Genomic DNA, 286,193 nt, shown 5'->3' with positions numbered 1-286,193 from the left:
TCTGACCCCCACCTCCTCCCTAATAATGTTCAAAGAGTCCCTTACTTACCCCCATTTGAAATATTACTGACAAGCATCCTTATGTCTTGTAACACCTTGTTTTTTTAAGCTGAGGAAAAAAAGAGAAATCTAAAAGAAATATCCCGTAAAACAGCCCCCCTCCGCTGCTGCTGCTGCTGCTGTCGCCGCCACTCCAAACCCCTCAGATACCAGCATGCAGACAAGACGGGCTCTCACCGCTCCAAACAATTACCATTAGGTAGGCCATGACAGAGCTTTTCCACACCGTGCAACAGACTGAAACAGCTGCTGACAAGCCCATCCCTCCCGAGCCCTGCTCCAGTCTGCCGCGATGCTCTGATTGTGACACTGGTTTTCGGATGCAGTGCTCGCAAGACATACCTCGAGATGACGGCCCGATACAGAAATGCCTAATGGGCTTCCTACTACATTTGATTTCATTTAACCGAGGTCCAGGAAATGCTAAATTGTTTCCATCTTGCCGTAGCTAATTCCAGCTGCTTATCAGTGTGATCACAGGTTTTAGCCTGAACACGATGCAATGGATGTCACGGTTAATGTATTGGAGGGTTTTTATACGAGTCGCTCAGTAATTACAGAGCAACTATGGAGAAATCTAGGATGCTTTCATACTTTCACTAATCCAGACATGGAGCCACTAAACATGCAATTACCTTATAAAAGAAGTATGCTCCGTTTACATGCACTGTGATCATTCAGCAAAATGTGAGGGCAGATAATGTGGTGATTTTCACAAAGATAACAGCTGGGATCTGGTGTTTATGCACTAATCAGTGTTGGAGCATGTTGCTACATAATGAACTTGAGCAATTATAACTGTAATTTCAGACTGGTTAGCCCTTTTTTATTGCTCTGCTCTTGACATTAAATAAAATATACGCACTCTTGATGTATGGTGGCAAAACATGGCGGTGTTTTGATGAAGAGAGGGCTTGCAGGTGGGTTGCGAGTGGCTGCATTGAGCCTCCCCCACCCCCACTCCTCCACTTACAAGAAGAGGAGGCCGAGCCCCATGCATACATTTCTGTTCACTTCATAATTTGGCAACTGTAATGTCTGAGGCATTTCACTCAAGTGAGTCATGGTTCGAGCGGAGCCCTGTGCCAAAGAGATGTTGGGTTTGAGCGCTGCGGCGTTCAGAGTGAGGCGGAGAGCATGAGGTGACATGCTCTGCTGGTATAGAGGATATGGGAGATACTCCTGTAATGAGTGCTTTGTGAGATAATGGTATGCACAAGCCCGCCTCCCGCTATGTTTCCTCACTCGGCTCCAGAGGCAGAAACAGCAACAAGAACAATGCCGTAACTTGTCATGTAGACAAGTCCGGGACGCACGCTCATGTGGCGCTTGAGGAGTGGTTGGCGGAGTGTGTAGGCAATATAATCTGATTTTTACATGGCAGGCGATTATGTGGGGCTGCGTCGGATTGAATAAAAGTGCTCCTGACAGCGGTGCTCTTTTGCACCTGATAGAAAATAGACTCCTGTGGTTTATGTGTTTATATATCCGTTGGAGGATAGGTTTGCAGTCTTTCTTTGTCTCACAACAGTAATCACGTGCATTAAAACAGTTTTGCTTGTTGTAATCGTCCAACAGGTTCAAAGTGGACATTATAAGATTTGAAGTGATGGGGGACAAAAGGCAACACAACATCTGAAATCAAGTGAGTATCTTCTAAAGTTACACTCATTTCAGGACCAGATTGACTCTTTGTGTTGAGATGAATCCATCAGGCTTCACCTGCCTGAAGCTGCACATTCAGGTGATAAGTTTTGTAGGTTCATCACTACGAGCGACACCTTCAACATCATTGTATTGTTTTCATATTGTCAGTTGATACAAATAAAGAAAATAGCTGCTTTAAGATAAACTCGCTAACACGGCTCACCACCTCAACCTAAATGGGTGATGACCTGTTAGTTCTATGTTCACAGCAAAAACACAAAGAGGGAATATGATACAGAAAAAGTGGTAACTTTGGTAGATGCTCACTTGATTTATTTAAATCAGATTGTCGAAGCATCCTTCAAATAAAGTTATGAAGGAACTTTCGTGCCCCCTCACTTAGACTGGAAGCAAGTTAGGAAAGGATCTTTAAAAGGCCTGTATGAAGCAACACTCACTCCAACTTGTAACTTAGGACGCTTGGTCACTTGGACCCCTTGGTGTCACTTGGGCACCCCTTAGCCTCATTCACAGTCAAGTTAGCAATAATGAATATGCAACGTCTGGTTAGGCTTTCAAATCAAACTTGCTGAGAACAATAATAAACATGTGGTTAATGTTGGAAATGGTTGCATTTTCTTTGGGCTGTGGCACCAAAAGGACTTGGTTAGGATTCGTTACTGATCACAGTTTGGCCTCAGATAAGTACGTTAGTTATGTGCATGTTAGTTAGCAAAGAAATCAACCTTCACTTTTGGTTTCACACCGGAAACAAACGCTAGTTTTCTGGGTGAAGATCCTCCGTTTGACCCATCCAACCACTCCACTTTCCTCAACCACTCTTTATGTCATTTATCATGTTGAGAGGAAGAGCGGACTGTCTATAGAAGTCTATGGGACTACCCTGCGAGTTGAAAGATGGTGAGGGGTTTCCCAGTGCCTTAAAAAGTGACGCCAAAGAGTCCTGACCATCGTCCACGTGTGACGAGTTGGGAACGGGTTGTATGAGCAGGAGGAATTATTGCAGAGTTCTGTTTAAAGACAGAAAAAACATGAACCTCTCCTTTACTTCTTGATATATCACAGTGTCTCTTCTGTGGCCGTGACAGAGAACTCGAACTGTTTGTGGATGCTCAGCCATGCCTTTAACATCGTGCTGCAGCACAGCAGAGAGCAGCCTCTAGACCGAGGAGCAGTATGGCTAACAGCTGTGAGCTCCCGTCCAGGGACAACTGGCTGTGACGGCATTTCCTTGGTTATTCCCTCACATACTGTGTCTTTATTTCCAGCGGTCAAGCTCCCATGCAGCGCCCACCATGGATAAATGCTGCTTTTGTCAAGAGTTTTACCCCTCTGAGCAGCTGTCCACAGCCCCTCAGGCTCTCTTCTGCCCAAGCAAGTGCATGTCGGCTGTCAGAGAGGCGAACACACAGGTTGAGAGACAGTTTTCATTACAGAGCACAGCCAACTTTAGATATCATGTTGAACAAATATGTTTCTCAAGAAGCCCCTGTATGCGACGAATTAAAACAAGACACACCTGTGTACTGTGCGTACTCGATGTGTGTACATAATGCATACCTCACTGAAATCTGGCTTGGATACACCTAACACCTCAAACCATTTCACAATTCCTGGTAGTTATATGACTCACTGATGCTCTGTGGATGTTCCCAAAAGTTGGTCTGTAGTCACACTAAGCTGTTACCTTTCCAACATTATGTGGCCAACAACGCAAACACAGAGATCCAGCGCTGCTATGACCTTAAATAGAATTGACTTGCATGGAACATTTTACATTTTTCACTGTAAATTCTTGCAACAAAAAGCAAAAAAATCAAAGAAGGTCAGAGTCGGCAGCATGCTGCATGGTTCAACGAAAACTTGAGATGCAGAAAAACATGGCTCTCAGCGGCTGATTAAATACAGGAGATGCCATGAGGGTTCGAAGCCAGGCAGAGCAAGTGTGTCACTAATAAGGCCTTGACTATTACCTGGACTGACAGCCAGAGAATGGGAGGAGAAGGCCTGGCTCCACACTGCTCAGTCAGCCAGAAAGCCCCCAAACGGCAGGGCTAACGCAGGTCAAGTGATTTGGCGCCTCGGGTGTATTAAAGCTATTTACAAGGGACTAAAGGATTTACGTTGCTTCACCCATTCGGCCTGCGCTTTTATACGACCTGGCACTGGGCTGCTCAGTTTTCCCTCAATCAATACAAAAGGGTAATAAAGAATGTTGCCTGCACGGGTGTTTGGCTTTTTGTTTAGTTGCAGAGGAAAGAGGTTTTTATGGGAGGCTCCTGACGCCTGGTGTGAAGGCAAACACATTATATGAGATCCTCTGCACTCTGTCACACACACACAAACACACACACACACGCAGACGCACACACATTCATAACCAGAATCAATGTTATTAAGGGGTCACACTCAAATTTATGGGAACGCTTTCGCCCTCATAAACACTGAATGAATGGTTTGTAATGCATTATGATGCAGCTGTAAGCTGATATTCAGACATTTATTAAATGCATTTGTCAATATCTGTAAGTCCTCTTGCAGGCACCCATAGGCTGGTGCATAAACAGATAATAAATGACAATTTCGTGAAATACAGCTGCAATAATATTAAATTCATAACAAGTTAGAATTGTTTAGAAATTCTACGCAATAATCAGCACTTAAAAATGCCTTTTTGTCTGTCTACAGTTGGATTATAGTGCTTTGTAAACCATTTGTTAAATGTTTACAGACTGATTCTAAATGCTAAATATGGCACTTAAAGTAAATTAACTGTAAGTAGCATTCTGTGATGGTCAAACATCAGTTTCTTTATATATCTCTGAGAGTGTGTTTATTATATGAAAACTCAGTTCAGCTCAGAAGACAGCTGTTCGTGACTTATCTGAGTTTTATGAGAAATTCTTCCAAACTGAATTTGACGTATTTCAGAAGTCGGTAACAGAAAAGGACGTTTGTTTGGGGCAGCTGTACCACATGTTTAAATACACTGGATTTTTACATGCTGTGGATCTGTGATTGGTGCTGACTGTGCTGCCCCTCACAGATAACAAACAAGTCCAACTGGATTTCTGTGAGCTGGAGTTTGATCATAAGAGGCTGAACAGGGACTTCACATCTGTGACAATCCCCTCAGCCTCTTTATATAAACAGTTTTTGATAGTTGTGAATATTTGACACCCTTTTACAGCACGTCTTTAGTTCATTTTTGTTGCCCCCTAGTGTTTGAAAAACCTATGACGTCCACATTATTACCTGAATGAAACAAATGTTTGATATATCAGAAGTTTGTGTAAGACTCATATAAATTATACTCACATGTCTCTTCTTCTGTTTTTAACTGTATACATATTCATATATAATCCCTCATCCCATTTGTCTTTCACCTGAAGGCCTGTAGTTGATCAAAGCTAATTTAACTCTCGTCAAATGTGCAAAGTCGAATCACATATTTTCTTACACACAAAATTTTAATAAGGTCACAAGCAGTTGGACCCGTGAGACCCCAAACAATGAGGAGGTAAAGCGAATTTCAACAAAACAGAAGCGACAGTATCTGTTCGACCTCAGGGACGTTTTTCTGATGCAAAACACAAAGTCCACACGTCACCACGTCCACACACTGACCATCAGAGGTGGAAAGGTCATTTACTCAAGTATAATTTACTTGTAGCTTACTTCACTACAGTTTAGAGGAAAATATTGTACTTTTTACTCACACAGAAACACTCTGGACCTACATTTTTGTCATGTTTCAGTTGATTTTTGCAGCTTGACCACAGACGCATCTCTTATTTAAACCTCTCAGACAGTTTCATTTAAATTAATAAACTGTTTGAGGCCCAAATAAATACGATCACTAAACATTTCACGAGAAAAAAACTAAGATTAGAGAAAAGTTGTGCACTTTTGTACTCTCAGTAAGATTTTAAATGCAAGACTTGTAATAGAGTATTTTTACTTAAGTAACAGATTTTAATACTTCTTCCACTGCTGCTCACTGCTGACTTGCACATAAAGAGAGATGCTGCCATCTTGTGGATGACGTCTCACAGTGTGTTGGTAAATCTCTTCACAGGACGTGTCTGAATCAGTGAGATCCAACCTTAACGTCTGAGCAACAGCTACACCTTTTCACTGGAGCCCATCCTCCAGCTAAACGTTTGTGAGAACACAATATGCTGAAGTTCAGTCGAACATAATGAGTCCCGAAAGATGCTTTGGCCTTTGATCACTTCATACTCAGTGGCACAATTAAGCCTGTAATTAATAATACATTAAATATCCACACTGAGTGGCAGGCGGCATGAGACGAGTGCCTCCAATCGATTCAGAAAAACAGAAAAAAAAAGGGGGATAAAACTGTAATTACTAACATCAATCAGAAATTGTGATTGAACAATGCCCTTGGGGGCATGAACACGCACACACACATACACACAATTTCACAGCCATTGGCCTGTCAGTGCCCCCGCCTGCCAGCTCCAGACAGGCGATGTGTTCCAGATTAGATCAAACTCCAGGTCGTCCATTTCGATTCTAAAAGCAGCTGTACGACACTCTGTTACCATGACGACACTCACAGTCTGGTCCGCCGTCTGCCGGCGTAAAAATAGATGGGGGGGCGCTGGGGGGGGGGGGGGGGTTCAGTTCAGGACTTGCTGAAATGATAGTGGGCAGCAGACAATCAAAAGAGAGCGTGATTAAGCCGCAGTCATTAGGCTGCTGGAGTATCTGCCGCCGGCTCTTAATCAAACTATGATGACACAAAAACAAGCTGCGAGCCTTGAACCCGGACTTTCCTGACTGGTTTGTCTCCTGAAGATGGTTCACAATTTGATCTGTTGTGACAGAGGTGAAGCAGGGCCTGATTGGACCCCCTAACCTCCTCTCCCAACTGAGTCAGAAGGTGGTAAGAATTTGGCTTATTAGTACGATGGATGGATTACTGAACAGACCTACAGGATAAAGGGCCAGCGGTCCCTGGACCAGAGCCTCTATAATAGGTAGCTGCTAGCATGTCTTGTCATGACGTCCATCAAACGAATGCAAGGACACATAAAACAACCACAAACTGACAGAAAATTACTACAAAGAGATGTGAAACAGCAACAAAGACATGTAAAAATGACAAAAAAGAAACGCAAAACAACAGCAAAGAGGCTAAAAATAACCACAAAAACACATAAAAAAAAAAAAACACACAAGACACAAGACACAAAGTGACCACAAATAGATGCAAAATGACAACATAGAGATGCAAAATAACCGCAAAAAGACACAAAATGAGCACAAACTGGCTCAAAATAAACACACAGAGATATAAAACAACCTCAAAGACACATAAAATAAAATAAAGAACACAAAATAACCACAAAATCATGCATTGATTATATTTCGCATTACACTGTGACTATTGATAATGTGCAGTTTATTCACTCGTCCATTCAAAGGTTTGTGAACCTGCCACTGGGGTCAAAGGTCGCGCACCGTCGGTCGGTGTGATCGCCTGTGTAATTAAACCTCACGCGCCGCTGCCCGCTGCCTTGCAGAGAGGCTGATCTACATCACAGGCTGTCCTCTCACATCACACCAACGCAATCTCCTCCCAAGCAGCGCTGACGTGTTATTGACTAATTGTGGCTGTCGATGAGAGAGCGGAGCCGTCTGCTCCAGCCAACACGGCGGATCAACCATGGGCACCCTAATGGAGCAAATCCACCACTGAAACTTTTAAAAAGCTGGTTTCAGTTTCCTTCAGGCCGCTTTATTAGCTCTACTGCAACAGACTTTTTCCTCCAGAGTGATGTTTTCTTTTACTCTTTTTATTCATTAGCAGCATTTTCATAGTTTCTGTGTCTTTGTTGTATAAATACAGTTATTTGTATTCAAAAATGGTGGTTAGTACTCGCTCATTTGTCGTACAGACATGTGGAGAACACTTCAAAACACAGTAAATATTCTGTAAGTGCAGGGTAGAGATGAGATACTGGTGCAGTGAGGTACAAGGGAATAATTAAATGACACCATGAGAGCTTTACCCAGAACATATCAAGTAATTACAGGCTCAGTGTGCTGTTAGCTTTTATATCTGTGTCATTTAATTACAAAACACAGCTATTTACCAACCATCAATACACACGACATTATTATTTAAGTATGCCATGACAAGGAAAAAAACTACATTTGTGACTTTTACTTTGCATATATACAAAAATAAAACACGATATATTGACTTTCATTGTGCACACAGCACAGAAAAAACACCAGCAACAATGATCAGATCCCACGAAGTGTTCATTTCTCACGATTATTAAAGGGATGTTCTGGCTTCAGCGTGGGCTGACAGTATCAAACTGAATTAGTTCATCTAAAAAGCATCATAAAACAAAGAGGAAACAACGATACAAATCTCTGACAAAGCTTAGAAAACAGGATGAAGAAGGCTGCCTGCTCCTCCAGGCTGCTGCTGTAAGAAGGAGCTCGGGGGGAAGCCGGCCTTTGTACCTGCAGCTGTCAGGCCGGGACCAATCAGCTTCCTGGAATCACCCTCACTCAATCATTCCCTCAGCCAATCAGAGAGGCTCACCTGCAGCGTTAAAGCACAAAATATGTCAAAGTGTGATTCAGTATGTTGTCCAAAAAACAAAAAGTAAAGTTAGTTTCTGAGTGAAAGTTTGTTTCCTGTGACAGAACATAAAAGTGTTCGAAGCTCGAACTCAATGATCTTCAGACCAAACCTACATCGGACCTCAAAACTACAGTTTTGTTCTGTTTTATTTTCATTTGATCATCATTTCATGCACACAACAGTTTTATGGCTGCAGCTATTAAAGCACAGCCTCTCCCCAGGTATAATGTTTTCTCCACGGCAACAGCAATGTACATTATATTAACAACCATAAGTACTTCACATCATCATTTAGAAATAAATGGCACCATAATGAATTCATTGCAGTATCTGGACTGTAAAACCGTGTTTCACCCATTTTTCCCAGAAACAGTATATCTGGAGCCTGCAGTTCTTCAGTACTCAGTGATTTAAAACATTTGAAAGAAATTAAGCTCTGATTGCACAAGAAACAGTTGTGTTAGAACTTTACCAAGAACATGTACTCAAGTACTGCGCTTAAGTATAAATTGGACGTACTACTTTTCACGCATCTTTCTGCCTCTAATGCACTACATCTCAGAGGGAAATACTCTTCTTTTTACTGCACTACTACAGTTTCAGTTACTTATTACTTTACACATGAAGAGTTTTGCCTTCAAAACATACAAAGATCTTATAAAATATGATGTTCTGCATGAATGAAACTGCCCACCAGTATATATAAGTACAGCTGAAATGATCAGCCAATTAACTGACTGTTCCATTGGCAGAAAATCTACCATTTTGAGGACTGTTTCAGTAATTTTTCTTGCTCCAGCATCACAAATGTGAGGATCTGTTGCTTTATCCTGTAATTATATCAATTTCTTAGTATTAATTTTGAAGTTTGTACTGTCGGTTGAACAAAACAAACATGTCACTCTGGACTCTTTTCTCGCTATTTTCAGAATACTTTTAATGCTTTAAGCACATTTTCCCAATTATACTTAAAATCCTTTACCTAAACATTTTCAATGCACGGCTTTCACTTGTAACAGCGTATTTTTACAGTATAGTAGTAACCTCAGTAAAGGATGTGAATACTTCCTCCACCACTGGCTGACAGAACTGTTTAGTTGTGTTGTGTCTCTGCTGTAAGACGTGCAACGAACACGCACGCGCGCACACACACACACACACACACACACACACACACACACACACACGCACACACGCAGCGTGAGTGCAGCACACACTTTCTGAGGACAGAGAGGGGTAAGAGGCACAAGGCTCCTCCCTGAGAGTTTGTGAAAACATTCCAGCAAAGTGAGGGCAGTCAAAGAATTGGGAACTCTCACAGCGGCCTGTTCCTCTCTTTACCCTTCATGTACTTACACTGTAAACAAGTGCTTACAGGTCGTGTGAAGCTCTGAGGACAGATCTGAGAGGAGCCAAACCGGAGGAATCCTCTAAAAGCCGGACAGACAAAGAAACTCAGCTGTCCCATTGATTGGCTCACAATGAAGCCGGTGTTAGTCCTCCTTGTTTCCACTGCCTGGACTTTCACTGGAGCCCAGTATTACTACCAGGGGCTGATGGATTATCTGGAGAACAGGCTGTTGGCTATTGAGGTAAGAAGCTAAAACCCCTTTAAAATGACCGATAATTGATCAATATAGTGCAGTCGCATGCCTTAAGCTGCAGCACAGATCTCTCTGGAGCCAACAAAACATTAGAAATAACAGTTCAGCTCCTCTTGCTTCTGCTATTATGTACAGTTTAACTCTCGCAATCCAATTAATACAATGTCTGCCCAGCTCATCAACTTCGCAGGGGCCTCTGGGGGGAATATCAGTTGATGCACGCAACATGCAGTTTCTGTCTGACAACATAACACTTTCCTCAGCGTTTAAGACAATGACACATCAGTAATGAGTACAAGCTCAACCTTTGCTGCCATGGCATCAAACAGCCCTGCAGCCTAATGGAAGGATGTGTTCTACAAAGGTAGAATTAAGCTGCATTACAACAAAGTGCCTGAGGGAAGGAATGAAATACTGAGTTCAGTATTGTGTTTAAAAGGGAGCTTATGAAGCTGCAAAGTTTGTGCGAGGGAAGACTTTTGTCGGCTCAAGGTGAGTGAAATATGAAATGCAGGATTATATGTCTGGTTACCTCAGGGAAGTTTAGCAAACTCTCATTTAAACAATTCTTTTAATACTCTATATTCTTTCTGAGAGTATTCTCAGAGTTGGAATTTTTCCTTTCATCAGCCGCATGGCTGCAATGCAAAAATGACAATCTTATAACTGTTATCCACATGAAATGAATTGTCTATTTACAGCTAAATCCTGCTCTCGTCGCCCCCTGTGGCTTCCCTCCAGTCTCAATTCCAATATGCTGGCTCAACTTCTGCCTTGATGTGAACACGGCAATTCATCAGCAAGTTTTCATTGAACTTTCATTTCCATTTGACCACGGGCCCACAGCGAGCAAGGCGAGAAAATGAAACTGAGGCGGATGAGACAGTGGAGAAGCCGTCAGTTATTACATCTCGCTCTGAATAATTCACTTGTCACCCACACTGTGTCAATCACTACACCCAGAAACTCACTGCTGCATTCTGTTTGGTGAAGCTTTGATTGAAAAAGGGAATTTTTGAGATATTTTTATGTTCGGAAACGAGACTAGGAGTACAGCCACACTCGCGGCTCTGGCTGTCCTGAGGTGATATGAGCTAGAGGCTAACATCAGCATGCTCACAGTATTAATGCTAACATGGTGATGCTTTGGAAGCACAATTATGATGTTCACCGTCATGGTTTAGCATGTTAACATGCTACCATTTGCTAATTAGCACCAAACACAAAGTGCAGCTGAAGCTGAGGGAAGATCATTAGTTTTGAACATATTTGGTCAGAAAATTAAATTTTTTTGGTCCCTCTGGGACAGAAGAAACAAGTTGTGAGCATAACACTGACATATCGTCATTATTTAAGCTGATATGGTCAACATTATCGTGTTGAGCAGTTAGTTGCTGTCTGACTGAGCAGGGAGTGTGCAGTGACTTTTTAGTATGCAGCATCTGGAGATGCAAGATTTTATGATAATCCACTCAAGAGCAGTTGAGATATTTCAGCCCAGGGGAGGCAGTGTTGGTCTGTCAGTCCACTGCTTTGAGCCTCACTAAACTAAATGGATTGCCATCAAAGTTTGTTCAAACATTCATGGTGTCCGGAGGATGAAATTTGTCCAAAACCTTGGTTCACGACCAAATGTAGAACTAATGACACTCCCATCAGCCTCTGCTGTGCTTTGTGTTTGGTGCTAATTAGCAAATATTAGCACGCTAACACACTAAACTAAAATGGTAACATAAAATCAGTATTAGCATTGTTATTGTGCCTGTGTTAGTACCTCAGCATTCAGCTGAAAGCACCACCTCGCAGAGCTGCTCGCAAAGCCGTAACCTCTCTGACCTATTGTGTGTGGCTTGTGTAAAACCCTCCTACAGCTTTGCTCTGCTCTCTCTCTGGTAGGACCGAATGCAGTTCTGGCATGAACAATCCCATCGCTACCACACAGAGCTGCAGGATATCAAAAAGCTAACTGCTGAGACCATAGATGGGCTGAGGAATGAGCACAGCACGCTGTTCAAAGACCTTGAAGGCACTTCAGTCCGAGTGGACCGGGTGGAGCGAGAGATGGACTATGTGGAGACCCAGACTTCCCCTCGGGCGTGTGCGAATAAAGCAGACAAGGTGGTGGAACAGGGAGCCTGGGGGCTTGAGGAGAGCAGAGGAGAGGAAGAGGAGGAGGAAGACTGGGAGGAGCTGTACTCCAGAGTCTCTGGTGAGCTGCAGAGAAGCACATACAAACGTCCTCTGCAGGATAGCTGCCTTTGATTTTTATTCATGAGTGAGCCCTGGCACCGTCAACCCTAAACATGTATAAGTTATACATACGGTTAAATTTAGCATCACACATCCCACCAGGCATTAAAACACCCCTTTTCTGCAGAGCTGGTGTCCTGGAAAAGCCATGCCACTGGAAAATGGGAAACAAACACAGTGCTGTTACAAATCATTTGACGGAGTGCTTTGAGTGAGTGGGCAGTCATGTTTTCCAGAAGACGTGTGGCTTGATGGAACTCATTGACTTCAGCAGAGCTTCTCCCCTGTTTGCTCTGTGCGAGCTCAGCATTTGTCTTTATAATCCTCAGATCCCCAAGCGTGCTGCTGCAAACAATGCTGACATATAGCTGCTGCAGTCATTTCCTGTGGTTACACGTGCACTCATAACCCTTTTAAAGCATGATGGGACACATTTTATATTGAATATTTCACTGAATGTGCGGATTAAGCAAAAGATCTATATTTTTGCACTTAATTGGTTCCAGCATCTAAATGCCACTGGTACCATTTAAACAGACTCTTCATAAAAACTAAATGAAAGAAATATTGATTTCATTATTATTCTAGCTGCCATAATAAGACAATCAATAACACATAAATTCAAGAATTATGCAGTAATATCATAAACGCTCCGCTCAGAATCATAATCCCCGTCATGCTCTGCGTTATCAAGGGAGATTTCGCTCATTCGGGCGGTCAAATACAAATTGGATGATGATAAAATGCAGAGCGAAGGCTTTCTGTGTGTGAAATCTCCTGTTCAATCTGGAGCCGAGCCTCGGCAGAGAGGAGGGACAGGAAGCTGCCCCGAAGCGATGGCGTTACTCTCCAAGCTCATGTTCAGAGGAGTGAGCTCTGCACACAGTGAGCCATTGTGAACGCCTGTGAAGTGACCCAGAATGAACCTCACCGCATTGTAAGGACCCACTTCAGATTTATGAGCCTAATGCTAATTTTGCCCGCGGACACATCAGGCCGACCTCCTTTGTTCGTGTATTTTAGTGAATTAATCTTCTTTTACAGAAAGCATCTTCATATTGTCCGTGTGCTGCACTAATATGTCCTCTCATTATGAGTCTGTGTTTTCAGTTTCCCCCTGACCGGCTTGAATTTGCCTTAATTTGGAGAGCTTCACTTTGACTGCTGCAGGCTGCTAGACAAATGTTAGCTTGCAAATGCACATTTCAGATGGGGAATGGCACTTTACTGAAACATGCTAATGGAACAAATTGTGGCAGCTGAGGACCAAGATCTACATTAAAATATTGCAGTTATATTAACTTCACACCTGTAGTACAAAATATTTTTCCTAATAACTGTGTCGTTCTTCACAATAGACATGTAATTTTAGGATGCAGCATTAACACACTACAGTTGTTTGCCTTTTTCCCCCTTAAAGCACCTGAAAACTATCAAATCATAAACATTTCTAAAACGTGGTTAATTGCTGCTCCATGTTTCTATTGCTGCAGCATTAAATCAAATGGAAATATTCTCGACGTCTCATGACCTCAAATTTCTATACCTCATGGTATTTTCATAAAGTTGCTCATGAAACTCCAATTGTGATGGGATCTCCAGCAGAATTACTTACTATGTGCGATGTGGTCCAGCATGAACCAAATTTTTTGGTTATTTGAGAGATTTCTGTTTTGTCTTTTGTTGCTTGCGTGTTTTGCGTGCTTTGCTTTCAGCTCTGGATTTGTCCACATGGTGAAGTCGTGTGTAGCTAGTCTGTATTTTCTAGTCTTTTCTGAGTCTTTGCAAGACCAAAAACACGAGATCATACATGTAAGGAATGGTGTGTTTATATGTGCTAACATAAGATGCAGTCATCAGCATGTCCAGTTTACTAGTTTGCCACCTAACGGCAGTGTAATCTAACGTTATCTCCCAGTCCAAGGAGGAAAACAATCTACATTAGCTTGTTACAGCTTGTTTACATAAAAAAAAACAGTCCATGGCCATCACATCCGCTGTGTTGAAGGCTATTTCTCCACTGGATGTTATTAGCGTTTAAGCTAACATTAGCATCTCATTAGCAGCATTACTAAATATAGCGTTTGCAGCAAAGACTCATGGGTACTGCAGTGTTTTGGGTCATCTGCCATGTATGCAGGCTTCTGGCATTTCAGACAGTTGAAATTATTCAAACTGGTGGCCGTAACATAAACCTCTGGGATTGTTATGTTATCTGGGAGATTGTGGCAAAGCAACAGTGCAGCAAATACATTATCCTTCTCTTTCTCTGTCACTGCAGACTGCGTGGAAATCGTCTCCAGCATCAGATCAGTGAAGATCCTGAAGAGAGTGGGCAGCCCCAAAGGCATGTGGACCAGAGACCCCAGATCATCCAAGGTTTACATCTTTAATGGGACGTCAGGAAACAGCATCTACCAGTTCAGCTCTGTGCGTGACTTTTCCCGCTCTCCAGGTGTCACTGGGAGCAGACAGATCAGGCTTCCCTCTGAGTTCACCGGCGCCGGCAGTGCCGTTTATAACGGCTACTTGTACTACATTCAGCAGGAGGCCGATACGGACGTGCAGGTGGTCAAATATGACCTGCTGAGTGGCTCTGTGACAGACATTGCCATGTTCCCTGTGGAGAGCCAGGCCACTGTTTACAACCTCAACCCAGAAACTGTGGCGGACCTCGCCGCAGATGACGAGGGCCTCTGGCTGCTGTACGCCACCAGCGACAGCGAACCAAACATCAACCTTGCGAAGATGGATCCTGCCACGCTTGACATAGAACAAATCTGGGACACCCGCTGCCCAAGAGAGAACGCAGAGGCCTCTTTTGTGATCTGCGGGACCGTCTATGTGGTTTACAACACCCGCTTCGCCAGTCGGTCCAGGGTTCAGTGCGTGTTTGACGTCAACGACATGGTGATCAGCGAGGAGGCTCCCCTGCTCTACTTTCCCAGGAGGTACGGATCCCACGCAAGTCTGAAATACAACCCAGAGGAGAAGCAGCTCTACGGCTGGGACGACGGCTACCAAATCATTTACAGACTGACCATGAAGAGGAAGCTCCTGGTCTGACAGCGGGGAGGTGGTGTCGTGGTTTCAAAGGCCAGGATGAAACACAGGAGCCGTAAATCTGTTCAAGCTACGCCAAAGTTTTTCAGTCGCCTGCAGACTTCATTCATGGTGGATTTTCAGCAAATTACATAGCTTTGAAGTATTATTTACCACACTGATCCTTTTCTTATGGATGTAATATAGCAAACATAACAAAACCCCTGAAAATGCCACTTTGTTTATTAGAGGCTGTCAAGTCTTACTGTTATTTGATGTGTGTGTGTGCCCTCCCCTCATTTAATTTCAGCATTTGATTCAGACAAAATCTCATTTCCTTTGTGCCGTTCCTGCTTGTTAAGCCACTGGCTGTGTTGTCATTGTATGCCGGGTGTAAAGCACACAGCGCAGAGCGCATTTTGCATAAGTCTTTTAATCAAAGAAAAGAAAATCATGTCACAGAACTGATAACACATCACATCCCATGGGAGGAAAAAAACAACAAACTCCTTTTCTGCTGTTGGTTTTCAGACTTGTTGAACCAAAAGAGTGACAGTTTGTGGTGGAAATACTTCAGTTTACGTCATTACACACTGGGTCACTCGTCACTGTGAGTCTCAATAATGATCTAAAACCTAAAAGGAACTGATAATAGACTTTTGTCTGATCTAACAGCTGTTGATATCAATCACCAGAACATTTTCTCAAACATTTCTATTAGTACAAATACAAAATGTTCAATAAAAAAATTGGAAATTCAGTGCTATCATAACAGTTGGAAGGGATACAAGATCATATCAAGAAACATTACAATATTAGGCAAAGCTAGAGGGGCTCGAAACAGTCCATAAACTGAGGCAATTGATTTAACAGGTCATCTACTATGAAAACACATCACATTGTCAGAGAAATATATGACCATCATAAAGCACGTTTGAACAAAAAAAAAAAAAAACAGGAACAGAAATGTTATTTTTCAACCACTTGTTTCAAATTTTACACTAAATTAAGACATTATAAATCTATGAATATGCCGTTAGTCTAGAGAGAAATTTCACCATCAAAACAACCGTGTGAATGAGAGCGAACCTCAAACCGTTGGTGAAGCAGTGTTGATGATGGATTACGTCAAGCACGAATAACAATGCACTGACTCATTTTCACTGTAACAAGCGCCAATTAGAGAAATGCCGCCGCTCTGCAGACGCTGACCTCCCGCCCATCAGCTGACACTGAAGCACTGCACAGCTCCAGGTAAACGCAGCCGTGACGGAAATGGCTAAAACAGATCTGAAAGGGTCTGCTGAATGCATCTGCTCATGTCTCGATGTCTGGCCCCCCAGTTTCCCAGACATTTTCACAAACTCTGTGACATACGGCGTGTTCATTGTAGAGTGATCCAGCCGAGCACAGTCCCAGCCAAAGTATTACTCGTCCTCTGTGGCTGAACGAGGCACCGGCAGTCTAGACAGGCCACTGCCAAGAACAGTTGTCACATATCAGATTAAAGATGCTGTGGGCTGCTGTTGAGATAATATGGATACTTTTCAATAAGTGCTCCTCATATCGAAAAAAAAAATTAGCAGTACAAGCCTCAGCAAAACTAGTTTGTGCATGTCTCCTGGCAGTTTTCCCGCCTGATACCAAACTGACTCTCCAGCTAAATGCTTCCTGGCAAATGTACTGATGATATCTGCACTTGCCAATTACAATCACAACAAAACTACTACGACTGGAGGGTAAAACTAAAACTGGAAAAAAATAATGTTAATACAACCAAATCATGTTTGACTCTCATCACAAAGATATGTGGAGCCTCTTTTTCTAATGTTCTTATTCAACAGCTACAGATGTGCTAACGTTTCCAGAAAACTGAGGATGAGCGTGCAACAGGGGGTCATCGACGCGGCGCCATAATTAGTTAAATTACTGTTTACTTATTAATGTTTACAGGCAAAAAGTTGGTGACTCAATAAAAGCAAAATGCAACAAAGTACAATGGAAGAAGATTTAGCCAATAAATCTACATAAAACCCATCTTTTGGCAAACAAAACATCCAATCCGTGATGAGGAGACTGTAAAGTTTCTCAAATTAATACACGAATCACACATAAATTCCATATTTCCATTGGATGCTCTCCATGGTTTTCCACCGTTTTGACCCTCGTGGGCTATCGAACATTTTCCACACACTGCGTTGCCAATTTGCGTGTTATATGACAAAGAAACTACTTCTTGAATTGCTCTTCTCATAAGTCGTCAGCCACATCTTCCACCCCCGTGTGCATGCACATCTCAAATCTCGGAAACTCTATTAAAGCAAAACAAAACTACACCTACCGGAGTCTAAACTGGAGGAATGTAAATAAAAAACAAATATTATGATTTTTTTCTCACCACAAAGCTATATGGAACCTTTGTTATGTAATCTTTTTAATTCAAAGCAATAGATACATCACTGTTGTTACCTGGACAATTATAGAATCAGTTATAGGAAAGTAATCTTGGCTTTATCTGGAATTTTCTGCATCTGTTCCCCGACTAAAACTTAGGTTATTGTAAAAGAGAGAAAATAATATTCAGGGACCTATTGAAAGGATTATACCGAGGAATTATGCTTTCAACTAATGATATGCCAGCAATGCTGCAGTCGTTTCCTTCATCACATCAAATGTCTTCAAAGATAATCCATTTTCCACATGTTGCAGATCAAGCATCTGGATGGCAAATTCAAACACACGTTATCCCTGTACAACAGCATGATTAATGACAGGATAAACATCAAGAAAGTTGCATGTTTCTAAGTTCAAAAGACGAACATGTTGACCTTTTTCAGAGTTTACGTTTTTCTCGATCATCACCACCAACGAGGCTACATATATTCAGAATGTCAGTATTTTTTTTTTTATCAATACCTATCGTTACATCTTTTCTGGTTTTCTGTTTAGAAAAACAAAATGTACACATAAGAAGTGGCAGACGGCTTTACATGAAACTATACACAGCCACCCAAACCTGCTCAGAAAAAGAACAAGAGGAGACAAAGAAGTGCTTCTGAACGGCGAGTGTCTGGAGGAAAACATGAGCGTGAGTTTCCATTTGGAAGAAAGGGAGACAAAGCAAACAGAGGAGGGGGTGAAGGTGTTTAAAGTGTGCTCACAATCTCCTGTTTGCAGAAACCATTGACAAAAAGCTGCGTTCAAAGTGACTATTTTCTACATCTGTTTGAAAATCTTTTCTTCTCTGCTGTTTTTTAGTCATTTTCTTCCTTTGTCAGGTAATTTAACCGCCTTGCGTTGAAAATCGACCAAGATTGGAAAAAAAGGTATTTTAGAACTGAGATCAGTAATAACACGGCAGCCAATTTGCCCTGGTGTGAATACCTATAATCCTGTTTAACGTGTTGCCTTGGCTGCTCGTGAAAACACACTTAAGCTGCAAATTGTCAGAATATTTTTGTTTCTGCCTGATCCAGCCTTACAGATAATTGCTTATGTTATTGATGAAACTGGAAGTATGGTGAACTCAGCTGGATGTTTAAGATTCATTTCAGTTTTGCTACTCACAAACAATAAGGACTAATGGAGTGGGTTTACATCTAATAGTTCCAAAATGCTACAGTTCAGTATTGTTTTTATGCTAATGCAGCACTGTGAATTTCAATGAGAGCTGTAGAGTTTTGAAATTGCTTCAGATCTCGTTTGAGATCGTCTTGTTTTCTACCCCGGCCGAGTCCTCAGCTTCCCTTTGTGAAACTTCCTCTGCTCCCAGGGAGGAAATCTCCTCCATCAAAGAGTCTCTGCAGCACAAAGCTGAATCTGCAGCGTTTGGAAAGTCTCTGCGACGACACCGAGATCCACCTCGGCTCGGACGGCTCAGCTCTAAGTGTCTGCACACTGGACGTCCAGCCAATCTCTTCTGAGGACAACGGGGACAGCTCTGGGTCATCACAACGCCCACATTTCAAATCAGTGACCCTAAAACTTTAACCCGAAAAGACTGCGCTTCACACAACTAACTGACTGACGGTGGGCTTGGATCAGTTCTTGGGAGTGCTCTGGGACTAGACTTGAGGAAGGGAGGGACAGAGAGAGAGAGAGAGAGCGAGAGAGAGAGACAGGGAGAGACAGTGGGGTTGTGTTTCTCCTCAATCAGACAGACAGGAAGTGGATCAGCAGGAGGGAGGAAACCCCCTTCTGGGCTGCTGGGTCACAGGTGGCTCCGCTCAGGGACTGGCAGGGGGCCGGGGTGAGGGGCAGGAGCCCTGGCTGTCAAAGCTGGCTGTCCTTGCCTTCCACTGCAGGACACACGGACACAAGGAAATGATTCATAACGCATATGCGGATTTACAGCGCCGTCACTCGCAGGTCGATTTCAGCACAGGGCAAATATTTGTACAGAGGAGAGTGCATGTGTTCTGTGACCAGCTTTTATTTCATTCTGCCATTTAGTTTTATGAGGGAACAGGAAAATAACACAGAAGAGACTGAAGGCACTCATACAAGGAACACAGACTCAGTAATTAATATCTGAGACGCCTGCACACAATCTCATCAAAAACACTCACACAGCGTTATTCACATCTCTGTCTCGGGCCTTTAAAATATCAAAATAACAAAAAAAAAATAAAAAACCCAAAATAAAAAAAGATTGCATCCACCTACGCCTTATGCCCTATACCCAACCCTTGCAGCAGAAATGTTAATAATATTAATGGATTTATAGATTTTAAATGAAGTTTTGCAAGTAAAATTCCCACAATGCCTTGGGAGATGTAAACAGGAGGCATATTACCAGCAATTCAGTGAGCTAAGCTGTGTGTTACACGTTGACTGGCGAACTGGCCTCATTAAAAATATGCTGAATTAGCTATGAACAGCTCCTATTTGCAATATACGCATGAATGTACACACAGCTGTCACTGGATTACTGAGAGTGAAGAAATCTTTAAAATGTAAAGATTGTCAGGCAAGCCCTGCACTTGGAGGATCTCTTCTTCTATGAATTATTAATAGTTTTATGGATGTTTATTCAAAACATGCATTGGAGATAATGACGTCCTCAGAGCGAGCAAGTCACACTAACTTTAAAAATATGTGTATCATGTCTGTGTGATCAGATGTGACTGAGTAGTGAGTCAGAGAAAGACTACAGTAACTGCCAACCCACTGTTTTCAGAACACCTGCATGCACCTGTCCCTCTAACCTCAGGCAGTGTTTCTATCTCCCCCCACCCGCTCTCAAAACCTCTTGCCGAGAGCAGAGGTTTCAAACTGATAGCCGAGAATTACCAGCTAAGCTCCCCATTCCTCACCCTACATGACGATCACGCACAGCATACTCCAACCCAAAAAGCCTAAAACACTCCTAAAATAAACCTACCTCCTTCTCAGACTTCTTGGACTCCAGCAGGGGGTGCCAGTGTGCAATGGGCTTGCGTGGATAAGCCAGCATTTCGTTCCAGTGGTCCCTGCCAAGTCCTTCGGCGTTGCATCCAACCCTCATCACACCAATGATCTCATTATGACCTACCCTGTGGGGACACGCACGTACTGTATAAATACATCTGACTTAACTTGACGCGACATCTCATACATCAAATTGTTGTTTATAATTGCAAGAGGGGAATTTTGTAATGAAAGGAGACACAAATCTGAGTCTGGATGTCCTGCCGATTGATACAGCAAATCTGCAGCTGACACCAGAAATGACTCATCCCTGGACGGCCATCAAAGGAGATCTTTGCTCCATTAGCAATGTCTGAAGTGTAAATGAGCTTTTTTTTTTTTTTCTTGACATAATCCCTGGATTATTAGCACAACCTGATTTAATCCTTGCATGAGAGCAGATGGTGAAAAACACAGGTTGGGTTTCAAATCAGTATCTGCTTCTTTTATGCTGCACAGTAAAAACAAACACTCAGGCTGACCTTTAACACACATGTTCTCATTCTGTCAGCTGTCTCCACTGCATCCACTTTTTCTCTTTCCTGTTATAGCTTCACATACTGTAAATATAAAGCCAGTGCAATGCACTTGAAGAACTACAACCGTCTGTAGTCTGAAAATGAGGAATAATCACTAACTATCCCCTCTGGACATAATAAATAAAAGACTCGTACTTTCACTAATAATTTGTGTCTGATATGGTTTTTCCACTCAAGTCTTAATGTGGCGTCTAACAATTCAGCTATTGCACGCGAGATATCTCAGTGTGCATACGTCCACATATTCACTGCTTTCTGTTGCATTTTGGATCATAATTGGCTGCAAACTAGTTGGGATGTCACAGAAATCATGCTTTTATGGACTCGTCAGAGCAGATTTCTCAATGTCTGCACACGTAATTCTGCACGTTGAAGGTCAAACATCCAAGTAACAAGAAACAAAGCACTAATTAGAGCAGAGGACGGCTTGAACATGAGCATTTCAACAAACCAACAAGCCAGACGTTCGTACGTACAAATCGTAGTCCATGACAGAGATGTGCAGGCTGACGTGGTCCATGCTGTCCGGCGGGATGTCAAAGATGATGGCCTCGTTATAGGTGGGATTCAGGGTGTTCTTCTTTATACTCGTCTTCTTCTTTTTCAAACGTCTCCCGTCGCATATGAGCGACACTTTGACGTAGGGATCTAACCGGTGAGAGGGAGAGAGGAAGAGCGAGGACAGATAAAAGTGACTTTATTAAAACAGCAACTGCTGATAATTAAATATCACCGCGTTTGGACACTCCAAGTTATCCATCTTATTTAGGAAACTGCCAGAGCCATAATTAGCATGAAGATCGGGCTTGTGGGATTATTAAAAGAGAGCAGAGCTTTTACAATGTTTGCCTCGATTGCTAAGACGTCTTCAAAGATGTCCGTGAAGATAGAGCCATCGGTGGCCTATTTCATCACCCTGTGTGTGTCTGTGTGTCTGTTTTTCTTTTTTGGCTTCTACTTAAGCATGAAAGCAACCCTGGAGGACCTGGCATCGGTAATGTGCATAAAAGTAGATGAGTCAACGCCTTGTGTAAACAAAGAAGATGGGAGGCCATAGATAGCTTAAACAGCATGACGGGGAAAGCTTCCTGATGAATGCTGATTTCGATCTTCATCCTTCAGTGGCAAATCGCCTCGTATGATCCATTATGTCCCGCTTTAGTCAGATGTAAGCTGCCCTAAATCTATAAACAACAAACAAGAGTGCTTGCTTTGCAACCCAATGCGCTTGAAGGCACAATTTGATATCTACTGGTTTATGAGGCAGAGATTGAAATAATGGCCGACAGTTAAACCCCCAAAAACTCAGGGAATTAAAATCGTGAAATGTCATTAAACATGGGAGGAAAAATGCCACACTCACTCACTCCGAATTACACCTGAACCCTGGCATTTAAGGCACAATAAATGTCACATTTTACAAGCGATATCAGTATTGTGGGGACACATGGAATGGAAAAGTGGAATAGCAGTCGATTAAAATAAAGAGACCGCCTGCAACTATTTGCCGACAATGTCTTAATATTGCAAGTGTTGAATATTAATGAAACAAACAGAGCGCGGCCGCTTGTTCGCTTTATCTGACATGCTTACAACTGGATATTCACAGAGGGATCATTCACCGCCGGACCGCATTAACACACAGAGCACACCTGAGTATCCAGTGATGTCCATGGCCTTGAGGTTCCTGCACTTGATGACAGTAAGCGTGAGTCTGCCTGCGGTGGGCAGGTAGCATAGTGAAAACATGATCTCGCCAAGGTCAACGCTTTCCTGTAGGAACACACACAAAAAACTATCTCAGTTTCACATTTACATTCAAAACTCTGATCCAGAGTGATGCACAATAAGTGGAGTGTCTCGTCCTCCAGCTTGGTTTCTGGGATCAATACTATATTTTATTTATATTCTGCTCTTTGTAACCGCCAGAGTGCACAGTCAGTGAAGCAAACAGTGACGAGGTGGCCTCTTGCACCCACAAGTAATAAAATAAGATTCTATCAACTGAGACTAGTAAACTAGCCGATTAGAGCACAGATTGGATGTAAAGGTGTGGAGAAAAAAAGTTAATATGATGCAAAATGATGTAACTTCACTATTTGCATTTTTGGCTTGAAAAGAACTGCATTAGGAGTGTGTTGTTTGGTAACTGCAGCATTGTTTTTACATCAGGCGCAGGAGGGATGCAGGCGTACTGTGAGTTGTGCTGAAAGACAAATGGATAATATTTGTTGTGAAGCACAGTGCAAGTCAGGGAATGACTTGTGCTGTTGTCAGCTGTTACAGGACAATAGAAATCACAAGGTCCACTTTTTTTTTTTTTTTCAAGAAATGTTTTGACATTTTGGGAAAATAAGCTCCTTGCAGTCCCATGCTTTAACTATGGAGCTAGCCAGGGGATGATTAGCTTAGCTTAGCATAGGGTAAAGGCAAGGCAAAAGGTAGCTTGGCTCTGTCCAATACACCAGCACCTCTAAAGGCCTGGTCACACCTGAGTGTTGTAAAAGATTGCACATTGCACATTATTTAATTATATTAAGGAGTTTGTAAGAGGGAAAAAGCTCTCTGAGCTAACTAGCTCACTACTAGCTTGTCATTAGCTGGACTTAAACTAAGAAAGGAGCAAGGCTAGCAGCTTCCAGCCTTTCTGCTAAGCTAAGCTAATCACCTCTCGGCTCTAGCTCCATAATTAATGCACAGACATGAGGTCGATCTTTGCGTCTAATTTTTGTCAAGAAAGTGAATAAGCATGTTTATGCAATATAATTTTTTGATGACAAAGTAAAGTTGTAAGAAAAAGAAAGAATAAAATAATGCTAACTGAAACAGAAAATGTGTTCTGAGCCTTTCCTTTATACCCCGAAGCACAAACAGCAAAGGTCTCACCACCGACAGATGAAGATATTCAGGTGAGAAAAGGAAACAACAATTTGGCTTCACCTCAAGTCCTCGAGGTTATTTAACTGTCAGTGTCTCCTAGAAACAATTTGGTCCAATCCTGAAATTATGTCTGACCTCCGGATCAACTCTGTGATACATTTAGCAGCCGTCATTCTCACTGCGGTTTCATTGCATTTCAAAAGCCATAACTTCTGATCATGTTTCCAGATGGTGATCACCTCTCAAGGCAGTAAATTAAAATAGAAAACACCAAATTTACAGCTCAGTGACTTCAGCATAATGTAGCCCAATTACCCAAATAATCGAGTGTGGGCTGTGGCTCAGGAGGTAGAGCGGTCGTCCACTTATCAGAAGGGTTCGATCCCCTGCCTCAGGAGTCTACATGTCGAAGTGTCCTTGGGCAAAATGAACTTGTAATGAACTGGTGGCCTGGCCATTGTATGTGTGTGTGAAAGGGTGAATACTGTAAAAGCCCTTTGCGTGGTCGTCAGACTAGAAAAGCGCTATATAAATACAGTCCATTTACCATGAATGAGCCTTGGAAATAAGCCTTCTTTAAAAGGATTGTATCACTAAGATCTCTCATGTAAGAATGTTTGCTTTAATCTGAATTAGAGATGAAACTTTCCGAGCACATTCAGCGCACCTGCTAACCTGTTTCACTTGTGTGGAGACAGTCCTGTATGAGTTTCTACTCCGCTAATAGTCTCAAGTGGAATGAAAGTCCTGTTATCTGTCTCATGTGAGTTCTTAGCCCCATCCTATAAACAGTATTAAGGTCGCACAGACCCTTAATCTCCCTGAATGAGCGTGGTGAGAACCACTGATTGGCAAATCTCAACACGTCTGTCTGAGTGCTGCAGTCTTAACGTCTCTTCTATTTGGCTTTCTCTGCTGCAGAAGCGAGGGATTTCCTTTGAAGGGTGTGAAGGTTCAGCCATAATGCGAGGGCACAGCAGAAATGTCAAGTGTTGTAAAAGCATGAAGTGACACTTTGATTGTCCTTGTAGGAACACAGGCTGTTTTGGTGTCAGTCAGTATCATCTGTGCTGCATTAATCATGTTTTGGCCACGTTAGCAGTATGTCTCCAGGGACGGCAGAGACAATCTGTTGACCGGTCATTAGGTCAGTCCACCACTTTGGTCCAGATTGAAATATCTAATAAAGTGAGTATTTCATTGATTGCTTTGAGGCATCCGTGGCTCCAAGATCATGTATCAAATCAATTTTCTTTCCTCAGTGCCCTGAGGTTGGCGCTTGTGGTTTTGAGTCAAATGTCTCAACAAATGTTGCTTAGGATGCCTTGGAATTTGGTACCTACACAGATGTCCCCCTCTATAAGAAATTCAGTGGTCCCCTGACTTTTCACCGAGCGCCATCATTAAGTCAGACTTTAACTTTGTCCAAAACTCTACTTTGTGTTTCCTGCTAATTTACAAACGTTAGCATGCTAACACTGCAAACTAAGATGGCGAATATGATAAACGTTAAACCTGTTAAACGTCTGCATGTTAGCATCTTGACATTAGCATTTAGGAAGGCCCTTAATCTGCTTCAAAGTCAAATGTCAAGTCATTATTTAAACCGTTTACATTCCCATTGCTTTATTTATCATACACTGTGGTTGCCTCATTACAAAGACTGATTACCTCTTGGTTTTAAGTAATAAATAAGCTCCTCCTTTCACTGATTAGCCTTCCCAAAAATAGTTTATTCAGATCGGGCGCTCATGAGGACTGGTCAGAAGTGAACTAGTCTCCTCCACACTCTTTATCTTAGCAATGCTTGTATGAATTGGTGTTATTGATGAATATCCCTCCTTGATCTACGACCTGAGGAAAAATGCTGGCTCTTTTCTTTACCTCCCTGCACTCAATGTCGTTATCTTTTCCACTCGTTAAACTGCACAGCTTCTTTAAAGCAGTCTTAATCTCACCCGATGCTTAGACGACACCGCTTGTTTCTACTGCTCCCCAGCATCTGTGCATTCTTTATGTTGCCAATCTTGAATTTAATGCGAGCAAGGGATTTTGTCATAAAATCATTTGGTGGTTCGATAAAGTTTGTGTGCCAAAGAGAGGGCTGCCTGCATTTCTGCCCTCTAAGCAATAACGTTGAGATTATTGAACGACCCTTGAAGAAACCCAAGTTCAACAACTGGAGGGAGAAAACTGTCAGATGTAAGGAAGTGATAAAGTGACGAGGGCTCTGAAGTCTCTAACATGGTGCCAAAGAGCGGGAACACTTTGTTCCTGAAAATGGCCCCTGGACATCATCAACAAGTAGGCTAACAGAAACATAATTGCACGAGTCAGAAATATCCTTTCATGTTTGAGATATTAACACCGTGTGACTACAACTAGTCCCTTGATGTATTTCGTAAGTTATAATTATGTTTTTGTAGAATGAAAATCTGAATATCTGATTCATAATAATGCACTGGCTATTTGATGTATAGACATTTAATTCACATTACAGGGCTGCAGCCAGGATTTAAATTCCCCAAATGTACCCTTCCTGCCCTCGGGCGCTTACAAAGTAGATCTTAAAATCTTTCCTCACTGTTTGCATTTTACATTTTTAATTATCGGCTTCACTGTTAAGGGATATTTTCTACTTTCTTTACTTAATTTGTTGGTCTAAAAGTAGTCCCAGGTTGCACTGACATACTCAAAACGAACATCCCACCTTTACATCATGTGTGCTGAGCATCAAAATAACACACAGAGGGCAAAGTGGATGTTGCACTGCTATATAACCCTTTCAGTCTAAAAGGACTGTAATCAGTACTTTCAATGCAAGCTTTCCCCAGGTTGCTAAAGCTGGGCAGACACAATGTTTATTGATCTTTTACACTGTCTTAACACATTTTAATCAGCCTCTCTGCACAACCAGAACCTGCAGCTTTTATGTTCACACTGCACAGATGAATTAGCTGGCCACAGTGTGGAGCTCCCACCGTATGCTGGCTCTGGTTTCACTGACATCTCCATTGAAGTGTGTCAAAGCAAGACGACCGTATTCTCAACAAGGTTGTTTACAATCTGTAAAACTCTACTCTATTAATATCAAAATAAGCTCACTACAGTTTTGGATCTTTTGACAGCAGCCATGAGGAACATCTGACCATGGAACTGCTCAAACTGCAAGACAACCAACCAAAACTTCTGGCATGCCATTCGATTGCCTCACAGACACAACACTGATTGTTCATTACTCAAGTGACAAGCTCAACTGCATGTCGGGGTGACCAATTTGGGTCTAAAATCATGTACATGTACAGTCCCTGATCGGCTTAACCCAGAATTTCCAGAAAACGTCCAGAGGGTTAGGGTCAGGTTTAGATAAGGGTGCAGTGCTCTTGGGGGAGCACTCTGAGGGTTAGGGTTAGGGTTAGGGTTAGGGTTATGTATACTATATGACAGAAAAAGCTGAGAGATTCTTACACTGGTGGCATATTGGATGTCCCTCCATATGTTCGTCTCCCTGGAGAGGTCTGACATTTCAAACAAGTTGTCCAGGACCACCTCCCCGATCATATCATGCCGTGAAAACCGGTCAAAGTCAAAGACGCTCATATGGAGCTTCCTGGCTACCAGCTCATCGTAAGGCACAGGAAACTGGAAGCTCTCGCTGAATGTGGGGTTGAGTGTCTTCCGGTGGACGCGAGTTTGGAACTTCTTGCGGTCGGGCAGCAGGTAGACCTTCACGTACGGGTCAGATGTGCCGCATAAGTCCTTGGCAGGTAGGTCTACTGCCTTGAGGATGTTGACTATGAGGGCCTCGTTTTCGTAGTCGTACTTGAGGGAGAAGTTAATTGAGCCACAGTTTTTGCTGCTGCCATTCTTGGACGAATCCTCTGATTCCAGGGTCTTCTGTTGGTAGAGCTCTGGCTGGATGCGACCAATGCTGGTGGTCTTTTCGTCTTTGTCCACCACATAGTCATTTCCCAGGTCTAGGCTGCCAACCTGCATCTGCCTGGGCAGGTGTCTTTTGAATGAATTGTGCCTGCAGGGACAGGACAGACAGGAAGAAAAAGAGAAAGGTGACAGGGAATTTCTTGTGTTTTGTGTAAAACAGTTGTAGTGAAGACGAACAGGGAAACTTTGACTTCAAGGGACACGCATTCAAAGACGCGCCGAGCTGACCTCAAAGAACTAGCGCTGACAAAGGGTGACTGATTGTGTCACCTCATGCCATCTCACATATTGTATTAAAGTCATAATTGATCAAAAACAACAGCTGCTGGCAGGCCGATTTTTCTGTGAGAGGAAATTAGCAGTGGCCTGTGGCCTGTATTTATACTGTTTTTAAAAATGCATGAAAGGAATTACCATCAAAAGCTAGTCTACTTCTCAGGTCGCTGTCATTGCTTGGAATACTGATTATGAACTTGCCAGATTTGCATCCGACAGTTTTGCTTTTCTTTGCTTTGCACTGGGAGTTTCTGGTCTTTTGCATGAGGAATGGGAAAATACAATAAAAGGTGTAGGTGAGTTTAAGATTAAACTCAAGATAAATATTAAACAACAACAAAGACAAAGCACAGTGTCAGCCCAGTGTGAACCAAATGAGGAGCCAGAGGTGACTGATGTTTGCTGTGTCAGGACCCTAAATGGAAATTTTTTGCTGCTTTAGTCGAAGGACAAAGAGATGTGCCTGTAAAGGAAAGCTGCATAATAAGCAGAAAGCAACTGATTTTCACTTAACATGGCGACAACGTGGGCACTGCTAGTACTGGCACAGCAAATGTTTTTTTCCACCACTCCATTAATTCTCATGAAGAAACCATCACATATAATTAGTCTTACCACAATGACCTGCAAAGAGCTTCCTCTGGGGCAGAGAGCAACATGATCTACAGTATTTATTATAATTAACTTTGTAGATTCCAAATTGATTGAAAATTTCACATTTCATTAATGATACTTGGTGCCTACTCTCTGAAAATACACAATGAGTAGCAGTGAGGCTTTTTCTGATTCACACCTTTTGCTTTATTTCATGTTGCATTAATGGACCTTCTGTGCCACAAGATGTTGTCTCTTGAACTCTGCTTGTGTGCGCATGCATGCATGCTTCCATGTACCCCTGAGCGTATTTACACATGAATGAGCACATCATACAGCCTTGTGTACTATCAGTTGCGCATACATGTGCACATGTATATGACTGACCGAGTCGAGGAAGCCGGCTCAGTGGTTTGCCTCTGCATGCGTTGCGTGCGACGCAGGAAGTGCTCCCTCATGGACAGCTGCACATCGGTGGGGATGTCAGGAGATGTATGGCTTATCTTCACTGCTGCCTCCAGGAAACCCATCGAGCCCATGGGGTCCTTCACCTTCTCTGTCGCCATGGTGACCGGTGGCTGCTGGGGGCTGGGAAGCAGGGGAGGCGGCTGCAGCGGGCAGGGCTCTGGGCCACAGGCCGGGCTGAGGGCTGGGCTGGGGAAATGGGCCTTAGTTCGCCACGGCACGCAGCCCAGCTTCCAGGAGACGAATGTAAGAAGGCCCAGCAGAGCGAGGCCACAGACCAGAAACACACCGAGCAGGAGGCCAAAAGAAGCGTCTGGTGACGAGCCGCGGGGACCAGAAACAGAGGATCACACAATATGGACAAACAGATGGTGATTACAAGGGTGAGAGAGGAGAGAGAGAGACAGGCCATTAGGACATGATTTTTCTAATGGTCTGGTGCTAAATCAGTGGTTTTTATATAAGACCAAGGACAGTGGGCCAAGCACACTGTGAGATGTGCCTCATAAATATTACAGTAACTTCCATTAGTCTTTGCTTCAGCCAAGGGGTAAGGGAAGCATATTAATGTAAACAGAATTCAAATGTGAGTATGGTGCTCACATATACATACACACTGATAATTTTATATGACATGAGGCTGGCCATGCAGGTAAAAGTAATTATAGTCTGACACATAATAAAAGACAGCAAACAATGTATTTGAATGTGGAAAAAAACACTCATGAGAGTAAAACCAAGGTATCAGAAGCCTTTCTGTTGGATTTTTACCATGAAACAGATAAAAGGAGCCGGGCACAGTCAAACTCATTTATTCTCCGGCATATTGAATATGTTTCCTGGGGAGCAAGCAGCACACAAAGACCTGGAGACGAACCAAGAATGCTGACAAGCACTCCGCAAGGACTCATAGGGACAAACACAGAAAACATACAGCTCTGTATCTCTGCCTTTTGCCTTTGGGACACTTGCCAGAGATGCTCCATTCCTGATTTAAAGTAATTATATTTCACCGCCTGATACTTCGAATGTGTTCTGCACTTTTCAGACGTGACTGAATTCAATTCTCTACATTTCGCTGGAGTGCTCTTTTCTACACACACACACACACACACACACACACACACACACACACACACACACACACACACACACACACACACACACACACAGACTGATTACTTGGATTTATCTGCAATAACTCGCACTGAGGAGCGTCTCTGAGGCTTCTCAGAGGATCCCTGAACTCCCATCTCCACATAACACTCCAGAGGTATCAGGAAGCTGCTTCAAGGCAGACTGGAGCTGCTTTTTTCTAATATTTACTTGGCTCAACCTTTCCTCGTTTAAGCACTAACAAGCACAGAAACCTGCAGGTGGGGTTGTGTTTATTTGGGGTCAGGCTCTTAGAGGATACCTGTGATTTATTATTTATATGGAAAATCAGATGATGATAGATCTTGTGGTCTTTGACTGTGGTGGAAGAAGGATTCTTTACTTAACTACATGTAGCAATACTACAGTGGACTAATACTAGACTACATGAAAAAGTCATGTACTTAAGTACAATTTTGCACCATGTCATCATACCTGAACATCGAATACAACAATACAACAATACAACTGTGACCGTTCTCCAAAACGACATATATGACCGTTGGAGAGGAGCAGTTTTTTTTAACAGTTGCAGTTTGGTTACGTCATGCTAACAGTAATAAACATGTGATTAATGTGAAATCATGGCATTTTGGTTAGGTTTAGGCAACAGAGTACCTGATCAGCTTTTGTAAAAGATCATGGTTTGGGTTTGAAAAATACGTTAGTAATGTAAGGTAAGCTATGTACATACGTTGAGTTACATATGTGACAGAAGATAATTAAGTAGACCAATGACAGCCTCACAAACACGGACTCAAACAGCAGGGTTTCATACATAACGTGTCCAAGGACCGAATCCTGTCAACCTGCAGTGAAACAAGCGTATAATGCAAGACATAATTCTGGGTGGGCACTATAAGAGTGGGTAGTACGAACATAAAAAAATTTATAAAAGAAAAGAATGATACAGTTTTATGCAATTTGACATGTATTCAAAGACTTTGGGGGTATTTTAAAACTTGGCTTCATCAGTATTTGTCACTATCAAGGTAAATACTGCATATGTGTATATGTAGAGATTTCCATGTACATTATTTGTGCTCTTATGGTTACTGAAAATGAAAGTTTTTAGAGGCATACATTTCCATAAAAAGACTATATGCAAATTCAGATTCATTTAGAAAACATAGATAATAGAGCCACAGGCGAGAGGACCCCGCCAGCATGGTAATAGCTGAGCTTTCACACACAATGCATAGGAAGCAGCATGAGTGTAGATGAGACTGTGCTGACGCCTCATAGCAGCGTCTGCTCCATTGCCAGTGAAAGCTCAGGCTGAGCAGCAGTAAAAGTCAAGCTACTCAGCCTCCATTTAAAGATCCATCATCACCACTAACCTGAGTACAGATAACCTGTAACCACACCTACACAGTGATATAACTTCAGAGTGACTGGAGGCAATTATTCCTCTCTGTTTCGACCGCAGTGACCATCAATCACAAGTCATGATTAGTGAGTGAGTGCGAAGGTCAGGAGGCAGCAAGACTGAGGGATGACGAAGAGGTTTTCCTGGTTCCAGCCAACTATCTTGGAAAGCAAAGGATGCCAATGTTTATCAAATGCACTGAAGTGTGAATAACTAATTCATGATAACTGACTTCATGTTGATGCACTTTAAAAATGGCCTGATGCTTTATGAACCACTTCAGCAACACAGCTACAACAGCAGCTTACACATCACTGTTGACAATCTAATTATGTCAAATATAATAATATATCAATCACAGGGGGCATTTTTGTGCAGTACTTTTACTTTGATACTTACAGCACATTTTGCTGATAGTATTTCTGTGTTTATACTTTTAAATGCAGGATTTTTTTGTGCATTTCCTTTTTTTTTAACTTGCAAATGTAAATGTACACATTATACAGCAGAATGGCTCCAGCTAGTGTCATATTTTTAATCATTCTATACACTTTTTAGTCTGCAGCAAAGCATCATAATTCACAAAGTCTGCATGTTCACTAAATCACAAAATCACTAAGCGAAGTAAGTGTAGGTATCTGATGAATATACAGGAGTAGAAAGTTCAACACTCCCCTCTGAGATGTAGTGGAGCAGACGTATAGATTAGCAGAAAATGAAAATACGCAGGCAAATTCCACCACTGGTGTTTGATGTCAAATGATATTACATACAAAATATCTCACTCTCATAGTTGTATGACAACATCTTTTATGTCAAAACTGTCCTTAGTTGACCAAAAGTCGATGAAAAGGACCGCTTTTTGCACAAATTAAGCGCTTTCATGTTCAAAATTCAAACTAAATGGACTGTCCGCTAAGCCGAATTTATAGCTTCGCCAAGCGGTGGCCAGGATTTCAAGTCTGAAGGATTTATTCCTGAGGAGGATTTCTCAGCTGTCCACAGCCCTGGTCTCTCCATGTCATCTGAAATTTCACACAGCTCCCCACAAAGCTTTCGCCTCGACTTGACTGTCGCTCGCAGAGTCCTCATCCGCCGTCACGGCAAATTGAAGCAGACCCTGCGCCGTGCACCGATATACGAAAGCCTGTGGTGACAGTGTTTCGCTACAAAATGCGTTGACAGCTCAGAAATTTGTATTTGAGTATGTAACTGTGGCTTGTTTTACTTTTTCCACTAGAGCAGCACCATTCGAGTGAAGTATCCGCTGACACTGGGGGGCCTTTCCAGAAACAAATGAGACAAATGACCCAAAAAATCAAAAAAGTTCATATTAATGAATTTTGCCATTATTTGTCTTTGTCTGAGTTCTGTTTGGTGGACAATCATACTGTAACATATGGAACTTAAGCTTTGGGGGCCATAAGCAGGAAGTATGATGCTTCTATAGATTCAGTAAGTTATGTGTTTGTTTTAGCCTTTATTTGTTTACATTTTGGCAAAATGGCACCATCAAAAACATGCTGAAATAGCTATTAGAAGCTCCTGATTGCATTGTACTCATGAATATATGGACAACTATCACTGGATTGATTTGATACGGACGAAAATTTAAAAACACGATGATTCTCAGGCAAGTTCACGACTAATGAGGAGCATCTTTTTTCTGTTATAGCTATGGTGGGTTTATGGAGGTTTATTGAATATGCATATCAGAGTTAACTGTTTCCTCCAAATGTGTAAATCACACTGAATCTTAAAAATATGCACATTGGTTCTGTGGAGTTACAATTCCGAAAAGAAGTGCAAAGTTTGGATGCAAATGACGCCAAGCAGATGTGAAGAGTTTTAAAATACCTTCGTCTTAGTTAGTGATACTTTGAAAACATTTGCACTAAATTACATCTAGCAGCTAGAGGATGAATCTGAGAGTTTGTATAATGACCATTTGACTAACTTTTGCGCTGATAAAAGTACAAAAAGAAGTAGAAACTGTGGTTATTTATGATGCTTTCTATGATAATCACAGCAGCTGGATCACACAGTTGTTACCAGACTGGTTCAATGAGGTTAATGAGAGAACTCCAGTGCTGCGAAGCCGACGGAACAGCTTCCACCATAATGACGGCAAAAATAGACGTGTTGATGCTGAGATGCTGCTAAGTTCTCAGTCCTTGTCTTACGAGACAAACTGTATGCAGAGAGCTAATGATGTAGCGCTAGAGACAGAGAGAGAGAACCGGGCGTGAATGCCGGAGAAAGAGCGAGCAAAGGAAAAGTCGTTGTTCTTCCTCTCCAGACAGATGGGTAATGGAGCAGAGCTGTGTGAACATATTACTCCCTCTGGACACAACCTCCCCTGACAGCGTGAGACTAGACCGACCTCAGGGTTTAGCACACTATTAATGATCACACCCACGCCACGGAGGAGTGGACTATCACTATCCTGCAGTCAATCAAAGGGGTCTTTTCAGATCCTTTCATGCTGAAAACAAAATCAATACTTCAGAGGCTGAATCAATCTCACTGTAAAGCCCCTTCAGGTTTGTTTTGGGGCAGGCGCAAAGGGCGAGGAGGTGAGGCATGGCGGTGTGAAAGGCAGGTATAGAAAAATGAACCGTCCAGGTATTGACCTCTGAGCTGGGTGATTGTGGTGACAGCTCCAGGCCCTAAAAACGTCGTGGCGTGCTTACCCTTCCCCACAAGCTGCACCACATTGAGCTTTGCAGCGAGCAACCGGTGGCTGGTGGCCGCTCTCCCTGCTGCCGCTCTGCAGGCTTCAGTGCAATCTCTGTTTGATTCAGTCATCAAGTCTCATTCATGCTCCTGTTAGTCCAAACCAAGCAGGGCTCGGCTAGACGTTATCAGGATGCACAAATTGAATCAGGTTTGTTTTGGAGTCAGGGAGCAAAGGGAAGCCTGGGGGCTTTTCTCTTCTTTTTTTCATCAAGTACTTTCAAATCTAACCTGGTTCCCATAGTAACTCGGTCATTAGAGAGAATATGCGCTCTGTTGTGAATTGAGTCGTCTTCAGCAGGAAAAGTCCACTGAAGATGAGACACAGAGGTGACGGAGACGTCAACATGCTGTTTGCGTGGAGTCGTGACACGCTGTGGGCTTCGGTTGAAGGCAGTGACTGAAATTATTAGCGGGGGGATGATGTGATGTGTCTTTTTATTTTATTTTCAATCTTATCTTTCAAGATTTGTTGTAAAAAAGTGGGATGCAGGGAATAAAAGAGACTCTTTGACAAACATTAAAGCATAAATCTAGCCGCTGTGCTCTTCTCGTGTTCAAAATATGTTTTTCCATAGCACGCACCCAAACCATCAGAGGGCTATTTTATAACAAACAACATTTTTTATTACTGAAATTACTGTACCGTAACACTCGGGCCAACTAGCCATACTCATGCTGCTCCTTTATCTCCATGTACTCTTCATGGGTCATCGGCAGGCGATGGCTTTTTGCCTGGGTTGATTTAGCCTCAGTCCTTTAGCACATTAGCACGTATGCAGCCATCATGTGCATATTAAAAATCACAGAGCTTTACAACGAATCCGCGTGAAGCATTACAAAGTCAGCCGGAGACAGAGTTTTCATACAAATCACAGAGCTTTAGCGTTAGCTTTGGCTGGCTGCTGTTGATAAAATCAATTAACGACAGTTGACACAATTTGTGTTTGCCGGCTAAAATGAGAAGCTGCTTTTATTCATTTCTCTGTGAGAGGGAAGACTAACAGTTTGAAAAAATAGGATGAGTTGTAATGGTAAATTTGCCACAGTTGTAAACTGCATGTATACCTGTGAGAACAGACGTTTTGACAGGTGTAGCAGCAGTAATAAAGGGGGCGGGGCTTAGCTAATGATCTGTTGGTGGCTATGAGAAAAATGTGGCTCCATTAGGATATTAGGGTCTCAAGCTCTTTGTGCTTTCTCTCTTTTTTTAGTTATAATGATAAACACAACAACTCCTGGGAGGGAAGATTCAGCATCCCATTCATTTCCATACGGTCCCCAACTCCCCTCAGTGATCAATCAGCGATGAAGCTCCTGCCGTGTCGTGTACTGCTGGCTTCATTTACCTAAAGGCCAATGTCTAAGGATGGTGCTGAGCACTGGTCCGTCTGAGCCCTGTAGCCCACAATTACTCATGCTCTCTGCCTGTCACACATGACATCTGATATTTCCGCAGGAAAAAGTGAGGAGCTGTGAAAAACATGTGAATGTGGGCGAGCAAAAAGTTATGACAAGAAGAAAGTTCACTTTTAACTTGTCTTTTGTGATTTCATTCCTTGTGACAGATTTACTTTTTTTTTGACAAATTAATTTCTTTCCTGCCTAAAAATGGTTGCATGCACAGCTACTGTCTATAGATATATAGATAGACCTTTTTCTTGCATGGGTCGCAGCAAGTTTAAAAGTAATTAAAGCCTAAATATTGAGTTTGAGAGGAGTTGTAGTTGCAGTTGACTTGTTAATGGCTGCAATTTGCAGAGAAAATTAAACTGGTTCAGGAAAAGTACACTTTAGACAACAAGCAGTGACGTTTCAGGAAATTGGAAAAGTGCATTGACTGATTTCAGCACAAAATAGGCTTTGTCGTTCACTACAGTCTCTGCAAACTGTAAACGTGTCCTGAACACACTTGTTTCAAAGCTGTCAGTAGTGGCTTTCCCTAAGGGGAGAAATAATACCCTCTAATCTTGATGTGGGTACCTCAGCCATTTTTGGATTTCTGTATCCCGTGGTGTCTTTTTCAGAGCGATCAGAAAATCCCTTAATCCCCCCAGATCCTCAAATCCTAAAGCCCCACCACATGCGAAGAGGAGTTTAGGCCCCAGCAGATCAGCTGGAGGTGTGAAGATGAATGTGAGGATGAGGACGGAAACATTATACTTTCAAACTACACCAAGGTGGTTCGATTTATGTGGGAATTCTCTAAACGACGCTCACAAAAGCATTTCCTTACTCAAAAAACATAGTAGTCATTATTGATTGCCTTAATTTGGAGGTTTTCTGTGTGTGGAAATCGGGGGTGTGAACCAGTTTTAATGACTGCGATGGTGAGCAAACACTAACAGATGAAGATGTTCCTCCCAGCTGACTAAAAGTTGCATTTTATTACACAGTATACTTCCACTCAGAGAAACCAGTTGCGTTGGCAATAAAGATAAAAGAGACAGAACCTTTAAAGACACAGATGACTCTTTTCCATTATGTGAACTCAGCAGCCTCAAGCGAGGAAGCTGAATATTGGGCACTTCGTCAAATGCAGCGGAGACAAAAGATGCACTAACCCCTTAAAACCATTTACTACTGTTTGTCACTCAGTCTGGTTCACATTTCCAACCTGAGAGACCGAGACATCCCGTCAACTGGAGATATGCTCAGATATTTCAGAGCTGTCTGGGGGAGCGGGGTGGTGTGGTTTCTTTCTGTCTCAGTTTTGCTGAAATATGCGACAGAGATGTCTGGTCCTTTGTGAAATCGGTGACAGCTGAAGGACGCAGGCGACCTCAGCACAGCAAAATAATCCATAGATTCAACTTTACTGCAGTTTAAAATAGGCTAAAGATGAAATCCTCAGATAGAGCATCTGTGATTTCTGAGCGGCACCAGAGGGAGTGAAGGATTAAAGCCATGTTAATTCCAGTTTCATTAAGAGGGGGATTATTTATTAGATGAGGAATATGTCAGGTTTTGTCTTTTTACAAGGAGTGGGACATTTTGGGAAATACACTTCTTTGATTTCTGGTGGCGAGAGACGAGAAGATCAGTACTGCTCCCATACAGGTGTACTTTCTGTACAGCCAGCAGCATTTTAGCTTAGCTTAGCACAAAGGCTGGAATCAGAAAAAAATGCCTGGCTCTGTCAAAAGGTGACAAAAAAAAACAATTATTAACATGTTATATCTTTTTTTGTTCAACCCATCCAAAACAAACATGTTAGAGGCGCTGGAAGATGGATTTGGACAGTGTAGCTAGGCTAGCTGTTTCCCTCTGTTTCCAGTCTTTATGCTAAGCTAAGCTAACTGGCTGCAGCTTCATATTTCACTGACAGACATGAGAGTGGTATCGGTCTTCTGATCTAACTGTACAGCAGGGTGTGAGTATTTCCCAGGGTAAAACAAGCACCTATAACTATTCCTTTAACTGGTTCATTAGCTGGTTTCCCATTTACAAACAATGAGGACGCGTTTAGAGGTCTGTGTGGCTCATCATGCTCCTAAAACTGGCTTACAACACAACAACATGTTGAGGTAGAAGAGTCAACAGGTAGTGTGGGTTAAAAGCAGTAACTCAGATCTAAACAGCTAATTCTGCAAAGGTTATCTCTTGTGGATATTTAACATTTTCCACCATTTAATTTTGCTTCCACTGCAGTTTATGGCACAAAAGCATTTTCTCATGTTGATCTCCTAAACCGCTGCCTTACTGTCTCATTTTCTACTGCTACTGCTGATATCGCCATCTGATTTCTGGCTGCTTACAAAGTGATTTGCAGCGCTGGAATATTCCTTATTATTATTCTGTGGCATTGATGTCTTTATTGTGGATTTCTTTCCTGAAGACCTGTTAGTCCTATAAATTCATGACGCCTGTTAAAGAGAATCCTTAACTGCAGCATCAGTCTAATTTGTGAAAGAAAGTGATTATCATCGTTCCGACAGATTTATGTTGACGTTTCTAGAAATTGGGCGGTTTGAAATCAATTTTTTGCCCTCTGAAAGGCGCGTTTCTCTAAGCCTTGTGTTCCCACTGTCTCACTACGTAATGAGTTGAGTTTGCTAATGGACTTCAGAGGGTTCATACAATGTGCCAGCGCTCACACTCAATAATCCACCCAGGAGAGACTCTCAGAAAGCTGTTATCTCCTCCACAAGTGCAAAGTTAATCAAAGTGCAGTCTCCCTTCTCCTCCACGTCTTCTAATCCTCCCAACGCTTCAAAAACTGTTGTCATCTGTCCAGGAAAGTTAAAATATTAAACTCATTACAAAATTCAGTATATTTTGGTCTGAGCACGTTTTCTGTCGTGTCAAAAGTCTTTCGATTGCTGTGTTCTGCGGCCAATCAGAAGCCTCGCGGGAGCCTCCACCGGGGCTGTGATTGCCGAGTTCAGTCCAGTACTAGCATCTGGTCCTATCACACAATTAACCTGCTTGTTGACCAGGAGCCCCTATCTCTGTCGTACAGCCTGCGGCGTGCCAGGTTGCCTTTACTCGTGGGGGCTGCTTGCAAAGAGCAAACGTTGAAATAGATTGCAGAGCTTCACAGGCTTGTTCAAGAGAAAATAAACAGCCAGAAACAGAGGGAGGGTTTGGAGAGGCAGATGCTCACACTGTTGCATTTCTATCACGATTTACATGACTAATCAGAGATAATACTTCAAAATCAACCCATTACTCATTAGCACTTGAAATACGTTGTGACTTTCTTTAGGCTAAGCTTCTGTTGAACATTGATCGGCTACATTGTCAAACCATCTGTCGCAAAGTTTCTCTTACTTTGTAACAACATTTAACATGATTTTCACTCTTAAAAGTCAAATGTCTGATGGATGAAAAATGTGATTTGCTGTTGAAATGTGCAACGATGTTCAGAATCCAAAACAGTTTAATGGTAAATGTGTAACATGTTGGCACATGAACACATGAAATAAAAACACTGTCAGTGAAAATCCTCTTTCATTTATCTAAAACTAACCACAAAGAGGTTTTCTAAATTCAGTCAAATGTTCTTGAACATCAGTAATTTATGTAATAAATTAGCATATATATATACAGGTAATTACATTCAGAATTACACTAAATTCAGGAAGACAAAAACGCAGAATTTCATCAGTATTTCAAGCTGTGCGAAGCAAGATCTCTGTGTAAAAGCACCTCATCCGTCGTCCTTGAGACGCTGTACCTTTGTCTTATTTAATTGTGTAAAAAAGCATCAGCTACGTGACTGCTGGGAAATTTTCTTTTCCATTCTGAGGAGATAAAAAAATGAAACATGAATATTTAAAATGCCTCCTAATGATAATAAATAAAACTGAATGAGAACTTTAAACTTTAAAACATGACTTGTATTCAAAGATTTTCATTTTCAGCAGGAACCAGAAGCCAAACAGTACTGAGACATAAACTAACACATTGTTAATTAAGGTCTTTTTGGGATTTGTTGACAAAAACTGGATATTGCTGTCTTTATCTGTTAAAATACATTGACATTGAATGGCACAAAGCGGTGTAACATTGCTGTGTATGATGATGAAATGCTGTGAAAATAGTGGCTTTTTGACAATCAGACATACTGTAAATGTAATGTTCTTTTGGGTTTTATGCAGACATGACAGGACGTTAACAGAAAGAGCCATGTGCTCGCACAGCATTTGGCACCCGGTGTGTCAAAGGGAGCAGTTACATCATTAAGTTTGTTTCATAATGGTTGCATCAATAGTCTTGTTCAACACAGTCATGACATTTCAACACAAACAACCCTATTGTCCCCAAACTCCAGATAATATTCACTTTAAAAAATGTTTTTCCATAAACAGTTAATAATAAATCTTTAATTATAGATTTTTTCTATATCTGCACATGGCAGTTACGATTTAGTTTAACACTTGCTTGCTGTTGTGTTTTAGGAAAAGTCCATCCCGTCCTCCACACCCATACACTTCCTACATAAAGGACACACTGCGTCTTGCATTGACACTGAACAGCGGCATGAGATGCAGAGTTGCATAGACATAATTCCTGTGGAGACAGACACACGGTGCATCATCCAGGCTTCATCCAGCCCCTTCAGCTCCAGCCTTCCCTCGGGCATTACGTTTGGATAACATCCAGAGCGGCGACAGACAGAGATCCCTCTGCATAGCTCAGGTGTGAACTCGAGTCACCTCGCTGCCCTCGTTCATCCCGAGTCGGAGAGGTAACATGCCATCCCTCAGCCCCCTGACATGTGGTATATCTGCATCCTGCCTGATCTATCATCCTCCACAGCCTTGTCTCACGGCATGGCTAATGAATTTTTACCGCCCAGAGAGCTATAAATATCATATCCAATATGAAGTTGTATGATTTGTTTTATATGAGACTTGGAGGAAAAGAGTATCACAAACCGAGCCGAAGTTAGCAGCAGGTGGACTGCATGATCCGATTCAGTAATAAAGACTGACAATTTACGGCATTACAAGGGTGGAGAACCTTTATCGATTTGGCCTATGCTTCCTGCATGGCACAATATGGATGCTTTAATTTCCAGAGGTATCACAATAAAACTAACAGGCTGCAATCTGGCCCCTGTAAAAATAGCTTAAGCTCATTTTCAGTCTCAGTAATTTTCATCACCAGGGATTTTAAATGGGTGTGTTACATCCATTACCAACAGAAGTTATAAGCGCCTGGTACTGCACGACCAAAGCCTTCGCTCCACTCAAAATGCTCCATCGCCCTGAAATATGGCATTGTTAATCATGAGGAATAAATATGACTAGCAGCTATCCTGTCATGTGTACGGAGAGGATATGAGTGATGTGGAGGGAGTGGGAAGACGCTACAGCTTCTTAATGCCTCTGATTAGGTTAAGGGAAAATATGTGGGAGAGGCATAATTGAAATGGAAATATGTTTTGGCATACTTGAAAACCTATTAAAATGTTTGATTGTTTACCAGAGGCTGTAAGGGCAATGGATACTTAATAGAGTTTGTTTAGAAGACAGAGTGAGGCAATAAATATGTGTACATTACATAATACTAATATGGGTTACTGTTGTTGGTGGTAGAAGTAATATCTCAAAGGAATAGTTAAACATTTCTGGGAAATATTATTTTAGAGTTCAACTAGCTGTTTCTTCCTGGTTCCAGTCTTTCTGCTAAGCTAAGCTAATCGGCTGTAGCTTCATATTTACTGCACATACAGTCTGACATAGCTCAACATGTTGGGAAATACTTCTGCTTTCTAAAGAGATGAGAAGATTAATAGCAATCTCATGTATTGGATAAATATGAAGCTACAGCCAGGAAACATTAGCTTAGCTTAGCTTAGCTTAGCTTAGTGTAAAGATAGCCTGGCTCTGTGCAAAAGATGCATCCAAAGCTAACAAAATCTGCCCACCAGGTCTTCTAAATCTCACTAACTAACACATTAAATCTACTTTGTTTTATACGGATTCAACAAAAAAGATATAATACGTTAATTAGTGAGCTTTAGAGGTGCTGGTGGGTGAATTCTGCATGCAGCTCAAACGCTCAGTATGGTGCGTTATTTTTTAATTTGTTTAATATGTAGAAGAACCAGAGTGTGAAAACATCAATTTGGCTTTTTGCCCTGGATTATTTCTTGGCTGGGACCACTGGGACAACTATAAATTGCCTTTTGTGCACTTTTTGTACAAATTAAATAAACAAAAACGCGACAATTAGTGAGCTTTGTTTCAGTCAGGCTTCATATTTAATTCTGTCCAAAGCCTAATCTTCAAGGACACATGAACTCTTGCATAAAGTAAAAACTGCCACGACATCAGATTTCTTCGGGGGGGCAGGACCTTGGTTTGACCTGACCTTCGGCCTTGGGGGCCTGAACGATGGTTGCAAACAACAAGTCAGCACGAGGAAATGATGCATCCATCACTCTGAGTCTGTTGAATCAAGCAAGGCCTGACATTTGGGGCCCACGTGCTCAGAGGCCGGTCGCCTCATGATGCATTATGGCTCAGCTGATAACAAGAAAAATGGCAAACACGAAACGTTTCATCATGTGGAAGCATTATCGCACTAGAACGATCCCCAGCACTGCTCAGCGAGGCAGTTTACCTGCAAGGCTTTAGCGGCTGAATCCGCTCATTTCTCTGCCCTATAGCTACGCTGATTTGATGCATCAGATCTTGATAAATGATTATTGATTGTGCAGATGCAGTTCAGAAGCCGTGCACAGTAGTGGTGTAAAGTAAGTGTACTCCTCCACAGGGAAGCCATGAATTAATCATTTATTGATATTGTTCCCATATTTTCCATGAGGCGTCTTTATATGTTCGGTTCAGCTCCCAAACAAAAACCCATTAAAGCACTTTTCTCTCCTGCAAAAACATTCTGGGATGCAACCTCCAACGCAGAAACTGTCCTTATCGACTTTTTGGGTCAACCATTTGAAGAAATCTAAATTTACACTCCTCTGTACACCGGACAAAAACAGAGCCAAAGAGCGCCTTCGGGGTGTTTTGGTATTGTGTCTCCTGGTGGTGTTTGGGAAGAGATCACAGTGTTCAGCTGCAACATCCGGCTGTGATGAAAGCTTTTCTGCAGCGTGAGTTACAGTAAGATGTCTGAACTGCAATGAAATAAAGGCTTTTAAACTCGCTGACACTCCTGAGTGTCTTTGATTATTTATTTGTTTCCTCGCAAATTTAGCTAGAAAGTGTAATTATGGAACAGCTTCATCAGTAATTTGTTGAGATGCTGTATGAAAATGTTGATAGTGATGAGGTTTGACAGGATTATATCAACTCTGCATCCGGTTCTGGATCCCTTATTCTTGTGTTTTTCGGTAGTTTGTTTGGATGAAAATTACGTTTTAGAGTTGAAGCAATTAGCCAATTATTCGATTAGTCGACCGACAGCCACTATCTTGATGATCACTTTATTTTTATCATGCAGTTAAAATGACAAATATTCCAAACAACAAGCCTGAAAGTTTGGGAAACTCTGTTTTATATGATGGTGAACTGAAACTGCGCCATCAAAACAAGCAATTTGATGGCGCAATTTGGGCTCCGGGAAATTGCCTCCAGCATTTGTTCATGTTTTATAGAACGATTTATCCGGAATGAAAATAATCATTTGTTGCAGTCTTGGACATTTTAATTTGAAAAAATCTTTACGGTTTATACCTTAAGGATGTGACACGTTCGCCACGTTTTGTCACTGCTCTGCGACATTCATTAACCCGTCCTCACGCATTTATCTTTTTTTGATGAGAAGGAAAAAAAGGTGTTTGGTTTCTCACTGTGGCTGTGCTGCAGCTGCAGAAGCTACTGTGAGAACAACACGATGGAAGTAATATTCATTCTACTTTATTATTCAGCAAGAAAAGCTAAAGAAATGGCACTGAGCATCACCTGCAGGCACAATCGCTGCTGCTGCTACAGGTCACAGGTTGCAGAACACAGTGAAACAGCTGAGGCGGAGCTCTCGTCCTTCTCCAGTTCTGACTTCAACATGATGGACAGCAGACGCATTTCTATGCAACACACTTGTTGTTCCCTGACTTGTTATGAGTGTCCTGCACTCTCTGGAACTGGTTCTACTTGGATGAGTAGAAGTAGGTCGGCCATGTTCCCTCAGTCAGTCTTGTAAACAGCTGTGTGGTTCATACAGGTCACCGGTGTTTTCTTTGCAGATGTCTGCTGCGTCAGACAGACTGAACATCTACAGAAAGATGAATTAAAGATTCGATAAGAGATTTAGAGCCTAGCAAATCCACGTATTTTACCAACTTGGAGCCAGATTCCCGATCAGAACCCATCCCTGTTTGCGGAACATTTGCATTTCAGTAGCATCCATTCAGGAGCTTTTCCGCAGATGCACCTCCTGAGCACAGGATACTCCCCTCCTCCCTGATGTTTCTTTGAACATTAGCTTCTTGTGCTTCTTCCACTTAACAAGTACAGTCATTGTCAGTAACGCATGTCCTCTTGTTTAAAAGAGCAATACAGCTTCCTCTCGCGGACGGCCAGGGCGGGGTATCGATCCAGGCCAAAGGGCTGTCAAAATTCAGCCCAATTTCACGTGGAGCCTGGAAGGAGCCATCAGAGAGATCAGCATTATCTCCCTCATCCTGCAGCTGTGTGCTTCACCAGCATTATCACACCCCTGTGCACTATTGTTAACACACTAAGCCGCCGCATGGGGACATTTTACAGTCCAGCCTCAGTGAGTGACATTTTAACAAGAAGTCATAAAACATGTCACAGCAGAGAGGAGAAGAAGACAAATGCCAGAATCCCTGAATCTGCTCACAAAGAAAAGCGAACGACCCCCGAGGCTATCCTGATCACACACAATCACGTCAGTGCTGCTCGCCACACACACACAGACATGCACACACACACACATGCATGCATGCACTCGGTCACATGCGCTTTGTAACCATGTAAATCCAGAGCAGAGCCACCACACGCATCCACAAACACACACACACACACACACACACACACACGCATCCACAGCCTGCCAGGAAGGGCCACTGGGGTCCAGTCACGGCAGGAGCCAGCTGAAAACTGATAAGGCTGGCTGGATTTGTTTAATTCAACCTTCTCTCAAAGCTGCTGCAGCAGGCGGAGGAAGAAAAAAATCTAACTGCGCTGTAGGAACAGGTGAAGGGACGCAGGGGATCCAAGTGAACCGCAGAGATAAACATAAACACTGACAGGATTAACACTCAGCTCCACATAACAGGTTGCACATTTTCCCAGCTTCCGTTTCCAACTGCACTTTGTGACAAATTCAAGGCAGGAATCTTTGCTCGTCGCCACACCTGAAGTACTTCAAATCCTAAGTGACAACGTGGCAGACGATGATCAGAATAACACAATTTCCTCACACTCAGGCTGACACGAGGTGCAGGGGATCCTGCTGTACCCCCCCGCCCCCATTAGCCCCCCAGCTCTGGCGCTTCATCAAAGTGTCAGGATGCACGTTGATCAAACCCGGCGAGGGCGAGGAGGAGGGGGGAGAAAAGTGACATAAGCATGTGCAAACACAAGCAGACAGAGACGCAAATAGAAAACACACACACACACACACACACACACACACACACACACACACACACAGTGACCTGACTTAACATTTTACGCTATGCAGCTGAAGTGCGTCCCCTCTGCCGTACAGGTGCAGGAGGGAACGTGAAGCATCAGTTCAGCTGCTCAATAATTGATAAAAGCTGAGGAAGTCAATATCTCACCAATTTCGCCGGGGCTCAGACAGCAGTGTAATGGGCAGAGGTGTGTAAGACAGAAAGTGCAGCTGCAGACATCCTCTCTGATCAAATATTAACATGCTGCTTCATAAATGATAGAGAAGAGTGTGATATAGCCAGGGAGGCAGCCAAAAAAAAAAAGGAGAAGTAGTTTTACACCAGCGTGTGTTACTGAAAAGTAAACACACACTGTTAGTCAAAGCTTAGCAAATGAGAGCTTACAACAGTATTAATGACTGATTAACAAACAGAAAGCCGCCGCCGCCACCGCCGCTCTGCATCTGCCTCTGCATCCTCTCAGATCCCACAACAAACTGACAACCTGCAACCTGCTTCACAGCATCTCAGCAGCAGTGAAACCAAGCCGGAGAAATCAATCGTCAGAAGCGAACAAAGAAGGGGGGGAAAAAAGAAAAAAGACGCTCAAAGCATCCGATTTGAGGCGCTGATTCAATCTGCTGTGACAGCTATGTACTCACCAGTGACAGTGTCTCTCACTTTTCCTCTCTTGATCCCTCACTCTCCCACTTCTCCCTCCCTGTTTCTCCTTTTCCTCTGTGTGTCTCCTTTTCTTTTTTTTTTTCTTTAAATCCCCCCCTCACTCTCTCCTCCTCGATCCTCTCCCTGGCTCGCTCCTGAGCAGAATGAGTCTCCACTGCGCTCAGGAACCCTGTTTCTATGGCAGTGTGAGCAAGCAAGCAAGTCAGCAGGATACTGTAGTGCAAATGTCTGGGGGCAGATCCCTCACTCAGCCCGGCGAGCAGTCAAACAAGCTCAATGGCCTCTCACTTCAATCTTGTTGTGCTAAAACACCCGCAAGCCACTTCAACTTCTGTTGCAGAGAGCATTGTTGAGACTAAACATGCAGTGAAAGGGCAAAACAAAAGAGAAACCCAGCAAGGGAAGATTTATTTGGCCCCTAAAAACACATGCAATGCAGCAAAAGAAACATGCATAAGTTTGGAAGCATGAATAAACATGAGGGCTTCCTCATTAATATCAAAGCTTTTCTTTGAATAGATGTCCACATGACACATTCAAAGAGTTGTTTTATTTTCTTTTTTTTTTTTTTACATAGAATGAGATTAGGCAAATGCGTCACAAGGGATCAAAAGGGGGTCTTTTTTCTTTTTCTTTTTTTTCTTTTTTTGATGAGCAACACATGCAAGCCTGTGCTTTGTTCTGTGTCGAGAGAGCTCGCGCCAAGCCGCCGAGATGAACACGTGTACCTCCACACTCTGCTTCAAGAAGCACACACCGCTGATTTAATAAGCATGGAGAAAGTGCACCTCAGTCTGCAGCTCTGGCCGCGGTCATGCGACATATTGCAGCACAATCAGTACAATCTTCAACAGGGAGAGAGAGAGGGAGAGACGGAGGGGTGGGGGAGGAAAGTGCCAGCCCCAGTCTTCCCTCTATCTAGATTAGCATCAGTTCCTCAACAGGCTGTGGTCCGCAGAGGGTGCTTCCATGACCAGAGGCTCCGACTGCAGGAGCACACTGAAATCAATTGGACGCGCAACACTGACAAAAGAAATGGAAATTAATCGCACTTGAAGCACTGCAACATGTATGAAATGGCACTGCTGGCAAGCGTTCAAAATTGTGATCTTAGAAAGTGTGTTCTGGATGAGGGGAACGGCACAGACCCACGCTCGCAAACCCTGGGAAAGGGTTTCTACGCTAACCGTTACACCGTAGTGAATGCATTATGTATGAAATACTCCTGCAGAATGTTTTAAAACTTTCATATGTTGGCTTGTCCTTGATGCATCTTTTATCTTCCAAACCTGCAGTGTGGAGCTTTTGTCTCCCCCTTCTGGCAATGAGAGTAATTACACAAACATTGTCAACGTGCTGACGGCGCCGTAGGCCATGCTCCTGACTGCTGGAGCCTCCTCTGTGTCACAGTACCGTCCAGTCTGTTACCTGCTGCTGTGTCTTCTCATCTGTTCACCTGTGCTGTCTTTTCCACTCTCACTCCCCTGCCAGCCACGCCCACCTGCCCACTCACCTGATAGCTCACCTGAGATTCATTCCCACTCAGTCTAGTATTTAAGCTGCTCTTTCACACTCACTCTTTGCCAGGTTGTTCTTAATACTATGCAGGACCTGCCTGCCTTTGACTTCGACCCATCTTCTGTTCTCCTCTGCTTTCAGTGTCTGACTCAGTGTTTCGTCCTGCACTTCCTGGATCTCTGCCTGTCAGTTACTGTTGACTTTTCAAGAAACAATTGTTCCTAACAGGACATTGTTCAGTACGACGTCTTATCCGTCTGTCACTCCTGAGATCAAAGTCAGTGAAAGCAACTTCCGTGTACTAGTGGTACAGCAGTTGCATTGGGTACTGCTGTTTCCTTAACCTTAAGGAAGCCCTTACTTAAATCCAAATCCTAATCCTGGATGATAAAATGGATGGTTTTGGAGGCATAGACAAGCGATGTCATCCTGCTGATTGGGTCACCGGATTAGGAATCGCCTCAAGGACAAAACTGTGTTTTTTGTTGTCTAATTTGGAGGAAGTGTTGGAGGCTCGTTGTATCATTTAGGTGCATTTGCAATCATCTGTGCATGCTGTGGAGTGACTGGTGTTAATGAAAAAACTGCTTGGTGTCAGAGATGAAGAAACCTGCATCTGTATGTCTGTCTGATACACTCAAGTTCGGGATTTCATCACCGCGGCGTGCTTGCTGCTAAGAAGCTTAATGTGATTTTGACTTGCAGCATTGTCCTTTCATTTTTTTAACAATTAAAATCAAATCAAGCATGCGTAAGACGAACAACCCTCCAAGAAGAAGTTTAATATCAAAGAAACAGATGCACGCGTAATCCAGTGGTCCTGTCGTCCAATCACATCACTCAGTTTGCTGTGATGGAGCTGCTGCAAACAGCACACACAACCAAATCCTTTAACATTAACAATGCATGACAGATTGGTTTATGCGAAGTGAACAGCATGACAATCGGCTGACAGCGGCTGGACAGGCCCTTGATGGGGCATTGATGGTGGAAGCGGAGGGATAGTGATGCCTCAGCTGAAGGTAGACTGCTGATGAGCGCTTTACCTGAGCACAATGCGTTTGATCCAGGCTGTCAGATGAAAATCCCACACATGATTTGTGTCCTATTGATCGATGTCATTAACGTTTTCAACGTAGACACATCTCAGGCATAAGCGGCCTAATTTTGATGAAATGTCGACGCATGCTGCTAAATTCAGAAGATACACGTAAAACCTGCAACCTTGCAAATCACATTAATCTGGCCAATTAAAGCTGGATGATTAAAGGTTAAAATTTCAAACTCTTCTTGAAGTAGGATTATTTTTTATTGCCATTGAATAGGTTTACCTGCACGAAATATTCTGGTTTTTGATTCTGAAAACAGGCAGATTTCCTACAGGGCAATGAAAAATGATTATTCCACTCATATTCCTGTTTACATGCAGCCATGCATGCTCCAGTTCACCAACACAGCTTCCTTCTTTCCTTTGAAAATGTTGGTGCTGCAGTATTTGTACATATCCAGAAACCTGTGAATCAGTAGACGTGATTCCATCTGTTGGCAAAGTGAAATTTTAAAATGTTGCAACAAAGAAAAGAGAAATTTATTTAGGTGATTTTGGCAAGATTCAGCTACTATTGGCCATGTTTCATGCTGTCTGCATACGACGATTATGAAGACAGAGAGCATTATGGGAAGAGGACGAGTGGAAACAGCTTCCTCTTCTTCTTTTATTTTCTCCATGCCCTTTTTCTGCCTCTTTCTTGGCAGGTCTTGACGGCAGTTTGGGTGCAAATTCAGGAGACTCATGGCTCCTCAGGAAGTGGATGTTACGCGAAGCCTTGACATCACATCCAGGAGATTATGTCAATAAATGTGAGTAAAACACAGACTCCTCTTCATCGCGTGTGAATGAAACACAGATGTTGGGTTTACTTGATGGAAATATGGCAGCAGGCGAAGACGCAGAGGAGCTGATCCTGAGTCAGTGTCTCACAGATTGTCATGCAAATGTGAGTGTAAACTGCGCATACAAGCGCAGGTGTGCATGCACGCACACACACGGATGAAGATACACACGCTCTCGACACCTGCTTTAGGCTATTATGTGGTGCACGTGTTTGTTTGTTTGTTTGTTTGTTTGTTTGTTTGTGCTGGCAAATTGGTTTCAGTGCAGTAAGAGCAGAACATGTTGTTTAATTAGCAACTGAAGCTGACGTGCCGATCTGTTTGACTGACACTTTTATTGATCACTGACTCAGAATGAAGCTGGTTCAATGAAAAAAAAATCAATAAGTAAATAAACAAGATTCGATGTAGCAAAGCACTTTAGCCACGTTGCTGTAGCTTAGCTTGCTGCGTTTCTCTGGGGGAGCCTTCAGTGTAGTGAAGCTTCATTTAATGTACATGAATATTGTTTTTATTCCACTACAACTATCTAAGACTAACTAAGACTTTTACACACAAAACATACAAATAAATTCTACAACATGATGTTTTGTCATGAATTATGCTAGTAAATGGTACATACAAGCGCAGCTGAAATCATAAGTTGATCAGTCATTTTTCGGACAAAAACCTCACAAATCTGAGGATTTGCTGCTTTATTTTAATAATCAGAATTTATTGTGCAGTAAGTTGTTGTAAGTCACTTTAGGCTTTGGGTGATTGTAACGGCATTCCTCAGGATTTTCTGAATTTCTATAAACAAAACAATCAATTAATGGAGAATATAATCAGCAGATGAATCCATAATGAAAATAATAATTAGCTGAAAGTCAATGCAGTGCTGTTACAGTGTTGTATTAGTGCTTTCACTCAGTGATCTGAACACATCGTCCAGCCCTTCTCATGAACTCGGGGACTCGTGTCCTGCAGGGGCGACAGGTCTGAGTTTGGATTAGCTCCCATCATTGTGAGTAAACAGTGCCTGCTTTTCCGTGGCCCAGAGACGTGAATACAGGACAATGTAAGCCACAGCTGAGTGACCAAACCTCCTGATTATACATGCAGAGGACTACCGCAGGGTCTGCCCCAGCGGGCTGCGAGAAGTGCTCCCAGGCTAACGTGAGATGAGAAGGGAATTGCCCAGAGTAATGAGGGTCATGACATGACTTTGGAGCCTGAAGCAAAGCACTGAATCCATATGTTCCAAGGCCTGAGGGGCAGTGTTTTGCATAGCTGCTACAGTCCTCAAATCATTGTTATTTAAATATACAACCTTGATGTCTCCTCTGCAGCCCCTCTGCAGTTCTCCAACGTGGTCAGTCATGCAGCAGGCGCATGTTCATGAATACACCTGCAGAGAGTGTGTGAGGCGAATCAATGGAAGCCTGAGAGGAGGTTTGCTGTTTCCCTCTCACCACATACAAATGATTAAGAGCACAGCATCGCCCTCTCGCTTGACGATGATGATGTTGAAGGTGGCATTAAAGGCTTTTGCAGGAGCAGCTGAAGCGCCACCGTAGTGAGCAGGAAAAAATGCACGCTTTGTCAAGACTAGTTTTCAAGAGAAAAAGGTCACCGTGGCGCCGTTCGCATGCTTGTGCGGCTGAAAAGAGCACAGCACGGTAAGTAACTAAAAGCAAACTCACAACAGTCACAAAAGAGCTGAAAACTGCACAAAACACAGGGAAATGCAGCCGTCCGGGTGGATGAAAATGGAGGCCACCGACACAGATATGAGATGTCGCCTAACTGAGGAGAAAAATGGACAAGTTCACTTCAAAACACGCCGTTTACCTCTGAATAGAGCTACTCCTTCTGGAGCAGTAACCCGAGCGTCCGCAACTGACCAACGTGGTGGATTAACACTGATTAGAGAGCATTAAGAGTAGATGTCTTCCCAAGAGGCCAAACAGAGAATGAACGCAGAACACGAGATGAAAACAATATAATACACAGTCTGCAATGAAACACAGAGACATGTTTTTCAGACAGTCACGACAGTCCTCTACATACAGGCCACAGAGCCACAGGTGACCCACAATCACTGGCTTTAAGTAACTAAGTACATTTACTCAAGTGCTGGACTTAAGCACAATCTGACAGTTGCAGTTACTGGTTACTTCACAGATTCAGACTTTACAGAGAAAACAGAAGTTTATGAAATACACATAGTTAAATAGATTACAGTGAATTATTAGACTTTTCATAGTTTGCGACCTATTAAAAACAGTGTCCAGTCCGGGCCCTTTGGCATGTGTCAGATGTCTATGAGCTGTTAACTGTTCATTTCCTCTCTACATGCTTGAGGTTGGTCTCATTTAGAAGAACAGTTGAGGCCAAAATACCAAAACATCAAGAATTTTACAAAATCAAAAAAGTCAGAAAAGTCTAAAATATTAACACAGATTTGTACTTTTCCGTCTCTATTAATCACGTCACGACCCCTCAGAGTTATCTTTTGACCCTTTGGAGTGACACAGTCCACAGATTGGGAACCACTGGTATATATAACAGTATATAAAGTAGTTAAAAGCTGCATCTCTTCAGGTATAACAGTAAAATGCAGTATTTTTTTTCTGCAGTACTTTTGATTCTTTGATGTGGGATTTGAATGCAATGCTTTTACATTTAATTGAGTATTTTTATATTAATGTATTACTTTTTACTCTTTAGTGAAAGATCTGATGACTTTCTTTTTCACCACCACCGAGTGTTAAATGAAATGACTGAGTGTTCGTGACCTTCCTGCTCAGTTCATCTGCAGGAAGACTACTGATAAAAAGATGAAGAGATGCTCTGATGATGAGGGCAAATGCGGGGCATCGTGTCAGAGACCTCCCCATTAAAATCGCTTAACCTATGCATGCGTAAGTCGATCTCATCCAGCATTAAAAACTGCCTCAAAGCCATCAGGAAGGACGAGTGTTTCACTACCAAAAGGTTTATTTCACTGATTTCATGACTGCTCTACATGCAGCTTAGCTTGTGTTTGAAACACAGAAAAACAGCCGTGTAGGTCGTCTATGCTAGCAGGTTGTTTATGTTATGCGACCTCTAGTGGCCGTAGCAATTATGACGGGAGCAAAGGAGGAAGTCAGGTGGGCTGGATGCTGTTTGCAAGAAACCATTTTAAGTTATTTTAAGTTACCTAACGAACTTAAGTTACGTCACATAAGGAACAGTAACGCACTGATTTTGACCTCAATCTTTCCTGAAGCTAACTAAGCAGTTTTGGTGCTGAACACTAAGCAACATTAGCAACATGACGATGATGTAGCGGCCTGTCTCTAACGGTGATATATGTCATTTTAGAAGTCACCCGCAATCGACCTGTTGAGTCCTTCGGGTTTGAAGCACATTACGCTGTGGCTCTCAGCGGGTCGTGATGAGCCTCTTCCATGGTCAGGTCCTTCAGTTTAGGAGGTGATAAATCAGTCTTTTAAGAACCTGTCAGAACCCTGGACAGCTTCAGGAGAGGAGAGACAGACTTTAATAATGTATGTCTGTTTCTAATAATTTGTTTCTGAGTAATTTGTCATCCTGTGGAGAACACATCATGTCTCCTGCATCCACTGTTATCTGAAATCTTGTTTTTGTGCCTGACGTCAAGGAGAAAGCTCAGTCACTGAAGTGTGTGATCGGGAAGTAAAGTCAAGAATTCACTGCGTGCTGATAGGATGGAGTAATTACACACAGGCACACACAACAACCCATCAGGTGTGATCAATAAAAGCACACTGCGCACGCACAGCTCAGTCCAGACACACCCATCATTGGCAGATGATGAATCAGCTGTTCTGACCTGGACAGAGTTTTAAAAAAGACGTTTTAAACTGATGTTATGTACTTCTTACATCACTCATTTCAACGATCCCAGCTGACACAAAACATTCCCATAACCTTCAGAACAGAACAGTAATGTTGGTTTTACGTCAGAAAAACATTTACAGAACATTTTGTTCCCTTAAACCAAAAAATAATCATCCCAGAACGTTTTGGGAACCACATTTTGCTGGCTGGGTTATGAATGCTAATCGTTGTCTCAGAGACCTCCCTGAACTGTTCTTCTGGCGGAGCTCGGGTCTGTTTTAGGGGAGCTAACGCCCCTCTGACTTCACCCGTCTTTGATCATTACTCCAGCTTGGTTCTCAGGACGTTTCCTTTTCCTTCCTTGTCTCCTCGGACGCTCTTTCTAGGTCAACGCTCGACTCCAAACCTGCTCTGTCGTCCGTCTGCAAAGAACATTTTGTCCCCTCAGAGGAGACAGAAGTTCTGTAGTGCTCAGTCTTATTTTTAACAGTTACTTTCAGTTTGTGTCAGCTGGACCCCAGGATGCTTCTTTTATTTATTTATTTATTGAGAACAAAGCTGGTTTTAATTCTCTTCTTCTCCTCTCAAAATAGTTGATGGATAGCAGTTTCCTTTAAAAACTGGAGTTTTGGCTCAGCTACAAAGATCACATCATGGTGGTCTCTGGTTGTTGCCCCTTTATTTTACAATTTCAAACTTTCATTTTTATATTAGCTTTCAGCCGTCAACACATTTACATTTCTTGTGTTTTCTCCTGGGACGGAGGAAGCATTTCTGCTCCCAAGCTGGTTTAATTTCACTCCTTGCACTTTCTTACTTCTTGCACGCAGTCGCCTAAATATACTTGTGTGGGAAGCTCTCCAGGCTAATCCTGCTCGTTGTAGCTTTTTAGCACAGAATTATTAAAAATCAATCAGCACTTCATGTGTGCTGCTACGGCTTTGTCTGTTTTATGCCGTGTGGAGTTGATTGATAACTCTAGAGCCCCTAATCCTTGTTCATAAACCAGACAGCTCTGGTAAGCAGACCCCTCTTTGAGTAGCATTGTGCACCAAGTGCTGTGCTAATAAACCTAGATTTGCTTGATTGACTGATTGATTTTGACAAAACTTGAGATTGCCGTTCTTTGTACTACAGGGGTGACTGTACTTGTGAATGTCTCAGATGGTTTCTAAATGTGCTGGTTTGTGACATTTAATTCTCTTAGGATGGTCGACACGGTCCCCCATTGCCAGCGAATGTGGAGAAAGCGAAGGTCTGAATACACACATAACTTCAAAAAAATGCCGCGGCACATCCAACAGGGTCAATCCTCGCCGGGGATGCTGTCAGCACAATTCATCTTTGTAATGAACCATACATCAGGCACCTCCTGTCCTCTTCGCTCTCAACAACACATTGGATCTGCTTATGGCCGGCGCACCAGCGAGCAAATCTAAGCAGAGTTCAAAGGGAACTGAGCTCAGGCTGGAGGACGACGCTCCCCTGAGACTGATACTTCGAGAATAAAAATCTAAGTCAAATTCCACTCAGGTATTCGCCCGAGGAGATTTAATTCAGCCCCCTAAAATCCTCCCATGCATCAGCAAGGCTGACCTGGAGCTGGAAGCTCAGTTGGAAGGATGGGACGGAGGTTAAAGGAGAGACTTAAATAAGCCGGGCTGAAGAGCTGCAGGCATGAGAGCGTGTTTGGGGAATGGAGAGCGCCTTCTGCTGCTGCAGTCAAGGAACGAAAATGATGAGAATAATAAACCTTATTTATAACTTTAATGCATATGAGAAATGCACTTCAAAGTGCTTTACAACAAAGAAATCCCATGCGCAAGTGCTTCACATGCAAAGACCGAACATGAATGAATGATACACGATGAAGAATGAAAACCAATGAAATAAGATCAAAACAAGGCTCTATGATAATATAGGCCCTGCTGCATTAATCTTTTATTAGTCTTTCACTTGTTTCAGTGACTGCGATGGTGTCAGAGCTCGTGACCTTATTCAGGTAAGTCAAAAACGGTGAAGTGGCTTTGCCTCCAGGACTCGTTTGGTCAAGTTGGTTTCATCTTGCCAAAAGCAGACACTGTGTGATGCTGAGTCAGCTGATCGGTTAATGAAAAATAGCTTTGTCCTCATCACCGTTAGCCTCATCTCTATCAACGGGAATGAAAGCAGAATCCAAGATTTTGGTATCGGAAGCATTTTGGTTTCCGAAGGCTGCGCTTCAACGGAAGCCCTGAAACAGTGGCCGTTGCCCCCGGAGGCCGAGTCCGTGTCAGATGATAGCCGATGGCTTCGAGATTACTGCTCACCTTGTTCATAACAGCACAGCCAGTCGACTTTATTGGATTTGGGTAAGTTTATACTCCGGCAACCCTGAGAGGCTTTCCTCTCGTAACGAGTCTGATTTTCATTTTCGCTGACTTCACGGGGGAGTCAGCTGCAGACATCAGGTGCACATTTAGGACTCGTTTCTCCTTTTACAGCTGAGAACACAAAGAAATCATTATGCAGAACGACCCATCTGAGAATAACGTATATTATAGTATTGGATTCTTATTACTGCATTAATGCTTCGCATGTGTACGTGACTTTAATGTTGCAGCGTTAAAGGTGGGAGAACTTGTATTAATTTATATACTGCTGGGTAGCTTGTGATTTCCCACAGAGATCAATACAGCCTTATCTTCATCATAATTTATTGATTTGTTAAATTTTACTTGAGACTAAAGTTATCAAGTAAATTTAGGGAGTGAAAAGTAGAGTATTTACGACTTAAGTACTTAGAAATCGTACTTCAGTACAGTAATTAAACTGCATTGTGTGACCGAGACGTAAGGCTTCACAGGCAGAACAACAGTAACTCCGGGGTGGGGGGGTGGGGGGGGGCAGAGCAAAGCAAACCAAAGTTTTAATCTGAAGGATACAGACTGATTAGTATTTTTTTTTCATACTAAACCTGATAAGGAGTAAACACAGCAGCTCTCTGCCGAGCTGCAGGGTATATCAGTCCCTGATCACGGCAGGCACAGGCCGGATATTACAGGACTTCTGCTTCGAGTGGTTGGAGCCGTCCTGGGAGAGTGTTTCCATTTCCTCTCTCAGAGTGACCTGCTCTGCTCTGCATGCAGGGCAGCTCTCCAGCACTGACACGTTCTCGCTGCTCTCTTGACCAAACGCCACAGGGGATGTGTCCGTAAGAACACCTTCCTATATCCGATGTATAATGTCTGCATGGTAGAGCATCTCAGAGACGAGTTCATCACCATATAGAACCTGCTGATATGCAGAACCCAAACAACACGATGGGTGTTTTTAGAGTGGGTCCACAGCGGCTTCACATGAAGGATTTCCATGAAAGGGGACTGAATCATTGCCAGCTGCAGGATATGTAGAAAAACATTGTCAGACCACTTTGAAAAACCTGCTCAAAGCTGCACTGAGGACAGTCTATGATGCACGTTAGTGGCTGCAAAGGTAACTAAAGCTGCTCTAATCAAACCGTCAACATTATGCATTGGTAATATGTCATTGTTGTGTACACAGTTAGCTGCACTGCCCCCAGGTGTCCAAAAACGTTAACACTGCATTTAAAGAAACTGCATTAAACATGTCTTGGACTTTAGCTCTATTTTCGGTCTCTACCAGCCCCCGAGGGAAACATCTGGCTCTTTAGCAGCTAAAGACTCCTCCTTGTTCACCAGCTCGTCTCCGTCTGTCTGTTCGGTGCTGAGGTGGTCTACGGTGGTTTTTCACTGAAGCCTTCAGGTGTGTAATCACCTGAGAATAAGAATACCTCTGAATGAGTTCTTCATATCCACAGAGAGAGCGGATCCTCTGCCATGGAGTCCGCCATGTTGCACCGCCATGTTTCTACAGTAGCCCACAATGGTCAAACCAAATACGCCCTTCACGTTTTTAGCAACCTCTGTAGAGGACGGTGAGGCGAGGGGCGTCCGGCTGGCTGCAATCTGCGGCCTCACCACTAGATGCCACTAAATCTTACATACAGGACCTTTAAGATTACTTCCTCTTATACGGATGCGGTTTTATCCATCAACCACAGCAGAAAAGTGGATGAGAGGCTGGTCATCATAACGCTGCAGTGAAGCACAATAACTGTGCACTTCGGTGACGGTTGGGGAAAGACGACGATTGCTGCTGTGATCTTTCATATTAAGAAGTGCTGCAGTGGCTGAACATAAACATTAAAAAGCAGAATAATAACGCTGTAATCACTATGAGTGGAAGGTGCACTGCCTGCGAACATACGTCGAGTGTCTGCAACTTGCCAGGTACATTAACCAACAGCATTCCCTCATTATCTTAATAGAAAATGTAACTCGATCTGTATTATGTTCCCTTCGAAACATATTTGCTGTTGCTAATTAGTTCTGATATAAATGTAATTTCAAGGAGACAGGACTCGATTATTGGATGGTAAAAAGGCGATACGATGTGGATCCAGCAGTGTAAAGGGCGCTTTGTGCCTGAGGCTCCAAACCTCGACGACTCCCCCAGGCCGTCCTGTAACACTCTGAAAGACACATCCACGGTTTGTCGCAGTCCTGAAGCCTCGTGTGCGTGAGACAGAATCTTTCTGTCAGAGGTAAAATTTGATAACGATGCTAGTTTGTCCACTTAGCAAAGCTGCTCTCCTCCATCTTCATCCAAACCTGGCTCATCAGACGCATTAGCGACTGTGTTTGGTCAGTAGCGGTCGGTGACAGGTGATTAGTTTCCACTCTGACGCCGCAGGCCGCTGCTTCACTGTCATGTCACACACGTGCACTGGATTCCCAGCATACCCCGCTCTGTTCTTAATTACACGCTTGGCTGAGGATTAGCTTGTCAAAGAGGGGGCTATGATCTACCAGGGGATGAATTACCATCTGTAAAACTTATTTACATGGAGAGATTTCCATAAGTGACCCGCAGGTCATTACTGATAGCTTGTAAATTGAGGTGGCTCATTGCTGCGCCTCTCCCAACACGTTTCACCAGTTGTAATGGTGGTGCCACACCAGTAAGCCTTACTGTCAACAATTAGCATTAACAACATTTACCTGATCCGCTATTTCCTATACGTGGAAAACATCAAAAGTCTACAGTATAACGCTGATCGCTAACACTTTATTTTACAGGTTTGTTGTTTTAAAATGAATAATATCTTAGCAATATTTTGAAAGTTTCCTGGAAATAACAATGTAGTTTTGTATTAATTACAAGGAAATAGTGAAAGTTTGAGTTTAAACCACCTTGTCCCCTAGAAATTACATTTATATACAATAATTTGCGATAGGAAATGCATTTTGAGGGAAGTGTAATGGCGACTGAATTGTGTTTTCTATTAATTTAATGAGGAAATGTTAATTAACGTACCTGTCGGGTTGCAAACATGTAGATGCTAAAGTTTACTGACAACATATTTCATTTGTTTTAAAGAGGCAGTCTTAATGGTCTGTTTTATTAAAGAAGGAGTCAGCAGTGACTTGAGACATAAGATTTTTTATTGAAATTTAACCGAAATCGGTCTGGATGTGAACCCTGTATTCTGGTGTCACAGTCCTGCACTTATCACGCCATCAAGCAATGATGTTGTCACCATCACTATGAATTATGAATCCAAATAATTTATACATAAATGTCATTTCTAGCAGACAGGGTTGGTTTAAAGGCTGTTTGTATTTGCTCCATTAGCCCAGGTAAACACATTTTTATTCATTATTCACATTGGAAACTGTCTGATTCATCTGTGTTGAATTGAATTGGCTTGTGGACACAATGTTTTTTTGTTTGTGTTTTTTTTCAGCTGACATTACAAATACACCCATTGAACACAGCCTCTCTTTTCTCTGTGTCATCCATTAGTTATACCTGCCTGTCCTGCCTGAGAGGATGGGTACACCTGGACAGCCAATCACAGGGCTGACACAGACACAACCATTCACACCTACGTGAAATTTAGAGCCTTTAATTGAACTTGCATGTCATGCTAACACAAAGAAAGGCCCCAGCTGGCCGGTTTGAACTCAGGTGACAGTGTGCTGCCTGGAGCGTAATTATTGCCAGGTTACATAACGATTTTCAGGATGTTTTCCAGGAAATGAGTGTAATTTATGGACCTGTTAAAAAAAGTGGTAAAAGTAGAAGAGTTTTGAACACACTCAGCGATGCCAGTTACACAACAGTGACCTAAAGTTGTGTTTAAGATTAGCAAACATTAGCCACCATCCATCTTTTCTTTCAGACATGCTCGACGTTACCTGACATAGAAACAGGACTCACCTGGATAATTTAGCGATCGTACAGGTGTGTGTCATGGCCGCTAGTTCTAACTACGTCAGCTTTGCAGTTGTGAACAAAACACGTCGCCAAAGTGAGCTGATTTAAGCGGAGGATCAGAGCAACAGTTTGTCTGCAACTGCCTGTGGTTGGCGCTGCACATGACAGAAATCAAGCTCCATGATTGGACGATTCTTGCCAAAGTATGCCTTTAGAGTTGTAGTCATTTTTTTAGGCAGACAAAATTGTAGCTTTAGCTTTTCCACTGATGTTACAACCAGGAGAGCTTCAGTGCTCCAGCTGTCAGTCACATGAAGCTGCCAATGGAAAAAACGAATGAGAGGAAAAACGTCTTTCTCCTCAGAAAGGTGCACTGTAATGCTCAGACATCACTTTAGAAGTCACCCGCTTGCAAATCTATTATTCATATATCTCAGAAAAGTGACACTTCTACTATTTCTTAACAGCTTTCTGGGCAGATCTTCCACTTCCGCCTCAGGATTAATGAATTTCAAGTAATTTTGTCGGGAACACAATCTATATCTGGATATTTATTTCTGCATCTACCAGACAAATTAAATATGCAGATTTAATGGATGCATCTGTGAATGAATAATGGAACACGGCCCCCAGAGCACCTGTGGATGAGCTGATTATAACTACTTGTCTGTATGTCAAAAATTAAATCTACCTTATATTTTACTGCACATAGCTTATGAGGCTTTTTTGTATGTTTTTCAAGATCTTTACTCGTCTGATCTCTTGCCCACAGTCTGGTGTTGCTCCACTGATATGAGTGATAATAATGCAACATGGCTGTTTTCACATCTGCAATGTTTCACTGCAAAACCACGCAGCAATTTTCCGCTGGTGGACAAGCTGTAAGGTCATTCCATCAATTCTTGTCAGCTTAGGTAACATCATTTCAGACCAGGCCTGCTTTGCAGAGGGTGGTAATATAATAAGAGGATGAAATGTCACAACAAACCTCAAATTGCACCTCTATTTTCCCTTTCTGTGCAAAGACGGAGAAAAAAAATCAAATTCTGTCTTTAGTTTTAATGAAACATGATCACCCCGCTCGCTCAAAAGCCTCTTGTTCTGCAAACTGCATGACCCAGCCGACACAAAAACACTTACACATATTGACATTCTCACCAATCTAGATCACACACGAAGACGCACTTTTCTGTGCCTCCTAGTCTTCTGTCATGAGGGTTGTTATTCAATTTGTCCTTCCCCCATCTCCCTGATTGTACTTCTTGTGGGTCATGTTTCCTCAGGCCGTTGTTTAATGGCAGTATAAGTGAAAACACAAAATATAGGAAGCAGCAGAGAGTCCAGGAAATGGGGAATGATACAGTCTGAACTGATGGAGGGCCTAAGGCGGCATATGTTCTAGGTGCACTGTGACTAACACATTTTCTGGCAGCTCACTAACACAGGATTTACACAAAGACTCTGCAAGCTAAAAAAAAAAAAAAAAAAGGTACTCTACATATTGTGTAATGAACTATTTTATCAACTAATACATAAAGTGGATCTCTTCCCCTTTGGCTGAACCTGAACGTGAATGAAGGAAAACATCTTCAGTCACTGTCAAAAGCCGCGGAGGCAGAACTCAGCACACTGTTGGCATCCTGAAACAATGCAGTGTTGCATACATATTACACCCTTGGTTTGTCCCTTAAGCGATGGTATTTGTTTTTAATTTAGCCTTTCATGCGTACAACGTCTCTATCTAATTAGTGAATAAAGTTTTAATGGAGCAGAGTTCCTCCTCATTAGATTGTCATAGCCTGTGGTTAGTTACAGTTTTAGTAGATAGAAAAAACCTCACGTCCGTCACCCACAGACGGCACCTCACACCCGTCTGTTGGCCATGCACACTTCTTACTGTCAAGCATGAGGCGTGTTACTCTCACACATGTCTACATGAGAATAACAACGCCTTTTTTTCGCTTTAATTCTCAGAGACGCATGTATGTATATATATGGTTCAATAAAAACTAATCTTCCCTGGAGGAGTTTAATCTGCCCAGGAGAAAACGATTTGCATTTGGCCCAGATAAGGTTTGTTTTTCTTACCAAAGAGGATCACATGACGTGTTTTGTGAGTCATGAGAAATAGAAAATAAAAATGCATTTTTTATACTGTCTTTTAAATCACGATCTATGGAAGATCTATGGATCTATGGAAGAGGTTGTTGGTTAAAAACAGAAACACCTGGAGGATGCTGACATGTGTTTCTGCATAAAACATGTTTTACCTCATTTTCTTTGGCTCAGGAAACATGCACAGCACGCAGTTTTCAGCAATTTGTGTTATTATTATGTGCCATGGAATCTCATGTGGGATGAACAATTTCAGTAATACTACAATACTTTACAGGTTCAGTCATGTTGTCCAGCCAGCCCTGATTATTCTTTTCTACGGTGATTTATTTCACACTGGTGTGCGGTTGAAAAAGCCCACCGTGGATAAAATAGAAACACCTCTCAGTGTAATACGGCACCACGAACTCCAGCTTCCAAAAGGACCATAAAGCTGAATAAACACCTCTCTCACACCTCTGACACAGCCTGAACTGAAACTTAAAGTGGTTTATTTTACAGTGTATTGTCGGGTTGCTTTGATGGATTTTATCAGATTGAAGAGGAGATGTGTTTTTTTCGGGTATTTCTGTGCACAAAAAAAGACGTTTTACTTGTGCGACAGATGAGGTTAAATCCTTCCTTTGTGATGTTCATTGTTTGACTACTTTCTTTGTTATTTAAAACAGCATTAATTGATTTCTGGCCACTTGCCAGCTGTCAACACAACATTAACACATTATCGCCTGATAAAGACATCGCGGTGAACATGTTCGCTGATGCTTGACTATTCACACGTCTACAGCAGGAGACAAGGAGCAAGCATTTGTCATTAAACTTGATGGTGCATTTTGACTGTGACTGTTGGAAGCAAAGGAATTAAAGGATTACTTTAACTCTGAATGGTTAAAACATGGGCGGCACAGTGGCGCAAGCAGGTAGTGCGCGTGCCTCACAGCAAGAAGGTTGCTGGTTCGATCCCCGTGTTTCAGCTTTAGTAGGAAGTTTGCATGTTCTTCCCGTGCATGCGCGGGCTTCCTCCCACAGACCAAAAACATGCTCATTAGGTTAAGTGGTGACTCTGAATTGTCCTTCATTGTGAATGGTTGTTTGTCTTGTATGTGGCCCTGCAATCGGCTGGCGACTGGTTCAGGGTGTACCCCGCCTCTCGCCCGTTGATGCTGGGATAGGCTCCAGCCCCCCCGCAACCCCGAAAGGGATAGGTGGTAGAGAAAATGGATGGTTAAAACATGTTAAAAATGACACTTTCATCTGATTTAGAGCAATGTAATTGAGGGTAAAAATTGCCTTAAAAAACCTGATGAAAGTTCCCTATTTACTTTTCCTTGAGCTCACTCCAACAACTCCTTATGGGAAATGTTAGTCTCTTTAGCTGCTAAGTGCTAAAAGCCAGCTAATTGCTAACTTAAACTGTTTGGTGTTTGGTGCTGGACGGGAAACGTACCATTAGTTCATCAGAGCTCTTTAGCTGAAAGCAGCTCTCAAAAAACAAAGTTACTGGGAGCGAAATTGTAGCTTGCAAAGTCCAAAAAATTAGCTGAAAGACCCCAAAATGCCCCACAGGGCTGAGAAGTACTTTGAGAGTCAGGTGATAATTTTCTGTGGATACATCACCACAAGAAACACCTTCCACAGTACACAGTCATATCCGCTGTAGATCTGAAGCAAGCAAGTACACTTCTGGTGCATGTTGGAATTTATTTAGCATTTAAAGAAGAAACTGATCAACAAAAGGTCAGTGTGTAGCTATTAAGGTGCCACGTTTGAGTCAGTAGAAGAATGTAGTGCATGTGTAAGCATGAGCATGTCTCGACTTTCATCTGGAGGGTCAATGCTGCAAATCAATGTCATACAGTTCTTTATACTACTGTTTACATCTTCTCACATCTGGCCAGTGATATTATGAATGGAGCTGAATGACTTCTGCAACTTCGGCCTCTTTTTTGTTGATAATTGTTTGCAACTCCTTCAGTTATTTAGAGAGTTGCCAAGGTTGACCAAACAATTCTTTCAATGAGGCATTAATGAGTTTAAGACTGTTAAACATGGAAATTTGTCCCCCACAATATTTATGATCAATACAACATCCGATTCCTACTAAAAGCTGAAAGAAAGCGGATTTGTTCCCCTCAGTATTCAGAGTTAAACTGAAATGAAAGCACACTGGATGTTCATCATTCACAGACAAACTGTGGGCGCGATGCCAAAGCTTTGGGTCCATCCTTTAGGTCCCACAGACCCTGAATGTTTACAGCTTGGCTCTGCATATTTGTGGTCCTCAGAACTGTTATTTTAATGTAACAGAGCGGAACATAACGTGGAGTGTCAGAGGAAGCGGGAGAATACAGCGCTGCACATAACAAGACGGATAGTAAAGTCCATGGATGGAGCTATTATAAGATCAGTGCAGTTATTTTTACAGTGAGTGGAGTTGTCTCCAGCACTTTCCTCCACCTTTCAGCAGAGATTGGTCCATAATGAACTGCAGAGAGCACAAAAAGCCTCGGTTTGCGTGGCTCAGCACTCCAACATCACACACCAATATCCATGTATTTTGCTTCTTTTACTTTTCTGTAGCGTCGCATCTACAATATAATCTACTGAGCTGTCCATCAACATACAGCTATTAATGTGACTGAGGCAAACATGAGAGACTTGAGGTGGTCTCAGGGTGCTTTTCATTGCATTTAATTGTGCCTCCTCGTCTCCTCTCTCCTTCGTCGACCCGGAAGTCGTTTCCCCTCCGCCATGATGAAGGATCTTCCAATTGCTTAAATGCACCTGAAGGAGACGAGGAGCGAGGAGAGAGGAGGCTTCTGAAGGAGATCAGAGTGAGGATACACTGGTGTAGCCTACGCGGAAGTCTTTTATTATTTAAGGGGCGTGTCGTATGTGGCACACGTTTGAATCATGTCGGGAGCAGGTCTTCACAAATGTAATCTTGATTCTTGTTTCAACTGTGTCCTTTTAACAATTGTATCTGTCACCAAGAAATTAATGAAAATTCTTGGTATATATTTATTTTAAAGCAAGGCTACAAGGCTGTTGGTTTAATCTACCACACACCCGTCCTCTGTTATGCCTCTAACGGCATATAATTGAAACCTCATCAATAGCAATCAGGAGTAGAACAGTCTGACTACAGATCTGACCATAATATCACGTTTTACAGCTTTTACAGCTGTGCAAACGTCATCAGTAATTGACGTCGCTTCGGACTGACGCTGTGGAGCGAGGATTTTTCATTTCGGAGTTTCGTTTCCTCCGTCCTCACGTCCCTTCCTCACATCCCTCTTTCATGTCCTCGCTGGGCGGAGCTAAGACGCGAGGAGAGGAAGCGAGTGGAGGAGACGAGGAGACCAATTTATGTAATGAAAAGCACCCACTGTTTGCTCCTCAGCTCCTGCCTCCTCCCACCAGCTACACACCTGCTCCCACTTCCCTCATCTGCTCTGCAGTTACCTGAACCTCCCACCTGCCTCTCATTCCCTCATCAGCTAATCCCAGTCAGAGGTGGACAAAACATTCAACTCCATTTCTTTAGTCCAAGTATAAATACTCCTGGTCAAACGTTACTTTATCCAAGTGAAAGTTCTTCAGTGAAACTTTTACTTGAGTTTAAGCACTGTGACAGATGAACATTGTGATTTGTCACATTTTAGAAAAGAAAACTCATCTGCTGAGTTCAGAGTAATAGCTTCATAGAAATGAAGTGAAATCAAAGGTGCAATATTTGTCTGACAAATGGAGTAAAAGTAACGAGTACAAAAGGAGTGAAAGTCATGAAGTCATTTCCAGAAACAATTACACTCAAGTAAAGTGTATATATTTGAAAAATGTCCTCAAGTACAGCAAGTAAATGTACTTTGTTCCCGTCCACAGCTTCGCACCATATATACCAGTTCACTTCTTTTGTTCTTTGTCACATGATTAAGTCAAGGCACTTTGTACCTCATGTCTTCTGTGTCCTTTTCCTCTGTTGTCCCTGAGACCTATTTTGGACCACTTCCTGTTTATTGGACTTTTGATTCTTATCTGCTTCGACTTGTTTACCTGTTTGTCCTTCTCTGGTTTGGACCACTATAATAAATAGTGGACAGAGCCACTGTGACGTCACCTATTGGTTTGTGGACTACCGTTCTGAAGCCTCGAGATGATTTATTATTTCTGTTGAAGACGAAATGAAAGAAGACATCTGAGTACGTGACATTACACTCTGCAGATTATCATGGCCATTTGTAACTATTGTCTGACCAGAGTTTGTTTGTCTTCACAGGTGTCAGATTTTATTCTTTGATGGAACAATACAGGTTTTTCAGTGTTTAGTGTGCATTTGTGATTATTCCCCATAAGCCTGAGCATTAATTTGCGTGGAGAAGTGTGCAGGCTCCATGTCTGATTGTACACTTCAACCCTGCAAGCGTGGCAGGAGTGTAGGCCCCAGAGGCCCAAAGCTTTCACCGTGACAGACAGCTAAACAGCCATTATGACAAAACAGCAACATGAACCAAACCAGCCAGTGAAACCCTGAGACAGAAGAGGTACACGGGGCCTCGTTAGAAAAGAGGGGAACGAGGAGCAGCTTGACATCAGTGACATGAGGAAGCCAAATGAGGCACAACAAAAGACTAAAAAGTCTTTTCTCTTCTCCGTCTCGCTTTCCATCCAAAAATTAGACCAGAGCTGTAAACATGCTGCCATCCATCACGTCCCAGTGCATCTGCTTGGGAAAACATGGACACCCGCATGTTTGTATGGCAAGTCTCTGATCTTCACAAGCACATTAGCGTCAGAGTGGTATTTGGTTTATAAAGAGTTCTGAGATCAAAAAATGGATTTATAGCATTTTTGCTTGCTGTAACTTAACTATTAACCTGCAGTCAAATAGAAGCCCGGTCTTTAATAATGGCTGGGGGGGGGGGGGGGTATCCCTGTTTCCAAATGATAGATAGGTCCAGATTAGCCTCAGTCTTCAGCACCATACTATGTGCTGTATGTTAGCATCAGTGAATATGTAAGACTCCCTCACAGAGTCTTCACTCTAAGAAAAGAGACGCATTACAAACACTGACAAAAAGAAGCATCTGCATTTGGAACATAAAACACTAAACATTACGTTTCGTCTCGTGAACAACGTTTTGCACTCCTCCACAGGGAACGGATGCAAGCAGGATACATAACGAGGTAATTCTGAATAGGAGAGGGAGCTCGTAGAGACGTCAGTGTGGTTTGAGTATGAAAAGTCTGACACAAACCAGAAAACTGTACTACATCAAGCTGAATCACCACCAGCCTCTTTAAACACCTACGCAAGAATCCTGTCAAATAGCACGGACAGAGTCCACAAATGAAGTCCTGTCAAGTGCTTAAAACAGAGCCCAGACTCAGATTTTGGGTTATTTTGTTTGCAGCTTTATTTGAAAAATATTTTCTTTTTACCTTTTTTTATATATATAGTGACGTAAAATAGTTGAGAATTTGCACCAAAGTTCTAAACAAAAGGAGAAAAATAATGAAATATGAGTCAGTATCATATATACATTTGTTGAGTATATAATTCAAACTGTAATGAGAAATATGTCTTTCTGTGTAAACCTTTTATGTAAACTACTCACTGAATTTACAGGAATGGGCTATATTGTGACATGTAATGTTCTGCATATAATGACCAACAGTATATCAGTGTATGAGATTTTGGTCAAATCATACATGGCAGCATTTCAAAGTGAGCATGTAAAAAGTAACAAAAAAGTAACTAAACATTGTATATTCTAAAAATAAAAAACTAAAATGATCATAGCTTTAAGACCCAGCAGAGTTTCTTTTGAGAATAAGTCAAGTGGACACATTAAAGTCAGGGACTGACTGCGTTTTAGACAACTAACAAAGTTAATGTTAGCCTAATTAGCCAGCTAGCAATGACAAAAGCTGCTAGCGACAGTTGTCAAATAAACTGGCGCTTGCTGGCTAGAAAAGAGAAGTCTGCTTTTGTCTTTGTGACCGTCCCTCGGCCTCTGTTTTCATTGTGGACTTCATACGTGCTGACTGTGGACAGAAAACGGTCAGTTGCTGTGCCTCAGTACTGGATTGTAGTGTATATATGCTGTGCTCTAGTGGGTCAGAAAACAAAAAACAAAAAAAACGTCCTCATGCTCTGTTGTGTCCCTCCTCATCCTGCGAGGCTCTCACCGCTCTGCTCGCTCGGGGCCTGATTCTTTAATCAATAAACCGATGTTACTGCTCAACAGCTCAGCAGAGGCCTCGCCCAGCGCACTGGCCCGGGCGACACACAGCAGGTTTGGACATTACTCATCCTCCTAACTCTTTTGTCATTAATGACACTGCTGCATTTCTTTTCTTGTTTTTTTGGGAGGAACCCATGCAGAGAGCACCGTCCTGTGAAACTCCCACAAGGTACAACATAGTGTGGTTAGCGTCTGTACCATTGAGTCCAGGAAGAGGGATTTTTATTATTTATTCATGGAGATGGATTCACATTCATGATGGTTCCACAGCTGGGGAGCAGATAGCATCACTAGAAATGAGCACCTTCGGGGCGTCCCAGCTGCCATTGAGCTTCAGAATTAAAATGTGTGGGGAGGAAACACCAGAGAAGCCCTCAGAAAGAGGAATGAAGGCGCTTCCCTTTATAATGCTGCTCACAGTCTCTCTTACAGGAGAGCTGATTGATATTCAAACCACTGTTTGTCTTTATTCATTTTAATGAAATATGCCTTCCACTTGGTCCCACCGAACCAGCTCACTGACCCTCCTCTACCTGTTCACGTTGAACCTCTGCTGTCATCAAAATGCTCCCACATTAGATAATGTTACACCCCTAAAGAAAAGATAAAGGCTGGATGAATAATGTACACAAACCTTCCTAATGCCGTATCTTGGATCTCTTTCCCTGCTGCTGCTGAATGCTGTAATTTCATTTTCCTAATGATGACCGCAGTAATGGCGCGGACCTTTGAGGACCGCCGTTCGGTCTTTTAATGTCAGCTGAGACAGATATTTTTCAGTGTGTTATCTCCCACAACAGGGACAGACAGTGTCTCCAGTGTTCTTTTGTGGTCTACAGAGAAATGTTGTATCAATAAAACACAGAGACAGTAGACAGTGGCTATGAATTATTGAAAGGCACCGTGGATCGGCCGGGGTTCTAATCTCCACTGTGCAGTTAATTTGATGTTCTTGTTTTTCTGTTTTGGATTCAACCTGCAATGCACCATCCGTCCCTGCAAATACCACAGGCGGAGAGGAGCAGACCAGTGGGAACCAAATGAATGATCTGCTGATGCTAATGTCCTCTGCCAGCCAAGGTCTTGTTTAATAAACCTCAAGATGAGATGGGCGTGCGGAAAATAATGTGATCAAAAATAAGCCTCGTCAATTCAAGCCCACACACCTGAAGCTGCAGCTGATAATGAAACTGGAATTCGTAATGAGGGTGAGTGTGTGTGTGTTTGGAGGAGGGGGCTGCAAGAACATCCTGCCATTCAGGAGATACACAGGCTTAAGGGATATGTTTTGTAACCAGTATCAACACTCGGGAGTGAATATCAATATCTAAGGCAGGCAGCTGATCAGTGGGAAATGTTCGCTCAGCAGAGTGTGAGACGCTCATCTGAGCTCTCGTTTATCTCGCTGGAAAAGTCTTGTGTTGCCTTTCGCATGCACAGCAGGTGGGTCCGGCGCGGTGACATACCGAGCCTTGATTGGAATACAATCAGCCAGCTCGAGATTCAACAAATTGGCCGATAAAGACAATGGGTTATTATCTCCCAGTTGCATCAGGACAGGGGAATCAAAGTCCCAGGCTTTCTAATTAGTTGTTCTTATTTTATCATAATCGATTCGAGACTAGTGAGGGGATACTCAGCCAGAGATCGGAGGGAAATTTGCTGTGCTGAAACGACTCTGCTGCTGTGAGCCTGATCGCTGCAGATACATCCAAACAGATGTATGTTCGCACAGCTAATGTCCCCTTTTGTCACAGAGGAGAAAAAGGCAAATTAAGACCGTGGATTTTTATATTCTCAAATCTCGTTAAAAGCTGAAATGAGGTAGAGAGAAAAATGAACATTACAAATAAATGAAAGAATGCACATAGTGTATATTTTGCACAAAATAGTTCTTGTAATGGAAAAACTGCAGGACAAATAGAAGCACTGTCAGTGTTTGTGGTGTTTGAAAAGTGATAAAAAAACATTCAAAACTTAAAATAAAATCTAAACTATAATGATACTGTTTAGTAATGATAAAAGTGGTGCACTTCTGACTGGAGCAGGTGTTTAGTTTTCTCTCTTTTGTTATTTTAACCGTTTTTCGTAAAGCTCTCATAGCGTCTACGATTTACGCGCTCTGCTCCATTTTATGTTCATTTTGTATTTCACTAGCAAAGTTAGCTAGCTAGCAAAGCATTTAGTATTTTTTATAATCTGTACAAATGTACATATACAGAGTCGTTTTTTCCATTTTGTATCTTGTATACTTTTATATTTTTATTTTGACCTCTTTATGCCACTGTGCTTGCTTTTCGTAACTTGCTGGCTGTAACGACTAAATTTCCGCGGTGTGGGATTAATTAAGTCCTATCTTATCTTATTTCTCTCGTGTTTCTCTCTTTTTTCCTCTCATCTGTACACATTTATGAAGTAGTGTCCTAAAGCCGCGAAAAACATGCAAACGTTTCATTCAAGTTCAAACATTTCCAACTTGCGCAGATGCGTTTTCGCATTAGTTTGAGCCACGCTGAGCGAATTCACACCGAATTACTTCTTTCTGTTGACCTCTAAAATTCACTTTGTGTCCTGTCTGATGAAACAGCCAAGCTAACTTAGCACCAGTTAGCGCTAAATTTGCTGTATGTTACTTGAACACCTGCTAAGTCTCAGCGTTGTGTTTGCACTGCATTACACAAAAGCCTGTCAAAACCCTCAGCACGGAGTCCTGCAACCTCAGCTGTCTGCAATTTAGCCCCTAATTCGTATCACAACACGGTGGTAGGTGGTAGCAAACAGAGGGCTCAATCACAGATGTGGCTAAAATAAGATAAGATAGAAAATCATTTGTTACAACAGCAAGAAGAAAAGAAGAAAAAAAGAACAAGAAGAACAAATAGACAATAAAAATATGCAACATAATATCAACTTTCGAAGTCATGTACATTATATATAAAGAGAGTAAGTATTGCCTTGTGAAGAAACAAACTCCATACGTGTACATGATGGTGATATATGTTTTTAATCTAATATTGTTGTTTATGTAATATTTCTGTTTTTCCCATAAGCCTTAGAGGATGGAAGGTTAAACGTCACGGCTGAGCGAGATGAGAGGAAACAGCTCGTTCAGACGTGTCTGTAATAACATCAGGACAGAGAAAGCTAAAAAAGTGAAACGTTAAAAAGGGGATATTAGCAGAGAGTGTTGGTGTTGCAGTGACGAGGCTCCACTGAAAAATCTATTTGTCTTTTTGGGATTTGTACATTTCATGCTGCCGAATTAATCATTTCTTTCGAGCTTTGTTAAAAACACAAAGGTTTCAACTTCTGATAGAAAGTTCAGCGCTGCAGTGGATGCCAATTTGCGCTGAAGTGTTTGTCCAGATGGGATGTCAGTGACTTCCTCTCTCTATCGAAGCGATATTAGGAGATTTTTGCACCTGCTCACAAAACAGAAAATCTTTTGTTTCAGCTTCACGGGTTCACTGTTTGTTGAACACAATGTCTGCTCAAACCACATACTGCTCTCTGTGGGATCTTTGCATTACACCGGAGAAAATAGACACAAGGAGACATCTCATACAACCCCCCAACCTACATTATGAGAAGCAGCTTGTCTTTAGCTTCCATGTGGCAGAAATAATTCACATCAATGGCTACATAACATGCAATGGCATTTAATGTCCCCACAGCTCAGTAGTGGATGCCAGTGGCACTGTGATGTACGTTCAATTCTTCCACTGAGAATGATGTGAGGTGACAGTGGATTTGGTCAGGATTGGTGTGACATGCACTCTGGGAACAGGGACCCTTCCTTGAAAAAGCAGCCACAAATATTATTTCCTCTTTCCTGTGCACCTGCTGACAAAGACCAGTTTCTCAGCCAAACACAAATCAGTGCTCTCATTGGTTGGAGGAAGAAATAGAAAATCAGATGGATTTGCAAACCATTTTAGATTACAGTTATGCATATCTGACATGCATACAGATCATGTAATTGGTATGAGATAATATACTTACTGCACTGGTTTTCTAAATCCAACTAAAAATAAAGTGCCCATTTTTTAGATCGTTAAAGTTCAGCTATCTTAAGATCTTCACACTGTCAAGGATGCTTTTTAAAATCTATAAAGCCGCAATTCTTCACACCCCCTGTGGTCATATCTTGTAGTGTTATCTGCATCGTAACACTAAATTCACTTGTTTCCTCTGCTTTTGCACAATTCGTCCAGTACTTGCTAGATTTTCACAACTAGAATTCACACGACGACAACGACTTGAAGCACACAAAGTCTGCCAGAGCCCGTGGCAGAGCGGCTCCCTGAGCAATGCATTTCAAGAGAGGGGTTATTATTCCTTTAAAGAGGTGGAAGCCCACTACAAGTGCCAAAGCAACAGCTGCGCGAGGCTGCAACAGATGTGTAAATCGCCCCTCATGAATAAGTCAAAACTCTAATTCAGGATGTTGCAACTTTGCAGAACGTCTCTAACACACAGCGTTTCTGTTTTCTGTTTGCTCGGGCACAGCAAGATGCATTTCTGCCTCTCTTTTCTTTGTAATCCTGACTGATCAGGACAGCATCAGCTGGCGTTAGTCAGCCTCAAGGCTTATCTATAAACAGTATAGAAGCTCTGCTCTCTGGAGCAAACTGAGGAGTCAATGCGAGTTTGTTTTATACACCTTTTGCTCTGTGCCGCCTCAGGGTCACAAAAACTCATTAAGGATGTATTAATGGCTCAATCGAAGCGCTGTCTGAGCAACCATCTGTGACCGCACATGTGGTAAACAAAGGGGAAAAGGAGTAAAACCACATGTTAAATGCAGCTTCATTTGTCATTCACACACACTCAGTAAAGCAATGCTATGCAAAATCCTTTAGCTTTTTTTCAGCTGAGCATGAAGGCTTAAAAAGCACACCAGGAAAACTGCTGGCTTACACCCAGTTTAGATCAGGAGTTAATTATAGTCCTTACCCAGTTGTTTGTGGTCAGAGTTCTGGCTGGATAACAGGAAGAGGTAATCCTGACAGGTGTCCTGATCCAGCAGTGTGCTGTTGTGGAGGCAAAGGTCAACAATTAGGGTCACAGCTCTCTGACAGACCATGTCATACTCCTCTCGGTCAGGACTCATGCTCCCAGCAGCATCCTCAGCCGTGTGTGTGCTCATCCAAGGAGACTAGCACACCCACACACACACGCAGCAGCCTAGCATGCAGAAGATAAATGCAACTTGTCTCCGTCCTCGGCTGATTCTTCTCCTTCTTCCACGGTCTCTCAAGTGTGTTTACACACAAACACTCTTGGGTGTGTGTGCATGTTTGTGCGCGCGTGTGCTTCGGTATCTGTGCGTGTGTTGATGTGTGCAAGCAGGGCCAAGATGCATGAATGTGTTGCATGCGTGCAATGGCATAAATGTATATATGTGTGTGTCTGTGTGTGTGCAATAATCTGTGAGGACTTAATGAATCACATTTACCCCCAGGTGATACGCAGGGACAGAATTATTGCATCACATATATGCCAAAGAAGCAACTCAGATGAAGCAAAACAACCATGAGAAATACTCGATACGCCAACAAGTGCCGGAGCCTAGCGACCCCCCCACCCCCATCCCCCACCCTCATCTCCCGTCTCTTCATCCCTGCCTTTCCACATCACTCCCCCCAACACCCCCACCCTTGATCCGGCTGCAGTGCCACCACCACTCCTGCTCTGAGTGTGCACAAGCTCAAAAACATAACGACCACTGGGCTTGTTTTTCTCAGGGTGGACTACGGCGGCTGGTCCCTGCAGGTCAGAGTGTCTCCTGTGATGAGCCTCCCGCGAGCAAAACCACCTGTGACTGCCAGGTCTCGCCGCTCCCACCGCTCCGACTGTCATCCCTGACTGTTTACGACCTGTACTGATGAGGGTTTAACTCGTCGGGGAGAGAGAGAGACATTTTGCATACAGCGTGAGCAAATAATAATGTAAATAAGTGCGAAATGGAAAGTGAAATTGCTTTAATGTATCTGTTGGGACGTTATAGCTAATGAATCCCAATAAGAACTAATCTCTAATACATCTCCAGTAGCTCTGATCCTCTGAGGATTCAGTTCAAATTAACTTCTCCTATATGATAATTATTAGCAGAATTGACTTTTCTGCTCATATGGAACTTTATGTGAACTTGCTTGACCTCACCCTTTAATTATGTTCTTAACCATTAATCAAAGTAATGCAGTTAAACTCCTGTCACGAACAAGGCATCAGAAAAATGATTTCATGCCTCCGTAATTACGAAGTCATATTGAATTTAACCAGATCTTGGTTGACTCCCTCCCTTAATTGAGTTTAAACCAGGGCGTCGAAGCTACACTGTCCACACGGGTGGGTTATTGTTCCAGAGATTGCTTCGATAATGGAAAGCTTATCTTGGTGCCACACTTCCCTTAAAGTTTTGATCAGGGGTCTCCGGTGCTTCCTGTTACTGAAGATTGGATGCTCCTCTTGGGTTTCCCTGATTAACAGGCCAATAACAAATTGTTTCTGGCTGCAGGTTTTCAAAAGAGTCAATTACTCCTGCACCTCTGCGGCAGCTGATACTGGCTCGCCCCTTTCATTTGCCCCACGGTCCTGTTAATGCATACAGGTTCACCGCTACCTGTATTCACACTCACGAGCTACAGCGTAGACGTCAAAACAAAATGGCCCATCGATTCCCTCCAGTGCTGCTAACACCACCAATGTAACAGCCTTAATGGTGGAAGAAAATAGACCCGAGGCGTAGCAGGTCTTCCTTGTGCCATTGCATTATTTAGAGGGTATTGTCCAGGGATGTCCAGTATGTCAGACAAAATAATGCTGCTGTGTAATGGCTCCTTGTTTACTTATATATTCGATCATTTTGAGTCAGCTGGGAAATAAATTGCTGTCACAAAGATAATGCACCATCACGGAGAAAAGCCTCCTTCCCTCATCTCCGCATAAATAATAATCCCAGCTGTAGCCTACAATTTGAGGTACCTGCACATCACAACACATACATATTTCAAGTATAAGGTGAGTAATATATACTGTAGTAGATATAACACAACAGAGGCAACAGCTGAAAATACACAGCAGCATAAAATCAAAGAGGAAATATTGTCAACAAGTTCTTCAGCCTGACACAGCTGATAGAGTGTTAAAATGATCACCTTCTGTGAGTTAAACGGTATAAAACATTGATCAAATGGCTCAGATTTAACTGCGCAGTACGTTTTGCCCTCTTTGTTAATTATTCATGAAGCACAAGGAACACAAAATCGTCTCTCCTATAAAAGTGTTTTCCGTGTCTAAATTATTTAGAGCGCTGCAGCTACGAAAAAGTGCTTCAAGTGCGTGAATTAATGTGATAATCAAGACAAACGCTGAGAGAGCTCCTTTCGCAGCGTAACACCTACTAATCGTCAAACAGATTTAAAGCATTTCTGCGCGCCGTCATTAGGAATTCCTCCTATAAGCCGTGAATAGACGAGCAGGGCTGTGATGGTCACGTTGATAATTTTGTCGAAGGTGCTGGCATATTTTTTCACAGCAAATGAGGGGGTTGTGGCACACGGGATCCTCGGTTTGATATGCAAATCCACTTCATCTGTGGCAAATCTTTCTGTGGTGACAGCCCGGTGGCTGCAGATGTTGAACTTGATTCATTGTGGCAAATGCATGACAAAGGGTTGGCTCACTCAAAGCTATGCTAATCAGCATCAGCACTTCCAGACCTCTCCTGACGGCCGCGATGGCAGGATTTCCACAGTATGCAGTCAGTGTGTATCGGTGTATCCTGCTGTGTAAGTGTGTGTTTCTTTGTCATGACGTGTTAATCAAAAGTCTCTTCTCAGCTGTGGGGCAACGGGGAAAATATTTCTATTTTGACTCATAGTTAAGCTCATTAGTAACAGTCTTAAATTGTGTAAGCCGGATTTGATGGATGGTGCTCTGAAGCTACAATACAACAGATGAAGCGATGATCTGTGAACAAACAGATCTGCCAGTGAATATCGCACAAGAGCCTGCAGGATTTACAATGAAACACACACATGCTATTTCTGTTAGGCCCCTAAACAAGCGTAAAGTACTTATGGAGCTTCATGACAGGGTTTTTCAATAAGGCCGAGCGCGCAGCAGTGATGAACGAGAATGACATTACCTGTCGTATGGATAAGGATCAGCATAATTATTCTGTGTCCACGTGAAATGTGTACAGAGTGCTATCTCATGCAAACATGTCCTGAACGTCACTGAGATGAGGTGTTTAATTGAGGTCCTGTCAGCACGGCCCAGAAGAGTGATAGAGTCCAGAGGAGTCGATTCTCAGTCACACATATCAGTCCCAAGGTATGTAAACGCCATCAGCTCCGTCCTATTAAACACTCCTGTGGTCACCTTACAGGTCAACTCAACGTAAAGCTTCCATAAAAAGCCCAGAATCAGACGGAGCTGCTTTTAATGGACCAACAAATCATCTCTGATCGCTCTGTTTGGTGTGGAGTTTCTGCAGAGTTCACCTGTTTAAATTTATGCTTTTTAAAGACAACACAGAATGCAATTCAATGCCTGTTTGATCGTTATACAGTGCTTCCCAGCAGTGTATAACGATGATTCTTAATTATATTATGTCCTGGAACTCTGTTAGCAGCAGAACATGAAAAAGTCATGAATTCATGAAAGTTTATTGACGTTTTTGCTAAAACTGACACATGAGACGAGGAGTTAAGCTAGCTCATTTTTAGTTAAAAGTTTAAAGTCTCCAGACAGCCTACAGTCAAAAACATTTTATATCTGACATTACTGACTACAATAAGCAAGTAAAAATAGTTCAGTTTAAGATATTTTAATACTATTTTTGAGGAAGCTAAATTCAATGCTTTTCAAGACCTGCAGATGTTTTTAGGATATAAACGTTAAACATTTTCCCTAAATGTGACAAAATGAGAACACGTGGCTCATAGCCTTGATAAAAAGAGATTATTTGAACAAAACAACGCTAAAAGCACTTTTAGGTCGGATATTTGTCGGACAGTGACTTGTTTTGCTCAGAGAGCTGAGTTTGACTCGTTTCCACCGCTGATGAGGGCTGACGTTTAGCTTTTAAGGGAAAAGTTTGGTTGGAAATGTCTGAACGGACATGAGAGCTAGGGGGTATGTATGGAGGAATCAGTTTCAAAACAAAAATACCAACACATCTAAAGCTCACTTGTTAACGGACTGTATGATGTGTTTAATCCACACACAAACAGAAATGTAAAAACTTATTTGTGGTGTAAAAACAAATCATACAATTATGGGAAAATTAGCTATAGAGAGCAGAAGAGTTTTTTGTGGCATGTTTATTTCTGCTGTGAGTTTGGCTTTTTAATATGGAGGTCTATGGGGACTGACTCGCCTTTGGAGCCTCCAGTGGCCATTGGAGGAACTGCAGCTTTTGGTACTTAACTACTCCTTTATTAATCTGTATGTAAGAGAATAAAAAACTGAGTTTGGTTTTGTGTTTTAAACATTTTAATGGCCAGTGTTTGTATGTATGTATGTAAATTCTGTATTTGTGCGATAGCATTGTCTTGCCCATCAAACAGCGGCGAAGTGGAAAACATGTCTCTGGCGTTCTGAATGTTTGTGATGTGACCTCTGCGGCAAACTCCCAAAGTGTGCCACGTCTTTTATCATTAAAAGAAAACAAACATACTCTCACGGGCTGATTACAGTAACGACAGCAGCACTTTCTCCAGTGTGTAGATTATTGTTGCTGCTCTTCAGATCTGAAAGCGAATGGAGGCGGCGAGGATCAATGATGTCTTTGATCTGTTCTCTGGGTTTTACAGACGCAGAAGAAGAAAGGCTCCGCTGTGAAAGTTGGAAGCTGAAAGACAGCGAGGTGTGCGAGGAGCATTTGAACGCTTGTTAGTGTTTGCTTTGTGTTCTGTTTCCTTTCGAATGTTTTTAGCGTGTTATGGAAAGATGTTTGAATTGTCTTTTTCTATCAAAACTGTGCTGCGTCAAAGAATGTGTAGATAGCCTCACTGAATACCAGCCATCTCAATGTAACTGCTGCAGTAGTTTGGAGAGAAGTTTCAAAGGGAATTTAATAGTTTTTAGCTAGCAGGGCTTCAATAATGGTGGTGTTTGTCCACAGTTTTGGTCCACACTGAAATAGCTCTACAAAAATTGGATGGATTGGTACGGGATTTTATCCAGACTCTCGTGGTCCCCACAGGATGAAGGTGTCTGACTTCAGTGATCCCCTTACTTTACTTCGAGGGTTTTCAAAAAATGTCTGGACAGCTATTGGATGGATTGCCATTAAATTTGGCACAAATATTCACAGTCCTTAGAGAATGAACCCTCATGATTTTAAAGATCCAAAAACCCCCTTTTCATCTAAGTGTGCACTTACACAGTGAAATATCTCACACCTATGCTCTGGTACAGAATTTTGTAAAGACATTCGTGGCTCCAAGACGATCGATGAACGCATCCAAAAGACCCCCCCGACTTCTCCGATAACACCGGGAGGCTGACATTTGTGGATTTAAGAGAAATGTCTCAACTATTGGACGGATTTCATGAAAAAATGTTCCCCTCAGGAGGAATTATAACAACATTTCATCATCATTACACCATCATCGGATCAAAAGTTCAAGCTGTCCAATACTGGTTTATGGCCAGCCTCTTCTGTGCCAATTAGCAAATGTTAGCATGCTAAAACGTTGCATTAATGCTGTGTATTCATACAGCTGTAAAACATTAGACCTGCTTAGCATCGGCATGCTAACGTCTGCTCGTGTGGCTGTACGCTCTTTTTACTGGTGATGACTGTTCATCTATTTCAATAGTTTACTGAGGGCTCAGATGGAAGAATGGGATAACACAATATTTGGGACATTTTAGAAAGAGATTTATTCCAGCCATTTATCATCATGTCAGCCATGCTTGTTTGGGTCTAATCGTCCAGCCTGAGGTTTGGGAGATGCTGTTTCTGTTTCTGCTCTGTGCTGTTCTGGCTCCTGCAGAGTGTTTTCAAGCCGCAGTCAGCCAAAAAGTACTCAGTAAGGGAGAAATGAGTGAATCCTCAGTGTGAATCATTCCTGCTTGTCGGTGAGGTGTCTGGTGTTAACCATCAGGTGGTGAGCTGGATCGGGCGGGGAGGCTGTCAGGCTGATTCTGTGCACAAACGTAGCTGGTGAGTGCCTGGCGGAGGGATTATTTCAGCTCTCATGTAGATGCATTAATAGCAAAAGTTAAACGAAGACTGGAAGATTGGATTTGTCTCATTTTTTGTAAGGCTGGCAGCGTCAGTCTGTCTTTCAGGTGGTTGGTTGACCACAGACTGAAATAACAGCCATCGGTTGAAATTTTGACATTCATGGTCCCCAGAGAAAGACGACTACTCACTTTGTTTATCCCCAGACCCTCCGTCCCATTTTTAGTTTGTTTTAGTTCTCTGGCGCCATCAGCAGGTCAGACTCTGCCCTTATTAAGTGAAATATCTGACCATCCATTGACTGGTGCAACATTTTTTAATGCCATCCATGGTTCCCACATGCTGACTTTCCATTAACGCCATCATCAGGTCAAAATTTTTAGCCTTAGCAGCTTTACTTTGCATTTAATGCTAGCAAATGCTATGAACAAAATTCTTTGGTGTTTTCACCAGAAATCAAGAAAGAAACAGCAACTTTAGCATGAACTAGATATTATATTTTCGTCCTGTATTTTTGTATGTACCGTCATGTTCCACTGTATGCTAGGTATTAGCCTGGTTTCAGTATTAATACTCCACCGTAAGTCCAAAATGACTGTACTGATTATCTCCCAAATCCTCCTGTTGAAGCCCTGAACACTGTGACTGTTAATACGGGGTCTTTTCTTCTTCTTCATGAGCCACTAAAGCCCACCCAAAGGACATACTTCCCCCAGGCTGCTTATTTGTGGTCTGATAGGTGTGCGAGTAATTTATCACATTTATAGTCTTGTATCTAGCAGGTGCAGAAACACACAGCACAGAGATGACAGAGTAAATGAGCTTGTTTTCATTCCACACGAGGAAATGTGATCTAGTCACCACAGCAACTGAACACTGAGATGCATGCAGACTAAAGAAATTACAGTTAAGGGGTTACACGGGCAAAAGGAAAAAAAATTGATTAGCACTGGGTCTGAAATATGAAGCTTGACATATTTTATCTTGAGGCATCTCACAAAATCTCTTGTTTAATGACATGAACAGTAAATGCCACAATTCAAGTAAATGAGTGAATCAATAGCAAGATCCATTCAGGCGTATACTAAAGTGCTTTAAGAACAATTTGAGATCCAGCAGCCATCAGAGCAATAAAAATACCACGTATCTGTGCTAAATGTGCAAAGCAGATCAGTGTGTCTGTGTTTAGAGGGTGTTCCCACCCCTGAGTTCTTAGCATCCCTTCCTGCCTGGTATATTCTGCCTAACCTCAGCTTCCCCGAGCATGAAATCATTCGGGCAGAATGATAGGATGTTTGGCTATGGAGGAGAAGCATGAGATTTGTTTCTGTGCAGATAAACACAGCCTTGACTGTTGTCTCAGCAATTGAGAACACTTTCTATTTCAATTTCAAAGCGCACGAGGCAGAAAATAATGGCACAGGGAGCGAACAGGTTCAGCAACTCGCCTAATTGCCTTGGATATCTTAGTCGTCAGTCTTAAAGATATGGAAAAGGGTTTTTGTTTAGGTGCTGCTTCACCATCACTAACGCTTTCACATCATTTCCCCTTTTTTCATGCGTTTATTAAAAGAAGAGTCTCACAGTCACAACTAGAGGAAACAAGGACAGAATCACCGATACAAAGAAAAGTCATCGTGGTCTTGTTATGTAGCCAAGTCTTTGTTTGCGCAGCATTTGCAGGCTATAGCTTCGGGCGTTGTATGTTTTTAACGAGCATTGCCAAAAACACCTCATTTGAAATCTTTTTTTAACCGTAACACATAAAATAAATAACCCATGCAGCATTAAGCTAGGCTAGCTTTTATTTCCTTGTTACCTTTTGGCCATATGTCCTTAATTAGTGTAACTATTGTTCTGAACTGAACATACTGCACAAATATCTCAATTTGCTCCAGAATTTCACATTACCGCCTCCAAATCATTTGTTGGATCAGCTTCGGAAACATTTTACAAACTTAATCTGGAACAACAGATCTTTAAAATTGCAGTTGACGGCATGACGTGACATGTTCAAGTACAATTTACTCATATATTGTGTTGAAATGCTAACGCTTTATATAGAATATAAAAACAACCAGCCTGAGTCTGACTCCTGATGTCATGTCTAAGGCACCCTTTGTGCTTCTAGCTTTTGTAACTCACTGCAATCTGTCATTCATCAACTCTAAAACAAGTCGACATCCACTTGCAGCACTGTTAGGCTGACTGGCAGCAGGTGAGTGACATGATCGGGTATATAAAGAGGGTCCAGAGAGGCTGAGTCTTTCTGTAGTGGACACTGCTTGAGCTCAGGAACGTCAGATAAAAACCATCATCTGTGAGCACAGCTCATCTCTGCAGCCACAAATACAAGTTAAATCTCCACCACACAGAGAGGAAACTGTTCATAAACCAGATCCAGAGGCACAGCTGCCTCCTCTGGTCCAGAGCTCATTTAAGATGGACTGAGGCGACGTGGAAAACTGTCCTGTGGCGCATTATGAAACGTAAAATACGACAAAGGAGACCCTGAACTGTTGAGCGGCTTAAATCGTACATCAAGCAAGAATGAGGAAGTGTTCCACTGTGAAAATGAAGCAGTTTGTCTGCTCAGTTGCCAAACGCAGATGAGGAGCTGATGCATCAAATTCTTAATGAGGATATCATTTTTAAAAACAGTGACATTGAACAGTGAGTTTCAACATTTGATATCTTCTATTTTCACTTAAATATGGGCTTTCAGTCTTCTCCAAATCATCACATTCTGTTTCTCTTTGCATTTTAGTGTCCAACTTATTGAGAAAACGGGGTAACTGAAACGAGTTAAACAACAATGACTTTGTGAGAGTTGAAAACTCCCATGAAAATGTACCAGCGTGTACTGTGAGGGCTACGCCGCGATGAGTGGGAGGATCACCACGGCGAGCGCAGAAGCCTGGGACGCAGGTGTGTGCAAAGCTTGATGGTAGTAGCAAATATTCAAATGACAACTTTGAAAATTGGAGCCTAACTTCTTACATTTGTCACTGAACATTGTTTTAAGCATTAGCTTTATCTTTATCTTTGTCAGAGTCGGGAAAAGGGTTCAGCTGAGTGCAAAGCTCGCACACCCTCATCTGCAAACATCGAGCGCTGCTGGTTCTGGGTATCAGGTTGTTCCCGAGTCAGCCAAACCAACATCAGCGCTGTCAACACATACAGGACCCTACTTCCATCCTTCATGATGAGATAGCACGCTACACCAACCTCGGATTATGCAGTAAAAACTTGAGCAGCACAGTGAAAATACAGACACACTTTAAAGCAACGCCGAGCGCGACTGAAGCGATCTAAGTGCATTCTCTGATAAAAATCATCCCTGTACAGTAATCAAAGGTGTACATTTTCATGCATATGAATATGTAGATTCTTAAATATGTATAAATTATATAAATTAAGCTTCTGTGTAGTTGCCAAATCCTGCAAACGCACCAGGCTTCATATGTCCTGCTTCGGACAAGCTAGCTAATAGATTCAGAACACTGTCTCTGTTGCAGAGGCAGAAGTTTCACTACTGTAGTATTTCTACTACTGCTGCAATCTTTCATCCTCCTTATTGTCCACCAAGTATTTATATGTTTGGAGACGGGGTGTGGGGTGAATTGGATGTTGCCTTGAAATTCAGGGGTACATCATTGCAAAGAAATGGACAGACCTGCAGGATTTTCTTTGGAAAAACAGCAAATAACTTGTGCTGTAATGAGCAATAATAAAATGCGGCCAGGATCAGTAGGTAGCAGCTACATAATAAAGTGACAGTACATGTAATTTAGTAACTCAAAAAAGTGTTTCAAGTTAAGTCATGTCTGAATGAGCCTCGACAGTCGCATGGACACGAGATGTTAAACCAGTGACGGTCTCGAGCTTGTGTGAAATGGTGCTCATTAAAAGCCTGAATAAAAACAATATTAGATTGTTTTCTTGGATAAATAACAATCCTTATCTAAACATACTGGGTTAACAACATGCCATACTGTTGACTTTCAGTCATTTGCATTATTATGAATGTCAGTTCTGGTTTCACTTGGACTCTTTAATAGGTTATTACAGACTACCTCAGCACAGTCAGCGCTCTCCCTCTTCTGTAACCAGCACATTAAAGATCCCCTGAAAGGCTCTATTCTAATATTAAACCTTTTTGTAGTAAAGGGTTCTTTGATTTGGGAAACCTGGGGGCCCTTATTTAACCATTTTCTGAGAGTTTTTTTAAGAGCACAGGATTATTGTGTTCAAGCAGCAATCCAGCAGGCAGCCCTCGCAGGCAGTGCTCTTTGTTTCCCTAATAATCAGTTGAGGTCGTCTTCTGCCCACCAACGCTCGGTAATCTCCATCCATAATAACACAGCTGCCTCTGAGATGTGGCAGGAGGCAGGAGCCCCCAAATGTAAGCGCCTTTGCTGAGAAGGAGGCAAAGCTGCTCTTCGAAGACAGGCTGCAAGGAACATAAGGCTCTCCGGCCCTCCCAGGGTTTAATGTCTTATTATTTTCCACAGACAGTACCAAAATGAACAGTTTTGCAGTCAGCGGGGACGCTGTTATGTTGGTGTCACTTCCTCCGTATACACGCAGGGAGGGAGGCAGCCGGCTGGGAACTGAGGGGAAACATGGAGAAACCAGCCTCTTGGTTACGAGCTGTTCATTTAGTTGGCATCTAACATCTGAAGATTATTTGGGAGGGTGCTGGTGAGGGATCAGGGTTGTACTTGGCATTAAATAAGGCTGCGCATTGCAATGCGCGAACATAAAGCCAAGTATAGCATTATCCAATTATTTCTTTCAGCAGCCATCACCGTCCTGGAGTGTCACCACATCTGTGGCTCTGTTCCAGTTATAACACTTACTGTTTGAGACGTTGCTGGATCGGGCAGTTTGTTCATGTTAACTACATGAATCATATTAGTCCTCAGAGACCAGATTAACTGCAGCTAATGAGCACAGTTAGAGTAAGTGGCTGGGATGAGCAGTTCATGTCTTTATGTTTATTAGAGAGCTTTTTTCCTTTTATTTCTTTTTCTTTTGACCCACTATAAGAGCCTGACATCTTTGAGGGCAGCTGACAGGCTGATTGAAGTGGACTCTGAGCGCACAAGACTTATGTAAGGCAATAGATGACTAATGCATCCTCCAACAAGTCTCCTACTTCAGTCTCGCATGGTTACAGAGATAATGAAAATCAGCTTTTGCGCGTAAGAAAGTAGTTAACATCCTCTGCTATTTTGTTTGACTGTGTCACTCTGTGCCTTGTAACCCAGGGCCAACTAGCACTCATGCATAGATTGTGTGACAGCGTGATTTATTGTGTCGTGTTTGGGGCAAACCAAACCAGCAGATGGATGTGTGAGGAGTCCTCTGCAGTCGAGAGGGGGGGAAGTAGCTGTTTATTTCCCGTGTGAAAGAGGAGACTGGTGTAATGATAAATGAAACCACAGAAACATTTTGCTGATGTCTTAGAAAAACGCTGTCCAGGAATCTCCAAACAATATATTTCTCAGGAGGATAAATGACTTCTAATCTTCCATTTAGGCACTTTGATGGCGTCTGTAATGGCAGCGTAAACTATCATGGTCACATTCAATTGGAAAGACTGAGAAGGGAGGTCAGGCAGATTTACTGCAAATGCAGAGAATAAGGTCTTGCACAGTTCAACTCTTTTTCCTCTGCTGTGTGCTCAGCAAATGCAGACGTGCCAGCAGAGGTGATATTCACAAGTAGTGCCCCACACTGATCAGTAACATATGATTGGATTAGACTGCAGATTATCACGTAGGCTGTGAGCACCAGGCAAGCAGAAAGCCGTGCCTTCAGAAATTATTAATCACAGTAAACCAACTCTAAAGTGTTTTTCCCCCTGAGAATGCATCAGCAACAGAAAGGGGGAAAAAACATACAGTTAAGATGAACTATAACATGCAACTGCAAGCACAGCACAACCACGGCTGATGGCCCGGTGCGTGTTTATGAGTTCCTCGAACATTAAGCACAAAAAGAAACAGATTTTAGTCATCTGCATTCAGTCTCATCACTGACAGCTGACAGGCTTTATGGTTATGCCGTGCAATATACTTTCCTTCTGCAACTCGCAGGGCAGACATGCTCAGCAGACGACGACAAATAATAATGATCAAGACTCCCAGATGACTGAACATGAGCGGAGATGCCATGCTTTTCCAATTTTGCTGTAATCTCACCAGGACATGTAAACACTGGCTGGATGAAAAGAGAGCTTTAAGAACACGGCGGCGGCCTCAATGTGTAATTTGGCATCAAGCGCGCATTACACATGACTCATGGAAATAATAGTGACAACCAAATGTTTAACAAGGGATTTTCAGTCTGTGCTGGGATTCTAATGCACACACGCAGTGACGCCTGATTGAAAGATGCTCTTTATGACACGGCTGACAGCACATGAACAGCGTGGCCGAGCTCTTGCAACATGGGACAACAAATAAAATGTGGCTAATGTGGGTCATCTTGGGGCACTGGGGAGGCCGTTACACTGCTCTGCCATGTCTCCATCACTACATGATAAACATTACGGCTGCTGCAAGACATTAAATCGTGAAATGTGTGAAATATGCAGTGAATTGAGTCGTACATGTCAGAGGTTGCGATGGGGAGTCATGAAGTCATTTAAACAAGGAATTGATTTTGGTTGAGGGAAGTCCAAGGAAGTAATTTAGCTCTTGTTGTAAGATTCCTACTGCATGTGAATCACCCTAATTATCCTGGATAAATAAATGGATGGTGGGGTCCCAGCATGACAATATCTTAAACTACCGGCGCATGCTGAATACAAATGTTCGGTTTCTGTCCTCAGGTGTATTTTGCAAGCCCTGTAGACAATCATAAATATCTTTGCACGTAAAAATAAGGAATAATAATACAATTCTGAATGCATGAATAATAATGACTTTAAAAAGAATTCATTTAAAAACAGTTTTTAACCCTTTATTTACCATGGGAAGGTGTTGCTGACCAAGCCTGAGCAGCATCCTGCCTCTCAGTGGGATAAAGCCGAGCACAGTAAAGATGAGCTTGTTCAATATTCGATGCCAAATGTTTTGCTTTTCCCCGACACCCAGATCCACAAATAAAACACCTACTTATTCCACAAGCCCAGGGTGCCTTATTATCGAGCCCTTCAAAGCTGTCACCCCTGAAGAGGCGCCAGCGTGCAACAATAAATTTGGAATTCAATTAACCAAAGCGCATCTTGACCTTTGATGTAGCGCGACATGAGAGGGTTGTTAGTAACATGTGTTCTGTAACTGTGTCCAGGTACAACATGCAGAGTTGTGCATGCAGTTTACAGCTTTGCTTCCAGACGCATTCAAACTTCTCCCTTCATCAGCATCTCTGCGTGTTTACCGTTTGTCTACCTCTTCTTGCTTTCTCTGCGTTATTCCAGTTCACTTCTCTGCGGCCACCCCTCTGTCTCTATTGATCAAACTTCTTTATCAGGGCTTTCTTTCCCTCTGTCTCCAGGGAGATGCATTGACATTCAAAGCTGCAGTCTGTTATATCAATAATTTACACTGTGCCCTTAAATATACAAGAGAACAAACAACAAATGTTCATAATGGATCAGTGTTGTAGATGTAAGTGCTGTTCAGCTGATTTACAGCTGCGTGATGATTGGGTTTTATAAGCTCAATGTTTATTTGGTTCATCGCCGATAGCAAGAGATGATATGCTAATGAGTTGATTGAGTGATTGAGTGATTGATGAATAATTCTCTTTAAAATCAACGTCATACAGTATATGGATGTGACTGCAGTTGTCTGAATTATTTACAGCAATCCATTTTTTTCTAATGTGTAATTCATAAATGTGTCCCTTTCAACATTTTAACTCAATAAAGATAAAAATACATCCCAGTCATGTTAATAAAAAGAGCAAATATTTGTCTGGGCAAATAATCATGTTTCTGGCCATGAGATACATCAAACAGTTTGGTTAAATGAATGAAATATTTAATATAATCAGTAATACTGTTTGCGCGAGACTGCATCACATTATTTATGTTGCTCCACACATACTTACACAATGGTGCAGTAATAATGAATAAATTAGTAAAATGCACTTAAAAAAAGGAGCTGTGTTGTGTGAGTTGCATAGATGTAACTGAATACTTACACCTGCTAACTGTTAATGTTGTGTAGAGACGTTAGCTAACAGAACTGACGTTAGCATGCTAATGTTATGATCCAAACAGACTGGTGAAAGCGATAATGTGAAATATGGTTGACACATTTGACCCATGTAATAATGATGGAAACTTGGGAGATTATTTGTTATTTTTCCAAAAAAATATATATATATAGCTTAAGTCACAAAATATCATCGGTAGATAACCAGGTTACGGTAGCTGACATTAGCATAATCAGATGTTTGCCACTTAAAACTGCATGAACGCTGCTCTGAAACGTGTTTCTCTGTGTATTTACATCCAAATAAAGTCATATTTACAGTTTGTAATTTTAATTTAAACAGTTGGACTTTACATTACAGCTCCCATTAATAAAGCGTTTTCCAGCATTCTGAGGTTTTAATGGCGAAACTAGCTCATAGTTACTTGTAACTTAGCAAGGATATTACACACAATGTTAAATAATGCATTTACGAGTAGGTGGTGCAACCCCATCATGAAGTTCAGATGCAAACTCTGAATTAAGACCTTTACATACAGCAGCATCTGCTGTCGTAGCTGATCTGATGTAAGCAGGTCTTTCCATTACACAAATAAAACCCTCTGTATTTATCATCTTACAGCAGCACAGTTTTGTTTGCAGCCAGCATGATTTATTCAGGGATACTGAGATGCATTGTCATGCCAAGATCTTCTTCTTTTTTCCATAATAAATTAATGAGGGGATACTAGTTTTTTCCTGAAAGTTATAGGTCAACAGACATACGTGTGGCTGTAGCATAAAAACTATAAAATGTCTCCATCTAGTGACTGAGCTGATGTAAACATCCATTTTTCTCTCTGATGGTTTTATTCTTGCAGCAGTGTGGAAACGTGGATCTCTCAGTGGAGGAGTGGTAAAATCTCTGTCTGACAGTAGATTAGTTTTCCAAGGTTTTCTAATGTTTGTAGCCAATAAGGTGGGACCACTGATGAGGAGCCTGCCTCTGTTCTCACTGCAGACACACAGATCATGATTTGATGCTATAACTGCTGGGAAATGTATCGTTTGAGCTTTTTTAAACCTTAAAGCTGCTGTAATCAATGTTTTTTCATAGTAACAAACCATCTAATGACTGTGTGAAAAATTCAAACCTTCAGATAATTGTCACCTGTCTCACCTGTGTGCATCTTAAAAGTGTCTTTCAGCTCATTGTTTTGGTTTTACCATAACTTTACTGTTAGCAGAGCTCAGATTAGCCAGCTGTTTTCAGAAAATTAAAGCTACTGCACACTAGTGTTACATGAACGCTTGTTGCTTGTAGTGACGACCCAACCCAAGTATCACACGACTTTGCAGTTCCTCTTAGCTTTTAGCCTCTTTTAGCTAATTGTTTTGGTCCACCTTCAGAAAGCAGGCAACCGTTTTCAGCAGAAAAGGCTCGAAAACTCACTTTACACAACCTTTTTTAGCATTAAACGGCATACAGTCAAAGTTAGCATCCAGCTAGTGAACATAGTGGAGCATTTAGCAGCTGCAAAATACAATTATTTGGCTCATGGGTTGTGTGGTGACCAAAAACAGAGCTAAAAGGAGAGTGAATATTGGACCTGCGTTCACCAGGTGGTCAGAAACATGACTTTAAATGAATGTGTGAATAGGAAGTTGTTTGCTAATAAATTCAATATATCATCTGAAAAGGTGATGATAACATGTCAGTGTTTTGCTTAAAGCTCATTTCTGCTGCTCTCAATAGGCCTTAAAAATGAGTTAATGCAGGATTAAGTTTAAGGACTGCTCAATATGTTGGGAAATAGACTTGGCAGTACCACGGCACTCGTATCTGCTCAGGAGCAATGACACCCTGGAGTTTTGTCCTAATGTGTGATTCTTACACTTGTTTTATGTTTTTGTACTGATTAAACAAATAAGATGTAATGTTTTAGTGAGATTTAGAGGTGCTGGTAGATGGATTTTGTTAGCTTCAGACAGAGACAGGCTAACTGTTGACCCCTCTCTCCAGTCTTTGTGTTAAGCTAAGATAAGCTAAGCTAAGCTAAGCTAAGCTAAGCTAACACCTGCTGGGTTCATAATCATCCTCCTGATGTGGGAGTGGTATTGATCTTCTCATATAACTCTTGGCAGGAAAGAAAACACACATATTTCCAAAAATGACAGTCTTAAAAACTCTATGTCTTACAACTGTATGTTTGGGCTACAGTCTCCAGTACATCCCTGTTCTCTGTGGGGAAGAAAACCAAGTGTCATAGTCAAATTTTAATTACTAAATCTCTCTGAAGTGATGTAAAATGTCAGTATCAGTTGCCCTCTGCCAGATTTGTGCGATGTCACTGCGACCCTGTGTAGGAGATGTCCGTCAGCAGTTCCCACATCTACAACGCCTATGGGACACAATGAGGCCAGAGGAAGTTCATCTGCAGGTCAATCTTAATTGCACTGCAAAGGGTATTTCACTCCTTATTTTACATTCCAGGCCAACATCTCTTTCTTGCCGCCTCATTATCCCCCTCTGAGGGATGAGTGGCAAAGGTAGATAGATGTACAGGAGTCCCCCATGGACTGAATTTTAAGCAGCTGATTGAATTAAACATTGTGATAGCCTCAGAGGATATCCTGTCCCACTGTTCTGCTGGTTAAAACTGGTGCAAAGTGGCTGATGGATGACTTTATTCATTCATGCACAAATAATCTGACATTAAAAGCCAGTTTAACATCTTGTTACCATTTTGTTTGTTTAGGCTGAGATAACTTACAAATTGTATATACAATACACTTCATGTACAAGGTTTATTTGCACAAAGATTAGGCTGTGAATACCGCTTCAAGCAAATACTTATTTTCTAAATGTGAGCAGTGGGAAAAGGAAAATGTTAATGATGCCTGGTTTTAGTTTTAATTAGAAGATGAGAGACAATGGCCAACACTCCAAGGCACGGAGGAGGACTGGTGGGATTTCATCATTTCAAGCTCAGGGTTTTGAAATAAGGGCTGGTCTCGCTGATTGTAAAGCGCTGTTGGCAAACACAGCATTGCTCAATAGATGTTTATGAAAAGATATAAATAAGGACAGCTTCCTATGCATCTCTCAGTCGATCTTACTGGATCCAGGTTGCTTCTTCAAACATATCTGTTGATGATGATTTCACACCTTTTTTTCCCACCCTGACATGTCAGAACATCTTCCATCTTCTTTGACCTGGTTTTGACCTGGTTTTTGTCTTATCCTTCAACACTGCCACCAGAGGTCTCCATAAATTGGAAATGATCCTTTAATTGCAGATAACTGAAGGGATACCTTACATTTTTTGAAGGGGGGTTGCATGAGGTACTCATCCATACTTAACTACAGTAGATGGCACATCCCCAGTTTAGGCAAGCAGCAGGAGTACTGGTGCAGGAAGCAGTAATGGACTGCTGTGGGTAGAGACAGCAGCAAAACATATTTTAGCTACCTGAAAAGACCCACCTAAAGAAAAACAAAGCAGTTTAAGTGTGCACTATGTTTAGAATATTTTCAGTGATTTACAGGCAGACAGCCCTTTCTGCCGGGGGACTAATGCACTTATATTACTCTCTTCAAAGCCACCAGACTCCTCTGACAAAAACAGTTCATCAGTTAGCTTGTGTTATTTTGTGGCTTTGGTGCTTTAATATGTTGTTTGGGATCCAGACTAAACACTAAAACACACACACACACACACACACACACACACACACACACACACACACACACACACACACACACACACACACACTCAGAAGAAATTAAGAAATCATTTAACAAAGCAATGCTTCAGCCCGGTGGGTAAAGCCAATATTGAAGTTCTCTTGACCTTGAAACCAGTGGAGCACCAGTCCACAAACTGGACATTGCGCTTGTTTTACATGGGGGCAGTGGCAGAACTGACGACTTCGGAAAGCATCTGATGGGATGGCTTGAAGGTGAATTCAGACATTGCATACAAAACCTCCTCAATCTTATGTTATTTCATGGAGTAAATGCTGTAGACTGTATTTTTATATTGAGACTGTATTTCTTATCTTATCTTATCTTATCTTATCTTATCTTATCTTATCTTATCTTATGTAATCACCAAATTTGATGATTTTAGGTGATTTTGACTGGACAAAGTCGTATGAAAATTTGCAATCTGAGAAACAACTAGTAGCTAAAACTCTCAAAGAAATATAATTAAGTGAAATTTTGGTGCTTTGAGTTTTGCAGATTTTGTAGATGTTTAGTACACGTTTATAATTTTGCACTTTTACTTTACCGTGGTGTTGCTACTTTTACATCCGAGTTCTTCCAGAATTGATAATTATATCTGACCGATGATTGTTGAGTGTGACTTTAGATTTTTAGACTTTTGACTGCTTCTTTATTCATCCCAATTTGGGAAATTATTTCGTTGCAGTAGCAATTAAACATACAGACAAACACAGAATGTATACAACAATTGTTTGGGAAAAAGTAACAAAAAAGTAACAAAAAAAAATGTGTGCGTGTACAGTGTAATATTTCCGACTGCACGTGAAGGCATCATTTATTACGGTACAGGGTGTCATGGCGCAGGAGAGGCCGAAGAGATCGGCGGCATCAAACTTTCATTTCAGCTCGATTTCTAAGCTTTCAGCGCGTTGTACTCCATAAAATAATAACATCTGGCGAAGACAAATACTGGTGAGTTGATTAAAACTGCGTGTGCCTGTTTTTGAAGCCCGTTATTTGAGCCAAGCTGAGGACAGATTGACAGCAGCAGTAACGTAATATACGTTATGTCTGACAGGAAAATAACGTTACGAGCATTAAAAAACGTCATTATGTTCTCCGGCGGGGTGAAATGAAAAGCTTGTTTGGTACATAGACTGCACGCTGTCATAAACATCGCTGAAATGCCTTTATGCCACTGAAATTGTCCTTTTGAAAATGAGTTGATACGTTATGTGGAAAGTTGATTAAGCTAGCTCGATAAGTTGCCGAACAGTTAGCGCACCGCCGTGTTGTGTCATCAGCACATCAAACGCGCTTTATCTTACAGTGACACTTCATCTGTACGTGAGGCTTCGGGCTTATATCTGAGCTGTGATCCAGCATTAACATGTCTTCAAGGCAGTTTGAGGCCTGACTGCTCTGCATGGCCTGTACGGTGCAGATGTTTATTATAACTTGTGGCTGTAGCTCTTGTTACAGGAGCGGAGGAATCAGAGGAATGCAGGGGCCTTGATGTTTGAAATCTTACCTGCTTGTAAAGCCTGACATATGGCATGAAGCAGGCCTTCTGCTTTGCATTAAAATTTATTCTGCCCTGCATTCCTAATCCAAGACTTATGAATCATTTGCTGCTTTAATTACTGGGCAACATCCAGACTGTAAGCTCAGTCATGAAAGTTTTACTTGATGTGGTTCACCGGCTGGTCAGGGACGCTTCAGGAAGGCACATTAGTGGAAGATGTAGATACCTTTTATTCAGTAAAAAGAGGGATGCAACAGTATGAAAACATCCCATAATGTCATTTCTATGTAGCAGTATATCCTCAAGTGCAATACAACATATGACATTAGTAGTTTTCCTCATAAGAAGTCCTGCATTCAAAACTTTACTTAAGAGATGCAGAACTAGTAGCAGCTGAATGCATCAGAAGTGCTCAACGTGCAGAGTGCAATACTCAGTTATTATTGGAAAATACTGATTCTAAGCTATATAATATTGCTGATAAAGTGCAGTATTTTAATTGCGTCACACTGTATTAATCATCACTGATCATATTGTGTTAATTTATATGCCACAAAAAATCTTTAGCTGAGAAGCTGTGAAAGAAATGTGTTGCAGTAAAAAAGTACAATGTTTCCCTCTCAGGTGTGTTGGAGTAGTATCAAGTTATTTCAAATTTAAATGCCCCGGTAAACCTAAAGAATTGTACTGAAGTACAGTGCTTGAGTAAACGTACGTTGTAAACTCCACCTCTGGCTGGGCAGATGCTTGCCGAGACCTCTGCTTGAACGTGGTTTGTTGACAGTGATTGAAACCATTATGTGATCACTTGGAGATCCACAACCAAAAGCGCACTATCCAGATGCGACGCAGTGGTGTCAACACAGCGAGAACACGTCCGTTCTCACACTGTCTCCTCGCCTGGCGCCGGCCCTCCTCCGCAGGGAAAGAGATGAGTGCGGTGTGGTTGCCTTTTTATGGCCAGGCCGGGCTCAGCTGTGGAGAAGCAGGGCTGTATGTCACTGCGCTCGGATGGCTGCTTCGGCCCCCAGCTGCCTGGAGTGACAGCACAGACAGCAGCTGTGGTTGTTATCCTACAGGTCCTCTTCTGGACCACATCGATCGAACAGCCTTCCAGGTTATATGCTGCTTTTCATATTGCCTGTCATTACTTTGATATTCAAAGTAGCTGAAGCTGGACACTTGCAAATTGAAATGGCTGATTTGAATAGCAAAGTTTGAACAAGGTCATTCTGCAGACAGTCGAGCTATTCTGCTGCTGTGATGGCCGATACTGATGTGGACGAAATGCAAAACAGCGCTGAAGCCTGGATGTTCATTACCTTTGATGGTGATTGCAAGAGTGCACCAGCAAGGGGCAACGCTAGCATTCGAAGCAAGAGTAAGCAGCCATGTGCAAACTGTTTTTGATTAACCTGCTCACTTGCACAGCACAGCTCTGCTTGGACTCTTGGTAGCCACATAGTTTTGCGAGGCTGTTGTGCATAAACCAAACAGTTTTTGAAGATGGATGTTTTGTTTTTTTTATTGTTTTGGTTCCCTTGAATCCTCCACTTTGAATCTCCTGTCTTTGCGTTTCACTTTTGGGACGTCAGTCTTGGTCTGTAGGTCGGTCGTCACAGCACTTTGGTCCAGATTCAAATACCTCAGCAGCTAGTTACTGGAAAGCTGTGATAGTTTGTCCAGACGTTCAAAGTCCACAGAGGATGAATCCTGCTTTTATGATCCCCTGACTTGAGGTTGACATTTATGGTTTTTGTGAAATGTCCCTCAGGTTCAGTTCAAAATATAGTTTGTCCAATATTTTGCTTTATGACCGACTACCTGCAAAACGAATGACATTCCCATGACCCTCAGCTATATGCTGTGCTGCTGTTTGACAAACATTAGCATGCCAACATGCTAAACTAAGATGGAAACAATGCTAAACATTTTACCTGCATGCTAGCATACTGATGTTAGCATTTAGCTTAAATCTGTGCCTGGCCTGACAGAGTCTGTACACTCTTAGTCTTGTTCTTCGGATGTTTCAACTCAGATTCAGTAGTTTAATTTAGTCAGCGCCTTACAGTCAAAGTAATTGCAGAGTTTCTATTTACAGTAGCTCTGATTGTTAGTCTACAAAGAGACTAGCAACATGGTTCCCAAATACAGGAATAGACCTTCTCATGAACCATTTCGAGGTGTAGAACATAACGTACAACATTTTGCCGGGACGTTGCAGAAATCCTCTGACTAACAGCTTCGTACCTCTCTGAGTGTTTTTGTCTCGAATAGAACTGCAGGTCATGAGTTCATCTCCAGGGCCAGGCAGGCTAACACTGTTATGGCACATGATGAAAGGGGGCTTAGGGTCCCTTTCGCCCGTATAGCCTGGCTGAGTGGGTCACATACAGGCTGTTACACTGCTCTCTCTGTACTCATGGCAGGGAGATTGTTTCCACTCTGCTGTTTCCCTCCCTCTCACCTCCTCTCTCTCCCGACCTTTGAGAATATAAATTTCTGTCAGCTGCTCTCAGAGCCCGTTGGTAAACACATAGTTAGCTGCTCAATACTTCTGACTCTTGGGGTGTTAAGCTATCCTCTGTAATGTTTAGTAAAAGATTCAACAGCTAAAGAACAGATGTAATAGTTAAATTACTCTGTGAAGAGCATTTTCAGTCTTTATAACAGACGGCCGCGGGAGGAGGAAGTCATGCACCCACGAGCGAGTGGAAGGAAAAGCCATTATCCCCTCCGACATAAAGACAGCCACATACGCAGACGTGAGGAAGATGGGCCCGTCTGTCCTTCAGGACAGCAGTTTGATCCCTCGCAGAGCTCCATGTGCACCGCTGCATTGTTGAACCCCTGTGTGGAATGTGTGCTAAGCCCTTTGGCCAGAGGACCGGGAGCTTCATTACAACCTTTAAACAAATCTCTGTAAGAAGATACCCGTGCATTTCGAGAAGGAGTCATCATCATCATCATCATCGTCATCCAAATATTGACAAGAATCTGACATAGGCCTCAATGCAGGTTCCTTTAACTCAGTAGCAACTTGTATTTTTAAATGTTTTACTGATTTTTGCTTTTTCTCCTGGTGATTCACCTCTAAAACTGAAATGTTACTATACTGTACTGCGTGGTACTGCTATTATAGTACCATAAACATTTCAGAAGCAGTCAGTATTTAACTAACGATTCACTAAATGAACTTGAATTGGAAGGAAAAAGTCCATATTCTGTGATTTTGTTTGGGTCCTGTTCCATATGTGCTGTTCTAGTACATTAAATCTTGTAGTCATCTGTAAATATAATCATGTCACTGATTTCAACATTTATGGCCGAGGCTGCAACTACCGATTGTTTTTATTATTGATTAACATTCAGATTATTTGTTTTATTAATCATGTGGTCAATAAGATGTCAGAAAGTAGTGTAAAATCACTGTTTTCCACAGTACAATATGACGTCCTCAAATCCTTTTTTTGGTCTGACTAGCAGCCCGAAACTGAAGAGTATTCAGCTGTTTGTATAATTGACGATTTTCCCGCCATTAATCGATTGTTTTAGTCTATAAAGTTCCAGAAAATGGTTTGAAATGCCTGTTATGATTTTCACAGCAGCACAAAACCTGAAGATTCAGTTTGCATTGATGGAAAACAGAGAAAAGCAGCAGATCGTGGCTCAGATTGGTGGCTGTAACACAGAAACATGGAAGAAACTGGATTTATCCTGCGTGTGCTGTCCCACGACGGTGAACCTGCCGGGCGGCTGTGAACGTAAATAAATCATTCATTTTAACGTGTTGATAGATGTATGTTTTTGACAGCTGATCCGCCTCTTGTCCTGTTTGTCCGCTGTGATTGGAGCAGGACTGCGGCGAGCTGATTGCAGAACATTGACAGGAAGCTCTGTGTCTCGGTCTGTTGCTGCGTTGATGGTGGAGGAGGCCCGGGCTCAGCTGGCTCCCCTCTCAAAGACCACTTACTCATGCTGACTGACCACAGAGACATACCAGTGGGGGGGGTGTATACTCCCCCCACAGCGGCAGCCCACGGCATGTTAGGTGTTCTCCTCAACCCCCCCCCGTCTGGAAATGGACACTGCTGGTGTATTTATAGCCCCTGAGCACAAGCGAGCTCTCTTTCTTAAACACGAGTGAGGAGCTGGTCGTATTCAGCTGAGCCGTCGTATCTTCTCGCTGTTGTTCGCTGTCGTTTGTTTGTGAACTGCACCTGGAAGGGCTCATCAGGTAGGGAAAGAACAGCTTGGATTAATTTCAAATGTTTTTATTTATTTGGATCAGGGGTCTGTCAACGTGGATCACATGTTTGGTTTCATAGTTTCCAAAACTGTGAAGTGAACTGAGGGAAATCGTTGGTGTGTTTGTTCTTAATCTGACGCTGAGGTTGTAAAAAATGGAATTTCATACGTCTCTTTGGCGTTTGATGTTTGTCAGGAGCTGAACTGTGACTCAAGTCGTGTCTCAATTCTTTCACCATTACAGACCTCTGAGTGCAGATTCGTATTTGAGAAGAGGATACACGATTAGTCAAACGTCAAGAAAATTAATTAATCCTTTCGTATTTGAATCATTTTTAAAGTGATTGTGAGGTTTGTGCTGGTTTTCTTGGTCTTGAGTGATTTTCAATGGATTATCTTTGGATTTTAGACTGTTGCTCAGTCAAAACAAGCAGTTTGAAGATGTTTACTTTGCCTTCAGAATAACTATTTTTCACTATATTTAATAGCCAATTGTGACTCAATTACTCCATTAATCAAGATACGATAAAGGTCCCTGGTTGCAGCTCCAGCATGGTCTGTAACATATAAAGCTTTGATGCCACCTCATATGTTTCTGATTTGTCTCTCTCAGATGAAAACAGCATTCTGAGCACAACCACTGGAAACTGAGACACCCAGAGCGGAGAGATGGAAAAGCCAGTCTTGCAGACACAACCGTCCACCCTGCCTTTCTTCGACACGGCCCATGCCTTCAACCTGCTGCGGGGAATCCACGAGCTCCGCGCCGAACGCAAGTTTTTCGATGTGACTTTGTGTGCCGAGGGCCGCGAGTTCCACTGTCACCGCACAGTGTTGGCCGCTGCCAGTACCTACTTCCGGGCTATGTTCGCCGGAACCTTAAGGGAGAGCGTTATGGACCGGGTGGTTCTACACGAGGTGTCAGCTGAGCTTTTAGGCCTGCTGGTGGACTTCTGCTACACGGGACGGGTCACCGTCACTCAGGATAACGTGGACGTCCTCCTGAAGACGGCCGATCTGTTCCAGTTCCCATCTGTCAAAGAGGCCTGCTGTGCTTTTCTGGAGCAGCGGCTGGATGTGTCCAACTGCTTAGAGATCCAGGACTTCGCAGAGGCCTACGCCTGCAGAGAGCTAGCGGCCAGCGCTCGCCGCTATGTCCTAAAGAACATAATGGAGCTGGCCAAGGGGACGGACTTTGAGCGGCTGCCTTGGAAACGCCTCCTGGAGTTTGTGTCAGACGATGAGCTTTGTGTGGACAAGGAGGAGACAGTTTACCAAATTGCGGTGCGCTGGGTGAAGGCCGATCTCCAGCGGAGACTGCACTACTGGCCCGAGCTCCTCCAGCAGGTCCGACTCCCCTTCGTCCGGAGGTTCTTCCTGTTGGCGCACGTGGAGAGCGACCCACTCGTCTACCTTTCGCCCACCTGCCTCCGCATGGTGAACGAAGCTCGCAGCTTCCAGTCCTGTGAGTACGACCGCCACGACAGGCCCTGCCACCGCATGCGGCCGCGGCCGTCCACGGGATTGGCAGAAATCCTGGTGGTGGTGGGAGGCTGCGACCAGGACTGCGATGAGCTGGTCACAGTGGACTGTTACAACCCACAGACCGGACAGTGGCGCTACCTGGCTGAGTTCCCTGACCACCTCGGAGGAGGCTACAGCATAGCGGCCCTCGGGAATGATATGTATGTCTCAGGTGAGCCGTGAGGTCACACAACTTTCTACACAACAGATGTTTTGTGTCAGAGGCCGTTGGTTGGCAAATATTTGAAATATTGAGGCCTCAAAACTCAAATTTCATAATGTTTTTCTAAGTTTGCATAAAGATGTACTCCATCATACGGTGGGTGGAGTAAACTGTACATCAGTCACACTTTCAGCCTGAAATGAATCATCAGATTCTTGTTTCTTGAAGTTCAGTTTACAGACGGCGTGCGGCTTCTGAAGCTCCAGTCGGTAGATTTCCACTCCCGCTCCCTCATCTTATGAAATGGCCGTCAGGCTGTGCTTATAAATAAACTGCAGGCTGTTTGGCTGGTGGCTCCATGTGTGAGCAGCGAGGCCCAGTGAGGCAGGACGCGGTGTGCTGCCAGGATAGCCGTGGTGTTGTCACCATCATCATCTTCATCAGCGATGGACTGGCCCATCCTTGCCAGGATCATCCCAGACCTTCACTCAGAGCTCGTGTCTCCTGTTTGACGCCGGCGGCGGCTGTAAATTTAGCAGCGTTAGCTCACACCTTCGATGACAGAAATAACAGCAGCGTATGATTGCATAATGCTGACAGGCAGATTTAGATTTCATACCTTTGGATGGAGTTTCTTTCAAATAACATTGGTGATATCATTTATGTATTTGTTGAATGAAAATGTGATTTTGTACTAATATGTGAAGACGCCTGAGCAAATATCCATATTAATGCTGTGATTGACATAAAACAGGGCTCTCAAAAAGCCTTTGATGTGACTGTGGAGAGAAACCGTGATGACAGTGAACTCAGCACTGTTGTGTATTTTATTGCCTGCAGGACTGAAATGAATCCACACACACACAAACCAAAGCTGCTGCTTTGCTTTGTGTGACTTTTTATTTTGCTCCATGACGCTAAGCAAGCAAGCAAATAGAAATCCTTGACAGTTGTTAACAGTTGAGACGACATCTCTGTCTCCTCCAGGCGGCTCTGACGGCTCTCGCCTCTATGACGGCGTGTGGCGCTACAATTCCAGTGTCAACGAGTGGACCGAGGTGTCACCCATGCTGAAGGCCCGCGAGTACCACAGCTCCTGCGTGCTGAAGGGTCAGCTGTACGTGGTGGCGTCGGACAGCACCGAGCGCTACGATCACGCCCTGGACTGCTGGGAGGCCCTGCCCCCGATGCTGCACCCCATGGACAACTGCTCCACCACCACCTGCAACGGGCGCCTGTACGCCATAGGCTCTCTGACCGGGGAGGACACCATGGCCATCCAGAGCTACGATGCAGACACCAACCGCTGGGCCATGGTCAGCTGTGGGCAGCTGCCCCCATGGTCGTTCACACCGAAAACCGTGACCCTCAAAAGCCTCATTTACTTTGTCAGGTCAGTTATGTATCCCGCCACGTCTGACAGGAGGAGAAACAGCTCCTGTCTTACTTTAAGACCTGTTTAAGGAAAGTAGCCCGTGTACTCAGCATAAACACCTGTGGTGGAAAGTAACAAGCACGTTTACTCCAGCAGTGTGCCGAGAGACAGATTGGTGCTTTACTTTTCCATTTTATGCTGCTTTATACCTCCAACAACATTTGAAGATTTTAGTACGTTCCTCTCATTAATTGTCTCACGGCCTCTCAGATTTATCTGGTGACCCTTTGGAGGGAGCTGACCCTGAGGTTGAGAACCACTGGCTTAAACTACCTAACAGTACATAAAGTAGATAAAAGTCGCTCCACCTCATCCAGATACATCAGTAAAATTCTGCTAGTGCACTGATGCTTCTGTATGTCATTTATTAGGATACTTTTATTTTAAATACTTAGTGAAAAATTGTAATGGAGTGTTTTTATGTTATTGTATTGGTTCTTTGTTTAAGGATACTAAACTCATCATGGTAGATTAATCTAAACTGTCATTCTGCCGCTCTGCCACATGGGGGCGCCACTGCACTCACGTTGTCTTCTTTCCTGTTCAGTTTCCTGCTGTGAGAAATGACAAAACAGGACTTCCTTTCAGATTTGGTGCTCCTGTAAAGATCAGAAAATCTTCATCACGTTACAGCAGAGACCGTCCTCGGTGTAAAGCGTCTCTCATTGTGAAGCAGTGATTGTGTTGGCAGCAGCTTGACTGTGTGTGTTTCTATTCGCAGGGATGACTCAGCCGAGGTTGATGTTTATAATCCTCAAAAGAACGAGTGGGACAAGATTAGTCCGATGACCCAGGTTTGTATTTCATCGACTGTTGCCTGCCAGCGCGTTTTATTAGCGCTCGCTTGTGACCTGTGACCTACAGGACTGTAAACAGGTGCTGACAGCACTGCAGTGAAGCCGAAGCTGAGGGTGAAAACTGCTGTTTTTAAAACTGCACTTCATCACTAGTTGACTTTATGTTTCTGAATACAGGAAAGATGATGGATGACTGATGACAGATAATTGATTACTGCCTCTAATCATTTTATTTTTACTGACTAAAAACAGAATATTCTTATTTTGTACGACCTTTTTGTCATTTTTCAGGTCTGTATTACATCATGAAGTGTACTTTCTTAATCTCATTTCTGTATCCAGGTCCACGTTGGAGGCAGCGTGGCGGTCCTGGGTGGTAAATTATACGTGTCTGGTGGTTACGACAACACATTTGAGCTGTCGGATGTGGTGGAGGCCTACGACCCCGCCGCCCGCTCGTGGACTCTGGCTGGACGACTACCTCAGCCGACCTTCTGGCACGGCAGCGTCAGCATATTCCGCCAGTTCATGCCCCTGGTGTCCAGCGCGTTCGAAGCTACTGACGTACCCGAGTCCAACGCCATCCACCTGCACCGGCACCAGCGTCACCAGGCGCTCCACAACCTCAACAACAATCTCAACCAAAACCAGAACCAGGATGTGAACCCGGCGCACTGAGCGTGGAGCTAGAAGTTGTGTTTTCGGTCTGTTCTCCCTCTTTGTGCCATGAGTAGTTTACCTCATCACAATGCTGAAGCGGTTAAAGGCAGCAGAGAAGACTGAGTGTGTACAAAGTAGTCTGAGCTCCTTCTAATCCACTGGACTGCCAAGCTGTCACACCGATAATTACTCACGTCTGTTGACTGGATGAATCACAGAATGGTCTGGTGTTCTTAGCCCCATCTGGTCTCGCTGTGTGCGAAACAGGACCGGATGGATCTCATAAAGAAGTTCAGGGAAGCGGCCCTTTATGCTCTGAATCGAAGGTGGGGAAGTTAACAAACAGGTCGAGTTATGCTCGATCAGAGCTAGTTCACACAGCGTGTGTCCGATCATGGTGGAAATCCAAAGGCAAAGGGACAAGCCAGCCTTCAGAATGGGGGAGGAAGTGATGTCATGTAAATGTGAGGGTAACCTCACCTCTGCACAGCTGAATAATCCTGGGCTGAATGTCAGATTGTTGGAAAATTATAGAAATTATCTGGTGCAGCGCCCGTTAATCTGAAAAACGACCATCTTGTAGTTTTCATCTTCTTTTCCTCATTCTGCTGCATCGAGCTCTAATGGGCTCGTTGCTGCCCCCTGTGGCCAGAGAGCAGACAACACCCACTGCAGCACTTTTTCCCCATTGGCTACAAAGGGCAGCTACAAGCCTCGTTATAGTGGTTAACCTCCCCACCTTCAAGCTGCTTCCCTGAGCTTTTCTATCAGACTGTGTCCCACACAGTGGACGCAGCAGCCCCCAGCGTGGACGCCTGTGTTAGCTGTCAGCTACAGTGGAAAACAGTAGATTTAAGCTTGAAATGCTTGAAGGGAAACTTCACTGGTTCTACTCATCGGAGTCCGTGAGGAGGTCTTCAGGTTCGGCTGCATGTGTGAAAAATGTTTGTGGAAAAAAAAAAGAAGCTTTTTGTGGCTCCAGAGGAAGCCGCGTGAAGTCTGCTGAATTGCAGTCAATGCATTGTGGGTAATGTAGGAAAGGAAAGACGACCTCTGGTTCTGCTGCTTTGGTTTTGACGCAGTGTCAGTCTGACAGTGTTGTCGCTGGAGGTGGAGTACTCTTCACTGTTTGTAGCCCTAAATATTTGGTCAGAAACAGCAATAATCTGTTTACATTCCAAAAATGGCACCATTCACAGTTTATACGGAGCGCTGAAGAGACGTGGCCGAAGAGGAGGGTTGAAAGATCTCGTACTCAAAGGTGTGCCGAGTCATCTTCTGTCATCATCGTAAAACTTCAGGCTGCATGCGACGTTAGCTTGTGCTGGGTTGTGATAATTACGCTGCACGCCGTCTCCTCGTGTCACTCCCGACCCTTAAACTGGGCTCCATCAGCCTTTATAACCACCAGTCAGACGTGCATGAATTTCTTTAGAAAACAAAATGCATTTACGGATGTTTTGTATATTTATTTATGGATATACTGTATTTGTGTTGCGGTTGCTTAAGATGTCCCTGCCGATCAGTCAACACTAAAACGCTAAATGTTGGCCACAACTGGAAGTGCAAAAATATCTCAACTTGTTCTAATGTAGAGCTACCTTTGCTTTGATGGTAAATGTATTTTTGAGTGTTTTTAATGTCAGTGCATCCTTGTTTTCGTAGGTTTCGTACGAGTTTGTGATGTCGAATCGGTTTTGTAAATACAGTCTATTCTTAAGCTTCCGTACTGTGTTTGTAGAATGTTTACAGTGTTTAGCATCAATGAAACTGCAGGCAGGTCTGAGAGTTTATTTTGCTGAGTCACATTTGATGAGCTGTTAGCAGGTTGCTAATGTATTTCTTATAAACAGTGGACAGTAGTTTTGGCTGAGTGTGAAAAGACAGATGCATTAATTTTTTTACAGACAGCGAGAGTGAGTTAATGTGTTCACTTATAAAGCTGGATATTTTAACAGAAAATCATTCACCTGTGTAGTGTCGTAATTCCAATAAGGATGTTCTGATATCTGCAAACAGTGTGCGTTTATCACAGTCTCTGTGTGCCGAGGATGTTAGAAATGACACAGAGCAACAGACAGTATGTCATTTCTGCCACTAGGGGTCTCTCAATCATAACAGGAAGAAAAGATGGAGTGTGACGATCTCATGAAATACCAAGGGATCATGGGAGTTGTTGTCTTCATTGTTAAACTACCGTTAAAGTACCTAGCTAGTTAGCTCACCGACTTCCTTGAACATTAGTGGAAACATTTGAGATAATTTAAGTACAAAACTTCAATATATATAACATAAGTCTAGTCGTTTTTAGACATTTTAATGCGTAATTGTTACATACTGCATGTTTAAAGGTGCATCATTTTCTTGTCAACAAACAAAACTTAAATCTACATTCAGCGATTCTCACCAAAACACGTTGTGTGCATCCTTAAGATCCAACAAAAACGCCAAACTATGCTTTTAATGCCTTCAGTGACAAGAATGAAAACCACTGAGGATCATTTATTAGTTACTGATTTCCCAGAGTGCAGCTGCAGAGGCACACTGATGAAAAAGAAGCTTCATAAAACAAGTATTTCACATTCAAGCAGCCTTCGCGGGCGTGCAGTTCACTCACTGCGTTAACTGTTAAGAGCATGACGGTTACTTGCTGCTCTTCTCTTGCAAGTCTACAAACTGAACAGGAGCTGACCTGTTTGCAGTTTATCCTCCAGTCTGTGGTTTCAGGCTGTGCCTCTTCATCCCTTCTGTCACATTTAAGTTCTTCTCTTTTAATAAGTGTTTTCTCCAGAGACCTTCGTTCTGAGCTGGCTGCACACAGTCTCTGGTCTTTCAGTCCTCAGGTCTTACTCTCCGACACGTTCTCAACGATTCCCTCCATATCCATCGAGGACTCGTAGGCCTCAGTGACCAGCTGCGACTGCTGCAAGACTTCTGGCACAGAGAAACTCTCCGCTGCCTCGACATGTCCCAGGTTCTGGTCGGACGCCACCTCCTCCATCGCGGCGTCACTCGACTCGATCACCACCCTCACTATGCAGCTTGAACCGAGGCCAGACCTGGAGTCGGGCTCTGGGTGTGCGGGCTCCTGGCCATCGGCGGTCTCTGGGCCGTAATCTGTCTCCTCTGCGATCAGCGAGGCTTCCACCGCTTCGGTTGCTTCGTTCTCAGCAGGGCTTCTGTCCACATCCTGCACTATCACGTTCCTCAGCTTCCTCTGCCGGGGGTTGTAGTTCTCAGTGCGCTTGTGGATTTGAATGTGTCTTCGCAAGTGTGCCTGGGAAAGAAAGCATGGCGAGATGTGCGGGCAGTGCAATGAAATAAGGGGGTAAAAATAGTATTCATTCAGCCTGAGTAGATCTCAAACAATCAAATAGTCAATCAAATGTGTTGATAAGTTCCAGCTTCTCAAATATGAGGATTTCACAGGCAGTCGTCACATGGGCAGCAAACACATTCGGGCCCTGATGTTATGTCCCACAAAGGCTGCCATCTCCACCCAAAAGGGGCTCAGAAAGGATTACAGCATGAATGCCATCAAAAATGGAATTTTTGGAATTTCCCCTTGTGGGACTAATAAAGGTATATTGAATTGAATTGAAAAATGACCTGCAGCAGCCTCAGTGGCCTAATGGATAAGGCACTGGCCTCCTAAGCCAGGGATTGTGGGTTCGAGTCCCATCTGAGGTGGGTAGCAGAGTGGCGCAGCGGAAGCGTGCTGGGCCCATAACCCAGAGGTCGATGGATCGAAACCATCCTCTGCTATGGCAGCAGTTTTACACTGAGATATCTTTGGACTGCAGAACGAGACATTTGAAGACGATACTCCAACAGATGAATAACATGCAGGTAATAAACAGTCGTAAACTGTGTACCAAGCCTTTTGCGGTTCCACAGGAGGCTGTGCGAAGTATAAATTGCTTTAAGTGATGTCACTTGAGTCATTGTCAACAGACATCTGGAGACACCACCTTGAGTTTTGGGAAACTGAAGTGAGCAGTTTTCATGTTCTTAATGTTGCGTCAACCAAACAGTTAGTTTGCATTGTTGGACACAATGAACAACATCACATGGGAACCAAACTCATTCAGGCCCTGATGTCACGTCACACAAAGGCCGTCCATAGAAACGAGGCTCAGAAAGGATTACGGCATGAATGCCATCGAAAAAGACCTGCAGCAGCCTCAGTGGCCTAATGGATAAGGCACTGGCCTCCTAAGCCAGGGATTGTGGGTTCAAGTCCCATCTGAGGTGTGTGGCAGAGTGGTGCAGCAGAAGCGTGCTGGGCCCATAACCCAGAGGTCGATGGATCGAAACCATCCTCTGCTATGGCAGCAGTTTTACACACTTCAACAAGACAATAACATGCAGCCCTGATATCCTCCATGTCAAAGCTTTTGCAGTTCCACAGGGAGGCTGTGCCAAGTCTGCCTCAAGTGATGTCACTCGAGTCATCGTCTGTTGGGTCCGAAGGCTTCAAGTTTGGAAGTGAAAAAGATCTGACGGTGTGTTGTCAGAACGATGTGAGTTTACCAGTCCCTGTCACACTCTAATCTCTGACCAACTGCCAGGAGTGGAGTTGCATTGTGGGTAATGTAGGCACCAGGCACCAGGACACGGAAGAAGAATGTGTGAAATAAAAAAGACAATGCTGCTGGTTCTGCATTGATTTTGATGAGTACAACAGTGTTATGGGGAACTCATAATAAAGCCACCAATGTGTGGATGTGACTAACGTTCATCTACGTAACTGTGATGTGTTCCAGAAAGCAACAGGCACATTCACCAACAATGTAAGTACCTGTGACGTGCAGCACGACAGGTGCGCTTACCTGCCGAGTGAACTTGTAGCCGCAGTCTATACACTCAAACTTCCTCATGCCCTTATGGCGACGCAGATGAACGCGAAGTTGCTCCTTCGCTGGTGAAGGCAAAAACCAGGAGAAGAATGAATCCTTGACTTACTCACAAAACATGTCGGCTGACAGCAAGAGTGAACTGGGTAAACTGCAGTATATGTTGTATTACTGCGGTCCCTCTTACCTTTGAAGGTTTTGCCACATATGTGACAGCAGTGGGGGCGGCCTTCCTCGTGTTTGCTGGCCTTGTGGCGGACGAGGGCGCCTTTCTCTGTGAAGCGCTGCTCACAAACATCGCAGCTAAAAGGACGCTCACCAGTGTGCGTCCGGTTGTGTTTATCTAGACTGGCTGGAGAGAGGAGATTAAAAAAAAGTGTCTGATTTCCAGCGTGAAGCCAAGAAGCTCACTTCTGCTCACAGCCACAGTGTGCGAGCTGTACAGTGACACCTGAAGGTGAAGCTTATTCATACTCCCCAGCAGGAAAATAATCTATTTATATAAAGATTGTGTATTTATCTGTTTATGTATAGAAAGATCATTATAATTCATCATCAGACTCAAAGGACTGACATGGTGAGAAATGTGCATCACTACACACACTCTCACCGCCTGTGGATGTTGATACGCAGCCATGAACTAACTTCCTGTTGCACTGGTATGAATCTGTCTTTTTCACCTCACACAGCGTCTTTGCATCACGTCTCTCCCTCTGCACCCCCTTCAGCTCTCTGATCTATCCAGCAGTGATGAAGACAGCCATGAAGACGGCAGCAGCCCAGAAGGAGAGCCGTTACCTTGCGTCCTGAAGGTTTTGCCGCAGAGGTGACACTGGTACGGCCTCTCGCCGCTGTGTATGCGTAGATGCATGTTTAGGTTGTTCTTCTGGGAGAACGCATGGCCACACAGGTTACATACAAAAGGCCGCTCGTTTCTGTAAAGCAAAACAAAAAATAATTATAATAATCTGCGGAAATGCATTCACAGTTTTCCTGAAAACTCATCTCCAAATGCACAGGTACGCATATCAAACCAGTGCTGTTCCACTACCTGTGAATGGCTTTGATATGCATCTGCAGGCCGTTTCGACTGGAGGCTCGATGGCCGCACTCCTCACACACAAACGGCTTTTCGCCTCGATGTTTGGCCGCTTCGTGCACACGCAGCTCTGTCCGAGTTAAGAAGGTTTTGGGACACTGGGGACACTAAAAAGCAGAAAGTGTAGCAGAATCAGAAGTACAGGCTTATAAATTCAACGCAAAAGAGACTCTTCATGAAAATATAAGGGCAAAAGTGTGAAACCTTAAGCTTGAAAACACAATTTAAACCATGAAATCTTCATTTACTGGATCACAACTCAGTCAACGCGTCTTTGAAAGAGAAGAGATCTTACTGCGTGTGGTTTGGGATAACCGTGAACCTTCATCATGTGAATCGTCAAGTTTTTCTTGTGCATAAACTGTTCAGCACAGGTTGAACACTGAAAGAAACGAAGACGTTAATGAAGATATTTTTAAAAACTGCATAAAACCCGTCTGCGTTCATCAGGCTGCACCTTGTGAGGCATGTCTCCGGTGTGGGAGACAACGTGCAGACGAAGCTCTTCTTTCCCGTTAAACGTTGAGGAGCACGTCAGGCAGGTGTACGTCTGGAATTATAACACAGAACAAACGCTGGTGATTCTGGGGTCTTGCTTGATGTTGAGGACAGATTTCACCAGCAGCAAAGCCGACACCTGGTTTCTCACTCACCTGTACTCGAGCACAGTCTCTGATCTCGTGTATCAAAAGATTCTCCTTCCTGAAGTACCTCTTCCCACATTTCAGGCAGCAGAAGGGCCTCTCCCCTGTATGCCGCCTGTGAAAAACACTCATTAGTGGACATTCTTTCAACTGTGCTTTGGAGGAAAAACACTGAAGTCGTTTACCTGTTGTGGACTTTGAGGTAGTATTTGCTCTTGAAGGATTTGTCACAGATGGGACACTGCACAGAGTCCTTCTTGGACTCTCCTTCCACAGCCTCACCGTTCTCCTTCTTGTCTGTTTTGCAGACGGCTTTGCGCCTCCGTGCAGTTGATGAGGACGGAGATGAAGAACTGGGCTCGGCGATGGGCACGTACTCTTCATCTGTGTCCTCAGTGATCCCCTCCAAATCCCCCCCGTCGTCATCTTCTTCTACTCCCTCGAGTACCTGGCTAACACCATTGTCATTTACGCCAATCTGCAGCTCAGCTCCCTGCAAACAGCAAAAGTCGGGTGTAATAAAAGCCTCCATATTCAGCTTTAAAATCATCATCGTCATTATTTGCATGTGTTCTACCTCAGTTTCACCAGGTGGCTGATCTGGGCTCTGGTTCTCCACAACATCACCACTTTCCCTCTGCGTAGGAATCGGTGGAGGCCTCTTGCTGGATTTTTCAGGGGATAGAAAATCAGTGTTGGGGCTTTCATCAGTCACCAGCCGCCTGGGACCCTTCACAACACGACCAGAGCGGGTGGTGGTGGTGGTGGTGGTGGTTGTGGCAGCCATGGTAAAATTAGCTGTGGCAGAATCAAAGATGGACTCATCTTTTGTGACCGTAATCAAGTTCTCTTCCTTGACTGGACAAGCGGAGGCTGTGTCTGATGTAGACTTTCTAGGTCTGCCTCTTTTCCGCTTGAAAGGTGCAGGATCCTCAGAGGCTTCCTTGAACTGCCGACAGAGGGCGAGTGCTTCTGGCACACACAGGCTGGCTGCTGCATGCTCCACCTTGTCCAGGTTGTCGGGATCCAGCTTCAGCTCTCCGGTGTAGACAAAGTTCAGCAGCAGCTCCAGGCCATCGTTGGGGCACTCCTGCAGGCAGAACTCCATGCATGAGGCAGCGGGCATGTTGGCCTGTTGGAAGAGTTCGCTGAAACAGGCAAGGATGTTGCGGTGGGCCAGGTAGACCACCCCACCTCCCACGTTCAAGACTGCATCACAAAACCTCCCTACTGCCCTCTGCTGGTTCAGGGTGGACAGGACACGCTGTGCATGGTTGCTCTCTGCTGCAGGCATCCCTCCACTTTCTGCTGCAGGACACAGTAACATTATACTGAATGTAAATAAAGTGACTTATGACATTACTCACATAATGTCCCCTCCAGAACCATCCTACTATTCATAACCCTGAATACACAGTCTACAGCAACAGTTTGACAGTGTGCACACCAGGGCCGCAACTAACATTTTTTTTTTATTATTGCTTAATTTGCTGTTTACTCTCTCAAACAATCATTTTGTCTATAAAATTTCAGAAAATAGAGAAAATCATAATGTTGCTCACTATGTTAGCTGTACGTCGGCTCGCTGTTCTTTCAGCTGTATGTCTGCTGCACATCTAGCTTACACAATTAGTCAATTAACTGATTAGCAAATCAACAGAGGATTAATTAGCAGCTATTCTCATAATCAATTAATTGCTCAAGTGATTTTTTTAAAGCAAAGATGTCAACAAACACTGGCTCCAGCTTCTCAAATGTGAGGATTTGCAGCTTTAATTTGCCTTATCTGATAGAGATCTTTGAGTTTTGAGCTGTTGGTCAGATAAAAGAAGATTGTGATGAACATATTTCCCTGTTTTCTCACATTTTATGGCCAAGCAATGAATCAAAAAGTAATTGACAGATTAATCAACACTGAAAATCAGCTTATGCAAGTATATTGAGTAACGTGTCCAAACATACTTGACCAATAAAGCTGTTTCTGATCATTTCACAACTATGTGTTGAATATTTAAGAGAGCTCGATATCTCTTACATCGGGTTAAGTCATCCACTTCTTGAAAATTTAGCAAGCCGAATTACATTTGTGCCATGATAGCTACCACCTTAAATATGCTGGATTATTACAATAAAACACTTTCCAGTACATTTTCCGGTAACGATCATATTTCTACTGTTGAGACTGCTTTTCTTTAAATTATTGCAAACCCCTGGCTACCTGCGCACCTCGACGTTTATCTCCTAGCACATATTTTAAGACGCTCCCTTAGCATGATCCGTACGCACCCGACAGCTGCTTTTTCAGACTCACATCTGCACCATCGATGAAAGATGATTATTTCCTCTTATTTGACGAGGAGCTGCACTCGCTTTGGATCTACTGTAAATAGTTTGGAAACGTAGCAAAGACGCTAACGTTACATGTACCTTCGTTTCGTTTCTTGTAGGCCCCTAAAAACTGCAAAAGGAAGAGGATGTGACGCCGTTTACGCGACCGAACTCCGGGATAAACGTTTGTTGTCCACCACCGTTATTATCAACATGCGTAAAAGTAACAATAAAATACCTTCAGGCAAAACGATTATCTGTGGCCACATTGTTTTTTGTTCATTTTTATTTTCCAGTGAATACATAAAAAAATAGTAATAGTTTTGCATAATAATTCCGCCGTAAATAATAGCACTCCGGGTAAAGTCATAGTCGACCACGTAGAAGCGGCGTCTGTTTGTGGCTCACACATGTAAGCTAGCTTGCTAGCAGTGTTGTAGTCACAGTTGGCCAGCTCCCTGGTCTCACTTTAGCCAATTCTTATCACTATCCATCTAGTTAAATCATTAAAGGTCATTCCCACACATCTGCATTATTTTCTAAGAAGCGGGGGGTAAGTTTTCTGCATCAGTCATGAAACAGCACTAGCTAGCAGCTAGCTGTTTCTTTTAGGGCTGTGATAGGTGACGGTAGCCTTGATAACTTCACGCCAAGTTTAAAATTCACGTTGTCTTGGCAGCTGGGTCCTTTTTTGTATCGTATGTTTGTATTTATTCATTTCTCAATCTCACATATTTGGAAACCAACGATTAAGAAATATATAGCGTTATGTTAGCTAGCTCGTGGTTAGCCTAGCCTTCAACTGCTATCGAAATATCTTGCACAATTACGCTAGCTATGGCTAATATGCTCTGATAATAAATGTCGTTATCGCTGAATTAATTGGGGAATAGTCATGTGCTGTTTTTCTTTGTTGGGGGAGCTAACGTCGTGGTGCTACCTGTCCTTTCAGATGCTAACTGTCATGTATCACCCTTCGCAGGCTCCCCTCTTTGTCTTTCGCCGGCAACCACATGAATAATCGTTAATCAGATAATCATGAAGGTGAATAAACCCACACAGGTGAAGGGCCATGCTAAATCTCAGAAGTGGAAGGACGTGAGAGGCAAACGGTGCAGGCCTCCTGTCAGTTCCTCAGAGATCAACTCCAGTCCTGTCATGGCCAGGGTGATAAAGGAACACCAGGCGTCTGTGAGGAAAAAAACCAGCGTCAAGAGGCTGAAGAAGAAGGCAAAGTCTATCTCTGACTCCAAGAAAAACCCTCCTCAGTCTGGATTAAAGAAGCCTCACACACAGGCCAATGGAAGTTCAGTGTTTACAATGGACAACGAGTCAAATGACTCACAGGACTGGAGGGAATATTCCCAGTCCATCCATGGGAACAGCGTGGAGACCTCAGGTGAATCAGACAACGTCAGGCCCGTTAGGCTGGAGGGACAGTCTCTCCATTACTGTGCAGAGAGAGATGATCGACAAAACCACGCAGTCCTTGTCATGCAGACGGATCAGGTATGCTTCAGGATATTTTGGTAAAGATCTGGCAATAATTAAGACATGTTTTTGTTATCAGATTCAGATGGTTTCTGTGACTGAGCATTACATGACTCTCGTGCAGACCCTGTGTTTCCGTGGGAAGTGCTTTTTGACCTGTCTGTATGGTCGGGTAGAAGTGATGGGGTTCACCATTGAAGAAGGCCAGGAGTCATATCCACTCTTCTCCCCAGCTTCACATTGTCCTCTGACCGTCAGAGCACTGGAAAGCTCTGATCTCACCAGAGATTACAGAAAGGAGGCTGCGCCCATCCTCCAAAAGTATCTGCAATCAGGTAAACACACACCTGATATAAGAGAGTGGTATTTGATTTCCATTGTTGTGCGGACTATATTTTCTGTCCTTAAACCCCTTTGAATGTGTGTCATGCAGCATCACAGAAGAAATTGCTAAAACGAATGACATCAAACTCCTCCATTATCCTGCTGGAGCCCATGGAGACGCCTCTGACACGGTTCCTAGCAAGCTTCACAGATCTCAGTGAATTGTTCAGCCCCCTGATGGTAAATTAACAGATCCTTCACGTTAAGCTGCTGTCATAGTTCACCTCGTCACAAGACGATTAGAAGTGGAACCAGGACATGAGGCCATTAGCAGAATTCATAAAGTAATTTTGAACGATCGGTCGTCCATATGTTTAACAGAAGCCTTTCTTTCCTGCTTGTTTGTAGAGTGAACTCATGTTTGCTGTTCTTGACACTCCACTCAATGGTTTGGGTATGATTCCCCTCACCCACACCGTCCAGGGCCTGAACATGTCAAAAAGCTACAGGGAAGCTCTCAACACAGTGATCAGTGCCTGCAGAGGTGAGCTCCTTTCAGACCTGCACCTTGTTGCGTTAATGTCGTGACAGTTTTACACGTCGGTCTCATGTCTGCAGAAGGTTAAATGCTAAGTAGGGCTGCAACAACTAATCGATAAAATCGATAATAATCGATTATTAAATTCGTTGGCAACGAATTTGATTATCGATTCGTTGGGTAGTGATTAACTTGGCCCGCAGAGCCGTTTATTTTGCTGATCAGATCAGCCTGTTCGCAGCCTGTCACTGGCTTAAAAAAAAATCCTGTCACTACCGGCTGTGTCGCTGTCGCGGAGCCTAAAGAAAACACACAAACATGGCGGAGGAGGAGAAAACGGCAAGACCGAAGTCATCAAAAGTGTGGGAGCACTTCACTTTAACAAAAACGAAAAAAAGTGTTAACTGCAAATTATGCAAAATGAGCCTGGCTTGGCATAGAAGCACAACCGTAATGCGGGAGCATTTAAAAAGGAAGCATGTTGGTGCTATGGATGACGCCGCCGCGGAAGGCAGCTCGGTTAGCTAACATTACTACAAAATCTTCATCTTGATTTTCATTAAACAAGAGATTAGATTCATGTGCGTAGCGGTGAGGAAACGTTCATATCACAGCAGGTAGTTCGTTTCGTTTATCTAGGTGTAATAGCCGCTGTTTGCTCGGCATCCATCTCGACAAGATTACCCGGCTAACGTAACGCATTACAAGGCTAACGTAACGCATTACAAGGCTAACGTTAGCGGCTAAGCTATGCTTGTCAAGCTGGATGGCAAGCAAACAGTGCGGTGTATTACCGTTAGATAAATGAAACGATCTACTTGCTGTGAAACGAACGTTTAGCTGGCCCACTAAATTTTCAGTCTGTTCTCATTTAATTCTGTATTTAGTCTTGACTCCTGTCACTTATTTAATGTGTGCGTGCCCTAACCCTTTTTGTTTTAGTCCATGGCTATTTGAGAAAGTAATAAATGATGCCAGCACTGTGCTGGATCAAACTGAGAACCAACTTGTCTCCTCGTTCTTCTCTTCCCTATAATGTAAATAAAATTAGTGTATTTTTTAAAAATCCGATTAATCGATTAATCGAAGAAATAATCGACAGATTAATCGATTATCAAAATAATCGTTAGTTGCAGCCCTAATGCAAAGGCAGAAATGCACCTTGTTCAAGTGATTAAGATCACTGTGATGCATCCTGCAGAAAGCATGCGAGCAATCAATATTAAATAACAGTTCTAATTTAACATTTTGTTACTTTATTGTACCAGATGTATAAAATAGGTGACCAAATTAATTTAACCAATATTGTCAAAGTTGACTGGGACCCCTTGGTGGAGGGGTTAAGACACTGGAGCATTTTAGTTTCATCTCCCTTTTTCCTTTCATTATTAACATCGGTGTCTACTAAAGTCAGAAAATGACCTCTAAAACAAGTGAAATTGATGAAAGACTTCATTAGGAGGTTCACTGTGATGGTGATTAATATTGGCCTCAAAGTAAATGTAAAAATCCATCACTGGCGCAGCCTGTGAGAGAACAGAAAACACTCTTCTTCACACTGTGGTGAAACGCCCCCTTCTGTGCAGCCGGTGCCAAACACTGCTTAAGCAACATTCCTGTTTATGTAAGAGTCCTCTCACATCTGAACAAATCCTTAAACATTCAAGTATCCAGCACCAATGTCTGAATGACAAAACAGCGTTGTCTTAACAGATGGATGAAGGCAGCAGCGTTGTGTATTCTGTGTGTGATAGTGGCTGCACGCGCACAAGCACTCAGATAAATTACTGGACATGTCTTTCATTCACAGGGGACATGGATGGTTGTGCAGTCGTCCTCGTATGTGGTGCCAAGAACGTTGGCAAGTCAACATTCATCCGCACCCTCATCAACACCTTACTAAATCAGTGAGTTCTCATGCAGATATTTCATATTTTGTCATATTTGTTGATTTATATGCTATATTGTTTCCACAGTGCATCTGTCTTAACATGATCTTGTGTTGAAGTTGGCACTCAGATTTTGTTATGATCCCTGTTGTTTATCACTGGTTGTACTCTGTTACTCTGGATCTTCATTTGTTTGTTGTTACAATTTGCTGCATTAACTGACATAAAATTCTTGTAGAGGTCGTTACAGTTCAACTTGAGACATCGCAGCAGTCAGTATGATGTGTAAGATTATAGTATGTTCTAATGTGTTTTGATATGAAACTAAATGTGTGTGTGTGTGTGTCTTTGTGTGTAGCACAACTAGTGTGGATTATTTGGAGAGCGACCTCGGTCAAACAGAGCTCACTCCTGCTGGTTGCCTCTCTCTGTCGACGGTCGGAGAGCCACTTCTGGGTATGATTTTATGCTCTTGTTAGATCACATCACCTCTCACACACGTCACTGCTAGCCACCTATGAAGCTCACTAATGAACAAGTTCTGCATTTGTTTGATGTGGACAAAAACCAAGGTGTAAAATGGTGTTATGCACCGAACTGTTTCTTGGTTGCAGCTTCATGTTTGCTGGACAGACGTGAGAGTGGTATCGATTTTCTCATCTGACTCCATTTATTCCATGTGTTGTTGCTGCAGTATTTCTTTCCAGTGGGATTAGTGGACTGATGTTGAGTTTTTTCAGGTCCTCCTTTCACACATCAGTGCACACCAGAGCACATGATCTATTACGGTCAGACGACATGCGAGTCGGACTTAGACCGCTACCTGGAATCCCTTAAGTCCTTGTGGCGTAGACGCTCCCAGAGCAGAGAGACTCCTGTCATTATCAACACCATGGGCTGGGTCAAAGGTCAGCTCAGTGCCCTCAGTGAGAGAATACAAAGAAAGGTGCTGAGTGTAAGCAGTGTTTGAACATGTGCGTGTCTGGACTGTCCACAGGGTTTGGATTTCAGCTGCTGGTGGACATGATCCGCTTCTTCCCAGTCTCGCACGTCGTCCAGCTCGCTCATGGTGGCACCACCCAGTGTCCCGCCCTCACTCCAGAGTTCCTGAGGACAGCGCACGGCTTCCACACGCACCCACCTGCCCAGACCGCTCTGGACGAGTTCACAGAGAGCCACGGCCCCCCCCAAAGTTACGTCCACCTCATTGTACAATCAGAGTTTCAGGGAGTGGCGTCCCAAGGAACAGCGTAAGTAACCCACTGTTAGCCTGTGTTAGCTTTAACGGCTCAGCTCCGTGATTGCCACATCATGTTCTGCGGATGCGCTGTGTTTGACAGGAGACACCAGCGCAGCAATGAGCTCAGGGAGCTGTCACTGCTGGCCTACCTGAGTCAGCTGCAGTCTGCAGACCCTGGACCAGTTAAACCTCTGCACAGCCTCACCCCGTACCAGGTACATGAGAACCTTGATTTTGCACTCATGCGTTTACACTTGTCTGAATTTTGCATCGTGGCATCGGGATTCAAAAAGTGTACAATGTTGTGAGTGATTTGTGGCACAATTAATTAAAAAAAGGTGTATTTCTTCTCCCACTTATCAGTCTAACCTTCCACAATGGACTTTTTAAAGGCATAAACAACACACACACTGTATCTGCTTGTCCCAGCACTTAAAGAAACAGCCGTTTTGGGAAATATGGTTATCCGCTCTCTTGCAGGGAGTTAGATGAGGAGATGGAAAATGACTCATGTCTGTACACTAAGCATTTAGCAGGAGCCAGCAAGCAATTAGCTTAGCTTAAATACTGGAAGCAGTGGGAGTCAGCTCTGTCCAAAGTTAAATTAAAAAAAAAAAAGATCTTCCAGCACCAGCACATTTTACTTGTCACTGCTCCCAGTTCAGAAATAATTCCAGTATGTAACTCCCAGTAAAACCACAAATTGTCATTTCCACGTATGTGCGTGGGTGCAGATCACACAGCTGAGACGTGGCGTGTCAACGGTGACCTGACCGTTCTCCCTCTGGCCCATAGGTGCCTCACACAGCGGTGGCTTTGGGTGTGATCCACTGCGAGGTGATGCCCAGTCACATGTTTTATACTGCCAATGCCAGTCTGGTGGGACTCTGCTGCCTGGGAGACAAAGTAACAAGCAGGGGGGGCCCAGTGCTGCTGTCACAGGCCCCCCTCTGCCCATGTGTGGGCTTTGGTACGTAACCCCACCTCACCTTTATATGAGCGGTCAGATTAATGTGTCATTTGATCCTTTAACTGGTAACTGACGTTATTTATGTTTGGGGTCAGTTAGCAATTAGCAAGTCACGAAGAATCAAGATGATCAAACCATAAGAACAAGAATGTGATAATTTGCTAATCCTTTCAGGTAAACAGGCTCATTGGTGACAGGTGATAAAATCATGATTGGGTATGAAAGGGGCATTCTGGAAAGGCTCAGTCATTCACAAGTGAGGATGGAGCGAGGTTCATCACTTTGTGAACACATGATTGGATGAAGGAGATTAATACATGAGCTCAGGAACACTTTGGGAAACTGTTGTCAGTAAACACAGTTTTCATTGACTTAAGAATCAATGTTGTGTCTTTAAAGAGGGTCTGGGGTCTCCATGAACCCCAAACAGAGCATCAGAGTAAATTGCTCTTGGTTGTCAAATTGAATCGTCAGGATTCAGTGCACTTACATGAGGATGTGTTCCAGGTGTGCTTCGAGGTGTTGACATGGCGCGAGGTTTGTACTTCCTGCTCACGCCTGTAGATCCCTCGGTCCTTCGAAAGGTCAACTGTCTCCTCGTGGGGGCGATATCGCTGCCTTCCTGCATACTCACAACACAGGTGAGAAGACACTTTTAAAAACGCTGCTTTCCTCGCTTCAGCATGTTAAGTGATTCGCAAACATCTGTCCAAAGCTTCCTCTTGCCATGAGTTACGCTGCCTTTGTCTGTTTCAGCCTGGCTGTGAAGGAGAGATGCCCTACGTCACCACAGACTACAGTTTTGACCTCACTGGTGCAGGAAAGCTGCGAGTCTTCAAGGGACTGACGAGACCCAGCCAAATAGGGATGTAATGACGTTTTCTACACAGCATCGGTTTATTGCCCTTTACTCAGCCGGACTGGCCTTTGAATGTACAGAACCAAGGCTGAGTCGCAAAGGTTTTTATTGAAAGACTGAGTCTGACAGAGCCGCCGGTGTCACGGACTCTGCAGGAGATGGCTGCCTTCCTGTGACTGGACTCTGAAACCCCTGGGTGTTCTCACCGTGTCTTAAAACCTACATTTGACGGCGCTGTGAAGGAACGTCCGCTGTTTCCGTCACAGGGACGACAGCATCACACTTTGGTAGCTTCAGCTCTCGTTTGGTGTCTCTCTCTTTTTTTGTAGGTGGCATCCCAAAGCTGCAAATGAATACAGAAACCTGCCAGATATTAAATGAAAACCAACTCAGACTTTGTGCTCTTTTTTTCAAGTGCTTCGTTAGACCAGTGTTATTTGTTTCACAGCCATGTCTTTGTGGATTTCAGCCGTTTGATCGGCAGCGTCAGCCCTGATTCAGATGGGAGTTTGTTCATTTGTAACAGCTGTGTTTTGGGGTAAAACTCCCACTGCCAAGACTTTTCATGTTATTTATGCTGAAAGCCAACGTTCACATAAAGACGAAGGCAGGGCAGAGTTCACATGCCGATCTCTGTGAATCTGATGGTTTTACAGAAGAAACGAGCCCGTTTTGCCGGTGTGTTGTGTTTCTAAGCCGGTCAAAGGTTTTACTGAAATTGCTCTATTTTTACTGCTTTAACTGTTGTACATTTGGTTCTGTGTTAAAGGGACACGACGGTGCTGCTGCACTTGATGTTTTGTAAAAGCAACATGTTTACGATTTTTTATGTAGGCCTTTTGTGGGATATAAAAGATAAAACACTCGTTTTGTTTCTGGGTGCTACCTTGTGGACCTCTAGGGGGCAGCAAATGGATGTTGAGAGTTAGCTCTGAACAGCAGCAGATGCTCTGTTATGAAAGACTGGAGGGCAGGAAAACTGAAGCAAAGACTGAGGAGACACTGACCTGTGATGACTTTAATGTTTCATAATGCCTCAAGAACAAGACTCATTTAAGAAATGATTACCCTCGTCTGAACGACTCGTAACTGCATGTGGACTGACCTTCAAATTATCTGACTGGAGGAATTAAAGGGGGACCCAGTCGTAAACATCCACTCACACGGTGAAGAATTGCTAATTTGTTAAGTGGGCTGTTTTAACATCCCCTCTCTGCCCCCTCGCTTTTCTTTGTTCACTGCTCCCCGCCTCTTTATTGAGGGTGGGAGCAGACAAACACAACACAGCTACATTTTGGCAGAGTCATTGTTTTGGCTTTGTCAGGTCAGATGTTTTCCCATAGACCTCATGCAAACCAAAGAGAAACCCCACTACAAGAGGTGCCACCAGACCAGATCAGAAATAACAACTCCTTTTCAGTGCAGAAAACAAATTAGAGTTGAAGCAAGTGAGCAAAAACCGTGGACTTTTTGAGCCAAAGACACAGCTCCCTCACTTTTATTGGATTTATTTGACGCAGCTCCTGTTTGCAAATGAAAGCTCAGAGTGTGTTCAACTTACCTGTTGTCACCTGCCTTCAAAGCTGGGAACAAAGCATGTGTGTAAATGAAACAGAGCACATGATGTTAGCCCTAGCACTGCTCAAAAAACAGGATTAAAACCAAAATAATCTGTTGATTGGTAGAAAACGAAGTGGCACCTGCCAACAAGCAGAAACCTCGTTTGTGTGCTTCTATTTTAACCGTAAGCCTTGTTTTGGCAATAAAGCCTCGATCTGTGCCAAACTTATGCGACGTCCTCCCTCCCAAACAAACGGTGCATCTGTTGCCTGCAAAGACAATTGTGCTGAGTAGAGTAACAATGCAGAGGCAGCGTGCCATTATGACCGCCTAAATCCCCCCGGTGCAGTTCAGAAATACGTGGGAGATTCAGGCAGATTTAGTGGACGGCTTCATGGAGCGGTTTGATTTCTGAAACCACACAAAATAACAATGTCAGCACAGCCGGAGCAGCGCGGTAAAGGATCCTCGGGACAAAAATGAGTTGCTGGGACCCTTTAAACCCCCCATTTCTCACACTCTCTGGACATTGTGTACAACCCAGTTTTCTGACTTGTGGCCCTCAGATCAGGCAATAAAGAAGGACCCATATAAAGACCCTGAATATCAGTTATTGAATATTAGTAGTGAATGTTCCCAACTTAGTATCCAGTAAAGTGTTATTTCCAAAGGCATTAGCTAACAGCTCACATTAGAAATAGACCTGTTTTGGACTGGAACATGTACTGTGTGATGAGAGCCAAGAGTATATCAGCCTTTCAAATAATGATAACGACCGTGTCCTGCTTTTCATTTGGCTTGGGGAAGTTTACACTCCAGCGGCTCCAGCCAAGCCTCTGTTAGACTGATGGATTTGTTAAACTGATGGCTATTCTTCATCCTTAAGTCCTTTTCTCTTGTAAAAAAAAAAAAAAAAAAAAAAGTGAGAAATGCTGTTTGAAGGTGTGAACACTGAAGCGTAAATCTAATCACAAAATCCGTGGTTGTCAGACAGTAAGTTAAATTGGCAAGAAACTGGAAATGTCTGCTTTAATTCATCCTTTATTTAAGGTCTAATGAAGAAATACGTGTATTTTTGAATGGCTAATGTGTTCTGTGTTTGTCTACTTTCAGCTTTGACTCGCTCCGCACCAGTTATGGGACAGACTCCATGTTCTCCACTTAAACTCGGCCTGACCGTGAACGCACCTCCGGACTGGCTGCCGCTGTGCGTGTCTGGCGCCTCTAGCTGAAACTCTGCGCCACTTGAGGGAGAAACTGCATCGAGTCTTTGTGGATCCAGGTTGCCTGAATGAATGGAGGGGAGCCGATGGTTAATCAGAGAGGGCGGCGAGGCGAAGCAGCGGACAATACGCGTTCAACTTCAGCGGCACGTCGCGTAAAGTTGATAGAAGGAGCTCCATCCGCGGATCTGACGCTTTGAAGGCCTTGGAGAAGGTTTATTCCTCGTAATCTCATTCCGACACCGCGTGAGCTTCACCAACAGACGTCTTCGCTGGACGTCGAGGAGATTTTCGCGTATGTGCAGCCAGCAACAGGTTATTTACAGCTTAGCGCGGCGTCCAGCTTGCAGCCGCGCCTCAGTGCTTATTAGCGCCGTGTTAACTTTTCGTGGCGTGGAAGCGAGGGATGCTTTTCGGCCACTGTTTTCCGCGCATTCGCCGTGATGTGAGTTGCAGCTTTGTGCTCGCCACCGACCAGATCCTGCAGGCTGCGCGCAGTGCGTGTTAGAGGAGGGCGACGGCGGAGATGGGAAGAATATGAGAATGCCATAGAGGAGTGTGCTCATTAAACATTGCTGGGTGATTAGCGTTGAGCCTGCCACCCTGACAGACAGACAGACAGACAGACAGACAGACCCGCGAGGAGCTGCTGCTGCTGCTGCTGGTGCTGCTGGTGCGGGGGATCTTTTTCAGGAAGGATTGCACGCGCAGATGGTGCCAAACAAGTGGACCATGAATTCAGTTCTGCACAAATCGCCACCAAGGAGCTGGCTTGGTCTCCGACTACGACTCAGTAAGTGAAAATCCATGAAGTCAGCCGTCGATCTTGCCGCTGTCTGCAGCTGCTGCACAAGTCAGCATCTTAACATGAGTCACCTGAGTGCTTTTGTTCTGTAAGAAACACCTCGTGTAGTTGCGTTGCTGTTTAAGAAGCCGGATAGGAAGAGGAACAGAGGAGCTGCCGCGACTTTGATCCTCAGCCACCAGATCTTTGTTTCGTGCTCTCCTCCAGTCATCAAAGTTAATGGCTGAATTTGGCAAGTGACCTGAGCAGTGATCCCAGCTGGAGGCAGGGGTGTTTCAGCCAGAGAGGACAGCACACTCTGATCTGAGCTGCTCTCTGCGATGAAGGGCCTTCAGACAGCTCTGCCCAAACTCACATGATAGATATTACCTCTTGTAAATCCAACCAGCACCATTTATTGTAATCCAACCCCCCCAGATCTGCCATCTGCGCTCCCCTCGCTTTCCCAGCTCATAATTCAGATCAAAGTGAAAATGTTCATATTTAGACTTTTCAAGGGCTGCAACTCCCCATCAGCTAATCTGAGCTCAGGAAACTGTGAAAAATGCCAGCTGTAACATCCCAGAGGCTAATAATAAGAGACAAAGACAAGCAAATACATGTTCACGCTTAAGAAGCAGGAACAAGTTAATTTTTCAGATTCTTTCTTAACAAAATGACCAAAGCGATCACAGAGATTCCTGCATTCATTGTTTCAGATCTCCAGGTCTTCCTCTCTGTCATATGTGTGATGCATGCAGCGCTGGCCCTTCATGGGCTCATACAGTGAGCATGGAGTTAAAGTTTAGCAGCCTTAATTGGTTGAGTCTGGAACCCTTCAGTGTTCCAGGCCACCGGAGACTTAAGCCTGTCTTAAACACACTGGTCTAATCTGGGACCAGATGTCTCGTCTGGTCTCTGTCCACCACCGAAAAACAAAAACAAGGACTCGCAATCTCAGCTCTTACTCTTTGATGAACTGTTAGGATGTTAAAGTGTCGGCCATCGTTAAAGAGGACATCTGTGGAAAGGCTGGAAGATGCTCTGGCTTAAATTAGATTTCATGAATGTGTTTTGGTTGGTTTACTTCACAGCCCAACACTGTTCCTGCCATTCGCTGAACATGCTGATGTTGGAGTATTTAATATTGCTCAGATATTAGTCTGACTGCAGGTTAATTAGCCGTAGCCGTCACAAGGTCCATTCATAAGCTGTTCTGGAGCTTTCGGTCACATCAGGTGATCTTCGTCGGCGGTTGGAGTTGCAGATGCTCAAATTTCCGATTTTTTGTAGCACTTGGAGGATTTCTTGTCCATGTTGGCTTAAAAGCTGATGTTTATTTTTGACCTTGGAAACAGCAGTTAAGAAAAAGTTCTCACCGCAGGGCCCATTTAGCAGCTGTCCTGGAGCTTTTAATCATATCACATGATCTCCGTCAGCACATAGTTTGCCCCAAAAAAAGGTCTTCAGGAAAAAATAATCCAGCATTTACTGAGAAGTGCTGCTGAAAGACATGGCTTACAAAATTCTGCCGTTTTTTAGCCAGTAAGCGCGAAACATGAGGCCACTTTCCCCCCATGACAAAACCGTTTCATCACAGGGTCCGTCTAATAGCTGCTCTCGAGTCGCTTTTGATCATATCACGATTGCAGGAATTCAAATTTCCATTTCTTCTTCGCACTCAGGACTTCTTGCCCATGTTTTCCTCAAAGATGCGGTTGAAAGTTCATTCTTGAACAGTGTTTCACCACATGGTCTGTTTACTAACCGTTCTTGAGCTTTCAATCATACACGTGATTTTCATCAGCGGAGGGAGTTTCCACAGATGTTCAAATTTCCATTTTTTTTTTTAGTTCTGCTTCATGCTGGCATGAAGGATGAGGTTCATTTTGGCATGGCGGTTTAGAAAACAGTGTCAGCACAACATCCATTTAGAGCTGCACTGTCGTTCCGATCACATCACATGACCTTCGTCAGCTGATGGAGTTTGCTCAGAAGGTGCTAAAAAATGGAAATTTGATCGTTGACACCTGAGCAAAACTCCCATCCACTGATGAAGGTCGTGCGATTTGATCAAAAGCTCCAGAAGAGCTAGTAAATGGACTTTATGGTGAGGTAGTTTCCCTCGAGCAGAGCTGTGAGTTTCATTCGAGGGAACGTTTGGACTCTTTAGACTTCCTGCTGCAACGCTCGATCCTGAGTGGACTGGTGTGATGTGGGCGCACATGCTGTGTGTGTGCGTGTGTGTGTGTGTGATTCCTGCGTGGCTCGTGGCTTGTTACAGTTCAAACTTCCTTCTTCAGACTCTCTTTCCATTGTTCTGTTTTTTGTCCCGGCACTGATTTCCTCTTTCTTTTCCACTCTTTGCACTTCTGCCTTTTCCTGATGCCGCTCTGGGTCGCATTTTGCTTTTTGTTTTTCTCTCTCGTATCCAGCTGCTGCAGAGTAATTATCCCAGCTCCATGTGCTGTGTTGCAATTCATTTTAATATTTTTGCACGGCAACCTTTATTTATTTTCCGAAGGCATTTGTTGTTTCTAAACATGCCAGACTCTGTAATAACGTTTTCATGGCTAGCGGTAATTTTGATTGTACTCTTGGTATTAAAAGTGGCTTAGAGACGGCCTTCTCTTGTACCACAGTAAATACTGGTCAGCCTCGCAATGCAGCTTGTTTTTCCTCTGGTTAAATGTGATATGTGTTACTAACTGTAATGAAAACAAACCGAGCTCTGACGCAGTGACTCTCTGATCCTCTTCCCTGTCTGACAGAAATGAATTTCCTTCCTTGCATCTCCTCCTTTCTGTGCTATACTTCCTGTGTGTGAATTGCACGACAGCAGGCGGTACACAAAGGTCACATGACACGCAAAAAATGCTTTTTTCATTCCATGTAAAACCAGCAGATGCACCATATGCGATTGAAAAAAAGAAGGATAATGAAAGGAACATGTTTTTTTCATACTTTTGCCAAACATTAGCTGAGCAAATCAACACCACTGTCAACTTTGTCTGTTAAGCATGAAGCTAGAGCAAGCTTAGCTTAGCATAACGACAGACGATACTAGGAAGTCACTGGGTCCGGAGAAAATGACAGCAGGTCATTTCCCTTAAAACCACAGTGTTTTATGTGCAGATAAAACAAATTAGATATACCATGTTAATAAATGACTTTGCTGGTGGTGGCAGGCACAGTCTGAGCTTTGGACAGACCAAAGCTAACTGCCTCCAGTATTTGTGCTAAGCTAGGCTAGTTGATTCCTGGCTCTGGCTTCATATCTAACACAGTGGGATTGGAGTGGTATTAGTCTTCTCGTGCCTCATTAAACAGGTGACTGTCACAATGCACAGATCTAACAGGTTGTGTGTCCTTCTGTGTTTCACCAGTGTTACTGTTTTCAGGAGCAATGGACCCCCAGCACAGTTGGAAACGGCTGATAGTAAACAGAAGCTGAGGCTGCTCTCCTTCTCTTAGCTCTTCGGCTCTCGTTACCCTCGCTCTCAGCACTTTGTATAGCTGTTATTCTTGTTTTTGTGGGACATTGCTTCACAACAGCGGACACGTTTCTCGGGTTCAGATTTCAGATAGTGCACTGCTCTCTTGCCCGAGGGGTCCACTGCGTCCCCCGTCCAACTCCGCTGTTTTGCATGATCAGATAGAGAGCGAGCTGCTGGGCCCTGCTTTGCATTTTCATTTAATCTGCGTACAGACTCACGTTAACCGAGGACGTCACAATCAGTCATATGCGTACTCATAAAAATCTCCTCTGCATATAAAATCACGCTCTTCCTCAACTAACATCCAGCCAGCAGGGGGCGATTCAAACGGTTCAGCTTCACGTTTGGTGCATCCTGCAGCGGCAACCTTTCGTCCATGTTGGAGTCCAGATTAGAAAAGTAAAATACAAGAGAGCCGCTGGACAAAATGAAATGTCCTGAGCAGAAGGCGACAGGCCAGCGTCAAGTGAAAGCCGCGCTCTGCTGATTCAGGGTCAGCTGGAAAAGTTGGTCTGCTTCCGCTTTAACCTCGTGCAGGCTTCAATATTTGGTCTTTGGTCAGGGTTTATCTTTACATTGAATATGATCCACATTGTCTGTCACCCTTCAGGCGCTGTGTCTTCACACTGCAGCAGATAATTACAGGGGCTATGATAAGGTCACGCACACACAACACACAACACACAACACACACACCTTCTTTAACTCCAGAAACATAATGGCAAATGTTTATCTCTCAATGTGTCCTTCCACATTCATAACCTCCACCCTTGCTAAATGACTGTTTATGCGTGTTGCTGCCTTCCACATGACAATAACTGTACTTTCAGGGAATAAGTGTTTTTGATTCCTGTTGACTCTGTTATTGGCTCCTCAGCAGCAGCCCCCACTGCAATTTCAACCAGATTGTTTCAATTATGGGATTATTCATATCAACAAGTTGAAGACTGGCTGTTTGTCCCTGTGAACTGCTGCTTTAAGGATGGACACCTGAATTACATGACGTCTCAGAGTAATTCATGTGGTGGGGATGGTCCTGCGCACCCTCGCAGCGAGGTTCTGCGTCTTGATGTCAGTGTTTACGTTAGCGTCAAAAGAAAATATTAGATGACCTTTGTTGGTAATCTTGTTAAAATCCACCTGTTTTGTTCTTTTTGAGGCTGTGTTTTAAATGTAAGTCCCTTCTTGGATGGAGCTGTATGAAACCTTGCTGGTTGTAGCATTAAATTAAGCTGCTCTTTTGGTCGCGACTGAAACAGAAGTTATAATAGCTTTGAAAATCTCTTTACTTCCATCTTCCACTATAAACTTGTCTAAATTTTACTTTAATTTGCTTCTAATTACCTACAAAACTATTCAGCTGTAGCTTAACGGTGTGTTTCGTGTTAATTAGCAAGTGTTAGCATGCTAACACATCACCAGAGCAGGGCAGAAGGATAGCTGGCAAACATCGGCATGTTAGGTGGCACGGTGGTAACGCTGTCCTCCACCATGCCTTCGGTGCCTGCTGCTCGAGGAAAGGGGCCTTTCTGTGTGGAGTTTGCATGTTCTCCCTGTATTCACCTGGGGTATCCTCCTTAAAAATACCCCCACTAAAAACATGCATGAAGATCACTACCTGACCAATGGTGATGAAGAGAATAGAGTCCCCGGATGCCGGTTGGATGGCAGCCCACCGCTCCTGGTCTGCCGCGGAGGAAGGGCGACCAGGAAAGTTTCACCAGTGCATGGCGTGTGCATGTAGATGTTGCTGTGTGCGTTGTCTTTTTGGGCATGTTAGCATGCTGCCATTAGCATTTAGCTCAAAGCATCAGAGCTGCTTGCATGCCTGTAGACTCTCTGTAGACCTGAAGTTCCACCGGGCACGGCTGCGTTACGTTTTGGTCACCACACAGCTGGCGGCGTCAAGCGTTTATCTACACTTACCCATGCTAGAAGCACAAACGTCAAGGAGAAATGACCAAATCAGCAAATTCTGAGCAAAATCAGGCGGGCAAAACGCTCTGCTTTTGTAATGCTCCCGGCACGGTTTGAAGGTGTATGGAGGAGGGAACAAAACCGAAGGCATTGCAGCCGCCCCCTGTGAAATCTCCGGTTCGTCTTGTTAGCAGGAGGATGTTGGTTATGCAGATGAAAGCTGTTAATGACCAGGCTCTGGCTGGCTGGAAGAAGTTTCTAGAGAGGCCATCTGATGCACTGAAATGGATCAAGATCTTCTGCATGTTTTTCCCATCAGAGGATTCACACAGAGAAGTCTTGAAACTGCTCCCAGCCTTAGTTTGCCGGTGAAGGGTTAACCTCGGCCCGTTTGATGGTCCACCTTGCTAAATATAACCCAAAACCTCCTCCACATGGGCACGCACAAGCCTTCGACTGCACTCCCTCTGTCAACACTCTGGCTCGCACACTTTTTCCCCACAGTGCACACACTCCAGCAGGCTCATTTACAGTCTTGTCGTACTCCGCCCGCTCACACACTCATTTCTCAACACATCATTAATACTTTATCGAGTGTGATGCTATTGAGAAGCCAGTTCATTCGTGCACGGCACACTAGGACGTTTTACATGCTATTTCTGTGTCGCACTAAAACAAATGAGAGGTAGTTGAGTCAACATTAGTGTTTGGCAAGGCGCAAAATAAGCACCACCCACCAGCCAAATGCTGGTTAGGTATGGAGGTGGCTGGTAGATTTGCTTCACCAGCCAGAAACAAACAATGGAAAGCTGAAATTTGAACAGTCACTAGCCATTTGTCCAGTGGACCATGAAGTTAATGTTGCACTGTGGAGGTGTTTGTTAAAATGAAGCTGAAGTAAGAAAGAAATCAATTTTTATTTCAAATATTTTAGGTGAGTTCACCGGCAAACTGTGTCTGCTCCGTAAATATGAAGTAACAGCCAGGAGATGTTAGCTTAGCTTAGCATAAAGGCTGGAAGCAGAGGGAAACAGCTAGCATGGCTCTACCCAAAGATAACAAAATCAGCCTAGCAGCACCTCTAGTAGTTCTATGTAGTATGTTTAATCCTCGCAGCAGCTGAAATGTAAAAACAACATGTGTTTTCACAGGCTTCATGTGCCTGACATACAGGAAGTGACTGCGCCCAGTTAAGATGTAGTCCAGCACATAGCCCACGTAAACATACAGCTTGTCATTTTTAGGATAAAACGTGTTATGAGCTCTACAGGTGCGACTGGATGAGGCGGATTTAGGTAGCTTTTGGACAGAGCTAGGTTAGCATTTTATCGCCTTCCTGTAAAATAATCACGCTAACAGCGTACTGAGCTGCGTTATCTTTCCAGCACCGGGAGGCACTGCCACAGCGAATGTGAGGTCCATGATGGCCGTCTTTCTTAGTGGGCCCTTACCTCATGTCTACTGGCATCAGAAAAGTCAAAACCAGCCGCACATGATGCTTCAGCCATGTTTTATGTGTTTTTTCTTCCATTTTTTTGAGGGATAAAAATGTTCCACGCAGGTCTCATTGCAAAGGATTTCTAACACCGAGTCATTTAAAGGGCCACTCCGCCGATTCTACACGTGACATTCAGTTTGAAAGATGAGAGCCTTTAGGAGGTCGGCAGAAATATAAGCTAGAGTTGCATCATGGGAAATGTAGGAACCAGTGTTTTTAAATGTAAAAGTCTCTATCTGTCTTTCACTAGGCCCCCAGCGTTGTGAAAGTTCAAAACTAAATTGCTTTAAAAGCCTCAGACTTGAATGGTTTTCAGAACTGGAACGTGTTTTGTGGTGGAAGCGCGTTCACCTACATCCCGGTTGTGATTATTAGACTTTTGCTCTCTAACGGATGACTGGACCTAAATCATGTGTGCCGGCACACAGCTGCCAGAGCCCCTCGCTGTGGAGAGAAGATGTGTTGGTGTTTTCATTCAGCCCCTTCCTGCACTGATGTAGTACCATTTGTCATAACCTAAATATTTTTTGCACGAGTCAGTACCGGTGCCATAATGGAGGCAGGTACTTTGTGGCCTTGCGATGGCTAAAAAAAGCATCTAGTCATTAAGAGGTGATCCGATGGACGATGATGAAAGTGAGGCTGTTTAATACCTCCTCTGCTCCCCTCTTTGTTTCTGCAGTAGGTGGAAATTGGCCCTTGTGTTTGCAGCCCGGTTCTCATGCTGCGCGACTGCTCTCTTCATTAAAAGGGAAGCCGCGTGCTCAAAGCTGCTTCAGATTATTACCATATGTCTGCAAAGCCCAGAGCTGAGCAGCAAACCGGCTCCCATCCTACCCTCTAATTTCTTATCCCAAAATTGGACATGTGGGTCGTTGTGTGTGACAACGTCCCTCCCTTCCCCCGGCCGGTGCAGCACATTCTCACAGTATTTCTTCTCCCTTTTTAGATGCATAATAGCAGTGCATCAGTCTTTAAGCGACACCGGGGAAAATATTATGCCTCCACTTGAGATATCTAACTGCATGTTGTTTTAATCCTTGAGCTGTTTTGCAGAGATAATAGAGAAGTGGTGAGCTTTGTCTCAGACAAGCATCCCATGGTGGAACTCCTTTTGGTCATTTGGTGTTTCTCGTCGCCAAGAGGCCAATGTGTGCATTGTACCTCCACAGAAATAACTGAGCTCAGTCACCACAGAGCAGCTGCATTCATAAAAAGGAATAAATCTTTCAGGAGACATAAAGGGCGCGGGCACTAATTAATGCAGAAAAATGTCAGCCTTTTACAGTTTTGCGCAAAACATAAAGAAAGTCCACTCTGGATGTAGGAGGAGGTTTAAAAGAGATCTTTGTGTCACCCAGTCCAAAAGCCACTGGCCCAGATTGCCTGTCCCAGCATGCAACTCACCTCTGCATGAATACATCACTTGTCTGATGGAGTGGGCAGAAAGCCCCCCCCCCCCCCCCCCCCCCCCATCGCCAGGAGATCCTACACAGGGCTTTAACATGAGCAGCTTTCCTCTCACACAAGTTTTGCACAGTTTGAGAAACTTTGCAATGGATAAAGTCGAGGCTCCGGCAAGGCGACAGCGGAGGACGTTTTACTTGCAGGAGGAGATAAGTTGGCAACACCTTTTAGCAGCTGGGCGTCTGTAATTTAGTCAGGAATAGCTCTGTTAAATGGATTAGAAGAGGGCAGCATTTGGTGCTTGGTGGGTGGCAATCAGTGGATGATTAGCGGAGGAATGAGAAATCTACAGCATCAGAAGGAAGAGGTGTCGAAGTTAAGACTGAGAGACGTGTATCCGTCTTTTGCTCAAAGTTAGATCACCTGTAACCAAGCTGAAACCTGGATGGCAGCAGTACAGCTTATTCCAGGTTTAGAGTCAGTAATATGGTCCCCTGGAGATGTAATGGATTGTACTTGAGGGAAGTCTGTTTGCTCACTTGGACCGGCCTCGAAGCAGAATCAGACTTGGACAGAAGGTTCAAAGCAAAGTGTTTGAAGGCTTAGCTGGATGAGGTAATTGTGCAGGTGCTGGCAGTTGGCAGACTTTAAAGTTGACTTGAGTTGGGCTGGCAAGTTTTATTATTCTAAAGATGGTTGATGAGAAGGGTGCATTGATTGTCTGCAGAGGTTCAGATTATTATAGTTTTGGGGGTGGGTCGGGAGCTGCTTAGACATATCAGTTCCATGAGTAACGCTGTGGGAAGAGTTCAGTTTGAGGGTAATGATTTGAACAGTTTGGTCTCACATTAATTACAACATTAGCTGGTAGAAGAAGCCATAATGTTCCTGTACTGGAAGAAGCGTGGAGCCTATGAGCTGGAGGCGCTGCCATCCTCTCTCACCCAGGACGGAATAGAGCGTTACTCCTGGTCCTCTTCCCTGGACGTCATCCATGATCTGTGTGGTAAGCTGGAGAAGTAGCAGGATCAGCCGACTAAGTGTTGGATTTATGTTTATGTGTGTTTATTTGTGATGCTACCTCTACCACCGGTGTATGGTCCACCAGTTATTTCTCCCTGTTTCTAAACATCACTGAACAAATAAATGTCACGACATTCCTATCAGCCTCAGCTGGACATGCTAGCATGCTAACACACTAAAGTCAGATGGCGAAGATGGTAATTATCACACCAGTTACACATCAGCATGTTGGCATTGTCATTGCGAGTGTGTTAGCACGTGGATGTTAGCGTTTAGCTCACAGTAGTGCAGTCACACAGCTGATTGCAGAGTCTTAGTCTGGTTTTCATGGTTGGGAAAGAGTAAAAAGCTCTAAACCTGGTTCAGTTTTACCAATGAAATCATGTTTGAATTCCCTCTCTTCATAACATGAACACTATTCTGCACAATGGAACAAGAATTAGAGACCCTGTGTGTGGTTCAGCCCAGCTCCCACCCCCATCATCTAACATGACATGTAACGTTCAACATGGATCAGATATTACTTCACATTAACTTTTCTGCGAGCAAATGATCTGGGTCACTTGCACGTTCGAGCTAAGGGTTTAAGCATCATCATGGAAAGGTTTTTTTTTTTTCCATGGCTCTGTTCTTCCGTGGAAAGCACTCAGTGACCTGGCATGAAGACAGCCTCACATGAGGGAGAGGAGAGGGAAAGAGCGGATGAGACCAGCTCCACCGATGAAATATTTACCGCTGAAGAAGTGCATAGCTGAACTGAAATGCTTCCCTGTCTCTCCTCTCGGGGCTTTTTTGACATGGCACAGGGGCACTTGCTTTCCGCTGTGCCACCCGATTTATGCCATTAGTGAAGGGAAAGTGATAACACGGGGCTTGGGAGGAATGTTCTTCATCCTCTCCTCTCTGCCAGCCAGACTCTGGAAATCCGGCTACTTTCTGGTCAGCTTAAGGACGGTGCCTGCTGAGGCAGACCTGTTTGGCAGAGAGCGAGAAGAGGAATGCCACAGAGGCAACAGTGAGGCTTTGATCCTTACCTTTTCACCATCTCTGTAATTAAGCCCCGAGCTTCTGCTGAAAACATTTTCCAACTCTGCTGGAGCTTCTCAGCTTGAAGATACTTGTCCTTTTTCCAAAATATGACAGAATCAGTCCCAAAACTCACTTCTCTTGCTTCCTAATAAGAGTCACACCTGCATTTCAAGTCTTGTAACTCCATACATCTTAAGTGCTTCAGTGCTGTAAGTAAAAATTCAAGTTGTTTCCTTGTGAAACATGAACAACAAAGCTAGAAGCATGCAGACGGAGGATGGAGGTCCTCTCTGTACGCTGATTGTGCAGCTAGCATACAGCTAAAGCAATCAAGCTGTTTTCATGCCTTTTTCAAACTTACTGCTACATTGACTGTTAAAGACGTGTCAGCACGCCTAAAACTATCACTATCACAAGCCAGCAAAATTAAAAGAAAACGTATGTTTTGATAAGCAGTCAGTTATTTCAGTCATTTTTCAAGAAAACAAGCTAAACATTCTCGAGTTTGCTGCTCTTCTTTGTCATATATGATAGTTCACTGCATATTTTGGGTCCAGCAAAACAATGTTATCTTGTGTGACTTATGGCCTCATCAGTGTCTCCAAGAGTTAGCAGATATGCTACAGATGGATTTTCTTTATGATCACATTGTCCCAATTAAAGCGTTATTTACCAAAAATCTCTTCAGTAAAACGCTTGTAGCATACCGCTAACTCCGGCAGACAGCTGTTCACTGAAAGGAATAAACAACCGTCAGCGTATTCGATAAGTAAAATCATTGTTAGCTGAAGCTGTCAGTCATTTCATTGGTAATACGTGCAACAATTAGTTTTTAGTTGTGTATAGTGGAGGTCAGGACCAAGCGCAAACCTCTGGAGCTGAAATATGAAGCTCATGCAGAAGAGCCAAATCAGCAGTTCCACAAACGGCCACTTGAGGGTGGCCCCAAAAGTGAGTCAATTCCCATAGACCCCCATATTAAAATGCCCGGTTTACAGCAGAAATAAACATATTTACAGTCGACTACACAGAACGGTTTTGGTTACTAGCTAATCTCCCCGTTTATGGCAACTCTATATAACTGGCTCGTTAGTATTATATTAAAGCTGCTAGCTTTCAAGGTTTCAGCAGTTAGGCTACATTCAGTCCGCCTTGGATTGGATGCCGGAGTGACCGTCGCTGAGCTTCACAGTGGCTCTTCAGAAACCTGCGAGAGACATCACGGAGACTACATCCATGTTTTATATAGTCTGTGGTCAGGAGACATCACCAGCTATCAAAACCATCAACGCCATGATAATTTTACATACTGTGTTAACATGATAATGAAAAAAAATTGGTATATTTGTTTGCTGCAACAACGGCTCTCTAACAACTACAAGTCTGCATGTGGACTGCAGACTGGATGCGTTGTGGAGTGGGTGTTGGCATTTTTTTTTTTTTTGGCGACTTGTCTGAAAAGCAGCTTTTGACTTGAACAAAATTAGGTTGTTTGGCGAGACATAATTTGGGTTTCAGTAGAATTTCAGATCATGGCTGTATCCCAGCTCTAACCTCCCGCTGTACACGACGTTCACCAGGCCCGTCCAAAATATCCCCAGCGCACCAGCACACTGGCATTCCTCAGGTCGTAGTCAGCCACGGGTTCCAGTAACAGCAGAACATGCTTCTATTTTCCTTGGAGTTTAGCACCAATAAAGCCCATAAAAAGAATAGCCTGACACGAAAAGGCCACACTGTTATATAACAATAAGCTTGTGTTTGACTGATTACTGTACTTTCTGACATAAATACCCAAAGAAATTCAAGATATGCAGTAATCCCCCTCATGACCCCTCTTAAATATGGTGACAGGGTATTGAGTTTTCTGCTAATGCTCAACTCTAGTGTAAGAGTCGCGTAGACTGCAGACATGCATGGAGAGACTTGAGAAAGCTGTTTGTTCACCTCTCATTGTCACTGGGTAATTCCAGCATGAGTCTGCAGAATAAAGCCGTTACGATTTGTTTTCTCCGTCTTGTGAATTGAAATTTGTTGACTGCTCCTCGAGCGCTCTCTGGAACAGTTTACACTTGTTGCTCTGTGGTTTTTATACTCGGGGACCTTGGCTTAGCTCAGATGTGGTGGAGGAGGGACGAAGATGCAGGGAGGGGGTAGCAGAGCTTGTGATGCACATGTGTGTGATTTAACCACTATGGGGGTAAAACAACATTAAGCAGGAGGGCTCCGTCTTTCCCCCGCTGCTGCTAAAGCCTCAGCATTAGAAACAGCTGCAACCTGCTGGTGTTTTAACGTCTGCTCACCAGGCCCGGACGCACTCACCTGTGGAGGAGCACTGAGGGGGCTCAGCCGTAAACAGGTTGTTTTCAGTGAACAGAGCCTTTTAAGCGTCCGTCTTCATCGAGTGTGACTTCATGTTTGAAATGTGACGTAAATATTTTTCATTCGGCAACTTTTCCGGAAAGATAGGAATAAATACACGCAAACTTTTATGTTCTGTCATCAGAATTCGAAGACGTTTGTCACAAGGGACTGAACAAAAAGTGATGACACAAAGCCGAACAAATCACCTGTCTCACCTGTCACCTGGTGTCTGACAGCCTCTCCGGCTTTCCAAGAGTCATGTCTGTCTGTTAAATGTGGAGCTACAGCTGTGAGGCAGTTAGCTTAGCTTGGCCGGGAGCTGTAGCTTCCTGGAGTGATGATAAGACTCACTCCTTCAGTGTGAAGGAGCCAGACAAGCTGTTTCCAGTCTCTGCTAAGCTAAGCTAACTGTCTCCCGGCTCCAGCTTCAGACTGACCGTACAGGTAGGAGAGAGGGATCGATTACATCTCATCTTTGTCAGATTAATTTGGGACACAGAGGATATGTAGACGGCTTGTGGTCGATTACATTCATTGAACTTGTTTATTTTCTAATTTGCACTTTTTTTGCACAATGGCTCGTGCATGAAACATATTTCACACTGGCAGAAATGTCTTGCTTTTTCCCCTCCCTTCTTGCTCCTGTTCATCGATCTGACCATCTATTAACCAGCCCTGATTGGCCAGACATCCCTACCTGCCTTCCTTTCCTTGCAGGTCCTCTTACCTTCGTCTTTACTCATTCCACATTCATGTATTGATGGTCTCACCTCTCCATCCCGCCTGCCTGCCATCTGTGTTCGTCTCTCAGAGTCTTTTCATAACTACCTCCTGGCGAGGAGGTGCATGTCAGGGTGGAGGGGCTCGCTCTTAAAAACATGATGTGAAGATGAGGAGTGGAGTCGAAGCTTGAGCAAACAATAGAATAATCTCACTCCCTCTTCATGTGCCATGGTGCGATCTCCCCAAAAAGAAGGCAGAGTGGAGCATTCTTCACATTCCTCATAAAAACGTGTTTGAGGCTCTCGGCTTAAACGTGTGTGAGGCTCGGCCTCTGGGCCTCAAGGTGGAGCGCCGGTGAGGCTCTGAGGGAGACGGTGGCGCGAGGGGAGATGAAGAGTATGAACGCAGCAAGGCGTGATGTGGTGAAATAAGAACAGGTGGAACTTTTTGGCCGTTTGATATTGGATTTCATCTTTAAAGCTCGCTAAGCTCAGCGCGGATGTGTGCAGTTTCCAAGGATAATGGTGGTTAAAATTCAAAGTAATACCTGAAACAGTCGTTCCTCGACCTCAGACAGCAGCAGGCCTCGTGTGTGGATGACAGATTTCATCAGCTGTAGCTGGCTGGAGTTTTAGCAAACGATCAATTATTGTAGGAGCGAGTGATGCTATCCCAGGTGTTTTAGTCTGTGGTAATACAGTGTGTAGACCTCCACTGTACGCACACCTGGATAAATAACGTTTTAAAGGAACAGTCAGTTCAAACTCTGTTTGCGCTGTGCTGTTTTCTTTCTGTCATAGCTGCAACAAACGTACCAGACGCTGAACGCTTGATGATTATTGATTATCAGTTAGTCTCTTAGTTCTTTGAATCGGTGAATAGGTAATTAATTTCCCAGAGTAAAATGGAGAAAAACACAAATCATCTCATTTGAGAAGCTGGATATTTCCCGCATTCTTTACCTGATAAATGACTTGAATTGTCTTTGATTAATTTTCCGATCAACAGACTAATTGTTTCAGCACCAGAGTGTGTTTACATTTCCATCACTGCTCGCACTCATGAAGACTGGAATAAGGAAAGAAAGCACAACTTCATCAGAAGAAAATGCGAAGTTTAATTTCATGGTTACGTTATGGCTACAAAATGAGGAAGTGGAGATTGACAAGTTGGAGTAGTTGGTACAAGATCTTGCGTGCTCAAGTGTGCATCATTTCAAAGTTGCCCCCCGCTGCTGTGGCTTATTTATGGATGCCTAATGGGTCTCTGCCCCAGGCGGTGTCTCTCTGTGGTGAGCAAGCCAGCAGAGAGCTGCGTCGATGGGATGCTCCACTGTCTCTTTAGTGTGCGAGCTCATTGTCTGCTGTCACGTGTGTTCGTGTATAGTGTGTGCTTGTGTTTGCTTTTGGCTTAATCAGCAGTGCTGAGTTCAGGAATTCCAGTTCATCAGAGAGAGAAAGAGGGAGAGTCAGCAAGATATGAGCAAGTAGGAGAGAAGATGGAGCTTCAGCAGATAATGCTTTGATTATAGGGGGTGCAAGGGGGTGGCCAGGTAGTAAAAAGACGGCTGGGACGAAGAGGCTGAGAGACAGGCTGGAGTTTTGGACGGTGGATATGAGGTTATAGTGTTTTCGCTTTTTTAAAACCAAGTTTGAATGAAGGAGTAATGTGTCGCGTGACCTGTGCAGCCACGTTCATTTGTGCAGCCTCTGTGGCCCTTTTTCATGACGAGCCTGAAGGTGACTTGTTGTATTGTGACTGTGAAGAACAGCAGAGAGCTGTGCCAATATACAAAATCTCTTCCTCACGTGAGCAGTTCAGAGGATGATGGCGGTGGATTTTATGAACGCTCCCCACTGGAATACGTCACACTGTTGTATTCATATACAGAATTTGAATTTGTTAAATTCTTACTTGTCATGACAGATCAAACGTATGTTTTTCATGTTTCGGTAAGCTTTAATGCTAATGCCAGTCTTTTTAGCCATAGACTGTCTAAAACATGGATGTCACCCGTAAGTTTCGTGAGAGCCTCAGTGACAGTTGGCAGTGCTGGACTTTGCCAAACTCCCGGCTAATCTGAAAACGGGCAAAGAGGTGGAGCGTGGGTGAAGCTGAGGCAGGCTGAATGAAGCCTGGTCGCTGAAGCCTAGCAGCTAGCTGTCACTCAGAACAGCCATGTTGGTATTATGCACAACTTTAAGCCTTAATGTAATTTAAAGGAGAGATGTAAAGATTCATCCCTGTGCAGATGTAGAGCTCAAAACCGTTCTGGCCTGTAAACGTGTTTGTTTGGTATGAAGTTGGGGGTCTATGGTTTTTGACTCGCCTTTGGTGCCAGCCTCAAGTGGGCATTTGAGGAACTGCACTTTATGTTACTCTGACATTGGCTTCATTTCCAGCCCTGGAGGTCGCCTCTTGCTTTTAGCTCTTTCACCTGCACTAACTGATTTTGTGGCCACTTGGGGGCAGCAGAAACAAGCTGCAGATACAATGCTGACAGACGTTTATTGACGCATCCAGTCGACGCAGAGCAACATTAGCACTTATTTGTTTCTTTCCGCCTGATGAATGGAAGTCGTGTGTGAAGTCTTGCTGTGGTGGAGAAAGTTCTGCCTCTTTGGGAAACACTCCATAAAAGCTGGAGGCTCCCTCTGCAGCCTGCTGCTTGTAAACCCTGAGGGAGCCATTAGCTGGAGGCCCGCTTGGCAGAGGCCACAGTCAGAGCTGAGAGCGCGTCTCGGCCTGCTCGCGGCACAGCAGAGACACGCCAGAGACTGTTTTGTCTCTTTCCCCAGAAGGTGGTTGAAGTTTGACAGAATACACTCTGCCTTGAAGGAATTGTTGAAAGGTGTTAAAATGTGGATTTTTAGCGACGCCAGCAGTGTGGCTCTAGGGATGTCTGCTCGCCAGTCCACCACTTTCCAGACTGAAATGTCTCAGCAGCTGTCAGATGGATTGGCATGAAATTATTTCCAGACCTTCATGGTCCACAGAGGATGAATCCGCCTGACTTTGGTGATCTCCTGACTTTTCTTGTAGTTCCACCAGCAGGTCAAAGTTTTCCTTTATTCTGTGAAATAGCTCAACATCAGTTTGATGGATTAGCACAAAGACTGTCATGGTTCCCAGAGGATGTGTCCATCTTACTTTGATCGCCTGATTTTTCCATTAGTACTACCAGCAAGTTGAGAATTTGGCTTTTGGAAATCATGTTCACCTCAGGAAGAACTGTCATATCTTTGGTGATCCTTAAACTTTTCATATAGCGCCACCATCATTTCATCAGTTTATACAAAGACCTGAAAACTAATGACACGCACATCAGCCTCCATTGTGCTGTTGTCAGCATGCTAACGCTCGAAGCTAAGATGGTGAACAAGGTGAAGATTACGCCTGCTAATCATTAGCATGTTAGCCATTGCTGTTTTTACATTTAACATTTTCTAATATCCACGACATCGGTGCACATATCTTGGCAAAATTCCATATTTTTTTTACTCTGTTGTATTTTTTCTACTGTGCAGTAGTACAAAACAATGAATTTTCTTATCCACTTTTCACCATGTGCACTTCAAAAATGTGCATTGGCTGCATTATTTCTGTACTCTGTGTGTATATAATGCACATATATATAGTTGATTTTATTTTGTGTCTTTTTCTACATCTCCTTTTTGCTGCCTGTAACGTCTTAATTTTCCCAGCGTGGGATCGATAAAGTTACATCTTAGCTTGTGAGCATGCTAACATGCAAACATTAGCATTTGGCTCAAAGCGCCGCTGTGCCTAAGTGCTTTCTGGCTGAGTTGCTAACGTGGCTGTGGACTCTTGTTTTTACTCCCATTGAGCAAATTCATTACAGACAGGTTGACCCTTCCCTTCCCGGTGGGGAGGCCATGCTCTCTGTGGTATGCAGCAATTACAGTGTTTTTCCCTCTTCGCCACAAGCACCCTTGACCTGTGAACGTAGCTGCAGCTGAGTGGATGGCTCAAGGTGGCTCGTTTACGTATGCAGGCTCAGAGACAGGCCTCAGCTGTTTTACTGTTTCTTTCATGGTGACAAATGAGTGTTTGAAGTTAAAGTACAGCCACCAGGTGACTTCACTGTCCTGCTGCAGCCCATCTCTAACGATTTAGAAAGGATATGACACGTGTGGCTCGGCCGAATAGAGATCAGCGACATTACAGGGAACAGGTTATCTGATCTTTCTGGAGAGGCTTCACTACAAAGAGGTCTTTTTGCATCTTGCACCTTGGCCGCCCGTCTCGACCCTCCTCCCTCCTGCACATGCATATTCTGTTTTTCTCATTAGGCTCGCAGATAAATATTGGTGCGCTCAGGCTCTCTGTTATGATATCTTTATCGTGTGTGTACATGTAGAAGATGGAGATGTAAACACTGCCTTTTATCATACCCTCAATCCGGCGTTGGCTGACTAGTCAAGTAGATTTTAGAGGTTTATTTGACAATGGTGATTTGTTGGTGCGGAGCCGAGTGCAGCCAGCTTACCCACAATGAGTGCATTTTCCTCCAGAAACCAGAGAGGGCTTCCTCTCATTTGCTTCATTTTCTTCCTGTCTCTTTGGTCGTTACTCATTTGGCTCTGATCTCCTCCCAGCAGCACACCCCACCCTCTTCCCTCTGTTTACCTTTCCTTCAAGAAATCTCTTTAACCAGAGGAGTCTTTTTTTTTTCATTTTATGACATGGCTTCTTGGTCCTCTGTTACTGTGTGAGTGTTTTTCAGGCCCAGAGTCACTCTCCCTCCCTCTCTTTCACTCCGTCCTTGTATAAACACAGGCAGTGACTTCAGTCTGCGTGTCTACAGTATGTTTTTACAGCTTTACCAAGAAAGGTGTGTTAATGGAGTTGTCGCTGGCGGGACAGCTGGTTCGGTGTTTCAGTGATAAAGAGAGATGTCAAATTGACTCGTGTGTTCTGTTTCAGATGACAAGCCCGTCCAGGAGGAGGACTGGGTGGTGTGCCAGCACCCCGAGTGTCCCGAGCGCCGGAGGGCCTCCAAGGTAAGACCCTCAAACCTGCCAGGTCGACAAAAAGAAGGCCTGAGTGATTTCACCGAGCAATGACCGTCTTCAGGGTGTCTTCACGTCCCAGAACGTCTCACTTAAAAGAGTAGTTTGACATTTTTGGGATGAATATGCTTCCTCGCTTTCTTGCAGAGAATTAGAAGAGAAGATAAGTCACTCTCATGTTGACCATAGCGTCTTAGCTTAGCTTAGCATAAAGAAGAAAAAGTGAGGAAGCACCTTTTTCTGCAGTTCAGTTTTTTGTAGAAATGTAACAAACAAGGTATAAAGTGTTATTCAGTGAGCTTCAGAGGTGCTGGAGGTGTGTTTTTTTTCCTTTTAGACAGAGCCAGGAGAGCTGTCTACTATGTTTATGCTAAGTTGACAGACTGTAGCCTTAAATTTAACAGACAGACATGAGAGCGGTACAGATCTTCTCGTCCAAGTCGTCACCAAAACAAGCTATTTCTCAAAATGTCGGAAGTATTACAGCTACCGTAAGAGCTGAATTTCATTTTCGTTTTCATTGTACTTGCAAAACACCTCATGTTTTCTCTGAGAAATGAGGGTAGAGAGGGAGAACGACACAGAACAAGGGTCCTCAGCAGGACCAGCATCACTGAGATTAGACTGCTCTCCTTTGTTTCAGCAAATGCCCAAAAATGACAAGTCCAAGTGACTAAAACCTCTGTGGGCCATAGAATTACAGGTCTCATCCGTCAGGAGGAAATAGCATGATGTTATAGAGCCACAAGGTGTGCTGAGGGAGGAGGTGGGGGTGGCTGAATGGGTTAACATAGCGTCAGACTTTGCCACAGGACACTGCTGTTCATTTCCTGTTTCCTACCGACGGACAGCGCTGGTTTCTTCAAACCACGACCGCAATTGTCCCCAAATCTTAACCAACTGGTTATTATTGTCACCATGATGACAAATGTCCCCTGACCTTAACCAAGTAGTCATTTTAACCCAAAGCACGAGCTTTGCTTAACCCTAACCGAGTCGTTTTTGTGCCTGAACCTGACCAAGCTTAAGCCTTAAAAGGCTTTTTCTGCAGCAGTGATTTGCAGTGGTTTCAGGAGACGCCGACACTGACTGATGTTGTCCTGCCGATAGAGACGTCAGGTCAGAAAACGCAGAGACATGTCATTTTGCATACATGATGTTGTGCTATCACATGGCCAGCGCCTCAAACCCCTACGCCACCAGGACACCCCGAGAAGTGCTTTTTAGTGTCATTTACTAAAACGAGACGGTCTTAAAGTGAAGGTGCACGCCGTCTGTCTTCGTCCTCGCTGGTCCCCCTGAGCCTGTGGCCCTCGTCGGATGTCCACAGAGGTTCCTGCATCTGTCTCGTGCTGCATCACAGCACAGTGAAGGCGAAGCAGCGAGCGGCAGAGCTGCTTTCCTTCTTTTAGGTGTTAAAAGGGGCGTGAGTGTCAGGGCTCTGTGTCTGACCACCAGACTGTGAAATGAATCATTCCTTTGAAGCCACTGCTTTCTGAAAATGAGAGACTGGCCAGAGGACCGAGGGAAGCCAGCACAGCGTCTGGTCCTCCGTCGGCCTCTCGGCTGTTTCGGTCCGTCAGCTCCCTCCCACCACCGGAACCGAGCTTTGGGCGGGTTTTCCCATTGGATCAAGACGTTGTCCCTTTCTGTCCTCCCTGCGGAAACAATAGAAGGGGAAAACGACAGAGAGAAGACGGTGACTTCACTCAGCACGTGTGGAGACACAGACGGATATATATAGTTTCTCTCCATGGCAACAGGGAATAATAAAGTGAGGGGAAGAAGAGAGCCGAGGAGCTTAACCTGAGCTCTCCCTGCTCCTCTTTCCCTGCTCCTCACATTATTGACTCCCCCAGCCCCTCTGTCCCTGCCCCCCCTCACATAATCCCTCCCTTTCTTTTTTAAAGATGTGTTTGGTTGTGAATGAGGCAGACGGAGAGTTCATGCTCTGTGTTTTAAAGCACATGTATACATTCGTGCTGATATGACCTGCTGGTGCACGGGGGGTGGGGGGCAGTGTGGGACAAAGCATGTCTGACGCCACCTGTCTCCTTGGTCAGGGTCAGGGTTGATGTTGTTATGTAAGAAGATTAGGGAAAGACCTGTGGCCCAGTGTGGACTGGGACAGGCGGACAGAGAGGAGGGCAAAATAACAGTTTAGGATTTTGGATTTCATGTTTGGTCTAAGCTGAACTTTTCTGAAGTATAGCAGCTCTTTTAAATCGTATTAACCTGAATTCATTGATGTTTTCGGCCTCTTGGATTCAGCAAAACCAGCCACAAACTCAACGTTAGCATATTGTCACCATATAAAGGTGAATTTGTTAGCAAATATTTGCCCATTTATACTTTCGGCAGATGCATTATCATCATATTTCTGGCCATCTAATGAGTTTAAGTCCAGCAGGATCTTTAGATCTTTGCTAAATGCTCCACCGCGCTCACCAGCCAGTCGCCAGCTGCACCAGCTGAAAACCTGGTCGAAGAGGCGACTCAGAGCATCACGCCGTCAAAGCCAAACAGCAGAGCTGAGGGGAGACTCTGTGGGTTTGTCTCCACAGGCGACCCCTTTCGCATGAAAGTATTTATGTGCTCCACTGCTAATATGAAAAATATTTATTGTACCCACTTTACATTTAAATGCCAGCAGGTCAGTAAAACACAGGCATACAGGCGTACTGTGTATTTTACATTTATTATTAATTTAAGCCCCTCGTCAGAGATCTGCTTCCTCTTTATCTTCAAAGGGCCTTTTTCTGTTCGTTATAGTAAAACAGTACGCAGCGGTGAATGAAAGGAAACATCATATTTTCAAAGGTTTGACCTCAGATTACTGCGTCATGATGCATCAGTGCGTTTTTTTAGCGCGTACTCTTTGATGCGTGATCCCACAATGATCCGCTCTGTTCTAATACAGAGGGGATGTCCCGGGATGTCACAATGCCTCGTATGTCTGATGATTTCAGCACTGTGAGGCGTGACCTAAGAGCACCGAGAAGGTGAGTCGTGATAGCTTGGGTATTTCCGGACTTTCAAAAAATCTAATTTATAGCGTAGCGTCATCACTTCTGAGAGCGTGTTCCTGATTAGGTCGGTCTCATGGCTGTTGCTCATGTGTTCAAACAGCAGGGGGCGACGTCATGACAAGCCTGACCTGCAGGCCTGCCCTGCTGCTGATCTTCCTCGCTCGCTCTGCATTCGCCTCACAAGTGAGAGGCACATTTCTTGGAAGAATGAGAACATAAATACATCCCTTGACTTCCACCCGCTCCACCCACTAAGCAGATTTAGACGCATCAAAGAAGGCATTTTTACTGACAAAATGAAAAACATTAAACTTTTATATTTCATTTTAAGAGGGTTTTTTTTAAGCGCTACGAATAGCCTCTTTGATATGCCGGCGGCTTGGCGAGAGGACACAGAGCAGACACAAACACAGAGAGGCAGAGGGAGGGGGAGTCTCAGGCCGGTCCTGGTCTGCATTTAAAGCGTTTCACTCAGACGGGCCTGGCTCTGGTCTCATGCTGCCGTGCATCAGGTCCCGACGGGGCCGTGTCTCCTCCAGTCTCAGCATGACTGACATGAGTTCGCCCGCACCGTAATTTTCTGAAATCACACCAGGTGTCAGCCCCTGTGCTCGCGCCGCCATAGCTCAGCGCTGTCACCGCATTACACAAGAGCACTCTGCTAGAAGGCTTTGAGACGGCCCGGCGCATGCGTTTCCAGCGGGCCTGTCGGTGTGTTTGGATGCTTTTGCTGTGGGTTTCTGCAAGCCGGTGGGATTTAAAACCAGCCTGCAGGTGTCCAACTGGAAGATGACGTTCGAGCCAGACTTATATCTTGGCTGAGTTGGTGGGATTCATTTCAGATTAGCGATCAATGCTAGTCTGAGCTTGCTCCCTGGATCTAGACTCCCACATGGAAGGGCTTATTATCCCTGATCACCCCCCCCCCCCCTTCCTGCTGTTCACTTCTATCCCCATCTCCTTCATTTCCCTCCCGCCCTCCCTCGGCTCTGACGAGACAGGACCAGACAAGACAACTCAAGGTGTGGGTTGCCTCGGCAACGGGCCCCTCCCTGCCCAAACAGCTGGAGGCACAGGGATAATGTGAAGAGAGTCTGGGTTCGACAGACCAAAAGGATGAGGAGCAGTTTCAGTCTGCTGGCTTTGACTTTTGTTAACATCCCTCAAATGAAAACATGGAATGATTATAAATTCTGTGTTTTCTTTATATTTTCTGCTATCTGATGTTTGGCAGCCGCTCTTCTGTCATCTGGTTTGTCCTCTTCTTCTGCAGTGCTTTAATGGCATCTGACTGGATATTAGTGCCACCAATTGTTCACCTCAGTGTACTCCTACTGTTTCCATCATGGAAGGAAATGCATGTTCACTGGCTTCCATGAAAATCTGTGCTGCCCTTCGATGGAAACCAGGCTTGTGTGCCTCATGCCGTTACTCACTCCTCACCCCCATTGTGTTTTTGGTCAGCTTCCATTCTCTCTCTCCTTCTTCTTTTAACCCTCGTCTCTGTCCCTGTTCGTTCACACATGATGAGTAATCCTTTGTTGATGTTTTAGGGAAAATAAAATCACATTAGTCAGACGAGCGCAGACGCACCCCTGTGATGTACCCCGCGCAGAATCACCTGATTACCAGCGGCTGAATCACTCAACCTTTAGCTGTTCTTTGTTTTTTCTGTTCGTCAAATTAGATTTTCTTTTCGTGCATATTTCTGCTTCTTTACAAACACAGACGCACTGGCTGTGCTGATGTTAACCGTGCTCTCTGTTCCACTGACCCGCTTGGTCGAAAAATCTCAGCTAACTGACACTGACAGGGAGCTGCTAAGGCTGCTGAGTAAATACCGTCATTGGGCTGGATGCCCACTTTCTGTATGTGTCAATAGGCTGAAGGGCGCTGAGGGTATTAGGTGCCATTTATTGGCAGAGAAGGATTAAGCTCTGGGTGTCGTGCAGTTCCTTTAACACCCTCTCATCCGCCTGAACGTTGGCCGCCGTTCAGCCTGCAGGGATTCACTTCTCCATACAGCCACTCGGCATGTATGGATCGTATATGTAAACCAGCTGCGTGCATCCTCTTCGTTTAGCTCCTCCTCATCCCTCTTGTGCTTTGGTTCTTTTGAGGAAGCTTCTGTTATGTTTAAAAGGTCCTTGCTGCAGAACTGCTGTGCATTTTTTAGCTCTTTCTCTCTTTGTAAGTGTTTCCATCTTCAGCAGTGAGCTGTCGCAGTTGATTTATCGAGAACAGGAAAACGCAGCATGTTCATCAGTTTTGCTTGATTGCTACCCGCATGCATTTCTCACAGCTTGTATTGCGTTTGAGTGACTGCAGACTGCAGACTCTCTTAAATTGGCTTTCTGGAAAAACAAAATGTAAAAGGATGTGACCTCAGCTCCAACTGTAAAGTTCTTGGAAAGTTTACTTTATGAAGTAATGCAAGCCCAGTAATGGAAATGGTCTGCAGTGCTCTGATGACTCTGGAGTCGTTTAGACATCAGGGGGGCTGAGGAAACGTTACCTAATCACTTCTCAACAGGAAACTGACCGTCGAGATACTCGGGTGTTAATTTGTTTATGAAGGGAAGGGAGAGCGTGCACGTACTTTTCCAGCATTTTGTTCCTTGATTCACATTCAGACGCACTTGTTCACACACAGCAGCTGCTCGGTGGACAGTTTTTCTTGCTGACTAGAAGTTTGGGGTTCATTATCTTTATTGTTGCTATTAAAACAACTACATACAGGGCTCCTCTGTAAAGGATAGCAGCTGTAAGATCACACTAGGGAACCATTGTATTCTTAAAAACTCGCTGGAGTACTGTGTGACAGTGGTAGCTTTATGCTAAGAGCTGTACTTGTACCAGTGTCAGACAGTACACTCAGTACTCACCAGCCTGTGGATACTTCTGGCTGCCTGCCGAGCTTGGTAAGACTCACTACTGTAGTTGAGTTAGTACAAAAAAAAGGCATGACTGTAAAAGAAATAAAACAGAATGTGATCATTCGCTAATCCTTTCTAGCATTTGCTAGCATTTGAACATTTATCTCTCAGTGGCTGGTCGATGGTTAACTTCCCTCCCTGATACTCAGTTAAAAACAGTACAAAGCCAACATCTTTAAGGATTTACCTCATCACCTTCACTGATATGCTTATTCTGAATATCACATTTCAAACAAGTTGTTCCTTGAGCTGAATGCTAAACGTTAGCATGCCGTTGTGCTCCCAGTGACAATACTAACATGGTATAAAGTTCCCCATTTTCACCATCTTATTATCAAAGGATTGGACAAATATCCATTTTGACCTGATGATGGCTCTAAATGAAAAGAGAAAACATCACCGGAGTTAAAACAGCTCATCCTTCAGGTGATTTGCACGTGGTGGTCCCTTCAGTTGTCATTGACACTGTTCACTCAAAACCAAAAAAGTCAAACCCAATGGCGGCTCTACAGGAAAACTCAGCGTTTCATCAAAGTCAGCAGGATATATCGCTGAGGGATCATGAATACCTGTGCAGAAGTTTGTGCCAATCAATGCAATAATTAATGAGATATTTCAGTCTGAACCAGAGTGGCGGACTGACCGACGGACAGGCCACCTGTAGACTGTATGGTCAGATTCAGTCATTGTTCGGGGCCCAGTTGGCTGAGGGGCCCTGCGCTGTTCCAGGCTTTAATTAGACCACAAACTGTCAGGTTAAGCTGAAATACGTTCAAAAATCACTATTAACGCAGCTCGTATGTGAACCTTATGGTGTTTCATTTGGTGAAAGAAGCAGTCTGGACCAGACTGACTGGCCCTCGCCTGCATTTTAACACTCTTAATCATCTCCCTGTTTGGATCCAGTTTGTGAATAAGTTCATGAACCATGAGTTTCAGAAACATTTCTTACTGAGGTAGTCTGTTTACGCCATGTTTTTGATCCAGTAATCGGCTTTGTTACTGTATAGAAACTTGTCACCAGCCGTTCATGACGAGACGTCCTGTAAATAATGTCACCACGTGGGAAAACTGAATTGTGAAGCAAAAGCTTTCACGTTGAGCGCCAGCTGGCCTCGTTGTACGATACACATCAGCTGATGATATCTTTTCTTTTAAGCGGATCTAACACAACACGTCGAGTTTATATTGTCAAAGACAGAAAGTCCGACTTGATATTCCCAATTTTAGTTTACAACCTGTGGACATTTCTCTCCAGTGGAGTAAGACTGGATCCCAGCCACCCCAGCAGGCTGCAACAGGCTGGCAGCTCCCTCTTCTACAGACACACAGGGACTTCATCAGCCGTGAGCCAATCACAGAGTGTTTCCGCCCAGCTGTACTTTTCCAGCCCTATGGGATGTGATAATCCACAAAGAGAAGCCGATGACTCTGACGCAGTGACTCATTTTACGTCAGACCGCGGCTTAATGGAGAGGTGAAGATACGGCGATGCCTGAAAGGAGAAAACACGAGTGCGTGGTTTCGTTTATTAAAATGTGTTTCGAGCCGTGTTTGACCAAACGACACGCTCAGTAGCTTTGTGACACAGTCAGCATAACAGTGTGTGCTTAAAATGTGACTTTAGGCCCATTAAAAGAAGTAAGTTTTCCTCACCCTCTAACAAATGAAGTTGAGTTGATTAGCAGTAAAACGCATCCCTGTTAAACTCAATACATTCAGTGTTTCTTAGACTGGAACCAGTAGCTTCTGGAGGCAGCTGACAGCTAATGTTAGCAGACTTTAGATCAGGATTTGCAAAGATCAGGATCAGGATTTAGTAACATTAGCGAGCAACAACAAGTCATCATGTCACAGTCGGATACTCCAACACTTCAGAATACGTCATCTGACAGTGACTCCCAAAATAACATATACGACCGTTGTAGAATACCGGTGATGATGGACATGTGTTGTCACGTGGTTAATGTTGTGAAATGGTGCCAGTTTGGTCAAGTCTAGGCACCGAAACTGCTGGTTAGGTTTAGAGAAAGATCAGGGTTATGTATGTCTGTAAGTTAAATTACAATAGGGACAGAGCAGCAGTCTTCTGGGAGAAAGTCCTCCATGTTTGACCCATTCGACCACCCGACCTCCTTACATGATTACTGGCTGTAACAAGCTGCTTGACAGACCACCTCTACGACGGATGTTCAACATTTCAGTGGTTTTATCACAAAAGTAAAAGCGATAAGGAAACACTGTCTTCTGCTTGTGGTCCACTTTCCCTCAGTGAGTGATTAACCTTACGTTATGCGTTTGTTAACAGTTGCTCATTTACACATCCAGCAGACATGAAGCAGCGCTGCCGTTCCTTTTGAGTCCTTCACTCTTCTTTTCGCTCTGTTTTTGGTCAACTCCTGGGGGACACGTCTGCCACTTCAGCTGCTAAAACCTCCGCTCCATGTCCAACAGCTTGTCTCTAACTGTCCCCGTCTGCTGCTTGGTGTTGGACAGGTGCACAGTAGGTTTATCAGAGGTTTTTCATTGACTACCTGCTGCTGCTGGAAAAGCAGAACCAACTGCAGAGCCGGGCGATAATTCTCTGAGGGTTCCCTTTTCGCATCACGCCCTCCTGTCATTCATTGTTAATATAGGAATATTGATTAGAGCAGATCTATAAAGCAGCTGACTGAAGAGGACTGTGGGAACTGAAGAGAAATTCAAAGCGACACCGTCCTGTCATCCTGTAATTGCTGCTTGTGGTCTCGGTGGGCGTTGTTTAGCGGAAGTTGCATTCTCTGACTTTGAAGTCAAGTCGTCATGTTTGTCCTTCATATAAAAATGAAACTTATCTCACGTCATGAGCTGCAGCGCTGAGCTTCAAGATCACATGCTGACCCAAAATAATGATGTAACTCCGCTGAAATGTGGAAAAAGAGGATGTCTGTCCCTCAGGTTAATGGAAAAAATCAGTTTGACAGACATCCAGCAATAACAAACAAGCTGGACACTGACTTATGTCTGTCCATCCATACAATGTCTCATCAGGGAAATATAAGCACTAGTAAGGGGGGGTGTACCGCTGACGCCAGCCCAGCCCCCCAGGAGCATCCCAGTCAGGAAGCAGCATCACGGCAGACAGGGGAATAACAGGAAGAGGGTACCTGACCGGCGCTCCAATGGAAACGACCTTGTATGGGTCGACCAATATAGCCGGGGTTCAAAGACTTAAGAGAGGGCCCCCAGTGAGGAGACGGATTGAGACAGCAACCCCCCTAAATCCCTCGCATGTGAAGAGCCTTCTCATGGCAAACCCCACTAATTGTTGGTTTGCTCTGAGTGTTTGCAGAATGTAAACAACCGCTCCTTAATGAAATGCTGTGAGAATGGCGGCCTGCGCAGCTCAGTCAGAGAGGCGATAATAAGCTTTGAAAAGTCTCCCGTTCACAACGTGTCATTACGGCTGTGGAGGCACTTGCACCCTAAGTCGCTCTTAACTGAAGCCAGCCACGCAACCGTGGAACTTCCAGCAGCATCACGGGGGAAATATTCGCCTCTAATCTCGCCTCTGTTTCTGCGCTGCTTCTTCTCACACCGACTTGCTCATCACTTATCTTCACGCTCACATTTCCCTTTGCCCCCCCCTCTCATTTTTAACTGCTCCCCTTGAAGACTTGAAAGAATTCAGAGCTTATGGTTATTGAGGGGTTAATGCCAAGGTCAGGGATCAAGGGAAGGTCACTCGTGTTCAACCCCCTCCCCATCTCTGCCTCCAACAATGGCAGTGCCAGTGGGGTCTAATCCTTCACGGTAATTGCATCGCTGCTGTCCATTCTTTTAAATATAACCCCCCCCTAATTAAGGCTGACAGCGGGGGGTGGCGGGGCAGACATGGATTCAACAGTTCGCCTTGTTTTGAAGACACAGGACAAGAGGAGTTGGTTGTTTTTGTGAGCGAGCTAATTGCGGAGGACTTAAACGCGGTTCATGTTGGATTAACCTGAATGACAAAAGAACAGAGAGTGGTGGGCTGAGTGTTTGCGGTCAGCACTGCAGACCCTAACAGGACATCAGGCTATAAATCACACTTAGCAAGCTTAGCTCTTAGCTTAGCTCTCCCACACACACACACCACACCACGCTCAGGCTGCAGCTAATCCTCACTCATTTTCAGTTTGTTTTCTTGATCGATTGGTTGCCTGAGCTCATGTCATCATTTGTCTCGTCTCGTCACATGTCCTGAATATTTGCTTGCTTCAGTCAGTACTGCATCTCCGTAAAGCTGGTGGAAGCCTGACTTTTAGCCCCAAGCTCAAAAAACACTGGATCCTACATTTCCCATGATTCATGATTCTTCATAGTAATAATGATAATAAGAGAAAACTTTATTTGTATTGCACATTTCATACAAGGAGTGCAGCTGTTCACATGCACCTCATTACCTCATCAGACCCCCCCCCATTATTTCATTATTATAACTTCCCAGAGCCCCCAGCGATGTCTTCAGATTGCATGTTTTATCTAACCATCAGTCCAAAAGCCAAAAATATTACATTTACTATCATGTATGATTAAAAACAAGCAGCAAACCCTCGTATTTGTGGGGCTGGAACCAGTGAAAATTTGGCATTTTCGCTTCACAAACTGATGATTAATCAGTCGTGATTAATTGACAGATTAGTAATGTTTCGATTGACTAATCGATTAATCAGCTAATCGTCGCAGGTGCCACTGGGTCGCTGCGATGTCATCGGGGTTGTTTTTCTGGTGAGACAAAGCCACACAAGACATTACACAACGGCTCTCTTTGCCTGAGGAGCTGCGGTGACGTTAATTGGCTTGGACATGCAAAATGAGTGGATTTGGATGCGATAAGAGTCTCTTATCTGTTTTTGGTTGATCTGAACAGACTCAGCGCGGTCTCGTAAATGCGTGTGCGGTGATGTTGTCTGAGTGATGGTGTTTGCGTGAACAGATTTGCTCCCCACTCTGCCGCTGAGTGAACTTCCTCTCTTAACCTCCCCTCACCTCAGGGTCAAAGTTCAGATGAAGTGGTGAGTGGGGGAGAAACAGAGAAACGGTGACTTTCGCTCGCTGAGTTCGAGCTTCGGGCGGATCATCTGAAACATCTCAGAGCCGCTCGTCGGGTGGAAAACTTTGCTAATTCTCCGGAGAAGAGCGGATCAGTTTCAGTGGGAGTACGCATGAGTCAGCCAGGATGTGTGTGAGCTTGTGGGGGTGCGCTGGAGAGGGTGGGCGGGGTTGAATTTCTGTGTGTGTGTGTGTGTGTGTGTGTGTGTGTGTGTGTGTGTGTCTTCCCAGCAGACTGCTGTAGTAAACACAGGCAGCTTCTCAGCTTTGTCACCTCCTTTCGATCCCACCTGTCTGTCAGATTGACTTGGTCCGCTGTTTTCAGCCTGAAGATCAGGATTATTTTTAACACACTGACACACACACACACACACACACACACACACACACACACACACTCACTCATCTGAGGGACTCGAGAGTGTGTGCGATTCAGTTTGGGACTAAAACTTTCACCACCTGCTGCCTGTTGGACTTTGGAGATATTGATTGGCTCTGAAACTCAAAGAGGTTTCCTTTCCTGGGAAGTGGAGTTTTTCTATGGTGAGTAAATATAATGTGAAAGTCCGTCTTTGTCTTGTTACAACGCTTTTCTTAACAGACATGTCAGAGTGTGTGTTAGAAACCCTCAGCTTTAGCGCTGCATTATTGTGGTCTTCATTCGTTCTCTGTTAGAGCATGAAGTAGGATCACGACAGTGTTCATCACTGAACAATCCGCTGATTATTTTCTCAATCGATTCGTCTTTAAAGCATCAGGAAACAGTGACAGACACCTCAATGAAATCAGTAATCAATAAAACAGACTCCTAAACTCAAAGATATTGACTTGATTACACGTTAAAATGCGTAAAAGCAGGAAATTCTCCCATTTGAGAAGCTGGCAGATGACGGTTGATGGATTAATCACCTGCCCATCCACTGATCAGCTAATTGGCTAATTGCTGCGTCTCTGAGCCAAACAGTCGACCTTTAGGACAAATCCCCGCCGGCTGACCTTCCCGTTGTGAAATAACCTGTTTTTCTCCGTCTGTGTGAGGCGGTGAAGGTAGCACAGTCACATCTGTACAGACCAGCACTTTAAATCTGCTTTTCCTGCTGTGTCTGCATATTTCACATCTGCTTCTCATATCAGCAGACCAGTGCACCCCCTGGCACCCGCCGGCCTTCTCTCCTTTCCATATTCCTTTATACCAAATTGGAAAAGGGTCCAAATAATCAATTTCCATGTCATATTTGGAGCCGCTTGTGTCCAAATCACAGCTCTAATTTAACTTGGACTACCCTGTTCTTTTTTTTCCCTCTCACTTCCTCCTTTTTTGGTCTTGTTCACCGCCCTCCTGTCTATCTCTCCCTCTTCCCCTGCCCTGAAGCTATGGATAGGAAGGCTGGTTGCGTCATAGTCCAGCCAGCAGTGCCTGAGACAGCAGTCAGTACACTTGACGTTGTTAAGGCAGAGAGGGACCAGCTGCCGGTGAGTGGTGCTTTTCTCATGTGCTCGTATTGATCACCCCGGGCCGAGCGAGTCGGCCTCGGCTGCGTTTAGCTCTTCACTTCTAAGAGGATTTAGTGGCGTTTCTTTCCTGAAGGCCAGCTCTAGTGTGCTGTTTTACTCAGTGACGACACCGTGACAGTGGCATGTGTCATTTGGGTGTCATGTAAATATTTGACTGGGCCGCGGGGGCTGGGGGTCGGACGCGTTTCAGCTGAAGTTTATCGAAAAACAGCTAAAAATAAACAGCTAAAAACAGCTTTTGCTTCAGAGTTTTCTCAAAATACAGCCTGTAAAAGAATTTCCAGTTGCCAGTTTCAGTCATATTCGGATGAAAAAAGGGACTGTTTCCACTTGTCCGACTGGAAAACGAGGAGGTGATATTGTTCTGGGCAAACTTTTCTGCATGTTGAAACATACCTTTCACTGGAATGCATAGTCTGCCTCACTAAAAGGAGTTACAGCGTTTCCTGCGAGCATGTTTGTTCCTGAGTTTGTTGTTTCTGTGGCAAATGCTCAAACCGGGAGTGCTGTCAGACGGACGTTTGGGCAGTGTCTGATTTCATGTCGAGATTATTTGCATAGTACTCTGCTGTATGCGACCGAGCCGGGGATAGCGGGTAATGGAGATGTGACCGGTGTTGCTGCTGCCGTTCACTGTGGAGTTAATGAATATTCGGAGTCAGCACACCTGTAATTTGCATGTTTATTAGCAGGAGAGAAATGCAGATGTTCCATAATGGACTTCTGCTGTGCTGCAGTATAAATATGAAAGTGATGTCACTGCGTAAATGAGGCTGTTTCTCCTAAATGTCTGCAGTGTGTAATCTGGGAAAAAACCCCTCCTCTTCCTCAGATGTGTCACTGTGAAGAGGAGGATGGCATTATGAAATGCTCTGCACAGGCGCACAGTTTGTAGTCTGACATCCAAATACTATCAAACAAGTCAGTGAGTCACATAAACTGATCCTGAGTTTGATACATTGGATATGAGATGCTCTTTCAGGAGGTTATTCCAGGTCGGACTCGCACACACCAAGTTAGATGCTGAGATCTGGGAAAGCTGTGACACTGAAAGAAGCCACAAAGTGATTTAAGTAAACTGACTGAGCCGTTAGCTTGCTAATTGGCTAAATCCCTTCCGTGAACAGTGCTTGTCCTGTCACAGATTAGCAGCTGTGGCATGGCACGGCATGGCATGGCTCACCTGATCAAGTCACAGCAGTGTTTGATAAGTATGAAGAGTTTGGAGGGTGATGGGGGTTTTTCTTGGCCTTTGCAAAACTCATACCACAAGAGCAAAAGTGTGACGGAGTGCAGTAAGCAGTGTTTACAAGCTCTCATGAAAGCTTGAGCTGTTTGCATGCCCGGCTAACTAGCTCCCCGCCTGCTGTAGTAACGTAGCTTTGCCTCCGCAGGCTGGAGGTGCAGGTTATGTTAGAAGAAGCTCTGCTCAGCGCGGGAGTCCAGATGCTGCTATATCAGCGTTGAGGTTAACGTCGGCCGCTCTGTGCTGCTCTTTGTTTGATTTTGGAGGTTTACACTCCAGCAAGTGCAGCCAAACTTGTTATCAGGACAGTTTTACAGTACGTCCTTTAGTCCTCAGATGTTTTTCTCTTATTTAAGTGAAATATACTGATTAAAAATCCAAACAGCAAAGTATTAATCTTGCCCATCCTGATGTGGTTTTCCACAGAAAGCATCCAAACAAATTATGTTAGAATGCAACAATTAATTATGTGTTTATTTACACCGCTGTGCTGTGAGTGCTAACACGCTCTGCAGTGAAATACAAACACTGTGCTGCTTTAGCGTCAGCATTAATGAGCTAGCTAGCCACACCTGGTAAAATCTGCCAGTGACAGGCGTCGTTTCACGTGACAAAATTGTTGTCTGTTACTGAATGAATGCTCACCAGAATTTACCACTTCGGGTCCTTTGATGAACACACGCAGCATGTGTTTGGGTAACACGCGCACACACACACACACACACACACACACATACAGTGCCTCAGTTTGAGTAAACCCATATGTGTGCGAGGCGTAAGGACTGTATGGTACCAGAGCGAGGGTGAGTCGGTTAATAGGGAACAGGCATGCAGACAGGCAGGCAGTCTTGTTGCATAACGGCCGCAGTAAAAAAAAACAGGCCCTGGCTCTCCTCCTCCTCCGCCTCCTCGCCAGGCCAGAGGACAGATGGCGGCGGCGGCTGTCTCCCATGCCACTCCTCAACAGATGCATCGCTCATTTATTGAAAATCAGACTTGGACCAGGCCTGCCCAGGTCCCCCTTTGATCTCCTGCAGCCCGACTGGGCGCTGCTTTCAGTCCCACCTACCGAGCCACGGCTAATGGCAACTCTGTGTAATGTTTGGAAAGCAGGCCCTCTCTTCTCTTTAGAGAAAGGTAGCGGAAAAGACACATGTAGCCGAGATCGAGCTGCCTCGGCCTCTTTCGGCTCAGCGTGACGAGAAGCACGTGTGGCTCTTTAAACTGACGGTCGCTCATCATGAACAGCAGATCATTGTGTTGTTAGTTGCAGCTAAGAACCAATGAACGCCTTGACAGCACGTCTGATTGGTTGGTTTATAAGCTGAACAGCAAGTGTGGAGTTTGGATTTTCCACTTTAGTACTGATATCATCTGGGAAAGCCTTTGTCTTTTCCTTATCTTGCAGCCTGCTGAACACAGCAACTATACTAATATTAGATAGAAGCAGGAAACATTTGGTAGGTTCAGTCCTACTTTTAATTCGAGTCATATCATTCTAAAAGAAATTTATTTTCATTTTGTAGCAAAAATAAGATAAAATAGACAAAAATAAGTGATTTGAAGGCGTCATCTTGGGGTTGGGGAGCTTATTTTCTGACATTTATGGGTAAATTGACTAACTAAAACAACCCCTGGATTAATCACTGATGACAGTAATCATTAGTTACAGCCTGTATTGATGGTTTCTTGTGTGAGAGTGTCTTCTGGAAACGCTGTTAGCGTAAGATTTGACTTTGTCACCACTGCTGAGCATCGATATCAATTAAATAAAGTTGATGTTCAAGCATTACCTTTTTTTTTGCATTAGAAACATTTTGTACCATGTGTCTGTGTAATCTCAGCATGCACGGGTCAAAGGTCAGCACATCGGCGTCTTCGACTGTGAGCACCTCCTTTGAGTCGCAGACTATGAACCACTGATGATGTGTACTCGTGTCTGACTTTTGAGTTATCTTTGGTTAGTTTGGGGCTGTAGACTGCATGAGCTGGTCTGACCAAAGTCTGTCTGGATGTTTGACTGACTTCACTGCAGACAGACTATTTGAACAAGACCGTGCTTGACGCGACCGTGCGTGGGTGTGTGTTAATGGGGCCGCACCGGAGCTTTTCTCTGGTCGGTGTTTCCGTGTAAGACCGAGAGAGATGACAATGCCAAGAGTTGACTTGAAGCTACTGTGGGCAGACTCCCCCAGCCCCCCCACCCCCCCACTGATGAGGAGCAGTGTTGATGCTAACATAACTCACTGCTGAGGAGAATGTCGACCGGTTGCCAAATCAGTGATGGCTTTCGTGTCGGGACAGGACCTTAAAGCAGCCTCTTCAGTGGGAGTGGAGTGATGGTGAGCATTAAAGTTGGCCCGTGTAATTAAACACGGAGCGCCTGGATGTCACTCGCAGTCTCAACACAGACTGAAGTGCAGCGAGTGTCGGACAGAAGGTTGGCCCCGACGCTCCAGTTTGAGCTCGGCTCAGCCAAACACTGTCCTCCATTGTCCCCAGTGTGAAGCCTGAGTCGAGCTGTGGATTCAGGTCGCTTTGATGTTTCCATAGTGAGTGTGTGTGAAGGTTGATGATGACCGTTAGGAACAATGACTGGGAATTGAGTTTGCTCTATGGGTGTGGGCCTAACAAACAGCTGTTTGTGTGTGTGTGTGCTATAGAGCCGTACATGTGTGGGAACTCGTGTTTTCACAGTATGTCAGTAAAAGATAAGATTTTTTTTTTTTATTGTCTTGCGTCGTGTTTTTCTAAGGGATGCAGTAAAAGTACGTGTTGTACATTAACTCCAGCCCCACTCCTCCACACACTCACGCAGTCTAACGCACACACACTCCAACAGTAAACACAACACAATAAAGCGTTTTTTTTCCCAACATTTCTGCTTTATTATGATTGTGAGAGCTGGAGAGAGACAGGAAAGGCGGCGGGTGGAGCGGGGGTGGCGCGGTTGAACTACCGGGGCGCCCCAACACAATAAAAGCTTCTTTTAAAAACTTAAGATGGAGCTTATTTCCTCTCTTTGCCCGCTCCACCTGTTAATTCTCACCTGTCATATTATTATTCATGTGGTTGGCTACTCATTGTCTGGTGTTGACGTTCATTTATCCAGCTTTAGGGTCAACTTTAATCACCGGTTCTGCTTTGAAACCAGTCCTCGGTGGGTTAAATACCCAGATTTGTTAAGCTTTGACTAACAAATCTTTCATAGCTTCTCATTTTTAGCATGTGCTGAGTGTCTGTCCCATTGATTAAAAATGACAAACTCAGCTGCAGCACGTTAATCTGAGACTTTCGGCTTTCGTCGTCTGCTTAATGGATTTTCTGCCAGCTGGTGTCTTTACAGCGCCCAGCCTTGTTCAGGACCGTCTCGTCCGCTGTGCGGGACGGTCCCCACAGAAAAGCTCAGAGCGCTGCTTTTTAAAAGAGACGGGGCTCTTAACCGGACGAGCATTTGCCAAACCAACCTTTTTGTCCCCATGCTTCGTTTTTTCTCTCGTAAAAGTCCAAAGATCGTTTGAGAGCAGATCCAATAAAGCATGAATCTCACTTTTGTGTGTTTTCTGAGGGAACCATTGTCTCCCACGCAGGGGAAGAGAAAGGGGCCGCACCAGGCCGAAGTAGTGACCGGTAGTGAACTGTGTGTTTTTGTAGTCCAGTTCAACAAACAGAGTGGTGCCTCGCTGGCTGCGTCATTTCAATATTGGGAGACTCTTATCGTATCATCTGAAAGCTTATCACCTCAATAGTTCTGCATCAGGGCCTCGAGTATTTGGGGTAACCCAAGTGTCCCAACACACTATCAGCATATCATGTTTTGTACTTCTCATCTGATTTTCAGACTTGTAGCTAACATCACTAAACGCTGTCGAGCTCCATCAGTCTTCACACAACAGAACAAGGAAAGCCTGTTGACTGTCTGTGAAGATGCACCGTGATACTGGATCTAATGCTCCTCAAACACTCACACTTACACACAGGTGATGCATGCAATTACATAAGTGCTAGGTGTGCTCTGGCAGGACATGCTGTTCCGGAGGGGACTGAGCGAGGTTGGAGGGGGAGACGCAGTCAGGTTGCAACCAGATAAGATGTGGGAATCATTACTGAGCAGATTCACTGTCTGCGTCTCGCAGCAGCAGCAGCAGCAGCAGCAGCAGCAGCAGCAGCAGCAGCAGCAGCAGCAGCAGCAGCAGCGCCGTGATGGATGGGCCTCGTATCACATCGAGTCAGATCTGTAATCTGCCGTTGAATTTATCTGCAGCCTTTCCCTCCATGCGTCATATAATTCCATACACAAAGACTGATTACCCACAGATTTTCCAGCTTGCGAGGATGTGGCAAGCCATCCAAACGTATTTAAAATTGTCCTCAGGAGCCAAAATTGTGATGGTGGCGAGGACGCTGCTGCCAAATTGAAATGCCAAACTGTTGCTCTGAACCCACAAGTTCCATCCCTAATTATAAATCACGTTTAAGACGTTTGAACCTAAAGTCAATATAACTTTTCCCCGCTTTAATGTCTTTAGCATCAGCGGTGTGAAGTAGTCTTGCGCTAACTAAAGCCATTTGTTTGTAGATCAGTCTCTTAATTTATGTGATTGGCTGCAGCAAAGTGTGTTGGAAGAGCCCTCTCATGTCGCGTGCCAGCATTTGGAGGATTAAGTGTTAAGGTAATAATCCTGATTCACCTCAGAAGACTGCAGTCATCTTCTTCCAAACAAGAACAGCTTTATTACAGCTGGTGCGCTGCTCATCGATGACACAGCCTCAGAGCGGGCAAGCCCGTGTTTGTAAGTCCATGTATTTACTGTGTAGCCTGCGAGTGCGTGGGAGTGCTGGCGTGTTTGCGGGATGTGTGGAAACAAGGGTGCATAAGCAGGTGCCACGTGGCGTTGGATGTGCTAAGCCAAGACGAGGGCCGCTGTGGGGCCGCTGTGTATTCTCAGCTGCTGGGGAGGGGGGATGAAGGTGGTGCTCTGTGTGTGTGTGTGTGTGTGTGTGTGTGTTTGCACGCATGCATGCGGCGTTTTATCTGCAGTCGCTCATGCTCCCCCGAACCTCCCCACTAATCCGGCAAGATCTGAGAGCAGGCATGCGGGGGGGACACACGCGACACAAACTCACATGACAAATGTTGTCTCGCACACATTCAAACGCTGTCGGTATTAGACACGCATGGCCTCCCGTCAGCTGTCTGGCACGGTCACATTCTCTTACAGCTTCACTCACACACTCCTCCTCCTCTTCCTCCTCCTCCTCCTCCTCGCTGTGCTGGGAAAACTGATCCGGATAATGAAAGTCAGCTCGTCCTCGTATCAATCATCCCTCTCATTGATAGGAATGTTCAGTATTGCAAAAATCCCTGTTACACGCATCCTGAGCTCAAGCCTGGTTATTTTAGGTGCATATCTTCAGGTATCTGTCAGGAATGTAAGTTTACAAGCTTTTCTCGGCTCGTCGGAGTGCTTTTTGTTCCGCTCTCAGAGCCTCCCCTTCACTCTGTGATGCACTCGTTTGTCTTGGCCGAGCCGTCCGATGTTTTCAGCTGCTTTAGCTGCAGCAGGAATGTGGACGACCTGACTTCACAGGCCTACCTTTCTGGACTGCTGTCCGTCTCCACACCTCGTGCAGAACATGCCACCTCCGTGCGATGGGACATTTGACTCTGCTGCGCGAAAATGCACGCGTGCACTGACGTTGACTTCAGGGAAGCACAGGCGGGCGATGTTGTAACAGAGCCCTGCGACTTGTTTGCTTCTGCCACGAAGCCGTCTCCGTGGCGGCGCGGCCGTCAAGCGGCAGGTTGAGGTCAGTGACTCAGTCAGAGGTGAGACACTTCGCTCCTCTGTACCTGCAACACGTTGGACGTCATCAGCTGCAGCGGTTGAGAAATGTCTTAACGTGAACAGACCGCAGTCACCTCACAGTGAGCGCAGGACTGAACAGGATCTCAGAGAAAAAGCACTACACTTGTTCCTGACTGAAATACCTCAGCGACTCATGGGATTCAGGCATTCATGGCCCCCAGAGGATGAATCTACTGACTTTGGTGATCGCCTAACTTTCCCTTTAGCGCCATCTTTCAGTCAAATTTGTAGTCGTCCAGCAGTTTCCAACCAAATACCATTAAAGTTAATGTTATTCCCATCAGCCTCTGCTCTACTTTGTGGTTTGCGCTAATTAGCCAACGCTAATCTGTCAGCATTATAGCAGTTTGCATTGTCATTGTTAGCATGCTACTGCTGCTTGATGGTAACAAAAACATGCTGTAAGCCTCTGCACTGGCGTGTTATATCCCTTTAAGCTGATACGTTGAACTTAATAACAAACAGTTGCCGATTTACACATCCAGCAGACACGGAGAAACATTAGCATTCATTTCAAGTCATGTTTGCGTCCTTCTGATCAATAAGTCCAATATGTTCAGCAGCTTAGAGCATTGAAACCAGCTGTCGGCCGCAGTCTAAGACCACGTTATGACGGCGGTGAGAGTGAATCGAATTGTATGAAAATCCAAAAACGAAGAGCTGAAAGACGCTAAAACGCTCTGTAGGGCTGCAGAGTCGAGTGATTATCCTTTTAAACCCTTTCACATAGTCACGTAAAAATATTGTTTTTAGCGGTTTTAAAGGTTAATGCTGGTTTTTATTACAGCTTGGATCTTATTTTCATAGGTCTGGTAGTAATAATAACGCTGGAATGCTCTGACTGCTTGTATTTCTTGCTGTGTCCTGCTTTGTTCTAGTGGTGTCAAAACCATTCCCGCTCCCAGATCTCAGCAATTACTTAAGTACGGTGTTATCATAACTGATAGAAATGAGCTAAAACTATGAAAATAAGACCCATTTGTCATAAACTAGAGTCCTTTAATGGCGTTGTTGGAGGAGAGCGTCACGTGTTCCCACTGTAAACAAAGCCACTCTGGAAGCCTCACTGATTCTTGTCTCAGTCTTTCTATTTAAAACCTCTCTCTGGTTGGGGGCTCTGCTTGGGTATCGTGACCCTGGGCGTATGAGGGGAAGGGAGGAGTCGGTGCTGGTGGTGGCGGAGGCCAGAGAAGAAAGGGAGCGAGAGGAAAAAGAGGAGAAGACCCTGGCTAGTGGAGCTCAGAGCGGGGCTGTTTAATCTCTGCAGGACCGTCAGATGGCTTTGACAGAGCACAGGCACCAATTAGGCTGCAAGATTAGGGAGGCTTTGTTCTTCTGAAAAGCTTCTGGATGGACCTTTTTTTCTCTTCCTTCCTGCCTTGGGTTTATATCTTCACTGGGACTCCTCACCCTCCCACAACCATATCCCTCCCTCCTTCCCTCCCTCCTTCTGTCCTCCTGCAGCCCTGCGACTCGCTTCTTAAAATCTGTGATTATACCTGGCTAGACATTGAGAGGAGTGGATTAATAAGGCAGCTCATTAGCGTGGCTTGACAGGGGCACGGTGCAGAGTGAATTAGCAAGCCATCGAGGTGGCCGGTTGGATGTTTACCGGGGTCCCGGGTGCCCGCTGGCATGGATACGGAGCCGAATTACAGGAGTGAGGAGGACTCCTGCTCCGGCCTGCAGAATGTGACGGTAGAGTACCAGAGGAGGGCGGAGAAGGAGTCTTTTCTATTGAAGTCTGAGTAACTTGATTGCACTTCAGCTGTTATGTTTAGCCAGAGCGTGTGGCGGTGCATCTGTTAACACAGTCACCCAAGACAGGCCTGTAGACACTGTTTGGTCAGGGGATGACACCTCTTATGCATCTGTAGTTGTTGTGTTGACATGAAAACTACATTCCCTAGCTTGCTTTCAATTCCCCGTCGTGCACACAGACACATATTTACACACACTCGCGTCCACAGACACACTGCTCCTCTGGAGTGCATGGAAACAATGGCAGGAAGTACATTAGCAGGACCTCTATTGTATCTCCCCATACATCCTCGCTTCCTGAGCTGGGTGTGGGTGATGGCGAGCGGGGACGCAGGGTGGAGTGAGGAGATGTAGGAGAGCCCCCCGGTGCCACCGGGCCGCTGGCGAGGTGAGGGAAAGAATAGCCGGGGTGGGGCGGGGGGCGCGGATCTGTCTGGGCCGAGGCTTAATCCTGCAGCCTTCTGCCGCCCGTCGCCTCGGCTGCGGAGCTTTCGGAGCTCTGCGGCCTGGAAGCCTCCCAGTCGCTGACCTGCGGTCGGTTTCATTGTCTCACCTCTCGGGATACGAGTTTGGCTCATGTAAGCGCAAGCTGGTCCCAGATCAGCACACGAGGTGAAAAGCTAACTTTAAGTCAATTAGTTGTCGTCCCACAGAGGGGGACAGATGGTGGGAAGGTGGGAGTCAGCAGACCTCAGGAATGCCCGTGGCAGCCTCTGCGGTCACTTAATTGTGGCAGAAACAATAGTCAGGCAGGGAGCTGTTTATTCGAAATGTGTGTGACTGTTTTACCCGTTCCACTTTGGCCCAGTCTTTAAAAATGTTTTTGTATTTTAATCTCTGGTGTACTCGGCACTTCTGACTGTCTCTTGTCCCCTTTTCCCCTTTTCCCCCCTGTCTCTGTCTCTGTCTCTCTCTGTTTGCGCTCTCAGGTTTGCCACCACCCAGACTGCCTCGACCTGAATAACAAAAGCCCCCTTCACCTGTGTGAGTCATGTGACTCACGCTGCCATTCAGAGAACACAGACAACATGCACTTTGACCGGCACCCCCGCTTTGACTTACAGCCTCAAGGTGGGCTTGCAGTATTTCTTTATTTGGTATCGTCTCTCTTACAGTGACATCATACCCGTTGCCTCATTACTGTGTAAATAAAGGACATTGTGTTAAGTTGATCTCTACATCAGGACATTTTTCTGATATTAAAGGGTTGGTTCATCCAAATAACGATAAACTAATTTTCCCTCTAATCTTTCATCCTGATGATCAGACTCTCATGTCACTTCATTCATTCAGCCTAGCTTTGCATTAATGTTGGTCAATATCTTGCATCAGTAGCAGGTGACAAATCCATCCTGTTGATGTCATTTGGAGTCGGCGTGGAAGCTGAACTAGCGATTGCAAGAAGCAATTAAATTTTACTGTTCAGGAGCTGTTACGACCTGTACAGCTGTGTCAGTCTCATCTCTGCTTGTGGCCATTTTTTGGCTATTTTTCATGCGTGTAGCTGTGCAGAAAGCAAGCTGCGGCAGGAAGATGACGCCAGCGTTTCTAATCCTGCCTGTACAGCTCTGATTGGTCAATTGTTTTCGCAACCGGCAGAAACTCACTGGGAATAATGCAAAACGAGAGTATTTGGATGTTTTTTTTGTTTTTTGCTGAAGCCTTGTGATATCCATCCCTGAGGTTTCAGCCTCCACATCAACACGATGCAGGTAAATTGAATTTTGTCAAATCTGGCATTGTGGGACCCACACTACAACTTGAGTCCTGTCTTTTTTTTTATATCTATTTGGCAAATTGTCTAGTAGCAGTTCCTGTTAGCCGTATAACCCTGGATTAGTTCTGCAGTTATAAGGGCTATCTTTTCTCTATGATTTCATATGGATTTATGGACGTATTGTCATTATGGACATCAGAGATAATAATGACAAATCCCAAAGGAGGGAAATCTCAGACAACATTGCACCAAAACCTCGACAAATTGAGGCAAAACTATCAGCCTGAGTGCATGCCACGAGAGTCAGGGGAGAAAATCTGCTTCTTGTTCATTTGGGTGAACCGACCGTTTAAAGCCTGATACTAAAAGTTGCTTTAGATGTGATCCAACAGAAGGAATGACTGCTGTGTTTTCTCTAGCCTCCATCCTGGCTCGGAACGTGTCCACGCGCTCCTGTCCCCCGCGCACCAGCCCCCCCTCCGACCTAGAGGAAGAGGATGAGGGGAGCAATGACCGCGGGTCGGTAACCCTCTGTTACATCACACCAGTGTTCATGTATTCCTGCCTGTCAGCAGAGCTCTCGTCTTTTAAGGCTGAATTACAGCCATGAAATGTGTGTCTCCTGACAGGTTTCCATCTCCACGGTCACGCTGAACAGGACGTTTCTCGTGTTCTTTGTAAGATCTGATATATGAAGGTGTGGTAACGTGTGTCTAACTGTTTTGCAGGGAGCGTAAAACAGGGGGGATGAAGTTGGTGAAAAAGAAGCCACGGAGACGACACACTGATGTAAGTTATCATGCAGACACACATAAACGTGCCCCCCAACGTGTTCCTGGAAGGAGGCCACATCTTTTTCATTTGTCATTTGTCGCCCACTTATCTGCGTGTGTTTGGTACAAGCAGAGAGTCGTGCAATTCGAAAGCAGCCGCCATTATTCTCTGCAGCGATGGTATAACATAGTGGCATCTCCCAGGCTGCTCTGTGAGCCAGGCAGCGCAGTGAGAAGGAGCCCCCCTGTGGATCGGCTGAGAGCTCACATACAGCAGGAGCCCGGGGGGTGGGCCGGCAGAGCTGCAGCCCCACCTGAGTAAACTGACAGTGTGTGTGTTCTCCCTGCAGGACCCCAGCAAGGAGTGCTTCAGCCTAAAGTTTGATCTCAACGTGGACATAAACACAGAAATTGTACCTGCGATGAAAAAGAAAACTCTGAGGTAAGAAGAGGACGAGCGGCCTCGCAGCGTGTGCTGCGAGAGTTTGAGCCTTAATTAACAGCTTCTGTTCATTTGTGTGTCACCAGAGAGGTGCTAGCTCCAGTGTTTGAGAGGAACGGCATCGAGCTGTCCCGGGTCGACCTGTTCCTGGATCAGTCCAACACGCCGCTGTCCCTCAACTTCGAGGCCTATCGTTTTGGAGGGCACTACCTCAAAGTCAAAGGTAAAAGACGAACATGGGTCATACGAACCTGATCTATCGCTGCAGACTGACCACCGCCACGGACGAACATCTGATGTGAAATGTTTTATTAGACAGACTTTGAGGGGAAATGTCAGGCTGGTGCACGCACACACATACAGCCCTCCTTTAGCAGAACATATTCCCCACTTCGATTCCAAAAGCGTCGTCTGTATAAGCAGCGTGTCGGGTGCAGCGGCAGAAAACACTTTCTTTTGTACTCCATCACTTTGATGTGCCAAAAAAGCCCAGCATCGGATCTCATTAGGCTGCACGCTATGCTAATCAGATCAACTGCAGCTGAGCTCGTTTGCATTTACAGTCGAAGCAGAAATTACGGGAACTTTTGCACTCTTGCCTTTAATTTGGCAGGTGCAGTAAATATCCCTCATTATCCCACATCAAATATATTTCATGTCATGAATCCATCGGCAGCATTGAACAGTTGAAACAGAACTGAGAGACAGCAGGAAGCCTTTCGGTCTTGTGCTGCTCAGTCATGCTGCATCTCAGACGTCACACTATTCTCATCTGTGCTCCTTTAACAATGACTGAGCTGCACTGATGAGGGAGGCCAGTTTCCTCTTACAACACGTTTCTGACGGGGAGGAAGAAGGATGGACTGCATCCTTAAAAGTCATCTGAACTGCAAAGGAAAAACTTCTTGATCCAGAAGTGTTGTTTAGTTTCCCATGAGTCTTAATAACGCAGCGCCTTTTCCCTCGATGCCTCAGTGGAAACTGGGAACGGTGCCTCCTCGCTGCCGTCGCTGCTGTTACACTTGCTGCAGCCTCTGGATCAAAGGCCTGTTTAAGCCCTCCATAAAAGAGATCCTATGCCATGACTGATTGCTATTCTTTTGAAAGCGTCACCATCCCGACTCGCACCGCTCGACCACGGTTTGGAGTTACATACAGTCTGAAACACAGAGGTCGAGGGCTAACAGTCCACAGCTGTTTGATCACGTGGTGGGAGGGCGACTGAGATTACATGTTGTTCTATGTTGTTAACTTTCCATTAAATCTCTAGAGCTGTAATCAGTATTTTTAGATTAATAATGGACCACATGACTGTACTGTATGTAAATGGCTTGTTTGCACTGATGAGGCCCCTCAGCTACATGAAGCCTTTCAGCGTCTTTTCGCCTTGTTGTCATCGCACTTTTTTCACCTGCAGCAGGCAGAAAATGACGCTGTGTAGCCAGCAGCAAACCACAAGTTAGCGACTAGCTGAGGAGCATTTTGCACCTAAAGACCCAAATAATTCCCTCAGAGCTAAAAGAGAATAAATGTTGGCCTTAAATTCACCTGGTGCCCACAGACACAGCTCAGGATGGATGATATTGCATCTGCTGGATGTGTAATTGGACAATTGTTTAAGAACAAGCTCACCATGAAGTTGGTCATATGTCAATGTTGTGTCCACGACTTGTTTCAGCAGCCCCGGAGAGGCCGCAACAGGTTTAATTTAAGTCCATGATTGTCCTGCTTTGGTTGGTATTATCCCTTCCACAGTGTTTACAAGAGCCTGTTAAAGGATTTAACTTCAAGAAAAAACAATGAGCGCAATACTTTGGGTGTGGTGCTCACTTTAACATGACTCAAAATCTAAAAAAAAGAAAAGTGAACTTTACATGACACACTCCAGCGTTGACTGTAGTGGCTCCTGCACTGGAAAACAAACAAACAAACAAACGTAATGATCTGAGCTCTGTGCAGGTTTTCACTTCACAGGATTCTTTACCGCCTCTTTTTTTTTTCCATTCAGCACGGCAAGGCGATGAGCTGAAGGTGGAGCAGGGCGTGAAGGATCTGCGCTCGCTCAGCCTGCCCAACATGAAGCCGTCTGCGGGTCAGAGCCCCTACATCCTCACCCCAGGCAGCGAGAGGGTGGAGCATGGATCGCTGGGCCGCAGAGAGAGCGTCGATCTGTTGGTGAGTTGCATCATCGTCGTCGCATCGTTCGACAGCGGCTGTATTTCGTCTGACACTCCGGTTCAAAACAAACCAAACTGTCTGTCAGGCTCATCAAACCAAAATACGCCACCCCTTCAAAACAAACACAGACACGGACACACCCAGTGACTCGCACCGCTTCGCCACACCCTTCACTGTTTTCCATAGCTTCACCTCCTCTTCCTACACTCCCATCATGCCTTGAGACAGCGTAGTATCTCATGGTAATCCCATCATGACCTCATCGCATTGCGTTATCTTTATCTGCCCAGCACAAACCTGGGAATGTATTTTTGGATTTCCGATTGGGTCTCCTGCCAGCGGCGTGTCGCTCTCTGTCCATCCCTTCAGTCTCATACAGTGTGATGATGAGTTCACTCAGGAACACTCTGTGCCACTTCAGCACTTCCTGCAGCTACAGGAAGTGCTTGTTTTGTTACTGATGAGTGATGCTGAGGGGCTGACGGAGGCCTGATCCACTTGGCTGCCAAACGTGGAGCATGGAAATAGGGCAGACAGTCATCAGGTTCATGTTTTGGCACTCTGTGGACTGCAGTGACGTGGGCCCGGAGGTCCGGCTCTTAAGGATGACAAAGCTGTTTGCTATGATATACGTAATATTACTAAATAGTAAAAGATGTTCCTTAGTTTCTGTTGCTGTTTGTGTCAGTTTTCCCTTCTCATCCAGCACATTTGAGTTTCTGATGATCACAGCAGCTGATTTACCACCTGAAATGGGCCCTCGGTTTCAAACAAAAGCACACTTCTCTTCTCTTTTCTAGCTGGTGACCGTCGGTTTTGCCGGTTGTTATCGCTGTCGCTAGCAAATTTCTCCCGCCGTAGCTAGCTAGCTAATGAAGCCACCATTCAGTTCAAAGACATGGTTGGAAATGCTGTCTCCAGCTGACTCATTTTTAAACAAAACCGAAATAAAGGGGTCTTAAATATGTAGTTTATGGCTACTTGCATCCTGTTGTGCTAAAAAAAACTGACACTGAAGCTAACATGCCTGAAGCTAAAGCTAACATTCATAGTTAGCTTAGTTTCTGTTGCTGTTAGTGTCAGCTTTCCCTTCTCATTCAGCACATTTGAGTTTCTGATGATCACAGCAGCTGATTTACCACCTGAAATGGGCCCTCAGTTTCAAACAAAAGCACACTTCTCTTCTCTTTTCTAGCTGGTGACCGTCAGTTTTGCCGGTTGTCGCTAGCAAATCTCTCCCGCTGTAGCTAGCTAGCTAATGAAGCTACCATTCAGTTCAAAGACATGGTTGGAAATGCTGTCTCCAGCTGACTCATTTTTAAACAAAACCGACGTAAAGGGGTCTTAAATATGTAGTTTATGGCTACTTGTGTCCTGTTGTGCTAAACAAAACTGACACTGAAGCTAACATGCCTGAAGCTAAAGCTAACATGTCCCAAGCAAACAGTGGAATGACATGAAAATAAAGGCGCAGCATTGTTTCTGTGTAGAGATAGTTCGTCCTAGAGGGGGAAAATGTCAAATCAGAGTGTTTTCACGGGATGTTTTCACTTTTAACATCACAAGAGAAAAGGTTTTCAGTTTGAGGACCGACGTGTATCAGATACATAATGCTAATGATCTTGGCTAATGTTGGTTTGGGTTGCTGCAGTGAAAACTTCCCCAAATCCAGTGAAGAGCAGAACAGAAGCAGTTACGTTATTGGTTTTACGTTATGAGAACATGCAGGATCGTCCTCCACTCGCAGGGAAATACTACACAGTGGATTCGCTCGTTAAGGATCGAGCCTTTTCTGAACAAAGGTCTGTTTTGGTTTCTAAGCTGTGATGGAGGAAGAGGATTGGCAAACAGTCAGTTCCCTGTTTTGTCTGACGGCGACTCTAAAACCCAAAGATCTTAACAACAACACAATATTTACAACAGCTACAGAACAGCTCAGGTTTATGAGCTCAGCAGTTGAATATTTTATGATGTAAAAACGAGGGATTGAAGTCGCTTCCTCTGCGTGACGGCACTGACACGACGAGCAGCTGAACAAAGTGCTGCTTTACCAACATCCAGTCCAGCAGAGCGCATTCATATTTACATCAACAGGTGTTTTGTCACTTATTGCCAGATCTTTAACACGTTGCTCAAACTTGAATCATACTGATGCTGTCGTCAGTGTGTCCTGCAGAAGCATTTCCTGTTTGGAAGGACGTGTACGCGGGGGGGCGGCTCCATCCCCAAAGTATTAATACTACTGATTTGATACGGAGTAATAGCAGGGCCTGGATCTCTGATATCAGGAGCACTGTTGATGCTTTTGATTGTTAAAAGCAGCTAAAGCACCCAAAGTGTCTCTCTTTGTGACAAACTGAGCTGTGCCGCCTCATTTTCGGGGGGGGGGGGGGGGGGTTTGGTGTTCACTCGGGTTGAGGCTGTTAGCTCGTGAGCTGGCCCGCTGCCTGAAACAAGTCATTGGTTGTTAAACACCCTTGAGGCAAGTCTAGACCCACGTTCAGGTGAGTTTGATTGTGTGTGTGTACATGCACACACTGTAAACAGACTTGATGTCATCATGGCTTTGGGCAGGGCAGCAGGTAGTGGCTCGGTTAAAGCGTTTTAATGCCATCTGCAGCAATCAGTCACTTCCATTAGTCATTAAGCGGAGACATAAACACTGCGGGTTGCTGAGGAAAGTGGAGTTTTAGTCATGCAGTCGTATCTCACCGCGCTGAAGCGCTGTATTTCATTCAGTTTGGGCCATCAGACAGCGTAATTCCCCTCGAGGAATTCTGCCAGAGAATTTCAACGTGCCCAGGCTGCAGGTAGAGACACGTCGGCGTTACAGGCTGTGAGCGTGTGGAGAGCGACGAGGGGGATGAAATCAGCTGTGGCGCCCTCCTCACGGGGGCAGCAACGTCCTGCTCCTGATACTCACATGGAAGCTGGTGCGTCTGTTTGTGTGTCCCTCAGTGAGGGAGGAGAAGTGATGCCATTTTAGGAGTTTTTTGTGAAATAAAACATATCTGACGTCAGTTATTGTTTCATACGTGAAAACACGTCTGAGCAGAAATTCACTGATTCATATGTCTGTGTTATGACAGTAAATGCATCAGTAAACTACTAATATATTTTGGTGTTCAGAATGAAAATGTCAACTCGAGCTCTTGGAAATTGACTATTTTCTGATACTTTATAATTAATTGGTTAAACTGAGAAAATACTCAGCAGTGTAATAGATGATGGAAATAATCTGCAGCCCTCCATTTCTCATTTCTCTGTCTTTGAACTGTTCGAGAAGAATGACTCATGAATTATTTCCCCCTTTGACCCAAATAAGAGTCTCTCGCCGCTGAACCCGAGCTCATTGAAGTCTATGGATACTTCCGTCTTGTAGAGACTCGGCAGCAGAAACCTTGTGATCCGTTTTGGGTGTCAGCCCATGTTTTATGAAAGCTGTTTGGAGGACAAAAGCTCTCCTCGGACATGTGGGCACTGAGTGCAGTCTTTGAGTTTCTATGGCAGCAGCTTTGGCACGCACCATAAAACGCATGTGTGCCTGCTTTTTATGGAATCAAGCGCTCCGCTCAAAGGAGTTCAGATATTTGCCTGGTGACTGGATTCGGCATGGCAGCGGCTTGTGCCAGGCCTCGGAGGACACGCAGCCAAGTCCTGTCCTTTTCTGTCCAGAGTTACTCTTTTGTCTCAGTGAGGTATTTTCAAATTTACGATGGCATGCATGTTACATTTTATAGGCTCTGGCAGGATCGTGATGCGCTGCAGAGAGCCCTTATGATCCAGATTGATTATTTTACAACAGGGGAGCCTCGGCCAAGCGCTCTGATTGGTGGAAGACGCATTCCAGCGTCTCTGATAGTTCCCATAAAGCAGCGCCGCCCGCCTGCGCCTCGCACTTATTGCCCCATCAGCAAGTAATGCAAGTTTCACACACTTTACATCTACCTAGAACAAGTTCCACTTTACTCTGCGTGGCTCAGTGTGTGTGTCAGTAAACTTCACGAAACTAAAACTGCCTTCGAGGGTCGGGATCCCCCTCCTGTCCACACTGACGCTGTGACTCATTTGACCTGTTTGGCCTGTTGGAGTCATTTTTCCTCAGGGCCAGGCCTCAGGATGGAACAACACGACGACAGGTCGACAAAGCACAAACAAAACCTTACACACATTGCTGACGGTGCAGGCTCTCGCTTGTCTCTTCTTTTCCTGAGAACAGAAACTGCAACTTTTACAGTCGTCATAAAGATAAGTGGCTCATCTGGGACTTCCAGTAAGCGCGTACAGTACATTGACCCTCGCTGTCTGCCGCTCTGCCCTTTTTATGTAACCCACAACCATCAGATGCCACAGCACGCTGAATGCAACAGTCCGCCGCTCTCCACTTTCTGCCTCTGAGGCCACTTAAATACCCACATATCCGATCATTTCAGACAGTGATTGCAAATCACAGCTCCCAGGATCACATTACAGGTTGTAGTTGGATGGTTTTCACTTTCCCAGGGACTTCATGTCAAGTAATGGATCCTCCATCTGTGTGCCATGGCTCAGGCCTCCCATAATGCACTCCTCCATCACGTCAGGGAACCCTTCTGTGCTCTCAGCACTAGGTGTCTTTAACGTGGAGTCCCTGAACGCACCGAAAGCTGATCAGACATGTAACCATGTTTATTTATTCTCTGATCAGACGGTTCCTGTTTACGTCCAAGTGTTGCCGATTTCTCTTTGTGTTTAGACGTTTAACGTGTGAGAAATTTGGCTTCTTTTTAAAAATAAAACTGCAGAATTTCATTGAAAACACAGCCATCGTATCCTCTCTGGTGTTACTTTTCCTTCAGAAGAAAACTTGCTGCTTGTTTTGACAATTTTAAGAATTTGAGAAGTTTGTTTTTGGCTTTAATTCATAAAAGCTTTATTTCGCTTCTGCTCCTGAAACTCAGGTGTGATGTAGACACTGATACTAAGGACAGTCTGTCCTTTTTCAAACAGCTCAAATATGAGGATCTGCCTCAGTAACCTCAGTATTTGTGTTTTGGACTGTTGTCGTCACCTCGGGGCTTTAGGATGTTGCGATTGTGAAAAACTTTCTGAAGACCAAATGAACGAATAATGAAGGTAAACAGCAAACAGTTGCAGCCTCCGCCGTCGAGGCAGAGGCTCCCGGCTTTGCCGCAGGCGTGGAAGAGTTTGTTGTGTCATAGACAGCAGAGGTAGATAATGTTGTTTCATAATAGACAAAGACTCCTGGAAAATACTGTAGCTGACAAAAGGCCTGAAGACGCCCGAGGGCTGAAGACACTGCGATGACGCAGCGAGCCCACATGAGACAGTGAGAGGAGTGTCCTGTCGTCTCACTGTTTGCGCACTGAACCCAAGACAGAGCGCATTCTCTTCACCGCGGAGGGATTAAAGCGTGTTTTCAGTGATACTGTATTCAAGCGGCTGGTTCAGCTCATACAATGCAGTCGGTGAACTCGGCGGCGGGAGCAATTGTCGTTATTCATGAGCTCTGTTTGAGACTGGCTCAGCTCAGTGTTTTTACCTGCAGCCCAGCTGAGGGTGGAAATGAGCGGAGACACGTCCGGCAGCCACCTCTCCTCTCCCTGTTAGCTCACAATGGGGACAGTTGTCGATTAGCACAGAGTCACTTTGAATGACAATGGTTGAATGAGCGGCGGTCACACGGGCCTTCGCTGCCTCATTGAAGCTGAAGAGTTGAGCTGAAACATGAGGCGCTTCCTCACAGCAGCCAGTACAGTTTGTTAATGGAGTGAGAAGTGTCAGCGGCTGAGTCGATAAGGTCTCTGGCATGAATACTCGAGGATAATATTTAGATTTACAGTTTGCTTTCGAGCGTGCAGGAAGTTTAATTTTATTCCTGCCGTCAGTGTCAGTTTGTTAAGTAAGAACTGCCTGAAGATTGGACTATCAGAGCTGCAATGATTAGTCATCAGAAAACCAATTTTCACTATTTGAATTATCAATTTGTCACTTCAGTCGTTATTCAAGCAAAAAAGAACTGAAATATTCTCTGATTTCAGCTTCTTTTCTCAGTTTTATGTCATTTTAATATTTTAAAGAATATTTTGAGTTTTGGACCCTAGCTCAGACATTTCTAGACATTTACTCACTATCGTCTGATCATGAATCATTTAAAGTGAACGTCTGTGTGTAGCTGCAGTCCTAAAGTACATTATATTATCATATATTTCTTAATCACTCAATTTGAGTACCATATTAGATTATCTGGACGTTTTATCAGACATGAACCTCTCAAAACTCGCTCCTGTCTGTGTTGCTGTTTGGATCTAAAATTAGACTCATTCCTGTCTGAATCCGACTCGTCCGCTCTGTCTGATGCTGAGGCTGACTCATGCGTTCGGCAGCCATTCTCTTAATGAACTAATTATATAAGGTGTTAGAAGCCTGTTATTTATTCCCCATATGGTGTGGGAGGAGCCTCGTGTTGAGTAGGAGGTGTGTGTGTGTGTGTGTGTGTGTGTGTGTGTGTGTGTGTGTGTGTGCGCTGCAAAGACAAAGAGGTGATGCCTGAAGGAGGAGACTGCCGCAGGTTGAACACACACCTTTGTGATTGTTGTCGGTGACCGTTGGCCTGCAGCACGATGCTTCACTCTGCTCTGCGCTGCTGTCTGCGTCGTGATTTCCTGGAAATGGACTCTTCCTGACTTTTGGAATTACCTCTGTGCTTTTTTTGGTGGCTCAGATCTTTTTGTTTTCTGAGGTCTCGGGGATTTTTTTTTCTTTTCGTCTGCGGAAAATGGTTCGTTTTGGGCGTCTGACATCCTGGCACAGCTGGGACCTGCTGCATGTGGTTTCAGAGATTCCTGAGTCACCTTCTGCTGACACGAAAGCAGCACCGAGTGACTGTCAGGTGAGACGTTTGCTGGCACGTCTGTGCTTTTCTAAGACTGATGGCACCGTGAAGGAGTCACTTCGTGCTGCTGTCAGCCCCAATAATGTGTTTTACAGATGCGATTATGAGTCGATTAACGCATCCACAGAAAATGAATCTGCACCAGTTGCCAAAATATTTCTTGGTTCCAGCTTTTCAGATGTGAAGATTTGAGCTTTTGTTTGTCATTCATGTTAGTAAACTGAATATATTTGGGGTTTGGACTGAGCATACTGACACAGTTCAGGAAGAACATCATTGAAAACAGTCAGTTTTGCTGAAGCCTGCTGCAGCCTCAGTGTTCAAATGTGATTGTGTATTGAGTGAAGTGTGACGGCGGCTGGGGTCTCATTATATTAGCTGTGCATGATTGGGGGGGGGGGGTCGAGTAACAGGAGCATTGTTTTGCAGCTCTCATCTCATCTCAGCCTCAGCTCACGTCACTGTCATGGCGGCCATCAGCTCTGGATTATCGAGACCAAAAGGCCTTGAAACGTGCAGCGTGTGTCGACCACCCGCGCTCCTTTTAGTTTCTGTTTCCTGGTTGTGAGTGTGTGAGTGAGCGCCTGTGTTAGTGTGTGTGTGTGTGTGTGTGTGTGTGTGTGTCCAGACTTTCCGGAAGGTCACGCTGTTTTCCCACCATTAATCAAACCTGATCAAGGGGAGTTGTTATCAGTTGGCTAACACAGAGGCAGTAGCGGGGGGCAGAAGCAGAAGAGGGGGGTCTCTTTGCTCTGCTGCTCTGTCTTTGTCACCACTTATTTTAATACAATCCCTTCCCTTTTAAAGATTTCCCCCTTTCCAGGCCAAGGTTAACGCCACAAACCACCTTGATAAGATAAGGCTGTGAGGAGACACGAGGCTTGATATCGTTAACCTAACTGGCCCCCCCCTCCAGACCCACCGCACCAGCCACAGTTCCCAGAGCGAGCAGCTTTGTAAAGAGGGATCTCGCTGCCCTCTGTCCTGACTGACAGGTTTACACAGGAGGCACAAGGGAGACCTTGTAAACATAATTAGTCAGGCAGACGTGAGTGGAGCAGCTCAGTGTTTGCTATGAGGGTCCGTTCGCTTCAGCTGAAGTTTTTCAGTATTATGAGATGCAGGAATACAACAAACCCTGATAACAATCACCAGAGTGATTAATGTGCACTGTGTCAGGACAAGACGACGGCCATTAGTCGAGTGAAAATGAAAAACCGTTGTTGTTTTCGTTTTTACTCGACTTGTTGCAGATTCATTTCCTGTCGGTCAACAACAGCTTCGCCTCTGCGGAGTTTCCAGACGCTCGCGCCGCTCCTCGAGGAGGTGCCTTGTGCGCCTTATCGGCCCCGACATGAGCGGCCTGTTAAATGTGCTGAAACGTGTGAGTAAACAAAGGGGATTTCCCGTTCGGCCATTATCGTCCCACTTTCTTTCCTTGTTTTGACCAGCCTGCGTGGCATTGTCTAAAGGTCTCCAGGCGAAAACGTGATTTGAGACAGGGCAAAGAATAGCGGAGCAACTTCAAATGGGAGCGAAGAACGAGGCGTCCCGTCCGCGTTCACTCACCCCGTCTTGGTTTTATTCTTGCGATGCTGGGATGAAAGGTCATTTTGCATGAATGGTAAAAAGATGGTTGGTGTGTGTTTAGAGGAAGTGAGGGGACAGTTTATGTCTGCTTCTGCAGCCTGTTGACTGACCTAAAGAGCACCAGGATGTGTTTGGGAGCTCCCTGCAAGCTCTCACGCTGACTCCACCCCCAAATATTCAGATCAGCCTTCCCCTCTTTCTTTTTTCCTTTGGTTGGGCGGCCCGGGTCCTGCCTCCTCTTTCCTGCCCAACACAATGAGGCAGGATCCTCCTGGTTGCTATGACTTCAGGCCAGTGTCTGTATGAAATGCAACTGCTGACTGTTTGGACAGCAGGACAGGACAGAGACACGTCCCGGTTCAAAGAGAAGCTGCTGTCGGGCACGACGGGACGCGGCACCCAGACACCACGCTCGGTGAGCAACCCGGACCCCGTCTGCTGGAACGGGACGTTTCAGGACCGCGTGAAGCTCGGCGCCGCGCTCTCTGGATGGGGGCATAACGCGGCAGCGCTGCAGTTGTCGCTCGGCTTCTCGGACGGATTCGTTGTCTTGCGTCCGGACGGCGTGGACGCGTTTGTGGAGACGGAGAGAGGAGGCTAGAAGTTGAGAGAGTGCGGCGGCTGGCTCCAGAATGGGCTGCGATCCATGAATCCAGTTGGAGGATTAGGATGGTTTTTGTTACCTTTGACATGCCTCTGGCTTCAATGGTGAGCACTGTGAGAAACTTCTGTCCGTGTCCTGTAGATTACAACTTCCTGGCTGTCTCTTTGTCTTTGAGAAACCAGTTTCATGTTGATTTCCAAGATGTTTGCTTCCTTAGCGTGTTAACTACAGGACAGTGATCTGGGGAAACATCTTTTCTGTCCTCTCAGAATAAACATCAGCCTCGTGCATCGAGCGCAGCCTCCTCTAACAGGGTCTCACCTCGCTCGGTGCTGTCAGCGGCTCAGGGTCCAGGCTCTCCCTGTTTGTCTATGGAAACTGAACATTTCCTGTCACCTGTGTCCTTGACCAGTTGGCCCAGATTTTCTTCCTTAAAAAGCCCCCGAACGGCTCTGGGCTGGTTTCTCTTTCCCTAACGTGACCCTGAATTTGTCACTTTCACTCTGTCTTTTGCAGTCCCTCTTCTCTGTGGTCATCGTTTAAAAATGATAAAAGGACTAAAATCCCTTTGAAAACCCGAAGGACCCCCCCACTCAGATTTATTGCCTTGTCAAGCCCCTCTGTGCAGGCCACTTGTGTGCTTTTACTCTGGTTAAGTGCTTCCACAAAGGCCGAGGACATTCTTCCTAAAATGGGAACCTGTGCAATGCAGAACAATTTGAGCAGAGCTCCTCATAATATTTACATCTCATTTTGTTACATATACATGCCAGAAACTGATATACAGTGATAAGTCTTTATCTGCAGTCTTATTTACTTCTCGTAGCAGCACGCACAACCACAGAAGGCTCTTTTTTAAAACACTTTTTTGTCTATTTATTCAAAGTTTGACCGTCTCTGCTCCCGTTTTTGTCGAGTTATTCTTCTCAGAAACTTTCCTTTCTATCCGTCCGCCATCATTCAGATGAAGGAAGAGAGGAGTTCATAAAACTCTGCAGGTTGTTTGGCTTAAACATACTTAATCATTTTGTCTGCGGTCAGCATTCTGCTCAAAAGATGCTCGAATTGGCCGTCAGTTAAAGAAAAGGAGTCCTGAGTAATCAACAAAAACCACGTCTGACTCTAAAGGGGAGCATTAAACACACATTCACAGGCCTTGGTGGCGTGAAGCCTCGTGTGGCTTTGCGTGAAGGCTGATGAGTCTTCAGTCTGGGCTGAAAATGCGATGGTGTGGAGGTAAAAAGAAGCTAGCTGCTTGAAGCTACATTAGCATCACACGCCCGAACCTCCAACCAAACTGTCTGTCATTGGCCGATTCTGTGGCTCTGCTGCAGCGTTGTGCATTAATAATACAGCAGCAGATTTCATGTTGTATTCACTGCATCGATGGACATTTTCGGGGGCTTTGAGGGAAACATCTGAAACCAAACGCACGCCTTTGTGTCTGTGAACAGTCCAGCAGCTGTGGGCGAAGGTGTTTTGTGTGTGTTTGTGCGTGTGTGTGCAGGGGGTGATGGTCAGGAAAGAATTTCGTTGGAATGGTCGGTCAGTTTCAGCAGCGGTGTCAGTGTCCTGGAATGTGAGTTCCTTGTCACTGTGTTTGAAGTGGAGGGGGGGGTCAGTGGCCTGACTCCCCACCAGCAGATTCCTCACTCTTAACGGCAAAAACAACTGCTTCCTCAGATACTGAGGTGGCCCCTGTTTGTTTGCTCTGCTGGCTGCTCGTAAAATGGACAGAGATTGCGTGAGCGAGGGCGCTCGCCGGGGCCTGCTGACAGGCTGACAATGGGGGGGGGGGGGACAATAGCCAGACCCGGGCCGCCTGTCCTTATGGAACAACGTCCCGCCTGCTTCTTGTGATGTAATGAGCATTCGCTGCAAGGAAGTGGCGTTCCTTCCCTCTCCTGTTTGTGTCTGATCATCGGGGTGGCGGTAACGGTCCCGCTGATGTCATCCCTCGCACAGAATTCCCCTCTGATTTCCTGTTTATCCTGTCCTTGTATATTTCTCCCTTTCCTTCATTGTCTCTTTCCATACGTCCGGCTGGAAACTTTTGTTCTTCCTCAGTGACAGAATGGCTCGTGCCCGTCCATCTTCTTCCATGTTTTTGTTTGTTTTACACTGTGTAAAGTTTTCTCTTTGTCTGTCCTCTCTGCCTCGCAGGGTCAGGCGCGACGGAGGAAGAACATGACCGAGTTCTTGGGGGAGACCAACATTCCTACCCCGGATGCTCTGGGACAGATCGGCGGTTCTCTGTCCAGCGTCGGGGCCGGGCCCGACAGCTGGAAGAACCGCGCCGCCAGCCGCTTCAGCGGCTTCTTCAGCTCCAACGCTGGAGCAGGACCCTTCGGCAAGGTAACGCCGATCAGGCAGCGGCGACCACGTGACAGTGGGGCACTTTCTCTTGGCTCGGGGTTAGAGCTTGTAAAAGCTGTAGGAGGCAAGTTTTTAGCCCAGACATGTCTCAGATTAAAAAAAAAGAGAAAAATTAAAAAGCAAACAAAACAGTAGCAAGCAGCAGTGGGAGGGGGTCGGAAAGGCCGTGTCCCCCGAGGCCTGGTGAGGTAATTTCCCTTCAACGTCTCCTGACTTGTTGGCTCACATGCAGCTCTGGAAAAGAGTTGAAAAGCCTCACTCAGTTCCATTCAGTGTTTTCTCCATCATCCTTTAAAAACTAACTAAAATAACTCTTTTTAGCAGAGTTAGCTCCTCTCGTCTCTGTAGCTTAGCTTAGCTTAGCTTAGCTTAGTTTAGCATAAAGGCTTGAAACAGAGGAAACAGTTAGGCGGGCTCCGTCCAACACGATCTGCCTCCTACCTTCTCTAAAGCTAATCAACAGAGATGTGAAATCCCACAATGTCAAACCTTTCTTTCAGTTTTGTATCAAAGGTTTTCAACAATAATCAACTCTCATTCCAATAAAGTAAACACACACACGCCCACACACACACACACACACACACACACACACACACACACACACACACACACACGCTACCTCCTGAGGTCACATCCTGCACAACAGCAGATGTCACACAGAGTCAGTATCTGTCAGTCACCTGTCACTTCCCGGCTCATCTCTATTCACCCTGAGTGTCGCCCTTAACCCCTTCAGGGCCAGAGATCCTTCACCGGGACCTGGACCTCCTGCACCCTCCACACTGTGGGGAGAAACCGCTGTCAGTCTCTCTTTTCACCAATCTTTGAAAAGGACTGGAGGGCGTGCTCACTGATCACTTTACTCCTGAATCTGTGCTACAATTTGTCGCCATTAATGAGCGCAGAACTCTAAAGGTTCATGAACCGCAGACCGCTGGTCCGTCCTCCCCCTCCACGCTGTAGCTTTTACCCCCACACCCTGCTCTTCTATTGTTAAAGTGGTCTCAATGCACAGAGCTCATTTTCATAACTACATCAAGCCCGGCAGACTGAACAAAGGCCTGAATAGCAGCTACTGTTGGATTTAAGAATTAAGGCGCCAGTAAAGACAGGATTTATATGCTAATGTGTGCACTCATCTTTACTTACTGTAACAACAAATGCACACACAAAGGACAGAAGAGGACAGTTCCTTTCATGTCTCGTCTGTCTGTCTCCGTTAACCTTGTTCAGACTAATTAGGTGTGCTTTTTAACTGGTCTGTGTCTCGTGGCAGGAGCTGGACCGTCTGGAGCAGCTGCAGAGCAAACTCCACTCCTACACGTTGTTCGGGCTGCCCAAGGTGCCGCGGCAGCTCTCCTTCCACCAGGACTCCTGGGAGGAGGAGGAGGAGGAGGCCAACCTGGCCATGGAGGACAGCTGGCAGATGCTGCTGGACAACTCAGAGGTACGAGCAACGCAGACGGCGCATTTGAGGGACGGTCTGCATGTTGATGTTGAAGAGGTTTGCAGCCTGTCCCACAAACACACCTCGTTCAGAACAACAGTGTCAGTGTCACTTTTTATTTAAACCTGCAGTGAGGAAAAAATCACAGGATCTCCTGCTGAAGTTACATAACCCCTTCCATCTTTTCTGACCCCCCTCCCTCCGCCAATACCCTCCCTGCAGCCCCTTATCAAAGCTCACATTGATAACCGCTGACTGGCAGCTGATCGCCTGCAGTGCATACGTACCGGCATCCTGCTTCGTACTTCTTACTTCCTCTTCATTTATCTCTGTCCCACCTGCCCCGCTGTCTGTTTTCCCACAACGACGCTTGTAAAACACTTTACTGGACACGCTGATGTAACTCGCAACGCCCATCACACGCCGCCGTCGGCCTCCAGCTGGTCATGTGTACACGACTAACCGGCACTGTGAGACGGGGCGATGTCACAGTCTCTCACACTGTACGTTCACCTCAACGGTCAGTTACGTAAGACTTTTTACTGACTTGATCGCTGGTGATTTCCAGATGCTGTCAAGTAATCAGGCTGTTAATGAGTTACTGGACGGCAGAGTGTGACTGTACTTCACATTGGCTCGCTAATCTTGGGTGTCCACGTTGAAACTGCGCTGATTGTTTCGATCTTCTGTGCTGCCGGGTTCAAGATGTGTGTGAAGCAGCAGCATCACCACAAGCCGATTGGTTGTGCTGATGTTGAGCTTCAGGTGGTTGTCGCTGCAGCGTGCGACGAAGCTCTCCGTCAGTCCTCAGTGTGTTTCTCGCTGGAATCGTACACGTCGATGCAGCAATAACTTCCTTTAAAGTCTTCACTACAGACACTGTGAGTCTGGACAGACGTGGATGTAAATGCTGCTTGACTGGTTGGCGAAGGGAAACAACCACGAGGCGTTAATTCTAGTTAACTTTTAAACCGTGTTCGCCACCAATCACATCATGAAGAGCAGCTGAGAGTAAAATGAGTTTTGTTTTCCACCTTATTCAGTTCACAGTTTCAACCCGTGCACGGTGTGATTTCTTACATTTAGGCAGACGTTCTTAAAGAAAGTTCAAAATATGGCTGGTAATTAATAAATTCATCACTTAATATATTTTGTCCCGTGCACTGCACTTTCAAATTGTGACTCTCTACATACGATGGCAGCTGCAATCAAAACGAAATGCGATAACACCGTTCGCTGTGGAAGTATACAGTATCTGAAATCACTAATCAGGTCACAGAATTTGATTTAACACCCGCAAAAAGTCATCCAACAGAAAAAAGCCAAGTGCTCCACGAGGAAAGATTCACGTTCGATGTTTGAGTGACTTCAGCTCCAAACGCATTCAGCTGTCAGCAGGAATCGTGACTTAAATATGAACGCATGACTGCTGGAATACTGTGATAATTAAGGAGAATATATTTGTTGTAGTTAATAACATGATCTGTGTGTGTGTGTGTGTGTGTGTGTGTGTGTGTGTGTGTGTGTGTGTGTGTGTGTGTGTGTGTGTGTGTGTGTGTGTGTGCGTGTGCAGACACTCACAAGGCGACAGTTCCACCAGCAGGAGGCGATATGGGAGCTGCTGCACACAGAGGCCACCTACATAAAGAAGCTGCGAGTCATCACTGATGTAAGTGAAACTGAAAAAGAATTACGCTTTAACCTGCGGCTGATGAGCTGCGGCTTTAAAGGCTTCGCGTCAGCTTAGTGTCTCGCTCACGTCTGGATAAAACGCTTTAGCAGCTCGTATTCTTCTGTCGCCCTCCACAGCTGTTCCTGTGCGGGCTGCTGAACCTGCAGGAGAGTGGCCTGCTGACGGAGGTGGAGCCCGCCAAGCTGTTCAGCAACATCCAGGAGATCGTCCGCCTCCACACGTCGCTGTGGAACCAGGTCATGCTGCCTGTGCTGGAGAAGGCCAGGCAGGCGCGGGCTCTGCTCGACCCCACCGACCTGCAGCAGGGCTTCAGGACGGTCAGTGGGAAGAATCCGTCTGCAGACTTTAGCACAGAGCACTGATTAGTTTGAAATGCAAAAAAACACGACGTTGGCTTCAGAATAAATGTGTTCTTGCTCACGCTGCTGTTAGTAACCATCCGTCTTTGTGTGTGCGTTCAGTTTGGCTCCAGGTTCCAGCCCTACATCCGTTACTGCATGGAGGAGGAGGGCTGCATGGAGTACATGCGCACACTTCTCAGGGACAATGAGCTCTTCAGGACCTACGTCACGGTCAGTTCTCCCCGCCCGCACGCCTCGATGCCACGCACCCACCGTACACCCTGTACCGACGCACCCCGCGTTAGTTTTCTTCATATTTCTGGCTCGTTAAATGTTTCTTTTCCTGCCTTTGTTTGGCTCAATTCAGTGGGGAGAGATGCACAAGCAGTGTAACCGTCTGAAGCTGGCCGACATGGTGGCGAAGCCTCACCAGAGACTGACCAAATACCCGCTCCTGCTGAAGAGCATTCTGAAGAAGACGGACGAGCCGTCGGCCCGCGACGTCGTCAACAGCATGGTGAGGGCGCGGACGGATGGATCACATACGATGCCTTTCTGATGTTTTGAAAAATGTCTGAACGTGCGTGTATTTCTGTGCGTTTCCTCCTCCAGGTGGCAGCAGTCGAGGGCTTCATCAACAGCGTGGACTCTCAGATGCGACAGCGTCAGGAGCAACAGAAGCTGGCCACCATTTCTGCCCGCATAGACTCCTACGAGGCTGTAGAGGGCAGCAGTGAGGAGGTGGAGAAGGTGAGCAACGATTTCCCGCTTCGTCAGATCCTCGCATACGAGCCTTGGCGTAACATTCGGCTTCACGCTTTTGCCTTTTTCCCTCTCAGATCCTCAAGGAATACAACCGCTTCGACCTGATGGCTCCCATGAGAGGAATATCACCGGAGGAGACGCGACAGCTGCACCTGGAGGGAGCGCTGAGGATGAAAGAGGGCAAAGACAGTCGGGTAAGGCTGCTTGTAAACACATGATGAGCTCTTATCTTTACACCCGACATCTGCTGTCACGTTTCACATAAAACGCTTGACATGCGAAACAAAATGTGTTTCTGAGATGAGTTTGTGTCCTCTGCAGATGGACGTCCACTGTGTCCTGTTCACTGACCTGCTGCTAATTACCAAGCCGGTGAAAAGAGTGGAGAAAGTCAAAATCATCCGCCAGCCCCTCCTCATTCACAACGTCGTCTGTAAGGAGCTCAAAGACCCTGGTGAGCGCTCGCACGAAGCAACTCAAGATCGTTGTTAAGACAAATCTGATGTCGAAAGAAAACAACAATTGTTCAGTTTATAAAAGCATGAAAGAGAGAAATTTTAGGAGCAATAGAGAGCAAATAAATAAGTTTTAACCTTGAATTGATTGCTGTTCTCTTTTCATCTCTGTAGGTTCATTCATCCTCATCTACCTCAATGAGTTTAAGAGTGCAGTGGCAGCCTACACTTTCCAAGCCAACAGCGCCACCCAGGGGCGAAGCTGGATCGATGCAATCTGCAACGTCCAGGTTGGGAAGCCGCTTCATCTCCTGTGAAATGTTTGTGTTTCGTGGTTTGTTTGCTTAACGTGGCTGTGTGGTTACACCGCAGAACCAGCTCCAGAGGCTCCGCACTGAGGAGGTCCTCCGGCAGCAGAACAGTCTGAAGAGGTGTGTGCAGGGTGAGGAGGAAGAGGAGGAAGAGGATGAGAGCAGCAACTCCACTGCCAGCTCTCCATGCCTGAGGCACAAAGACCAGCAGAACTCAAGGTACCAGAGTGAACAACTGTACAGCTTAAAGGAATAGTTCGACATTTTGGAGAATCTGGTTTCTTCCTGAGAGTTGAATGAGAAGATCTTGTTGCCTCACAGTGACGACAACACTCAAAGTCACTGCTCCTGCACCACAAAGATCTTTATAATTAAGGACTAAACACACAAAATCTGATGCGTTAATTAGTGAGCTTTAGAGGGGCTGCATGAGACAGGTCAGGCTAGCTGTTTCCCCCCGTTTCCAGTCTTTATGCTAAGCTAAGCTAACCAGCTGACGGCTGTAGCTTCATATTTGCAGATATGAAACCGATTTTCTCATCTGACTCTTGGCAACAAATCCATTAAGTAAGAACAAGATCAGATGCTGGTTAATCTCCAGCCTGCGGCGACGTTCATACTTCTTAAAGTTCTGGTTCAAACGATGAGATAAAAACACTCAAATCCTCACAGTCTGAATGAATGCAGCTTTAATGGAGCAGATCTTGGGAACTCTAAGTTGTTAAATCGTCCAATTAACCAACCAAATGTCTCCTTTCAGCCAATCAGACGGTTCCACGGAGACCCTGTCGGTGATGGACATTGACGAACCAGGCGAACACCAAGACCCTCCGGCCCCCAACAGGAACCTCGAGGGAACCACTGAAAAGGACTCTGATGTGGCTCCCCTGTCTGAAAGGTCTGAGGTCAAGAAGTCTGAGTCCACGAGCCCCCGCAGAGTTCCCTCCAGCGTTTACTCTGAGCACGACCAGGCGACGGGGCCTGATGGCGAGGAGCTGGACCCCCAGTGCCGCTCCCTCTCCATGGACAGCGCCTATGGTACCCTCTCCCCCGAGTCCCTCCTGAGAGAACTTCAGCCCCAGCAGGGCCAGAGCGCAGGAGAGGAGACCGAGGAGGAGGAGGGGGACAGGGAGGGTGAGGAGGCAGGAATAGAGGAGGTAGAAGAGGAGGAGGAAGAGGAGGATGCCGCCTCAGTGGGGTCCCAGCTGTCAGTAGTCCAGTCCTCTAAACCTCGTCGGCGGCCTCACGTTCAGCCACGTCTCCACTGTCTCCAGAGGCTGTCCACGCTGGCCTTGTCCCGCTCCGAGGACAACCTGCTGCAGCGCCTCCACGGCAAAGCCCCCATATCCCACACGCACTCGCTTCGCACTGAGACGCAGCACAGGGACATGGACACGTCGTCGCTGGTGCACAGCAGAAGCATGTCAGAGCTGGGCCAAAACTGCCTGGAGCTGTTCCCCAGTGACCTCGACCAGTCCGACGACAGCCTGAGCGTGAGCATGCCCTCCGACAAACTGTGCGCCACCCTGAGGAGGGCGGAGGCCAGGCACGGCCACGCGGCGCCGGCCGGGACACGCGACAGCAGCGGGTCCCAAAGCAACAGCTCGGATGGGGAAACGGCGCCGTCTGCCTGCGTGGCCAAGAGGAACGAGTCGACGACGGCCGGTGATTCAGGGGAAGTGACGCCCAAAAAGAGGAAATCACCGGCGCAGCAGCACAAGAAGCTGACGCTTGCTCAGCTGTACAGGATACGCACCACTCTGGTCCTCAACTCCACGCTCACTGCATCGTAAGTCTCCACGCCGGTCACCAGTTTATGGGTTCAGCTCCACTTTAAATGAGACGCTGCATAGATTGAGAGTAGTAACCAGCTCTGGTTAGCTTAGCTTAGCTTAGCATTAATGCTGAAACAGAGGGAAACGGCTAGCCTGGCACCTTTAAAGCTCACACATTAATGTGTTGACTGGTGAGCTTTAGCTGTCCTATTTAGTGCATCTTGTAAAGAGCCAGGCTAGCTGTTTCCCCCTATTTCCACTCTTTGTGCTAAGCTAAGCTAACGGGCTTCTGGCTGTAGCCTCATATTCAGCGTACAGACTTAATAATGATAATAATAACAGAATGGACATTCAAAAAATGACTGTAAAATAAGATGAAGGATGAAATGACAAAAATATGAAGAAGTCTATTTGGACAGAGCTCTTAAAGACAGAGTGCTCTTGTGTGTTGAACCACTCCTTAAATGTGAAGAAAATTAAACTGGATGTGGCTCCAGTGCAGCTTTTTTAACTTTAGGGAACGTTTATGTTAATGTTGTTTTTTTCTTTTCTCTCATTTCCAGGGAGGTATAACCACTCTTCCAAACAGCTGATCAGTGGCGTGTGGCCACACTGAGGAACAACACTTGTTTGCTTTGATGGACGGACTTTCCTGAGACACAGATGCACTCTCTCTCTCGCTGCCCTCTCCCTCCCTGTTGCTTTCTGGACACTGATCGACCATTTTTGCATTTGAACAATAACTTCCCCCTTTTTTTTTTTTTGCTGTTGCATTGGTTTCCGAATTTTCTCGAGTGGAAGGGAGAGGCACAGAGACACATTAACTGCTTGCACTTTGCAACTGAAGTAGCATTACGGGGGCTGGGACCTTTAAGGCGGGACGGTGTGGAAGTGCTTCACCTGCAGACGGAGGAGGAGGCGTCCGGGCGGAGGGAAAAAGAGGGACACTAAGCCTAAGAAACAGCACCCGGGACGTCCTCCTGATGTTTGTACTACTCCTGGTTTGCTTCAACAAAAGAAAAAAAAGATGAAAATTGCACAGTTATCTATGTTAAATAGAAGAATCACCAAGGAGTGAATTTACATTTACAGCCACACGGTCTCACAATGAATCTGAATTTATTGTTTGCTGCTTGTGTCTGCTCGTGTACAGATGTGTGTGTGCGCGCGTGTGTGTGTATGAATGTGCTCGAATTGTACGTGGTCCTCGATTCCTGACTGAACCAAAACTGATTGCCACCCCCTGTGAACACGCCAACACGCCCAAAGATGGACGAGCAGCCGGTCGACACGAGGCGCGCCCACAGCGACGTTTCCACCAATCAGCTTCCTTCCTTCTAATCGTGCTTGAACTAATGACATTTAGTATGTGGGACTAAGGAGGAGATGAGCTGATCTGAAAGACAGTAACTGAATAAGGGCGACTAAAGGTGTTTTGAGGACTTTCCTGCACTAAACATATATATTACGGCTTGTGTGTCCACTCACGCCCAAGGCCTAAATGTATGAAAGCCACAAACGCGAGTGCACCGGCATGAACGTGGTCACAGAGGAGAGAAAGGCGGCCGACGCTCGAGCGACGCCTGTTTCTTGAACACGATAAAGAGATTGAAGAAAAGGTTTGGGTTGGATATTCTGTCACGAGTGAATCTGCAGAGCTCGCGCTCGTCTTTCCAGGAGATTTCTAACATGAAAAAGAGTCGACCGCCACAGAAACTTAACACTCACACTGACGTTCAGCTTTTCAGTGATTTATAACCTTATTCCAAACCAAATAGGTTAACTGTGTTTACTTTTAGTTTTTTTGTTTATGTGTAATATTTATTATGCCTGCTATTGTTTTATATATATAAGATATTGTTTATATTGTTAGCTTCCATGATTTGTACATTTTTTTTGTGGATGTAGTCTTAATAATTTCAACTTGCCAGGCATGAATGTGCTATGAACCAAAATCATGTGTTTCCTCTTTCAGGAATGACTTTAAAGTGTCTTACAGAATAAAAACGCTGAAAATACTTCACAATCCCTCGTTTTTTTAATGGTTTAATCCGGCGTAATGGGGTGGTTTGAGGGGAGAGGTCGAGCCTGGATGGCTTTAAAGCAACGCGGACCGGTCGTACCGCTCTGCTCGCTCATGTTTTCCACGCAGACAGACGGCAGGTGGCGAAAGAATGTGTTCAGGGAGGTGAAGAAGAATTACAGCGGGGAGGTCAGGAACGCACTGCGTCATCGCTTTATGTCACCGTGTTAAGCCGAAACTGTAAAACGGACAGTTTTCTAAACAGTACTGCACTGCAGGAAAGAAGTACTGAGATCTGTTGGAGTAAAAGTACTGAAAGCAAACTGTATAAATACTGCTTATAAGTAAAAGTCCTGCTTTGATCATTTTACTGACATAGAGACTAAAAAGTAGCAGCAAAATGTGCTTAAAGTATAAAAACAGAAGTACTCTGTTTTACTGCGTTTTGATGCTTTGGGTGGAGCTACTTTTGACTGTTGGGTATTTCAGTCTGTGAAACAATCTGTCAATTAATTTTTGATTTTTGATTTATTGACTGATTGGTTGTAGTTTTTCAAGCAAGAAAAAAATCTCTGGATTTTATCAATTAATTAAATTAATTGATTAATTCAAGAAAGTCGCAGCACTAAATGCATCATATTCATGTGTGTTTGGATGTAAAGTCTTAAGTATTAAAGAAAAAAGGAGTAAAAAAGTGCAGTATTTCTCTATGAAAATAGTAGTGGAGTACAAGTACTGTATAAAGTAGCTTTAACGTGGTAGTACAGTACTTGAGTAAATGTACATGGATACTTTCTCCTTCTGGAGAAAAGTGACATGTAACATAAGTACATTTACCCAAGAATTGTGCTTCAGTGTATTTTCAAGATACCGGTACTTTAATTTTGTGTCTCCATTTTATGATACTCTGTCTACAGTACTACATTTCAGAGGAAACTACTGTACTTTTTACTCCATAATACTATACATTAAAAGCGTCTCCACCAAACTGCTGCTTACATCTAAATACATCAGTGATAATGATCCAAAAATAGGATCTATAGTATCACTGATACCACTGTGACAGGAGCCGCTCAGTCTGCATGAGTCTGATTCTACTTCTGGTACTTTTGGCTTTGTAGAAAATACTTTTACTCACATACTTTTGTGTTTTTTGAGTATTTATATTTAATATAACGCTCTATAACGCTACTATAACGCTCATCTCTGCAGAAGCAAAAGTACTCACTATGCAGAGAGACTCCTTCCACAGCAGATAGTACTGTATACTAATGACTGTATTGTAGTATTACTGTTACTGATGCGTTCATGTGTAAGCAGCATTTTAAGGTTGAGATCATTTTATTGTGTGCGCTGCTGTGTCGTAAATCTACAGAAAAGGATTCTCTTGTTTCTCTCTGCTCATCACGTTTCATATGTAAAATATGAAAAACTAAAATCAATGTAATGGAGTAAAAAAACTACAATATATCCCTGTGAAAGTTGAGCAGCACAAGTATAAAATAGAGTACTTGAGTAACTTCAACCCCTTTATTTAGGATTTGTAAGCATTAAATTAACAGTTGATAAACGGTTTATAACACACTAACATGCAGATGTAAGCAGATGTTTATTAATATTTTCGATGAAGAAATATTCTATATTGTTATAAATCTGCTCATTACTACATGACAGTTTGTAATAAAGCCTTCATTAAATCTTTATGTGCTGCTTATGAAAACTAAACGGGGGTTAAAGTCGTGTGTCACCAAATCTCTGTTTCAGAGCACTTCTGGGACAGTTATTGAGGCTACCTTGGGGTTAAACAGCATTCATCTGTTCACTTCGGATTCTGGGAACTCACTCAGATCACATATCTTGTCCAGATGTCTGTCTGGTCCGACCGTCTGCTTCTGGTTCCCGGAACGTTCAGATGGGCTCCGTCCGGCACACACGCAGGGCCGAGCCGGTAACATCATGGCCAAGGTGTATTTACAGGTGATTATATCAGCTAATCGGTGGATTACAGCATGTTGAGTCCACACAAGCCTCTAAGCTGCGGGGAAAAGACAGCGCGCTCCTGTGGGATTTTCCCTTTAATCTGGTCCCAGAGAGCTGGGGCCCCTCCCGCGCGCACATCTGGCCCGCCGGGATTTACTCATGTAATCCTTCATTTTCGAACTACTTTATTATGCTTCACCGCTGATACGCCGGACTTTAATTATTAAAATGCAGCTTTCTATTTTAGCAATGAAGTAATTACACGTCCTTGTTCTATTAGCCTTTATGACGGAAGTCACGAGGCCGCGCTGCGGCCCGGCAGCATCCCATAAAAACGCCTCCCACCTGGTACCTGTCCGCGCGCGCACTGCGAGGATGCTGCTTTAAAAGTGATGGAACGGGCTCGCGCGCGTCAGTGGAGCGCCGCGTGCAGCTGCGGCAGGCAGCGCGCGGGTTAACGCCACCTGCTGCGGCAGATGTCAAAAACCATGCTGTAAAAAATGTCCGATTAACACAAAGGGGCACTTTGGCAAATCCCGATTATAGGAGCACTTTCATTTATTAAACTGCGCCAATCCCCTGGACTCTCTCTGAGCGGGATTAAGTCCAGGTAGACACCATTGTCTGTCCAAACAATCCTCCTCTAAGCCCTCGCTGGTTCCCGGTGCTCGGGACAGGCCCGGCCGGCCGGCTGGCTGCTCGCCGGCCTGTAATCCCAGCGGGGGCTTATGGGTCACTACAACCGCTACACGCTCCCATTCATCAACATCATCCCCTTTAGAGGGACGAGGTGATTGGATTTAGGACATGTTTTACAGGAGCGGAGAAAAGCGAACAGCGAACTAGCGCGTGTTTACAAGAGCTGTGCTGTGAAAAGGCGCGCGGACGAGCGGCCGCCATATGGAGCGGATAACCCCGACAACATCTGGGCCCGATCAGGACCCGATCAGGACCGAGCACCGGCGTCAGACCGCGGGCTCTGACCTTCACAGGGTGCACGGGAACATCTGGGTCCTGAAAACGGCTCCCAGCACACAGGGTTGAGGGCAGCGATGACGGAGGGTTCCCACCGGCCTAAAAAGTATTGATAATGATCAATAACGGCTTCTGATCAGCAGTGGTGGAAAGTGTTCGTACTCCACTACAGTTCAGAGGCTAATTTTACTCCAAAACATTTATCTGATTACTTAAAAACTACAATTATGATGTTTTATTATAGGTGAGGGCAGTGGTGGTCAAATTGAGGGGCGGGGGCCCCTTCAGGGACATGATGCTACTACAGGGGGGCTGTGGATGAACAGGGGGAAAATATGGAGTGAAACCAAGCTGAATGAATAATTTATGTTGGGAGTTTGTTATCGTTTCCAACCTTTATTCCTCTGAAATTCAGCTTTTTTTTTTACTGTGAGATAAAAAAATTTGGGGTCTGGGGGAAGTGAAGTTTTTTAGCTTCTGAGAGAAAAAGTTTGAGAATGACTGGGATGGAATAAGACGAGTATTTATTGATCCTCAGATCCAGAAGCTATAGCTGAATATAAAGTAAAATAAAGTATTAGAGATTAGTGAATTAGTTTTACAAATTTCCAGAATTCAGAATAAACTCACCGTTCTTCTGATTTTTCAATCAATACAATAAATCTCTGGTGTATAAGGTGCTAAATAAATAAAGATAAAGGATGTTTGGGGCTGATGCGAACATCAATATTTGGGAGTTTAAAATAAATATATATATACTGTGTATTGCTGGACAGTATTTTACTTAAATATAAAGAAAACATAAAGACAACATAATGTACGGCACATTTTACCGCTGAGACAAACAGCTTGTCAGCGCTCTCTGGTGGACAGACCGTGTAATGAACGCTGTTTCCTGCTCATCTCAAACCTCATTCTTCATTTCTGTGCTGAGATTTCTTCCCACACATCAGCCGACGTATGAACACACTGATTGTCATGAATCTGACATAAGATAATAAACATCAGCCCGGACGATTTGTCAGAGTTATTCTATTAATTAACTTAGCGAAAATAACATTTTCTCAGTTTGTAGCATCACTTCAGTTTGTTGCACTGCTGCTACATCTGTGGTGGAAAGTATTTATTACTTATTAGTAATTATTTCATTTACTCAGATACTAGAGTTAAGTACCATTTTGAAGCACATTTACATTTATTTTTTCTTCTTTTCTGCCTCATTAATCATCGCATGTCCAATCATGTTTGTGTTGTGACACTTTGGAGGGTCCCGACCCCTACATTGGGAACCAATGGACTCACTATGGTGTGCATATATATTACATATACTGCATATTCATACTATTATTATTATTATTATTACTAGTAGTAGTAGTAGTGGTAGTAGCAGTAGTAGTTTTGGTGGTATTAGTACAGTGTTAGTATTAGCAGCAGTATTCTAGTATTCTATCATTCTTGTTACTTAGAATGTTTACATATTCACATTTATATATTTCATATTGTTTATTATTGATGGTTGGTTTATATTAGTGTATGTTGTGTTTTTGTTTATGTATTTCTTATATATTTTTACACTCTCTACGACGTTTCCTATTTCCTTGATATTTTCTTACTCTTGTCCAATGGGAGCAGCCCAAAGTGTTCTCATTAAGTAGCTCCACCTCGACCAGCTGTAGTATTAAAATGTTTTTGGTAGATCAGCGTCAACAAGCTGATAATGTAAAATGTAAAAATATCTGTTTCTGCAGAATGAGTTCTGCTACTTTTAAGACTTCAGGTAAATTTGGCTGATAACACTTCGACTTCAGAAGGAGTTTAGATGCAGGATGTGTACTTTTACACACTCCCGTTGGTACTTTCACTTCTTGACCACAGGTCTGTTTGGCCGCCTGGACGGACTGAATCCTGCGTTCCCCCCTCAGCAGTGGAGAGGTGCTGATGTATTGCCAGCTGCTCGCTGGCATGAATTCATTCCACAAAGACGCGGCATATGCTGGAGGATCAAATTTCTTTATCCTCGTAAAAGTTGTCTTGTTTTCTAAATTGAAAGAGCATAAGGTCCCACTTTCACACGACAATACCATAAACTCCTCACCTCAATAATTGTATCAGCTTATAAGAAGCTTACTGTAATTACAATATTGTCTTCTTAGAGCTGCGGCCGAAAACGCCAAACACAAATCACCCATTTCTAAATTAAATGGAAACTGGTTCAAAGAGAAGCTACACGAGAGGAGGACAGAGGGATTAACGTGTCAGTCCAGCACATTTAATATTTACAGCACAATCGCACAATTAATCTGACAATGTGTCTAAGACCTGACGGGGCCTCCACCACCATCGGCCGAGTCAGGAGGGGTGGAGGAGCAGCAGGAGGGCTGGTTCCAAATGCAAGCCAGGATGCAAATCTAATATGAGCACTTCGGCTCAAAACCTGTCTTAACTGAGGTTTATAGATCAAAACATAGATTATAACACTTAAGATTAGGAGTGCTGGCTCCTAAAAGTACAAAAAACAGAGAAAAACTCCTAAAAACTGGGTCATGTGACAAACCCTGCTAAGTGTTAGCAGTTTAGCCGTAACAGGACGTAAAAAGAAGAACTCGATAAACGCTGTTTCTGTCCTCCAGAGCGTCGGCGCAGTCAAAGTCACATTTTTCACACCTCTGTTAAACTGATGGAGAGCTGCAGCTTAACAATTATCTCCTTTATCAATCCAGGTTCATTGGTAACAGGTGAGAGGATCATGATTGGGTGTGAAAGGGGCGTCCTGCAAAGGCTCAGTTGTTCACAGGTGAGGATGGAGAGAGGTTCACCACTTTGTGAACACATGGCTGGATGAAGGAGATAACTGCATGGACTCAGGGACACTTCAGAAAACTGTTTTTACACAACTGTTTGGAATCAGAGTTGTATGTAAGAAGGTGTAACGTGTTTGTGTGGGTCTGTGGATGTGTATCACTCACATTGTTGGGACTCGCCGTCCTTATGGGGACAAAATGCAAGTCTCCATAAAATGAATCACAGCATTTTAGGGTGAGATTGAGTTAAGGTTAGGGGGAGGTTAGTTTTAGGAAAGTAGTGGTTATGATAAGTCTCCAGCAAATGAATGTAAGTCTATAAAATATCCCCAAAAATTATATTACATAGGCACATAACTCTGTGTGTGTGCATGTGTGTATAATATATATGTATATATATGTGTTAATTATGTGTGTGGGACCATATACATGATTAAGTAATGATGCTTAGTGTTCGTGCATGAATATAAAGGTATAATATAATACGTAGATACTCAAATATAGTATAGTTTGTTGTAGTACAAAATAAATGTTAAATATAGTATAATGGAGAGGGGGTTGTGTGACTGTGCCAGACACCGTGGAAATTGTTTGTTTGTGTGTGTGTGTGTGTGTGTGTGTGTGTGTGTGTGTGTGTGTGTGTGTGTGTGTGTGTGTGTGTGTGTGTGTGTGTGTGCACATTGCCATGAGTGTGAATATGAGCTTATATCAGCTCCATCCTGGTGGAGGCTGCAGTGTGAGCACGCGGATGCGGAGCTGTGGTGCGTTCAAAGGGTTAACAGAAGGAGGCGCAGCAGCGGTCAGCTCGTCTGGGTGGAGTGAAGTTTAGACATGTACTATACAACAAATTAGCCCAGAGGAATGCATTATGGCCGAGTGAGAAACACCAACAGAACCGAAAACACCTTTCTTTAAAGTTCAGTGTAGTTTAGATCCAGGTCGACACAGAGCCGTGGTCACCGCTCAGCGGAGATGGGTGATGTCAGTGAGGAGTCGCTGCTGGATTATTTCTGCTCCACCGGAGGCAGCTCAGGCAGAGTCAGAAACGCAGACATACTGAGGACATTTAAGCCTTTTATTGGCCATAGTGACTTGCAGCTACGCGGTGAGTATCGAGGATGAAAACACTCGCCGGAAAACGAGGAATGATGCGTTCACGGGGTGCCAGTCACGGCTACGCACGGTCGGTAACGCGGGATGCCGTTAATATCAAACGACCGCGTGTTTTCCTGACCGCTCTGACGTTTGGATTAATATGTTTTTAGTTTTAAACGCAGCATCCCGATTAACTGCTTCTAGTCGCGGCCTGATGTCCACTCATTGTTCTCTGTCGTTGAGCAGACATCTGGTTCACATTAAAAGCCCCTCCACAGACCCGCAGCTCCAGCACAGATGGTGTCATTTCCTCCTCTGACCAGTTGTAGCTGCCTGGTGGCTGATCAGAGGACCTGAAGCAGCCCATCACTAAAACATGTCACCGGGGTCACACGAAGGCCGCGTGGCCCCTCAGAGGAGGCATTATGAAGTCACTACTTTAGAGATTAGCTCAGTTGTTACTACAGTATTTGCAGTAAAGACCGTGGCTCTCTGCGCCTCTTCTCCACCCACTTTCTGCACAGATGCTTATGCAATCCTCTGAATCATAACACCAAAATTCCTCATATTTAGACACATTTTTTATGGGTGTAGCTTTATATGCTCTTTTAGGGACTGCTCCCTAAAGCAGCCAAACAGCCCAGTGATCTCCCCCGTCCAGCCCATTTTTGCTCAATTGTCCCTTTTAAAAGAAGAAATAACACAAATCCTCCTTTTCCAACTGAAAAGTCAAGTTCAAAATCAATGAAATCAGTTAATTCATTCAGAGAAGTTTTGCTGAGACCGCCTTATGCAGTCTGGCGCCTAACATTAGCTAACGCTAGACAAAATCAGTTGGCAGCTAATGTGATTATGGATTTGTCATTTTTCAAGCAAACATTTAGTTGGTCGCATGTTCTCAAAAGTGAGGATTTGCTGCTTTTCGTGGTCTCAGATAAGCTAAACGGAATATCTTTGGGTTTTGGACAATTCGTCAAAACCAAACCAAACATTTCAAGATCATCTTGGGAGTTCGGGAAACTGGGATGGACATTTTTCACTGTTTCTGATGTTCTATAGACCAAACTATTGATCAGTTAATTGAAAGAATAATCCGCAGATTCATAAACAACAAGAATAAAGGTTACGCTAGCTGCAGCGCTAATGTTAGCAAACTTTATATATACATATTGCTGTGACATTACTGAGCCGGTCTGCTAACTTTCCTTCACTTGTATTCGGTCAAACTGCAGTGTAGCCGGTCACAGATGATCCTTTCAGTGTTTGTTTACTGCTTAATTACACAGGAACACTTTTGTAAAGTTGGCTAACGTTAGCTAAAGTAGCCACCAGAAGCTATTGAACGAGTGCAGTGTATACCAGCTGAGCAATGTTGCATTTAATTACTTCTAAATTCAACTTTTTTTGGTTGTAATGGAAATATTGTCATTTATTCCTTCAAAAGTTTCACAGTCAACTTGGACTCAGCGCAGGGCTGCTGTATTAACCTGCATTTGCTTCAGCTGGTTCTGCTTAAAACAGATAAAGTTCCCGATGAAACTCTTTTAAAAGATAAAACACACTTCACTGACTAATGACAGAATATCTGCAGTTTAATAGCATAATATATTTGCCCCAGCAGACAAATAAAGAGCGTGTAATGATTCATTATCTGTCCTCTGAGCAGTGTCTTTACCTTTGGCACTGCCTGAAATGCAAACATATTTTAACCTCCCTGAATGATTATCCAAAGTGACCTTGCAGTGCAGCATGTACCGTCCAGATGCTATGTCAGCGCTGCAGTTGTTGACAGAGGTTTAGAGAGCTGCCTTGATACTCTGCCATCTGACACCGCCGTCCAATTAGAGGAGTGCTTCCCACACATTTAAAGTCTGTCGTAGCATGTGGTTGCAGATTTTCATGCCGTAATTGTGATGATAGTGTTTTAATCATAATTAAGTCCACATGCATGACTGGATGTAGACCTCTAATGCTTTTCATCACATCGGAAAACTGGGGCATGGTGGGAAGTGAAGCGGTGTGTGTGGGGGGGGGGGGGTGCGTGCACGTGTGCGTGCGTTGCATGTTTGTGCAGACGCTTGGCTAATAAATAACTAGCAGGTAAACGATGTTGCTCGCCGTGCTGAGCGAGGAATTCGTTTGTTGAGACAGATGTAAGTGGCTGCTTCCTTTGGGTTTCCTGTTGTTGTGAGCTGTGCAACTATCCCACCACAAATGTTCCTTTCCGTCCACACCAGGAAAGGGAAACCGCTCAATTGTCCCGAGCTGCATACCAGCGTACACCTAGGCATGAATGGAATACCTACGCCTGGAAAATGTCTTGCTTGTGATAAACAGCTCTTAATCAGACGGCCTGCACACGTCTGAATATCTGCTCCCCGCTGTAAACAAAGGCAGAGAGCTTTATCTGATGAGCTCTATCAGCTCGTCAGCTGCGCTTTGTTTGTTTCCCACAGGAAAGATTTACCGTAGGTCTATAGTGACTCGGGTTTCTGCCTTTGGGGATGCATTGTGATCTGTTTGTATCTGTGCTAGAGGGGAACCTGTTTTCTCTGTTTTTCTTTTCCATTGAAGCAGCTTTGCAATGTGAGCTGCATCAGGCTCAGTCAGTCAGCTCCTTATCTGTCCTCAGATAAAGAAACCGAATCCGGCAGCTCATCCAGTCTTTCACAAACCGCACATCTATTTAAAAAAGGCTTTATTTAATTTGAGCTTCATGTAAATGTGCAAAAAAAAAGAGAAAAAAGTATGTATTTAATAATGAATCAAACTTAATGAAGCTCCTTTCATCCCTGTCTGTTTCTGAGCTGAGTTCAATTTCTTTTCGCTCTCATTTGACATTTTGGCCTCTGCAACCACTTGTGTATTACTGAATGTGAGGCATTCAAAGCTATATTTAGTTTTCGGTTGTTCACATGGAATATTTTTCTCCGCAGCTAAATACAGAGAGGAATTCAAGCTCATCATCGACCGAATTGCTGTGGTGAAGTCAGAGAATGTGAGTAAACTGTGAAAATACTTTTACCTTTTGTGGAAGAAGCCCTGCTCCCATGTGTCCCGCAGTCATAGTTCAGCTCTGCTCTTAACGGATCTCTGCTGTCGTTGCAGTTAAACGATCACGACTGAACAGGGAAACTGTTTACTTTGTTATTTTACAGAAGTGTTTGTACCCGCCGGGTTCCCCCCAAGAAGGGCCTGAAGCTGCAGGTTTCACATATTAACAAAATGCAAGATGAGTCAGTCCAAACTAAATGGAGTTATTACGTATATATTTTCAATTAACTTTTTTTTAAAGGAACAGTCTTTCATCTGTCTGTTAAAGGCGCTCTGGGGAGTTTCCTCATAAACCAACCAGAGTTGTTTACATTCAGTGTTTCTCACTCAAACACACTGTGTCTATCACTGACGTCTAACAGTTGTGTTGAATGCATTTTCTTCCTTATGGAAAGATTGAAAAGCTGATTTTTTAAGTGTTTTAAATTTGCATTGTTTACATGTTTGTTTACTAGCAAGCAGTCTTCTCCTCCTGCCTGCCTTGGCGGGCGCGTTGTAGCACATCTTCTACCTGCAGATCAGTGGAAAAGTATGAAACTACTGGCAGAAAAGTATCTCATTGAACTGTAAATATCCGTGAATTTAAAAGAAGTACATACAACAAGTTATTAGTAAAGCTCTTCTAACATTATACAGAGCCAGACAAGCTATTTCCTCCTTATACTCCTAATGCTAAGCTAAGCTAATCATTTCCAGGCTGTAGCTACACACATAAGTTACAGATGTGAGAGTCATCGAGCTTCTCATCCGACTCAAAGCAAATGAGCGTATTTCCAAAAACAGTATTCCTGTAATGAAGCGACTTCACTGAGGTCGAGATCTCCAAACAAAATGCAGATATAAGCTGTCAACCATTAAAAAAAAAACCTGCAAATTTTACATTATATAGACCCTCAGAAACATCTTTTATTGTGGTTTGAAGTTCAGATCTTTACTGTTTGTTATTCAAATCTGAAACTGGTCCTTCCACAATTTATGTGCCAAGTGACCTGATATGTAATGTGATCCCTGAATAACTGGATTCAAAGGCTGTGAGAGGTGTGAGGTACAACAGTAGCTTGATATTAAAAAGATCGACCGACATGAAAAGTCTTAAAAATCGCACATTTTCTCTCTGGAGGCTTCAGATTTCAGCTTTGACCATGACTGGCTCAAAAAAAGTCAGAAAGTCACGAAATCCTGCTCGTACAAACTGGTTTTGAACTCATCTACACTCACAGTTCACCCTCACAATCTAATGCGATCCGATACGACGGCTCTGCCGTGAACTCCACCTTTACAGAGACAGTAATGATCAGATTTGAGAGGTTTTAATTTGACAGCGTGTTTGATATTGAGGTTTGCAGTGGTATATTGAAAGGTGTTTCTAATTTTCATGCATGAGAAGGGCAGAATAATAGAAACACCTTCAATATAATGCACGCCAGCACAACACCACCCACTACCAGAAGCTTCACACAAGCACAATTCATGCAAACTGCTGCACAGTGACAATCAATCATCCAAGTGAAGTAACACGTTTGTGTGGAGCAGAGTCGAAGAGGAAGCCTGAAAGATGAATAAAACTCTGTTAACGTGAGTTCAAGCCACCTGACCGTGCTTTACTGTGGAGTTTCTTACTGTCTCCGCTTGTCGCAGGGTGAGAAGTATCTCGTTCTGAAGAAGAAATACAGGCAAATGCTGCACGAGCGAGACACCAAACAGCCTGGGACAGACGGGGACGGGCAGAGGCGTTCGAGCCCGGCCAGAGCTCCAGCCGCCGTGCAGTGGGACGCCTCGGTTTCTCCTCGCCACCAGACGGAACGGCGGGATGAGCCGATGCCATGCGGAGAGCCCGGCGGTGCTGCAGAGGTGATTTAAATTCTGTTCCACCTGCAAAAACAAAGTGAGCGGTGGGCCGAGCTGCAGGGACGCAGCAGCAGCAACACTGGCTGCTGAAATGCTGAATGTGCTGTTGCACCAGCGCACCATGTTTACTCTTCCTGTGAATGACGCATTTATTTCTAAACAAGGCCGTCTTTGTCACTGTACTCGGCCTTTTCTCTGCCACCATGTGTCAGCATTTAATGACGGCCGTGCGGTGCACACAGAGGGACAGTGTGGCACGGGAAAACACTCTTTTTACTCATCTAAGTTAGCAGCCAGGAGAAGAAAGGGAAGGTCAAAGGGCTTATAAGTCCACATAAAGGGCAGAGGGCTGAAAACTAATGTATAGAAGCACTTTGCTGCTGTGAAAACAAACACTCTGTGCTGGTTTAATGCACAATAATCCTCTGGAAGTACTTCTACATATTGTTCCTGCAATAAACTAGAGCATTTAATCATAGATTAGAAAGATTAATATATTCTATGCTGCTGCTTGAATAGTCTCCGGCACGATTTGTTGAAACTAAAGCAAACGTTACTCATCCACACCCAGATGGTGAAGGGAAGTGCAAGCAGAGTGCTCACGCTGTCTGTTGACCTCAGTCGCCACTTTGACACTGCTGAACGTTTGGCCTGTGAACGCTCACATCAGCTTATAGCGCGTTATGTCTGCGCTCCTGCAGGACCTGCAGACCGGAGCGGCCCTGATGCAGCACGCTGCGCCGCCCGTCATCCCGGCCCAGGAGCCCTCGACACAAAGCCACGGGGAGGATGAGCTGGACAAAGATTCGGGGTCAAAGGTGACAGTTTGACTGAGGGGCAACGCTTGAATACTTGGGCTGTCGTAGAGTAACTGCAGCGTTTCAGTCAGAGCTCCATCGCACCATCTCTGGCCAAACAAGGCTGGAAAAGCGGCAGCGATGTGACTCTGCTGTCGCTCTCTGAGGTGCCGTGTGGTTCAGTTCAGAGCTGAAACGATTAGTTATCTTAGCGAACACATCAACAGTGAACGTCAGCCTGGGTGGCTGGCTGTTCTTTAACAAGGTTTTCTCATTCAGGGTTGAAGTGCAGGCTAACCTGAACCACTCTCAGTCATTTCTGAAGCTACAGTGTTTGTGACATAAATTCACAGCATGCCGTGTTTGGGACTCCTGTGGCTTTGACAGCTTTTTCTAGAGTAATAATTGCAAAGTATTTGGCACATGTTTTAGAATCCCAACCCGGAGTACTTTGAAGAGAAGCCAGACTAATTAAAATAAAAAGAAACTGTAACTATAAACATATAACTGGATTCACCTCGAGGGAAATTACAGCAGCAGAGTGCAAATATGAAGTCTAAAACATCAGTTACAAAACACCAAAGTCAGGAAATAACACAAACCAACTGATGGAGGCAGCAATGTAAAATTACTGGTTTTGTCAATGGAGTCTGGTGGCTTTGAAGACAGTATAGATGTATGACGTATATACACAGAGATAGGATTACAAACTGGTGTGAGGCTGATCTTTAGTATATATATATTGTCACAATAAGCAATAAACTAGCAGCTTTGATGATCACACAGTTCAGACAGAGGCCAGTTAAAGCTAAAAATAATGGACGTGTATGGTTTCAGTGTCCAGTCAGTCCAACAGGAAAACAAACTTGGCCAAAGCTCTTGAAAAAACAACCCTGAACACAGACAGTTCCAGGATATTTATGTGGTGAATTTAAAAAATACTGTAGTTTTATATAATTAATAGTTTCAGCTTCAAAATCCATCCGAGAGAAAACATTCAGGACGTGATGAGAGACGCTGACGCGAGGCACGACAGACAAAGTATAATGGTTAAAAACTAAACTCACAACCAAAAACACAGAGTTTAAGAGTCTCGTCATTGAAGAATCTCAGATAAAACACAGATGAAGCGCTAGCGTTAGCATGCTACTATGTTTTTACTATTGAAATAAATCTGTATCTGAGGCCGAACACTTAATTCTGAAGAACTTTTAGTTTTTCCTCTTTATTTAAACCTTTTTTCTCCCTGGAAATGATGAACCAGTAGAATGAGAGCCAGTGACAGAAATTTAACCGCCGACTGATTTGATAATTTATTAATTATTTAATTTATTAGGCAGAAGCGTCGGGTATCTGTTGGTTCCAGTCTCTCTGTTTTATGTCACTGTAAACTGAATATCTGCTAAATTAAAGCTCAGCAGCACCTTTTTGATAAATTCAAGGCAGGATTCATTTCTTTTTTTCAGTTTACAGAAGATAAGACAGGACTTTATTGATCTCACACCGGGGATATTGGGTAATTAATTAGAAATAATGTCTTTTAATTCTGAAAGAAAACACTCATTGTGGGTGATTGAAGGTTTTTAATTGGATTTGACTGCTAGCGCTCAGAGGGAGGACAAGTCAGACTTCCACCCTGGAGGTTCCTTCTTCACCCACCAGGTGGTGCTAATAAATTACCTGGATCTGTAACCTCCAGTGTGTTGAATTTGAGTGGGAGGAGAACCTGATGGGGGAGAAGGTGGAGAATCTGCATTTAAATTGAGCTCTCTGTTATCATGCTAAGCAGCAACATGTTTGACCTCATTAGAAAGATAATAATCATTCGTGCCCATTAAAGACATTGAGCCTCAGCCTGGGGAAAGAAGCGTGGCTGACCTTGATGACTTGAACGTCAGACTGATGAAATATGCTGAAGTGCGTTAATATGGAACGGCAGTCAGATTGAGAGTGTTTGCTGAAAGTATTAGCCCACCATTGAACTTTGTGTTCGGGACGCCCTGAGTCGACAGTCGACTCGCAGAAGCTACCTGGCTGGTTCTGTCATACAGTTCTTAATCACCTGAAGCTGTTAGCTTTGTGGTTATTCTCTGAAAGCTTTAGAGGGCATGTAATTAATGATATAATGCTCCTCAGTGCAGGGCGACGGTGTGGCTGTGACAGTCAGGCTCCTCGGAGGTCTTAAGTTTTGAATCAGGAGGAGAGCGTCGTCTTACTTTGGATCTTTGTAGCTCGCTCCCTCTGAGAGCTGCAGCTGTGATCTGCTTTAATTCCTGTTGATCAGACCTCCGCCCATAGCGCCCATAAGTCGGCACATAGGTACAGAAAAACTGCTTTAGATAAACACCAAAGATCTTTTTGAAAAGGTCGTCTCCGTCATGCAGTTTGTCCTCCAGGAAGAAAAGCTTCTTTTTGGCCTGAAGACTGAACTGATCAGTCCGTGTCTTCAGTTTTTTTAAATGCTACCTGTTAGGGGTCTGAATATGTTGTGATGATAAGAGAGATAAGAGATCAGATAGAACTTTACTGACTGATTGATTGAAAAAGCCGACCAAAATAAAGCTGTCTTTAGAGGGATGGTTCAGTTTCTGGGTGGAAACGTTTTGAATTGCACATTGCAGGATATGGATATTAAAAATACACTGTTTTGTAGTATCGCGCAGTAGAAATATATAAAAGTAGAAATCATATATAAGCACAGTATAAAATATGGATATTTGGATATTTGCAGGGGCTGCACGGTGGCGCAGCAGGTAGTGCGCATGCCTCACAGCAACAAGTTTGCCGGTTTGATTCCCGTGTGACTCCTGAAATATCCCAACAACTATGAGATGGATTGATATGAAATTTTCATCCTTCCAAGAGGATGAATCCTGCCGACTTTGGCGATCACCTCATTCTTCCTCTAGCGCCACCATGAGGGTAACGTTTCTGAGTGAAAAGCTGTTGGAGCATTAACATGAACACTGGTACACCTCCGCCTCAGGATTAACTGTAATAACTGTTAACCTTTCATGTGGTACCTTTAATTTGTCCAACAAATGATCTATGCGTGTGAAACAAAGCTGAATTGTGCCACTCCCAGATTATGAGCAAATATTTGCACAATAGGCGACTTTCCCATCAGCCTCATGTTAACATGCGCTAATTAGCAAATATTAGCATGTCAGAATGCTAAAACTAAGATTGTGAACATTGCCTGTTACACATGTTAGCGTTGTTAGCATGCTGGTGTTAGCACGTGTCTTACTGCAGCCTCACAGAGCTGCAAGAGACTCATGTTTGATTAGCAAACACGATTAACCCGACCCAACCCAATGGAAATGTAATATTATACTCCTTTTTGTGTATATATATAAAGTTGATCTATTTTAGTCTATTTGTTCTTTTATACGCCTCCTTTTTATTCCTGCTATCATTGCTTGCCGTCTGTAACGTCCTAATCTCCCCAGCGTGGGATTAATACAGTTTTATTTTATCTTATCTTATCTTCGGTCTAATTGAATATCTGTTGGTTCTGGACTGCTTGTTGGATAAAACCTGAAACTGTGGAAATTTTCTGATATTTTCTGACAAAAAACGCAACCAAAAAGCAACCAAAAATACAATTTCAGAAAAAACTAAGTGCTGGAGGAGTATTTGAGTTCCTGTAACCTCTCCGTCTTTCCCATCATGCCCGGCAGTGTTTTTCTCTGCTTGTTATTGTTGGTCTGTGTGCTGGAGTGGAATAGGCTGGATAAATACAGTCCCTCCACTTTTCATGTTCGGCACGCTGACGTGTGGCAGTTTGTCTGAGAGACATGAAAGGCCGAGTGTTTTAACATCGTGTCTGTGTGATCTGAGAACAATTTGCGATGGAGTCCTCCTGAAAAAAGCTTTGCCTCGCTCACATAAATCAGCCAGAGTGACACTTTTCCACAGCGCTGGCGGCGTTGCTCTCTCGACCCCAGAAGCACATGGCCTCACTGCAGGCATGTTGTTTTTTGCTTAATTGTTAATTGGATTGTTATTCATTACCTCTTACGTGTGAAAGCAGCACCTCTGTCTCGCTGTCTCATTACCTCTCTGTCTGTCTGACACCCTTTGGTCACGTCTCGTCAGCTGGAAAACATCACAGCAGTGTGACCAGTGTGTGAAACTGGATGTGGATCATGCTGTGTGACTGTTATGACCGATACGGTGCAGCTGAGTTGTGTCACAGTTGGGCTTTTAGTCACCGCTGAGTCGTCTTACATATCCTGCTTTGTGTCTTTCAGTCCGAGTCGGAGCAGGACGAGGAGTGTACGGGCAGCATGGGCTCCGCCGCTGTCGCCGTGAGTCCCTTTCACGTCTTCTTCTTCTGTTTTCTTTTGTCTTTCTTATTCACAAAAAGCTTAACGCTGTTTAAGTAAAACATTTAGAGTCAAGTGTGCAGAGTTTGAGTTGTCTGGATGATAGATGACCATCAGGGTTTGGTCCCGGAGGACACACTCAGTCTCCCTGTGGTGTCTTACTGTCAGTCCTCTTCCCTTTAAACCAACAACAGAAGTAAAAGCATGAACTCTGTGCAGGGTGATCGTGGGTGTCTCCCATAATGTCCGTTGGTCGTGACTCAGTCGTTTGTAGGAAATGGATTAGAGGTTTGTAGCCTCAGCATTATCGAAAGAGCCCAGAACAGGATGTGGACAGTCGGGTGTGTGTGTGTGTGTGTGTGTGTGTGTGTGTGTGTGTGTGTGTGTGTGTGTGTGTGTGTGTGCGCGCACACACATCTGAGCTCCACCTCCTCCTCATCTGAAATAGCTGGATCCGATAGAGAAGGAATGGATCTACTCTGCTGCCGGCGCTCGAGTCCCTGACCTCTCTCAGCTGCTCAGACAGGACCCCTCGCTGGCAAACAAGAAGGTAGCGCCGCCCTCCGCTCTGCCACTTCACTGCACACTGAGTCTGATTTTCAGCTTTTTCATAAAACCGTACCATCCGGCATGTGGCGAGGTCGCGACCGCAAAGTCAGATGGGGCAAGAAATGCGAGCAGCCAAACAATCAGATACACAAACGCCAAAGCTCAGCAGAATTATTTAGAGGAAAAAATGAGAGCAAACGATAAAATTAAACACGTAATTCGTCTGATGCAAACAGGGAGACTCTGGAGGGTCCACCATGACCTGCAAGGTGATCGTCACGTGACAGAAACAGCCTTCAGGAGACTAATTCTCAGTAGCAAACGTTTGTAAAACTTTCTTTGCCCTTTTGGTTGTGATAAAGCATCTTGACACAGAAGCTAACTTGTATGAATAATAGTTAATTCCTCCTGAAATGCATCCACTGCAACATTTTCTCAGCTTCCTGTGAACTGTTCCTGACATGGTGACACGTCGCTTTCTGTTCAAGCTCCAGATAAACTGTTTTCGGTAATCTGGGTAAACTGGTGACTTGTTTACAAGTTGAGAGAATTTCTACCGCAGGGCCGAGGGACAAAGACCCTTTTGAGAGGCCGAGGAACTGCGTGTCGACTGGGGGAACCAGGGATTAAATTTAGCTCCTCTACTATTGCTTCAAGCTCCCAAAAAAAGTCCCTTTTCCAGCGCGGTACTTTCCAAAGCTTCAGGAACTATCCGGGTGGAGTTTACTGTGCAGAATGCTGAAGATTGGTCAGCTACCACAACAGGTATACAGCTTCATTCACAAAATAAGGAAGCACTGGGAGACACTGACGTTAAATCAAAGCTATGTCAGAGGACGAGTGAAGGAAAAACAGCAAGGAAAGAGAATGAAGGAGGTGAGAGCGATGAAGGAGAGAGAGCCCCCTTGAACAACACCCCCCCCCCATGAAATCTGAGACATCACTGATGGTAAATAACAAAACAATAATAGTTAACAAATGATAATTCCAGTAATGACAGTACATTACTCATCTACATCCATACATGTGCGTACATGTATGATACAGATCTACATATCATTACAAAAAAGAAAAGAAAGGGGGGTATGGTCTCACTTTGTGAAAGCTGCAGCTTAATTTGATGGGATATCAGGTCCTGATTCCAAAAATTTGAGGAACGAATCACATATCTTATAAAAGACATGACTCTTTCTTTTAAATGCGTGTGTACGCCTTTCAACAGCTATGCAGGAGGAGAGTTCAGCCAACCACAGACTCAATGATGGACACTTGATGGACACTTGTCCAATGTCTAGCAATAAGACGCTTTGTATGTATGAGACAGAGGTTCAACAGCTTACTTTCATGAGTTCTCGCATCGGGATTTCTTTGTCTGTCATATTTGAGATTGTGTTAATTATCCTTTTCCAAAATTCTTGTATATAGTTGCATTTCCAAATGCAATACGACAAGGTTCCTTTCTCCATTCCACATTTTACACAGGTTTGAGATTAGGGTTAAGATAGATATAGATATTGTTTGCACTTGGTAACAATCTGTCTCTCATTCCTGTTCTGTAATACCTGTTTGAAGGTCCTCTATCCATGCTAATCTTTTATAATTTGAGGACTCTGTAGTTGTGTTGCCATCTCTTCTAAGACACTCAAAGGAGGACATTGGTATGACTGCATCCTGGAGCGAATAAAACTACAAATCTGAAAATATTTAAACAAATGAGTTTGAGGTATCCCAAATTTTCCTTTAAGAGTCTCGAAGGACATGCAAACAGCAAAGTGCAAAGGGGACTTTTAAGTCCCCGGTTTAGCTCCTTTAGGTAGTTTCTTGCCCTGTCGGACTGTTTTCAGGTCTCAGCGATCAAACCGGTGGATGCAACGTTATTAAAACTGATACAGTTAATAAGCAACACCATGCAAATATGAGCTGAAATAGTGAGTGTGGTTGGATGCACAGTTTCACTAACGTATGCTTTTCGTGTCTTTTCTGGGGCGTGAAACCAGGACTTCACCTCGGTGAGTATCTGATGTGACACTGCAGACTGCGTGCAACATGTTGCATGTGTTGGATGAGTGTTGTGACGTGATTTTGGTCTGACTTAAAGCCTCTTATTCTTTCATTTTGGCACGCTGTGGCTCCCGCCTGTCCCACCGTCCCGCTCAGGGGGTAAGTTCAGCCATTCGTACTTCTGTCCGCACCTCGTGTGTAATAACTCACTCCTGCAGCCTGCTGCGATGGAAGGTCACTGACGTATTCCAGCTGCTTGATCTTTCATCTGTGATGCCGAACTCTGCGTTTTGCTTGTATGACTCTCACAAGCTGATTCTGCTGAGATTTTCCCCTTAATAGCATTCTGAGAACCCTGTGTTAAAACATCCAGATCTTGCATTTCAAAGGTCCACTATCAAAAGGATTATGAAAGATAGCTTTTTAGCTCCTGTGCCCCCCTGACAACCCAAATCCTTTTATTTGTCTCCCTGTGCGCTTAAGAGATTTGAGCTCATGTTTGTTGTCCCTCCCCTGTGTCACAGTTCTCACACTGTCCTGTGGCCATGCTGGACCACCTTCTAAGAGTGGCCCTAAGCCCCTGCCATCCCCACCCGGACAAGATAGCACGGCCGCCATTGAAGTGTAGGGAGATGGGGGAGATTAAGGAGAGTCTTAATGCCCCACAAAGACTTCACCCACTTAAAGATAATCTGAAAGTAATAGAGCAGGCTGGGATTAATTGTAGAACAATGCTGGTTGTGTCTCTGGGAAGGTGCTAAGTCCCCCTCGGGCCTCTTTGATGTTCCCTTTAGCCTTCAGCATTCCCCTGTTCAGCAGAGGTGGATGCCTTTCCAGAGACGCCAAAATGACAAAAGTCACAAGACTCATGAGTCTTTCAAAGCCAGAGTTCTGATATTTAATCTGTGTTTGTCATGTCCTGACTTTGCTCAGCAGAAGTTATGCTCAGTGTGCTAAATGCCAGGCTCTAAATCACATGTTTGACCAGGACTGAAGGGATTACTCTTCATCCTGGGAGGACTTAAGTGTTTCCTGTTCTGGCCAAATGTTTGTTGGGATCAGGTGGTTTTATAGATGTGCACTTCAAGCAGCGGTTTAAGCGCTAAAAAGTGAAGACGTCACACCAGATCTCACCTGAGCCAAACACCTCTCGCTCTTTGTCTCTCCCTGCCTCGCTCCTGACGTGGGCCTCCGTTCCTGCTGTGACGGACTTCCTCTGCCACACAGTTTGTAAGTACATCACTCGCCCATCACTCCTGTCTGTCTTCCTGCACATCAAGCGTCAGGCATTGTGTCTCATGTTGATGTGGGCCCTCTTCAGCCATCACCTCCCTCACAGGGGAGCGCGTGGCGGAGACGGAGCCGTCCCTGAGTGATTGGACAGGCCCGGGGGGGTGGAGGGGCACCCCGGTGGGCAGGAACAGAAACGAGAGGCGCAGGAAGGGAAGACGCTGCATCCTGTTCAGCCTCGTCCATCACCCGCGCCCACCGGGAGAGCCGCCGAGCTGCCTGTCAAACTGCCCTGCGGTCAATCTGTCTTTAGGTGTGACAGGGGACAGACAAAGAGATGGAGATACTTGAGCCAGACGGCATCTGTCACAATGTGTCTCCCAGACGCCGGCGCAGAGAGCTGCAGCTACCCATCGCTGCCTCATTCCCTTCAGTGGCTGAATTTTTCTCCTTCCAGCTGCTGGACGGGCTTGTTGCAGTGCGATTAGCGCAATTAGCCTCACAGCCTCCGAACACAAAAGGACTTGTGTCCCGCAGCAGCGGCGCGCTGGACGCAGTTTCGTGTATTTTCATGACATTCAAGTCGCAGTTAAACATCTGTTCGGTGCCCGGCGATGTCCTTTAACAACACTTACAGCTGTTCCGAAGGTATTTCCACAATCCTCAAAGGCTTTTCCAAACGTGTGCATGAAAAAGTATTCTGTCCGTCACAGGACCAAAAACCTGTTTGACATGTTGCGACCTCCTCACCCAGGTAGCCCAACATGAAAATATGAACCCATTATCTCGATTTGAAACACATCTGCATCGACAAACTGAGGGGAAAATGGTTAAATTGTGGTTCATTGAAGAAATTGAGCTGCAAGAAGAGTGTTTTTCCATCCTTCCTCGTCTTTGAGGGTTCTGGAAACACCTTCAGATCATCTGTAATTTTTGACTTCTGGGGCCTCTCAAAGACGACCAGGTAATTATTTTTTCTAATGATTAGCGTTGTGACTGAGGTTAGCCACCCTGGTCGTCACGGCACACTGTGTCTTCTATCAAAGCTATGATTTCATGCACACTTCATGCTGCGTCAGTGATTCAAAGGAGTTTACGACGTCCACAGCGACTCTTTTTCTAAATATAAAAAGACATCAAATGTTGTATTAACGCGCTCAGTAATGCTTTCATAAATCAGGACTTAATGGGTTTTGAGACATTCCCAGTCCTGCCAGTGTTCTCCTCAATTTTTATTTATTTTTTAAGTTCCACGATGTCGCTGTTGGATGAAAACCTCCTCAGGAGCCAACAGTCAAGTCAACTGAAGTGAAGACATAAAATAACAGAGTGGAGGTGAGAAGGTTTTCGTCCGTCCACGGTTATTAGCTCGTTCTCAAATGGTTACTGTTTGATTCGCTACCTTCAGGGTCACACTCAGAAGAGGTGGATGTGGTTACTTAGCCGACATCTGCGCCGACGCTCTGCTTTCACCTGTTGATAGCCCGTAATTACGCAGCTTAAAGTGTGTAGGAAAACCCGTAGAGATCACAGCTGTGGTCCGACAGGTGGATGTGGTTTCGAGTGTGTGTTATACGTACACACATCTATTATTGTCACGGCTACACACACGTTTGAGTGTCTCTGCATGTGTGGGTGTATCTCCTCAGAGCTGCATCGCGGGGCCCACGTCTCGCTCCTTGACGTGTGCTGACAGTAGTGCGGTGATGTCTGGGTGGGTCTCCACTCTGCAGGTCACACCAACATCATCAATCTTCCCTCTGGTGACAGGCGGCCGGGCCCCCCGACTGTGGGCACAGGCCTGTGTTGTTTTGTAATTAGGCTCTGTTAGATGGCAGGAAACCATCTCGCCATCCCTCCTTCTCACCATCCCTCCATCCGTCCACTCCCCTCTGAGCGCAGCTGGCCCGCTGCCCTCACACAGCCAATGAGAAGCTTGTAATGATGCTGCCGCAGTTATCGTGCCTGACGATAATCCACAACATTGTACAACCCCGACTCCACAAAAGCTGGGACGCTGTGTAGAACCTGAACAGAATAATGTTCTAATCCTTTCTGACATAAACTCAACTGAAAACAGCACAAAGACAATATATTTAAAGTTTGAGCTCATCAGCTTTATTGATTTTGTAAATATCTGTTTTTTGTGAATCTGATGCAGCAACACGTTTCAAAGGAGCGCTCCAAAAACACCTGTTTGGATCGTTCCACAGGTAAACAGGCTCATTGGTAACAGGTGATAGCATCATAATTGGGAATGAAAGGGGCGTCCTGAAAAGGCTCAGTGAGGATGGAGCGAGGTTCACCACTTTGTGAATGCATGATTAGAAGAAGGATATGACTACATGAGCTCAGGAACACTTCATAAAACCGCTGTCAGTAAACACACTTTATTCTGTCTAAATATTTAAGTTTTACGCTTTGGGATCGGGGTTGTGGAGGAGGAATTTTCTGAATGACTCTTCTTTCCTTGTTCCACGCAGACAGCTCTGCACTGGGCAGCCAAACATGGCAGCGAGGTCATGGCCACTCTGGTGGTTAACGCTGGCGCTGATGTCAACACCAAATCAGTGAGCATTTTCATTTCCATACTCTGATCGTAAAGGGGCACTCCAGCTGTTCAGTTCTTTCACGCGTCCGTCTGTGCTCGCGGCTGCTACGTTCGTACTGTAGCGATACATGGAAAGCTAAAATCTTATGATTCGACTGATATGATCAAAACAGCGGGTACAACCAAAGACAACAACAAGCAAACAAGCGATTACAAAATTGAGGCGACACGAAGCTTCATAGTTAAACAACAATCAATAACACAACAATGAAAACTGGAAGAGGTCCAGATGATCCAATCCAGTAAAATATTTAGTCCGAAACACTTTAATAATCCACAGATTTTAACAAAGTTCATCACCTGACAGCTCCCATGACAGTTTACCAGTGCGGCAGTGTGGGTTTCTTCATATTTCTCCCTCCATGTGTAGTATCGCTACCTCTGAAGCCTCGTCCTGATGCACCCTGATGACATCACCGGGGTTGTTTTTTCATCACTCTCCACAAAGAGCAAACCGAACGTCATGCGTCAAACCAGCGAAGTGCTCCTTTAACTCTGCGGCGCAGTTTGCTTTCTGCGTCATGCACCGATTGATTCGCGGCTTTCCTCTTTCTTGCAGCACGTGAGTATCCAGCTTTTTAATCAGGAAGCGGCAGGTATGTATGGTTTGACTTGAACGATCACAACAGGACAACAAGGCTGCCGGTTCCCCTCGGTGATGTAACGCTCCTGACTGATCTCGATGAGGATCCAGCTGTGCAAATGTTTTACAGCAGCACGTGTTGTCGGGCTGCAGGAGTGCTCCGCTAATAAATCATGTCATGTCATGTTAATTGTTTCCCAAAACAGTGCGTCTATGTGCCAGCATGCACAACTCTAGAAGTATGCAATTTTCAGCGAATTACCAGGCAATTATGTTTTTGTCATTATCTCGTGTTTCCATAACCTTTGCTAATTTGTATATTTTTTTTTTCATGCTGTTTTCATTGGCTGCGCCCGGGCCTGGGAAACTCTAGGGGGTACGTACCAAAGCCTTGCAGCTCACAGTTATTCCCCTGAAGTCAACACAAATGAAAAACGCTCGTGTGTCAGTGCTGAGGTTGCATCACCGTTGACATTAAAAACCTCAGAATACACATTTTCCATTTCCTTTACGCACGTTTCCCCTTGTTTTACTCTTGTTTGTGTTCTGCAGGGGTACACGCCTTTACACATCGCAGCCTTACATGGTCATCGGCATATTCTAGACCTGCTCATAGGGACATATGGTAACAGCTCACTTCATTTAACCGCTGCTCCCCGACTCGTCTCACTTTTCACAGCCTTAATTTTTGTCTCTTATCAGGGGCTAAAGAAAACTTAAGGGACTACAGCGGCCATCTCGCCTTCCACTATCTGAACACCAAGGAAGCGGAGGGACCCGAGGAAGACTGCGAGCTGCGTGAGTGCCTCATAGTTGAGCTGATGAATCACAGATTATTTCTCTTTGTAAACTGAAGTTGCCTTCTTTTTTCCTTTATTTCAACGCTTTTGTAAAATAAAGTTTAAAATAAGCTGTTTTCTTTAAAGGAAGTCATTCAGCTTTTTGGGAAATTTGCTTTCCTGGCAAATGATGGATAATAAAATCAGTGCTACTCACGTCAAACATGAAGCCACCGCCAGCAGCCAGGCAGCTTAGCTTAGCATAAAGACTGGAAGCGGGTGGAAACAGCTAGCCAGACTCTGTCCAAAGTAGGGGTGGGCAAAAATATCGATATGGCAATATATCGCGATACTTTGTCTTCCAATTCAATATCGATATTCAAAATTTGAATATCGATATTTTTTCAATTAATAAATCATATTTCAGACGGTTGTAAGCCCAGTACGACTTCTGCGGGGTGTCACTGTACAGCTACCTCACTGCAAGGCACTCTTCTTCTTCTTCTTCTTCTTCTTCTCTTTTTTTCCCCCTGGCGATTGCAGTGAGGAAGTGGAGCCGGAAAAAAACAAGCAAGCATGGCTGGTAACGTTAAACTAGAGACGCCCTCGAACTTTAAGGCAGATGTTTGGAGGTACTTTGGATTCCAAAGGAAAGGAGAAACACACAGTGAGCTGGACAAAGAGTACACTCTTTGCAAACACTGTTTCGCTCCCATTAGATCTTCGGGCAACACAACAAACTTGCGAACTCATTTAGCACGACACCACCCCGACATATTAGCTCAGCTCATGTTGTTCATGCAAATATTTTGTAACTTGCACTTGTATAGTTACAATAAAATGGCATGGATAATTTGAATTACATTGTTTTGACTCAGTTTGTCCCATGAATTATCAAGTCTTTATGCTAAGCTAACTGTTCTGTCTGTGGCTTCATATTTAACGTCCAACTCCAAGAAAGCAAAGTATTTCCCATAATGTCAAACAATTTACTGTTTCTGTCTGAGAGTTGTTTCTTCAGTGTTTATCAGATAACCTTCAGGGAGCTGGAAAAATGAAAAAGAACCTCCAGTGTTTCAGCGTTGATATCAAACATGTGAAAACTCAGTTTCGGGTCATACGGGAATCCTTTTTTTTTGGGGGGCCCGAATCAATGAATGATTGTTTCTTTGATTTCAGCGTTTCAAGTCACTCAGGCCAGAGAGCGGAACAGGAACAGGAAGTTGGTCTCGTTGTTTCACTCCAAGAAGAAGTGGGGCTCGGCGGAGGAGCTGGCCCCGATAGAGGAGGAGAGGACGGCGTCGCATCAGCTCGTCCTTCCTGCGTTCAGACCCCGAAAATTCTCCCGCTGAGCAGAAACATGATGACTTCTTGCATATATTTACACACATGAAGTAAACCCGCATGCATATACATGAGCAGTATTAACATGTGTATATTTGTTACGTACACACACATCGACGCTAACGCTTACAGACGCGATCGCACACGTTTGCTGATGCACCTGAACGTCTCACAGAAGCACTGAACCCTAAAAGTGTTTCCAGAAGCCTTTAACCTTTAATGAATGTTACTGATGCCTCACAGTTTCAGGCCACATCGCCTTTGTTTGTGTTAGGAGCTGCGAGGAGATATTCAAGATTTTTATTACCGTTTAAAAATCCAATGAAAACACCAAAAGCAAGAACGCATGAGTCTGTTTGTGAATAGTTTCCCACTCAGCCCCGAGGCCCATTCGCTCCCACTCCTCAAAAAACAGGTCACAAATGTGAAAAATGTACTTTTAGCATTTCCAGCCGCAGATGTCGTGTTTTCAAAAGTAAAAACACTTTAAGGAAAATGTGGCTCGGTGCTGCAGCGAAGCTCGCTGAGGAGTTTTTAATAGTTTCTGAAGAAAAATGGAGCTCCAGGCTTCCGATGCACACACAGTCCATGTTGGCAGGAGACAAACATCGTCAGCTTTGGTCTTGGATTTGTTGACAACAAGAACCAGATTTGTCCTCGAAAGGATTCGACTGGTAGTTTTGAACCAATAAAAGCTGTTAGACTGATTTCCTGCCATTGTTTTTTTTAAGCAGCCACATGCAGAGACTCTGCAGGTTGTTAATTTTGTATTGAAATCATCTTTTTAAAATTCTCAATTACAGTCAGCTAAGGGACCGTTTGAAAATTATCAGTGTAGAGGAGAGGGTTGAAATTTATGCTTCACTACAGCGATTTAATACTTTTAAATTTGGAAACATCCCTTGAAAAAAAACCCCCAAATATTAAGACAATATAACTTAGAATAATATAAGTGTATAAAATATAATAACTTAGTTCACTATTAATGATGGACGTTAAGGTGGTGAGCTCTAACCTTTACATTTAACCAGAATAAATGAAGAGTAATTTTCATTAGTCTTTTTTTTAAATTATGTTTAAATCTGAGGTGAGGAAAAGGGTTAAACCCCCCGCCCGTAGTAAGAAAAGGATAAATAACACTCCCCTGTCCCTATAATAAAACCCTGATGATGACCTTGATTGTTTAGCTGCAAGTGAGAAACTTAGTTTTTAATGCAACAAAACCGTTTTCACTGAGTTTGAATGAGTTTTGTTTTTCTGGGTTTCTGAGAAGCTCCTGAATGCACCGTCATCAAACCCAGCTCGCAAGTGAAGTGAGACAATAACACAAACAAACAAATAACAGATCCGTGGATGACTGTGATTCATTGGCTGTTTCCTGCTGGTTCACTGTCAAACTGTCATTTTCTTCTCTTTTGTTGGTTTTTCACTGACGTACCTGCAGATAATCTGACCTCTCTGTTGCTTCACTTTGCTTCTCTTGAACACTCTGCTGCCAAAGTGCGTTCACCTCTCCACCTCCTGTGTGTTAACGTGCTGCGTTAACTTCTGCAAAACAAATCTGCGCCTTCTCATCGTGACGCCGGTTCAAAGGTTCTGCTTCAGGCATCATTTGTTGTAAAAGACGCTCATTGTAACTATCTGCTTATTTTTGTTAATTGTGTAATTGAAGCTAAAAGAACTCGCCTGCACAGTATTTATATAATGAGGATATTTTGGTATTAAACAGTATTTTATATCAAAGTGGAAACAGCTGTTTTATGCCTCTCACGCTGCTTTTCTCCTCCAGCATTTCTCACTTTGAACACAGAAGTCATTGTGTGTTTACTTCACTGGTGAATGGGAATAATCTACATCAAACACCAAGCTCTGGACTTGGCAGCGCGCGCGCGCACGCACGCACGCACGCACGCACGCACGCACGCACGCACGCACGCACGCACGCACACACACACAGTCTCTCTGTATAAAGCAGAAGAACTTGTGATAATGCTTTTTCTTCCTTTCATTCATTCGCTGCAACAACCCTTCAGTGTCTAAGCCGCCTTTGATCTCACTTTAACTACCTGACTTTGTGGGCTGCAGATGGAGTAAATATGGCCGCTGCTAACTCGCCATACGGCTTTAGACCTTAATTCCTGATTAGCTGAAAAGGGCAGCACTTGCTTTTGGGTCTTGGATATCAGACGACAGGGAGGGGGACAGAGCCAAGTGTTTTTGTGCTTCATTTTTGAAGCGAGGATGTCGGGGGGGGGGGGGGGGGGGGTTCTGTAATAGATACTTATCTTACTGCCCTCAAGCCCCTCAAACAAAGTCCCCCTCTGAAGAGATTATAACCCGGGGAGGGCACATTAACTCTAATCCGATGCTTTGAGGCCTCACACCCCCATACCACCCTCTGCCCCACTTATTTCAACCCTTCTGTTGTTGGGGGGCTACCTTGTATCTGGTGCATGTATGAGCAGAGCCTGTGGCTACACATGAAGGTTGTGTGTGTGTGTGTGTGTGTGTGTGTGTGTGTGTGTGCGTGCATGTAGGTGTGTGTTTGTGTGCGGTCAGGGGGGTGGAGTGACTGTTTCAATAGCACGCTGACTCTAATGAAAAGCATTGAGGGGTGCATACTGCTGTGTAACTGATTCCTCTCTCTGAAGAGATTAGGCGCTACATTGTTGGTTCAGTTGCTCATTTCCATGAGAGCACAGCCTCCCACCGGCGGCCGCTCGGCTTTGTTATTTTGAGTTGGAAAACACAGGGCCCAATGTCCCCGGCTTCCTTGTTACCATTGTTTCACAAATAGGCCAAAATGTAGATGTCACGTCACAGATGCCCAATAACCTCATTAGCTGCTCGCCGTGAGGCTAAAGGGAGAAAATGATGAACGCGTGAACTTCGGTTTGTTCGACTGTGCAGAGTTTCTGCGTAACGCTGTCCTGAGAAACAACCACGCTTACGAGGTAAAGTGTCTGAGAAGAAGAACAGATGCAGGGAGCTTTCATTTATCTGCTCCTCTTTGCCAGCGTTACACTCAGAAATAACAGCATGTTGGCAAAGAAAGATGGCATCTCTGCCTTTTTTATATGTGCAGCTGCGACTGTCTGCAGGGTGAGAAGGCAACAAACAACAGCACTCAAACATCCACTAAACTGTCTATGACACGCTGTAATGTAGCTCTTAGCGGATATAACAGCTCCCCATGAGTGGATCTAGTATAGCACAGTTTTAGTAGAATAAATCTTACAGCTACTTTACGCGTGTTATAAACCTTTCCTTAATTGTGTGCATGCTGCTGATGAACGTTAAATGGGGGATTTACAGTCGAGTGCTCCTGGTGAACTGGATTGGGAAGATGAATGCATGTAGCTGCAGCCCACATGGAAACACCCTGAGCCTCTTTCACGCTCTGCACATGTGCAGGGAAACTCGCAGCTGACGTTTGGAAAACGGCGCAGCGAGCTAACAAGCTGATCTGCAACAACGAGCACGCCGGGGAGGCCGGGCTCCGGCAAACTGGGCCAGGGCTCTCAAGCTGAGGGATCCTGGGGGTCCAGCACCCACCCACCGGGTCCCCGACACAGCGAGGCACCAGCAGCAGCAGCAGCAGCTGTCACACCGGCCATCACGGCCTGCCCAATGCCGCCTGTCACTCACCCAGCGGAGGGCCGTCAATCAGGCTGCACCCAGGAGGGAGCTGGGAGGCGGGCCACCGGCCGGCCCTCAACAAAGACATACTTACATTTGCAAGCGGTTTCAGCGCCACGACTATTTTGAAAGAATGATAGAGTGGGACTGATAAGAGCAATGACAAAGGACAAAGAGTGGAAGGGGGTCTGGGAAGAGGGGGTCAGATAGTAAAGAGGTGGGAGAGCTTGATAACATTCACGCTTTGCTTACATCTCTCCATTTGTGTTGATGCCTCAGGAAAATCTCATTAGGGAGGAAAAGTGCAGTTCTGGCTGGAGACCACTACGTGTTCGTTGTCAGTTGACTGAGTGTTTTACTATGTAAAGTCTTAAAATTTAGCTTTTCTTTGTCGGGGTTTTGATCTGCGGCTCCATTTAAATTCTCCGTCTAAACACATCACAGTTTTCATCTTTTCACTGAGCTCTTCTAACGTTTAAACTCACTCCAGATTTCACACAATGGCCTTAAAATAAATCTAATTCTTTGCCTCCTCTGGCTCCGTTTCAACTTTCTCCCCTTTTCTGGTGCAGGAAAAATAAACTAACAAGCAGTCGGTGTTGAAGGCTCTGTGGATTCTCTTTTGTTGTCTTGTTCACACCCACCTATGAGCTGCTCTAATTGCATGTTCAGTCCCTTTGTTAGCTCGCAGGTAGGGGATTGCCTGTAATTGAGGTCACACCTAAACCTTTTGTCCTGACCTGCTCATTAGCCCCTCGCACTGCATTTCTACCCCAAACCTGACTTAAATGAACTGTCTGTTTAGTCAGCCGCGATGTGGAATATACAGAGGGTTTGTAAATAAAGCAGATAGCCGGCACGCAGCACAGAGGAACGGCTCGGGTGTCATCGCAGATAAAGATAATTTCATCCTCTTTGCTATCTTGTGCCGAATCTCTTCGAGCCACTGAGGACAATCGTCTTCCATTTGGTCGCTTTTCTCTCCTGTAAACGACCGACATCCTAACGGCAAACAGCCCAAACTCGACCTGTCGGAGCAGGACCAACACCTGCATTGTGACGGAGCTGCCAGAAAAGGAAGAGAATGAAAAGAGGTCCTGCAGGAGGGACAAAGGCCGCTGCCCTGAGCTGTTTGTGCTGTGAGATGTAGACGACTGATGCCATAAGCCTCCTTCTCTTTGCACTCCGCTCGGCCCATTGTTGCTCCTGTTCAAATTTGCTTTAGGTTCTCTGGACCCCACCCAAATAAATTCCTTCTTTCCCTCCACCTCTGCCACGTTTTATCTGAGGCCACCCCCAGCATCTCTCTCTCTCTCTCTCTCTCTCTCTCTCTCTCTGCACATCTGGGCTCACGATCACGTTCAGATATACAACGTAATATCAGAAACACCTCTGAGGATGACAGAACACCTGGAGGGTAAAGTGGGAGAAACAAACCAGGAGAGGAAAACGGATTATTGACACCAATCTGCCGATTATTTGTTTAACTGGTCAACAAAATGTCAAACTGTGAGAGAATTCCCATCACAGCTTTGCCCAAATGACTTTTCCAATGAGCAAGAGTCTAAAACCTGAAGTTATTTAGTTTATTACTTTTTTTTTTACGACTTTTTTGAGATTATTGTCCTGTTGATCGACTAATCGATGGATCGATTCAGCTCTAATCAGCACTGGATGTCACTCTCTGAGGTTACATTTAAAATCCTTGACAGCACAGACAGAAAGTACTTCACACTCATTCAGCTCAAAGTGATCCAAAACACCTCAAAGAGATCAATTCCCCGATTGTGCTGGAAGAAGTATTCAGATCCTTTACTGCAGTCAAAGTATCAATACCACATAGTACTCCATTACAAGTGAAAGTCCTGCATTCATATCTGACCTGAGCATCAGCAGAAAAATATAATTAAAGTATGAAATTAAAAGTACTCATGCTGCTGCAGAGTGACTTCTGTCAGCGTTTCATTACTATGCTTTGCAGTAATGGAGTATCATCACTGATGCATGAGATGAGATATAACTTTATTGATCCCACGCCGGAGAAATCATGTCGTTACGGGCAGCAATAATATTTATCAGAGGCCATCAGTTTATATATGCATAAAACTGACAGCACAGCTGCCGTGAACGAGCCTGAATGAAGGTTTCTGACTGTTGTCAATGACATCATTTTAATGGTTTTACAGGTTAATTGACTGAAGGACACGTAATGACAGCAGTCATAAACATTCATTAAGATTCCTTCATGTTCATGAACCCCTTCAAATAAACTGCTGCTACATTTTACCTCCTTTGTAAACTTTAGAAATATTTTACACAATAAAGAGACTAAAATGAGGGGGATTAAAGTACAAGTCCAGCTCTTGAGTAAATGCACTTAATTGCGTTCCAGCATTGTGCGTTGATTGCTCATATTGGTGAAGGATGAACTGATGTTTACTTGTAGAAACTGCTGTAATCAGCGTAACTCGTTTGCGTGTAAACATCAAAGATAAGACTGAGGATGTCTCCACAGAGCAGATTCCTTTTTTCATTGAAGGAGACGATGCTCAGATCTCTCTGCATCTCCTTCACACACAGACCCATTCGAGCACATCTATGTGTCTTTTTGTTTCACACGATTCAACAGCACGAGCGACGACGGCCTTCAAAACAAACACTGAGCTCAATAAAAAGATCTTCAAAGCAGTTTCAACACAGGCTGAACACTGCAGCCTTCACGTCAGCCGAATTTACTGCAGTTACGTCGAATTTGCTCGCATTAGTTTCAGCTGGTTGCTCTGAATAAAATGACAACTTTGTGGAAAATCTGAAAAAGAAATCTGCTGCAACGAGGGAATCAATACGAGCATTGAACAGTTTTTCCTGCTGCAAGTTCAATTGTTTCTCAGCTGCTTCAAATAATTATGAAAAACTTTTACAAAATGACCACAGCTGAGCACACGCTCAGAGCCCGAATCACCTTTACAGAAGTCAGTGTTTGATTTGTGAATAAAACCTGCGTGTGCATGCGTAGAATAACGTGAGGCATAAACGTTACAGATGAACTGTGAGCTCATTAGACTCACTTGTACATGCAGGTCCATTCAAATGTCTTTAAATGAAGGAAACGGCTATGAGTTTTGAAGTTAAACGTGTCTTGTGTCACTGCGGCAACTTTAAAAATGTGTTTCATGAAAAGCAAATGAAGAAAAAATAACTACCTGAAACTGAGTCAGAGAGTAAATAAAAGCAGTTAAAATAGAGAGGTGTGGGGTCTACATGGAGCTCTGAGTGAAATGCAACCGAGGAAGGAAAAATAGAAACCGAAACATGAGTTGATTTCAGTTAAAACAAGAAGCTTTTAAATGGCACTGCTGATCATCCTGAAACATTTCCACTCTTCATCATCATTTAGTAACATTTTCACTGCTGTCACCACCAGCTCCAGACTTCTTCATACTGTTAATATAATAATCAAAACGATGCAAGATAAGCGAGGTGTGCTGCTCCTTTGAACCCGAACACCGAGCTCCACTGCGGCGCTTTTGAAGCGCATGAGGGGGGACAATAAGAAGTGTAATCTTCTCCTCTTATCTCTGACGACCCCCCCTGCACACACACACACATTAGCATCTGTTATCTCACAATTATCATATACATTAGTCAACACCTGTTTCACTTAACCTCGTTTAATTAGGGCCATTGAAACGCTGCGCTTCACCCAAAACAACACCATCCGACGTTTGAAAGGGGCAGTTTGTTATGGTTCAGTCAGTAAATTAACAAATAAAAAGGGTATGTGAGGCTGAATGACAAATGTGACAGGCTTTATTCATTTTTACTCCAAAAACTCTAACAAGTTTATTTCGGGGAATCTTTCTTAGCGACACTTTTACGCGTGCATAAAACACATTTGGTTTGTTTATTAGCGTAATTCAATGATGCTGAGATGGTTAACTCAATTCACAAATCTACAGATCTGTAGGTGATGAAGCGTCAGGAGCAGGAGCGGCGGCGGAGGCTGGCAGGACGCTATTAACTGAATCCAGGTCAGTTTTTAAGCTCTCCGACGACACGAGGTGTTAAATTGGTCATAACAATGACATCAAGCTGGTGTGAGCTTCCTTGTCGTGAAAACTAAATAAGAGGCAAACTAAATACATGATAAAAACGATTAAAACATTGAAAATTTTAAATTCTTCTCTTTGTGAGCTGTGCATGTAAAAAAAGTTAGTTTTGCGTTTTATTGGCGCAATGGCACAAACCTAAAGACTGAATTTTATGACGAAAATACAAAATGTTGCTGTTACGCGCAGCGGACGGTTAATTCAGAGTCTTTATGCACCTCTCCAAAGAAAAGGTTGCATCTGAATTGAAACTTCTCTCCAGAAATCACTGTGTTGCGGCAAGTAGCGCATATTTAGCCTCTCCACGAAAACGCTAAAAGGAACAGCGGAGGGCTTCTTTGATGGGATTTGTCGCCAGTGAAAGCTGTAGGTCTTTTGAACGTAGCTGTCAGTCAATACCAGAGGGACCTCCCCCACCCTCCCCCCGCACACACACGCTTGAAGCTGGGTGTGTATAAATAGATCCAGGAGCTCGGACTGCCACTCAAACCCGAAAAGCCGGGACGCAGGAAAGATGCCCGCATCGCAAACTGGATTTGGCAGCTTCTTCTTGGACAGGAACGTCGGCATGCCGGCTGGATATCAGATTCCGGTGCTGGGATGCCCACCGGGCGTGCAGCAGCAGCAGCAGCAGGCTCAGCATCTGGCAGCGATGGCAGCTGGAGTCCCCATAACATACTCAGGACTACAAGGATACAACTTTATCCCCTATCCACACCACAGGCACATCGCACACATGGTGAGTTGCATTTCAGTCATGGCACGGAAAGCTCCAATGCTTCATACTACAACGAAAATGTGTGTGAAATCTGATGTTGAGGATTTTAGAAGTTAGGTTCGCCTTCAAAGCCTAAAAAAAGCTGAAGTCAGGAAAATAAATTTAGGAGTGTTTCCACCCTCACTGCACTTCTGTCCACTTGTGCGCTCCTGGGGTCAAGGGTCGCCAGCTCCGTGCGTAATTGCTCGCTCTTACACGTTCCTTCTCTGTTTTCCCAGAATGGTTTCGACTTGAAGGCCGTCTCTCCCTACCATCACGCGCTCCTGGCTCGCGGGGGAGCTTTCTACCCGCCGTACCGTCCGGGAGCAGCCGAGGATCCCGGACGGGTCGCCAAGGTGGCCACCCGAGAGAGCACCGGGGCGCTGAAGGCCTGGCTGAACGAGCACCTGAAGAACCCGTATCCGACCAAGGGCGAGAAGATCATGCTCGCCATCATCACCAAAATGAGCCTCACGCAGGTCTCCACCTGGTTCGCCAACGCGAGGCGACGCCTGAAGAAGGAGAACAGGGTCAGCTGGGCGTCGAAGGGGAAGTCAGACGAGGAGGATGAGGAGCAGGAGGGAGAGAGTGACGACGACGACGGCTCCCTGCAGAAATGTCATTTGGACGAGCGGGACGAGGAAGAGCCACAAACGGAGCGCGCAGACACGGACGGGCAGGTCGAGAGCGCGTTGGGCGGCTCGGCACCTGTGGGTGAGCGGCTGGAGACGCAGCCAATCAGCGAGCGCGAAGACAGAGAGCTCGCACCTGTCAAGAAAGTTGAAAAGAGCGACTCCGACACGCCAGCTGCTTTGGAAAGTAAAGACAACATGTCCAGCCAGAAACCCAAAATCTGGTCTTTGGCAGAAACCGCCACCTCAGAGACAGTGAAGAAACCTGTGGAGCATATTTACCACCCGGCCGGAAAACTGTGGGCTGAGTGGGCCTCCAGAAACGGACTGTTTGTCCCGTCATGTTACACCACCCACGAGATTGTCTAAGCGGGTATTTAGACACAAATGAGAGACATTGCCCACACCTTTTGCACTTTAAACTCTCAAACCTCAGGGATTTGACTGTTAATTCCTGACGTTTGCAGTGAAATGGAAATGTTTTGAGACCAAAGACTAAACGTGTAAATAAATGTAGATGTATTTTTCCATCAGCAGCCTGTAAATTATGTGTCCTTTGTCTAATCATGAAGAAATATTTTTGCTTAAATAAAGTTGAGCTTGGAGCGAAATCCCAACGTGCTTTACTGCTCTGTATTTGACATATTTTATGCATTTATGGCACTTTTAATTTGTAGAAAATGGAAAATTAGCAAACCAGCTGGACGAGCACAAAGACAGCATTGGCTTTACTTTGCATATCAAACCCAAATGTAGTCTATGAAGCAGGTTTCTGGTCAGTTTGTTGCAGTAATCCCTGCCATTAAACTCTGAACAAGTTCAGACCTCAGACTCAGACAAATTCCTGTGTGTATGTAAGTCAGTGCTTCTTATTTTCCCCTCAGGTAAAAAGGTTTAAAATTCACTTCAGATTAGCAGCAGCAGCCCCAGAGGTCGTTTGAGGTGTTAGTGGAGTTTAGGGTAGGCTGAGGGATTCTTCACTATCTATCACCCAGGCTCCCATGTAAATTCAAAGGGCTGTACCTCCATTAATCCGGGGATAATGAGAAAGCCCCTGGGAGCGACCGGCCTGTCATGCAGCTGCCTGGTCTTCTGGCTCTCCATGCAAATCCCTGCAAACAGGAACACAGAGAGGGCAGATTAGCTCTTATCTGGCCCTTTTCTCACACACAGATAAACACAATAGAACACAATATCATGAAAAACGTTTATAAAGTTTGCCTCCTTATGAAATAGACTTTTGTAGAGCTAATTAATGACACTTCAAGAACATCATCCAGCTGTACTGTCGCTGTAGAGACACTATGTGGCAATCCACGACTCTCTGGCGCACCCGTGAGGATATTAAAGGTAACTACAGCACGATTTTGCCCCATCGGAGCAGAGTTTTCAAACTGCGAGCACACCACAGGTGAAAGCTACAGGTAGGTTAATTATTGTAGTTTAATCTAGTTATCAAAACACCTCCTGGACGCAATCAAGGACTTTTAAAACCCCCAGCGCCAAGTTTTGCAGTAATAATTCAGTCAAAGCAGAATAAACAGACATGATACACATATTTTCAACATTAGTGTGACTTACGCTTTCAGGGGACATCCTTTTCTCCGATGCACCGCGAATAAACGTCCTTAAATCCGCTGAGAAACCACAAACTGAACAGGTGAAAACTCCGAAACCCGCCTGGGAATCTTCACCTTTTTAAGTTTTCCACAGAATCAAAGTGATGCGGTGATAGCTGTCTGTACGTTCATGGGTACAATGCAGACAGGTACTGCTTGTAGCTAATTCGGCATACTTTAAATGCTGCCAATGTTCCAAAATATAGACAAATATTGGCTAAAATAAGAGGGCTGAAGTCGCATCCCACAGCATGGCTCACTGAGTCCACAGCAAAGGACGACTTCCTATTTATATCCCCCAAAGCATTTTGGGAACTGTCTCGATTTTGTCTGACTTAAAAAAGCAGCACAGCAGGAAAAGCAAACACTCCCATGATTTCAAATTCAAGTTGCACAAACTTTAATGCAAATTAAAAGCTTTTAAATTACATGCAAATCACATGCACAAGTATTGTTGTTCCTTTGTGGCTGGTGCAAATATGTGCAAAAGTATTTTGCAGAGGATTAACATAAACGTTGACGACTAAATCAAAACAAGTTATATACACACAGTGAAAAATGAGATTGCAATTTACAAAACGCTACCAGCTGTCAGGGTTATCATCCGCTAATATAGCTAATATATACAACTTTAAATTTATTGTTAATAATTAAGGCAACTACATAGATCTTTAGGGGGAGAATTATGTACAAGTGAAATGTGGCACAACAATACACAACAGGTTACATTCATAATTACACACTATCAACAAGTGACAGCCGTCTTTCAGTTTGTAAACGTCTGCGTTTGTGATTCCTGCCGGGAGAGGACTTCTGCTTTGCCGTTCTCCTGTGTCACAATTTTTCCATTTTCAGTTAAAAGTACGTCTGGTAGCATCTCCTGGCTCGGCTCATCCTCGTTTTCCTCCGGTGTCCTCGGAAAACCCTCGTCTTGTGAGGACTGCACCTCCGGCAGGGTGGACTCTTCATCGACGGGCTCCGTCGGGGTTGTTATGAGTCCCCTGGATTCCTTCAGAGGCTCATGTTGTTGTCCCAGACATGATTCAACGCAGCCCTGCACGAGGAAAATAGTGTTAAAATGTACATTTTGAAAGTAGAATAGTTCATTTTCAGCTGTGGCAATGCAAAAAAGTTGAGCAAATTTATTGGAATTCAAGGCAAATTTTTTTGTTTCTTTTGGTGTGTTTACATGAGATTAAGAGTAACCCTGTAAACACAGCGAGATCTATGATGGAAAACCTGCAGGCCCGACATTAAATGTCATTTAAAATAACAGTTTTAGCTTAGCATAATAGCTGTAAACAGGAAGTCTGGTAAAGCCAGGCTCGCTAGTTCCCCTTATTTCCAGTCTAAGCTGAACTGACCACCAACTGCAGCTCATATAAAAGTGGGATCGAGTTTCTCATCTCTCAGCCAGAAGGTAAATAAGCTTATGAAAATGGCAAACTGTCCCTGAAAGTGAGCACCATCAAACAGAATCATTCATAGTATACTGAGACAATGTGAACATTACAGGTTCAGCACATCTTTTTGCCAGTTTTCCTGAAAATCATCACTGAGACAAATCTGTTTTCTCCGGCACCTTCATGTCCTTCTAATGGCATTTACAAGAATCCGCCGAATCAAAACAACCAATCAGAGCCAGCTGACTGTTGAGACTAATTCCCAGGTCGTCATACACTGACGCTTTGGGTCCCAAAGAATCAGCACTGGACAAACTGGGAATGAATCTCAACAGTCATCTTTCTCCAGAATCACTTACTGCACCTCTAAGCGCAGTTACTGGCTTTACAGAGTATTCCTGCTTACTTCAATACAACCCTGATTCCAAAAAAGTTTGGAAATAAACACAATGAAATCATCTGCAAACAAAAGTTTTCCTTAACTCATGTATTAATCTCCTTAATACAATCATGTGTTCACAAAGTGGTGAACCTTGCTCCATCCTCACTCGAGAACCACTGAGCCTTTCCAGGATGCGCCTTTCACACCCAATCATGATCCTCTCACCTGTTACTGATCAACCTGTTTACCTGTGGAACGTTCCCCATCTTTCACAGTCTTTAGTAACTTCTGTCCCAACATGTTTGAAACGTGCTGCTGCATCAAATTCAGCAGATATTTACAAAAATCAATGAAGCTCATGAGCTCAAACCCTAAATATACTGTCTTTGTGCTGCTTTCAGATTTTTTTGGAATCAGGGTTTGTATAAGATGCATGAAAGAGACTGATGTCAGCAAAACAAGATAAAAATCACATTTATCTTTACCTCTGCTTTCGCATTGCCTCGTTTACCTAAAACAAAGTGAAGAAAAGACAGAACATAAGTGTTTTTAGTGGATTAGTGTTTCTTTGACTCCGTAAAGAGACAGTACTGACAGCACAGCTTACCTCTGCACAGGAAAATTATGAGGGCAGCTATAAGCATAGCCGCAATCACAACAACCACAGCCACAATCACAGCTACATGTGTCCGCGAGCTTTCCACTGCAAGACACGAAGAAGAGACAAAACTATTAACCACAACATCACAGCAACACACCCACGATCCATCATCTCCTGTACAGGAGAATTAGATCATCTGAGAGAAATACAGAACTCTCAATAAACGTCCTCCATGGCAGGAAGTGGGTTTGCAGCACCTGACTGAAAAAGGTAACTTTCACATCTACCACACATTTGCATTTCAGCAGAGGAAGCACAAATAAAAAGGTGTGGAGAAAAGACACTTTCATGGAGTCCATGTTTTACTTTTTAACTCCAATGAAAAGATTCTTGGGCTACAGAAGCACAGTGGAGTCTACACACAGATGTAAACAGTATGTAAGTAAAAGCTGTTCATCCCACGCTCAAAACCGCAAACCAACAGCTTTATAGATGTGCCGCCTCCTCGCCTGCAGTTTTGCTTTGAGTCAGACACCGCTAACCACACAGCTGCACATGCCAGTGATAAACCTTTACAATTCATCTGCCTACACAGCACTCACCGCAGATGCTGTCAGACACCTCTGTTCCGATTTGTTGAATTCGCTGTCCTTTCCCACACCTGCAAAGAAATTCAGAGTTGAAGCATAAGGCCTGGTTTCTTAATGAGATCGACAGGTTCAGGCGATTGTTTGTCCTGAAATGTCTAAAAAGAAGGCCGCCATTTGTTACAGTTACCGTCCAACAGAAGGCAGACAGGTTTTGGGCCACTACAAGCCTCCAGAACAGCTTCAAAGCACAGACTATCCAGGTCTTGAGACTACTGGAGGGATCAAACACCATTCATCCAAAACATGGTCCCTTATTTGGTGGTGTGACACTCCCAAAGACCATTTACTGACCCCTCTGATTCAATGATTGAGGTTTTTCACCTAATTTGTCAGCAGTTTTATTTCCAAGAAGGATTTGGCTCTTTGGGTGACCCAGCAAACACAGAGACATGGAACGACCTTTGACTATCGACGGCTACGTCACAACTTCCTGTCACTCCATCCGCTGATGGAGAGATTCAGTCCAGCTTCACACACTGATAATCCAGGTGTGCTGAGGTAAGACAGAAGGTGTGATATGATCTTTTCTCTGTCTCTTTTTTCATTTTCAACACAGCTACTTCGATCCCTTTCAGTGTGAACAATCAAGTGGAAGATCGTCTGGAAGTGTGCACAGTTATCCTCATTGATTACTGAGTCTCGCTCCTCCATGACGGGCAGCTTCTTGCTCCACTTGGAGCAAATTATTCAGGAATTATTCATGAGAACGTTTCGACATTTTAGAAAATGCGTGTTAGCTAAGGCCGATGTTTGTGTTTTTTGGGTGTTGGTATCTCAGTTCAAATGCAAACGTGTTGGAGTTTCCATACTTACTCTGTCCACTTCTTACAGACGCCGTCCAGCGACTTCCCATCAGAATATTTGCCTTCAGGGCATTTCTGACACACTGTGTCATGCGTGTGATTGCCTGAAAGACGAGCGTGACACTGCATGTTAACTGCAGCTCTCCCTCGATTAAAGGCTAATATAACCTAAGTGTGACAGCCGACAGATTCATCACATTGTGAAAACAAGGCTGATCTTTCTTTCTATTCGGTGTGAAAACAAGGTGAACGACGTGTCGCACCTTTGGACTGAACCCCGTGTCCTGGCTCACAGGTCGTGTGCGGCACACAGGTCAGACATTCTTTAGCGGAGCAGTGAAATCCCAGTTTGCAGGTGCAGGAGCTTCTTTTCTTGTTCTCGTGTTTGGGAATCTGAAAGTTTGTATCTGAAAGAAGAAGTCACAGGTTGTACTCTGTGCTACACCAAAGCGACGGCTTTCACTCTGAACAGGAACAGTTTGTCACGAGGTCTTACTCGGGTCACAGTATGGCTGAGGGTGACACCTTGACTCTTTTGTGTATTTGTCCTGATATTCGTTCTCCCCACATTCCTGGCACTGAGGTTCCAGACAATTGCCGAGGGATGACATGCTGGTCCCTGAAAACACAGCGTTACTTCATAAATGCAGTACAGAGCAGTATTTCAGTATTTGTCTCAAGTGTTTGTAGCACATGGGGACCTGTATTCACTTTCTTGCCAAGGGTTAGGTGACAAGATCGATGCCACTCTCATGGCTGACTGTTAAATACAAAGCCAGGACAGTTAGCTTAGCTTAGCATAAAGACTGGAAACAGGGGTAAACAGCTAGCCTGGCTCCGTCTGAAGGTAACACTGGCCACCAGCACCTCTCACCAAGCTTTCCTGTGCTGGACGATGTGCAGTGACTCAGCTGGTTATCGGGCTGCAACTAATTTCTTATTTTTTCCATTAGCAGTTCAGCTGATGAGATGCCGAAACATTGTGAAAAACTCTTCCCAGAGTCGAAGGAGGCATCTTAAAATGTCTCCACAAAAAGGACGAAACCCAAAGTTCACAGTCAGTCAGTTCACAGCGACGTAAAACAGCAAAAAGGAGCAAATCGTCTCATTTGAGGAGAGAATATTTGGGATGGTTTTCACTATTTTTGCTTGACAAACGACTGAATTGAGCTGCGTAAAACTTAAATCCCTGAGTGTCGCTGAGTCCATGTAGCAGGATTATCAAGGGATTATCAAGTTAACACATTCTGCCGTATTTCTGATTCACAAAGCATCTCATCTCTTTTGGAATCAGGTTGTAGTTGACGATCATATGCCTGATGACTGATCGTCTCAGCTCTTCACTGAGGTATCTCCACATCTAACAGACATGAGGGTGGGGTCGATGGTCTCCTGTAAGCCTTGGCAAGAAACCAAACAACGAAGGATTCCTTTTAAGGTAAAGAGGGGAGCTGAGTGAAAGCAAAAGCAAATTTAGCATCAGTGTCAGAGAAAGGCTCTTATATTCAAACATGGCGTCTTCTGCCACCTTTGTCTTCATGTTTATGCTTGTAATTGTCCATATTTTCTCAATTTTCCGTGGTCTGGGGTCCCATTCACAGCCCCTCAACAAAGAGTGACTACAATCCAACACCCCAGGGGCCGTGGTGGAAACAGCCCTGACAGTCTGAAACAGAGGGAGGAGGCGCGTCCACGTACCTGGCCCGCACATATTGCAGCACTCGTCATTCCTGGCGTACTGAGTAGCTGGATCACACCTGGGCTCAGCGGCGGCCATGGACTACAAAACACAAAGGTCCACATGAATGAACGATCTCAAAGCCATGGTCGTCTCTGGAGACGCTTTCTGTCGTGAGTCTCATGACTGTTGGCGCACTTCCTCAGCGTGAAGGGCGTGACGGAAAGTCCCAAACATTCAAAAAGCTGCCGGCTCTGAAACTCAGGCCGTGCAGGTGCATTCCGGTACTTCTTTTACATTTCTTTTGCTATTACTAACTTTAGTTTTCGCATCAGGATCCAGACAGGGTCGCGCGTTCTCACCACGACCCTCAGTCTGCTGGCAGGTGCGCGGAAAACGAAAGTGAAAGTAAAAAGATAATGGCGCAACATTGCGACAGTTTGTCCGCTTTAAAGCAGAATATCGCATTAAATTAAACTTGTGAGTGAAAGACGGATAAAATGATGTTTACATTAAAAGCTTACGACGACGCGACTAGATGGGAAAGCGCAACCTGAGCCAATCAGAATCGATCCTTTCTATAACAAGAAAACAGCGTAGTGTACTCACCGTAAAAGCCCACAACACCACCACCACCACCACCATCATCATCATCTTCCTCGGCTGCTGTGGGTGCATCTTAGTGAACAGCAGTGTTATTAGCTTATTAGCAGCAGCTTATCGTCGTCCTGCTCCTCACACTCGCAGCCTGGTCTCTCCTCTCCGGAGCTCTGCCTCCTCTTAACTGCGGGAGGAGCTTGCTCCGTCAGATGGAGCTGAGCGCCGGGTATTTCCCGTGTTTTTTTTTTTGTTCTTGACCATTTTCTGTAAACCTCTGACTGTGCAGTCGTACACAGGTTAGCCCCTAAACTGCCAGAAATAACATGACTGTGATCCTCAGGTGAGCGTTCAATGCCACAGCCTTCAATCTAAAAACCTGGAATATTTCCTCCCAGTGCATCAGTGGGCGGAGAAGTACACGGATATACATATACTCCAATACAAGTATTTAAACTGTATAGCTACTTAAATATAAAGCATGATCAGCAAAGTGTACATAAAGTACCAAAAGTACTTCTTACGGAGAGGAATGGCCCCTGTGAGGGTGCAGATCATATCATTGGATTATTATTACTGATGCATGAATATAAACAGCTTCTCACAGCTGCACAGGTGGAGCTCTTCCACATCAAGGCCCTGTGTGGATGCACTGTAGCTGCAAATAGGCGCAGCAATATTTCCCTCTGAAAGGGACAAAACAGCAAAACTCCTTCAAAGTACGTACGTTACAAAAGTAGTGACGTGAGGCTGAAAAGCTTGTTGTTGTGCGCCCTGTTCTCGGCACACCTGTTCTGTGGTACAGGCTGAAATCCCACCAGACGGAGGATTTCCCCAACAACTTTTCACGAGGGGAGTTTCCACATGGTCACCGTCTAACTGCTGGTGGAGGCGCAGCCCTGTTCTCTCAAACGCCTCCACCCACGCACTGATCACTGCACACGCGTGCTCGGTGTTTGACACGCGTAATAAAAAGCCACCAAGTGAACAATTTGCCTGTTTTGTTTTACTGAAATCGAGTCACAACAGCAGAAGTTTTTCGTTGCCCGTGTATTCCTGTAATTACGGTACCGGTGACGGGCGCAGCCAAAACGCCGCATTTCTCCTATTTTTCTGAGCAAGAAAGTCCAATTCTTTATAAATCTGCCAACACAAACAACAACAACAACAATAGGGCACTTCGGTTGACATTTTTCGTGGAATATTAACACAATGACGCCTCTGAACTTTGTGATTTCCCCTCACATCAGACATGTCATCTTGTTTTCTTCAGCATCTTTTCATGAAAGGTGCTTTATAAATAAAGCTATTATTGTTATTCTTATTGTCATTATTATTTGTTTTCCCTAACAGGTTTAGTAAAACCAAGCCAAACCAAAGCCATGTACAGCATCATTCGTTTGACTGTATGTTTAACACAGTCTTGTAATAGTTGCTGTATAATGAAGTATTGCTTCAGTGGGAATCACTGACTTTGTGTTGTATGACATTATTTTGTATTTTCTGTGCCTTTTCTTTTACTAGCCCAACACAACTTGTCCTGTTTTCTTTAAAAAAAAGTGTAAAGTTTTCATCTCTTCTCACTGCTTGTCTTGTATTTTGCATATTTGTGTTGAATACTAAAATATAACGTCTAACGTGTCCCGTTATGTGTTTTTCTGTCCCTGCATTAAACATGATCTCATAATAATAGATATTAAGTTAAAATTTGACTTCAGTCACTTCTCATAAACAGTTTTGCTGAATATTCAGCTGGATAAGTCTTCATTAATAAACGTGTCAAACCATAATGCCGCTGCTGATAATTCACCTTTTACAGCTGAAATCCCTCAGTGTGTCTGTGCTGAATGTGATGAGATTTTATTGTATTTTATTTCAGTCAATATGACCTCAAATAATTATGGAGCACACCGAGCCACAAGCATCGGTCTGCTGTCACTGATAATTACTTATAATCAATAATTCAGTTTGTAGACGAGTCCCAAACAAATGGGGCATCAGCTGTACTAAAACTGCACTCTTGTGTGGCCTGTGGTCTTTTGCTCTTCTTCTTTGTCTTATTTTCTGTGTCTTAGGCTGTAAAACAAATCCTCCATTCATGCTTCTTCTTCCTAGTTTTTATTTGACAAGTGACGATGCAAAACGATAATGACTCAGAGTTACCATAAAAGGCTCATATTCATCTGTTTTTCCTGGCCAGGTGTTAAAAATCCCTAAATATATAGATCAAAATGACACATCTCATTAAATATGCACAGAGTAGTCGAGAACTCGTCCGCCAGTAAGTCATCACAGTACAGCACATCAGCAGGGCAGAGGCTGACCAGGACAGACAACAAGAAAAGGCAGAAAAGATGCTTACTTTAAAGGGTAAAAGCTCAGGAAATACAATTTTAATATTTCCTGTAGCTTGTTGGTGCTTTTGATTGTTAAGCTGGTTGTTGTAATATTTTATATTCCACTCAAAAACTGGGAAAGTCTCCAAGGCCAGCGACTGCACACATGAGCAGCATCAGTTTTAACCACATTACTAATATAAAAACATTTAAAAAAGACTTGAAATACAAGAAACAATGGTCAAAAACAACATATATTGTTTTTTAATTGACACATACAAAATAGAACCCTGAAAAATTAAGAAATTTAACCCAAAACACAAATAATTAAAATGAGAGAGAAACAAGTAGCATGCACAAATTCAGTAATGCATCCTCACAAACTGGTAAATAAAGACTATAAATAATTTTTTGTTGTCTCACTCTGTAAATGTATAATACTCATTTCAACAGTTCATTAACAGATTAATAGTAGATGGACAGACTTCACCTTTAAATCCTGTATAGACTGTAAATCAAAATAAAGTTCATTTTCAGTTTGAAAGAAGACATTTTGCTTGTAGAATCGGCATTTTCAGGTTTGTAAAATCATCATCATAATAATTTGAGTTATTATGGGGAAACCATTTTGAATATGATGATGTCATGCTCTTTTCCTTTTAAACCGTGCAGTAAAATCACGTTACACTCTGCGCACCATGGCGGGTATAAACTGCATTGTCTGTGTTATTATGGGTGTTGGGGAAAAACCTCAAGTTTCTCAGCGCTCTCTCCCGGATAAAACAAGGTGTGCAGCAGGTAAAGCACATCGTCCTGCAAGTGGAGACATGCAGACTGACTGGAAATGCAGAGAATGCCCGTGTGCTGCTGAGGGTGTGGCTGACCTACCTGCCCTGCCTGGAAGAGGTGTAACCTGAGCCGGAGGAGGGCGGCAGACGCAAGACACAAATCACTGCAGTTTTCCCGGTCAGAGAGGCAGATCTCTGCTTAAGTCTTGCATGACAAGAAAACAAAAAGTCCCTCTCATGTGTTTGCCATAAAAGAGGATCAGGTCCGACTGAGGGGTTGCACGGATTTTTACAAATCTAAAAAAATCACTATGCCAAGTTTAGGATTAAAGAAGAAGGAGAATCTGTCCAGAATGGACAGACACACTGAGGACCTGCCACAGGTAAGACTTCAGCTTACATGCAGAGAGAAGCAAGCATCAAGCAGTCGGCTCTTTAACTGTGATTTCTGATGAACTGCGTGTATGAAAGTGTAAAGTCAAAGCTTCTGCAGGTGTCACTGAACTCAAAGAGCAGCTTTATTGTATTGAGCTCCCGGGAAAACAGCCCTCTCGCTTTCACTAACGTCAGGCCTGTGCAGCAGGAGGACGCAGAGTTTTGGTTCAGTATGCGGGGGACTCCAAGCGCTTTTACTTCCTCAATTCAAGCCAACTTCCCTGCTGCTTGTAGTTTCCCTCAAAGGAAGGCTTATTTACTCAGAAACTTGACAGATAATGAGTGATTTAAGGAAGACAGTGCGTTCCTGTTACAGCATGTGTTGAGCAGATGCAGATGCTGATTGTACGATGGTTCCTCTTTATAATGCCACTGAGCTGAGACTGACTCATCTCATCTCCTTTATCAACCATCGCGCATCTGAAAGAACACTTAAGCGATGCTCCTGTGAAGTATTACTGAAGCTAAATACTGCATGACATCTAAATGGAAGAATGCGAGGTCTTGAAATAGTTTTGTAGAAATAATATAGGAGCTATTTGTTAGTTTGTCTGTAAAGGGCCTGATTTTGTCACTTTATGCTGCATATTTTGCGAAATATGAACCATAATTGTTCACATACAGCCGTGCTTCACAATAAAAGCATTTACCCTAACAGCTCCCACATGTTAACACAGTTTATCTTTACTGTCCTGGCTGTTGTGCTTTCAGCTGAGCAATGAGATGCAGCTGAGCATCATGAACAAGGTGAAGAGTGGCGAGTTGTCCATCGAGGACGCTCTGAACGAGGCCAGGAAGGATCGGACGGAGCTGCTCAAACAGAAGAGCCTGGCTGAAGAGGTACATGCATTTTAAAGCAGGCTTCCTCAATATTCTGTGGGCTGTGGTCCTGAAATGATCGTGTTGGCTGGGAGCTTTGTCATCACCCCCAAAACAAGGCGTAAACTGCTTCTGAAACCTGTCATGTAAGATGACAGACTTGTGCCTTTGTGCCTGCTGCTCTTCAGACAATGTCGTGTTCATAAGCTGCTCAGCCTGCTTAATCGGTTCTCAAGGAAAACTCTGGCCACTCTGAGGCTGAGAGGTATTTTCAAGGTGGATTTTTGTGGTTTATGGTCTATGCCTTCAAAGGACGAAAGTTCCTTGTAATGACTGAAAGGTGTTTTCCCATTAGGTAATAATCTCTGTCATTTGTGCTTTTGGCTGCAGTTTCAGGAACAGCAGCCCTCACAGTACAACTTCAGTGTTCACAAGCACGGCCGCTACAGGTGGCAGAAACGGGTTCTTCAGGTGAGTTTAGAGAAAAACAAAAGTCTGCAGCCGTGCCAGCAGCTCTGCGGAGCGCTGATGGTCAGCATGCTGGCACGCTAACAATGCTGGCAAGCATGATTGGATTGGATTGTCATTAGTTTCTGCAAGGGTTTGGTCAGAAACCAAAGTACTGGACAAATTAAAATGTGTTCCTGATAAAGTGCTAATGCTTAAGTTAATATTAAACTATTAGATCATGAAAGTGATTCATCCAGAGGGGGGCATGAATGTTGGTCACTGTGTTGTGCTGATTCACTAATTTAAAACCTCTCGTTGTGACGACCCAGATCGATTTCAAGACCAAAATGCTGTGCAACATAGAGAAAGGCATCATCAAACAGCAACTTCCCTTCACCGTTGTGAAGAGTTGTGATGATGGAGTGGGCTCCAGATTCTCCATTTCCTTCAGAGGACATCATGATTATGAACTGGAGGCCACTTCACTGGAGGACAAACACAAGGTGAAATTGGATGTGGTGGAGCTGCATGTAAATTCTAATAAATCTGATATTTATACTCACACACAACTCCACTGGATCTGTCATTTACATTAAAATGATTTGTGCAAAGAGAAGGAAAGATGTAATCTCTGCTCGTTACTGATGCTCTCTTTGTTTGAACAGATGATTCAGCTTGTGAATCAGATCATTTATCAGAACATATACAGCGACTCTGAGGAGGGCAACGCAGAAGCATGTAAGCAGCCTCAGGCGTCACAGAGCCTTCGGGAAGGCGTCCTGTTGCTGCACCGAGGCGGCCTGGCATCATTCAAATGGGTGAAGTACGGATGTGTCCTTATTACTGCAAAGCTGCTTTTGTGAAACAGCTGCACAACAAATGTGTTACAAATAATTCACTTTTTAAATTTTTGAATCAGGAGTTTGTTATTGTGCTCACACTGGAGAAGTGACACAATTAAAGATGCCCTCCAGACATACGAATACTCTGCTTTGAGTATTAATTTGTGTCTGATATAATATCCCTCCACACAAAAAGTTCAATTAGCAAGTTTAAAAATGCATCGACTCCTTCCCCTTCACTGAAAACCCCAAATCTGTGAACATGCAAGTCATTTAAAAGGTTAACTACCAGAAAGTCACTGAAAAGTCAGTTTTCAGTGACTTTATGAAGGCTTCCAGCTTCAACTACATGGACAAAATCATGTTTGTACGTACACATCTTAAATGTGTATCCCCAGAGAAACTTCCCCCCTTCAGAAGAAGAACGTGAAATCTGTCTTCTAGCTTCAAGCTGCACATCATTCTGCACAGTGAAGCTCAAACAGCCAAATAAAGCACGTTCGTTTTTGAGTGCAGGGGGAATCATGCTTGATTTTTGATGCTTGATCTCATGATGCAGTGCACAGCTGTAAGACGTTAGAGGAATAGTTTCACATTGTTGGAAATATGCGTTAAATATGAAGCTGGACCCTGGTCTTGAGCCAAATTCCCATTTTCACACTTCAGTTTTTGCAGGATGAAACAAAAATATAACACCTGATTCTCACATCCTCTTGCTCACCTGTCCTCAGTCCCCCTTCAGTATTTACACCAGCCCACCTCCATCTGCTCCCTGCAGATTGCCAGTGTCGCCTCATGCCTTCGCCTTCCAGCCCCTACCTGTAGCTGTACGCACTAGTCCTGATCCTGTGAATCCTTCGTTACCTGTTATCTGCTGCTTTGACCTGCTGTCCTGTACCTGTGAGCCTGTTGTCACCCTGTTCCTCCAGCTGGACCTCTGGAGCCTCTTCCCTGTTTCATGCACTACAAAGAGCAATGCACTACTAATAATAAAACAGAGCAATGCTAGCTGTTTCCCCCTTTTTCTAGCCTTTATGCTAAGCTAACCATCTCCTGGCTGTAGCTTCATATTTCTCTTAACAGACAGATGTGAGGGTGTTATATTCTCATACATACTTCTGGCATGAAAGTGAAGTGTATTTCCAAAAATGTCAAACTTTTTAAGTCTTTGGTTAAACATTGTGCTCTCGCTTTGTTTTACGTTAATGGACTTCCACGCTCTTGTTGCATCACATCCTCCAGTTATTGGACTTTTTTAAATCCCCAATATTGATATTAGCCTCAGAAATCCAGGGTTCTGGTACAAAGCAGTAAAACACACAGCATACAAACGTAACAACAGTATACAGCTCAGGTCCTGCTCCCATTACACACGACCCCGTTTTGTTCCAGATACGAGGTCCAGCTCCACCCGGGCCAGCTGACTCTGGTCCCCATCAGGCGACGAGGCCCCGCTGACGATGAGGTGACGTCGTCGGGGCCCGTGTCCACCGTGGTTCACTTGTCAGACGGCAACAGCAGCGTGCAGAAACCCAACGGCTCCGACACTTTCACTCTGATCACCCACAAGAATGAGTACCAGTGAGTGAGCGTCATTAAGATGTGGAAACAATCAATGAGTGGATTCAGTCTGTCACACCAGCTGTGCTTCGTTCAGATTTATTTACAGCCTCTGAACAGTGTGTAATGTCACTCAGCCGCCTTTACTGCAATTCATTTGTTTTACTGTTGTGGTTACGATGCAGCCTCGATTGAGTGATAACGTCAAACACAAACAGGCCCGGTGTGTTAATAGCCACACTTATCTCAGCTGATGAGGGAGGCTGAGTGAATTGTGGATTTGTCGCAGGTTTCGGGTGCCCGTACCAGATCACACAACCGCACCAGGGTCTGTCCAGCAGGAGCGAGACGCTTGGGTCGAGGCCATTGACAAACTGTGTTCGGACTGGAAGAGGAAGTCCAGGAGTGAACACATGTTTGTGGAAAGAAAGAGTCTGCAACAGCTCTGCATAGCTGAAGACGCAGAGGACACAGACCTTGAGTCAAGCAGTGAATTTGGCGGTGGAAATATGAGTCATGTTTATCCTCCAGTTGACAACACTTCAGGTTTATCAGCCGGTGACGAGGCTCACAGCGGCCCCTCAGCTGATAAACCAAAGCCCGCTCCTAAACCTCGCAGCGCTGGGAAGGCTGCTGTTCAAGTTATGGGGCCTGATGTTTCGCCTCCAGCCCCATCGCCAACCTCTCCGGAGGTCGCCGCCTTGTCTTCACCTGCCTCCCCTCAACCCTCACCCACTCACACTGCCCTCACATCCTCCACGGTCCCAGAGTCTCTCCCCCTTGAATCAGCCTCGTCAAATGTGAAAGGGCCGTCACCCCCGAGCATCCCAGTCCCTCCACCTTTACCCCCCAAAGTGAATTTAAAGAAACCATGCACCAAGGCTTTCCACTGGGACGTCGTTGGCTCAGAGAAGGTAACAAACGCTGCTGTTTGTTAGTTAAATCTTCACTCATCAGACGGCATGACGTTACCATTTGTTCACAGTTAAGCACAAAGCTAACAACTGTTGTCATCAGTGTGAATGACTCACATTTCAATGCAAACGCAGAAAGGTCATTTTCGGCTTAGTGCCTCTTCATTATTCCTCATTGCGTCATTGTAGGGAATTATTCTTAGTTTTGTCTGTCACTTCTTGCTTCCCAGTGTTGCTCTTTTGCAACGTTAACATTGATTTCCTCATAAAATGGAGTTGTCTCAACACTGAATTAATTTGTTTCTTGGCAGATTGCAAAATCATTCTGGATACAAGAAAGCACCAGGATGATTGAAATCGACACGTCGCGCTTATGTGAGCAATTTGCTGTTAAAGATCTGGGGACGTCTGGTGTGGCTGAGCTGATTAATACCCATCATATTATGCTCAACCAGAAGATTGCACACAACTTCAGTAAGTAGCTCAACAGTGAATATGTTTCAGAGTGTCGAGGCGCTTATAAATACTGTCCACCGCAGAAGATAATTTGCAGCATTTTATGACGGAGATTGGATGTTCGCAGCGAAATAAGTGTAATTTCCATGTGGTAATGAAAAGGCATTCTTCAGGATTAAGTCTTGTTCCTTCTGTGAATTGGAAGCGGTGGCGTGAATAAACCCACTTTCTCCACAACCACCAGAGGGAAGCACCGCATAGAAAGAGCACTCAGGATCTCTGCAGAAGCACTGTTAATGTCAGACTCTTTAATTTTCATAAATTAAACTTTAAATGCCCAATTAAGAGGACGCTGACCTGAGAACTCTTTTAGGGGGGGCCTATAAATGCTGCCACTTGCTCTTTTAAAACGACGGTTGAAGCTATAATGATGCCACAGTGGCTGTAAAACAGATGGATGTTCCTCCTTTGTGTCTGCAGGGGGCAGTGTGCCACCGGTGCTGCAGTGCCATAACTGCCCACGCAATCTGCAGAGCCATTGTGAAGTGGAACATATTCTATATCTCATCTAATAGCTTTTCACTTTTGATTAACTGAGCGTACGTGGTTTGTGTATTTCAAGATCCGAGCCGGGGGAGAACATTTCAGAAGCTCGCAGTTCCTCCGAAAGGCACAGACACTGGGAGAGGACACAGATGTGGTGGTGGGCTGCTAAATGGAATCAGTGCGAGCGTGTGGACTGGCAACATAATTAGAGGTCACATGTTCATGAAAAATGGATAGGCGATCTGAGCGACAGCGACATCCTGTCTTGATGCAGAATACCTCAGCAATCAGAGTTTGTGCTCATCCCTGACCTGGAAACTTCAGGAGCGGGAGCTGAACGATGGCAGCCTGCAGGCAACCCGCGGCCGTGCATCTTTCTGCTGCAAGCTTTGGAAACGTGCAGACATTTAAAGAGCTGCTTGGTCAAATTAACACCAGTGTGCAAAGAGGCATTTCAGCGGTGCTTCACTTTATTAAGGCAAAGCATGTAACGTTTTGGCTTTAAAATACCTAAAAAGGGCTGAGAGAAATCTGTAGAAACACCAGACGATACATCAGGGACTGAGGAAGGAAGTGACAAAACTTAACAAGAATAAAACTTTAATTCGTCACCTCGTCGGTGAACATTTGAATTAATCTTTAATCAGCAATGGCGGGTGTTTAACAGTGAAGACTCCCATTATACACCATAACTTCACACCATCATGAAACTACATTGTTTTCATTGTTGAGACCATGACACTCCTTGAGGCAGAAATTACATACTGTGCCTTTAAGCAAAAGTATAAAAGTATGAGTAAAATGGACTTAAACTACCAAACGTTATTATATATGATGTTATTGGATCATTATAGCTGATGCTTCAACGTGTAAGCAGCATTTTATGGTCGTATCTGGTCAAAGTGAAGCTAATTATAGCCATTATTGGGTGGTCAGTTAGTCAGTGCATGTGCTCCATCACGTCTTATAATCTCTTATGCTTTACATGTAAATCCTACTCATAATTTAACTGTCAGATGAAATCAGGGGAGTAAAAACATCCTCTGAATCGTAGTGGTGTAGGAGTATAAAGTAGTGAAAAATGCTAATGAAGCTACTGACCTACAACTATGACCTATAAACAGCTTTTTTTTAATAAAAACAGAATCAGACAAAGGTGATTTCTGCCTGTTTATGCTTAAAAAACTCAAGAACTCCTCCAGGATTTAGCTCTCATTAAAGCCACACATGAAAAAAAGAAAAATATAGGACCTCTCTTTCCTCTCTCTCCATCTCTCTCTCTCTTTTTTGGCATCCCCCACGCAGTCCCACTCGCCCTCCCTGCGCTTGTTTGCATGTTTACCACCACAAACCTGCCTAAATTTGTGCTGTTTATTCAGCTCATATCTCAGTATTTGCCACAGTGTTTATTCATCTGATCCCGTTACACTGGGAGCCGGTGTGCAGGAGAAATCTCGCATTGTTTTCCCAAACACAGCAACAGCTCAGCAGGCAGTCAGGCTGCGCCGCCGTCAGATAATAGGCGATACAAATAGGTGATCAATAAGTGGTCAATAAAGTGTTAATGAGCATCAGGTCCAGCACCGTGTTCAGCTCTTCTCACTGCATCCACTGCGACTTTAAACACATTATGTTGTTTGCAGTTACACACTGAGGCAGATGGAGTTGGACAGCTTGAGCAGGTGGTTGTATTGGTGCTGTTCTGCGGTTCTGAGTGGTTTCCTCTGGTAATCAACATGATCCTTGAGGGCAAGGAGAACATCAGCTGCATCAACAGACCACAGGACAACGCTGTAATGATCCATGTACTTATTTATAGTATTCTAAGTGCTCTACATTAATCCAAAGGACCTTTAACAGCAGGATTGTGGCTCATATTGATTTTTCTGATTGCTGTCTTTGGAAAAATACCTGCACAGCAGAGGAAAGACAGATAAAACAGTGTGTGTGTGGATGTGTGTGTGGTGGGATTCTTTAATAGCCGTCTCCTCTCTGCACGGTGGAGGAAGTATTCAGACACGTAGAAGTACAACAGTGGAAAAATACTCCATTACATGTAAAAATCCTGCACACACAATAATACTGAAGGCTTATTGACCTACTCTGATATTCTTACCTTAGCCTTTCTTACCCTAGCCCTGACCAATCATCACTCTTCATGTATAAACCTAACCAAACCAACAAAGAGTACTAGCCAATCAGAGGCGGGGTGGGGCGGGTCGTTAGTTAGCGACCCACTCGTCTCTGTTGGTATAAATAGCTCCTTCTAAAGCAATGAAAACACGATGATTTTTTGGTTTCAGGTGATTGTACCGTAATGAAAACATCATTATAAATATTATACTCCATTTCTCTCATTATATCCACCAAAATCCTACACACTGGTCCTTTAAGCGACCTTGTTATTCCCAAATTAGGGGTTAGATACATCTGAAAAGTTCTGCTGCACAAATTTGTCTTTCTATGCTATTTTTTATTGTGTAATCTTTGCTGTTTTTGTGACATGCTGGATCATTGCACCTCTTTGGGCCTCAAAGAGTTATTTAAATTAAACCATTTGGGAAGTTTAGAAGAGAAATGTCTCTTCAGTGGAACTCACAGACGTCCGAGACATGAGCAGGGGCTGCAAGCCACTGCAGCATGTATTTATAAGATTGTCCTGTTTTTAATGTAAAATCTTATTCTGGAAATAAATATAGTGGTCAAATCATTATAAGTGGATTAGTAGATGTAACATTCTCCATTGTTGTAGAGTAGAAAGCAGCACGTGAGGGAAATGAAAGTGTACTGAAGCACACAGCACAGCTCTCCAGCACAGAGTGAGGATTCGAATTTAATGACGGGAAATGTCACACTCATAATTAAAAGTACACCTGTGGCTTCCTGCACGCAGTGAGATACCCTCTCCGTCGCTATAGTCTAATTTGGAGGGCCATGCCCAGTTTGTCCAGTGCTGATCAGCAAAAGGCTTGATTTGAGGAGGCCTCGGCCTCGCTGTGGAGAACGCTGACAGAGCTCGATGTTTGGACGTTTGATGTTGTGATTTCTCATTGTGGAAATGTGACACGGCAGCCTCCGCTGGTCCCGGAGAGGGAATCACTGTTATTTACATCAAGGATTTAGAGGCACGTTGATGAGTTTTGTACTTGAAAATGCTTCTCATTCAACAGCACTATTTTATTCACTTTGTCGTGAGTAGGTTTTCAGTTGGTTTGATGATTTTGGAGTCAGTAAAAGAACAACGTGAGTTTGGAAGTCATTTATGGACAGATGGAGGAATACTTTAGTTTGACATCGTGGGAAAAACGCTCATCAGCTTTGTTGCCGAAAGTTAGACGAGAAGATCAAAATCTCTGTCATATCTGTGCAGCATGAAACTGGAGCCAGCTGCTGGTTAGCTTAGCTTAGCATAAATACTGAAAGCGGGGGAAACAGCCAGCCCCAAAGTAACAATACCTGCCTACAAGCGCCTCTAAAGATCACTAATTAATGCATTTTATTCTCATTTGTTTTAATCTGTACAAAAACCAGCGTGTAAAAATGACAAGTCGCAGTTTTACAGGGAATCATTTTCACTTTTTGAGCTTTGAACAGATGAAACAAATGCAAACTAACGCGTTAATTAGTACGCCTTAGAGGTGCTAATAGGCAGATTTTAGCCCAGTCATGAAATACAATCTATTAGCTTCTTGTACATGAGCATTGTGTGCGGCCCAAAGCACGACTTTCAAACTAATAAGGATGAATGTGGCGTAAAGCGGGAGCTCCAGGACTTTCACACTGGAGACCAGGTTTTGATTGGATTGGTGCCTTATTTATCTTGTCTTGTCTTATTTATTATTGCTACCTTGACCGCGAATGAGAACGTCAACTGGAAAACATCAGTTTGAGTGTCATGGAAAAAATGGAAAATTGATGTCTGTATACATGAAACCTACAGACTCAATGTGGGGACTATTTCACAATAACATGTTTTTGTAAAGTTGTACAGAGGTAGCTCTCCACTTCCAGCCTTTTTACTAAGCTAAGCTAACGTGGCCGTAGCTTCATGTTTAATAGACAGTGGTTCTGATCTTCTCATCTTTTGCTCCACAAATTATCTCACAAAACGTCAAAGTATTCCTTTTGCAGTCCAGCACAGAGTTTTCAGCTTGCAATTAAGGGGAAAGAAGTGTTTGGCGCACCCTAACTTGCAGTGCAAAATATAAAAATCCACTTGAGGAAAAGTTTTGCCCACAAGTTTGCTGACAACCTGGAAAGTTGGATGTGACACCTCTAAATCAATGCCTGAGTGTCTGACTGGCTCAAACATCTCAACTGTGTGTTGTGAAATTCACCATGTATTTTACATGCATGTCTAGGCTCTTAATGAATGCTTCTCACAGCTCCTGAATTATGCAGAGGCATTTTCTGTAAAACAAAAGAAAATCACATCAGCTTTGACTTGATAGAATGTAAATTTGTGCATTTCCCTGAGGCTTTTGGGGGAAAGTAATTAAGCAAAGGACCCTTTGTCTTCACAATGCTTTTTGAGTCATTTCATCGCAGGATAAGAAGACTATCTGTCAAGAGGAAAGCTTTCATGTACCATTGAGTGTGTTGACTTTTTCTAATCTATTGTTCCTCTAGACATTTTCCTCAAAAGTTTCCCGGTGCAGCCGGGAGAGCTGAAGGACAAACTGTTCGTCGTTAATGAGGAAGATGGTGGCCTGTCTGATGAGCACATCACCTCTCTGAGGAGGTATGAATTTGTGCCAAAAACCTCTGATTTGTATTCATTCCTCATAGTGTCACAGCCGAAGCTGAGAGGTGAATGACTTTTTGAGTCCATGGGAGGTTGATGCGTGTGTTTGCTGGCAGAGACAAACCCTTTGGAAGCTAACAGCCTAGCGAACCATCAGCGGGAGATGCGAGTGTATGGTGCAGTCAGACAACGAGAAACAGGGGAAACCACGGCCGGTTCATGCGAGGAAGACGCTCCGTCCTTCGCTGTGTTCTAACACTAAAGAGCAGATGCCAGAACCTTTTACCAGAGCAGCTTACTATTAAAGTTTCATCTCTGGTTATTTGTGGAGACGGAAACTATTGACGTGCCCTCAGGAATATGAGACTGAAAGCGGGTAAAATGCTTCCTGATTCTTACCTGCAATTTACTCAGTGGCCTTGGACGCTGACCTCCTGGAAGGCGAGTGATGAGAGTACTGTGCGGAGGATTTTATTTATTCTATGAAAACATAATATATATTTTAATGCATCGTGATGTAAGCCTGAGGAATACAATCTTGAAAGAACCATTCCCAACAGGTGCTGCAATATTAATGACCGGTGCTACTCCAGTGGCACACAGCCTGGCTCATGAAAAAGTGAATGCCGTCTGTTTGAGGTCAGAATGCATGGAATGACAGAAGGAGGAAGTCCAATTTAAGACGAGTGGGGTTCATATGCAGTGCAAGGGGGAAAATGGCTGTTCCCATCAGCGTCTCGCTGTGTTATAGGTGCTGACGAGGACCACCAGCGCTTACATGGCTTTTAATCACTTGCCTTTCTGCAGTCTGCAGGAGACCCATGTAACGGCATCAGTCCAAGGGAGAGAGTTAGGGAACATGCGATGACACGAAGAGGCAAAGGTCAACATGGGAAAGTATTTGTGATCGAGAAAGCGAAAAATCCATTGCGGTAACATGAATTTTTTAAATGGAACTATTGGTCTGTAGGTGTGCGTGTTGGTGTTTTCTGTTGGATGTATAGGACTGACATTTTGCACACAGGCTCATTTATCTTTATTGTATTTGGGTTATTGGATGAGGAACGGAAGAGAACAAAAATTTCTCTCAGGTTATTTGTGGAGATGGAAACTATTGGCGTGCCCTCAGGAATATAAAAATGTAAAATACTTCCTGATTCTTACCTGCAGCTCGTTCGGTGGCCTTGGATGCTGACCTCCTGGAAGGCGAGCGTGATGAGAGTGCTGTGTGGAGGGTTTTATTCAGTCTGTGGAAACATAATATATTTTCCAATGTGATGCCGGCCTGAGAGAAACGAACAGAGCTGAGAGTTTAGATGCATTAATTCGCCTGTATTTATAGTTTGCACAGCTGTAATCAGTGATGCCGTCATCCATGCCAGCAGCTGCAGCTGTTCACTCAGCGGTATTTTCTGTGCTGCTCCTCACGTTTCAACATACCCTCCCATGTTTCGCACACTGATTGTAGCACTATCAATAAACAAATCAATCAATTCTGAGTATGAAGTCATGAATCAGAAACACTGAATGTATTCAGACAGTAGAAAGCCAAACTCCATCAGACTATACAGATGCTATAGGCTAACATGCACTCTCTCCTCTTAGCAATAAAATATTCACTATGCCACCTACAGACATCATCTCTGGAGTTCCTACCTTTCTGTCTGTCTGTAGACTTTCCTCCATTCTTTCTAGAAAAGCTGTTTTTGCATGTGTGATTATTTTTGTGTTTATTCTTCACCATGTGACGAAAGCAAAGCAGCTGTAATTCATGTGTTTTTTAATGGCAATGGATCAAATGTGTAATGTGAAGAGGCTCGCGTGTAGTGGTGAGCTGTGCAGGTCCACCTCACTGCTTTTTAAACCTCACTGCTTCGGTTTCAGGGCACACAATGTTTTTGCTCTTTTTCGCTCTCATCAATGTATTTTCAAAGCTCTGTTGCTGAGCAGGTAGTGCACAGTGAGTTTATTAAACCGCAGACAGACGTAGTTAGCGACTAGCTGGTGAACATAGTGGAACATTTAGCGGCTAAAGAGGCAGATATTTCCCTCAGGAGTTGGTAGAGACCAAAAACACAACTAGAACTGTGAATATTGGACTTCCAGTTACCAGGTGGACACAAACACGACTTCAAACGGATCCTCCTGGATGCATGAATAAGAAACTATTTGCTAACAACTTAGCCATATCAACTTTAAAGGTGGTAATATGTCAGTCACATATCGTCTCTGCGGCCAAAAATTCTGTCACTGCAGGCTTAAAGAGTTACTTAAAGCAGTGCTTTGGTGCCCTCTGTGGTCTGTTTCACCTCTTAAACACACTGACAGACATGTGCTTTGTTGTACCTGTAACCACACCCACCAGTGATGTCACAGGGTCCTGGAGTACACCTGTACATCACTGCAGCAAGGTGGGAAGCTAAACCACTGGAGGTCAGCAAAGGCAAGTCAGTCTGACACTGCTTTAACGATTACGCACCACACAAATGAGCTTCTTTACTGTCAGAAAAGAAAAAGCTCATTGGCTAAATGACATTTCTTTACTGGCATGACACATTCACCTTTATTGGAAGCATACCTGCTTATAGTTTTATTCACAAATTCAGACACAACAGAAGGAGCAAGAGCGTTAAAGCGCCTGAAAACTTTCCTCCTATAATGTTAAATATTCATGACTAAATAAGCAACATCAGAGTTTGTCCGTAGATTCTGATGCACATGTTGCTAAACCCTGGTGCTCACATCGCCTCTGGAAAAATAGTGTTTTCATGTAGGAGCCCATTATTCATAGTAAGAAGGTGATTTAGAAAACACATTTTCAGAGGCTTAGAGTATTCTGAAAGCTAGTGTGGCCTCTAACAGTCATATTATTATGTTTGTTTCTATGTTCAAGGTACGTCCCCACCATGGATGATGTGGAAATGTACAAATCCCACAAAGGACCTGTGTCAGAGCTGCATATTGTGGACCAGTACATGCTGGAGGTACAGTTTTTAGCTCCTCATATTAGCCACAATAACGATGACCAGAACTAGGAAAGCAACTTCCTTCAACCCAAGCAGGATCTGATGCAGCTCCTGCTCATGTACTGTCTTTAGAAGGCCTTGTTAGGCCTTCATTCACCTTCCTCTTCATTCACACACTGTGGGTGTCATGACACGCTCTTAGCATTCATCTGGTTATCACCTCCCAGCATGCCTGGCAGTCATCTGACCTATGTGGGGCTGGTTAAATGCTGCAGGAGGGGTAACGCTGGGATCAGCCCACGGTGCCTTTCAGGAATATTTGACACCAGATATAAGGGATTTCATGTGTAAGAAATGATTAAACTGCAAACAACCTGAATGCCTCTAAACTGACAACATAATCAGTCCTCTTTATTGCTGCCAGCTAAAGCAGGTATTCAAATGCTGCACTTAATAGAGTCTGAAACGGCATCAGTTGAAACTCCTAAGATTAGAGGTGATTGCTCACTCTTCTGAGGGTTTTTTCAAAACCTAATGTTCGGCAATTTTCAGTCATTCCACACATTTTCCCCCTCAAACCCATTAAATTATTAAAGAAAATGAAAGGGCTGACACATTCTTCATGAATCATCACACTTTCTAGCATCATTATTACTTGCAGTCGGTCGTGTCCTCCACGGGCCGCTGGCCGACCTCGGCTGCTCTCTGAACCACACTGAGTTTTCCCTCATATGACCACGCGTGTGGTCTGCTGGCGCTTTGCGGTGGGGCCTCTGAGTCATGCTGACAGCGTGGCTTCAGATCACAATTAAATTTTTTGAAGATGTTCAAGGATGAATGGTGTTGTTAGTGATTCCCAAAATTTTTAATTTTGTCTCAACAACTGCTGGATGGATCCAGGCCATAAAATTTTCCATGACGAATGCAGGTCCTCCTCAAGACGAATTCTAATATCTTTGGTGATCCTGAAGAAGAAGAAGAAGAAGAAGAAGAGGAAGAAGAAGAAGAAGATGAAGAAGATGACATACTTTATCAATCACCACACAACATGCACGTGCCATGCTTTTTGGTGAAATTGTTCCTCCGCATTTGACCCAAGGCCCCTTTCCTCAAGATAAAGGGCAGCAGGCACCGAAGGCATGGTGGGGGACACCCCCCCAGCGCCCACAGCGCTCCAGGCGGCAATCGAACCCAGCCCCTTCTACCTGTGAGGCACCAGTGTTACCACTGGTCCACCGTGCCACCCTTAATACCTGCGACTGTGCTTTGATTTTATTGTTAATCAGCAAACGTTAGCATGTGAAACACAAACGTCAAACCCGCTTGACATCAGCATGTTAGAACTGTTGTTCTAAAGTTGGCATTCAGCTCAAAGCAGCGCTGTGCTTCAGTGCAACCTCACAGCCGCTAAGCTAGCGTAGCTGGAGACTGTTGAGTCTTGTTTTCCTTTCGACAGATGAAAATCATCCTATTATCTGTCTAACAGTTCTGAATAATCGCTTTCCTCTCAGGATGTCAGTGGAGGACATAAGTGAGACATCTGGGAACAGATTTTCTGCCATTAAAGAGGAGCACTGACCTTTTCCCTGAGATGAAACACATCTTAATCATGCTTTGCAGGCTATTAATCTGATGCACTCCACTGTATATGAGCTCTTTGCATGTTCTTAAATCATGCCTGTCATGCTTTCACTGACAACCTAAACCCTGTGCTGAACCAAATCAGGAATTGTACGAGAGTATTTCTTTTTATATCTCCAGTTTGATGAACACGAGAGCTCCTGGTTATGTATCTCGGAAAAAGTCTGCAAACATGCTGAGAATGTGATTCATTTACAGGCGGTGACTAATGTTTCAACACAATTTTAGCCCAAGACGGATTAGATTACAACAGTGTTACCTTGGCAAAGGAATCAGTGTGATCTGTTAACCTCTCATTAGAAATGTAAAATGAGTCAGAAAATGTGACAAGATGAGGAGACCGGTGCTCCAGAGGGTGGCGGATGACACATCCCTGGACGTTTATTTTATAAATAGCCAAATGATTACGTGGCCTTGACTCCTAACACTGATCCTAATATTTCTCCCGAACCATCCGTCAGGCCAAGTGCCCTTTTGGCTTTTGCGATATGGTACCTGAGCATGAACAGGACAGTCTGACAATGTGGAGTGATTTATTAGAGGTTAGCACTGACTCAAAGGTCGACTAGGCGGCTCAGCCAATCGTTTCAAGGTGTCAAGCCTTCAGTTTCTCTATTAAATCAGCCTGTCGGCCGGCCCGCGGCGCTCTGCTTTCACCTGAGGTAATCTCGCCAAAGAGCTCGAGCCTGTGAGAACAAGCTGCGGCCATCCAAGGACTGGATGTCACTGCAGCATCATCCTGCAGCGCTGCTTTTTGAATATTTCTGAATAATCAGAGAAAGAGCTTGGCTGATGATCTGATAATTGCGCTCTCTTCTGCATACGCTCACATCTTTTCCCTGCTGCAGATGTGCAACATCCCCCACCTGAGCACGCAACTTGACCTGCTGCTGACTCTGAGAGAGCTCCCGATCGGCATCGACGACCTGCAGCCCGTGAGTTTACCCCGTCACCCACGCAGTCAAATCAAAAGCCACAGATTTTAAAGTTGCCCCTTCTTCCACAGCGCCCGGTGAAACACGAACATGCAAATTTATTCCATAATGCAAATGCTAATGTTCAGATACATTGTGGCTTTAGACATAAATGAAAAGACCATCTGGGAACGGAGCAACATTAATACATGAAAGCTTTTTCCCCTCCAGTTTGAGCTTTATGTTTGAAGTGGAGGGTGAAGCTGCCTCTGCTCTATTTGCAGGATGGTTAAGAGTCTTGAAAACAGAAAGGCATGAGAGGCACTTTAAGACACCTCTCTTCATTTGACGGAGACTAAAAGATGGATCTTAATCAAATCAAGTCCAATTTTTCTGTACGTGGTGCAAAACATACAAAGTTTTTATCTTTATCAGACACGCAGCGAAAACCCATTTTGGGGATTTCACTGTGGAAAAACAAATGAATTTAACTTCATTGAACAAACTTCTGGACTCTCTTCAAAGACCGGCACTCTTTAATTAAAATGGATGAATTAAGTAGAGGCTGCACGGTGGCGCAGCAGGTAGTGCGCGTGCCTCACAGCACGAAGGTTGCCGGTTCGATCCCCGGGTCAGGCGGGGCCTTTCTGTGTGAAGTTTGCATGTTCTTCCCGTGCATGCGTGGGTTCTCTCCGGGTACTCCGGCTTCCTCCCACAGACCAAAAACATGCTCATTAGGTTAATTGATGACTCTAAATTGTCCGTAGGTGTGAGTGTGAGTGTGAATGTTTGTTTGTCCTTGAATGTGGCCCTGCAATCGGCTGGCGACCGGTTCAGGGTGTACCCCGCCTCTCGCCCATTGTAGCTGGGATAGGCTCCAGCCCCCCGCAACCCCGAAAGGGATAGGCGGTATAGATAATGGATGGATGGATGGAATTAAGTAGAAAAATACACAAAGCGACAATTTAAATATAGATTATTTATGAGCTAATTCATGAGATTTTTTAAACCGCAGCCAAATGTTTACAGCTTGGTGTCAGACTGTTCGTTAACACTCTCATAGAGAACTGTAGTTTGTTGGCATTAGGGTCTGCAGGACGTGAAGATATTGCAGTCAGACAGCCAGAATACCTCCAGCTCCTCTGTCCTTTGTTTCTTATGTGATTCCCTCACGCTTCTGTTCCTTTCAGCATCAGTGCTTCAGTCCTAATCTCTTGTCTGCTGACTGTCTGAGACTGAAGAGAAACAATGGATAAGAATGATGGCACTGTAATCCATTGACTGTGACAGCAATTTGTCTTTGTCTAAAAAACACAGGGACAAACATATCGCGCGCCGGCGAGATGACTCAACAAGAAAGATTAGCGATTTCATTAAGTTTCAATTTACTCGCGGCTTTTTCTCTCTCGTGTTTCTGCGATGTCGCTTTGATTTATTTTTTTAAAAAAGGTCACTTTTGGATCAAACTTTGGTATTTGCATGCAGGTACTCTGTGATGAAAGGCGTGCTGCTTTCTGATCTACTGTCCACAGCCTTGTGTGTCACTGTCTCACAATGCAATGTGTTCAAACATGGAGAGGTGAGGGGACTCTCTGTTGCAGAACAGTCTAAATCCTTCAATTCTCTGACACGACAGACTTCTTAAAGCCCGAACATTAAGGAGGATTTGCCCACCACCTGACAGACGGGGCTTGAGGAGAGAAAATTGAGAAGTCACCACCTCAGGGATGTTCGCACCTACAGTGTGCTTGTTGATGCTAAGTTTCATTGCCGCTGACAATGACGGGTTTTACTCCGTATTTTGAACCCAGCTCTTTAAAACTGTTTGATGTGTTCTGTGAGAAGCTATTTCCCAATACAAATAAGAGAGGCGAAGACTCAGAGCCAAAGCCAGTGATGCAGTAGACAGGAGGAAGAGCTCTGGACAGGAGGCATCCCCTGAAGCTTGTGATGTACTGAGTGGTAAAACCAAGTGTAGCTTTTTCAGCAGTTTCGCTAATCGCACCTGCTTTTTCCAATTAAAGTCACAAAGAGATGGAAGTTAGAGCATCTTTAGCTTCTGTAATGTGACATATTTCTGAGTGAAACTGAAAATGGAGCTGGGATGTAGTCCCAAGAGGGATTTTAAATTGAATCCTTCAAATTGGACTGCAGATCCACACCCAATCTGTGATATGGAGTTGTGGTGAGACCCGCTGCCCTCCATCTAGTCCCATTTGAGACTGCCTCATCCACTGCATGGGAAATGTCCCACAGGAAAGCTTAGGGCTGTAAACCAGATAACCAATCACACTTCATCCTGTAGTCTTTTATTAAAACTGAAAACACCTCTGATAAATCTCACCTTTGTGTCACTGTGTGGACGTTTGTTGAACGAGCTCATTGTTGCCCCTTGTGGCTGTTGGGGAGAAAAACACCCACTAACATCGCAAACCAACCATCAAAGCAGTAATGAGGCAGAGAGAAAACTTACTTTGACAAAACAAGTTAAGATCAGACTGTTTTGATCCCCCACCGGGGAAATTAAGTCGTTACAGCCAGCATGTATTAAAAAAAGCAAAAACAGTGGCCCAGAAGGGTCACGATAGATAGTATAAAGGATACAGAATAAAAAATCAACTACGTATATGAACACAGGTATAGATTATAAAAATCCAAACTTCTGTAAAACATACTACTGCCCATAAAGATACTATTGCCATTATTCTTATGAGAAAAAATACCAATGCCACATGCTGAAATTGTAATACTGTTGCACGAGTGTTTGTATGTGTACAATATGTACAGGATCTAAAAAATACTGTTGCCAATTCGAGTAATAAGCCACACAAAGGTGAGATTTATGTTTAATCAGAATCAATTTCCACAATATTCTTTTGATTTTAGTGGAAAAAAAGACTTCAAGGGTGAACGCTAACTGTTTGGTTTGGCAAATGTACGTCTGGTTAACTTCCTAACCTCCAACAAAGAGCAGCACACAGCCTGAGCTTCTCCATATAAACCATCCAGGACCGTCTCTCATGCCCCGATTGGCTTAGCCTCCATGACCCGCATTGTTAGATCGGGAGGTGGATCACGAGGGAGAAATGAATAAATTAGAGCATGGCCGTCTTTTGGAAATGTAAATGATGTATGATACAGCTCCGCTCGCTAAGTGACCCACGAGCTGACGTTTAAGTTGATGATGGGAGGGGTTAGCCAGATGCCCAAAGTCACATTTGATTGGTTACATTCATGGAGCTCAGGAGGAGTCGTCCAGAATATTTTCACATTTTGCGCAAGTTTGCTGTAAACTAAGAGCTAACAGAAGAACTGAACTGATTCCTGCCTTTGACTGAATGAACAGCACATGACACCGTGCCTACAATTTGTTCTGTAATGACTGTTTACGTTTTGACATATTTTTATAAAACTGAACTTCGCTTCTAATCAGATGACATTGTAAAAGCAGGTTTTATGAATCATGCGCTGAGCTGTTTCAGTTGTGTTTTATACCATCCACAGTCATTTCAGCGATGGCACAGATGGTCCTCAGCAAAGCCAGTTGAAATAATGGCTGGAAATCTGCTTTCTCTTCTGTGTAACCGAGGCTGTCCCACTGGTAGGTTTTGGGAAGTTATTCTTAAAACAGGAGCATATGGTGGGAGTGTTGCTGCTGGCTGGCGTGGACCCTGTTTGGAAAAGCTAACTCTTTGTCAAGGACTACGATTCCCACAGCATCAACTTGCTTTTCCTCCAACACACCGTTGGCAAAACCTAAAATTCCACTTTCATTTCTTCTCAGTATGATTTCTATCCATATTCAACAGGGTCTGCTCAGATCTGGTTAAACAGGGAAATCGTGTGATATTCTAGAGGGATATTTGTACTTGACACAATTGCATACCAAATAATAATCCTGCCAAACAAACCAAGCCCTGATTATTCATTTTATGAGGTCAAATGAGGTGCTGTGAGATGGCTGTTTATCTTTATACAGTAAAATCCTACGGCCTTGAGTTATTTTTGTCTACACTTTGTCAGCACAGAGAGCCCCAAAACAAGCTTCAGCCTCATTCTGCTTAAATTTCACAGTTGTTGTGTGGAGAAATGAATGCGAGAGCCTGTATGCAGTCGGATTGCAGAACAAAATGACTTTGCTCTGTGCCCCTGTGTTTGTCTTCCAGCTGATTAACCAGAAGATCAGAATGTGCACACAGCTGAACAACTGCGGGTCATTTGTTTCCGTGCTGGAGTACCTCCTCGCCATTGGCAATTACCTCAACGAGAACGCCAGAAAGGAAAAGGCCAAGGGATTCCGCCTCTCCTCCTTAACTAAAGTACGACTCCACCGCTGCTGCCTGACCTTTGATTGAGTTGCAGCACGAGGCTAATAAGACTACTCATTGATATACACAGCAGGGCTTCTCTTCCTTCAGCTCTCTCTCTTGTCATTTCTGCGGCGGCCTCGCCAGTTTCGCTCGGGTCTTTGATACAGTCCGTCTGACAGACGCGATTGTGTCGGTACCTGCCGTCGCAGGAGAAATTAAACTTTGCACAAAGTGTGCTCGCTCGTGGGTGAATCTCTTAGAAGTGAACCATCATTAAGTGCAGTCAGACAGTCAGTGGATCTTTTCAATAGAGCTAAATGTGCGAGCCTCCTCTCGGGTTTATTTAAAGCAGCGGTTCTCAAGCTTTTGTCCCCCTTCATAAGCTGTTCATACCCTCCAACTCACCATTTTTAGTAGTCATTAATAACAACTGTGGAAGCAGCTAAGAAAAAGGATCCAAGATGCATTTAAATGAAATAAAGGTCAGAACGATGGCGTCAGCGAACTCGTTTGTTTATTATCTCAATATAAATCATATTAATTCAACTTTCACTCCATATGTTTAGCCTGGTCACCCACGCCCCTCTTGCAGTGGCTCTATATCCACCCAGGGGGGCCCACCCCCCAGTTTGAGAACCACAATACTTTGACCTGTTGGGAAATATGCTAATTAGCTTTCTTGCTGAGATGTAGATGAGAGGATTGATATCTCTCTTGTATCTGTTTGGTATTCATGAAACTGGAGCTTGGAGACAGTTAGCTTAGCTTAGCATAAAGGCTGGAAATGGGGGGAACAGCTAGCCTGGCTCTGTCTGAAGGAAAAATCCACCAACCAGCATTTCCAAAGCTCACCGGTAAAAAAGTTGGATGCCATTTGTTTAATCTGCACAAAAAGCCAAAGTATAAAAGGGACGGCTACATCTTGACTGGTAGCAGTGACTTCCTGGAGTCTACATACGTGACGCCCAGCCAAGAAATAGTTCAGCATGTGATCCAAAAAGGAAAGCAAAACATGGTGTTTTCACACCTCAGAGTAAACAAACAAGACCTAATAATTAATGAGCTTCAGAGGTGATGTTGTTTCTTTTAGGCAGAGCTAGGCTAGCTGTTACAGCCTGTTTCCAGCGTTTGTGCTAAGCTAAGCTAACTGGCTGCTGGCTTCATATTTACTGCACTAATGTGAGCGCGGTCTCGATCTTCTTGTCTAACTCTCGCCAAGAAAGCGAAGAAAGCGTGTTTCCCAAAATGTTGAACTACTCCTTTCAAAGTTCAGCATTGTTGGACAAACAGTTTTAAGTGTTTTCTGGGCTTTGTGAGAGTCTTTTCTGCCTCGCGCTGAATTTATTTTGAACCACTCTTTTGTGTGCAGGTCCCTCTTCTGGGAAGGTTTAAGGGGCAGCGCTCTTGGCACAGAAGTAAAACGTCCTCTGCTCCTTTTAATGAAGCCGAGGCCTCGCGTTCCCTCCGAGGCGTTTCCAGGTCTAATTGAGAATAGTAAACTGTTGCTGCTTCAGACAGACTCTCATTGAATTAATGGCCGACTGCTTCCGAGAAAAATGTATTGAGTTTATCTCAGACCTTCCTGATTCTTGCTTTTCACTTGTGAGCATGGATACTTGCATGTCTTGCACATATAGTCCTCAGAGGCCTCAGATTGGTGAACATCATAACTGAGAAAAAGACCATGAGTGTCTATCATAGGATTGGAGCGGCCATGCTTGCATTTCAATTATATAGCAACATGGCTTGAATTGTAGAGTGATAATTAGCATTTTACATATGTATGTACGTATGACAGCACAGTTACTGCTGCGACTACTAATAATTCTGAGCAATAATGAAAAATACCTACACACAGTTTTGGAGGAAGTACTCAGATAATAATGATACATCATTAATATTTGGTTGATAAATATTTTGTATTAATGATCTTAATCTGCAAAGTAGAGTAAAATGTGTAATATGTTGCATTACAGCAATAGCAAGTAGCATAACATGTACTTGAGTCAAAGCACTTCGTCCCTCCACAGTATACACACAGTATTTACTAGCTGTTTTGTGTGACTGATATAGGTTACATTCATGTCAGCACTCAGAGCAAAGCTACGCCCGATAGAAATTCCAAGATTTAATGCGTGCATTCTGTTTCTGCATACTTTGTTATCTTATTCTGTCCCTGGCCTTCAGGAAAGAGGCTGCACACACAGGTGCAGCGATCACAGCAAACATCTGTCTCGCTTCCTTTGTGTTATGAGTCCTTGCGTCCTTGGACCGCAGGTTACTGCTGTCCTTTCACTCTGTGCTTCCTCCCTTCGCAGCTCTCGCAGCTCCGTGGCAGAGACAGGAAGTTCACCTTGCTCCACGCCCTTGTGGAGCAGATCATGTTGCATGAACCGTGCTTGGCCACTTTTACCCAGGAGCTGGCAGAATTTGAAACTGTCCCGGGAGGTATTCGCTAACCAAGATTTGATCAAAGCTGAAAAGAAAAAAAAAAGTGTGGTGCTTTCCATTTGAGGTCTGCTAAGTGAAATGTGTATTTTCTGTGTGTGTGTTGCTGTTTTTGTCCTTTCTTCTGGATAGCTTCCATCAAAGGCCTGACCGCAGAGGTGGATGGTGAGTAGATCACGTTTTACTACTGCGTCCAAAGACTGTTGTTCTCAAATTTGCTGCGGTTTCTAGAATACTGACCCTACTTTTTGTGCTAATGTAAGTCATTTGTGAGGAAGTGTGATAGTGGAATCTACTCGATCCTTCTGCAGTAGTGGTTTCAGTATACTGTGAACACCATGCTTTCATTGTCTGGGGAATATATGGGCTCAATCCAATATATTTCCTGTATGATGACTCACAAACAGTCGCCACAAGCCCAAATACAGCACATCACAGGATCACACAGGAGACAGCATCTGATTTAAAGCAGCTATTTGCTTCAGTGGTCAAATATGATGGATGATAACCAAGGTGTGTGTGTGTGTGTGTGTGTGTGTGTGTGTGTGTGTGTGTGTGTGTGTGTGTGTATTGCTTCAGTCCTGAAGAATGAACTGCAGAAACTCATTCAGTATAGCAAAACCTCCAAGAAGAGGAATGCTGGAATTCAACAGCCCAACTTCTCCAAAGACCTAAAGGTGAAGTAATATATCTTGTGTTCATTATTTATTTACGCATTCATTTAAAGGTACAAAGCATCTTCTTGTAAAAAAACACGGCATTGATTGCATTCACTCTTTCTCGCACAAATGAACTGTTTGTCTCTCCTCGTCTTTTCTTGGCATGTTGCCGCCTTTTACGGAGCATTTCTTCCACAAGGGATGTAAACGAATGCGAATACATGATTTGGATATGCACAGATAATGCGCTCTCAGGAGAAATGAGCTGCATCCAAATCAGATTTTTACCCCCCCCCCACCACCTGATTGATATAATTTTCCACAAACACTTCGTCTCACACAGCCCTCATACACACTGATAACAGACTCATGTCCATTTAGGATAAACGTCCATAAATCAGTTTAAAATTTACAGAATAAAGCTGATTTTCATGATGTCGGGTATTGGCTTGGTAATGGTGGTTGTCTGCACACTGTAAAAAGGAACAGTTAGGAGCTAAAGCAGCACAACATCCTATGCAGATCTGCCAAAATCAAAAATGAAAAAAGGGCGTTAAGCTTGAAACAGAGAGCTGTTTGATATTCACACATTCATCCTGAGTAATGTTTCATCAGTTTTCACCAGAAGACTGATGTTGCACAGCTGTTATTTTTACTTTATGAGCCATGAACTGAAGTCTGGTACTTTGGATTTTAGATGAGGTGAAGTTAGGGACCGTCTCTAAAGTGCATGCAAAATGGCTCGACAGCTTTTCAGATGCTTATAAAAAAATATTCTGAGACACATATTTATTTAATTTACACTTCCTGCTAGTATAAACATAACCTCCACTTTGCCTCTGTCCTCATCAGTTCTGATGTTTTTTTTCCTCCTTTGCATGACACCCCTAACCACCAACCAACAAGTCATTCAGCCATTTTTGAGTGTTGTAATAACGTAGGAGCTAGGATGACCCTTATTAGTGATAACTGATTGATATTTTAGGATCAAAATAGAGTAAGCATGGACACAGAAATAAGCTAGCTGCTCAAACTGTAGCTATAGCCAAGTAAATGAATGAGATGAACCCTCTGAACAAAATACAGAGTAACTATTTTGTGACTATTCTGTTCATTCAGATTCCATTTACATCTCATTACGTATCAAATTATCGTCCTCACCCATTAAAAGACTGCTCTGCAGTGCCACTAGTGGTCAAAACCCCTTTAATGATGTAAATGTGGTGCATTATTACTTCACTTCGTTGGATTTTAAAGGATTAGTCTGACGTTTTGAGGAGAAGATGAGAAGAAGCCATGAAGCTGGAGCCAGAAGTCGATTAGCTTAGTTTGACATAAATACTGGACACAGGGGAAAATAACCAGCCTGGCTCTGACCAAAGTCCCAAAATCCACCTTTAAATCTAATATATTAACACGCTATATCTTATTTATTTAATCTGTACACACATGCAAATGTAAAAATGATAAGGCCTTTCAGCTAGATTCATAAAACTCTTATTCAAACCATTTCCAGAGAACAGATTTTCAGTTTTTTAGACAAAACATTACTTTCTATGCCTTCCCTAATTGCAAATAAAATCAAATGTACAGCATTTACCAGCGTGCAGCTGGATCCAGCTCACAAATACATTTGGACAAAAATTTAGAAATGAGGTTCAGGTTTGGTCACGTCCGATAGTTCCCGCTCCCTCAGTCTTGGGTCGGGTTTGGGCTCAACGAATAAACAAACTCACCTGAGTTCCTTGTGCTTTTCTCTGTAACTCAGATGGCAACTGAGAAGTACGGCAGGGATCTCTCGGCATTGACGAAGACATGTGAGGACATGAAGGAACTCTACTCTGTCATACTGGTAATACTTGAGTTATTATTTCAATATCTCTTTTGCACAGCCTCAGAGATGGATTGTCTCCCGTCCCAGTGGCATGTAGACGGCCCTCTTCAATTATTTGTCATCGCATCTCCTCACCCTACGCTGGGAGAGCGCATACAGTATATTTCAGAGGAAGAAGTCCCCAAGGTTACCTCCTCTTCACGAGGTGTCCTTTAGGGCTTACAAAACATGGTGTATCTGATATATAGTGCACAGCCTTGGCCTCCACATCATTTAACAGCAAGCATCACTGATTTGCAGCTCTGAAAAATGGTATCTGTTGGGTAATTTTTTCAGGATTAGTGAACAATTGCCGCTGTCTGCTGTAGCCACAGAGCACGAGAGACAAGTTCATCCTGACCCTTAAAGTGTGATGGCACGTCTGCACGAGATTAAAAATGAGGATCTGTTAGAGCAGCAGGGTATCTGATGTGGGACCAGTTGGATTCAGTGGCATCTCATTCTGCCCCATGTTGGCTGGACTATGATATTTGTCAATGATTTTGTCTGAGAGTCACACACGTCATCAGATTTAGTAGACGTGCTGCTCCCTCTGTAGTTTTTTTTTTTTTATTATCACATTGTCTATAAAGGAGGACATTTTCTTTGCTCACTAACCTGGTTAGATTAGTTTTATAGAACTCAAGCCTACCTTTGACATCTTAACAGGTGCTATGTCTTTTTTTATGGAGTCCCCACCTAAAACAATCAATACAAAAGTAGTGCCTATTTTCTCACCGTCCCCATATCTCTATGGACAATCCATCATCGTAGATGGCGTTTGAGCACTCAGATATTATAGCGTGAGCTGCGAGCTGCTGTGGAATTGTGTTATATTAGACCCACAATTAGATTCCTGTCCACTGCAAACTTTTTCCACTTCAAAGTGAGCGCACAAAAAATAATAAGCATAACCGTTCATGACCAACAGCATCGGGTTCACAGGGTAAAGGAACAGTCCGACATTTTGGTAAAACTGCTCATTAACCTTCTTGCAGAGATTATTAGAAATGAAAAAACTGACTCACGTCTGTGCAGCAAATATGGAGCCACAGCTATTAGCTTAGCTTAGCATAAAGACTGGAAACAGGGGGAAACGACTAGCCTGGGTTGCTTCTGCAGGAAATCAATGCCTCCGACAAAGATTTAGTTTGTTTTCCTCCTCTCTGATTTCTTGATATTAAGCTAAGCTAACTGGCTGTTAGCTGTAGCATTTAGCATATGAACATGTGAGTGCTGTTAAAGGAAACCTGCAGGGACAAGATAGGAGGAAATGTCCACCACATGTAGCTCAGACTGTGCCCAACAAGTGAAGCTAACGTATTTGTGTTACCGACTTTGAGTACGTTTCTGATAAGCAGCATATTTTTAAGAAGCTTGTGCAGGAAATCCACAACGCTCCGACAGTGCTATTAGCATGTCTGACAGCAAAATCTGTCTGCAAACTACATTTAAAATTTGATAAGAAAAACAAGATTAGTGAAGAATAAACTTTTAAATCCCCTTTTTTAGACTTTCTTTAAAAATTAAAAGTGGTGTCAGGGTTGCTTGTTGCTTTATTTGAGGCTGAAACCCTTTAGGAATAAACATCATTAAAGCAGCCTGCTTGAATTAACTTCAAAAAAGGTTCTTTTCAGTCAGTGCAAATGAAAAATCAATGACACAGAAACACTCTTGAGATAGCATTTGTTACGTGAGTTACATAATTTGTAGATATGGAAGATCAAAATGACTCCAGGGGGCATCTTCTGGCAGACAGGTATTTTCATAGCTTCATCTTAAAAACTACATTTAATACTTTATTCCCAAACTGGGTTGGTTTATGCATAATCTTACTGTACATATGAAACCACATTCAAACACCTCTCCTCAGGGGGGATTCACTCCCTTTGACGCGTCTTTCCCAAAATGTCTAAAGTGAAAGATGAGATTTCTCATTCTTAACATAAATCACTCCTTCAGGTGTTCTTGAAAACGCTCCGGCTGTGGCCTTTTAAAACCTAACAAGTCGACCTTTAACTTTAGTGTCTCCTTCAGGCCAGGAGTTGTTTTTAATCACCGGGAGTCATCGCTGCATGTTTCACTGCGTGGCCGCCCGTTCTCCTCCTGCATATACAATAAAGTCTTTGTGGGGGCAGTGCAGAAAGTGATTGAGACTGACTGGGCTGTGGTGTTGTGCAGGGGAGCGGTAGGCTGGGGAAAAGGCGTCATATTGAGTCACATCTTGTCATGGCGGGGGAGAATTCATAATGATGCCCTTGAATAGCTAACATACAAATTTATTAAACACAGAAGGAGCTTATGAAATGTTTTTTTGGGGGGGGTGGGGGGGTATTGTGACAAGGCCTTTTTCTGACATTACTCTGGAGGCGTGATATTTTAAAAAAAGTATTAAATAGAAAGAGACATTTCACATAACATGCTTTACTGTAACATATCCTCTCTAATGTGATGCGGTCGGATACGTCGCACGCCTTCATATAACACTAAAAGCCGACAGCTACGTCACATTCCCGCTTTCCCTTCACATTATACGCATCTCTAATACACCACGTCGCTAAGACGTGATAGAACAAAATCAATTTCACCTCGCCGACTGCAGATAAGGTGCTTTTAATCTCAAGCGAAGAGCTCAAACCTGCCGATTAAAGATGATACAGGATGCTTCTGCTGGGGGTAATGAACATTTCAGTATGCGGCCTTATAACTTTATTTGTATCTTTAAAGTTAACAGTGGATATGTAATGCTATAAAGTAGCTGTATAAAAATGTAATAAATTGTTTATCTCTCTGTTTAGTGCCCACAGGAGGAGTTAGAGACATCTGTTTGCTGCTACATTATAGTGTGTTATAAACCATTTATTGAACACTTACACTACATAGTGCTTATAAATGCTAAAAAGGGAGGGTTAAAGTGTAGTGTTACCTTTGCTTTTTGCACATATAGTTCACTGTAGTGGTGTAATTACAATTAAAACTTTTGAAAATACCTTCAACCACAGAAATTGGTGGATTCAGTGTACCATTTATGCATTTCTAATGGCAGCATGGAGATATCGAAAGCTCTGAATTTGTTTTGTTGTTTTCTAGCTTAGCATTTACCACCACGGTACGATACACATGGAACCAAAGGAACCAGTAGCCAATCTCATTATCCTGCTTATCCTCACTCGTTAAGGTGGAAACACATTGATTCATAGAACAGGAACTCCCTTTATTCTAACAAAGGCAGTTTGAAGCGTGACTGTGGATTTGATGTTTTTACCGAGCACAGCACATGTCCGTGAAAGTGCATGCAAATATTCAACATGCACAGAAAACAACAAGGCTGATCAGCTAAAGCAAGGGACGATGTCCCCAAACTGAGTGGGTGATACAGCATTAATAATTAAATGACCAAGAAAGAGCCAATATGCTGCTAATATGCATGCTTATAAGCAGCTCGTTAAAGGTGACTGTGTAGCTTAATATGAGGTGTTACCAAAACCTCAGGTGGTAAGAGGAAGCACAAAATATTGAGAGAAAGTATGCAAACAGGCTTATTTGCACATCTGATGTGAGAGTGTTATGTATTATGGAGAAGAGGCAATAATCAGCTCACATCCCCTTTTGCAATCAGGGACTTTCTGAGAGCAGGTGTCTCACACTTGTGTGAACCTTTCAGGGAGACATGCTAATATAAACATGCTAACTGTCAGCAATTCCACCGCGGAAGCACGAAGAGACCTAATACAGACCTTACCCTGCCCGTGTAACTGTTCATAGTCTGGTTTAATGATTAATTATTACTAATGTTGCTAATTTTAGGTGATTAATTGTGGTCAGTTTTTGGATAATATCTAAAACCTGTTTAAGTGATTCTAGCAGTTTAATTTCATCATTTTGCCTTTAAGCTTTAAATATTGTATTAAATTCATTTCATAAGTCTATTTTTAAGGCGAATTCTTAAAGTAGGAGCTGAGGCAAAATAAAGTTTGTGTTGTTTTTGTCCATGTTTTAATAAAAGGATTCTTGGTTGAGAAACCATTTATAGCAAACGGTTGCACATTCAGATTTGGTGGGAAAGGTTCTGCTTTTTGAGAAAGGATCCTGCTGGGAGAGCTAATCACGGATGAATCAGTTAATACAAGCTCGACCTCAGTGCCCTGCCTGACGTAATGCTTCATACCCAGTGCTAAAAATTACCACCTTGCTTTTATTAAGCTACCTGTGGCGATGTTAAATAAAGCCCTCGTTCTGTTCAGTTTAAATTCGTCCATGCAGAGACGTGTGGCTTTGATTCAACTCCTTGAAACTTGAGACCTTGAAACTGTACTTGTTTGACTCTGCTGTTGGCCAGTGACATTATATCTTCCTCCACAAAACCTCAATCTGCCCACACCAACCAAAACTAGCCGTTGTGGCCATGAATATTTCATTATAAAGAAATAATTTGACATTTGGGGAACTAAGCTTATTCACCGTCTTGCTGTAAGTTAGGTGAGATCATTTATGCCACTCTTACATCTGTCTGGTGAATATGAAGCTACAGCCAGCAGCTATAGTTAGCTTAGCTTAGCATAAAGACTGGAAACAGGGGGAAACAGCTAGCCTGGCTTTGTCCAAAGGTAACAAAATCCTGCTGCCAGCACCTTTAAAGCTTACTAATTAACATTTTAAAAACTGAACTATAAAGACAATTCACTGTTTTCCCATGTGCTGGACTGTTTCTTAGCTGGGAGCTGTGACTTCCTGGGGTCTGGACCACCTAACTGGCTGCTGACTCCAGCTACATTAGCACTCACTGAACGGGCGTAAGATAGCATCAAGCTTCTTGTTTACCTAAAAAAGCAAAACCGGTAAAGCCAGCAAAGCTAATGTCTGCGTGCTGCCGACAGTCAGTGTGGGACACCGTTTGTAAATGTTGGTAAATGTCTTATTTGGGGCTGTTTAATACAGTGAGCACATTAAACATATAAACAGCATAAGGACATTTAATGCCTAATGGTGTTTTTAAATGTCTGAAACATAATAAGACATAAAGAAAATGAGGAGAAAGTGAGAGCAGCATAGTGTGAGCCTGACAGTCAACAGCATGCAATGAGCCAATTAGCACACTTAACCACTGTGACCCTTTCTGATAAAGTTTGACTTTAAAATTACTAACAGTTTTATGCCACTGACCCTTAACCACTGAGGTATATGTACTAATTCGACAGTGCACGTCTGCCTCGGTGTTTAAGTACACTCAAGGAATGGGCTGCATGCTGAGAAAGTATATGAGATAATTATATGAGAGGACCATTGTTGAGAAGAATATCCACGACCCAGCCAGCGGCTCACTGATGGGAGTGAAAGCAGTTGTTAATTGTAAAACATGTTTTACAAGCTGCAAGGTCTGAGACTGTAATTGACATCCAGCTAAAGTTTTGAATTTCCAAGTCACTCATCGTGTTTTTCTCCTGTCAAGGTTAAATTCGGAGAACCGGCGGATCAAGACTCTCAGGAGTTCTTTGGGCTGATCTGTCAGTTCGTCCACGACTTCAAGAGGGCGCACGCTGAAAGTCTATGAGTTACACTGTACAGAGCACATATTGGTAGTCACTGAGGCTGCAGAGATGCTTATTAAACAAACCACACAGATCCCGTCTCCTTAGCCGCAGTTCAGAGAGGATATAATGTGTAATGCAGTATTTGATGTTAAAAGCTGTTTGTGTTTTCCTCCTGTGTTGTTGTACAGATGTCTTATTTTACACCAGACACTGGATGTGATTGATTGACCAGTCCGACAGTATGAAGTGTACAGTGATGCCAATGCATGTGGACGACGGGATGTCAGTGGAAATCGATTTTGTGAATATAAAACCGATCTGTGTCACATTACTTCATGTCAGAGGGAGTTTCGATTTGAGTCGACTTCAAGTTTACTGAATTTCTGCTTTGAGGTGAATCGGTAATGAAGGATTTCACAGCAGCACTGGGATGCTGAAGTGCGCTGATGATGATGATGATGATGATGATGATGATGATGATGATGATGGTGCCCACAGCTCTGTGCTGGCAGAGGAACAGAATAGACAGCCCTTCAGATGCCGGCTGAGGCTGGTGCACTTCAGCTGTGTGATTATTTTGAACATGCAATCGAGCTGCGGTCAGGGACGTTTCCTGTCCCAGCTCTCCAGGAGGAGCTCCAAGGTCGCCTCTGATTAAGGACAACATCTGCACTGTGGTAACGACATGATGAGAGGCACAAAAGTGCCCATTCAAATGGCTGAAAAGTAGTTGTAGACCTGATTCATGTGTTTCCCGGGTTTTTGTGTACCTGACGTTTTAATCAGATGTCGACAAAGACACTATTTGTAGCTGTAGCTGTGGACCGCGGTGCTGTAATGAACCTGGCCGCACACTGAGCAGGAAAAGTCGCACATTTTCTTGTAAAAGGAGAAAACACCAATTTTAATTAAAACATTGCATCTGCAGAAACTGGTGATACATTAAGAGGAAACATGCAAAACTCCTTCATTAAATGTTTCCTTCACAGACCTTCATCTTATTATTCTTTCCATTTCATTTTTTCTACATTTCCAATTTGTCAAAATCAGAGCTGGACGGATCATTAATGCTTTTTTCCACCCTGATGTAATGTCTTACCGCTTTTGAAATTAAAAAGAGATAAGTGACCCAACACAAAGCATGTATATAAAATCAACTCTAAAAGTCAAGTTCAAATTATACGGGTTTCCATTTTCTGTCTTAACGCCACACTCTGAATGTCTATACTTTCATTTCGTTTTTCAAACACTTTGTCATTATGATGATTAAACTTCAGTTTCCACGAGCTCTGCTGTGCCCTGCTTTCACTTTCGGCTTTCAGGGTCATTGCTGGGTTTTTCAAGGTCTGTGCTAAAAAAGGTAAGACATTCAATTTCACTTCGCTACACTTTTAAAGGACTTTTCTAACCCATTTTGTCCTGATCAGCTCTGCAAGTTTGACGTGCATTTACGGCATCAGTGGTGTGAATTCCTGGTCTTTGAGGAAGGCAGTATGAGCAGCTGGAGCAGGAATCTGCTGGTGCGAATCATCATTATTCCTCTTGTGAGAACCAAATTTGAACAAATGTTTGCAGCAGGAAACAAAGCATCATATTAGTGTGAACTGAGTGACTGAAATCATTACACACTAACATTTAAACTGCTCTCCTGCATGTGTTTTCTGTGTTTACGCTTCTGCCTTTGTTTTTCTTTTTATTTTCATGCTTTCATTGCACGCCAGCTTCTCCAACCTGCCTCCTGGTTTCATGCTGTGAGCAAACACCATCATTAACGTTACAGTTTTTCGTGCCTCTGAGGACCAATAAAGACCAAGAAAGGCTTATCTTACCTCATCTTAGCTTAAAACCTAGATTTCAAAAAAGTTGGGATGCTGTGTGAAATGTAAATAAAAACATCCTTCATCCAATCATGTGTTCACAAAGCGGTGAACCTCGCTCCATCCTCGCTTGTGAAGGGCTGAGCTGAGCCTTTCCAGGATGCTCCTTTCACACCCAATCATGATCCTCTCACCTGTTACCAATGAACCTGTTTACCTGTGGAATGATCCAAACAGGTGTTTTTGGAGCGTTCCACATCTTTCCCAGTCTGTGAAACATGTTGCTGCATCAGATTCAGAATCATCAGATATTTTCAAAAATCAATGAAGCTGATGAGGTCAAACATTAAATATATTGTCTCTGTGCTGCTTTGAAATGAGGATATTTCCCACCTTTTGTGGACTGGGACTGTAGGAAAAGCACAGGCGTTACTAACAACATTAACAATGGCTCCATTCTGCTGAAGTCTCCCAGTAAACAGGCAGCGTGACAGTGAGCCAGCCTGAAACACCTGCGCTTTTCTTTCTGCGACACGTCCAAACATCTGCAGTGAAAAAATGTTGCGTTGTTTTGGTCACAGGGATACAGTTACCTCTCTCATTTTTGTGATTGCTGAGCGACGCTGCATGAATTAATGCCGTACGCAGGTTTGTATGTGGTGCCATGTTGGACTCCATTAGAGGTTTGGCAGGTTTGCTCTGAGTGTACCGCCTGCCTAATTGGCAGCTGAGGGAATAAAACAGATTCACATTTGACCAAAAAGCACACACATTTCGACAGATTCAGTGTACCTGCCTATGAATTTAAAGCTGCTCCAATCAAAGGTGTCGACCGCAGATCCAATGACCGCTGTCACGTGAGAGATGATGCTCAAAGTGAAGAAGCTACAGACGAAGGTTTCATGACATTCAGCACAACCTTAAAACTAATACGGACAAACGCAGCACAAGAGCGACAACGTCCACATAGCAAGGTGGCAGAGGTGGACGGACGGGTCAAACACACCTTTAACAGTGTGTGAAACCAACAGTCAGCTTTGATTTAAGTTAGTTTAACCTTCTTTCCTAAAAATAACCACAGAGTTTTGGTTCATCCCAGCTGACGCGAAACGTTCCAAACTTCCGTACAGCTTTCTATTTGGGAACTTTCCCACAGCTTTCTAAGAATGTTATGCAAACGTTTTTGGTCATGAAACATTCCCAAAACATTCTAATAACCACATGAATTAATGCTTATTTCAGGGTAATTTTAACAACGTTCCCCTGAGGTTTCCTGCTGGGTGCCTTTAACTAACCCTCCCATAACGTTCCAAGAACATTTTGCTTTTTTTGTTTGTTCAACATAACATCGATGCATATTTGTTATTGCTAACATGACCGTGGAATGAGACAGACGGTGTTTGTGGTGCAGGCCAGAAAGATAGTTCCAGCTGAAACACATAAGTTTATCAGATCACCGGAAACCAACCTCCAAACGCGTGCTAATGTTGCTGCGTGTCATCTGGTTATTCAGCCTAAACAAGCAACCTTAAGTGGTGATAATGTGTCAGTGTTGTGTTTGCAGCTTGTTGTGCCGTCCCCGTCATACTAAGAAATCAAGAGAAATATTCTAAATTGCTGATTCAGAAAATCTCTCCTCAGACAAAATGTTAAAACATGAAGGATAGAGGCTGCCTCTGCCACTGACTGACAGCTGGTGTCTCTGATTGCCTCTGGCCTATTGCCTGTATTACTGCAGAGAGAAGTGGTACACGCACTACTTTGGATTTATGTTTAATTAGTGTAAAAGTATATACAATGGGCATGTGCCTTTTTGAAGATTACCAAAGCAGCTCATTACAGCATGTGCGACAGGGCTGTCTGACATGATCAGTGTGTTATATGCAGAGTACATACTCTCCTTTAGACTGCTAATTAAATTCTCTGGAGACTTTTTCTTCTTATCAAGACCCACTGATGGGTCTAAATTTTTTCCCTTTCTTTTTATTTGTCCTTTTCAAACGATAAAACAACCTGCGTCCCCTATGGACTGCGTTTGTTTAAAAGAAAGTAATTGCTGGAGGGAGCAGGTAAAACATTGACGTGATTTGTTTGCTGATAAGCGGTTTTAATACTTTCGGAGACGCCGTCTTACCTGGACTGCGGCTATGGCGGCTGCACACGCACGCGAGTCGATGAAAGGATTTTTGCTTTAACTGGTTTTCTAGTTATTGAATTACTGAACTTCAGCTCAGCCTGACACTGTGACACGAGCGCTTGAGATAATATTACGTGTATTCCACGGGGAGGCAGTTCTCAGCACGAGGACCCCGAGGAGCACGGCTGTTACCACCACCGAGGACAACAAGGTCCTCCTGAAAGACACACTGCTGCAATATTAGCCGACTTAAAATGAGAAATTTTGCACTGCATTTACATGCTGAAGTGATTCTTCAGCAAAAATAATGAGTTAGAGTGAATGCAAAAAAGGCCATGTGTCTCTTGACCTTGGAGGTCCCGGTTATGCTGCTGCTGCTGCTGCTCCTATTGGCCCTTCACAGGCATTTTTAGTGTGCCTCCTGCCAAAATGAGCAAGCGTTTGTATTCTTGTACACTTTTACAACTGTAGGAATCATCCCAGTGAGAAAGGAAACAGCAGAATATTATGACAGTATGGGCTCCAGTCTGGCCACTGTTATTCAGTGGATGCACATACAGGTCAAATTCAAGGTCTTTATGGTCCTATGCACAATAATTGGCAATGACAGTCCCTTCAACAGTGCTCATACAGTAGGTGTAAAAGGAAAACCGCCCAAGTATAACTGAGAATCTGAGACATGAAATAATGCGGAAGTAAAAATAGCCTATAGGCTTATTCTATATATGTAGAACAACAGAAAGATATAACACTGTGGTAAGCAGGTGTACAGTAATGATAAACTGTAATGAAGACAGGTTGTGCAGTCATGTAGTATGTATGAGAAGGTGCGGGTGAGGACAGGATGCAGACATGCAGAGCACATGCTGTGATGGTTTAACAGCCTGTAAACAGGCAGTAAAATAACCAAATAAATAGCTTTTCTTAATTTGAAAAAATGAATGAGTAAATAAATAAATATGTAGGTGTTTGCATGTATAAACAGGTAGTTCGCAAGCTAGCATGGAGAACTTTTTCCCTGTTTAATAAAACTCTTTATTGAATTAAATGATATAATCCCATGAAAAAAAAAAAAAGTCTGCCGGAGTAAACGACATCGCACAGAGAAAATACAAAAAAGCTTTGACAGATGTGGCTGCTATGCGTCCTGATTGGCTAGCATGTTAGCGGTTACATTGTTAATCAGCTAGCCCTGCAAGTAGCCTACTTCTTACTTCACTTAGCTTCTAGAGCCCAAAGAGGAACCAGCACCTGTCCGATAAACTACATTTTTAAAGTAAAGTCTTTGTGTGTTACTGAAATTCAACAATTCTTCCTTCACAAGTTGTTTCACTGGATTTGTTCTTCAGAATCATTTTTTTAATCTGCAAGGTCAACGCGACCTGAAGCCCTTTGGATTATTTTGATAATCAGATGACCTCAGCTACCGAGGTCTGCGGTTTCCTCTGTGAGGGGGCCTTGGGTCGGCTAACAGGCTATAAAACAGCCTCTCCCTGCAACATTTCCATGGAAGAGTTTCTTGGCACATTAAAAGCCATCGCCTCTCAGCCCTGAAAACTCGATTGCTATGGAAACATATTGACATGCACAACATTAGGCACCGAACCATTTGTCAGCGCTGGCTGATGACACAAATCTCACAAAATAGCAGCTGCGCAGGTTGCGGTTGTGATATTCTCGGATTGTCTTCCATTTACAGAAATTGAAGCCCAGAGCAACAGTTTGTGCACGACGGCTGAAGTCAGATTTGCATATTTGCAATCAGTGGTCTAAAAACAGCCTTTAGAAATAACAAATTTTCAGATTTTAAATGGAAGTTTTAGATGTAGACTACAATAGATAGATAGATAGACCATGTGAGGACTTCAGGAACCGAACAGGCTGTAACCACTGCTACTGATTTTACTGATATCTGGTATTTTCATGCAAATCACCACCTGAAATCTATTGACGACAAGCGGCACACTCGACCGTGTGCTCTCAGCAGGTTTTTAATCATTCATACGTGAACCACCCCCCCTTCCCGCGTCACGTGTTGGCACGGGCTGATTTGTGTCAGGGTCACATCCGTTTGGTCGTTGGCTGTTTAAAATTTGACCGTTTTATCACTTTCAGCAGTGTAACCTAATGATTTGTTGTTGTTCTGCCACAAAGATGAAAAGGCTGCATTCAAAAGCACAGATTTAATGAGAAAGCAAATGAATATCAAATGTGGGTTTCAGGATTCAGGCTTATTTTGGTTTAATAGCACAAAGTGCACTTTACAAAGCCAATAATTAAAATGAGCTTTCTGAGGTCTGTTTGCCTATCGACTTATTTCAGCATTCAGCATTTTTAAGTAGCATGTAAACACCTTCACACTGCCCTGCACATTCGTAGTGGTTCATAGTTTATCTTTAAAACATTTGATAAATTTTACACATATTTATTGTTTTTTGCTTGAATTTTCATCCGTTATTTCTTTCTGACTTATTTTTCTAGCCTTTTAATGCAGCCACATTGCCTTTTATTACACGTATACCTTGCTTATGTGGCAAATAAACCTTTGAATCATTTAATAAATAGCTTAAAAGACACTGCAACTCATCCTATAATTTATTAATGAAGCACTTATTTATAAATACTTAACTCTCTGCCACAGCTGAACAAACTGCATCCGCTGATGAAGGCCACGAGACAGAATCTAGAAAACTGACCTTCAGATAAGATTTGCATTTATTTATTTGATATTCTTTGTCAAACTACTATTTTCAAGGTCATGAATTAACCCTCAAGATCTGCACGTCTTCAGATTTAAATCCACCACTGAATGATTTGTACATGCAGTTAATAAATGCTTTGTAATGTGTGATCTTATATCATTTAATATGATTACAGCAATGTTATGCTGTGTCATCAATCATTCATTAACTGCTTACACAGCAGTTTTGAGTCAGTTGACAGATGCATTAATAAGCCTGTGAAGCTCTACTTTGCCAAAAATTCCTAAAGTGTGCAGTTTGGGACTAATTATCAGAAATACTGTTCTGACACTGTTATTTTATTTATTTTTTTAAAGTTAAGTTAATGCAGCTGTGCAGGAACCCCCTCTATCTATCTATCTATCTATCTATCTATCTATCTATCTATCTATCTATCTATCTATCTATCTATCTATCTATCTATCTATCTATCTATCTATCTATCTATCTATCTATCTATCTATCTATCTATCATTTGAAGCTGCAGTGAGCTCCTCTGGGTTAAAAAGTGAGGGTGCCACCTCATGTTTGTAAGTCAGAAGAAGGACGTTAAAATTGATCTGCTGCTTTGTGGGGAGCCCGTAGTGACACGAGCTCTAATCTCCTGTCAATACCCTCACAGGACACTTTGGATTACTTGTTGATTTAGCAGCAGAAGGTGACAGACGGGTGCGTCTTACAGCGCTTGATGCTGAGTGACAAACGCATTAAAGGCCGAGATCCCATTACCAACAACATCAAGGTGAACCATTGCCTCATAAGATTGTTATTTTTCCAGATTATGAGGGAAATATTGATGAATCTGAAGTGAAACTACTTTCAATGAGGTGAGAAAAGTTTTTGCACTCAGTGTCAGTGAAGCAAGCGTTGCTGCAGGGAATCCAGCTCTGAAGCGCTGAATCCAGGGATGATGTCACCAAGACAGCCGTAGAAAGACTAAAGGTCCCATCACTGACCTCTGTGGAAGTCAAGCCTGAGAGATTTTCAGCCCACCTGTGCAATGAGATTATGATGAGTCACTGCATTACAGGAGTACTGGACAGGGAGCTCTGGCATTGCAAGAAAACAGTAAAACTCTCGCTCCAGGGCATTTTCCGCTCTATACTTCTACATTAGGGTCCCCACAGACTTAAGAACGATCAGAAATGTGTTTGGAGATAATTATTTTATTTGTTTCCATATCCGAGAAAAGGCCAGAGCTGTATATTCAGCGTATCTCTTCAGTATCATTAACGCAGCCAATTAATGAATGCATATTTAAATTTGAAGCTAGTTTATAGAGAATTAGAGAAATATAAGCTTTGGGCAAATTGCGCAGGGACAGTTAATTATAAGTTCTACCACATGTGCGTGCGTAAAGTGGATGGCTGGGCGCGCACACACGCAGCGCATCACTGCGGGGAAGAGCTGCTGTCAGACGCGTTGGTCGGAGTGGGAGTGAGGGCTATGGACGATTTATCGACTGATTGGCCTCTCAGACTGGACCAGTTTTCTCTAAAACATTCCACATGGTCTACTTTCGCCTCATCCGCGAGCTTTTAATAAAGTCTGAAAATGAGACGCATAGACTACAAGCGGTGATCTCTGCGTCTCTCGGTTGTTTGCAAAAGGTTTAGCCTTCCTACGGATTCTGTTTTGTTGATGTCTCAGTCGGATATGGAACATTCGTGGGTCCAATAAGAGAATATCACAGCGTCAGACGCGTCTGCAGCGGGGGAGAGCAGTGGAGAGACTCGGAAACTTGTGTGGTGCAGGAGACGGTCTCTCTTTTCGAATCGGCGCTGTCACAGAGAGAGAGCCATGGTGAACTCCCTCTTACTGATGCTCAGCTGGAGTGTGATCTCTGAGGTGGCCAGAGCTCAGAATGACACGGAGCCTATTGTCCTGGAGGGAAAATGCCTCGTGGTGTGCGACTCTAACCCGACCACGGACTGGAAGGCTTCGTCCTCTCCGCTCGGCATCTCAGTGCGCGCCGCCAACTCCAAGGTGGCTTTCTCTGCAGTCCGGAGCAACAACCATGAGCCGTCGGAGATGAGCAACAAAACGAGAATAATCTACTTCGACCAGGTTAAGACGATTTTTATGAACTATACTAGTGTCTAAAAGTGGCTAAATTCGCTTTAAATAGCACTTTGCTGTTCACCATTCCTCTGATTTTCCTGTCTGTCAAACCTGAATCTTCTATTCAATTTTGTGACAAACCTTGATCCTCTGGCTCAGTTTTGACTTGTGGTGCAGCACATGAAAGTGTCTTTGCAGTGAAGTGTGGCTGCTGCACCGCGGAGTTTACTTTGACTTGCAGCTGGCATGTGGATTCTGTACGAGTGCGCATATCGCACGCAGGCAGGTGTGAAAGTGACTGGATTATGTTCGGGAGCGGGCGTCCTGCAGAGCCTGCACACGCGCTCCTCACCTCGCCTCACACTACCCCCACCGCGCGCCGGCGCGCGCTCGCACACGCGCGCACACCCTCACCTGCGCACGGTTGCACACCCAAACAAATCAGGCCAACACAAACAAGAATTTGATTAGTCATACGGCGGTGGGCAGTGGAGGGTGTTTGCAACAATACCACACAGCTGATCAGCTGCCCTCACATCTGAATTACATAACGTGATCTTTCTGCTGTCATGACAGGCTGTAACTGATCTGATTGGTGTGGATGATGTGCATGCTGTTGCTATGAAAGCCACATTTTATCAAAGGTCCCGGCTGAGGCTGCAGTGGTTCTTTAACAGGTGGGATTCAGGTGTTTGAGACTGGGCATGCTGAGAGGAGCTTCTGCTGCCTCCATCAATCATGACCCAAAGAAGTTCCTTCTCTGTACTAATGCAAACGCTGGGGGGCTTCAGCCCTTTTAGTGGCACTTACGAGACTGAGTTAAGTGCCGTGCTGACTGATATGTTCAAGGTGGATCATTTGTAGCAAGCAGAAGGGAGGAAGATGTGTTTAGCATCAACCCTCACATGCAGGTGATCCTGCATGTGTCTCTTAAAGAAGGAGCATCAAGAAGGCTTCTGATTCTTCAGTTTAAAGTGTGGTTGTTGGGTTCTTGTTGAGTAGGAAAGTCAAGTTCAGGTCCATTGAGAAGAATTGAATTACAGTAAATATTGTCTGAAGTGTGTCGCAGTCAGAGCCGGGCTGGCCTAGTGGCCACACTGCTGATTTAATATTTATATATTTAATCCTGTGGCTGCACGGTGGCGCAGCAGGTAGTGCGCGTGCCTCACAGCAAGGAGGTTGCCGGTTCGATCCACGGGTCAGGCGGGGCCTTTCTGTGTGAAGTTTGCATGTTCTTCCCGTGCACGCGTGGGTTCCCTCCGGGTACTCCGGCTTCCTCCCACAGACCAAAAACATGCTCATTAGGTTAATTGATGACTCTAAATTGTCCGTAGGTGTGAGTGTGAGTGTGAATGTTTGTTTGTCCTTGCATGTGGCCCTGCAATCGGCTGGCAACCGATTCAGGGTGTACCCCGCCTCTCGCCCATTGTAGCTGGGATAGGCTCCAGCCCCCCGCAACCCCGAAAGGGATAGGCGGTATAGATAATGGATGGATATTTAATCCTAAAGGCCCATTGAAATGAAAGCCTTTGTCGAAGCGCTGGCTGTCTAAACACAGTTGTCAACGTGTGCTTTTGTCTTCCTCTCTCGTAGGTTCTCGTCAATATAGGAAACTACTTCACATTTGAATCAGTTTTTTTGTCCCCAAGGAAAGGAATCTACAGTTTTAACTTCCATGTCATTAAAGTGTACCAGAGCCAAACCATACAGGTACATTTCTGTTTATTCCAGCTGTGCAGTTGATTCACTTGTAAACCTGTTTCACTGGATTGAGACTCAGTGTCTTATTTAGGGACTGTCTGGAAATTACTGGCATGGGGAGGGGGGTTGAAAATTATGTTTCAATTTTTTAAAATGGGAAATCCTCCACAGTATTCTTGGTATTTTATTTGGCCATTCCTCAAAGTAATCTAACAGTATTGGTACAACTTAATTGATTGTTAATAACTAAAAGAGGCAAAGCACAAACAATGTAAGACAGTATACGTAACCTTAACATTTAACCTTGATATCTTAATAGAATAACAATTTTCACCTTTTTTGTATTTGAGTCCTTTCTTTATGAGTAACCTAACAGAGGAAATGAAATTAAACTTTTAAGTTACTTCTCAAAATTTTAATATTTCAAGTTCCAATATGTTTTAAATGTCCTATTTGATGATATCGGCTTTTCTAAAATCTTATTTGATTGTATTTTGAGTTTCTCGTTCTATTCAATTCTCTGTGCTTTTATTTTTAGATTAGATGACATGAAATTAGCCTTTAGCCTTTATTTACAGCAGCACACCTGTGCAGTGAAGCTAACATGCAGCATCGCACCAGAACACCAAAATGTTGCCACACTCAGATTTATTGAAAGGGATTCATACCTGTTCAGGTTACAGTTTGCTGACCTGCAGGCGTCAGCTCGTGCTCTTTGTGGAGGATGTGGTTGGAGTCACAGGTGATTTTACGGCCTTGATTCCTCTCTGCCTCCTCAAATATCTCCTGGGGGGAAGATGAGGGCAACATGCCAATTATTTTTCCAGCCCCTCAGATCAGGTTTTGAGTTGTGACTTAAGTTTCCCAGACAGGTTATCAAACCATGTTGTGATGCCATAATGAATGAGAGTCAATGTCTGCCCTGTAGAACAGTAACATAACGCTTTTATCCTCTCCGAGAAACCTGAGCCTTCACAGGAAATACAGACGCTGACTAATTCATGAACAAACAGGCTCCAGCTGAGTCGTAACTGAGAATCCAAATGAAAACCTAAGTGCTTGTCACATTAATTAAAAATGTCTGATTTTGTTTAATATAGCACTGAACTGACTTATTGTATTTAGTAATAGTACTTTAAATGTATTTATGTACACAAATAACAAGAAACATGAAAAGAAAAACTATCATAAAAAAAACTTAAATTGTAAAATTATACAGACATCTCACCAAAAGGAAGGAGAAAATAGCTAAAGTTAAGTAGCTGTATAATATAACTTATTATTATTATTGCAATGAATAATCCCTCCGTAATAATTGACATACAGTCCCTTAATAGAACTTATTGGGTTATTGATATTGAGAATAAATGCTTCACTGTGAGACATAAACCAAACTCGAAACTCCTTCATTTTTATCTGCTATACAATAAACTCTCATTAGTTGTCATGCAGGAGGTTTATTGAGGTTGAAACACATCCTCAGAAATAATTATTTTCCATTACCGTTGCTGACTGTCCTTTCTGTTGTCCAGGTGAACTTGATGCTGAATGGGAAACCTGTCATCTCTGCCTTTGCGGGCGACAAAGACGTAACTCGTGAGGCGGCCACCAACGGCGTTCTGCTTTACCTGGAAAAGGAGGACAAAGTCTACCTAAAGCTGGAGAAGGGAAACCTCGTTGGCGGATGGCAATACTCAACGTTCTCCGGCTTTCTTGTGTTCCCTCTGTAAAAAAAAAAAAAGCATAATAAATATAAAAAAAAGAAGATTATAAGCTCAATGACTTCCTCATAATGTGTTGTCACTGTATAATCGAAACATTGCTGCTGCGTCTGTCGGATCTCGCCGAATGGTTGAAGAAGTACAGATGGAACGTGATCAGAAGAGAGGAAATAAGACCTCGGAAATCGTTCTCATTCTCTGGAAGCGCCGAGTCCCCCGTCCAGTTGAAAGAGACTTGAAATGTTCCCTTTCGCTACTGTATGTTCCTGTCACTCAAGTGGCCTCAGAGAGGAACACTAGAACATCCCAGAAGCACTCCTCAAACTCTGACTCGCCGGAATACATTCAGCATACTGATTTTCTTCATGGCAAGTGTTGCATTCAAGTACATCTGGCTTTTGGGTGTAAACTGTATATGCTTGTGTTAGCTTGTGTGACTCGTCATCACTGAAGTATTCACGCGTTCTCTTGAGCTGATTGTTCCGGGCCAAGAGTTGGTCGAATGAGACGTCACTGGTTAGTGAACAGTGTTTATGGAAGCTGCACGAAGGAACAAATTCAGTTGAATTTGGTTAAAAAATGGGGATGTTTAGTGATCAGAGGCAGGGATGGATTATTGAACAGGCCTACCGGGCACAGGGGCCCCTTGACACCTGGGCTTCACCTGTAAAATGTCACCAAAAGAGGTCCAAAAGAGACTCCGAATAACCTCAAAGATGCCAAATGACCACATAGAGGTGCAGAGCATTCATAAAGAGACACAAAACAGAACAAGGAATTGGCCACAGAGTGATGCAAACTGATTGTAAAGATAACAAAATGACCACAACGTGACAACAAAGAGACGCAGAGCGACCACAAACGAGTGTTGGCTGTGGTCTCGTCTTTCAGTCTGAGGGTCTCGCTCACATGGAGGAGGCTCTGTGCCCGGGGGCCTGTTGTGTCCCTGATCAGAGGTCAGATTTGATCATATTTCTGATTGTTTCCTGCTGCTGATGCTGGTGTTTTGTTTCTGACGAATTGTAGTGGTCAGTTATCAAACCCGTCTCCTCTCATTTACATCCCACCATGTAAATGCTATATCAAATACGTTTTGAGGGAAACGTAATTCTGGCCTGGATGATGTTATTTTGTTTTCTTTGGATTGAACTGGGGACTCTGAGGACCGGGGTCAGCATCCAAAATCCCATGTTAGCGAAGGGTTAAGCAACAGAGGTGGCGATAATCCGCTTTTTTACATTAACAATTGATCACATGACTGCAGTTCCCTTTAAATCTATGGAGTGCTTTATTTCTTTCAGCTTTCTGTGTTGCAGCCCAAAAATGTAGAGTTTCAGTTCACGCTCATCGCTCTCATGGCGCTGTTTTCGTCTGCAGCAGGCACCCGTTAGATAAACTCACTTTATGTTGCTACCAAACAGCGGTCAGGCAGTGTTAGCAACTAGCCAGTGAACGTAATGGAACATTTTCAGCAGAAGAGCCAAACGTTTCCTTCAGGAGCTGGTGGAGACCAAAACAGAGCTTACAGAACGTCCCGCTCATCAGGTGGACGCAAACATGGCTCCTAACTGATGTTAATGCTGCTTCTATCTGCTGGATGTGCAAAGATTCAACTGTTCCTTTACAAAATCAGACATATCAACACAAAGTGCGATAACATATGAGTGTTTACAGCTTGTTTCCACGACCCCCAGAGTGGCCAAAAATAAATAAATAGATCAGTTGTCGCAGGTTTTAGGTTAGGGGAATGCGGTTTTGGTTAAATGTCTTAAATTTTGCCTCAAATCACCATTTTCAGTATTTAACCAAGACCTCCGATCGTTCCCTGACCCCCAAATGCTGCGTGTGCCTGGTCATAACCATAAAACATGCTAATAATGCTTCAGCTGCTACAGGTCAAGCGGGCGTCGTCGGGAAAACATCGAACACGCTGTGAACTGCAAGCTTCGTTCATTAAAAACCTTTTCTCTCATTATGTTTTAGAAAAACTAAATTCTGGCAGCATTATGTTTCTCCCAAAATGCTCTGGCTGTTGAAAATTAGCAGAATACTAGCAGAATATAAATGTAATTTGTTCAGACTTGCTCCAGTCAACTTGTGGTTTATTGGACTTAATAAAGTTTTACGGGCACCTGAGAGCTATAATTGGTTTACATGCTAATAATAGACGGATTCCTGTCACAGCTGGTGAGCGTAAACAGCTTCCACCGGGCAGCCTGGGATAACTGATGAATTAATAACTCCCTAATTGTGGCTCTCGAGCTCGGTGTGTGCTTACAGCATGTGATGGCTCTCCCCTTCATGTCTCCAGCAGAGTTACTGTCTGCCTTCACTGCAGTGTGTGCTGCTGCTGCTGCTGCAGTCTGCAGCTGCATTGTCAAAATCAACCTCAAAAGCTTGCCGAGGCTTTTCTGGAGAGCTTATGTAAATCATTATTTCACCCTGAAATAATAATCTGCACCCTCATCAGGTTGAACCTCTGAAGTGTTTTGAGCGCTCACTCTCGCTGATCAAATTTTGGTTGCTACGTGTTGTGTGCTGGCATATTTTTGTCAGTGATTGATAGGTCGCCCTTGGCATCATTGGCATTTTTTTTTTTTAAGCGGGAAAACACTTGATGGGAGTGATTCCTCTCTTTTCTGGTGTGAATAAAGAGGCAGAGGTTGGAATGAAAGCAGCTCAAGAAGCCTCCAAACATGACATGCAAACATATTCACTGACTACTGTTTGTTTTAATGATATTATATTTTACAAAACTGAAACAGGCTGTATGTTTTGGGTTTACCTTAATTTATGTTTTGCTCACATTGTTTGACTTGTGGAAGCTGGACTGCTGCTGAATTGATTGTAGCCTCCGCAGATAATTGTATTATTCTGGCAATTTTGTATTTAAATAATGCAAATTTGATCATTAAACATCCCGATTAATTCATGAATGGAAGTCTGTAAATGATACATAAAAATCATGATTTTTAAAAATGTATTTCTAAAATGATTTTCCAAATTTGTTTCTAATAGTTCAAAGAAGACATATTTAATTAATCAAACAACAAAAATTGAACATTTTGGGAATCATTTTCAGGATGAATATTCATTAACTGCCCATGTTATTAATGATCATTTAAAAGCTTCCCTAATGAGTTAATTGTATAATTTAGATTTAGTAAAAGATTTTATAAATGATTGTTTAAACATAAATTAATAAAAAGTGAAATAATCTTCCCTTATAGCACAGTCCAGCCGCCATACAGTGTGTAATATATATAACCATGATACACACATTTTCATTTTCATGTTGCATAATTAGATTAATTCTGGATGATTTATTTTATACCCTCATTTTCAGTGCTCTGCAGTATTTTGTCTGTATATACATAATGTATTTAGTCCACAACAGACAGCTATGTCTGCAGATTGAATTAATGTGATTGTAGAACTCATATTTTCCAGCAGCATCAAAGAGTTGAAGCACAGCCAGCATCGTCAGTCTGACTGCACGTTCGCTGCAGTGATGGCAGATTTGTTTTTCTTCTCCTTCGTCTCATTGTTCATATAATGTAACTTTACGCTTTTCCCAAGTTCATTTCACATGATTTATGTTGTCTCATCGTGGATTGTACATCACAGTTTACCACAAAGCGTGCAGCATCTTTCCTCATCTTTCAGTAGAAATACATCAGCAGAGGAAACAAGTGCGGTGACGGAAAGTCTTTTACTGAAACTATCAAAACTGGAGAAATCAAGATAAAAAAGAAAAACAGGCTTTCATGCACTGCAGATATTTTCAATCTGGGATGTTGTGGGAGGCAACTGAGAAACTAATGGGAAACTGTTTGGGATAGTCAAGGATCAGCGTGTGCAGCTGAATCTGCATTTGATTTGCAAGACGATTATCCAGGAAATATCTTGAAACAAAGTGGCTGAAGTTGGACTCGGACATTTTATTTCTTGTCTCATTATACGTTAAAAAATATACCGAACGTCATTTTCTGCAGGTTTCAGCCTTTGTGCATTTGCACCAAACTGTTGTATAATCTGTTTTTGTGTTGTCAGTTTGGACAGCAGCACTCTCAGCCAAGAAAACAACAATCATTGCTTTTCTATTTTGGCTCTTTGATTTCTGTCTCCGTCCCAATCAGCCAGTGATGAGGAGTGGGAGTCCTGTCAAATGTCCTCAATGATTTCAGACTGGACTGTGTGAGTTCTCAGCCTTTGTGGACACTTATGTCCACACCAGAGACAGCTGATCGTATGCAAGGCCTTAAAACAGGAGCCTAACGTTGTGACTGATTTTTCTTTGGCGCAGGTTTTCCTCGTTGGCTCGGAAGCTTAATTTCATGCAGTATTTCAAATGCAGACAACAGTGTATATATGAAACGTTTACAGTTGTATGTTGTGATTCCCAAATGATGTGGACATCAACTTATTGAAAGCAACTCAAAGAAGCTTCAAACCATTCAGAGTCAGATGGAAAATTCAGAGCGAACAGGCTGGAGTTTAACACAGCTGACGGCTGGTTACGCATGAAATTGTATCACCACTATAAATATTATCATATTATCTGATCATTAAAATTGTTCTGAAATAGTAACTACACACAAAAATCTCTGTATAATGATATCATCACATGGTCGATAGGCCGGCCGTGTGTCATGTGCAGGATAAACTGTGGTGCTACTCTTTCATGAATAACAAACGTGTCAAACGTTTTGGGTAAAAAAGACACGCAGTTCACATCATTGGTAATTGTTACATGGTGCCATTAATGGACAAACAGGTTGCTAATGGCCTTTTATCTGACATGTTGTATTTCTTTGGAATTAAAGTGGCGGTAAATGTGCTCACGCCTGTTCTCTGATGTTTGTGTTACATCCTGCAAAAGCAATAATACCCTCTGTTAATGAATGCGATCCCAAAACCATTTTCTGGGAGATTATCTGCCACCGCAGCTTGATTTGCTCCTGCGTGTCCTCCTGCTGTCAGACTGGCTGTTTACAAGATAAGAAAGATCCAACAAGCAAGCCCTTCTAAGTAAACTTCATATCTCTTGACTTTACAAGAATTTCATTAGACAGCAAACAGAAGGTCATCCTGAGAACTTTACGCTCGGCGGCTTTGTGGTCACGTTGCTGTGGGAACAAACTCTGCCGCATCAAAGCTATATGTGGCAGATGTGCAGTGTTGAATCTCAAACTTAATTCTGACCTTTCTATTGGCATTTCAGAGGAGAATATCGAGGCGTGATTGAATATATTGTCTCTAAACAGTGCAGCATTTTACACAGATTGTTTCCAGCACTTGCTTTGAGATATGCAGCGCACTGTTCACTTTGATTGCATCCGGTGGGACACATAACCCCTAAACTGAATTATAACTCAGCCTTAATCCAAGTAAAACCAAACAGGAGCCTTCTCTAAACAGAAAAAGCATTCATTCCAGATATGGTAAAAGGCGTCCACAAAACCTGCTATTTTAAACAACGCATGCACGAGCATGTGTGGCATTACACTGTTGATTTGCAGTTTTGTTTAACCTTGTGAGGTGGATCCTGCATACTGTGTTAGTGCTAATAAAGAAGCAGTCTGAGTCTACTGTGCAGCTCTGCTCTCATATCATTACAAAACAATGAAAAAGTCACGTATGTCTAAATCCTCTATGCAAGCTGCAAAGATTCTTATGCATGAAAGCAAAAATGTGTCACTGCAAAGCCTGTTTGTGCTTTACGTTGGCACAGATGTTTGTTTTCACATCCAAATGAACAACAACTGATCATTCACTGCACTCGGTCCTTAATGGTCAGCAACTGCAACCAGGCACGACAGTCCTGTCAAGTTTTGGACGTCTGCACATGCTGAGGTGTTCTGCATGGGGAGCTGGACTCAGTATTTAAATAGTCTGACAGGTGGTGTTTTAATTTCAGTCTTTCTAATACCAGAAACACAAAAGAAAAAGTGCAAAGAATCCCCTGAAAAGGGTCTTTATTTCTCTTATATAAGCTGCAAACGTTAGCATGTCCAGCTACTGCAGCTTACAGGAGAAACTGAGCAGCACTTCCACAGCCAAGCAGCACATCATTAGCTAACAAGTGACAGTAACAGAGAAACAATAGCAGCTCTGTCCTGCTCTTTATTTGGGTTATACTCCAGAAATTGCAACCAAACTTGTGTTAGAAAGTGTTGCGTTTGCCAACCGATAAGCTGTTCGCTGCAAAATATTGTTCTTGTTATTTTAGTGAACACTGATTGTCGTTCTCATGCAGGATGCTAACGTGCAATGTGGTTCCTGGAGTCTCCAAAAGTAGAATGGGAGCTTTCAAACTCCTCTCCTGTGGAACCAGGTTTGGGTTCAGGAGGCAGACGCCCTGCCCACATTAAAGAACAGGCTCAAAACCCTCCTCCTCATTAACGCTGGCTCAGGTGAGCCCTGAACCGGTTACGCTGCCATCGGCCTGGGCTGCCGGGGGATTTCCCACGATGCCCTGAGCTCCTCTCCCTCTCCATCTGTACACATTCATATCTCATTAATGCGTGTTGCTAACTCGACACTCGTCTCTCCAGGAGTTTTGAGCTTCCTCGTGCCGCTCTACTCTCCTCCTGTCACTTCCTGCAGGTATCGCTGCCTCCGGAGCCAAACTCCAGCTGTAGAGTCTGGATCTGTGAGCGCAAACCACCTGCTGTGCCCGTGTTCCTGCTTAACACCCGCTGCTACAATCACGGTTGTCGTTATTAATTTTCATTTACCAACAACAGTTATATGAAGTGTTCCTGAGCTCATAGAGTAATCTCCTTTATCCAATCATGTGTTCACAAAGTGGTGAACCTCTCTCCACCCTCGCTTGTGAACCACTGAGCCTTTCCAGGATGCTTCTTTTATACCCAATCGTGATACTATCACCTGTTACCAATGAGCCTGTTTACCTGTGGAATGATCCAAACAGGTGTTTTTGGAGCGTTGCCATTATCAGAGTTCCTGAGGAGGTCAGGTATGATATTGTAGAAATATTCATGGATTCATTGGTACTGAATTGTTTTGAAATCTTAATTTTATTTCTTCTTTGTTTTTCCTTTTTTTTCTTCAGTATTGAACTTTTGATATGGAATGAAACTGGTTCCACCAAAGTTACCTGAGGGGCAGGAAGTCAATACTTTGAGATCCAATCAGAGGTGGTGTTCCTGCAGGTCTGGTCAGTTTTATGTTTTCATGAGTTTAACACCATTTAAAAAGAGTCATCATTAACTTCTTGTTTGTTTTCTTTTTGGTGGTACGGTGGGACAGTGGCAACACTGTTGCCTTACAGCTAGAAGGGCCCCCCCACGCTGGGGGCGTGTCCTCCATCATGCCTTCAGTGCCTGCTGCTTGAGGAAAAAGGGCCTTTCTGTGTGGAGTTTGCATGTTCTCCCCATGCTCAGCTGGGGTATCCTCCATAAAAATACCCCCACCAAAAACATGCATGAAGATCACCACCTGACCAATGGTGACAAAGGAAACTGGGTCCCCGGGCGCTGCTGGTCTGCCACGGAGGAAGGACGACCAGGATGGGCCAAATGTGGAGAAATAATTTCACAAAGCATGGAGTGTGCATGTTTGTGTAGTGATAATAAAAGTACGTCTCTTCTTCTCTCTTCGTCTTTTGTTTCAGTCAACATCCAGCGACCGCAGAACTTCCACTTCCAATCAGACCAGTGACTGCGTGACAACAAGTGACGGTGGAAACCAACGTGCATCAACACACCAGGCTTTTAGTTATCCTTTGATAAGACGGGCTGGAGCGAAGCTGCTCACTGCATCAGACCAAACATCCGGTGTCATTGACTTTCACACTGTTACCACAGTTACCCAGATTCCATCAGCCAGCAGTGAGCAGGATGCTGCCTCCCTCCTCAGACCACTCTTCTGATGATGGCCAACGGTAAATGGACTCCATTTATATAGTGCTTTTTTCCCCTTAACGACCACTCAAAGTGCTTTTACAACAGGAGTCAGCATTCACCCATTCACGCACACATTCGCACACTGATGACACAGCACCAGGAGCAATCTGTGCTTCACTATCTCGCCCAAGGACACCTCGGCACGTAGACTGCAGGGATCGAACCATCGAACCACGAACCGTCTGGTGGGTGGACAGCCGCTCTCACCCCTGAGCCACAACCGCAGATGATGAAGAATTACGATTTATGTTTTGTTTTTTGTAATTGCTAACTCACATTTCTCTCTGCTGAGTGACAGTGGACTAAACTGGATCACTTTTCATCGCTGTGACACAAAACTTATTCAAATTCAAAATGCAGTACTCTCTCAAACTTCTCCACCAAAACTGCATTTGCACGTGCACACATACTACAAGCACAACACAAAATTATTGCAAATTAGACTTTGATTTGATCTAATCTGCTGCATCTAAAACTCATTACTGGGACATACAGCACTGAATGATGTTTTCTTTGCCCGACGACCTCCGTGAAAGACTCGTGAAAATGGGACAAATGAGGCAAAATCCAGAACGTTCTGTGATTATATGCGACGTAGTGGCGTTTCACCATCACCCTCCAGCGTCCATCTCAGGTTGAGTTTACTTCTTCTTCTACTTAACTCTCCATTCCTCAAAGCCACAGAGGAATTCGTGCCCTCATGGAGGAGGAAAGTTTGACACCATCAGCCTCATGATCAGATGTCCCTGTTGGACACAGTGAATGCGGGACTTCTTGACATGTCTGCAGGAGATTGTCTGGGAGGGATGAGGCATCAGAAACATTATTTCCCAGGTGTATTAGAACACAGGACAGAAGGTGTGATGTGGATGAGAACTTGTGGCTAAATGCAGAAGACAGGGTTGACCAGAGCTGTTGTTTGTCTGTATCTGAAGATCTCCTCTGCATGTATTTATAGTGAATAAGTACAGTTTTTTATTTCACATCTAGAATTTAATTTCACTTTGTGCACATTGAATCACTTAGAAATAGTAAAAGAAGCATATTTCAGCATTTCTGATTCAGTAAAACTTTAAAACATATTCAAAGACAGTGAACATATTGTGGTCCTACAAGGTGTTTTTAGGTTATTGCGTCATGAGTGACTGCGCTGCTGTTGGGAGACAAATACACTCTGTGAGAGGAGTTGATCCTGAGATGGAGGGTTTTGCCTGAATTAGAGCATTTCGGATGTGAGATCAGCTGTTGTTTCGAGCTGTTGAGAGTGTCTTATGACAAAAAGAGCTTGTCTGAACTGAGCGCAGTAATTGCAGATCTAACAGGAACAGGGTTCAGGTGGAATCTGATGCGACTGCTGTTGTTGTCATGTTGCTTTCTGTCATTGCTTTCAAGCCTCTGTTTTCTGTGTCCTATTACCTGGACCTCTACCACACCTGTCTGGAGGTTTCCCTTTATCATCTCTGCAACTCCACAAACTGCTGTTTAGCCTGCGAGCTTTCATTTCTTTGCTTTTGGTAGTAACCTCAGCGAACTGTCCCTGACTGCTGCTGTAGACTGGATTTGGGTGCTTAACCCATGACAGAAAGATCTGAGAGGGAACAAAGCACCTGGGCAGGTATATGAAGTAAGTGGCTGACAAGGGAATGAGGTGCAGGTGTGCAGATGAGTGGAGACGCTCGGGTGAGGGGAATGAGGAGGTCATGTGGTAATCTCCTTTATCCAATCACAGCTGTTTTTGGAGCATCAAACAGTAACAGTACAGCATCAGATTCAGAATAAGCAGATATTTACACAAATCAATGAAGGTCAAACATTAAATATATTGTCTTTGTGCTGTTTTCTGTTGAGTATATGTCAAAAAGGATCAGCAAGTTCTGTTTATTTATGCTTCACAGTAGGGCTGTCAGTTTAACGCGTTAATTAGATTAATTAATTACGCTGCAAATTAACGCGCTATAAAAATTAACGCAATTAATCATGAGTGGCAAGTCAATGCGCAAGCATTTTAAATTTGGCCCTTTGAGTGACCCGTAGGCTGCAGTGAGGTCGCATCCTACCTGCGCCATTAGTCAAAAGCAGGGTGACAACAGACATGGATGCGACACCGGAGAGCGAGGCAAGCCTACTTGGACCTTTGAACGGCAAGTTTAT

General features: G+C 44.0%; 12 protein-coding genes and 3 non-coding genes across 22 annotated transcripts; 12 read left to right on the top strand and 3 right to left on the bottom strand.

Moving 5' to 3' along the window:
• The first annotated feature begins 9,621 nt into the window (after positions 1-9,621).
• On the top strand, positions 9,622-16,192 carry olfml3a (olfactomedin-like 3a). The gene is made up of 3 exons (XM_070968050.1): positions 9,622-9,951; positions 11,860-12,172; positions 14,495-16,192. The coding sequence occupies exons 1-3, from the start codon at positions 9,841-9,843 to the stop codon at positions 15,277-15,279; spliced, it is 1,209 nt and encodes a 402-aa protein (XP_070824151.1). The 5' UTR covers positions 9,622-9,840; the 3' UTR covers positions 15,280-16,192.
• syt6a (synaptotagmin VIa) lies at positions 15,677-46,732 on the bottom strand. The gene is made up of 7 exons (XM_070968049.1): positions 46,378-46,732; positions 29,322-29,712; positions 27,591-28,152; positions 22,895-23,015; positions 21,719-21,890; positions 20,639-20,789; positions 15,677-19,553 (listed from the first exon to the last, which is right to left on the bottom strand). Exons 2-7 carry the CDS (start codon positions 29,498-29,500, stop codon positions 19,482-19,484), a joined length of 1,257 nt encoding a protein of 418 aa, XP_070824150.1. The 5' UTR covers positions 29,501-29,712; positions 46,378-46,732; the 3' UTR covers positions 15,677-19,481.
• Positions 46,733-92,224: 45,492 nt separating this feature from the next.
• klhl21 (kelch-like family member 21) lies at positions 92,225-103,464 on the top strand. Of its 2 annotated transcripts, none has more exons than XM_070967812.1 (5): positions 92,225-92,359; positions 97,774-98,856; positions 99,835-100,240; positions 101,004-101,076; positions 101,422-103,464. In XM_070967812.1, exons 2-5 carry the CDS (start codon positions 97,830-97,832, stop codon positions 101,755-101,757), a joined length of 1,842 nt encoding a protein of 613 aa, XP_070823913.1. In that variant the 5' UTR covers positions 92,225-92,359; positions 97,774-97,829; the 3' UTR covers positions 101,758-103,464. The 2 variants fall into 2 exon arrangements, with proteins under 2 accessions (XP_070823913.1, XP_070823914.1); XM_070967813.1 differs by lacking the exon at positions 92,225-92,359 and adding an exon at positions 96,813-97,149.
• Positions 103,465-103,520: 56 nt separating this feature from the next.
• On the bottom strand, positions 103,521-110,814 carry zbtb48 (zinc finger and BTB domain containing 48). Of its 3 annotated transcripts, none has more exons than XM_070967809.1 (11): positions 110,625-110,814; positions 108,916-109,646; positions 108,524-108,831; positions 108,348-108,453; positions 108,152-108,244; positions 107,990-108,076; positions 107,647-107,801; positions 107,394-107,530; positions 106,783-106,947; positions 106,572-106,660; positions 103,521-105,016 (listed from the first exon to the last, which is right to left on the bottom strand). In XM_070967809.1, exons 2-11 carry the CDS (start codon positions 109,630-109,632, stop codon positions 104,579-104,581), a joined length of 2,295 nt encoding a protein of 764 aa, XP_070823910.1. In that variant the 5' UTR covers positions 109,633-109,646; positions 110,625-110,814; the 3' UTR covers positions 103,521-104,578. The 3 variants fall into 3 exon arrangements, with proteins under 3 accessions (XP_070823910.1, XP_070823911.1, XP_070823912.1); XM_070967810.1 differs by having other exon boundaries at positions 108,916-109,643; positions 110,625-110,800; XM_070967811.1 differs by having other exon boundaries at positions 110,650-110,719.
• Positions 105,357-105,429, top strand: trnar-ccu (transfer RNA arginine (anticodon CCU)). The gene has a single exon. It is a non-coding gene; the product is annotated as a tRNA-Arg (tRNA).
• On the top strand, positions 105,433-105,504 carry trnam-cau (transfer RNA methionine (anticodon CAU)). Its single transcript has one exon. It is a non-coding gene; the product is annotated as a tRNA-Met (tRNA).
• Positions 105,921-105,993, top strand: trnar-ccu (transfer RNA arginine (anticodon CCU)). Its single transcript has one exon. It is a non-coding gene; the product is annotated as a tRNA-Arg (tRNA).
• Positions 110,815-111,046: 232 nt separating the features above from the next.
• On the top strand, positions 111,047-118,844 carry nol9 (nucleolar protein 9). Of its 2 annotated transcripts, XM_070967807.1 has the most exons (13): positions 111,047-111,219; positions 111,649-112,175; positions 112,282-112,492; positions 112,591-112,721; positions 112,890-113,025; positions 114,830-114,926; positions 115,267-115,364; positions 115,649-115,816; positions 115,906-116,158; positions 116,249-116,363; positions 116,944-117,118; positions 117,626-117,759; positions 117,875-118,844. In XM_070967807.1, the coding sequence occupies exons 2-13, from the start codon at positions 111,705-111,707 to the stop codon at positions 117,989-117,991; spliced, it is 2,106 nt and encodes a 701-aa protein (XP_070823908.1). In that variant the 5' UTR covers positions 111,047-111,219; positions 111,649-111,704; the 3' UTR covers positions 117,992-118,844. The 2 variants fall into 2 exon arrangements, with proteins under 2 accessions (XP_070823908.1, XP_070823909.1); XM_070967808.1 differs by lacking the exon at positions 111,047-111,219 and having other exon boundaries at positions 111,617-112,175.
• Positions 118,845-120,775: 1,931 nt separating this feature from the next.
• On the top strand, positions 120,776-186,854 carry plekhg5b (pleckstrin homology domain containing, family G (with RhoGef domain) member 5b). Of its 4 annotated transcripts, XM_070969029.1 has the most exons (21): positions 120,776-121,553; positions 139,950-140,026; positions 162,395-162,536; positions 163,602-163,701; positions 163,911-163,971; positions 164,306-164,397; positions 164,484-164,620; positions 166,406-166,572; positions 177,828-178,019; positions 179,320-179,490; positions 181,064-181,159; positions 181,300-181,500; positions 181,645-181,755; positions 181,892-182,041; positions 182,137-182,274; positions 182,364-182,483; positions 182,611-182,743; positions 182,919-183,034; positions 183,117-183,274; positions 183,816-184,844; positions 185,394-186,854. In XM_070969029.1, the coding sequence occupies exons 1-21, from the start codon at positions 121,472-121,474 to the stop codon at positions 185,401-185,403; spliced, it is 3,483 nt and encodes a 1,160-aa protein (XP_070825130.1). In that variant the 5' UTR covers positions 120,776-121,471; the 3' UTR covers positions 185,404-186,854. The 4 variants fall into 4 exon arrangements, with proteins under 4 accessions (XP_070825130.1, XP_070825131.1, XP_070825133.1 ...); XM_070969030.1 differs by lacking the exons at positions 120,776-121,553; positions 139,950-140,026 and adding an exon at positions 151,572-151,616; XM_070969032.1 differs by lacking the exons at positions 120,776-121,553; positions 139,950-140,026 and adding an exon at positions 152,514-152,546.
• A 6,602-nt stretch (positions 186,855-193,456) lies between these two features.
• On the top strand, positions 193,457-214,578 carry LOC139335750 (ankyrin repeat domain-containing protein SOWAHC). Its single transcript, XM_070969522.1, has 12 exons — positions 193,457-193,714; positions 196,641-196,702; positions 198,397-198,609; positions 199,308-199,424; positions 203,660-203,716; positions 204,183-204,284; positions 206,281-206,292; positions 207,512-207,514; positions 209,998-210,084; positions 211,261-211,333; positions 211,411-211,506; positions 212,667-214,578. Exons 1-12 carry the CDS (start codon positions 193,582-193,584, stop codon positions 212,837-212,839), a joined length of 1,128 nt encoding a protein of 375 aa, XP_070825623.1. The 5' UTR covers positions 193,457-193,581; the 3' UTR covers positions 212,840-214,578.
• Positions 214,579-221,082: 6,504 nt separating this feature from the next.
• Positions 221,083-222,357, top strand: irx7 (iroquois homeobox 7). The gene is made up of 2 exons (XM_070969068.1): positions 221,083-221,318; positions 221,576-222,357. Exons 1-2 carry the CDS (start codon positions 221,094-221,096, stop codon positions 222,335-222,337), a joined length of 987 nt encoding a protein of 328 aa, XP_070825169.1. The 5' UTR covers positions 221,083-221,093; the 3' UTR covers positions 222,338-222,357.
• Positions 222,358-223,962: 1,605 nt separating this feature from the next.
• Positions 223,963-229,890, bottom strand: cd40 (CD40 molecule, TNF receptor superfamily member 5). The gene is made up of 9 exons (XM_070967507.1): positions 229,714-229,890; positions 229,125-229,206; positions 227,923-228,045; positions 227,690-227,833; positions 227,437-227,530; positions 226,576-226,634; positions 225,980-226,075; positions 225,858-225,883; positions 223,963-224,641 (listed from the first exon to the last, which is right to left on the bottom strand). Exons 1-9 carry the CDS (start codon positions 229,780-229,782, stop codon positions 224,354-224,356), a joined length of 981 nt encoding a protein of 326 aa, XP_070823608.1. The 5' UTR covers positions 229,783-229,890; the 3' UTR covers positions 223,963-224,353.
• A 3,204-nt stretch (positions 229,891-233,094) lies between these two features.
• LOC139335258 (uncharacterized) lies at positions 233,095-237,541 on the top strand. Its single transcript, XM_070968771.1, has 8 exons — positions 233,095-233,208; positions 233,972-234,100; positions 234,476-234,550; positions 234,859-235,032; positions 235,195-235,352; positions 236,764-236,952; positions 237,221-237,489; positions 237,531-237,541. Exons 1-8 carry the CDS (start codon positions 233,137-233,139, stop codon positions 237,539-237,541), a joined length of 1,077 nt encoding a protein of 358 aa, XP_070824872.1. The 5' UTR covers positions 233,095-233,136.
• Positions 237,492-264,403, top strand: LOC139334559 (uncharacterized). The gene is made up of 11 exons (XM_070967506.1): positions 237,492-237,845; positions 238,157-238,319; positions 243,477-243,588; positions 246,485-246,575; positions 249,047-249,133; positions 253,279-253,431; positions 255,741-255,870; positions 256,003-256,035; positions 256,450-256,547; positions 258,298-258,381; positions 263,852-264,403. Exons 1-11 carry the CDS (start codon positions 237,576-237,578, stop codon positions 263,951-263,953), a joined length of 1,323 nt encoding a protein of 440 aa, XP_070823607.1. The 5' UTR covers positions 237,492-237,575; the 3' UTR covers positions 263,954-264,403.
• A 7,615-nt stretch (positions 264,404-272,018) lies between these two features.
• Positions 272,019-276,149, top strand: cbln4 (cerebellin 4 precursor). Its single transcript, XM_070968851.1, has 3 exons — positions 272,019-272,695; positions 274,283-274,399; positions 275,923-276,149. Exons 1-3 carry the CDS (start codon positions 272,429-272,431, stop codon positions 276,118-276,120), a joined length of 582 nt encoding a protein of 193 aa, XP_070824952.1. The 5' UTR covers positions 272,019-272,428; the 3' UTR covers positions 276,121-276,149.
• The last annotated feature ends 10,044 nt before the right edge of the window (positions 276,150-286,193 follow it).

Source organism: Chaetodon trifascialis, chromosome 8, assembly GCF_039877785.1.
Source record: "Chaetodon trifascialis isolate fChaTrf1 chromosome 8, fChaTrf1.hap1, whole genome shotgun sequence".
Lineage (NCBI taxonomy): Eukaryota > Metazoa > Chordata > Actinopteri > Chaetodontiformes > Chaetodontidae > Chaetodon > Chaetodon trifascialis.
Note: the sequence above shows the minus strand (reverse complement) of the source record. Positions and strands in the feature narration are given on the sequence as shown.

Excerpts from the sequence above, each read along its gene's own strand:
- cd40 (XM_070967507.1), bottom strand. The coding sequence starts at position 229,782 with ATGCACCCACAGCAGCCGAGGAAGATGATGATGATGGTGGTGGTGGTG. Across the intron at positions 227,834-227,922 it reads TCAGCCATACTGTGACCCGA|ATACAAACTTTCAGATTCCC; the intron begins GTAAGACCTCGT and ends TTCTTCTTTCAG. Across the intron at positions 226,076-226,575 it reads GGTGTCTGACAGCATCTGCG|TGGAAAGCTCGCGGACACAT; the intron begins GTGAGTGCTGTG and ends CGTGTCTTGCAG.
- syt6a (XM_070968049.1), bottom strand. The coding sequence starts at position 29,500 with ATGGCGACAGAGAAGGTGAAGGACCCCATGGGCTCGATGGGTTTCCTG. Across the intron at positions 23,016-27,590 it reads ACATCCAATATGCCACCAGT|GAAAGCGTTGACCTTGGCGA; the intron begins GTAAGAATCTCT and ends GTGTTCCTACAG. Across the intron at positions 19,554-20,638 it reads CCAAGAAGTCTGAGAAGGAG|TGGAAGGCAAGGACAGCCAG; the intron begins GTAGGTTTATTT and ends TGTGTCCTGCAG.
- LOC139335750 (XM_070969522.1), top strand. The coding sequence starts at position 193,582 with ATGGGTGATGTCAGTGAGGAGTCGCTGCTGGATTATTTCTGCTCCACC. Across the intron at positions 198,610-199,307 it reads AGCCCGGCGGTGCTGCAGAG|GACCTGCAGACCGGAGCGGC; the intron begins GTGATTTAAATT and ends GCGCTCCTGCAG. Across the intron at positions 203,717-204,182 it reads TGGGCTCCGCCGCTGTCGCC|CTGGATCCGATAGAGAAGGA; the intron begins GTGAGTCCCTTT and ends CATCTGAAATAG.
- irx7 (XM_070969068.1), top strand. The coding sequence starts at position 221,094 with ATGCCCGCATCGCAAACTGGATTTGGCAGCTTCTTCTTGGACAGGAAC. Across the intron at positions 221,319-221,575 it reads ACAGGCACATCGCACACATG|AATGGTTTCGACTTGAAGGC; the intron begins GTGAGTTGCATT and ends CTGTTTTCCCAG.
- plekhg5b (XM_070969029.1), top strand. The coding sequence starts at position 121,472 with ATGGTGCCAAACAAGTGGACCATGAATTCAGTTCTGCACAAATCGCCA. Across the intron at positions 163,972-164,305 it reads CACGGAGACGACACACTGAT|GACCCCAGCAAGGAGTGCTT; the intron begins GTAAGTTATCAT and ends TTCTCCCTGCAG. Across the intron at positions 182,484-182,610 it reads AAGAGGGCAAAGACAGTCGG|ATGGACGTCCACTGTGTCCT; the intron begins GTAAGGCTGCTT and ends TGTCCTCTGCAG.
- cbln4 (XM_070968851.1), top strand. The coding sequence starts at position 272,429 with ATGGTGAACTCCCTCTTACTGATGCTCAGCTGGAGTGTGATCTCTGAG. Across the intron at positions 272,696-274,282 it reads GAATAATCTACTTCGACCAG|GTTCTCGTCAATATAGGAAA; the intron begins GTTAAGACGATT and ends CCTCTCTCGTAG. Across the intron at positions 274,400-275,922 it reads ACCAGAGCCAAACCATACAG|GTGAACTTGATGCTGAATGG; the intron begins GTACATTTCTGT and ends TCTGTTGTCCAG.
- LOC139334559 (XM_070967506.1), top strand. The coding sequence starts at position 237,576 with ATGGGGCCTGATGTTTCGCCTCCAGCCCCATCGCCAACCTCTCCGGAG. Across the intron at positions 237,846-238,156 it reads ACGTCGTTGGCTCAGAGAAG|ATTGCAAAATCATTCTGGAT; the intron begins GTAACAAACGCT and ends GTTTCTTGGCAG. Across the intron at positions 256,036-256,449 it reads CCTGACCGCAGAGGTGGATG|TCCTGAAGAATGAACTGCAG; the intron begins GTGAGTAGATCA and ends GTATTGCTTCAG.
- nol9 (XM_070967807.1), top strand. The coding sequence starts at position 111,705 with ATGAAGGTGAATAAACCCACACAGGTGAAGGGCCATGCTAAATCTCAG. Across the intron at positions 114,927-115,266 it reads ATCAACACCTTACTAAATCA|CACAACTAGTGTGGATTATT; the intron begins GTGAGTTCTCAT and ends CTTTGTGTGTAG. Across the intron at positions 116,159-116,248 it reads GTGGCGTCCCAAGGAACAGC|GAGACACCAGCGCAGCAATG; the intron begins GTAAGTAACCCA and ends TGTGTTTGACAG.
- zbtb48 (XM_070967809.1), bottom strand. The coding sequence starts at position 109,632 with ATGCCTGCAGCAGAGAGCAACCATGCACAGCGTGTCCTGTCCACCCTG. Across the intron at positions 108,454-108,523 it reads TACCTCAAAGTCCACAACAG|GCGGCATACAGGGGAGAGGC; the intron begins GTAAACGACTTC and ends TGTTTTTCACAG. Across the intron at positions 108,245-108,347 it reads GAGACTGTGCTCGAGTACAG|ACGTACACCTGCCTGACGTG; the intron begins GTGAGTGAGAAA and ends TTATAATTCCAG.
- LOC139335258 (XM_070968771.1), top strand. The coding sequence starts at position 233,137 with ATGCCAAGTTTAGGATTAAAGAAGAAGGAGAATCTGTCCAGAATGGAC. Across the intron at positions 235,033-235,194 it reads CACTGGAGGACAAACACAAG|ATGATTCAGCTTGTGAATCA; the intron begins GTGAAATTGGAT and ends TTGTTTGAACAG. Across the intron at positions 235,353-236,763 it reads GCATCATTCAAATGGGTGAA|ATACGAGGTCCAGCTCCACC; the intron begins GTACGGATGTGT and ends GTTTTGTTCCAG.
- klhl21 (XM_070967812.1), top strand. The coding sequence starts at position 97,830 with ATGGAAAAGCCAGTCTTGCAGACACAACCGTCCACCCTGCCTTTCTTC. Across the intron at positions 98,857-99,834 it reads GAATGATATGTATGTCTCAG|GCGGCTCTGACGGCTCTCGC; the intron begins GTGAGCCGTGAG and ends TGTCTCCTCCAG. Across the intron at positions 101,077-101,421 it reads AGATTAGTCCGATGACCCAG|GTCCACGTTGGAGGCAGCGT; the intron begins GTTTGTATTTCA and ends TTCTGTATCCAG.
- olfml3a (XM_070968050.1), top strand. The coding sequence starts at position 9,841 with ATGAAGCCGGTGTTAGTCCTCCTTGTTTCCACTGCCTGGACTTTCACT. Across the intron at positions 9,952-11,859 it reads ACAGGCTGTTGGCTATTGAG|GACCGAATGCAGTTCTGGCA; the intron begins GTAAGAAGCTAA and ends TCTCTCTGGTAG. Across the intron at positions 12,173-14,494 it reads GCTGTACTCCAGAGTCTCTG|ACTGCGTGGAAATCGTCTCC; the intron begins GTGAGCTGCAGA and ends CTGTCACTGCAG.